The sequence below is a fragment of the Hippoglossus hippoglossus genome, chromosome 11 (genome assembly GCF_009819705.1).
Source record: "Hippoglossus hippoglossus isolate fHipHip1 chromosome 11, fHipHip1.pri, whole genome shotgun sequence".
Classification (NCBI taxonomy): domain Eukaryota; kingdom Metazoa; phylum Chordata; class Actinopteri; order Pleuronectiformes; family Pleuronectidae; genus Hippoglossus; species Hippoglossus hippoglossus.
In genome coordinates, this window is record NC_047161.1 from 10,570,044 (window position 1) to 10,848,211 (window position 278,168).

Here is a 278,168-nt window from a genome sequence, read left to right on the forward strand (position 1 = left end):
GTTTAGTCATCATTTCTCTGTGACATAAGACCAAAGAGGCTGTGTGTACTGTACTGTACTGTACATTGTGTCTTGTTTTAAACTTACAGACCTTTTTTTATTCCTCCCCTTTTCCCTGAAACTGAATCAGATCCCTGGCAAATCCAGGGGTGGAGCCAGGGGGCACTGGCCCCAGCTGAAATCTTACTGGCCCCTGAAGTGCTCCTGTGCTGCCAGCAGTCTTTTAAAAAGTCACATACTAACAATATTAACAATAAATATGACAATTTTTTAAGAATCTAAGTTTTTTTCCCCTTTGATGTACACAATGTGCGTGAACAAAGAACAATATTCTAACTCTGTTCAATGATATGTGGCTTAGCTCAAAGCTATAGCGCTAACAGTAAACTAGGAATAACGTCAATGTGAATATTTGACCTCAATGGTTCTGCGCTGTTTTACTTTCCAGCATGAAATAATACCAAATTGCTGACATTTTAGCTCACTCTTGCTGACGCTACACTACCAAAAATCACTTCTTCCTTGAAGGCGAAGAAGGGATTTCTGGGAAAACTAAATTTTCCCTGGGTGGAACTTACTTACTTTCACTTGGTCGTCTTCGTCCCTTGAGGGTCGCAAGGCATCAACAATCTGCCTCCATCTGAGCCTGTCCTGGGCTACGTGTGAGGCCTCTTCCCGTGTCAGACCCTTTCATTGCAGCTCAGCCGTTGCAGTTCGCCGTAGTTTTGTTTTTGGGGCCAATCCTGTTTGCGTATTAGGTGATGTTATGGTTTGCGGTTCTGGTTCCATTCTGAGAACATCCCTGCGCCATTGTTTCTGCCAACGTCTGATCTCTAGCTCCACACTCTGGCTCTTCGTCTTCTTGTACAGATCTTCATTTGAGATCTTTTTAGGCAAGGATGTGGCTTATTTTCCTGAGGCATCGGTGAAACAAATTTAAAGACGTGGTTTCGGATTGGTACATTGATTCGCTTACTCGCCGATGCCAGACCCGGCATTTCCAGCTTCATCAGAGGCATTTCTGATGCTGCTGGTAGTATCAGAACATCAGTACTTATTGCATTATGAAAGCCTCTTCCTCATCTCCTCTTTCCTCCTTAGCTGCATTGAAATGCGGCCTCTTACATGTGAGACTATATTGAATCTCATAGGGAAAGTCAGGCACACATCCATTTGCATTGTGGATGCCCTCACATTAGTGGCTGCTGCGTAGCCTTTGTAGATTTTCGGGCAAACTGATGGGTCAATTAAGGCAGGAAAAAGCAGACTCCCTCCTCTCGATGCAAATAAACCTTAAAAGCTTGTTGCAGCGTTCTGTTCTTCAAAGCTAAATGGTTTTTCTCTGCCTTTGTTGTGAACAGTGTGTTTTCAACCCTGGAACAAAGGTGTCTGCGGCGGCGAGATGAAAACTGCGACAACTGATGAAGATGGTATGGAGTTCAGACGTACATTTGTGTAGGCTGCCTAATTGAGGAGATTGTTTGATTCCTCTCCCTCTGTGTTTCTCTCCCTCTGAAGACCTGTCAAACTCCACAATCAGCGAAAACAACGTGCATAGACGGGTTTGAGGAGGAGCTGGGGTGGGGGGGGTGGGGGGGTGGGAGAAGAGAGAGTGAAGATGGAAAGACGGCATTTAGGAAGAAAAGGAAGGAGTTTACGCCCACCAACTGAAGAGATGAGAAGACAGGCAGAGGAGGGGAGAACGTGTGGAGGAAGCAGGGAGTTGTTGCCAGAGCTCGTCAGCCTGTCAAGCATCCGTTATAGACCACAAACCCACACAGCCATTGCACTGCTGAAGTCTATCACTTGACAGGTGCACTTTCTTCACCTTCACACACGATTCTTACACTCTATAGACGTGTGTAGGTGGCCACGTTTACGCACATCCAATGTGAGCCTTGTCCGCAGAGCACAAGCCCAACTCGGATGCTTGGTCTCCGTGCAGCGGAAGGTGATCCACTGTGAGTCATTGTCATTGATCAGAAAATAAAAGCACTCAGGTGGATTCCTCTTAACTGTGGCTTCCTTCACCCCTACTCCCGAGCCACTCACTGTTTTAGCTCGGCGCTGGCACAATCTGAGTGCGCGCGCTCAGCCCAACCCACGTTTGCACCCATATTACTCCTCTCTGTGCTCATAGTTTTGTAATTCTGACTGCTGACGCACTGCATCTAAATTCATCATCCACTTTCCCTGGGGAGTTACATCAGGGATTCATGCACTTTTAGTTTTTCGGTGGTTTTTTTTTTCGTACCTCAAGTACCCGCACACGTACAGTGGCAAGAAAATATACGTGAAACCTTCGGAATTACATGTTTTTCTGCATTAATTGTTCATAAAATGTGATCAGATCTTCATATCAGTCACAAGCTAAAAACTCACAAACCATTATAATCTTGTTTGACTTGAACACATCCATTAATGTAAAGGGTGCATCAGAGAGTGCATGCCTACAAAGCTAACGCCCTATCTCACCTTTTTAAAGAAAGTGAAAAAAAGATTCCTATATATAAATTGAATGGGTTCTTCCTAGTAGTAGAAGTTTTTGTGTAATCCTACTTATAAGCAAACAAATGCTGACAAAAGCATAACCTCGTTTGTACGTACTAAGTGAACCTATTGACCCTCGGTGAAACCTCTTTTAGCAGCAACAACCATTAGCTGTAGATTAGACTCTGGAGCATTCTGTCCACAGAGCTGCTTCAGCTTTGACTGAATCCTGATAACAAACAAATGCAGATGAAAACAGAACCTCCTTGTTGTTTTTTTTCAGAATATAGGACTAGCTTTTGAATATCCCTTGTACGTTTCAAGGTCTTCTGCACAATTTAAGTTACCAACTACCAGCAGATGTAAGCAGGTGTTAGCGGCCACCAGCAGATGTTAGGGACATAACCTCAGTTGTGCACCTTGACGTCATCAAGTGTTTTTGCCTCCTAATCAACGGTATAAGGAGACGTTATACGCTGTATGAGGACAGTTTGCAGGGTTTGGTTTAGGAAGCCAGGTTCAGAGATGCTGGTAGTTTGTTGCCAAACATCATGCGGACCATTATTCTTATACCGAGCCAGAGTTCATGAGAAAACAGAATCATAAAAATTATGTATTCTTAATTAGGATTAATGTGGCATAAAAGAGAGACGGTGCCGCAGCATCTCACCGAGGTTAAGAAGCAAAGGAGGAGGTCTATTTGTCTGTTTCTTGTCTGTGGCTGTCTAGTCACCCAGCCGCATGCTCCATCATAGTTTAAATATTCATAGTCCGCCCGCTGAATATTCATGAAGCCAACATTAATATTTATGAGCTTCACTTGTTGAGGTGTCACTCGATCTCTTGTACACACATGCACACAAAGACATTTACACACACTGAGGATCAAAAGAGAAAGCCATGTCTACTGATTCATAAGTGACGGTGTAAGTTACTGTGGAGCTTTGGTGCAGCGATAAATAAAAAACATGGCCTCCTTTGTGTTCATCAAACATATAAAACTATGGTTAGGTAGTAAAAAGAATATTGAGAGACATTTGGGGAATTTAACTTTTTACTCATCTCTGTTAGACGAGAACATTGATGCCACTCTCATGTTCATTCACTTGCTATATAGCTACAGCTAGCAGCTACTTAGCTTAGCATTAAGACTGCAAACAGGATGGAATAGCTGGCCTAACACTGTCTGAATCATAGACTGTATAAAGATGGACGACATGACTGCCCCATAAAAGTGAAGCCAAAGTGTGTTGATCGCCACCTGGTGGCTGGCTGCAGTATAGGTCATACATCCTGCCTATTTCTTGTTACTGGGTGGGACAGTGACCAAAGTAAGAAGTCAAAATAAATGTTAAATGAATTCTCCTCAACAATGGCTTCTGCCGTTTTAGGTCGTTCTTATCACTCTAATGTTTGTTCAAGTGTTAATTTTTCCAGTAATTTTGGTTTTAATTAGACATTTGATGCTTTAAAAAGTGATATAATGTCATGGTTGACAGCTGAGACTGACTTGTAATTGGTTGAGCATGTGTATCTCAGAGACCTCATCATCCCCCAACCACTACTGCAGACTCTTACTGTGTCCGAAATCAGCCTCTCATTCACTATTCACTACTTCACTGTATAGTGATAACTATAAAGAGCACTACATAGTGAGCTCATCTAGAAAAAACACTTTCGGACACTTCTCTGTGCTTTTTCTCTGCGCCGGTAACAACGTCATTGCCGCAGGATTATGACGTACAACAACAACACCAGAGAAGGAGAGAAATATATTCAACATACACACATGATAGCAAAATTAAGCTTATCATTATGTTATGCTATATTATTATTATTTTTGCTGTTGTGTTGTGTACAGCATGATGATAAAAAGTGTTGTTTAGGTGAATGGGCCGACTTTTGAGTAGCACGGTACATGGTGGAGCAACGTGACCCTCGTTTCCAAGGGTAAGGTTGTAGATAAATGCTTGACTTTATATGTCTCTCTCGCAGAAGAGAGAGTGAGTTTACTCTCCACTGCCTCCCTGAGACGAGGGCCGCTCTAATGCCACTTCCAGTAAGATCTTTAAACAGACGTCCCTGCACCACAGCGAGGCCCTGGAACTGATGTAACACTATGACACACAAATACACACAGACAGTCAGCTGTGCACTTTCTAATGAGGCGTGTTCATGTAACGTGCCACAACAGTGGAGGTATTTCTGTGCGCGTGTAACGGGAAACGAGCGCCACTGAGTCTCTGTGTTCTGCGTCCAGCATGCCAACCATTCTGCCAGTGTGTGTGTGTGTGTGTGTGTGTGTGTGTGTGTGTGTGTGTGTGTGTCTGTGTCTGTCTGTGGTTATCTGCCTATCTCTGTGTCTGTCTGTGTCTGTCTGTGCAAACTTTATATTATCTTCACACCAATGGACAAAAAAACAGCACAAATTTCACTTTAACCGTCATCATTTTTCCTTGTACGTCCGTGAAGCGTCACTACAGTAAAGTTTCAGTAAGATAAACCTGTGTACAAGTGTATGTATGCATGGGAGGGTGGGGGGTGGGGGGTGCGCACACATAGTAATGTCTGCTAGGTTTTGGATGACGCACATCCTTGTGCTCAGTCATCTCTGTAGCTTGTGGTTGTGACAGCGGGTCTGTGACATTTTCCCCTTGCAGTGTGTATATGTTTGTTTTTAAGTTAACAGGTGCCTGTGATACCTCCACAGAGCATGGTCATAGAATCCAAAGTTTTACTGTCACAAGTTTCTTTAAACTGCCAAAACTCCCTGGAGTGACCACACATGATTTATTCTCACTTATTGTAAGATTTATTAAGATGCAGTACAAGTGCAGTGGCTGAAGTGAAAGTGCCATTCAGTGTTGTTGAATAAAGAACAACAAATAACTTAAAATTCAAATCTGAATACAGCTCTCGACCCCCTGGATTAATGTTTAATGCCTGGAGGTAACAGATGAGAGGCTGCCACATCTTATCAAACCCAGAGTCTGTCATTTACAAGAGCCTTCTGCTTCCAGGGGGGGCTCTGTTGATTCATTCATTGAGACATAATCAGACTTCTTTCCGTGCAGTGCATGAGAATACTCATAGTAATGATGAAGCAATCAGAGAACTTGATGTTTTGTCATTTACAGTGTTGAAAACAGCCCTGAGACTCCAAAGAAAACAGAGTTTGGTTCATTACCGATAATAATTAATTACTTCAGAGTCTTTTTAGACTGTTCTTTTTCTATCTCGGGACAGAGGGTGAAGCTGTGGAGTAGGATTTGCCTCCTCCAGCCCACATTTATCACAGTTCTCGGGTTATAGCTCTGTGTAATTTTGTCTTTGAATAATGGAGCCAGTGAATGAATTTGAACTGAATGAGACTGGATTTAATGGAACTGGAATGAATCTCTTAAGGACTCGATGCTCTTACCTCCTCACCGATCTGTGTTTCCTCTTCACTTCCCCATTTGCTCTCGATTGCTTTCATAAAACGGATCGTTAAACATCATAGAAATACGGCAGTGTCTAGTAGGAGTTGTGTACAAAGTAAGACATTTAAGCCATTTACACAGTAACCTTGTAGGCGTGCACATGGTTTCCACATTGCTCTTACAACTAAGCGAGGAGCAGCCTGCAGTTACATGCAGATGAAGGTGACTTATTGTACATGCAGTTATGCCCATGTCCTTCAACTGCGAGGGACTATTAACAAGTCAAGGTTATGCAAATTCTGAAATTCCATATATCGGAGGGAGAATTACAATAGCCGCCGTCGCCAGGGCCCAGTCTTAATTTGCTTTAAGATTCCAATCGAGCTGTGTATGGTCACACTGACGGTGGTTATTCATTTTAAGAATGATGCAGAAAATAGGATCTCATGTCAACACCAAGAAAACAAACTATGAGAATCAAAGTAGTAATCATTCTAACCAGGAAAGAACTAAAATGAAGATTTGATTAACTCTGCAAAATGGGCAAATAGTGCTGTGACCCTTAAGATCCAGTATTACTTTGTATTAACAGTTTTTTGTAAAGGAAAAACAGTATCCACTAACATAATAAGAGTTATTATAACTTAATTATCATAACTAAGAATCAAGGGAGGTCCAGTTTTGCCCAGTTTTTCCCCCCTTTGTCAAAATCTAAATCCTTTATCACTTTATAAGTTCCGTATTTCTAAACGAATGGGTTAAATCAAAAGATCACAAAGTAAATCTGGCACCAGGTATTGTTACGGCATTAAAATGATAATTAAATATACATTGCATGGGAAGGAACGGGAGGATTAGCAGGGGCCGGACAGCTCATTCCTTCCCCGGACCCTCAGTGGGTTTAACTCGACCACGTTCCACTTCATTATCAGGGTTGCAGATCTCACTGAACTTGAACATATGACATCAGAAATTCCAAATAGGACCTGGCTGCAATACTCATATGAAGCTCGGTAACACTCAACAAGATGTCATCCGTGTAACAAGATACCTTATTACTTGGGCCTGTGTTGTAACCATAGAAAGAAACAGGCGGATGATTCAGAGGCAGAGGGGCTCTGTGGTGGTGGTGGGTGTAAACACTGTCTCCTGTTGAGAACACTGTGGACTTGTCCTGCGAATACACACTCATCACGCATGTTTGTGGATTTCCTTAAAGCGAACAGGGATATTTTTAGACTTCATATTGTGAAGTTTGACAGTATTTTTAAAATCGACTCACCACCACTATCCATTAAAAAAAACTCACCTAAAGTCTACAGGATAGAAAGGCAGAAAAAAGGGACCCACCTGTTTGGACTCAACTGTAAGAAATATGCATGGGTGGATTTATTTTTATCTGTACCATGCATTAGCCACACACTAGGTTTATTCATGTCTCCACAATAAGAGAACTTTAGATAATCTTCTACATCTATTAATACATGTAATACCTGCAGCGGCTCTTAAAACATTTGAGGGGACATTATGGAACATGTCTGTGTCCTGCGTCTGGATTTAGTTGCAACTCATCGTGCAAATAAACCAACTTCCTCACAGTCTCTCCACAACATATATAATGTGGGTTACATATAAAACATATCAATCACCTCCTCTCTGCCCTTTTGTATTTTAATCCAGTTTAGAATGATCTGTTGCAGTGCAGCCAATTAACTGTACAATCTGCTCTGCTTACTCTATGTGCAGAGTGTTTAAACCGTATCATTATGAGAACTGAGAACTCTCTTCTCAACTATTGTTGTTGTTGTTGTTGTTGTTGTTGTTGTTGTTATTATTATTATTATGAAAGACTGGTGCTGCTATCATTAATAACAGCTGTCTCTCGTTCTTCTTCCCCCTCCCCCCACTCACACATTTTTCTCCTCTCTCCGGTGGAGGCAGATGAGTGTGGTTCTGTTTCTTCCTGTTAAGGTGTTTACTTATCGTTGGGACTTTTGGTTTCTCTACAACACAGTAAGGTCTCACTTTGTAAAGTGAGTGTGATAATATATGTTGTGATTTGGTGTCTGTGGGCGGGTGGGGGGGGGGCGGGGGGGGGGGGGGGGGGGGGGGGGGCTTGCTCCTTAGGGGGCCTCTTTTCTTGTGCATGTTCCTGTTGTCTTATATAATTACTGCAGTTTACACTGCAAAGATGAGCGTTGTTATCTTTTATAAAGACATAATGGAGGATTTATTTTTGTGTCCCCCTCCTCACGTGTTGGAGTCGGGACCCTGGAGATGGAGGGATGGTGATGGAGATTGTGGGATGGAGATGTAGAGAGGGGTGGTGATGGAGATGTAGGGATGGAGATGAAGGGAGGGATGGAGATGGAGATGGAGATGGAGAGATGAAAGGAGGGATGGAGATGGAGGGATGAGATGAGCGATGGTGAGATAGAGATGAAAGATGAAGGGATGGAGATGGAGAGATAGAGGGAGGGAGGGAGGGATGGAGATGAAGGGAGGGATGGAGATGGAGATGGAGAGATGAAGGGAGGGATGGAGATGAGCGATGAAAGATGAAGGGATGGAGATGGAGAGATGGAGGGAGGGATGGAGATGGAGGGATGGAGATGGAGAGAATAGACGGGGACAGAGATAGAGATGAGTGGGAGCTGCTGCTGTTGTAGCACGAGCACCAGCTCTCGTACATTCCTCGCGAGTGTGTGGGCGAGTGGCTCAAGGTTCAGAGCTGTCAGCGCTCCTCACCCCTCCTCTCACCTCTCCTCCTCTCCTCTCCTCTCCTCTCCTCTCCTCTCCTCTCCTCACCCCTCCTCTCACCTCTCCTCCTCTCCTCTCCCCTCCTCTCCTCTCCTCTCCTCTCCTCTCCTCACCCCTCCTCTCTCCTCTCCTCTCCTCTCCTCGCACCTCTCCTCCTCACCCCTCCTCTCACCTCTCCTCTCCTCTCCTCTCCTCTCCTCTCCTCTCCTCTCCTCTTCTCTCCTCTCCTCTCCTCTCCTCTCTCCTCTCTCCTCACCCCTCCTCTCCTCCTCACCCCTCCCCATCGCTCCGACGCAGACAGGCAAAAGGCGGAGGAGGAGCAACGGACCTCCACAGTCCACAGACGCCTGGTGTCAGCGGCAGTCGATCGGTCGGTGGTCGGCAGCACACGGCAGCACGAGCCCCAGCGGAGGGAGGGAGACTCCTCGCAGCCCCACGGTAAGATAACTGACACTCACCGCGGCGGATGACGCCTCCTGCGTTTCGCGTGTCACTCCGCCGACGCTTCTTGTTGCCTGGTGCCCTCTTGACCGCACTTTCCCGATCTGATTATTAAAAAATCAGACAAACGAAAGCAGAAGCAAAAATTACAATGACGGGTTAATAATGAGGCAGAAACTCCCGAGTGAACGCGGCTACACGAGGGTCTAACTACAGCGATCAGTCGCAGTTACCTCCGGATCTCGAACGGCCGCGACACCGATGAATGAAAGATAACTGACGTTTCCGAGCCGGTAAATGTGTTTAATTATATTTAATCTTTAACCCAACGTGTGTTACGTTGATCCGTTGGAGCTCAAACTGTTTTGATTCACCGGGGGAAATGTTCGATCAGCGCTTTCTCTTTATATTTCTCGTAGCTTGGGTGTAAAATGTGAGTTTAAAAGCAGGTTCCAGTCACAGTTTCCCTCGCTTTTTCACGTCAGGTTAACGTGTCTTGATATTAGCAGCTATACTAAGCTATACCCCCCCCCCCCCCTTTCCTGGGTCTCCTCCGCCCGCCGACCTCCGCAGCCCACACGCAGCTGACAGCGCGGTGAAGTCCCGGAGCAGGAGGTCCGCTCCCCGCCTGCCCGGGAGTAAAAATAGCCCGGAGCTCCAGCTTAGCCCGGGTCACTGTAATGCGACACAAACCCACAGACACATGTCCGCCTTTCTCTACGTGTGAGGACACTTATTGGCACAATGCACTTAATCTTAACTATCGCAGATGACTAACCACAACTTAAACCTTATTGTCGTTAAAAGTTTAAATCAATAAAAAATAACTTTGAAGCTGTGGAGACTAAAAATGTCCGCATAAAGAATTTGAATCCGAATTAGTCCTCACAACTACGTGCACACACTGAAGTTTGCACACCTGTCCTTGTTAGGACCCTGCCTTGACTTCCATTCATTGTGGACTGTCTAATTAAAACCTGATCCTTAACCTTGATTATTACCACTTCATACCTAATCCTAACCTTTACCCCAAAACAGATCATATTTTACCACCAGCCTTAACCAGGACCTCAGAAATTATATTCTCGCCTAATTAGGACCTGGCTTTTACCCGGTCCCCATGAGGTCCACTGGTCCTGACAAGGTCAGTTTATATGCTGGAGAGGGTCCTAAAGATACAACAAAAACAAGTACACACATGCCTGCACACGGGCACAGCTCCCACTATCCCCAAAGTAGATCACACTTGCTCCATCCAGCCTTGTCACTGCTTGGCCCCGTTATGTGGGTTAACAGGATGCCTCAGAGTTGTGCATGAAGATGACACCTGTTTCTTTTTGGCATACTCAGCGCATCCTCCATTTAAACGTGTGTGAGCACAGTCACACAGTTAAGATGGCATCCGTTTTTTTTTTATTATTATGAGTGACAAACGGTGCTTAATTTTGTGTGAAGTCGCCCTTTAAAAGCATCACTGCGTACTACTGCGTGTTGTGTGTATGTGCTGGTATTCCCCTCCCTCAGCTCAGGTTGGAGTTTGCAGCTGTCGCACCCACAAGTCGCTGCGGTGATAAGGCTGTTGTGGCTGCCCAGGTGCTGGGAACTCAAAGGACAAAATAACCTAAATTCCACCAGCAGCCTACTTTCTGTTCTTTGTCTTAAAGTGGAGGGCGAAATAATTCATGACCTGTTTTATTTGACTCGAATATGCTGCGGCGAGGAGGTGAAGTAAAACCTGCCCAGAAATAAGATCTCTCTTACAGCTGCAGATGTAAAAAAAAAAATAAGAAAAGTGGATAGCACAGAATATGCAACAATATTTTAAACTAAAAAGAAAGGTAAACTAAAAAGCCATATATCCTGTTCATGAGAAAACAATAGTAGCCCAATTAGAGGCTCAGGGGGGAAAAGCCGTGTGCACGTTATTGATAAACAAAGCGCCGCAGGCTCTGAGTTTGCCTCAAACTTCTCAATTATTATTTCAAACCAGAGAGACCTGCTCTTTTCAGTTTTTAGTCTCTCGCCGAATCGTTTCCTAATGAGCTTCCAGTCCCCCTTTTAAATTCAGCTGCAGCCTCAGAGACAAAACACAAACAGCAGCTTCTGTGGCCACAGGCGATGATGGTGTCTGGTTTTTATAGGTTTTTCTCACAATGGAAAACTGCAAATAAAATGCTAAAAGAAGGAAAGCAGAGGCAGACTGTCCTTGGGAATTGCAAGATATGTAGATACATGTCTACTAGAGGATGAACACAAGCATATTCAGTGTGCAATGAGAGACGTCTTTGTTAAACAATGCAACAACCACTGGTAATCCTGCTATTCACAGATATATTCTCAGCGGTCTTAAATATAAATTGGATGGCACTGGACTTAAGGACTTAATATAACTTGCTTGAGCTGACAATGACCATCTAAAGTAGCTTTTGGATGTTGTCCCACTGGCCCGCCTGTGTGTCAGTGTGGATGAGCCAGGCAGCTTTTGGCTGGAGAAGAAAGGTGTCCTGGTGAGTAAGTGGCTCCGAGGCTGGAGGCTTTGGGGAGAGCAGCAGATGGATGATGATGTAGCGGGTACTGGCGCTCCCTGCCTCCCGCCGCCATCCGTCACGCGCTAATGATCGTGTCACACCTTCTCCCCGGGCGGCCGGGCTGCTTCTGCAGCGCTCAGCTCAAAAAACTGGTAGCTCCACTCAAATCCCGTCTTCACGGACGTTGGCTGAAAAGCCCGGAGACAGACTGTGCCGCAAGCCTCTCCGTCACCAATTCCTCGCTTCTCTCCATCGCCTGCCTTCACCCCTCTTCACCTTTAAAGTCCCCGCAGACTGTTCCCTCATCTCTCCCCATCCCCTGCCTCCCTCACCTCCCATTAATCTTGTTTTCTCTGTAGTGTACGTCGTTCTTTCTCCTCTGTCTTCTTACACAGTGTTCCCATTCCTCTCTGATTGCTGTACAGTCACAGCTCTAATGCAGTTCGATACCACCATTCTTCCTCTTATATTTTATTCACTTTTTCTTTAATTATAACGATTAAGGGACATTTATCACTTCTATCCCTGCCCCTCCTCTATGTCTGAGGTCAGCCACAGTGCAGCACATGTGGAGCTGCTCTGCTTGGTCAAAGGACACCTCAACAGGAACCTGTCAACAGCACGTTAGGAGAGTGTGTCCTTTAGAGTGTTTATATGACTCCAGATCGTGTCCTCTTCCCTGGACTGCAGCAGACATATCCCTGCAGCATCCAGCTCTGATAAACAACCAAGCCACGACTAACAAGATTCATTATCTATGAATCGGCTGATTATTCCCTGATTAGTTGCCTTGTCTATAAAATGTCAGAGATGAGCAAATTAAATCATGATCATATATGACGGAGAAAATAAGTAAACTTTCACATTTGAGAAATTGGAACCAGGAAAGTTTAAGTAATTTCTGCCTAAAAAATTTTAATAATCTTCGACAAAAATGTCTGTCCATCACATCAATACTTATTGAGAAAATATCATTTTCAAGATAAATCTTTCTGAAAAACCTTCATGTGTAATGGTCTTTTCAATATTGGTTGAACATTAATCAATACATTTACCTATATATCAATAACAAACATGAATATGCATCACACCACAATCCGATTTTTTTATCAAACAAACCAACTAAACTACAGTATTGTTTACTACCATTGTAAATAAATTAGCACAAACTGTATACATTTTCAAGATGATACCTAACACAAAATTGCTCTAAGCAGCACGTGCAGAGATCTCAGACGCCTCCCCTCCTTACTAAGAATCTTTTTTTGTTGTTGGAATCACTGCTGTGGTGTATTGTGTTTCATTGAGGCGGTGTTGCTTTGCCTTACTTTAGAAGTAAACACCACTTGGCCCATGCGCTGAGAGGGGCCTTTTAAAAAAACTGCTCTTATCTCCATTCGGGTGTTAAATAACCATGTTGTGGGACTCGGCATCCTCCGAGCTCATTATCCTGTCCCAGGTGTTACAGCAATAAGAGTCCCCATGAGCTCTATGTTACCGCGGAATGCGTCCCCGCTGAACGCAGTTGGCCCTTTGAACAAAGATGGTGGAATGCCACTTCCAAAGTTTTGTCTGTCTCTTTGGTCTTAGCAGTATTCCCACCACCGGGATTACAAATTCAGCCCAGCATTCTGGGAATATCAGCGCGGGCGGATCGGATGATACCCTCCACAGCTGCTGCTTCTAAGAAAAGCTCGAGGGCAAACTCTAACACGCACACACACCAGACATGCGTTCTCATGAGCCACACACATGTAAATACACAAGCAAATACCACGTCCAAAGCACAGGCCTATATGTTACGGTCACAGATGCACAGGCACAGTTATAGTTCATTTACGGTAGCAATTAACTGTCAAGCCTGGGGAGTGTTTGGGACAGGGGTTAATACACACAGACATTGGCTGAGCTACTTGATATCATTCCCAGCAGCTATTCTTTTATGCTCGGTATGAGTGTGTGTGTGTAGTGGTGTTTCTGTTGTACAATGACCACTAAACACAGTTTTTTCTCCTGTGTTGTTCAATCTCTTCAGGCGGTTTTCCATTGACCAGTAAAGAGCCAGCAGAGAGAAAAGCGGTATAGAAGGCGAGCACGGGCGGAGAGAGAGAGAGGATAATTGCGTTTCTGGCTGCCCTGTGGGAACATGGGATATATGACCTCATCATTCACCTGTGAGGCTCTCCAGTAAACAACTAGGTTCGGAACAGCATACACACATACACACATACACACATGCACAGACGCGTCCTAATGCAGGCAAAGATATTTCTACACAGTGAAAAAGGCAAATGCCCACAGCAGACCCAGTCAGCATTTTGTATTTTTTTTAGAAAGATGACTGAGGCCGCTGTCGAAAGTGCAGATGTCCTCCTTAAACCCTGCGATGTGACACCATGTGATGTCATCGGCTGTTCCTCCCCGCCGCCATGCCTGCCGCTCTGCAACCAGAGGGAGGAAGAGGAGTGCCTCCATGACAGCAAGAAGCCAGAGCAGCAAGTAAGTGACAAAACCGTGCCTCCCGCTAAGTACCCCATTAATAATATACCACCAATTTATGCACCCCTCCCCACCCCCACTCCTTCCATGCTCACTCCATGACAAATTGTGTCCTCACTCGCAGAAACACTGTCACCAGGTGCAACCAAAGAAAAAACTTAAGGTAAGCTAAAATAATTCCGCCGCTCATTATTCATCCTCACTGAAATATCGATTGCATTACACTCTATGAATATGTAATATTGCGTGATTGTGTTTGTGTATTTTAGGCAAAAGGAAAGTTAGTGCGCAGTGTGGCCGTCTGCGAAGAGTCCTCGCCATTTGAAGAAATCCAGGTAACATCCACATTATCATCCGCCTCCTCCTCTTCCTCCTCTTCCTCCTCCTCCTCCTCATGTTCATCCACACACTGAAATGATTCTTTATTCTCCTCTCAGGAATCTCCAGACACGAACATCTCATCTAGCTGCCATGACAATGAGAGAACATCCTGCAAGGAGGAAGAGCAGGAGAAGAGCGCAGATCCAAAGAAACATTCACTGTCCAAAGGTGTGTGTGTGTGTTTTGTGTGTGTGTTTGTGTACCCGCCTGTGTGCGTGTCTGTGTGCCCGCCTGTGTGCGTGTCTGTGTGTGTGTTGTGATCGATGTCTCATAAAAGAGAAACAAGAGAAAACAAATAAAATGTAATAAAGTGGAATTCTGTGCCACTATTCAGATGCAGTTCTCTCGGGGTCTTTTGATATTGCAGTGCGCTTTTTTTTGCGTTATTATTTTTATTGTCTCGTAATTCATCCCGCCCGCCTGTGTCGCCGATCTCTCAGAGTCCAGCGCGGAATACACCGACTCCACCGGCATAGACCTGCACCAGTTTATAGTCGACACCCTCAACAGCAACCCCAGAGACCGAATGATGCTGCTTAAACTGGAGCAGGACGTGACTGACTTCATCAGCAGCAATAGGTGTGTGTCCGTGTCCGTGTGTGTTTGTGTGTGTGGGTGGAGCAGATTTCATAACCTTATTGTGCTATCTACCTTTTTAATGTGCTGAAATAAAACATATACAGGTCAAACCTACAAAATATATATTTTTTAATTTTGTTAATTGAAAATATGTTTTTGTTTAGCTGACTTACTACAATTCAGTCCAAACAGCTCATTTAGCGTATTGATCAATATATTGATCCGGTTACGTTAGTGTGGCCGTGTTTGCAGCACAGGGGATGAAACTGGATTTAAGCCACACACAAAAAAAAACTACGAGTCTCACTTTACCTCCTTCTCTCTCCCTCTCCCTCCCTCCCACTTTCATCACTGCTTCCTTCTATCTTCCTCTCTGCCTCACTCCTCCCTTTTCATACCGCCTCTCTCTTTCCCCCCATTTCTATCACCCTCAGCCCCTTTAAGAAGTTCCATCAAATGTCGTCCTACCACCGTATGCTGGTCCATCGGGTGTCGGCCTACTTTGGCATGGAGCACAATGTAGACCAGACAGGCAAGTCTGTCATCATCAACAGGACCAGCAGCACACGCATGTAAGCATCTATAATGTATCTGTGAGTGTATGCATGTGAATCCTTGCCTGTTCGTGTGGACTTACAATGGTTGTTACTTTGTCTACCAAGACCGGAGCAGCGTTTTCTGGACGAGGTGCAGGACAAGACCGATGAAATCCACTGCTGGAAAACTATCTTGAAGAGAGACAACAGCTCAGATGATCAGGTTTGTCTGTGCTCCTATATCTATAGTTGCCCGTCTCTAAGGACTTTACTCCCGCGCTTGACATTTATTGCATCGCGTCAGCAAATTGACTCGTTGTCATTACTCGCTTTGCAGACCCGAAACCAACCCTTTCGAGAGAAGCAGGGCAAGTCAGTGGAGGAGAGGGAGGAGGAGTACCAAAGAACACGAGACCGAATCTTCAACCAAGCGGTGAGACAAGTAGACAGAGGGAGATGAGGAGAAACAAGACAGAGACAGAGAGGAGACCTTCTAATTTCTCTGCTCTTGTGTTACAGCCTCTCTACACCCAGGAGAGCGCCCATGTAGAAACCAGGTAACCTTGCCTGTAGTGCATTCTCTCCACGTTCATTTTCAATTCTTATATTTAGCTGAGAACATTAATATATGCCTCTCTGTGTGTATGTGTGTGTGTGTGTGTTTCTGTGTGCAGGGCGGTGGAGGAGTACAACCCATATGCTGAAACCCAGAGGAGAAGGCAGCTCTTCAGGTAAAGCTCTGTCGGCAAAGCGTGGTCATTCATCATCTTAATCTGATCAGCCTGGCTGCCACAGACTTTGTCAGAGTCTGCAGCAGGAACACAAAGAGGACCTTTATTTGTGTGTGTGTTTGTCAGTGTGTAGGCTTTTTCTGCCATTCTGAATCAAAATGAACTGAAGGAAAGTCTTTGCAGATAATTTACGTCGATGAATGTCATGTAAAACCCTCGGTGCGTCACTGAGCCGGAATCGAACCACTTTTGAATGAGGCTGTAGGATAATTCTGGCCGTGCCCCACAGGAGGAGCCGCGGCAGCTCAGGCTCCAGTCAGGGCAGCAGCAGGCAGAGCAGCACGGACACCGACTGTCGCTATGGCAACGACCCCCAACCCTGGAGCAGCACAGACTCTGATTCCTCCTACCAGTGGACAAGCCCCGCCCCAAAACCCCGTCAACCTGCCAACCACAGCTGGGAGGGACGCGGTTCAGGTGCGTCCTCAGAATTAAAATGTCGTGACTTTTTCATCGCTTCTTATTTCACAGCTTCGATGTGTAAATTCAGAGGGTGAGACACTTTGCTCCTCTATTCCTGCGAGCCAGCGAACTTGTCCCCCAGACTTCATCACCGCGCCGCACTCGGGAAAATCGCTGTTTATTAATTAGCAGTTTTTTTGTGGTTTTTTTAATCAGCAGCATCTAATTAACAAAAAACCAGTGGAAGTTCTTCTGGTGCGAAAAATTGAACCCAATCCACGAATGTTCACACCAAAGCTGTAAATTTTCACACGACACCTCCAGACTTCATCGCATATTCAGGAGGAGACATACATCATCGCCGAGGCTGCGCTGAGGGACTGCGCACAGTATGTTTGAGCACAGAGCGGGGGGTGGAGTGTGAGGTTCATCACACTGAGATGTTTTAAAGGTGATTTGTCATGTGTGGTGATAATAAAGCTCCCCTCTCTCCTCTCGTTCTTCCTCTACTGTGACTCTCAGGCTCCATCTCTCTGTTCAGACTGCCATCTGCCGGTCCCCACCCCCCGTCTCCGCCCATCGTAGAAGAGCCGGCTCACAACTCTGCCTACATCATTGAGAACGGGATCCCACCTGGCAGCATATTAGTGAACCCACAAACTGGTAGATAACACACACACGCTAACACACACACACACACACACATGTATATATACCAGTGAGGTTTTTGTACACACCACACTTATAAATGATCACACTCGACCCTCCCTCCTCTCAGGGCAGCCATTCCTGAACCCTGACGGATCCCCCGCTGTGTACAACCCTCCAGACGCTCAGCAGCCAATCAGGAGCCAGACTCAGCTGCAGGGCTCTCTGCCTCAGCAGCAGCAACAGCAGCAGGTAGCGAGCGCACAGCAGGAAGTGTTTGACATGCAGGATCTGTTCACGCATGTACGTACACACAAATGTCACTGTTTGTGCCTTTATCTGTGTCTCCACATGTGTGTGTCTCCCTCAGGTGGTTCAGTACTCGTCTGTGTCTTACTCAGCTCCTCAGATGTTGCCTGTCACTCCCTCACAGCCGTACTCGACAGTATGTATCGCTGCACAGGCCCACAACTGCTTTACACATGTGTGTTTATGCAGAATGCGTGTGTGTGTGTGTGTGTGTGTGTGTTTTGACCTTCTTTCTTTGACGGACAGATGGAGGACTTCTCCTCGCAGTTCGCTCACATGACAGGGAGCTGTCAGTCAACTGGTGAAGCCCCACCTCTCTACCCTCCCAGTCAGGGTTACATCTATGCAGCTCCTCCCCCACCCTCCCTCCCCCTCCCCCCCAGCTACTGCCAGCCCTCACCTCAGGTAGGGAGACGAGCAACAAACGCGATCCATATTTTTTTCACTTCTTTGCTGACTCCTCACATAAAATGCTCATCTTGTGACTGATGTGATGCTGTTCGTATGAAGGCTGCATTGATCGAACATTAACTCCGGCACCAAAATCCTGCTGTTAAAAGGAAGAATTTAATGCTACACAGAGGAAAAGTCATATTTTTGATTATAATATATTATCCTGTAGGTGCCTGTGTTTTACTACGGCCAGTACCCTACCTCAGCTCAGCAAGGATGCCGGCCTGTCTCACCCAGCCAGCACATCCACAGCCAAGTAGCACAACCAACAGGTACTTTCCACCATCTGTGTGTGTGTGTGTGTGTGTGTGTGTGTGTGTGTGTGTGCGTGTGCGTGCGCGTGTGTTTGTGTGTGTGTGTGTGTGTGTGTATGAGAAAGGCACAGACTGTGGCAGTAGAGGAGGGGGCCGTTACACTGTCAGAGATGTAGTCTGAGGGTCTCACAGTGAACCGGTCTCTTTTCCTGCTGCTTCTTTTCTGCGCAGGGATAAAGACCCAAAAGACGATCACACCTCAACACTGTGTTAGATTTTACAGTTAATCACAAACTGCTGCATCCTCACTTCTCAGTCAACACCTTCTTAGGTCTCACCAGTATCTGTGAAAACAACTCAAACCAATGTCTCAAGTTTTGTTGTTGTTGCTGTTATGATTAATGTTGACAATAAAGATATATATCCAACCAAATCCACTCCTGCTATATAAATTATGTAATATTTTTTATTTTCATCATTGATATTAAGTAAATGATAATAAAACAGAAAAGTACCCACAGCCATAAAATAATGAATAAAGGACAAATAGAGATTATAGCTATGGCCGTAAAGGTGTTGGCTGAAGCTGAAGCTTATAACACCCATCCTATATTAACACAATTAATAAACTCACTTCATGTTAAATACAGGTTATGTACATGTGTAAATGTTGTTTGCTGTATACATTTTTATATTTGCTTATTAACAAATAAAGAATTTGTGGATCATTTGCTTAGCGCTTATTTATTTCCCAATGTTTTTACTAACGTTATATGTTTACAGGCTTCATGTTGTTCTTCACAGCTCTTTCTAATATGTTCATATATAACTCTTAAGCTCTTTCATGACTTTTCTCTTCAATTCAAACGAAAGGCAGGGATAAAATACATATATTAATAATTTTCTTATTTACATGTGTGTTTGCAGCAGGTTACCCTCCCACTGTGGGGGTGCAGCAATCCTCCCACACTCAGGCCCAGGCTGTGCTGGGGACCTACTCACCAATGGCCTCTCATCAGTGTAGCATGGTTCAGGTAAACACAGAGCACCCACGGGTGTCATTCCGCGTCAGTGTTGAAGTTCACAAAGTGCGTGTGCAAGCAAATTCTTCGCTCCAACTTTAACTTCCGTCCTGCAGGGGGGCGTTCCGGTGTCCTACCCCCAGAGTAAAGTTGTGACTGGGGTGGGCGGGGAGGTGGGTTACTGCGTGGTGGCGCCCCAGCCCTCCCACCACAGCGGCTGCCATCCTCCCAGCTGCACCAGCCTCGGCGCTCCGGCCTGGAGCCAACAGTACTGATGCCGCCGCAGCGGATGGAGCGATGATAACTGGTTCCTGCGTGACCTCACCGCACACACTTAACGCAAACGCCTTTTTAATTTTTCCACTCTCCCCTCCCTCCCTCCCTTCTCCCCTCCCTCCCCTCCCTCCCTCCCTTCTCACCTACACCCCCTTCTTCCTGACGATGCCCACAGGGCTCACTGTTCACACTCACACACACACACACACATAAATGTACCACTGTACCAAAGCTTAATAGTATATATACCAGAGCTGCTGTATTGAATGCATTATTTATATACACAAATGGAGTTTTATAAATATATTATAAATTATATACTGTGTTTTAATGCACTGTGTGAAGAGAATAAAGTGTTATTGCTGGAGTGACACGGTCGCCTTTCTTTGTCGTCCTGGCTCTTCATGTTCATGTTGACGATGATGTTAATGGGGGTGGATGCAGCCATGATGAGACATACATCAGGACATAAAGTGCTTCATACGCTCAGAACATCAAATAGAAACATGGTGGTGGTGGTGTGTGCACGGGGGGGGGGGGGGCACTGATAAGGCCGTTAGCCTACCACTGAGATCACTAATGGGAAATGAATGTCACTGCATTAAGATGTGAATAACTAACGAGCACACGAAACATGTTTGCGTTGATCTGGTGGATCATTGGGGGCGTTTGGTTTTCTTTAGGAAACACAAGACGTTTACCCAAAGAGAATGTGACGACGTTCAGGCTCAAGTCAACATGACATGTGTTACATTTTATAAAAATAGCAAAGAACATTTCCAGTTACCATCCCAGATTAAGCTGCAGGAGGATTTATATTTTGAGACTTGAGCGCCCCCTCCTGCTCTAACACTCTCTGTGCACCATCCTAACATCTACGTAAAAGAAGACAAGTAATGTGATGTAACCAGTTCATTTACTCTTCTTACTGAATAACTACAGCACTAGAGTGTTTATTTATATAAAGGAATGCAGCTAAAAAGAGCTTCTATTGTTATTTAATCTGCTAATTAGCTTCACCATTAACCAATTAATCAAATATTTAATGCAGAAAATAGTGCACAGTTGCTCTAATTATTAGCTTTGTCCTAAAAGAACTGAAACATTTCTTAATTTGTACATTTTTATGTTAATTCTTCACAAATTTAGAAACTAGAATAAGTAACATTAGGGCAGTTTTTGATTAAAATATTTGCAAACAATTGATTAACCGATCAGCAAGATTTGTGTTGATACTATTTGACTAATAATTTCAGCTCTGATTCAATCTGAAAAAAAAAGTCATTATTGGTTTTTCAACAGACAATTTGACTTGTATGTGATATTATTCATTATTAATTTTTTGTGCCTTTTCTACTGTCACAAATATAAATGTTGAGTCGAAGACACGGATCAGCATCCAACTAAAACAGCTCAAAACTAAATAAGTCTTTACAGATGTACAGAATCACTGCATCATTTAAATGGCTCCTCTTTCGAGTCCTCCTCAACCGACGTGTTACATCACTGCGATAAAACTACTTTCACTTCCATGTGAACATTAACTGATGAGCCGACGTGTTATTGTTCAGATGCTGCGTAATTCACTTTGTCCTGCACCTGATTCATATTCTCTCCCCATCAAATTCAATAAAACATTTCCATCATCCACACGCGGCTTCAAAATTAAATTTGGGCTTCATGACTGCCGTATTGAATGCATAATTAATAACCGAGCGACGGTTTCACAAAGCCAGCTCTATTTCTGTCCTTTCCACACACAGACTTGAGCAGCAGCAGTGCAGGTTCCATGATCTTTAATAAAAGGCACATGTACAGCCATAGTGAGATGAGTGAGTCCACTGGCATAGAGACGAAGCATTAAAACACAGAAATACAGGAAGTAGAGGTCAGGAGGAGAGAGCTCTATCTGCTTTACAGTAGAATCTACGTAACATCTTCTCGTTCTTGTTCAAGTAAGTCTAACACTAATATGTCGCTGTGTTAAGGTAAAACTCCCCATCCCCCGCCACACACACACACACACACACCCCATCCATCACCACCCAATGTCTGGTCTTCCAGAAAAGTCCTGGTCGTCGAGCTCTGAGCGCACATGGATGTCCAGATCACCCTGAGACTCCGTGCTCACAGTTTGGGTTTTTTATTCCTTTGCTGTCGCTGACTCGTCCCCGTGGTCGGATCAGTCTGTTCGGGAGTAAAAATAGTATTTTGGGCTCCTGTTGTCCTCAGGTTTCCATCAGCTTCTTTATATTTCACACAAGGACCCAGAATCCAACCGGTGCTCTCATACCGGAAAACTACCAGGCCCCAGGTTGTCTGTGTGTCACAACGTTTGTTGTGATTTTAATGAAAAACTATTTTATTTGAGGAAAAATGGACCAAAACAGTAGGTTTCCCTTGATTTTTAACACTTGTAGTTTTGGATGATTGTTCAAATAAACTCAAAAAGGTAATAGGGCATGATGGGAAAATATATATATATGATTGTGTCATAAAGAAGAAAAAAACCACATATGGAGGCTGGAGTCGTCCTGCAGTGGCTGTTGTTAGGTTCCAACATTCCTTTGACGCGCGTCTTCCTCATTTCACGCTCGTACTGTCCGATTAATAAATGCCCAAAAAATCTTATAAATAAAAAAGTTGAGCACATATTGTGTAAGCATCAGAATATCAGCAAAAGTAATCAAAGTGGTGGACATAGATTTTGTCACAGCCATAAATTGACACTGTAATGTTACAATGGGGCAAATTCCCAAACAAATTAGCAAGAAATGAAATAACCAGTAACCAGGAGCTACCTTGATTAGTTCCACAAAATAAAACACAGCAATATGATATCAGCACTGTTCTGATAATGGATTAATCATTTCAGTCACTTTTAAATATGCCAGACTATCTAGTTCCAGGTTTTCAAATGTGAGGAGTTGCTGCTTGGTAAATAAAATATCTTTTGGTTTGTTGGAAAAACTGTCACTTTGTGCGGTGATGATTTTATCCAATAAACAATGAATCCATAAGTAAAATAGTTGAAGTTCTAAAACTGACACACAGTGAACCTGGGGCCCCCGCAGGTCCGTTCCAGTCTCGATGGTCCTGTACTTTAAGGATTGTACTGTGTTTAACACACACTCACATTACACTCACACAGGCAGCCATTCACACGCTACAACCCATCTTAAAAGGAAAAAAAGTTCACAGGTACTTAAATATTTCAGGGTTAAGAGAGAAAAAAAAAAGATATTAGTGTCGAAGGTTATATATAACCACAGCTGGAGGATTAAGTTGAAGAACTAAAATATGCATGCAGCCAACTCTCCTCTTGTTGAAATGTAAAAGAAGGTTGAAGTGGGGATGCCGACGCCTTTCGTCTGCTCTGGCCAAGTCTGAGAGCGTCTGCCTAAACAGGAAGTGACGAAACTGTGTAGAGCTGGGGGGGGGGGGGTACACACACACACAAGCACACGATCATGCTCTCGAAACCCCTTCACATGTCTTCAGAACAGCTGATTAGATTCAGACGCTCCATATTCACATTATCACATGGTTTGGGACATTTGAACATGCAAAGCAGAGCGTGGGCCGCACCCCAGGGTCCGTCACATAACTCTCTGTGTCACACACACACACACACACACACACACACACACACACACATACACAAGCGCAACAACTGCACCCAGCGAGTCCTGCTTTGGTTGGTGTGTGTGCTACCTTTGGCTGCGGGTGTCACAGGGTGAAAGGTCACACAAAGCCTGACCTCAGAGAGCCTCCTCAAGGTACACACCAACCGCCTCACAACGTCCCCTACCCCCGCTCGCTGCCCCCCAACAACCCCAACACCTGTGCCCACCCATCCAATATCAATGCCCACCCATCTCCATAGCAACGCACAGCTCCCCCCAAACAAGGGGTCTCACTATCTTGTAAAAGGAGGTAAGTGTAATTAGTGGCGTGTGTGTGTGTGTGTGTGTGTAAATATATATAAATGTGTGTGGAAGCGTGTGTACCCTGCGTGATTGTGTGTGTGTGTGTGTGTGTGTGTAGGTGTTAAGAGGTATCAGTGGTTCAGTGGTGTCTCTCTTTTATCTTCATCACATCCTTCCTCTCTGCCCCTCCTCCTACGTCACCATCCTTCTTCCTCGTCCTTTCCATCTTCCTCCTCCTCCTCTTCTTCTTCTTCTTCCTCCTCCTACTCCTCTTCTTCCCTCACTCTTTTATTTTTGGACTTGGAAGATGAACAGGCGCAGGTTGATGTTTTTGGCGGCCAGCAGTTTGTTGCACTCCACCGAATCGGAGATGGGCAGAGGGACGTATTCGGTCTCATTGGTGTCGTTGCTGAAGGAGTGGTGGTGGATGACAGGCTTGATCCGCACGTCGTCGTACGGCCCCTTCAGCAGCAGGAAGGAGCACTCCAGAGCAGAATTCACCTGCACACACAGAAACACTTTGTATCAGCCACGACATCGACTCTACAGAACTGAAGTTTTGACACTGACGTCAGCAAAGGAGATCAGATGGGAGTCCACAGTCGTTTTTACCCATAAACACAAAATAATCTTTTCAAGACAGTCTCCTCATTTTATTATTTTATAATATTATATACGTAGTGACAATATTGATTAGTTGAAATCAAATGTATCTTTATTATTTCAATAATGCTTCTGAGTATGAGACACAGAACTGAACTGATCAGTCATTCTATCAATAGGAAACAAATATATCCTTGATAAACTAAAATCTACCGATAACACCAGCCGTGAGAATGTACTGTTTGGGCTTTTCTGCTGACTCACATTTTCCTTTCCACACCCAAATTTCACCTCATCACAATTCTAATCAATCGTTCTGCTACTCTGTTATTGCCGGGACAAATTACCATGGCAACATAAAAGAAAAATGGCGTCACTGGAGCTGACAGTGTCTTGTTATTGTAGAATAAAGCCAAGATTTAAATTCATGTGACACTGGACATTTTCATTCACATAATTCATCAATAGCCTGTACACGTTCCTCTCTCCTCTCTCCTGTAGCTCCACCCTCATTCTACCAATCAGTCATCAATGAGTATCACCTGACCTGAGAAGTGAGGCACAAGCTCATGTGTCAGGATGAGAAGAGGAGGCTTCCAGTGTGGGCATGGCTGGTTCTGCTCTAACATTGTGTTTGTCTTTTAATGTTAATAAGCCAATCGTTTGGGTTGTATTAAAGGTTTTCTGTGGTTAATTCGGGTCAGTGACTTTACGTGTTGTACACCCCAAGGGACTGCTCAAACGCGGGGCTCAACAATTGGGAGTTTCTCCAGGTCGGAACATCGATGAAGTGAGGTAAATGTTTGTGTATCTTTGTCTCTAATGACCTTTGCATTAGTGTGGGGATCGCCTGTTTTCCGGATCACTTGTGGCTGTAGCTGCGTGTAAATGCTTTTGACTGGGTGCTGGGTTCCTTTATAGTGCTTGAGGCCTCCTAATTATGTACATTTTATGAATTTTACTTTTGAATTGTCTCACTTGTGATTTTTCTGTGTGTGCATATACATGTATATTTAGATTAAATTTGCTTCGTCTTGTGATGTTGATGGTTTTGCCTGTTGAATTAGTATTTTGCTAAAAAGAAGAAATTATGTAACCATCTGTCAAACCCGAGTCTCTCCACTTTGGTGTTTTGACTGTCTTATTGTTGGTGGTATACCTGCTCACCTATGTAGTAACATTTGTCCACCTCATGGTGGTAGCCATTTTGTGTCAAGTGGGAGTGGCACCCAGTTGTATGGCTACCTGTGTGTTGGTGCCTCATTTTCAATCCAGCAGCAGCAAATGAGTTGGCCCTCTTGTGTTGTGATCTTGTTTGTGCCACTCTTTGACTTAAGTGAAAACATAATACCTTTTCTTTTTTTTTAGCAGCAGTTCCCATTTTTTGCTCTTAAAATGTTTACATTTATACCTACATGCATACATTCAGTCAGCATTGGTCCACATGCTTATAAACTAGTTGTGCTTGTTTTTTTAGAGATTTGCAAATGGCTTCTGTTTTGTACATCATGACTTGTTAACGTACAGCCTCAGTAATTATTTGCAATGGTAAAATACATTGTAAAATTGTCTTTTGCCAGTGAAGTTTAATACAACTTTATATTGTTTTAAGGGTGGGGGTGTTTGTGTTCCTGTTCTTTGACCCTGTTCCTTTCTTGTTTCTCCTGTAGCTACAATCTGATTTTACCATTCATCAAAGAGGTGCACTTGACCAGGGAATGGGGGTCCTTTTTAAAAGGTTCGGACTTCTGTTACCATGCCGATAATGATCACTTCGTAAGCTACCAGATCAGCTCCAAACTCCAAACCAGACACTGGTGGACAGTGACTCATCTTAAGCCCTGAGAACGAGCTCCGAAAACTTAAAAAATATACACAGACAGACGGGTGATGTGTTGTACCTTGCTCTTGAGGAGTAGCTGGAAGGAGAGGGTGCGCTTGCAGGAGAGGTTGGGGTTGCGCTCGGAGTCGTTAACACGGGCCTTCAGCACCCACGTCTGGTTGAGAACTGTGAAGCGCGGTGTCTCATAGTACAGGCGGGTGATGAAGTCATCAGTGCGGTACGGCCTGAACTGCACCTCTGGATGGACACAGAAGTGGAAGACAAGTTTTGGAAAGGTGAGAAGTGTCATGAGTGGGAGGGAAAGAATAAAAAGAGTAAGGAAGCAAAGTGAATCATACAGTTAGTTGTCTTTCTATTTATCTTCCCTAAAGTTCACGATCATTTTGCCGCATTCAGCTCTATTATGTTTGTACCTGTAAACCCGATCTTTTCGTAGCACAGCAGGCTAAAGATGGTGTTGTAGAGCTGCATGTCTCTGCGGTGGCTCTGGTCCATCTCTCCCAGAATTCCCATCAGCTCTGTGCCAGTCTTAGTGGGATGGGAGCACTCGCCCTCATGCGCCGGCAGCTCGTGGAACGGACCTTTCCAAGGGCAGCCGATCCTCTTGTACTTACACTGTGTCACCCTGAAAACATGGAAATGAGTGGACAAACTGGACGGAAGGAATGACACGACTTTGTATAAATAAGTTCCTTCAAAGACGTGCCTTGTGATGAAGACATGCTACTTTAATGCACTGAGTGGAATGTACTAATATCAAAGATGATAATTAACATTGGACTTATGAGTGTGCACTTAGAGCCAAGCTCAAGGAAATAAATATCAATTACATCCTACACAGAGGTGCTTTTCACACAATACCAGCTACCTAATTCCAGTGAAAGTGACGTATTAATAATGTGAACGGTACAAGATAACTTCAGTAGTGAACTAAGAATAATTAAAACCACACGGACGATTTTCATCCTACATTAACAACCAGGATTTAATCAACCACAAGCAGCTGCTAGAGATTTAACAGGTTTTTTACCTGGATTCAATACTAGGTAGATTTTTGTAAAATACTTGTAATCACTTATGGTAGTTTCTCTAAATAAAATAGAGTTTCATATTCAAACGTGCATATCAAAGAGGTGCTGGTCTTATTCCTGAAAACAGTAAAATTACATTTACGTCAGAGGCAGTCAGAATCCTCACAGGAGACCAGCAGCACATTTATTTTTCTGCCTGACCTGAACAAAAACACCTGGTGACTGCCATGGTTGTTGTCATGGCAACACCAGCACTGGCGCTGCTGTCCTACACGGGGTCACCTGTTGCTATAGCAACAACCCCATAGGATTTCCTGCATGCAAATTTAAACAGCCCAAGCATCACGGGCAACAAACGCATGCAGTCAGTAATCACATCAGCTGTTTCATCCGCTTTTATTGCTCATAAGTCACACGCTTCCCTCCGAATCTTCCACAACATTAACCTCATGTGACAGGAAGAGGGGCTGATCGGAAACACGCACACACTGATCCCTGTTCAGTCATGTTGTTTTCACTGTTAGTGTGCACAGCTTTCATTTTAATGTTTCTGTTTCACAGAAGTGAAACAGAAACTTTTTTTTTTTTTACCACTGGTAAAATATCAAATGGAAGTTGTAAATAGAAAAATAAACCTTCATGGTGTACTACAATTCATAAAGACTCGTGGTCAATAGGTGAGTTTTGATATTTTGTCCAAGAACTTTAAAATCTTAAAAGTTGGAGATTTGTTTTTCCCAAAATAGAAGTATGCGATTCTTTGCAAACTTTATTTGAAAACTGGCCATATAATTTAGCAAGTAAAGGCAAGGGTCCCATTCTATTTCCAATACTGATTTAGTGAATGAATAAATACATTTTCTGAATTTATTCTAAAGGTGAATCTGCTGGAACAAACACATAAATGTTCCTCCTGTTTTACACAATAATTTGATAGTTTTGACATTTGTGGGAAAACTGAGGTAAATTTTGAGACACTTTTTCATCCTTACAATAGGATGGTAACAGAAGTTTGGCAGATTTCTTACCTTGGGGAAAACAATTGATTTTCAATGGATCTGCGAGTTTGTGTGTCTGTGTGTGGTGCATACCTGTCTTGACACTCCTCTTTCTGGTGTCTCTCTAGGCTGGAGCGGGGGAATTGTTTTAGGCAGAAGGTACATTCTGTCGGCAGCTCGCTGACAGCCTTCTCCACAGCCAGGTTCCTGCAGCACAGGTTCTTGCTGATCTCACACCTACACAAACAATAGAAAACCACAAAAAATTGGAGTAATGCAAGTGTGTTTTAAATGATGCAAATTTGATTCTGAGGGTGGCTTTAGGTATCACAAGACAGGAACCACTCCATTTTCGTCTGAGATAACATTTATTATATGAATTTCATAGTTCCTACTGCAGAACATAAAGTGAAGAAAAATCTTTATTTAGGATGTTATTTAATTTGACATAATGCATATGTTATTTTGCTGCAAAAGCTATTGTCTAATGCTAAAAGTATGTGGACAGGACAAATGTCTTAAATAACTCTTCTGGAAATGTAAAAGAAAATGCATACAATCAAAATATTAACAATATTTGAATTAACAACTATATAACAATCTCTACAGATCCACTTCGAGACTTTTATCATTAACTTAAGTGACCAAGATGCACTCTGTCATGCTCTGTATCTACATAGAATTCCTGTCTGCCTCGCTCAGGAAGTGCTCGTGTCTACAGGGAACTTTACCTGCAGTTGGGACATGTGGCCTGTTCCTCCTTGAGACGAGAATCAGCCAGGAGGTGGATAAAACAGCCTGCACACATCAGGTGACCATTGGTACACTGGTGGTGGAGAAAAGGTTGACGGGTCAATAAAATGTGATTTAAGTGAAAACATAACTGAGTTGTTGTTTTTTTTGTTTTTTAAATTGGGTAGAGGCACAGGTTCTGTGGCTAAAATATCTGAGCAGTACAAGCTGCAAAAAACAAAAGTTGGACAATTTAAGGGAGACTTAAACTTTGTCATGCCAAATGTTACGATTAAAAATTCCTGCATTATTTGTTACAAGGGGTTACTGTATTCAGATTGTTTTTGGGACTGCATGACAGATATTTTGTGAAAATGTTTGAAACAGGGACTTTAATCAAAATAGTATTTGTTGAAAATGTCATTAGGCACATTTCCGTTGATTTCAGTTTGGATTTATTATAAGTTGTATCAATGGATTGGATTAGATCCCCCAACAATAATTGTATAAAAACTGAATATGTACTTTATAATGGGGAGATATGTAGAAGTGTTTACCTTTCTATGTAAATGATGGCAAATGTCTGTGGGATTTGTGTGCCTATGTAAGGCACATAAGTGTCTATGTTTACAGCAGAATATTGTGTATGGGAAGATAACTGTTAAATAACTTTTCATAATCTATGTTGCATGTCACAACAATAGTGAAACTAACTGAAAAATCGTTAATTACAAGTGTGATTACTTGACATTGAAAACAGTTTGAGGCTATTAGGAGGGTAGTGGGCTGGGTTGAAGGACAGGGGCAGACTGAATTCAATAAAATTTAGGTTTAGATATGTGTTAAACCCTAGATGTTTGTGTTCTGGGAGTGGGGGGGGCTGGCAGTGTGGTTTTGGCTGAGGGTCATTTGAGGATAATTCACAGTATAATGTTATGAACTGGAGCCTGCACAGCTGACCGCCAGGGCCTGGGTGTGTCTGGTCTCAGCCTCATGGCTCAGTTTACAGTAGACACTTGGGCCTGTGTTGGATCTAGTATCACTAAAAATACATGGGGCTGGCCAACACATTCAACAGGTTGACTCTGGGGTGGGGTGGGGGGGGCATTCGGGGTCTTCTAGTGTGAGATCCAGCTGCTTTGCTGTTTAGGGGTAATGAGGAGTGGGGGGTTTATGATTGACACCTTGTTTACCTGGTATACAGACGCCTTGGGCAAGTCTAGGCACACGGTGCAGCACAGCACTGAGTACAGTCTCTCCTCCAGCTTCCCTGACTCTCCATCGGGCACTTTCACCCTCTTCTTGGGTGGCTCGTCCGGGTCAGGCTCGGGCCCATCTCGTCTTATGCCGACCTCCTCCTGCATGGCAGCGACCCCGGCGACAGCCTCCACCGCTGCCCCCACGGCCCCGACCCCCAGGCCTCCCGAGGAGGAGCCAGGGGCGGCCGCAACGCCCACGTCCCTCTCTTCCAGCGAAGACATGGCGACGGGTGTCTAGAAAATGTTCGGGGTGAACCTGCAGCGGCCACGCTGAGCCCGAAATATTAGCAGGTTAGCTCGGGACTAGCTCGCAGCCTGTCAAGCTAACGGTCAGCTGACAGCTATGCTAGCGTTAGCTGGGCTAACGCTACGGCAGCAGGCTGTCAGACAGGAATGCGGGCAAACTTATTATTAATGCCGCCGCACACTGAAGAAGTTGAAAACGCGTAACAAGCGAATGACCGTGTAATAACAGGAGCACGAGTGAATATATTACAAATGTCGACCAGTAGCAGTTGACTTACAGTGAGGCTAGCGGACTGTGCGCTAGCTACGTTGACACAAACACAGCAGTCCTCTCGGGCAGAACAAAAACAACTCGGGCGTCCCTCAGCTGTTGTTGAGCGCTCGACGCCGTTAATCGCAATGACAGCAGATTACAGCCTCGTACCGCCGCGGCCCAGCTCGGCTGCTCGTCTACCGTCCCCGCTCCGGTACCCGCAGACTGTCCACGGCACCCACGGGACCTGTCGGCGATTCAAATCCGCGGCTGGAGACAGTTCTGTTGGAACTCGTCTCTCCGGCTACACAGCCATCTTTGTTTTTTTTTTTGGTTTTTTCTCCCTTCCCTGTCCGTCTCCCCCGACTTCACCCTGCTCAGCCGCTCACCACTCCGGGTCAAATTCGCTACAGCTCGGGCAGGTTCTGAAGCTTTGTGTTAAGAAGTGAATCTGTCTTTTTGCTGCATGTGTCTGAGGCGGCCTCTCTGTGTTGCTCCAGCAGTGAACTGGCTGACAGCGGAATGTTTTGTTGTGGCAGATGACTTGGGGTATTTAAAGAGTTTTGAACTGCGCATGCGCACTGAGCACCTGCGGGTCAGTGTGTGGCAGCGCTCGAGAGGTGACCAGAACCTGATATGCGACAAATGTAGGCCCCTCCGCTGCAAGGACGCCTTATTGTATACTTCCACAACGCGTATTAGCCACATCTGTGTGTTATAACACATTAGTAACACTCTGACAACTTTAAACAAATACTTCAAAGCAAAAATCCCCCTGTTTATACAGCAAAGTGGTTCAACTGGTTGCAGGGGACTATGTGTTTGTGTGTCTGTCTTCAAATGAATTTATGCTGATGTTGATCCAAGGAAACCTTATGTGCCCTTGATGACCAGAGGTGTTTATAAGCCTTTCCATCCCTTCACTGCCCCAGTCAGATGTGAGGTTCAGCCGCCTCAAGGGCAGGGAGGGGGGCCGGTGCCTATAGGATGGGGGGGTTGTGTGAGTGTACTCGGGGCAGGATGTCATGAGTTTCAGCTGTTTGCGATCGGGTGGGACAGGACTAACCACTCCCATTGGACAGACAGATATGTCTTATTTGGTGTGCGGGGAATGGCAAAGGAGCCATACCACCCGCAGCTATGCACACACAGGTTACACAGGAGCTCTGTGTGGTCGCACAGTGTCCTGAATGCTGAGCAACTTCCATAATTTACCACTGGATCTAACCACAGAGTGCATTCTCAGAATATTAGCACAGGACACTACTTTGCAGGTTGTTTGTCATCACACAGTTAACAGAAAGCTGTGGTGTGTTACAGGCCTTTTGAAAATGAATGTAACTAGGGCTGCGAGCAGTACTGTGCGGGCCCGAGCACTTGTGAACTCGGGACCTGGTGCGGCCGCGGGGGAGGGCGAACAGGGACCGGGAGAAACGGCTACGTGTTGTGTGCGTTTTGTGCACCGCTGGACAACGCCCACTAATCACGCATTACGATCCACGCAATCCAATTTTCACCGTGTAGACCACACGGTGAAAATTGAATGTAAATCAATTAAAGTTGTCAAACGAGGCTTACCTCCTTTTGGCAGTAGGTGGTGCTATCACTATCCCTACAGACTGATAGATCGGTTCAGGTCAAAAACTCTTGTTGCTCTTCAGATCGTATAAATCTTTCACCTTTGCAACAGTCTAACACACCAAACGAATCTATGACCACTGGCACTGTGGCTATAAAGCAAACTTACAACAAGGAATTATTTGCTTAATAAATCCTTTGAAGTGTTCTTTTATAAACCGCCTGGCTGGAGGTAAATTCAGAAACAAGTGTTATTCTTACACAACATGGGTTGTTGTTTCTGTTGCTTTGGTCTGAGCTGGCTTAGTTTTTATCTTGTGCAATATTTTATTTCGGGGTCAGTGCTCTCCACACTGATTTGACATTCATCAGTTTAGACTTATGTGCTGCTTAAAAGGACATACTCTGATTATAGCCTTTACTGTATCAAGGTGGCCCCACCTTGCCCCCCTTAGCAGCGCCACTGCACTGAGGCGCATTACTCCGCAAATCAACAAGTGACACCTGCAATAATCACTCACTTTATGAAAAGTTGCTGAATTTATATTTATGTTCCTGGATAAATGGGGCGTCGCTTCCTGTGCGACAGTGAAGTTAAAACCCAGCGTTGTCATAATCCGCGGGAAGAATGTGTGTGTGTGTGTGTGTGTGTGTGTGTGTGTGTGTGTGTGTGTGTGTGTGTGTGTGTGTGTGTGTGTGTGTGTGTGTGTGTGTGTGTGTGTGTCCTTCTGACAAAGTTCGAAATGGTTGTGGTCAATGGACGAGGAGGAGTACATTAAAGTGTAAGATGTGCAAAAAACAAGACATTTCCGGTTGCCACCAGGGGGCGCTGTGATTTTAAGTAATTATTTCTTTGTAGATGTCATCGGGCCGGGACTTTTGTCATACATGTCCAGTTTGGAGTCAATTGGACCATGTATGTCCGAGATACAACAACCTCGTGTTTTGATGATGATTCATTAAAATTTGACACCACGCCACAGTCACACCGTGTGACAAAAACTCACAATTTGAGTTAGTTTTAATCTCAATCTTGTTAAGATGACACTCACCGAATTTGAAGTCGATCTGATGAAAGCTCCAAAAGGAGTTTGTTAAAATACACAACGTGCAAAATGGCCACAAAATCCAAAATAGCCATCTTCCTGTTACTTTGATCAAATTGGTACCGGAACTTTTTTTTTCATCCGGTCATGATACACGTGTACCGAAGATCGGTTAAACCAGACGAAATTGCTGCAATTTCGGGGGCGCTGTTGAGCCATTTTGCCACACCTTTTTCAAATTACTCCAGAATACGTACATTTTCATCAGGCCTGACGTGCCCGTGAAGTTTGGTGAGTTTTTGAGTATGTTCAAGCCATCAAATATGCGATTCATTTGCCTGAATAATCAAATGAAAAGCAATAGGGCCTTCACACTGTCGGTGGTCGGGCCCTAAAAATACACATGATAGAAAGATGGCAAAAGAGCGGTGAATATGGCAAAGTTTTACTATGAGCAAAATAAAGTTATCTTTAGCTTATGAACATGTAGTACACTAATGTTGCTAGTTAAATGATACAGACTTCTAGGAATGGACTATAGGGCAGATCAGTGTTGTCACAATCAAAAATAGATACGGCAGGAACATGATATCTTCTCAAAGGTAAACATGGTTGGCCTGAAAAGACAGATGGTCGACCAAAACAAAAACACTCCAGACATGTGCCAAAACATCATCACATGAATACACAACAGCATTAGGAACAACAACAAAATATGTTTAAATATCAGACGATCAAGTGTATTCCATTCATTTCAACAGTGTTCAGTGTCCCATCCTCCTCTAGATGCACACACACCTTGGTCATCACAACATTTCATGATCGATTTATGACTACTCAGGGTAAATGGATTACACACATTTATGAGATTTATCTTCCCCCGTGAATCAGGTGCTATTCAATCCCCAGAGAGCACATCACATTATCTGTGGGGCCTTTCAAGGATTCAGCTGCCAAGAAATCAGCTGCATTGTCCGTAACAATGAAAGTGATGACCCTGATCTAATCACACAGTTAAACACGAGATTGACAGTCAGGTCAGGACAGTGTGTTTGTGTAGGTGGGTGGATGACGGCGGTGTGAGGCCTCGGCTCATCATGGTGATGAAGAAGATGAGGAAGCCGCTGGTTGGGAGGCTGGGTGGTGTTGTGGTGAATCTGGAGGTGTCTGCTGGTGGCTGTTTTGTTGTGACTGTGTCTTAATCTGGGATAGAAGTTCAGTTTCTGCTGCAGGGGCACCAAGATGACTGCCTTCAACTCCTGGGCTGATTGGGCTTCCTGTTTTGCAGCCTGTGTTTGACACCTCGGGGCCTGGATCTTGTATTTCTCGCCTGCTGGGCTCCCTGCTGGGTGTAGACGTGCAGTCTGATTTCTGTTGACGAGATGTGTCCTCAGTCTTTGTGTGCACTTTGATCTGTGTAGATATGGTGTGAACTGCACTTGTCTCTGTTGATTGTTTGTCCTCATCTTGCCCTCTCCCTGTCTTCATCTCAGTTTGTCTCGCATCAGTTCTGCTGAGCTCTTTGTGTGTCATTTCTCCTTCTCTGCCAGTGACTCCTGATCTTTTGTCTGTTGTTGTTTCTGTTGCTTTGGTCTGAGCTGCTCTTTGAACTCTCTCTGATTCTGCACCAGTGTCTGCGGTGTTCCTCTGTGTTTTGTCTGTGAGCGCCCCCTGGCTGTAAACCGAAGCCATAGCCTCCACCCAGGGATGCAGCAGGGTCTGCTCAGCTGTCAACCTCACTGTGGGATCTGGCTGAAGGAGAGCTCTGACAAGGCCTCTGGCTTCTGCACGCAAACAAACATACACACAGAATAGCAAACAAAAATAGATTATGTTTAGGCATTTGTGTCACTACATTTCTGTGCTTCTCACCCTCTGAGATGGGGTCCCAGTAGGGGGACAGGAAGTGTAGTTCCCCCTGTTTTATTAGCTGGAACAACTCTTCCTGGTCCCGATCCCGACTGCGAAATGGGGGGAAGCCACACAGCAGGATGTAGAGGATAACACCCAGAGCCCATACGTCCACTTCTATACCATAACCTGTGCGGCAATTCACAAACAACTCTTTTCAGAATAAAAGCATACTTAAGTGACAAAACAAATTGGGAGGATAGTATAAACAAGAAAACCCATATACAGTGAAAAAATACATACAGTTTGTAGTATTTGATTCTGCGGCAACAGCACTGACCTGTCTCAAAGAGAATCTCTGGGGCTACGTATGTTGGCGTTCCACATATGGTGAAGACTGGTTCAGTTACAACCATAGCGAGACCAAAGTCTCCCAGCTTCAGCCGGCAGATGCCACCTGCCACATGCTCTATCTGAGAAATAACAGACAGAAATAGTCAGTGAGTGAGGGAAACATGAGATTACAACAAGTTAAAGCTGAATACTTGCTAACTCCCTTTTCTCAGGTCCATTAAAAGTGTAAATCTATAGTCTATATGAATGTATTGTATGATGTATAATAGTTACACTTGTGAGATCATAATAAATGAAGATGGAACACAAATTGGCAACCAATCATCTTGTTTCAAAAATATTAAAGGTACTACGTTAAGGATTTTAGATGTTGTCCTTTGGCTCCCCCTACTGAGCATATAAAAAAGAGACACCGGCAGACAGAAAGGAGTTAACCAGTAGACATGGATTAACACCCACCAGCAGGTTTTCTGGTTTGAGGTCTCGGTGGACAATGCTCTTGACGTGGATGTAATTTAAAGCGTCACTCATGTCTGACACCATCAGTCCTGCCTCTGCCTCGGAAAACTTCCCCCGCTCGCTGATGGCCTCAAACAGATCCCCCCCCGTCACCAGCTCCATCACCAGGTACGAGTGACTGTGTGTGTGGTGGTTAGCGAACAGCCGCACGATGCGTCTGTGACACAGGCTTCCCAGGAGGCTCAGCTCGTTCTGCATCATGTGCTCCCGACCGATCAGCTTGGAGCGTTCGATTATCTTTATGGCGAGGGGTTGCCCGGTGTCGCGATGGCGGCACTCTCGCACCACCGCAAAGTTCCCATCTCCGACCACACGTCCTATCTCGTAGCAACGCTCAATATCTGACAGGGTGACGTCGCTGCCGTCTGAACGAAGGTCAAAGGTCGTCGCCTGCTGTGCGTCTTTCCGTGCCGGACCCACATCGGGAAGTGGTTTTAAAAGGTGTGACCGTGCCAGACTCTTCTCCTCATCCCTGTTGATTGGTTGAGGAGGTGGAGGGCTGAGATGAACATCCACCTTTCTCACCTCTTGTTCTATATGAGAACAATTTTTTTGCTTTCTCACCACCGGAGGAAGTGGGACCCTCCCTGACAGGGGATTGACCCGTTCTGTCCCCTGATGTTTAGCTCTTATCGCTAAGCAGTTCTCACACAGTGTAGGGGAGGGTATTTCTGCTTCTCTGAGACCCTCCTCATGTTTAAATGGACCAATGATGGAAGGCTGTCGCTCTCTGACCCCGCCCCTCACGTGTAACCTCTGCAGGTGGTTGGGAAGGTGAGCTGGTTTTCTGCAAGAACTCTTTTTGTTAGACTTCTGGACATCTGGGTGATAATTGTCAGGGTAGTGGGCGTCTATATTGTGATGTTTGTGTGTATTAGTATGATTTTTGATGTGTGTATTTGTGTCCTGTTGTGTCTCTTGGTTAGTGTCGTTGCTCTCTGCCCCCTCGCTGTATCCGCTGTCGGCCTTAGCAGCTTTGTCTGGTGCTGGGATAAGTCTTTTCACCCAGGCCCGGAGAGCGTCAGCTCGGTAATGGGAATGCTCTGGAAAGAGCTCCTCCAGAGCCTCCTGCATGCTGCTCAGCTCTGGACGTGCCTTACCCAGCGCCAGGAAGGCCACCTCTCCTCTGAAGAAGTCACACACACCTTTCACCTACCAAAATAAAAGAGAAAGAAATGTCAACAGGTCGGGGGAACATATTGTATTTGGACAACAAGACGATTACATAAGAGCCCACCATTTTTCGAATTTTCCTTTTTGTCTTTTTCCAGTCTTTTGTTGTAATTATTTAAGTAAAGAAATAACAGATAGGAATTTTAGCCGTTGTTCTCCAGAAGTACTATCTCGAGTGGCCTGAAAGGCATAAAGCAGATAAAAGAAGAAGAGATGTGTAGCTCATCCTCAGTTGTGTACTGAAAAAGGTTTTATTTATTTTAACACTAGAGTTTGTTCTCATTTCCCACTCTTCAAATGGCCCCCACGGAGAGGACGACCTTTCTAGTTGCCCCCAAATAATTTGATTTTCAAAACAATCTTTCAGGAGCTTTGAAATGATACTTCTTAATCTTCATCAGGCCAGTGTCCACATTTCTTTTTTTAGGCCCCTGTGTTGTACTTTATCTTTCCAGTCAATAGATGGGTGTCAAGTGAAGGTCAGTGCATTAGCTGGGGGCCCATAACTTCAGGGCCCTCAAGGTCTAATGTCTACTAGTAGTGATTTTCCTGTAGGTTAATGTTGTGGGTTAGGTGCTCTCACACAATTAAGAGCTTTAAGGTGTCTCCCATTTTATTAGATCACCCGAGGCCCTGTCATAAAGAGGCTCCTTGTGTCTCTGTATACATAGAAGAAGGGGGCCCATCGGTGCACCTTTGCCCCGAGGCTTTACCTTGCAGGTCAGTGTGACTGCGGCTGAGCCTCACCTCTCGTGCGTGGGTCGTGTAAAGGCGTGTAACTCTTGCCCTGTGCCAGCGAGGAAATCCCAACGCCTCTGAGATATCCAGTAGCAGCTGCTCGAAGGACACCACGCCCCTGCGGTTCAACAAGACTGTTACCTAGAGACACAAAAATCACAGCTGAGTTCTGAACATTGGTATGAATTGCTAATTTGGTACCATTCTCTGATAAAGATACATCATAAAAGGGATAGTAGGTACAACTTTTGGGTTCTCCATCCTGACACAGTCTTTAGCTGTCTTTAGCCCTTTATCAACAAAACGCTTCCAATGGACTTAGCACTTACCAAATTCTTAACTTCATCTGTAAAGCATATGAACCAAAATCCATATATCAACATATTATTTGCATTTATTGATGTTTCGAAAACCAGTGAGGTCTCAAACATTTAGAACTAAATTTTTACCATTATTTCACAACCTGTCAACTCAAAAGTTGTTCTTATTAATGTCTCTGACTATTTTAAAAACCATTTATTTACCTTCCGCAGTGTACTCCGACCACTGGGGTGGACGATGGTGACCAGATGCGGCCTCTCTGCGCTCTCCTCTGCATGGCGGGTGTGGAAAAGAGGCAGATGAGTGGGAGGAGGAGGAGGAGGATGTAGGAAGTGGGACCTATGGACCTGCCCTGCAGGGTGGGGGCGGATGGGCCATGGCTGGGGTATCCCACCAGGACGCTTCAACGAGGGAATGTTAGGAGGCGCTGACACAGGAGGGAGAGAGAGGAGGACACGGGTGGAAGAACAAAGACAGAACCCAAGTGCTGGATTATTCAAAGTGGACTTAACAACAGTGACGTCAGCCCCCCACCGATGGGTTTCTTGTACACAAAGTAAAACTCATAAGTAACACGACACCAGTTCCTCGTCCCGTGTGAGTGTGCGTGCATTTGTGTGAAAACAAATCCGGCCGATCAGATTTGAGTGTTTTCCATCACACCGAGTGCAAGGGCCATTTGAGATTCCTCAAGCACCTTGGTCCCTGCTGGCTGAATTATTTAGGCTTCCTTAAGTCATGCAAACACGCAGACACACACACACACCTACACAAAGGTTGCTTGACCTGGTTAGGGCTCAGCTGAATCTGCATGATTAATGAGGCATTAGAGACACAGAGCATCTTTGACGTTTCACTTTCTGGCGCTGTGGGAGACGGAGAGATGTTATCTGTCCAGTCGGTCAGGGTTCGATTGTTTTCTGTCCGACAGGCCGGAACAACAGACAGAAACACAAGACCCTGTACCTCCAACATGACCAGGCCCTCCACTCCTTTTTAACAAGACACCACTCACCCCCTGAGAGTGACCAAAAGCACACACTCACACAGATAGAGAGTCACACACAAACACACACTTAACAATAAGGGTGGACTCAAAAAACCACCATGGCTTAAACAGCTCATAAAAAAAAAAACAGCTGTGGCCAGTCAAGAAAGAATGAATCTGGCTTTTTGTGGGGAGGTCTGGAACCTTCAGGGGTCTGGGTGTGTGTTTATTATGGGACGGGTCTAGAAAATAATTTCAGGACCAACAATCTTACTTCTTCTACTTTTAGCGAATGGCTTTTAATTGATTGTTTAGTTTTTTTAACCATTATTGTTCCTTTTAACATTTTCTTATGCCATCACTTTTGAATATTGTTTCAATTTATCTGCTGTCTTCGATTTTAGATTTTGTATTATAAAATTAGCTGTCTGTCTATTATTATCATTATTATAAAAGATGGCATGTCTGTGGTTTAATACAGGCCTTCCTGCTCATAGACCATTTTGAAATTGCACTTTAAAGCCAAATAAGTTTGTTAATTTATAACATAGTCTTGACTGTGACAGATGTTTGGGTTTTAAATAATTTGAAGTGGAAGTAAAATCCGTTCAGACGCGTCTCCATCAACTCACCTGCCATTCTCCATTTAGCGTCATACCGGCCTCTCTGTGACGGCGTCATGTGTTTGCAGAGCAAAGCACCAGCGCTGCTCTACTAACTCACTGACACTTCCTCTACTTCACTTTTATTCCTCTACAAGCAGCGGCCATGTTCTCCTGCTGTTCTCCTGCTGTTCTCCTGCTGTTCTCCTGCTGTTCTCCTCCTGTTGAAGCGGGATGCGCCGCGAGCTGACCGGACCTGCCGGAGCTACAGCGGTTACCATGGCGACACGTCAGGTTGAAAGTTCTGAGGAAGGAGGTGTACCGGAAACAGTGAGTAAACACTCAAAATAAAATCACAACATTAAATTGTGAGTGTCCTGTGATATCAAGCAGCCTACCTTTCTGGATCAACAAGGGGTTGTTATCTATTTTCTATTTTTAATAATGCTCCAATCTTGTCTTACAGACCTACCGTAAGCTAGGAAATGACCTGCTAAATTCATGAACGTTGTATTTTGAAGGAATTTACCGGAGCAATGATGAGAAGATGAGTGGTGTGTGTGAGGAGTTAGTGGTGAAGGTTTTCAGAGGGGCAAACGACACCTCTCCATTAAGGTCACTGCTACACAATAAACACATGTTAGAGCAAACAGACACTGGGTCTGGTTTCCTTAAAGCATGAAAGTGATGTTGTAAGACTGTCCAGGATGACATGCCATTTCCCATCAGTAATTAGAGACTAATTACAGATGCTTATTTTTATAATCAGCCCAAAAAAAAGACCTCATCACAATTTGTTTGTTCTTAACCCCCAACAAGAGCAAAACAAATACCAAAAAAACGTAGAACCCTCAGAGAGCCACATGTGACGGATCCGTCTCCCAGGATTGACAGAAGTGCAATAGATACCATGTGTAACTGACCACATCAACAAAATAACAGTATTTACAACTTCAAATTACAATCCATTAGAAGAAACAGTTTGTAACATAATAGAAAAGTGTGTCAATGTTTAAAGTATTTGTAATGTCTGATAGAGTTGAAGGGAGCAGCAATGACAATTGAATTGAGTTCACCAGTAATGGTGTCAGTATCTATGTGAGTAGGCGTATTGTATGTCAGTTCAGATGCCACCACAATCCATCATCATGATCCACCACCACAATCCACGATAAGCTGCCATCACGATCCGCCATCATGATCTCTGATTTTCGATCCATATATGCTGATATTGGCTTTATTATACGGTTTGGATACATGTTGCAATGTCAGACAACAAACAATACATCATGAACAATTAACATCACTAAATGTCTTTCAGCAATAAATACATGAGCAATAATTTCCTAAAGCTCAATTAGGATAAAACCGAAATCCTTTTAGTCGGCCCAAAATCGAAAAGGAAATAATCTGGATCAGCTAACTCCTTAAATTAAATCCGAAGTTACACGTCTAGGTGTTATCTTAGACTCAGATCTGAGTTTCAAGGCCCACATTGACAAGGTGACCAAAACAATAGAAATATAGCAACAGTTAGGCCATTTATAAATCCAACAGATGCTGAAAAGCTGATTAATGACTCCATTTCTAGCCTCTAGAAGAAAACAATAGAGAGACTCAGCTCATTCAGAACACCACAGCTCGGCTTCTAACTAGAACCAAGAGGAGAGAAAACATTAGTCCAGTCCTAGCTGCTCTGCACTGGTTGCCTGTAACACACTGGATTGACTTTAAGGTTCTCCTCCTTACATACAAGGCTCTGAATGGGCGAGGACCGAGTTACATGGCTGACACTCTTTTCAACTATGTCCCCTCTAGAACACTGAGATCAAAAGATATAAGATATAAAAACTTTGAAGAACATTTCATCACTCAGTTCGCTCTTCCTTCATTTACTGTCAGCTCTTTACTGTGGCTATCTTGTGATGGTTCATACACTCATTAGTTAAAAATGATTGAACCTACAAACACACATCTTATCAATCGTGTGTTTGTAGAAAGTAAAAACTCCTCCAGGTTGAAACCAACATATTCTCGGACACAGTTCAGAGGACAAGACTCAGTTGTGTGTGATCACCCGTAGCTACTGCCCTCGTTAAAAGCTTTTCTGTTTGAACTGAAGAAGGAAAAGAAAACTGAAGGCTCAAACAAAACCTTTTATATCACAACAACTGGAGGAAAGTTATGGTGAAAAATCACAGTGACAGCGGGGAGAGAGGAACTGCCAGTCTCGAGGGCCGTTACCATAGTTTCAGTGATGGAATCCAATACTCTGCTACACACAGACACAGACACACACACACACACACACACACACACACACACACACACACACACACACACACACACACACACACACACACAAGCAGGCACACAGAATCCAGTTGATCTTTTAATACACTGCCCCCCTGTGGCTCTGTCTCCAAGGATACTGTTAATATTGGATCAGGAAGTAACGACTCCTCTTGTGGCTTCATATCCTGGACTCACCACTGAGACTTAACAATGTGTGTTTGCTCCAGTGAAAACCAACATGATCACAACTGCTGATCCATAATGATTTAATGTCTTCTTCCACACATCTTGCCCTTATTCAAGATCTTTTTAAAAATCTGTTACTTCAAGCATTTATAATGGATTTTTATACACCTTAATAATACTTATTACTAGAGAAAGTGGGGAGACAAACAAGGAGAGCCTGTATTAATGTTTATTGATTTTAGTGCGCTATAATTACACCATTTTAGCATTCATAAAGTTATATAAACACACTATAAAGTAATCATGCACAGCTTTATTTATTAATGTGTTAATCAACAATTATAACTTGTCCCCTAAAGAGTTATTGTACATAATTACAACTGTATTTTACTATATTGATGATTATATTAATTACACAAATTTTAACGTATTGTTTTAAGCTTATATATTGCTTACAAATGCTAAACAGGGGGACTTAAGCTTTTATAACTGAGCATCATTTTACGTATTATGTGGTGTTTTATTGTCATTTTGTAATTTTGCAGCACTGAGTTGTCACACGCATACAGAAGTGGGGATTTCATGTCTGCAGTATCATGCCCACAACTGCTGAATCGATATGGGCCTGGTGCACTTACAGTGTCCAGCCAGCAGAGGAGGCAAGTGTACGTGCCTTTTATCCCTGCAGCTGTGGATGAGTTATGGGTGTCACTCCGGCATGGGGATCCAGGGTGGGGCAGAGTGGTTAACTGGAAGAGCCATCTATGAATCATGCTCATTTGACCTTATGTAATAGTGGCATTCAGAGGGAGAGAACAGGGCAAATGGGCGACAGGTGCAGCCCCCGATAGCCAGCACCCTTCAGGGGCCTCAGAGCTATATCATAAAGTCCCTGGACCTGGGACACTGCAAGACACATCTGTTAGGATAAATCAACTTTCCATGAAATTTGGTTGGTGAAGGAGCATTATCCAAGAACAAAAACATGCCGTTATAGTGCAGATCCGGATCAGGGGGCGCCTCCAGAAATGTCACTCTATTTAACATTGTGCGTTCATTGATTTCTCAGAGAATAATCCATGGATCTTGATGTAAAAGACCAGACATGTTTAGGGGACTGATCTTTATGAGTGGGTGAAATTTGGTGCAGATCAAAATAAAAAATCTGGATCTAGTGAATTTAAAGGTTGTCTCATAAGGGGATTGTAGTTGAAGTAGTTGTTTGTAGTTTTTTGTGTGTACTGCCATTGTTAAATGTACTAAATGTATGTTCATTATATGATCTTGTCATATAACCAGATTTATCAAGCTGTAGTCTTGTCCACATCTGTTTTGGTCTCTTTCACCAAGAAAAAAAAGAAAGGAAATGTGACGGACTGATTCAACGCAGTGTCCTTGAATAACTCTGTCCTTCTGTGTTTTTTTAACGTGTTGCCGGTGCACAAGATCAAGGAATGCAATGAGATTTCCATCTGCAGAGGTAACACAAGACACACACACATTAAGGCGATGGTGCAGTTGTTCGGTGCATGCCAACAACTGCTACCACATAAATAATGCTTGTCTTCACATTTGGTCTAACAAGGTCTTAATTCCTCAGAGAGCCTCACTGTATTGGACTGTTTGAGCACTTCAAGTTGCTGTTTGTTTATAAAGCACTGAGAGGTTTGGAGCCAAAGTACATTTCTGATCTTTCTGCTATGTTATGAACAATCCAGATCCCTCAGGTCGTCTGGAAAAGGTCTGCTTTCTGTCTGGAGTCAAAAACAAACATGGAGAAGCAGCATTAAATAACCCTAACCTCAAAGCTGAAGACTTTGCATCTGTCTGTTAATAAATCAAATTATTCTTACAGTGCATTTTCAATCTACCTTTTGCGTTTCTATGACAACTGAAGGTCACCACAGATTCTCTATCATAGGGTTAGAAGTTGGAAGTGGAAGGTGAGGTGAGGGGTATTCAGCTGCAACATGACACTTCACCACTAGATGTCACAAAATCCCACACACTGAGCCTTTAAATTTGTCTTGTATTCAAGCTCCATGGGAGAGTGAATGCAGATAAGTGCAGCCTGCGACGTAGGGAGCGGTTCTGCAGAGTGAATGAATAGAGAAGGGAGTGACAATGTCCAGATGTTAATTCATTTGTATCGTTAACACAGTCACACACAGATGCACAGGAAAGCTATGTAACAGCTGGAAAGACATTTCAGCATTCCTTGGTTTATGGCTTTCCCACCCTCCTCTGGCTGTTCTGGGATTTAACCCTGTTCTGCAGCACAGGCCCATCGGGTTTCTGCATATGTCAGCCGAGTGTATATTTGCACACACACACACACACACACACACACACACACACACACACACACACACACACGCAAAAGTACTGTTTGTTAAGGCCAAACACAGTCTGGACGGTATAGCAGCTGTGATCACGTCTTCAGGTCAACCACCTCAGCAGCAGTCTAGCCTGAAGAATTGATTTTGTCATGTACACACAGTTCAAAGTTAAACTCAATGGAAAGTAAAGTGAGATAGTAGATACTGTCTGTGCTTGATCATGTGATGGACAGCGTTGTCTTAGTGCTATAATACGTGGCCTCTCCAGAAGAAGTGGTTCCTTGAGGTGCATGAAGGGAGTTTCCTGCCCCGAGACTGCCAGAGAAAAGTCAACTTTAATGTGCGTCATGTCCACAGTGCTGTCCCAGAGCACTATATCATAAGATTGTGTAAGATCAAACACACACCCACGCACATTTTAAATCATACTCACACAGCTACAGGCAGCCTGTGAACAAATTCTAAGCCAGAGCTGAAATATTACGACCTTTCCCCTCCTCTCCCGTTCTCTCCCCTTGTGTCCTTTTTCCATTTGTCTCCCTCACACCTGTTTATGTCAAATGTCAAACCCATGCATGCCAAAGATTCGTTCCATCACACACACACACATATGAGCCAGTTTAGGCACAGGGGTGGACAAGGAAGGAAAGAGGTTTGTGGAGGACAAGGGCAGTGGGACAGGGTGTGTAACATGGTGTGATGTGATGTAACAGTGTTCACAGTTGACTTTTTCCCCCAAAACTCTACAATGTGTGTGTGTGTGTGTGTGTGTGTGTGTGTGTGTGTGTGTGTGTGTGTGTGTGTGTGTGTGTGTGTGTGTGTGTGTGTGTGTGTGTGTGTGTGTGTGTGTGTGTGTGTGTGTGTGTGTGTGTGTGAAGACACGGGATAGAGTGTTTGTTATTACACAACTTCCAGAGATCATCCGACCATCTGCAGACAGGGGGATTTCATCAGACAGAGAGACAGACAGATGATAGGTGGACATTTGTGCTCATGAATGATTGCGGTTGTATGTGTGTGTGTGTGTGGGTGAGTGGGTGAGTGCGTATATGTGTGCGTGTGTGTGCACACTCTTGTTCATCCATCTTTGTGAGGACTGATTTGAATTTTTGTCTTGGAGACTGCAGACATTTTTTGCGGGCAAGGACCCGTTGTTCGGTCCCATGGACAGTATCTAAATATGGATGACACGACAGCTCCCCATAAGTGAAGCCAAAGCGTCTCTATCTTCCCCTGGAGGCTGGCCACAGGGTCATAATCCTCTCCATGGGACATGGAACAAACAATATTTTCAGTCATGTTAGCTAGTTCTTATCACACTAATGCTTGTCCAAATGTCCATGTTCCTAATACGTTTGGGTTACATGATCTAATTAAAGGTTCAGTGTGTAGAATTTGGTGACATCTAGTGGTGTAGTTGTATGTTGCAGCTGAATACCCCTCACCTCAACTTCCACTTCCAAACATGAAAGAGAACCTGTGGTAGCTTTCAGCTGTTATAAAAACTCAAAAGATGTTGAGTTTGACAAGTCTGGGCTACTTAAAAAAACATGGCGGCCTCCACACAGCCAAACAACGTGTGTTTGCCAAATGTGCGACTATTGTTGTAAGAGACGGGTGGAGTAGGAGTGGTTATGGTTGAGGACTGAGGAATGCACTAGCACAGTGTGAGTCCTTCCACATGCAGAGTATAGTGAATGTTGTGGGGACATTGTTCAGGTGCTAACGTAATGGGGACAGAAAACCTTCAGACACATAGCTGTAGCCTGTACATATACAAACATTCCAATGTTAATTTGCAGTGACACAAATATTTTAGTCATTAGACGTCTTTTACCTGTTTAAAGAGATATTACAAGCATCATTTTCTTGTGTTGGTTTAAATAAGTACAAGTTTGTTTTGTTTTAACGAAAAAAAAAAAACCTGCCTGGGTTTGCCTGGACCAAATCTCTTGAATATTTGGTTTCAGATCTTCAATATTTCTTTAAAACATAAAAAATGCAGGACTTCATTAGACATAATCAGGCTTTAGTTTGGAAAAAAACAACATATTTAGTCATCGTCAGATAAGAGTTTAACTGTAGCTAAGACGGTCATTCCATTTTGCATGAACCCATCTCATTTAGTCTTTTCTCTACTTTTCGACCTCTCTGCCCTGTAGGTCAGAGTTTAATCCATTTGTTCCCACTGGAGACACAAATCTTTAAATGGGCTTCACAAACAAAATAGTCAAATAATTTTTTTATCAGGCTCAGTGATTCCCCAGAAAAAGTGAGCCCTGAAGGTTTTAGCTATTTAAACAGGAGAAAAGTAATGGATTTATTAGGGACTACTTTCAGCCATGGAGGAGAACACATTCTAACAACCATCAAGGTGTCCGGCCCTGACATGATTCTGCCCTTTTGTTAACTTTTAAAAGACAGTTTTGTACCTTTTGGGATGGACTCTCTGTTGTATGAACTTTTTATGTTATGGATGTTTTTCTGTGTCCCATTGTCCCTGCAGCCTCACTTGTGTGTGTATAGTCTCCGAGTTTCCCTTTGTCTTGTTTCCCCATGTTTCTATGCTGTCTGCCTGCCACTGGAGAGCCTAAACCTGTTTCGTTTTTCTCTTTATATTCACGTTCACCAGCGGAATCTTCCACGCTTGCATTTGGGTCCTCTTAGCTGAAGTTGACACCCACATAGTTTATGGCTGTGGGCCACTTCAGGCAATGATATTGCTCTTTCGGCCTGGACAAAATGGATGTGACCCGAAAGTGGCCCACTTGTAAAATAGCAAATGTGGCCCACATATCCCAAAACAAGTGTGGGCCTTTTTTGGCAAACATGTGGTGCACTAAGCATGCTGTAATCTGGATGTGAACCTAAAGTGGCCCATGTGGTAAATGATGAATATGGCTCAAATAGCACAAAACTAATTCGGGCCACCCTTGGCTGACATGCAGTATTGCTATGGCTTACCTGTGGCACAGATCTGGAGCAGACCAACTAAGCACCATCATTCCATCCAGTATGTGGGCAAGATGACAGTGCGGGACAAATCTGGGCCAAAACAACATCCCTATTTCGGCCGGTATACCACGCTTTGATTCAGTGTAGGTTTTATGCATTTCATGAGATTTGTGGACTATAAAAAAAGTCTAAAATCGAATCATCCATATAATCGGTGTCCAGGGACAATTTTAAAAGACGATTCTAAATGAGATAAACAGACTTTCTGTGCATGTGTGCAAAGTAAGAAATGTAGTCACACACCAACCACCCACCTCTCTTATTTGCACCCTCATAAACGTAAAGCATCTTACTCAGCCGTCATGTGCAACTGTGATAGTGTGTTTACAAGTGTGCGCACAACACACCCTCACACCTCTGTGCACTAACAGACCAGATTGCGTTTAGGGAAAAGTCAAAAAAGCACGAAGACAAGAGGCAAAACCAGAGAAAGAAGAGAAAAGTGTAGTGAGACGAGACGAGGGGCCTAAGAAAAGACAATCATGGCATTCTTTTCAACCTTCAACCCCGTCAGCTCCACCTCTGTGAGAAAAAAAAAAAAATCATCCCCCCCCCATCCTCCTCCCAGGCTCCATCTGTTCTCCTTCTCTTTATCTATTGACAAGAGGGGTTTGTTCAACAACTCCTCCCCCTCTTCCTCCTGCTCCCACTCTCTTTCTTTACTCTTTTATTCTTCCAGCCCTGGATTTGTTTTTCTTACGATGGCCCTGTTGCTCTCTCTGATCCCTCCTCTCTAATTCTTTCTCAAATGTACAAATTCAATTTGAGTCTGTTTGATCCAGATATGTTCCGATTGTTTGATTTCAATCCTTTAGGTTGGCCACCTTTGCTTCTAAATATTTCTTCCTCTCTCTCCCTCTCTAAGTAATGGTGTCTTCTCAGCTATTCAAGAGGGGCTCATAATGTGCATGACACAATAAAAAGAAGAAAAGAAAATCAAACAAACAGACGATTCTAATTTACATTCTCAAAACAAATAAATGAAAAGAAATAATTCAGAAATATTCGAATTCAAATATACTTTATTTGCGTGGTAGCGATTTGTGCATATAAAGCATCACACACTAGTCACCCCTCCAAAAACATCACTATATTAATATGATTAGTAGTAGTAGCATTGTTGTTATTATCATCATACTACCTAGAGGACAGATGCAAATCAAATTAACGAGTGGAATTATTGAGAAAAATTCCAATTCACATCCAAATATACTTCACATATATTTACACACACACACGGACACACACCCGTCCCCTCCCCCCCACCCCTCCTCTGGATGACGTCAGTAACAGCAGTTACAAATCCAGCCAGTAGGATCGCAGTGCGGTGACTAAACTCTGAGTGTCTGTCTCCCTCCTCTCTCACTCTGACTCTCCCTCTCTCTGCAGCCTCACGCTCTTCTCTCTCCTCTCTCTCTCTCTGTCTCACACACTCTCACCCCTGCTCGCTGCTGCAGACATGGCCGAAGCTTTCGTTGGCACATGGAACCTGAAGGAGAGTGACAAGTTTGATGAATACATGAAGGCGCTGGGTAAGTGTGTGTGTGTGTGTGTGTCTGTGTGCGCGCGCATGCGCGAGAAATGAAAGGATGCAATAGTGCCATTACTGCATGTGAGCACATGTGGAGATGGAGCTGTATAAACGCTCTAAGGTGTGTCTGTTTGTAAATGCATGGACTGGGAGAAGTAACCAGCGAGAAGGGAATGAAGAGGCAGATAAGGGAGGAAGATGAAGAATGAAAGAATTGAGGTAGAGTAAGAATAAGGGTGGAAAGAGGGAGTGGGGCAGAGAGAGAGAAAGAAAGAGAAGAAGGGAACCATGGGGGGAGGTAGAGTGGTTGACCACATGTCCTAAGTGCCGTAAATGAGGGAGGGGCCCTCTCTAAGTGGAGAATAGAAAATCAAGCCACTGTGAGAAAATCTGAATGGCAAGTAGCTGTGATTCACACACACATTCTTCTTCTTCTGTTAGTGAGGACGCTCATGGGCACAATGCATTTCCAAGCCCTTTACCCCAAATGTAACCATCACAACTAAACCTATTCCTTGAACTAGTTAGCTTTAAACTAAACCCGATCCTTACCCTAATCTAAACCTAATCCTTACATTGAACAGAAATGTATCCTCACCTTGAACTAAACCTAGTCCTTACTTTGAAATTAAACCTAATTCCGTACCCTAACCTAAACCCATCCTCAAACTAGCTGTAATCCTTATCCCAACCGTAACTGTAATCCTTGTCTTAAACTAAACCTAATCCTTACAATAAATTAAACCTAGTCCTTACCCTAACACTAAAACCAAACGTTAGGACCAGCCAAAGTGTCCTCACCCTGTAAGGTCATTGCACAGAATGGTCCTCACAAAGATAGTAGTACACATATGCTAAGTAGCCCATGAGCACACACACTTGAGCACAATGTGGGTGACCTTCACTGAAAGCTGTTCATTGTTTGAAGCCATGGGGGGAGTTGAATATTAAGTTGGCTCCAGTGCCAAGGAGCTAATGGAACGAGAAGGTAGAAATGAAGTGGTCCTAAAAATACCTCACACACTCATGGTTAGGTGTGTTTGTGTTTGTGAATTTTCACAGGAAAGAGTTACACAAAGAACTATAGCATATGGGGGTGTGTGTGTGTGTGTGTTTTTCTCATGACCATTGACCGCTCTGAGCCGCGTGACCCTTCAACACCAGTCAACACACACACACGCGACTTGTATAGAAACCGGATTGTCAACCTGACTTTCTGTTGTTACAGTAGCAGTGTCAAGTGTAAAGCGATTTACACCCACTTCTAAATCATATGAACCAATAAACTGAACTTTCTTGATCCCTCACACAGTCGCACATCAACAGTGAAGTTAAAGGAAGTGATTGGTTGCACAGACACATGTCTGAACAGGCGTCGGGTCAACTGAACTCTCTCTGTTTGAAGAACATGCTGCGGGTTGGGACAACAGACAAACAAAAGATTAGAGCGTATGCCAGGTGAAGGAGGGCTGGAGGGCAAACCCACAGCTACACATTCCATTGAGTTTGATCAAAAGATTATTTCCTTATAAATTAATTAAAATATTCAACAGTGGTATCGAGGTGGTTAATATTTGTCAGTGTTCCATACCTCAACAATTGTTGGCTAGAATACCAAGTTTTTTCTCATCCTCCCAGATACACAAATTTGCTTGGATTGGCACTGATTCATCACAGAATGAATCCTCTATCTATCGACCTATCTCAAAGTCTATTTCATGGATTTGCATGAAATTGAAAGAAAATCTAGTTCCACCATGAAGCCAGACATTATACTTATACTTTAGCTTGAAGCACATTTGTTCCTGGAACTCTTGTCTGTTTGCTCTCTTTATTTATCAAGCATTAAAGTTCAGGTTGTAGTGTCATACTTAACACACTCGCAAGTATGCAAGGGTCAGCGTGCCATTAGTATCGACCCTGCAGGGCTCTGGGCAGACGTCCATGGACCCACCAATTTGTCGTGTATGCGTGAACACTAGTACCAACTGTGCACGAGCTCCACTACACTATAAGGTTTCCAACTAGTTCCAACTAGATGAGCTGAGAATGAAAATATGGACAGTGAATATGAGCGGCTGTGTGCTATTTTGATTTGATTCATAGTCTGCATGGTCAGAATATATAGCTGCCAATCTACTGCTCATGCAAAGTGACCCCCAAGCTTGACTCCGAGTGGAGTATGCCTGTTACAAACAGCCACCATACAAATAACTGGGGTTTGCAGCTGTCTGTGCACACATCCGCTATGGAGTGTTTGAGGTTAAAGAGCAATTCTTACTTTCCACATCTGCAAGGGTCCACATGAAGGTTTGCACGGACCCTGAGGTAGAGGTTGGACTGCCTCCCAAAATTTGAGACTGCACATAGTGTGTGCATGCTCCAGAAAAATAAATCATTTTTGTTTTGATAGTGGAATTGTTTATTAGGTCAGTAAACTAGAGCCCTGGTGATTAATTAGTTGACTGATATTAGCTTTTCGCAGACATTATATATATTCTGCAATATGGTTATTATTTTACAGAATAAATAAATGCGTTTACATTTATTTATTTACATTTTTCAATTCTTTGATTATATACATATAATAGTTATTTGTAATATTACTTTATATATATATATTCATATACATTTTATTGTTAAACTGCAATTATATCACAAAATAATTATATTTAAATGTATATATATACAGTATATCGAACGATATACCGATATTGGAATTACCTAATACATTATAATAATAATTTGCATCGACCCCCCCCCCCCCAGCTCTTTTTTCAGCTGTGTCAAATTCTATCTCAACTTCTTGATTTATGCAGCAGTTGGCAAATAACTTAATGTTGCATAACCACTAGCAACTGGATTGGCTTGTGGATCGGTAAACGTGCATGTGTGAAACGCTAAACCTGTCCCTAATTATAATGTAAATTAATCTCTGAAAGTATGTCTGACGGTTGTACAGCCTCTAAGCTGCCAGTATGCACGTCTACAGACTTGTTCATGGCTGTTTGTGAACGTCAAGGCACCGTAAGCAATTTACATGACAGACCTGTTTTTGTTTTCTTCAGGCGTGGGTTTCGCCACCCGCAAGGTGGGAGGCATCACCAAGCCCACTACCATCATCTCAGTGGAGGGTGGCACCGTCACCGTGAAGACCCAGAGCTCCGTCAAGAACACAGAGCTCAGCTTCAAGCTGGATGATGAGTTCGACGAGACCACCGCCGATGACAGGAAGGTTAAGGTGAGAGGTCAAAGGCCCGGTGGCTCATCGAGGAGACTGTAAAAACCTCTGTTTATCCTTTTACAGTGTTTTAATTTCATTGAGAGGGTTCTAAGTAGCTTTCTATGAGGTTTTATTACACAGTCATAACCCACAAAATGCTGCAGTAGCCATGAATGTAGCATGTGATGAGCAGGGAGTGATAATTCAGTCATGAGGCTCAACAAACAAGTCTGATTTGTCACAGTCGGGGCTGTCGTGCTTGTTTTAGACGTGAACATGAGAAGGACGTTCTGAGAGGTCAGAGGTTTGGGTCAGAGATGACGTCACAGCACACATTTTGAAAGATGAAATAACACAGGCGGCTTCTTTCAAAGTAAAAGCTACATTTAAAAAGCATTAAAACACAAAATTTCATGGAAATTTTATCCAAAACATTTGAGATGTGTTGACTTGAAGTGCAGAATGAAATGTTTGTGATCTTGGACCTTTACACAATTAAATATATTCAATAAATAAATGATTTAAGAAATATAAAGTCACAAAAAGCAGGAAACCAAGTTAAGTACAAGTAACTCAAAATATATTTGATTAATTTGTCTGCAAAATTGTAAATGCACAGGACTTGGTTAAATTCAGTTTCATGGGATGATGAGATCTTGTGTGTATTAACTACCTAACTAACTATCTGTACATCTTTGTTTGTCTGCAGTCCATTGTAAAAATAGACGGCGGGAAGTTGGTGCACGTACAGAAGTGGGACGGCAAAGAGACCAGTCTGGTCAGAGAAATCAATGGAAACGCCCTCATACTAGTAAGTCATACAAAAACTCACACAACCTGCACATATACAACATTCTCATATATATTTGTGTGTGTCTGTTTGTGTTTGTTGTCTTATCATATCTTTCTTTCTCTCTCCATCACAGACACTTACAATGGGAGATGTCGTTTGCACGCGTCGCTATGAGAAGGCACAGTGAAAACCGAACCCAGAGACCCCCCCCCCCCACCTCTCCGCATCATCTAAAGCTTCTGTGCCACGATGTACGTTAACGGCACCTCAGCCCAGGTCAAGCAGCCGGACGCCCGTGCGTCTGCTGCAGATTCCCCCTCATCTCCCCTTCAGTCTGATTGATCAGTTTTTGCGTCGCTGTTCACTGTGACCTCCATCTTCCCTCCTGTCCCTCTCTTTATACTTTTGTTCAAACACTGAATAAATTCCAATGGGTTGTTGTTGTTTTGTTCTCTAAACAGGCCTGTGGATTTTTTTTTTAAAGAAAATGTGTTATGCATGGTGCCTATGATAAACCTGGAAGTGTTAAAAACGTTTTTGTTTTAACTATTGAGACCTGAAGAATAAAAATGAAAGTTTCCTCACAGTTGGATGAAGTGGTAAAACAATGAAATTCTTCCCAAGTGTCTTTACGTGGTGGCTGGTGGGATTACGAGCAGAATTGACTAAATATAAAGTTTATTAAACTGATCCTGAAGTCTACAAATAAGAAAATAAGCAAATTTCCTGAAGAAAAATTTTGATTAGAAAACTCAAGTATCATAGAAATTATTATTTGTTGGCAGCTCTGATCAGTAGATAGTTATGTAAAATCCAATATTGGGAGTTTTAATTAACAGAGAAGGCCCCTTATCATTGTACAATATCTATTCTGTCAAGGAGTCCTGATCCAGATGGGCAGCAACAAAGTAAAATAGTTTTAAATATAAATGCAAGCTGGGACAAATAACACTCAAACTTTTTTTCATGTAGAGTTACACATTAATCCTAAATCATGTCTTCACGTTAAAATTTAACAATTTACAGTATTATGTCCCCATAAGGAAGACAAGTCCCTATAATGTGACTGTGAAAACACATGTGAGTAATACCTGGACTACACACAGACAAAATATACTAAATCACAGCAAACACATTAAAAACTAAGAAAATAAACAAGAACCAGTGGCTAAAACGAATTGTGTAAAACAAAAAAGTGATGACATTGTTCTATGAAAAATATTTCTTAAAGATTTTAAACAAGAGCAGAGAGAGGAAGGCCACAGTACGTTTTCGATGTCTTGGTGGTGCATGAAAGCAAAACGCTGATTAACTCTGTTCGGGTAGTTTGGTGTGAAGTGAAACAGACTAGATTCAGGTACAGACGAATGTTGCCGTCATGGATTCGTAACTGAACTTTAAAAAGGGAAGAGTGTCTGTCCAGTCAGACTTTTGGTTTTGACTCAGAGAAAACAGTGTGGTGCAAGAGTTCATTACTGCAACACAACCGTGCACGTCTGAGTACATCCAGAAGTGTTACCATAGTTTCCATCACAGCTTCACATTTATACAGACTCAGGGGGATTAAATATAGCTCCTTTGTGTGTCTCTGTGTGCGTGTTCGCGTGCGTGTTCGCCTTTACCCTGGCTAGCTGAGGGGAAAGTTTTGTCAAGGGTCAAGGCTAGAGGTAGATGTGTGGATACTGTTGTATTCTGTACTTTGTGTGTGTGTGTGCGTGCCATCTAAATTTGGACCTTTCCCTCCCACAGTAGATTGGTGTCATGTGTTTGGGACGGCTTGCCAACTAGAAGAGGGGTGACGGGGTGAAAGGGTCCAGGCAACCTTCTGCCGTCCCCTCCTATAGTTAGTCTGAGCCGAAAAGGTCACAAGAAAAGATGACGTGTTTACGGTGCAATGAGTTAACCCTCCTTATATCATGTAAATACCTGTATAACAGACGTAAAGTAAGTGAAACCACATGTAAGTAACTAACAGTAAGGGATACATGGGGGAAATAAAGTCCAGCTGCCACACAAGGCCTGAACAATGAGACTTTCAGGATAACCGTATAGATTCACCTGTGCAGCCACTGTGTTTTCTCACCAAACACTGACACGTGTTTCCTTGAAGGTCATCTGTATGAAGGAATGATCATACTACATATGAACAGCATGTTTGACAATGGTTGGAGTCGACCTTTGTCAAGATCAAATATTTCCCTCTGATTGGACCAGATCTCTTATACACACACATATGAATTACATGCAGAAAGGTGAAAAAAAAAACAATAAAAAGAAGATTAAGTCCCAAAATACAAACATATATTTGCAAAAATGAAGACTAATAATGGAGAAATATTATGTATGTACAGTATAAGATGACCTTTACTGCAAGATATTCATGTCAATGCATTAACAACATGCAACAAGAAAATAATTTAATTATAAATTGAAAGTTTATACTTTACCCTTTAAAGTATAAACTGAATACAGAATAATAGAATAATAGACTATTAATAAAAAAATCTTATTTCTCTGTCCACATACAAGGTTCTTCCAGAGCTTTCAGACACTTCTCACAGGCTTCATCAGTTGAGTTCATCATCGACTTCCAGGACTTTTGTAGCTTTTACTCTCAATGCAACAGTCAAAACTGAAATATTTCAATGTCCATTTCACTCAAAGCACTGCTGAGTTCTGAGTCCTCCCAAAGCTGTCTGAAGACATGAATCCAAATACATTCACTGTGGGAGCAGAGTATTCACTTTATCATCTGTACGTGGTGGTTTGTCAGTTCAAAACATTAAATGTATTAATTATTTCCTTCATTTGACTCCAAACGACTATTATCTGTCCCGGAATTCTGTTTTTCACACAACATACAAAGATAAATGAGTTATTCCCCTTATCGAAGCAGAAATGCCACACACTTCAAGGATATCCTGTACAAGGGTGGGGGTGGTGGGGTGCAGTCCAGTTTTACTATCTCTGCTGAGTTTGTATTTAAATTATGTTTAAAAATGAAACACAAGCTCATATTTCTGCTTGTGCGAGCTCTGCATCCTGCTTTACGTGCTTTAACAGGCCACATTAAAATCATCTCGGGCCTCTGCCTGGTGCAAACAGGAGAAATGGGAGTGTAGGAAATTTAAGAGACTGACCAGCAAACTGGGGGGATCATTACCAGGGGAGTGCACTCACTCACTCACTGAAGCCAAACCGCCGCAGCTGGAAACAATCTATCATTCTGCAATCCTACCTGCTGAAGCATGGAATCTGGGTCATATCTCTAATGTGGCCTTATCTTGTCTTACGTCGACAAAGGGTCATCTATTGGAAACGTGTTTTTGTGCAACTTTTTACCTCATTAGACACAACACAACCCTGAGATCCATGTTGTGTAAATCCCTCAACCCAGCCCTGAGACACCTTCCCTCACTCGAAAACATGAACTTCACATGACCCAGGGTGAACCACTGGATCCACCTGAGAATTTCTCATGTTTGTGTGTGTGTTTTGGCTCCCGAGGCCGGACTCTAATAGCAGCGTTACAAGTTCAAGGTCCAAGAACAAAGAGATCAAGAAGCATTTTTTTTACTTTTACAAATAAAACACCTTTAATGGAGTTAACAGTTGACATGCAGGAAGAGGGGTGTGTGTACTGTGAGCAGGCCCCTGGAGGCAAGATATATAAACAAACATGGATGCGCACACAAGTGCACAATAAACGGCGGGCTACCTAAGGATATCGTCGTAGCATGAGGTTCCTGACATGCTCGCTTGCGCTGCATCACATTTCCTGTTTGTGTCTTTACCTCTTCCTCTGTGTATGTGTGTGTGTGTGTGTGTGTGTGTGTGTGTGTGTGTGTGTGTGTGTAGTTTATGTGAATTATGTCAAGGTCTTTCATGTCAGACCCTCCCTAAGAAGTTGGCCTTACTGCCTCATTTCTGCTTAATGGATTTCCCAGAGCGCTGGAAACCGGATATCTGTGAACAATATCTGGATTTCATGGGGGACAGCCACTTGCTGTCATATTGTTTACACCTATCTAGTTTCGAATGATGTATGAGCTTCCTCGCACTGCGGGGGAGCCAGAGGTTTCATTAGGACAAGTGGGTCTTGTCGTCTGATATTTTTGTGTTTGCAGATATTTCCTTCCCAACTATTTAGTTTCTTTTTGAAACTTGACAGGTCTAAACATGCTTCTAAGATCGTGGAGAGACATTTAGCAAAAATGTCCTTAACGTTAAGGAATGGGGTTCTATAGGAAAGGATTCTATAATAAGCTGGTGGTGAAGAAATTATTTAAAGATACGTAACTGGATGTCTGTCACTCCATTGCTAACCACTTCCCTTTTTTGCGTCCGTGTGATAGCTGCAGTGTGTGTGTGTGTGTGTGTGTGTGTGTGTGTGTGTGTGTGTGTGTGTGTGTGTGTGTGTGTGTGTGTGTGTTTTAGCTGTGTTTGTGAGATTTATGTTTCTTATGTTTCTTCTTCTTCTTGTCGTCTTTGTCATGAGTGGGGTCGTGACGCCTCTTCTTGGTTTTGCACTCGCTGCTGTGGCTGCTGTCGCTCTCCGACTCCTTCTTCTCCCTCTTCCTCTTCTTCATTTTCTTCTCCTGGGGGATGAATAAACAAAAAGAAGAAAAATGTTCTGTGAGGCAATAAAGGGAAGTTGATGAGCACTGATGAAGAAACATGTACAAAGCAGTTTCAGCTGTTTCAATACCTCAAAATTAAACAATGATTTTTAAGGACATAAGCACTAAACCAGACTGTTTTCTTCATACTGTTCTAATGAAACTGCCTTGTAAGCGTGTGAAACAACAGACATGTGTTTCACAAAAAGAGAGTGGAGTAGAAGTGAGAGCCCTGCTGGACATGAGGGGTCACATATTCACCTTCTTTTTCTTCTTCTTTTTGTCTGAGTCTGGCCTAAGAGCAGCTGTTGAGGGCTGCTGCTGTTGTTGCTGCCGTGGCTCTCCAGCCTCCTCGTCAGGCAAAAGAGCGTACTGCAAGCCCGGAGCAGAGAAACAGTCCTTTGTAAAGTGACCTGCAAAGAACAGTAACGATTTATTCAAATGGCTGCAAAACAAAATCCCAGAAAAACGCTGTTGCAAACAATTGCAGTCTCTGTGTTTTGTTCTGTTCTGTTCTGTTAGTTGTATTGTTCATGTTGTTGTTTGTACCTTTGCAGCCGCACTTTGCACACGTTGTGTTGAGCACAGCCTCCAGTGTGATCCTGTTGCCAGTTTGGTCTCTGAACATCTTACGTCGCCTCGCATCCTGCCTGCAGTCACACACAGTCACAATCACACACACACACACACACCTGTACATGCACAGACAAACACACACAAAAATAACAGGTGTCAACACTTACTCGGCATTGACATTATTGGGGTCCAGGTCCCGCCCTGTTCCCTGATTGACAGCTTTCATTGAGAAGGACATCTTCACCTTCTCATCACGAATCTGAGAAGTAGAGGAAAGAGCTGCAGCTGCATACAGTAGTGTGTGTGTGTGTGTGTGTGTTCAGTGTGTGTGTTGTGTGTTGTTACCTCTTTCCCAATGACTTTAATCCACACCTGTTCACCCACATCGACAATTTCGGAGGCGCTCTCAACCCGTGAGGCCGACATCTCACTCACATGAACCAGGCCTGTGTGTGCAGGAGAAAGGAGGTTAGATGTTAAGACATTTATTAAAAAAAATTAAGACACACAAATACATCTTTCTATTGCTGACGATGAAAGTAGAGCCTGACCATAAAGAGAAGCCAACGATGAGTCCTGAAATAGCTAAGTTTACTTTTCAACCTGAACTTAACTCTCTTTTCAGGCTTCAAATTCAAATTCAAATTCAAGCTAAACTTTTCGAGAACCAAGGTGCAGGTTGGGTAGATTTTTCCCCCAGTGCACTTTGCTCAGTCTGCCCCTCAGTGGTGAAAATGAGCAGCTGGAGTTTAGTTCCTACAGGTCAAGGATAATTGTCTGACAATAAAGTATTTGGTTAAAAAATGTAACCCCTTGTGTAAATATAGATTGTCCGAGGCCACAACCTTCGCACTGTTTCCCTCTCTACAGGCACATGATCTTATAGCTCTTTTAGAAAAAACTCAAACTGGGGTCAAAATTATTCATTAATCATTTTGGTTTTGCGAATGTTTTCGCTCTGAATATTTGAAACAGTAAAGATCTAAGCAGATACGTGAACTTCCACACACCTTCCTTCTTGTATCCTGGCAGTCGAACAAAAGCTCCATAGGTTTGCACAGAAACCACTTCACCCTTGGCAATGCTGTACAGTGGTGGCAGACCTTCCAATCCAGTGGGCTCACGTGCTTGACCATCACTGTCAGACATGGTGTCAGTGGAGACAGACCACTGGTATCAAAACGTAGATCTGGAAGACTGAAAATGACAAATAGTTCATTATTTGGAAGCTCTTAAAATGGAAGAAATTCCCTTTTTTAAACTAACATTTAAAGATGTATGGTTCTATTTACCTAAAAGCTCTCACATGATGAACAAAAGAGGGATTAAATCTTAAATTCAAATATCTACACAATGCATGTATTAATGTATATCATATTGATATAATGAAAAGTACAGTTCTCACTAAGGTACCAGGGCATTAAATATGGTTTGGAATCTAAATAGTCTATCAGGAACTATCAGTACTTGTCATTTTTAATATATATAAACTGTTTCACATTAAATACAAACTGAGTGAAGGAGGTTGAAGATTTATATGTTTGGCAATATCATTTCAAAAGGACAAAAGGTTATTTTTGTTCTCTCTTGTAATTGCATTCATCATTTGTTGTCTTTGTTTTGTATATATTTGCGCATTTATTAAAATCAAATATAAGTGTGGCTGTACATTCTGACCTCCGGGGGATTTTTTAGAGGAACCTACACAACCTGATAGTTAAAGTTAAAACATTTTCAGTTAAGTAAATAACCTCGCATTTATGATTTAGAGTAACTTTAACAATTACATGCTTTCGTCAGAGTCCACTCACATGGGGACAAATAGCTGGTCGGTTTACTTCCTTTATGTTGGAGCTTATTTAAAAAAAGGTTTAAAGAAGATCTTGGACAGAATAAACAACTGCTGTAACTAAACAGCCGTTGAGACACATTGTGAATAGTAGAAGCTAGGCTAACGTTAGCTCCATTCCATTTTTGCCCTCTACCACGAAAACCATGTTTAAACTGACAACAAAACACCAACCAGATAACTGGTGCGTGCAGTCAGGGAAAATACCAACTAGTGAAAGACGAGAATGAAACTTTAGATCAGGAGAAAACAACAGAAATAAAACATAAGTACCGTTCGTGTTAGCAGCGCTGGTTCAGTTTCACTTCCGGTGCAAAACAGGACGAAAACAAGCACACCGAACCAATCACCGCAGACTATACAGCCTCCAACCAATCACACGCCTCAAAGCCGGCGGAAGTAGATGCCATCTTTTCTTCGTTGGTGTTACTCCGCTGGATTTCGCTGTGTGAAAGACGTCCGCTCGTTTTTGTCGAACAAAGCGTTTAAACGTCCTCATTTTCACAGCTTCGCGACCACGAACCAGGGATGATCGAGCAGAAGAAACGAGCGGCGGACATGGCGGTGGTTCCGGCCGCGGCGAAGCGGCCCAGGACGGAGCTGGTGGCGGCGGCGCAGTCTCAGCAACTCGTGGCGATGGTGAGCGGAGAAGTAATGCAGCTCGGGGTGGTTCGAAAAAATACTGGAAGGAGCTTGTTAGAGAAAAGTCAACAAATATTATTAGTTATTATTAACTACACAACCGCCTCTGACGTGTGATCACCGGACTGGAAAGAGGCCTTTCACACGTGAAACGAAGCTGTTGATTGGACAGAGAAGCAGGAAATCAACATAAACTCAAAAGCAGCAGATACAGTGATCATTCGTTTTATCAGCTGCTTAATGCACTGATGACGAGCAGGACAATTACACTTCACATTTTAAGTTTCAAGTTTCTCCTTGAATGACTATTGCTTAAATGTGTATTTGCAGCCCAGTGTTTAGATCGTATTAACTGGATCTTCAGCTAAGTAATAGACATAGTAAATTATGAATGGTGTGTGAGAGGCATCTGTTATAGATATGTTCACCTAAAAGAAAGATACGATTTAATAATCCTTCATTAGGACCACAAAGGGGAAATTTGCTGCGTTATAGCATCAAAGAGGACAGTCACAAAATAGACATCAGTAAAAGATATAAATAAGTTATCATGCAACACAAACACAGAATAGACATAATATGTACATCGTAAAAAGAATATATACAGAGTGAGCATAATATACATTTTGCACAACAGCCATTGAATTTCAAAAATAGAAATGAGTATTGCACAGTTAAATGATCGATTAATCTGTTGATAATTTTTCCCGTTTATCAATTAATATTCGTCTTAATGAAATGCAAAAGATTTGTATTTTAATTTGGAAGTAGATGTACCAACTGAAAAGATTAGTGCTGTTTGATATCACGATACACTCCTTATACATAATCTGTACCCAGCTAATTGAATGGTAAATGATCTGTACTCATACAGCACTGTTCTAGCCTCGAAGACCACTCAAAACGTTTCCAGTACCATTTTACCATTCACCCATTCACAGATACATTTATGCAGTGCAGCACGTTCTCTGACATACATCACTCTTACACTGATTGCACCGGGGGTCAGTGGACGACCTGCTCCTCCCAAGCCACAGCCCCCCTTGTGGCTGTTTTATGGCCAACAGCAATATTTGAGTGCCAAAAAACTCTGGAAGGATATTTGATTCCTCTTTACTTGACTCATCAGTGCTCTCTCCTGGACAAACTCTTTCCAAATTAGAAATAAATACTCCTAAAAACCTTTACAATTCACCAAGCCCTAACGTCAGACTCTCAGCTCACATCCTTGTCCATGTGTCTCCTGCAGGGGCCCCCACGGAGCTCCAGCCTGCAGGCTCCCATCATGCTGATGTCTGGCCACGAGGGCGAGGTGTACTGCTGCAAGTTTCATCCCAACGGAGCCACGCTGGCTTCCTCTGGATTTGACAGACTCATACGTAAGTTATTAATGATGTATGAACTTCTCCAAACAGTTAGCAAAACCTATAGTTCACACATATTTGTCGAAATGCGTGCAAAGTCCCTGTTACTGTGAATAAACACTTTGTACATTGTGTTTCTTTGCTGCAGTGATGTGGAATGTGTACGGAGATTGTGAAAATTATGCCACTCTGAAGGGCCACAGCGGAGCAGTGATGGAGCTGCACTACAACACAGATGGCAGGTATGAAACATCATCGATGGAAGACTCTGGACTAAACTTCAGTCAAAATAATTAGCTAAATTGAAAAGTAATTGTCATCAACTTGACGCAAATTGTTTTGTATGCATCTAACCATTGCATTTATAGTGACACAAATTTCTGGAAACTTTTTGGATGTTGGATATCAGAATGAAACTAAAGTGAAAAATGCTTCTGAGTTTAATAAAAGTCTGTAACATTATCAGCTGTCCATCACTTATATTCATCTAAACCAAAGTACCAAGCAAACATCACAGGTCAATTTAGTTTCTGTATTCGATGAAGAGCAGCACACATTTGTTACCCTTTACCAGCTGGTTGAGATGATTGGTCAGACACGCGTGAAAAAACTAACGTGTCGAAAGGTTTGAACATCTGTGTTTTCTTGCTGTGTATTTCAGCATGCTCTTCTCAGCGAGCACAGACAAGACTGTAGGTGTGTGGGATAGTGAGACAGGTGAGAGGATGAAGCGTCTGAAGGGCCACACCTCCTTCGTTAACACCTGCTACCCAGCCCGCCGAGGGCCCCAGCTTGTCTGCACCGGTAGCGACGACGGGACAGTGAAGGTGGGTTTTCCATTAAGTGAGCTGTTTTTGAAATTGAGCAAATTTGATCAAATAGTTGGGGTCTAGTGTTTGGAGATTTCACCCAAACACTCCCAGTGGTCACAGTCTTGGATCTAAATTCTAGTTTTGATCTTGTATTTAGTAGTTGGTCCCTTCATGGTCTCTCTGTGTGTGTTTTGTCTCTGTGGTAGCTGTGGGACATTCGTAAGAAGGGGGCGATCCACACGTTCCAGAACACCTATCAGGTGTTGGCTGTCACCTTCAACGACACCAGTGATCAGATCCTGTCAGGAGGCATCGACAACGACATCAAGGTACCAGGTTTTTAAACATATACAGAGATCCTGGAAACAATACAGAAAATGTTGAATTCTGATCAGTCATGTTCAACTTGTATACGGCTGGATTGTTTCTATTCATGCTTCACATCTTTGTTTGTCTTCTACTCTCTGTGATCAAAAATACAGTTTTAACTGTTCAGAAATTTCAATACAGTAAAATTCACAAGAAAGCTTTTCTTATTAAGACTCTTTTCTGTTTCTGTTCTCAAACAATGGAAACGTCTGAAGTAGCGACTGAAACGATTAATGTTTTACACTTGTTGTGGAAACTACAATATCACCTGCAATAATCTCACAAAAGCTTGTAATAGATAAAGATCAAATATATGGTACAAGAGTGAGAAGAAAGAGTTTTGGCCAAAACAACCAAACCACATCGAAACGTATTTGTAATGTAACAGAGGACAAACACCTATCCTATCTGTTTATCTTTATGATAACCTGTAACTCAGTACACACACACCACATTTATCACAAAATGCTACAACAGTAATAATATGAAACTTACAATGTCTTAATAGAAAATGTACTTCTTCGATATTTAGTCAAATTAATTCCTTGTATAAAAAACTTGTGATTGCATAAGGTTACGTAACATCATATAATAACATGCCAATATGATACCGCTATGACATGGTCATATCATCTGTAAAGCTCTATAGTGTAATGATATTTGAGAAAGATGGCAATTATGGATATTTGGAAGTGCAAAATACTTTTACTCTCTGGAAGAGCAAATGTTCAGAGGAAGTGAAGAGCAGTAACGTAAAGCTTGTTTAAGGTGCATGTATTGTGAATATTTGGCTTCAGGGATGTAGCAGCTGACTGAGAAATCAAATAACATTTTCTTATCCAAAGAAGAACATGGATTTGGATGGAGGTACAGAAAGTATACTTTAGAAATATATGTTCTAAAACAGTGGTTCTCAAATGGGGGTACGTGACATTTTTTTAAAATATATTTAAAATTAGCATCCATTCAAAAATCCTTTAAAAATAGTTATTTAATAAATATTCAATAAAATATAAGTGTTAAATAAATCAGACACTGATGGCACAGCGCTGTGTATTACATTTTTTTTTTTTACCAAAAATACTTTGCGCTGGTTAGGGGGTACTTGTCTGAATGTACATCACTGAAAAAAGGTTGAGAACCACTGTTCTAAAATACAGCAAAGCAACAGAGACAATCCATAAAATACTGAATATCAAAAGAAGCTTTACATTGTTATCCTCAGATGCTATTTCAACAGCAAATTTTCCTGTAATCCACAAAATATCACAGTTACCACCACAAAAGTACTTTATTTCCCTTTATTTCAAATGTTACTGTCGTACTTTTCCAGACCTGTTTTGAAAATGCCAAACAACAGCGTCGGTAGATTTTGTTGCAGATTGCGACTTCTGATATCCAACTCTGTGAAGGCAAGAGAAACAAAGGATCTTTTAAATCTTTCTATTTTGATCTTCAGCCCCTGTGGCTCAGCTCAAATATCTCCTGCAGAGGATGAGTGGGGTCATTCAGTATGCCGTGTATCTTTGTTAAATATAAATAATGAAAAAGCTGCGGACTTATATCTGTGGTCTATGAAACACACTGCGTTTTATATGCATTTTAAATGAGGTGGTTCAATACTGAATTTATGTTATTGTCAGTGTGCTGATTAACTGTCTCCCTCAGGTGCTGCTCAGCCCATAAAACAGTCACTGCCTCTGTTGTTTTGCTCTTGCATCTTTTATAATGACGTTCAAGCATCACATTGGTGTTTTTGTGCCTCGTCATGTTAACTACTTCTGGTTACAAACGCCGCTGCAGGGTGTTTTGTGTCGTAAAGCACATCAGTGTCTCTATTTATTTTTCTCTCCCTGACTCAAAACCACAACCGTTTTTTTTGTCCACTGAATATAGTTCTTTATCAGTGACATATCGGCTCAAGTCAACCTCTTTGAAATTATTAGATATTCCCTTTAGTGACAACACTGACAGTAGCTGTTGTTTGTGTCGAGCAGGTGTGGGACCTGAGGCAGAACAAGCTGATCTACAATATGCACGGCCATGGTGACTCAGTAACTGGACTCGCTCTGAGCTCGGAGGGATCGTACCTTCTCTCCAACTCCATGGACAACACAGGTAGGACAGAAGAAACATCTTTTTCCTTTTCTCAGGTTTTTATTTTCTTTTGCTGGATGTTTAATGTGACTCTTGCCTCTCTCTCTGTGTAGTGCGAATTTGGGATGTCCGACCATTTGCGCCCAAGGAGAGATGTGTGAAGATCTTCCAGGGCAATGTTCACAACTTTGAGAAGGTAACGTGAATAGCCAGTGTTTGCCATTATTTATCAAAAGGCATCAAAACACGTCACTCTGTCATGCAACATATGTTACTACTTGTGAATTGAAACTAACTCTGTACAGAAGTTACAAACAGCTGCAGCCCTGCTCTATATCTGCTGCCAACCACAGTTTCGTGACATCGTCTTTCTTCCTCTCCTGCCTCTCCCATCTCTCTGCTGTCCTTTCTGATAAAGAAAACCTCCCCATCGTCTCATTATGGTTTTAGTAGCTCACGTGTAAAAACGCTTGTGTCACGTCGCTAATGAAACTTCCAACATCTGTTCCTGTCGTTCAGAATTTGCTGAGGTGCTCCTGGTCTAGTGATGGCAGTAAGATCGCTGCAGGTTCAGCTGACAGGTGAGGAGAACCCCCTCGACACACACACACGAGCTAGAGGCCATGGTATAATTAATTATCTGTTACAGGGAAATTCTTGTCACAGTGACGGCAGACGGCCAAAGTCCTGACATCACCCCCATGTTCGCCCTTGGGTCTCGCTGGCTTCTAGTCCGTCAATCATCTTTCATCCGTTCTTTTGAGAAATTGAAACCAGTTCCAGGGCTTTAGGAAATAAAGGACAGTCTACTGCAGGAGTTACTTTATCTTTGAATGGAATAGAATAAAATACAACTTTATTGTCCACCAGAGGGTAACATGTCCATCTCAGTGAAACATAAGAGCAGCAAAACTTGCAACAGAATGAACAAATATGGCATTTTAAAAAAAAACAGTTAATTAATAATCATTTGTAAAACAAGTATTGATTTGTACAATACAAAAAACAGATATTAAAATTTACCAGAAGCATTGTACATCATCATCCACATCAGTAATGGTGGTCATATAAGGGTCCTTTTATAATGTCTACCATCTCAAATGTCTTGCTTTAGTTACACCACATTTTAACTGTTTGTGGCCACTCGACTTGCCCGTGGAATTTAAACCCACAGTGGTCTAAGGCCAGTTCAGTAAAGGAAGCTCAGAACATAAATATTAAATAAACAATGGCTGTTAAAAGAAGAAGAAGTAGTTAAAATCCATCCCTGTCTAGACAAACGTAGTTAACTATTTGTCACAGGGTTCCCACCTTTTTATATTCAGGGTGGTCCTTCTATGATCCTATGGATCCTTGAACGATTGTGAATTTGAGGGGGAAATAAAGGCATTGAAATTTTTTTTGAAAACTCACTTAAATAGATAAGCTTTACTAAAATTGCTTGAATTTATATATTTTTTTGCAACATATAAATAAAAGTGATCTCCTGTCATCTATCAGGTCTTTAAGTCTCTTTATCACTCATCTTACACAGTATATGGCACCCAGTAACTCACCTGGTTTGAGTGTACACCACATCTACTGAGTCTCCTGCCATGGCAGCAGATTCAGTTCTGACATGGCCCTATATCTTTTAACAGAAAATAATAATATCAAATATCAATAATCATGTTTTTTCATGTGTTTCAGTTATTAACAAAGTTACTGACTCTGTGTGTGTGTTTTATAGATTTGTGTATATTTGGGACACCACATCACGCAGAATCCTGTACAAGCTGCCGGGCCACGCTGGCTCCGTCAATGAAGTGGCCTTCCACCCGGAGGAGTCTATAGGTGAGTGGAGAAACCTGCGTCAGTCTCAGATTACGCGCTGTAATACATATTAGAAGAATGGAACAGAGATATGTTGAGGAACAGGTTCTTGAAGAGTAGATCATTTTCATGTCCATGTGTTTTTTTTCTTCCAGAATGTGGTCATTCTGGAAAATCTGTTGGATATAATTTCATGTTGGTTTTTTCCACACCTCAGGCTTCGTGAGAAAAACAGGACTAATAATCTCTCTCTCTCTCTCTCTCTCTCTCTCTCTCTCTCTCTCTCTCTCTCTCTCTCTCCCTCTCCACACAGTGATGTCTGGCTCCAGCGATAAACGACTCTACATCGGTGAAATTCAGTAGTATGTTTGTGAATTGGACGAGTATGTGTGACAGTGTGTGTGACTGTGTGTGTGATTGCGTCCTGATAGCGAGAGTCCAGCCGTGGAGGAACATGGGTGGTGATCGCCAGTGGAGCCACTGTGATTTCATGTGCTTCAGTGTTCAGACAACCTCAGGGTGTTTGTTCAAAGTTTATTATTCTCAGTCACAACAACCTTGACATTGAAAAGTTTTTTTTAATCCTGATATTTTTCTTTTTAATAAACTTTCAGTATTCTGTAAAATGTTTGTCAGATTCTTTCATTGTTGTGATGCTTTTGTGGGCTCAAAGTTGTTACCTCTGCAGTGGTGCTTTTTGTTTTCACCCCTGTCCCTGTGTTTGTTGGTCAGAAGGATTACGCAAAAACTACTGAACGGATTTCCATTCCAAACCTGGTAGGAAGATGGGACATGGGCCAAGATGGAGCTTGTTTAATTTTGGCATGGATCCCGGATTTTTTCCCCACATTCTTTAACATTGTGAGATTTTGAGGTTATCATCTTGACATTTTCACAAATGTCCCAGTGAGTAATTAAATGTTCTTGATAGAGAAAATCAGCCATATTGTGGGGACTGATATCTATGAGTGTGTGCACTCGGGTGCAGCTTGATTGAATTTAAGGGGCTGGATTGGCCTCGGCAGAGTTATGGATTCTACTGAATGCCATTCTGATTTTACATGTAACCGGCTGCTGGTTTTACCATCCAAAGTAAGAAGAAGCAAATGGGTGAACGCTGTGATCTCGTCAAGCAAAGATAAAAGTTATTTTATATCATTCATTCACTGCTATTGTCACATCTATTGGGGGTGGTGTTAAATAGGTCCTTTGAGAATGTGGGTTTATGAACATGATGTGTAGTAGGATGAGAAGAATCCATTGTTGGAGTTCAAACTAAGCAGCAGTATATGGTGTTCTCCAGGTTAACATATCTGTGACGTGGACATGAAGTTTATTGTGTTTTTTACAAATATGGGCAATTTGGTTCTAACTGTTATATGTTCATATGGGAAAAACTGTCTCTGGGTTCTCCACACCAAGTTATTCTGTCCTGAATTTTATCCTATGAACATTTTCATTTGATGCAGTTTTCTAATAAAAGCTTTACAATTCTAAAGGGTACAGTTTGCATTCAGTACTTTTATTATCCTGCCGTATTGTTTGTGTTTTTATAGTTTTCTATCTGCCTTGCACTAAAAAGAATGCTCTCTTGTTGGACGGTAAACTAATGAACTTTACTAGTAATGAAACATAAAGTGATGAGGCCTTTGTCAACAATGATTTCTATTACTTCATAGACTAAAGTGTGGTCTACTGGCAAAACCTGCATCTCTTTAAAAAGCATCAAACTTTATTGCTTTGCGTGCAGGAGGAGTTGAGCTGCTCACCTCCTGCATTTATCTATGCAGGAGTTGAGCTGCTCACCTCCTGCATTTATCTATGCATAGTCTTAAATGAATGAAAGCACTACATGGAGTTACTGGCATGCGACTGCAACTATGCACAGTGAAGGTGCATGAAGCGCATAAACTGGGGGGCTAAACCTTTAGCAAGATTCCTCTGAGATGTGCACGGTAGCAAGTCAAAGAAACTTTACAACATATTTAAAACAGGAGGCTAACGAATGTGTTTTGCAGATCTGCTCTAGACCAAAGAGACAAATCAGAACAGATACTTAGTGCAGGCAGAGTGGAGTTATTCAAAGGGACAGAAAAGGTGCAATGAAAACCATTAAAGGTGAGTGTAATCACTTTACTGTATTTGAGAGACATGTATGGTGAAGATAAGGTTGTTGTATTAACCTGGTTATAACACTGAATGGTTAGGGTTCAGGTTATTTTCCATTGATTGTCATATGGGCTCATGATAACCACCTCTGCAGTTATTATCAAGCCTGTGACCAGGCTGCCTCTGTGTGTAACTCACTGTACCACAATGTATTACACGGTAACACACTGTATCATACTGTACCACAATGTATTACCCTGTACCACATTGTAACACACTGTACCACAATGTATTACACTGTAACATACTGGGCTACACTGTATCACAATGTAACACACATTGACTGTAGGTATCACACTGTATCACAATCTACCACACAGTACCACATGTACCACAATGTGTCCCAGTGTACCACACAGTACCACATGTACCATAATGTATCCCAGTGTACCACACAGTACCACATGTACCACAGGAGGTGAGTAGCAGAGATTGATTAAACATGGCTGTTAATAGTGTGTGTTCCTCTCTGGATGTAACCACGGGCTGTGGGGACGAGCAGCCCCGCGGGGCAGCGCTCCCTCCTCGGTCTGTGTCTCCGGAGGTGATGGTGTAAGGAGGCGGTAACAGACTTTATTATTTTCGGCTGAACCTCCTCCTCCTCCTCCTCCTCCTCTTCCTCCTCGACTCATCTGTTTCTTTTGTGCTCCTTTCTGAGCTTCTCCTCGAGGGGGTCGCGGTGACTGAGAGCCCCCACCCCCTGTCTCTCTCTCTCTCTCTCTCTCTCTCTCTCTCTCTCTCTCTCTCTCCCCCTCTCCCCCTCTGCCTCTCTCCCCCCCGGCTCCTCCTGCGCCCGCCCCGGCACCGATTGTTGACAAAAGACGCTGCTAGACGGAGCCAAGGAGCCCAGCGCCCGGTACCGGTGAGCAGACCCGTCCGATAACTTGACTTCTTCCCCCCGAACAGCTCGAGGAGGAGAAGATCCGGCGGTGGCGGCCGGGGGCAGACTCCTCCTGCTCCCAGAAAACCGTGAGCCACAACGGGCTGCTTTGTGTCGGCGGTGGGTCGCATGTAGCCGGAGCGTTAGCCGGAGTAGCACTGCGGGGTCGCTCCCCTCCTCCCCACCGCCGCCCCCCTGTGATCCGGTATCATATGATGTTCATTTCTGTCTGTGGCCCGCGGCCCATTGTGACAGCTTTCCGTCTCTTTGTGTCTTTGTGTGTGTCCCCTCTCCGGAAGGTGTGGCCGAGGTGATTCGGTTGTCGGTGGTGGTCGGACCGCAGCGGGCCGGTGTGAAGTGCCCCCCACCCCCCCAACACAAATTCCCCACCCCTCCTCCCCGGTCCTCCTGAAAACCACTAACGACTGGTATTTACCGACAAAACCAGCGGCCAACATGGGACACTCACTGTGAGCTAAGAGGAGGAGGAGGAGGAGCAGGAGGCAGCGGCCTTGGGCAGGTCTATCCAGCCGGGAATGGTGTGAGCTGACACGGCCAGGCAGTCTGGATCTGACCGGGGACCCGTCATTCCCCCGGAGCCTCCGCGGCTCCAAGCCGCGTCCTGAGCCCTCCAAGATGGGGAAGTGCGACGGTAGATGCACGCTGCTGGTGATATGTTCACTACAACTGGTGAGTGTGTGTTTATCTGTGTGTTTGTTTGTGTGCGTGTGTGTGTGTTTATGTGTATGTTTGTGTGTGTTTATCTGGGTGCGCGTGTCAGAGCAGCCTCTTCTCACTCAACATGAAGATATAATTAGAGCATCGTGCTCCACAGCCGCACATTGTAATCACACATTTTTGTAGTGTCACAGTGAAAAAGCTTTGAGCTGCAGCTGCTGGGTGCCATGCCACATTACAGACCAGAGTGTGTATGTGTGTGTGTTTGAAGCTGAGGGAGCAGGGCAGGGGGGCGCTTTGGTGACGGGGTGGTCCTCATGTCTGTAGTGTGAGAGAGAGAGAGAGAGAGAGAGAGAGAGAGAGAGAGAGAGAGAGAGAGAGAGAGAGTGAGAGAGTGGAGTGTTGTGCTCAGGAGGGACAGGGAGGCCCTGCTCCCCATCTGGTCTCCATTCTGGAGTTAAACTTAGCTGCTCCTTGTGTCCACAAATAGCTTGAGACGATTCCTCTAAAATGTAATAAGTGTGTAATATGAGACTGTATCATCTATTGGTGTAATGAGGCTGATGCAGGCAGCAGCAGCAGCAGTGTGAGCAGTGGCTGTGCTTGTGCAGGCTATTGTTTGTCGGGCCTGATGGGTTGTGTGTGTGCAGCAGGGGGATTCGGCTCTTAGATCCTCATTAGTTTGGGGGAGCTTTTAGGGGTTGCTCCTCTTTTACAGTCACTGGACTGGCTGGTGCTCCAGGCAGTTACCATGGAAACAACTGCGGCAGACCTGTATGTGTGTGTGTCCCTGTCCCTGTCCCTGTCGGTGTGTGTGTGTTGTGTTGTGTGTGTGTGTGTGTGTTGTATTTGCATATATCCTCATTTGTGGGTGTTTGGTGTATATGTGGATATTCCTCTAACGTGAGTGTGTGTTTATGCAACACCCCCCTCCCCCCTACCTCCTTCTTACTCCCTGACCCCCAGGTGGCCGCCCTTCAGAGGCAGGTGTTTGATTTCCTGGGTTACCAGTGGGCTCCCATCCTGGCCAACTTCCTGCACATCATGGCCATCATCCTGGGCATGTTCGGCACCGTGCAGTTTCGCTTCAGATACCTCATCTTTGTGAGTATACCCGTCACCTTCTGATGAGGTCACAGCGCCTGTTTACTTGGCTGTGTGTGCAGCTGCTGTCGTACAGAAACTAACCTCAGCGTCTGCTTGGCAGTATGCAGTATGGCTCGTCCTCTGGGTGGGCTGGAACTCCTTCATCATCTGTTTCTACCTGGAGGTCGGAAATCTGTCTCAGGTGAGTCCTGGCTTGGACATTTGCCAGAGACATTAGAGAAAGATTAATTGCCAATTATTTTGATAATTACTGTATCAACAATGCTGGTTTGGCTACTCACCTCTTACTAATATGCTATATCTGTTTAGTAGTTACTAAATCAATTAGCCAAATGATAGGATATTAACCTGCAACTTTTTAATTATCAGTTTATTTAAAAAATGCCCCAAATTCACTAGATACATCCTCCTTTCTGTCTTTTCTTTTCTGTCTGTGAGCTAAGCTTCTCTTAGATTCTGTAATAACTAACTTAATATCATTGGGGTTTAGCTTTAGGTTAGACACATTTACAGACGTCATCTCGTTCATTTTTCAAAATTCAAGGCCTTTTTTAGATCAAGTTATTAGTTGAAAAAAATAATCAGTGGATTAATTGATGAAACAATGTCTGTTGTTGCCCAAATTTGCAACTCGGAAGAACTGATTCGGTTTCGGCTGCACACATGTATCGGATGTTTTCCTTTTGCAAGTACCTTCAGAGGCCCAAAGATAAATGAAAAAAGGATAATATAAAATCTCTTATTGGCCCAGTAAAGCTGCTGTCTTGAGGTGACCCCCAACCCCTAGGCTGGGAACATCTGGAAGTCATGTATCATGCAATATTGTCAAACATTGTGTTTCCAGCTTCCCAGATGTTACAATATTGTGATAAATATTTCCGATAGCTTCTGACACTGTCCTCTTCTTTTATGAACATGTGTACATATGTATGTGTGTTCAGGACAGGGACTTTCTCATGACATTCAACACATCTCTCCATCGTTCGTGGTGGATGGAGCACGGCCCCGGTTGCCTGGTAACGCCAGTGCTAGACTCACGCATGGCCCCCGATGACCACCATGTCATCACCGTCTCCGGGTGTCTCCTTGACTACCAGTACATCGAGGTGTTGAGCTCTGCCATTCAGATCTTGTTGGCTGTACGTATCCGACACACACACACTCCTACAAATAATCATACAGTGTTTTTCTTTTACATTCAGTTGGCATCACACAGATAAACACACATATAGGTATTTTTGAGTTTTATTTTGCTGACCCCTAAACTGTCTGCTTAAACATTCTCTGTGAAATACTGAGCAGACACTGTTAAGTCAGCAGTGACTCAGCCGATGCAACAACACTCATCTTGTTTCTGACATCTCTCTCACAGCTCTTTGGCTTCGTGTACGCCTGCTACGTGAGCAAAGTCTTCCAGGATGACGAGGACAGCTGTGAGTGCTTTTGTCTTCTCCTCTAAAAGCTTGTTGATCCTCCTCCAGCGCCTTGTTCAGCCGATCTGGTTTTACTTTTTGTCACACTGCGAAAGACCTTTTAGCGGTAGCGATGAACGTTGATGCGAGCGCTGTTAGCTCGTTGTTTTCTCCTGCCTGACTCATGCTGAGTGATATCACAGCAGAGGATTCCCTATGGGTAATCTCAGCGCTCCATCTGCGGAGAGTATTAGAGTGTGTCTGCTGGAATATTCCCACCATCAGAGTGTCCGTCTGTCTGCCGGGCTAGGGCCCGTCTATTTGCATGGGTGTGCCATCGGTGGGTCTGAATGGTTTCCCTTCTCGTGTGTCTCTCGTGACTGGTTTACTTTCACTGAGTAAAAGGAAATTAAGTCCTGCAGTTACAATATGAAACCATATGTTTGATTTTCTGTAAAAGCAAAAGACATGCTGTGTCAGTGATGTTTTAAAATCACGCTGTGTCAGTGATTATATGCATGTCGTAACCCAGTGATGATAATGAAATCACAGTGACATGCAAATCATTACTTTTTATTGATTCCGTACTAATAAATCCTGACTGACGCTGGGATTGTCAGGCCCATAGGAGTATGGATAGTTAAGAGTTAACAATATCCAATAGTATGCTAATCTTTTCTTAAATAATAACATAATATAAACAATATTTTTTGTTCAGAATCACTTAGACTTGTGTTATTTTGTCAAAGAATTTTGACCAACATTTAAAGGAGGGATTTTTTACAAATTAAAAATGAAACTAAACCAACATCAGTGTTGTTTGATGGACAAACTGTGTAATGTAACAATACATTTCTTGCTACTTATGAGTTGATATATATACAAACACCAGATACTAGTACATCTGCAATTAGCTTATAATTAACAATATTTCAGCCTGGGTGATTTCATTATTACTGGCACCATATTTACTGCATTACAGGTGTTAAAACAATTATGTTGAGTTTCTGTTCATCCCTTAATTTAAAAAGACTTGCAATAATACAAATCTCAGATAAAAATAAAGATGTTAGGACTTAGGTTTTCTTTTTCCATCCATGCCTAACTTATTGTCTAAATCTCTGCTGAAGTCGAACATCGAGCAGTGTTTTCATTGTCAGCTGGCACCTCTTGAGTTTGTTCCTCTGAATCGATTGAGAAAGATTAGACCAATGTATCCATGACACAGAGGCGGCGAGAATGATGATGTATTGGTGCGTCTCTGCAGGTTCTGGTGTCAGAGTGGGTTTACAGTGTTATAACAGTGTATTGAAAGCATTGTGATGCCATCTGAGTCCGTGATAGATTTCCATGTCAAAATAAAATCTGATCTTGAAATGAGACACTTTATAAAAAAAACGAATTTAAGAGAAAGTTGAATGATCTCATCCCCTCTCTTTCTCTCTCCTTTTACAGTTGATTTCATCGGTGGCTTTGACTCTTACGGATACCAGCCTCCTCAGAAGTCCTCTCATCTGCAACTGCAGCCACTGTACACGTGAGTTATTAATACAGAGATCTAGAGATTTCTTCTCCTTCTTTTGGAGCTTATTGTGTAATGTTTCTCTTTCAAGGGGCACTCCAGTAATTTAGTATCACACCTCTATATAGTTGGGGGACTCACAAGAGAAGAATATTAAAAAAAATCGTCAAAATTGATGCCAGAAAATCCTGACCTTTAATCTCTAGTTTGAATGAAGCTCCAAAACGCTGAAGATTTACATAAATCTTCACTTCATTTTAATCCCACACCATCACTTTGTAGCGCAGCTTTCTGTTAAACTATCTCCAGAGGCGTCTCCACTTCCTCCCTATATGCAGCAATCAGGATAAAATATCCCAGATACAAACGCTACCATATTGTGCAATCATGACGTTTCAAACCCTAACTGATTAAAACCAAACTTACTGGAAAAGATTACACTTCAACAAAACGTGGTGTGATAAGATACCTAAAATAACAGAAACCATTTATGACGCTAACATTATAGTGTAGACTTTTTTGTTTGGTCCATGTCCCATACATTGACATGGAGGAGGCTGAATTTATGACCTATACTGCGACCAGCCACCAGGTGGGGAGCCGACATATCGTCCATCTTTATATATTTGTATTTCAAATTGTTTTCATAAGATGAGTAGTACAATAAGGAGTAAACTGTAAAATTGGTGGAGTACCCCTTTTTGTACAGTTACATCAAAGTGTAATATACTTTAACGCTGATATCTGACAATATGAACCCCCCTCAATCTCTTCCCCTTTTGTATCACAGGGCTGGTTAATCGTCGGTAGCACCCCCCTCAGGCCAAAACCCCGACGGCGTCACTGTGGATGGGAAGTGGCAGTGGCCCTGATTACACTCACTCTGTGTGTCACAGTTTAACCGAGCAATGGACTTAACCCCACCCAGAGGGAGAGGCGTCGTGTGCGTGTGTGCATGTGTGCTTGTGTCTGAAACGGAGAACTACAGCCCTGATTAGAATGTACAGAGCTCAGGGAAGAACCAGCACGCCAGGTGGTCTGATAAGATGAATGGAAAAGCAGGAGGCGGAGGAGGGGGGGGGGGGGGGGGGGGGGGGGGGGGATACAGAGAACAAGAGCTGGGGACACCTCTGTCAAATCACAGAGGACACGCTTCACTAAACTGCCAGCTCTCAACACTCCCACAAGTGTGTGTGTGTGTGTGTGTGTGTGACTGTGTAACTCCACAGAACTAGCAGATGCTTTGTGGTTGCACCCTGGACTCTTACCACTCAGTGCCGTTGTGAATTTTCTTTTGTTTCGTTTTTTTGGAGTTCTTGTGTGTGACTGCGTGTGTGTGCGTGCGTATGGGTGGGGTGGGGGTGGGGACGTAGGTGGGGTCACATAATAAAAAGAGGCACAGCTTGTACCTGTTGTCGTTTTAGAATGTGGTGATGTCAAATTAGAGCAGTCTTTACGAGTCCCGCTCCCAAAGCCATCTTCCCTCACTCACCTGCCGTTAAAAACCCCCGGTTGACATTTAAGACTTTTACGTTACAGGTCAGGCCCGTCGAGGTCATAAAGCAGAGCTGCTGGAGCAGAGGAGGTGAACTGCCTAAAGGATCCCGCTGCTGGTACTTAAGGAGATTTTATTATTGTGAAAAAAACAACCCGTGAAAAGACCAAATTCAACAGCTTGTGTCTCATCCCACAAACCCATTCAGTCGTGGAGATCTTAACCTCTAAAAGTAGTCATGGAATATAAGTTTTAAAAAACGACCTAAATCATCTAGACTCTAGTTTTAAGCAATGCAAACCTAGTAAACCTAGTCTTTGTTGGGGACTGTTGTCAGCTGCCTATTTGGGATTGTCTCAAAATAAACTACATCGCCCAGCTCCATTGTGATGAGGGAAAATGTCCCCCAGTGCAACACTGTGGCTCGCTGATGTGGTTTTAATAGTTTTGGACAACAATAGACGACTATGGAAAAAATGCAAAGCCTATTCCAGGCTTTGTCTACGCTCGTTTGAAGGATCCACAAATTGCGGATTTTGGTCTTTTTACTGGATTTGTTGACAATAAGAAATGAAAGACTGGTCCGTTACATTTCTGGGGAAACGACAAAAATAAAGTCAAATGACCAGTTTAAGTGAAGTTTTCAGGAGGATAAATTCAGCCTCACTGTACCTGTGAGGCTGTCGACTCTAGCGATGCAGATGGCTTTGGGATCAGGCATTAGTGTGTCTATGGGGGGAGGGGGATACTGTGCATGTAAATAACCAGCCAATGATTGTTTTGTTGGTTCAATTTAGAGAAAAAAAAGAAGGGTGGGTCGGGGGGGGGGTACATTAGCAAGGGGTTGGGACTGGGGGAGAGGGGTACACATATCAAAGTTTTCGCTCATACCTGTTTCTCTCGTCCTCTCACTGCCCATCCGCAGCTTAGCCCTGCACCATCACACATACGCACATGCCACACACTATACGTTCTACCCCTGCAGCTCAGTCACTGGACCAATAATGGCGACCAATGGTTTAAGGAAAACTCACGATCACGCACGTCGACATGCTTCCCTCCGAGTAGTTTTCGGTACCTGGGATGGGGGAGAGGACGAGGGGAGGAGAGGCAGGTATGAGGTGAAGACCTTATTGGGTGTAAGGTGAAGTTTGAAATAATAAAAAATACACTTTCTACATTAAAGCCGACTCCTGTTTTCATCTGTAGACTCATATTTGTCTCCCTTAGGGGCTTTGTGTTTAATAAATTGAGTGTTTTCCTTCCCTGTTTTGATCACATTAATATCGGGATTATGAGGCACTGATTTTTTCTTTTTTTCCCCAGAGGAGGTAAGTAGATTATAGAAATGATGCAGTGTGATGATATTGTATAATGAGGAATTGATTTGTCAGCACTTAACATAAAACTAATGTATGAGCTTATAAACATAATATACACACTCCATGGTATTTACTGGACTATACAAGTATGATTAGCAGCCTGACCTGTGTCATGCTCATCATTTCCATACATATTATCACCATAGCCATAATCCACTGTATCCACTTTGCGTCATCCACACCGCGGCTCAGGACGTGTCTCTGTCGGTCTGCAGCTGCAGGAGTCCCCGCTGACACGACTCCAAAGAGCCGCTGAAGGTGTCTCTGTTGTCCGGGCCCCTCGTCTCTTCGCACCGTGCACTCACATCCCGGAGGAGAGGGAGCAGCGGCGTCACACCCGCTGGTCGTGTGGTGCAGCACGTTGCCATGGCTGCCAAGCACCACGTTACCGTAGAGACCCCGGTACATTGTGTTCGGTCTGTCCACTGTCCCCGTTTAATAAAGGACAACGACAATATCTGACTGATTTCATATTTGCAGACACTTTTATTTACATTTTGATAGTTGTGCAGCAGGTTTATTTTTTTATTTATTTTTTTGTTGCAGTTCCGTTAAAAAAATTGCTGTTTTTTCCTCCATTGACAAATAAGTGGTCGGGATGTAAATAAAACTGAATAAATAAACACAAACAGACAGACACATAACAAAGGGTCTGACCGACCCTCCCTCCCCTCCCCTCCCGGTTGGCGCAATGAACCGCACGCTCTCTCTCATCTCTTCCCGTCATGCAGCGCTCTCGCCTGCTCCTCCGTCGAGCCGCCATGTTGTCGGAGTGAAAGCCTGGGGTGTCAGAGAGAAACTGGGGCCGAAATCCGCTACCATCCACCCTCTCCGCCGGTGAGTACCGTCCATTCAGCGGTCGCGGTGGCACGGGGCAGTGTTTATCCGTTTTCCGGGGCCGGTATTGCCGCACTCGGGGCTCGGGAGAGGGATTGAACCGGGGGTTTCTATTGTGAGGCTGAGGCGGCTGCCTCCCTTTCTGCTGCCTGCCTCCTTCCTCCCGTTGTGTCGGTTCTTCCGCTCCAGACAGCTCTCGGGCCTTTGTTAGCATCCGCGTCACGGGGACCTGTGGGGCCACAGAGTCGGCAGCACACAGAGGCCCCACCGGGTGAATGTTAGCAGCAACATGGCGATATTACCGGGGTACCACCGCCGTTAAAAACACTGTGTTAGCCCGTGCTTGGCCACTGGTCCTCCCGGGCTGAGCCTGTGTCGGGAGGCCGTGTTATTGTTGGTAGACACGGGCAGTGAACCTCCATAACACACCCGAGACTCGGCGTGTGTGGACGCGGATGCATGAAAACGAAACCCCCCGGTAATTGTCACGAGTATTTTCACGAAGCATCCACATTTTACCGTTTCGTGTTTGATGTGTCATGTCTGCCAGGGGGAGCAATGTGCGCTCTGTGCCGAGACCCCTAACGCGATCTGCCGCTAGCTGCAGGCTGCCTGCTCGTATCGTCACACCCCTGTCGGTGCCCGGTATGCGGTGGATTGATCACCGGTATCGAACAATGATTAACCCGGTTAGCTTATGGAGCACAGCGCCCGTTTCCGGGTGCCGGAGTTAAGCTGGTAGCATAACAAGCCGTGTGCGCTCCTGCATTGGGGGGGGGGGGGCGGCCACACGGTTGTGGATTTCCGGGTGTTTCTCCACCTAACGTGGAGCCGTGGGTACATGAATAAAGAGCGATCGTGTCGCCGCCGCTGCTGAATGAAGAGCGGCAGAGGGAATCAACCCTGTGACCACACATGTCGGCAGACGGCTTTGTTTTTATCTGCTGGGACCGTCGAGCCGGTCATGGAGGGGGTGTGTTGCACGGTGCGTTCAGCAGACATGGTGGTGGTGGTGAGCCTAAAGCTGCATGTGTCTGAAGACGGTGTCAGACCGACTCTTTCAGAGGTGAAGGCTGAATGGCTCAACACAGCTCATTTTAACACAGATTAGAACCTGTTGGATAAACTGAGGCTGTAAAATACAAATTATAACCCCCAGACTGCTGAACACCACAGGGCTTATGGTGCCTCACTGTGGACCACTGCAAGCAGACCGATCGGGCCTCAGACCCTGCATGTGTCATGGGGTTCTCACTACTCACTGACATGTCAGAGCAACTTTGACCTTTTCAAAATACAAACCTGCAGAAAAGACTAACTGAAATAGTTCTTTTCACACAAATCCTTTGTTATTTTATTTGAGTGTGCCTATAACAGTTATTTACAACTTTGAGGATTCGTGGTGGTTTTGTTGTTGTTGTTGTTGTATTGTGTTGCACAGAGACGGTTGAGTCTTATAATTGCATCTAACATTAGCAAGTAAAGAAACCTCAGTATGTTGCAATACACGCCAACCGCACCACCAACCGCAGGAACCATTACGTTTAATTAACACCTTTTCTTTAACAGATGCACCTCCACATAGCCGAGGTTAATGACAGTATTGTTACATGTATATTAGTTTTTTTTTATGTGTGCAATATAAGCTGGCCAATTAGTTTATCAGCGGTAACGGTGCGAACTTGAAGCGGTTGTCTGCAGTCTGCATGTCTGCTCAGTGATTCATACCAACCACATTTGTGTGGGCAGATCACCTTGAACCCAATGGGGGGGTAACTAATCAGCAACCCACGCTACATGCAGATCACTGGGTTACTCATAGTATTTTGGGATGCTTAACCAGTATTTTACAAGTGTGTTTGGTTCCAAATAAACACAGAGGTGCAGTTTACAGTTTTTCACGCAGAGTAGAGGTTGGCAATTAAATCTCTAACGGTTTACCCCTTTCTCCTGTTCTGATTATCAACATTTACTTATGTTTAATGGCGCGTAGTCCCTCAAATGCTGGAGCCCCAGTGTGATTCATAATACTGCTCTCCCTTGTGCGGCTGCAGCCTACAAACTTGATCATGTGCTCTGGATTTTTAGAGCGATTAATCTAATTAGGTTTGTTTCATATTTACATACAATTCTATTAAATCAGTGCCCTGCTGCAGCTCTGCAGTCAAACTAGACATGAGGCCAGCGAACCTAACCAGTCGGACCATATTGAATCAATGAGAGCCGTACGTATATAGTGACGTTTGCATGAAAGCCTCTGCACTACAGGACTCTACAGCCGGCTCAGTGGGAACATTGTTCACTAAACTGCACTGTGCAAAATGTACACTACACCAGCCCTGTAAGAAAAAGGCGTTGATTTGTTTTTTTAGGGTTATTTTTTAGGCTGGTGTTTGTGGTTCTGTTGAGGTATATTTGGTTGTAGTCACACTGATGTAAATCAAGAGGAAACAGTGTTCAACAGTTTTAACCACCACAAAGTGAAGATTTATTGCAGTGCATTAATGTTAAACTGCATTTTAGCTTGTTATTTAAAATAAACAGGCAGCCAAGTGTAGTTTGACATGTAAAGCAGTTCAAGCTACAATGTGCGTCGATATATTTTAGTCTCTGGTTTGGCCTGTCAGTCTCTGTCCTATTCAAAAGTGCCTAAGAGATATTGGCCCCATTTACATATTCACTTATGACCAAAGTATGTGTTGACTTATAGAAGAGCGACACAGACTCTGAACTTTGAACATGAACCACGTGGAATAGTAAAATGACAGGCAAATGATTAGATCAGCGATTTGTTTCACTCTTTACCTTTCTTGTAAAGTAAGGTTGCAGAACATGGATCACATTTTCTTCTTATGTCAATTAATTTCTGGGTGGGGGCAATAACTTTTGTCATTATTTAATTGCTGGAAACAAGTGCACCACTGGCACAAGGTGGAACTTAAGTCCTCTGTTTATGTGTTATTGTGGGATTTAGTCACAAGGGTTTTATTAAACAGACTTGTTTCCTCACTCAGTCTGAATTAGTTCTTAACAGCATTAGTTTAAGGTAGATGTACATGATTAACCAGCAGCTGAGCATAAGGTCTTGATTCTGAAAGTGTTTTGTATGTTCAACGTGTTGCTCCAGTTTTGATCCAGTTGGCCTTTTGTCTAATGTAACATATGTATTTCTCTCTCTCTCCGGACAGGCTGTGGTGGAATGAGCAGTGTGTGTGTGTTGAAGAGGAAAGCAGTGCTCTGGCAGGATTCATTCAGCCCCCACCATAGAACTACATCTCCCAGCATGCCCGTGGTGCTGAGCAGCGGAGGACATGCCCCTCCAACTGGGCAGACCCCTCAGGCCACACCCCCCAGCCAACAGGTAATACCCTCCGCATTTACACCTTTAAATATTTCATTCATTCATAGACACGTGTTTGTCTTCAAGAAACTTGTCTCTGTTAACTATGGGGTCTCCTAGTCTATGTCGTTAGTCCTGTAGAACCATATTAGCTATTTTATTGTGTTCACGTTGAAAGAGCCAACTGTGTTGTCACTGTTGAATAAAGTTGGTTAAAATTATGCTTTTGGAAATATAACCAACATACTCGGCTATTTGTACTTTTAGTACAAAGGATGCAAAAACCGAGCAGATAGTCTTTTCCCTGCTTTAACTGCTGACTCGGGTTGGAACAAAGAATAGCTCTGCAGATGTGAAACCTCACATAGTGAGTTTTGTCTTACTAGAAGTTGTGACGGCTGCCTTTAAGTGTCTATTTTCTTATTTCTTATGAATTTGCTACACGTCTGATATTGTTGGACGATCATGTCATGTTATATTTGAGAAATTCACATTAGTTTTGCTGAGTTTTGTGATAATGAGTAAAATATCTGTACAGGCTTAATTGTGCTTAGAGAAATGATCCTTTAATTAATTGATAAATCAGTCAACTGACAAATTCATGAATTCATTGTCGTCATTGGTCTCGTGAAATTACAAACAATTTTGTGGTCACAGCTTCACAGACGTGAGGAATTGCTGCAGCTTTTCCTGCTTTGTATAATTGTAAATAGATTTATTTTTACTTTTCTAAATTGTTAAATGAGCTTTGTGAAGTCGGCTGCTGGTCCCATGGGCTGGGTCATTGTCAATATAGTTATCTGTCTGTCTTTTTTAAAGAGGAAATTAGAATTTATTGACTGAAAAATAACTGAGTTTGGTGAAACATTTTGGCGCAGCTGCAAGGAGGTTACAGAAATACCTTATAGTCAGCTCCTGATCTCTCTGTTCTTTTCTCTTGGCTAATAGAGCTGCTGCTGTTACATGCAAGAGCTGTTAGCCCATTCACAATAGCTGGTAATTGGACAGACTAGCCATGCTGCTATAAAATATGTAATAAAACTTACTGTAGCTGTCTTTAAAGTCCCACAATAGCCTCATCAGTTAAGTGTTACTGCTTGATAACAAGGTTAGTATTCATTACAGTGCATGTCGACTGGTTCTTTGAAGACGGCGTCTTGTGGGGAATTTTGGGTTCGCCCTCAAAATTAGTAAGAGGAAGTCTGCACAAGCTTTGGCAGCAAAAAGAAATGCAGCTTCCTATTTGGATGTCATTTGAGTTTCACACAGGAGGATGTGGTTCTGAATACCTCAACCCAGGGTGCTGTTGTGATCAGGATGATGAATAAAAAATAAAGGATATAGTTTTGGATTCTGTTTTTAACATGTGGTCATAAGTTTTAAAAAGGAGTTCAGATACATTTTTTTTGTCTGTCAAACCTTTGAGGATTTCCAGCTGAAGAATCACTTTGCTGTTCAGTTGCAGTACATTGATGTTTCTTTGTATGTTTGACTTTTAATCATGCTCAACTCTTTGTGTGTATGTTTCTTCTCTTGCATTTTTTGTTTTGTTATAACCATCTATACCTCCTTGTCTCCAGTCGTTGCTCAGATACACTCTGCTTGTTACTGTTGCCAGTAATTTCAGGATAATGTGCATGTGTGTCTCTAAGGGTGTGGCGGGTGCTGGACGTTCCCAGGATGATGCCATGGTCGACTACTTCTTCCAGCGGCAGCACGGTGAACAGCCTGGCAAACATCGCTGGCCCACTGGAGACAACATCCATGACAGCCAGGTGTGTATGTGTTAGTGTTGCAAAAAGAGAGATGCCATTGCAGCACTGCTACTGTTAATGTGTCGTATTATATTTATTACTGTTTATTTAAATCATGCCATAGACTTATTGAGATAATTACATTGGCTGTGTGGAACATACTGTTTCTAACATGTGAAAGCATGAGGTTAAGATAAAGGGTAATGTTTTTAGTTTTAATTTTCAAGACACCCTCTGTAGTGGCTACTTAATGTAAGAAAAAATAAGATTAGATCTAAATTGATATCAATTTAAAGACGACCGCTTGTGTCTTCAGTTTCAGCTGCTTTAATGTGTTCAAGCAAATCATGTTAATTACTATTTAACTAAGGTAATTAAAGTTTAATCTATGTTTGTACAGTAATTGAGAATGTAACACGTGGTGTCACGCTTTTAACGTCTCCCCGGTCTTTGTGTCTGCAGGTGCGATCCATGGACGAGTTGAACCATGACTTTCAGGCTCTGGCTTTGGAGGGGCGCGCCATGGGAGAGGTGAGACATTAGGGTTAATGGTTGTAGTTGCGTAAATTGGCGTGCAGACTATGAAGTGTACATAGCTTTCCTCGTGATAATGTAGCATGTGGGCTGTGGCCACTCATGACATGTTGGTACAATGTTGATGTCTGAAATTGATTTAAAATAAGTGGATTTGATGAGGTCAGATGTTGTGTCACAATTTGACATAAACATGGCTGTGTTATGTCACTTAACCACCTAGCTGGAAAACACTCGATTCACATATTGATAGGGAGATCAATTACCTTGGCAACAGCCGAAGTTGCAAAGCAGTTTGGTCAGCCCTAACTGACAGAGTCCAATTTGAATAATATGAAATCTAAGAAAAAAGAAATGGACAAGTCGCTTGGTGAAAGGCTGTGGAGCTTAAAGTAGCGTGGATTTGTGTTTGCATTGTTTAACTCAAAGCTCTGAAAAATGAGAAGCGTCTAGGCTCAGATGCCTTTTTAATTTGAACTGGTTGGACTGGCTGTTGGCATGTATTAAACACTGGGTTAAGCTGTTAATGCTGGACCAGTGCCTAACTTTGGCTTGTTGAACCCATTCCGTCTTTTAAAGCGTCAGGTTTTATAAGTCTATTGTTGTATTCAAGTGGTGTTTATGTTATATAGCTGTGGGCTGTAATATGTTTGAAACGTTGAGGAAAAATAAGACATCACTTTGAAATATACAATTTCAAACTAGCATATCAGTTTACATTGCTAAAAGTCCCTCTGCAACTAAGAGTTGTTGTTTCCTGTTGCCAGAAGATACTGATCATATTGGTTTACAGAAACAACAAACTTTTTATTAGGGGAAAGATGTTGACTAATAAAAGGAGAGAAACACAAACGAGCTACTGATAAAGTGCTAGAGTCTACTCAGTAAGTCCAAACTCTAAAAACTACTTAAAACTATTCAACTCTAATAAATTATTTTTTAAATGAAAATTATGAGCTGTTATCCTTTTAACGTTGCTTTTACTTTAGCTGCTTTTCAGACATGCACTGAACTACAGAGAATCTCCTGACATTTTCTGGAGGGGCTGTATGTGAGAACGCAAATGTCCAAGTGAGAGGTTCCAGACTTTCTCTGGCGTTTCTTAGGACAGCCCCTTAGTAAAAACTCTGGATAATGTCTAAATGAGGCGATGTGAGAACACTGCAGGAGATCCTCTGGTGGATTCACCGTGAGCGAGCGGGATGTTGATGACTTTTCTAACACGCCTCAAATGCAAAGCTGAAAGAAACAAGAAATATAAATATCTCAGGATGAAAAAGCAGTGCCATACACGCTGAAGATGCTTTTGGGGATAAGCTCTGGAGATTTATGTGTAGCTTTTTTTGTGTGATTGGCAATGAATGACCTGTACTTGTCTGTGGCGTAGTCAGGCGTCAAATACTCTGAACAGTTGTGTATAATACTGGAATTTAAAATGCAGCACTGACAGTTTTGAATAAAAGCAAGCAGGTTATGTGGTTTGGAAGATTTGAGGAAGTCTCTGCTCATATGCTCTGTTGTGCAAATAATCAGTTATGTAAATATTTTATTTTGCCCTTTCTTCCATGTGCTTATATCTGTATCACCATTTTGACCTTTATTTTCCTCCTTTTCACCCCCTTTCTCCTCCTCTTGTCCTGCGTCTCTACAGCAGCTGCTCACTGGTAAAAAGTTCTGGGAAGCGGACGACTCTGGGAAGGACGGACCAAAAGGGATCTTCCTGGACCAGTGGAGGGACAGTGCATGGGGTGCCTCAGGTACCCACACGTCTGGATTGTCTTTGTGATACCGTAGCAGACAGCAGGGTGTTACGGGTGCAGGAATTTTGGCAGTGTTTATTTTTCGCAAGCACATTGAGAAACCACCAGAGCACTCGCTGTCTAGTATCTGAGCATTAATATTTATATTCCTGTCAAAGTCAAAAGCCGAAGTCAAAGTGAAATTGCCCTGATGGTCTCCAAGATGATTATTTGCGATTCCTTCTGCTGTATCATGTCAACACAAATCAGTTATTTCTGTTGGCATGATGACAAAATAAATACCTGCAAATCTGAAGCAGTCTGACACTTGTTTATCAGATCATTTCTGTGGAGAAGTGTCCTTGGGCCAGATACTGAACCTGAAATTGCTGGCTGTACAGACTGTATGAATGGTGGTTCCTCTGCATAAAGAGGTGCTGTGTGATTTGTGTGAATGGGTGAATGTGTCTTGTACTGTAAAGTACTTTGAGCGGTTGATAAAACTGGAAAAGCACTATTATAAATGCAGTCCATTTCCTGTCCCTACCGGTTAATGTTGTTAATGTTGCTAATGTGTTACGCTATCCCCTGTCATGCTGGAACCTTGTGCATGAATGTTATTTATTGGTCCTGTTTCCTCTTGTTGTAGATCACTCAGTCTCTCAGCCAATCATGGTAACCCGTCGGCCAGGCCAAGGTTTCCATGGCGGAGGTGAAGTTGGCGTGGGCTCGGTGATGTCACCGCGGTCTGAGAGTGGAGGGCTGGGAGTTAGCATGGTGGAGTACGTCCTCTCCTCCTCACCAGCTGACAAACTGGATTCCTGCCTTCGGAAAGGACCCTACGTAAGTATCTTCTCTTTGTCAGTAAAACCACAGTCTGTCGTTACTCATCTTTCTGTAATCACTTTAACTGAACCATCAGATTTTCAATAACCTTGGCTGCACACATCGGCTGCAGTTGTTCTCTCACTGTTCGTACCTTATCAGATGGTGGTTGTCAGATTAGGACAAGTGTTGTTTTTTTCAACTTGTTCATGTCAGTTTGTTCTCCCGACTGATCTGTAACTTTGTGTATTTACTGTCAATCCCTGTTATGTTGTCAGAACCCCTCTCTCACTGTATCCGTTATATTCATGGTCTCTCACTGATCACACAGGGGCAGAGGGATGGAGAGGTGGAGGAAGAGAAGAGGGAGAAGCCAAAGGCAACGTTTGAGGGAGAGAAACTCAAAGAGTTGACGGAAGCTGAAGCTGATGTCATCAGCGACGTCATCAATCCCAATGGGCTGCCTGTGCAGAATGGCCTCGATGTGGATGTCAAAGAGTTTTGGTAGGACACACACTTTCACGACTCGTTTGAGAAAAGCTTATCTTGTTCTACAAACAGCCTTCAGATGTAAATTCAACATCTTCTCCTTTCTCTCCATTGCAGTCGTCCCCCGGGCAACATGCCGGCCCCTGGCCCCGAGGGTGACCTGCTTGGGGGTCAAGGCGGTGTAGGGGCTGAGGGCATGACACCCTTAGGAGGGGGTGGAGGCCCCAAGCCCCCTGAGGACTTCTCTGGTGTAGAACAGGGTGGTGTCACCATGGACCCCATGGAGTCAGTGATGGAGCCGCTTCAGTTTGATTACAACTCCCAGATGCCCATGGACTCTGCGCCCACTGTGGGTCTATTTGATTACGCTAACCAGCAGCAGGTAAGAGAGTGGTGGTGGCGGTGATATAGTACAAGTATAGTTTCTGCTCCAGTGATGTTTAAAGTGTTTATCTATTGTTTTGTGTTCAGCTGTTTCAGAGAAACAATGCACTTGCAGTGCAGCAGTTAACAGCAGCCCAGCAGCAGCAGTACGCCTTGGCAGCAGCACAGCAGTCTCACATTGGTAAGAGTGTGTGTGTGATATTCAGTTATATGAGCAGGACATTTCAATGTAAGCATCTCATTTGTTAATATAGACGCTTGAAATGTTTGTTTCATAAGGCACATTTTCTCTGTGTACGTTAAGTTACAGGAATTGGTCAGTCTCACCAGTGACTCCATAAGTGCTGCAGTGTCTAGCTTTTCATTTTGTGCATAAGAACACAGTAGTTACAAAACAGTGCTGTTACAGTCCTGCGGCAACTCGTTTATGAGGAGTTCAAATTTCTTAGATTTACTCAAAGACAAGTCATGCTGAACACGCCTGAAGAAACTGAGAAATATTTTTGCACCAGCTTTAAAAAAGGTCTTAATTCAGGACTTAAATAAAAAATGTATTATTGTATTGAATGGTGATTATCATACTCCATGTATTATGTCAAATCTTTCACCCCTGTCTTTCCTTTTATGTGTCGTCAGGTCTGGCCCCAGCGTTTGTGCCCAATCCTTACATCATCAGTGCTGCTCCACCTGGGACAGACCCATACGCAGCTGGACTAGCAGCAGCGGCCACGCTTGGTAACTTTTTTAATTTTGAAGCTGACACCGTGCTCTATTTAAATGAATTTAATAACGCGTATAAAAACTGGCACAGTCGTCCCATCTCATCAGTATTTTGCATATTTGTTTGTGTTTAGGTCCGGCAGTCATGCCTCCCCAGTACTACGGTGTGACCCCCTGGGGGGTCTACCCTGCCAACCTTTTCCAGCAGCAAGCTGCTGCCGCTAACAACTCAGCCAATCAGCAGGCAGCAAACCAGGGCCAGCAGAACCAACAGCAGGTCAGTCGGTTATTTACTTATGCCGGCCTGTCCTCTTATCCTGGTGATTTATTACATGCCACCCTGTATCTCTGTGTGGGGGTGCTGGTGTAAACATTAACTACTTGAGACATTCACAATATAAACTTAATCTACAGTACACCACAGGTTCTCTGCTTTAGAACAGATTTAGAGAAACTATTGATATTGACATATCTTGTTTTTCTGACATTGCAAAGGTTATGCGTGGTGGTGGCAACCAGCGACCTCTGACCCCCAGCCAAGGTCAGCAGAATCAGCAGAATGACCAGCTGGTTGCAGCAGCGGCCGTCAACTCGGCCCTCGCCTTCGGGCAGGGGTTAGCGGCAGGAGTCCCTGGTGAGTCTGACGCTCTTTAAACTGGTTTTACTACTTTGGAAAAATTCCCAACAGACCCAATTACATTTGCTATTTCAACACTGCTGCCTATAAAACTGCTGCTGAAATTTACTTAAACAGCCCACAACCCCTAAATGTACACAGTACTCAAGAGGAAACTGCTCTCTGAATAAATATTGCGATGCTGTCTCTTTCTCAGGGTACCCGGTATTGGCCCCTGCAGCCTACTATGATCAGACAGGGGCCCTGGTGGTCAACACTGGAGGGAGGAATGGCCCTGTCCGCCTGATGGCCCCAGGCTCTGTCATCATATCTCCCTCCGCAGCACAAGCAGGTAACACAGTAATGAACATAAAGGCCGAGGGTGGGCTTCAGTTTATTCTGATGTAGGAAACGGGACAAAGTCATGCACACAAACATGCTTCATAAACATGTTCCCAATGTGCTATCCAACCAGAACCTGCAATTAGGAGATTATGAGACTGTACCTTCGAGTCTGGTCTTTTACAAGGAGTTTCCATGAGTCCGTGTGCTCAGTATCAAGGGGGAATTACGGGGTGTTTGTCAATACTGGCATTAAAGTGAACAATTGTTAGTGGGGTGAACATTTGTATGATAATTGACTCTTTATAAGGACATTTAACTGAACTATAAGTAAACCTGTGAAAACACCTTCTCCTCTCACTGTACTCTCTCTTCCTCCAGTTGCAGCCGCTGCAGCATCCGCAGGTGGTGCCAACGGGGGTCTCGGTGGTGGGGCCAACGGTCCATTCCGTGCCATGCAGTCCCAGCAGGCTCAGCAGCAGGGTGGCCCCGGTGGTGCTCTTGGAGGGAGCTCCTTCTACGGATCCTCCTCCCTCAGTTCCTCCTCCCAGAGCTCCTCTCTTTTCTCACAAGGCTCAGGGCAGCCGGGGCCCGGGTCTGCCTCGTTGGGATTCAGCCAGCCCAACTCCTCATCCCTTGGTGCCAGTCTGGGGGCTACGCTGGGAGGCTTTGGCACTGCAGGTTGGAATACACCTTATCACGTGCTCTGCCGTATGAGTGAGCAGCTTGATGTATATATTTTTTTGATTTACAATGCATAATTCCTGTCGATACCATGATCTAATTGATCTTTGTCTCCCTCTAGTGGCCAACTCGAGTGGGGGCAGCGGGTCCAGACGGGACTCCCTGACAGGCAACAATGAGCTGTATAAACGCACGCCCTCCAGCCTCACCCCGATCGGCCACGGAGGCTTCTATAACGGCACCCTGGGCTTCAGCCCCTCCCCTGGCCCTGTGGGCATGCCCCTGCCAAACCAGGGCCCGTCTCACTCCCTCACACCCCCACCTTCCCTGTCCAATCACAGCTCCTCGTCCAACCTTAATCTTGGTAAGTGTCTGTTTTGATTTAAGTGATTGATAACCTCTTGAAAAGCTTTTTTTAGTTATTGGTTCTATGGAAACGGTGCTGTTTGGTCAGACAACGGTAAACAAAACAATCTGTTTCCATACCAGAGTGTGTCGGTTAATGTTCTTCATTTAAAGTTAGGTTTTTAGTTTAATAAGTTTGACATATCTACAGTATAAACACTCCATGAGCCTGACTGCCTTAGTTTATGGAAGCTTAACACAAATTGTGTGTTAATCTTATTTGGGTATTGACCTGAATTAGGTTGGTAGTTTGCAAGTTTACATTCCTAAATCATTTTTCATCACTAGATTGAACAGAAGGTTTGTCCATGTGTAGTTTTATATCCCAAAATGAAATGGTTTAAAATGTAACATGCTAAAGATTTCCATTGTAGCTTGTAATAAATTACTTTTGCAATTCATAATTTAAGGCATAGCACTAAAATCAGTAGGCAGACTTGCAATGCAGTGTGTTTTTGTAGGTTCAATTACCAGCAGAGACTTTTGTTAGTTCCAGTTTTTTCCATGATTGACAGTTGGTGGAGTGAAGTATAATTCAAAGATTCAGCTCCAGTGTGAGGAAGCAGAAACGACAATCAAACTGACTGACAGAAAGTTTAGGCTTCATAATGATGATAGATTACCTCACTTTGAAGTCTTTACAAGGGTGTTTATACTGAAAAATAGAAACTGAGACGTGTGTGTGTGTGTGTGTGTGTGTGTGTGTGTGTGTGTGTGTGTGTGTGTGTGTGTGTGTGTGTGTGTGTGTGTGTGTGTGTGTGTGTGTGTGTGTGTGTGTGTGTGTGTGTGTGTGTGTGTGTGTGTGTGTGTGTGTGGTTTTAAATCATGCTCCAGTGCAAACTATATACTTACTTTTATTTGTCTGTAAGACATTATATTCAATATCTACTGAGCTCATCACTTATTGTTGTATCAAAGAGCTGCTATTTCTTTTTGCTGATGTCAACTACCTGGATTCAAACACTTTTTATGGGAATAACAAATGTAAATCATCTCAGTGAATCTTAGTTTCGTGTTTTAGACAGTGCTGCCATCCAGTGCTGTGTTTTTGTGCTGCAGAGCGCAAATGTTATTTTCAAGAATTTGTCTGGAAACCTTTGCACTACAGTCAGCTGTTAAAAAGAAAAATCCATACAAGTAATTATCTAATGTTAAATGCAATGAGTCAGAGATTTTTAGAGATCTTGTGTGAACCATGGAGAAGAAATTATTAATTTAATCATTTTGTTCATCGGACTTTCAACTTATCACTTATTTTGTTTGAATACAGAGCAACACATAAAATACCACTCTTGATTGCAGGATAACGATATAGGATAAATAATGGGGCCCTAAAAGTATGACACCACAATGAATATCTCAAATTTAAACCTGGAAAAACCCAAATTATGTCAGATAACAAAATAGAAGAAATGTAAGATTTTAAAATATTTCCTTGGTCTGCAATAAATAACCACCTCCTTTCTACAGAAGGTCAGATTGTTCAGTCGGTTCACTTGTAGTGCGCTGTGTACACACTCCCTGTCACAGTGTGTGAATTTTGACAGGGCAGCGTTGTCTCAAATCAAACACGGCCGTTGTGCACTCACTGGAAATGACGATCGCAACATTTGACCACGAGTGTCACTCGCATAAATATCTCCTCATCAGAGGCTCGTGGAAGTGACTCAGTGCAGCCTGTGTTCAGCTGCTAACACTGAGCATTTGTACAAGGGAATATGAGCCTTTCATTTCCCCCCTCACATTTTGTTATGTTGCAGCCTCATGCTTAAGATGAAAAACAACAATGCTGAGATAGGAAAAACGTAATATTTGAATTTTAGAAAAATGTATTAAAACTGAAATATCATATTGAAAAATGCTCTCACTGGCTCTGTGACAGTTTTGCACACTTACCCGACTTACAACATATTCAAAAACCTTTTTTTCTACTTCAAAATTATTAAATTTTTCATATTTTAATCTGTAGATGTAAACCTGACTAGTAGCTGGTTTCTTATTTATTATAATTAACAGTAACTCAGACTTAATCAATATCACTCTTTATTTCACCCTTTTTATAATGAAGCAGTACACAAAAATAATGATTCTACCTTGGAAAATGATTTAAAATTAACTCATTTTCAGAGGAAGAAACACAAGCGACACAAACAACTCCTCCCCCCTCATGTCCTTTCATGCCACATCCTTTGTGGTACATGTGAAAACTTTCTCCTGCTCCATCCACTCGACTTCTCTTGCTCACTGCCAGGTGCTACACACAATGTGTTTATGGGCCCTTAAAGAGTTGTTTCATCTTTATACAATTTAAAGCTGCTCTAATCCAGACATGCGAAGGGGCTGCCAGGAATTTCCATCTAAGCAAGATTAATTACCTCATCGACAAAGTGACAAAGGCAATTACATCCATATTCATTTTGGTCAGTCGTGATGTGAGAAACCCTGAATGAGTTTGGTTCGATCTCCGTGCTGTTGTTTCAGGGCGAATTAAATCCGTCTCTCCAGATGTAAACGAGAGATGAGCAGCACCAAAAAATATGGACATTATTTGCAGGAGATAGGTTTTAACTCATGAGAACTGTTAATGAGTTTCCATGGGACGGGACCGTGTTGAGCACAAATGGAGAAGGCTCTGCAACCAGAAATAAGCAGCTCAGTAGTTGGACACGAGGTCTCTTAAGGTTCAACTTGGTTCGAGCCTCTTCTTTTTTTCTTTTTCTTTTTTATCGTTTATGAAAAGCAGAATTAGGCCATCGACCTTCTTAAAAAAATTGTTAGGGAGAATGATAGACAGGCACTGGAATAGATTTGGGGACAGTCTGCACTTGAAAGAATAGAATTCTTCCGTTCAGCAAAGAGAAAGTGTTTTAAATCGTCTGGATCAAACAAAGTCGAACTGAAAGTTTGGTGATGTGCACATTAATAAATATATGCATGAAATTATTTTTATGATCATAGTTCTCCGCTCATGCTCAGTCATCTTGTACACTTTGAGTATGCTAATTATTTGGCTTTGTACGAATCATCTCTGTTTTCTGTCGTTGCAGGAGGTCTGACCAATGGCAGCGGGCGTTTCATCTCCGCTGCCCCGGGAGCGGAGGCCAAGTACCGCAGCGCCGCCAGCTCAGGCTCCTCCCTCTTTTCACCCAGCAGCCAGCTGTTCCCGTCATCACGGCTACGCTACGGCATGTCAGACGTGATGCCGTCGGGCCGCAGCCGCCTGCTGGAGGACTTCAGGAACAACCGCTACCCCAACCTGCAGCTCAGAGACATTGCCGGCCACATCATGGAGTTCAGCCAGGACCAGCACGGCAGCAGGTACACACACAAATATCAGTCTCGCTTCAAATACACAGGACAAAGAAGCAACCAGAAAATCAAATTGACCAACCCCTGAATTCATATCTCTCTGTATGCAAATTACCTACAGACAAAAACGCGATGTGCAATTGTGTAAATCTTCAGTTTGACCCCATGTTAAAGTCCTCTAAGGCAACGCTGGACAAAATCTGTGGTGAAGTTCAGTGAACAACTGCAAGGATCAATGGTCATGTCTCTTTTCTGTTGACACAACGCGAACAGGCTGCATTTGTTTTAAGGAGACGACCCTCAGGACATTGCGTTGTTTATATTCTCCTCTGAAGGCGCCATACTCCAGGTTCATGCTCAGTTCATGCTGGTATGGGGCATGATTACGTAAACATAATGAATATAACATGAATATTTCAGACCCTGTCTCCTTTTGCAAACAGTTTGCTCTGTGTCTTGTTCCTGCTTTAGTCTGTACATCCTCAAGTATATTTTTTCATTGATAATACAACAAATGGCGTCATTGATGGCTCACCAGATGGCAACGGATGGCAGCAGGGGCCCCCGGAGGCCACTCTGGGGTCCTGGATTCTGGGTCTGTCTGGGTTGAGACAGCAAACGCAGACTTATGAAATGATCTATTAATACACCATGACGTCCAGTCTGCACAATCCAGACATTTTCTCTCCTCAGTCTCTTCAGCATCGCTGTCCTTTTTTATCTCTGCTCTTCCTGGCATCCATCACTTCACCTCACAGGCTGTTTGGTTGCTTCAACTCCGTCTGTCTTTTCTCAGCTCTCAACTTCATCTGCTTTAGTCTGATTGTTCCCTCAGGTTAAAGATGCAGAAGCAGCTTTCTCTCTTTGTCTTTGTACATCTGTCATTTTATTGCCACCCTCTGATATGTTTATTTTTTAGTCTTTGGGTTCATCTAGAGCAGTGCAGGCTGCACACTTCCTCATATACATTGCAAAAGCTAATGGAAATGAAGAATAACAAAACAAGAGGGTGCAAAACATATCTGTGGAATTTAATACAGCACATATCTGTGGTTAATGCAATGCTTATCCTCTCTGTCTTAAAGGTTTATCCAGTTGAAATTGGAGCGAGCCAGTTCCGCGGAGCGCCAGCTTGTCTTCAGTGAGATACTCCAGGCTGCCTACCAGCTTATGGTGGACGTCTTTGGAAATTATGTCATCCAGAAGTTTTTTGAGGTGTGTGTGAGAAGCTGAAAAGTTGGTGCTGTGTGTGATTTTGGTGCAGTGTCTGTTCTAAACCTCTGTTTGGAATGGGCTGTTTGCTTGCTGGTAATGCTGATGGCAGCTTTCTTTCTGAAACTGTAAAAGTGGCCTGCAGTAATTGAACTGCAGCAATCAAAGACCGGCTGCAGGACTCAGTCAACAGAATCCTGAAGCTGCACCGCCGCTGCTGCACAAAGAGCTGTTCGCTTGTTTGTTTTTTAAAGTTCAGGGAAGCTCGACACAGAACCTTGAACTTGAGAATCGTCTTGTCATGAGTCCCAGCCGCCACTGCCACAGAGTGCTGGTGGCATGTTCATTCAAAGTTGATTAATATTGAACGTGTCATGTGTCCAAATCACATCTAATTCAACACTGCCTTTCTTTGGGCCCTTAACAACACACAGGCCAAGTGTGAAGCTGATGAGATGAACGGTTCTCCTGATGTGAGCCACATACAGATTTCTGGATTTATTAGATTCTGTTGTACTACATCCTGTGGCCTGTGTGAAATTGCGTTATACATGGTATTGTGTCCCGTATTACTCAGTGGATTAGAGGATTTACAGGCTTATTTTGTGTGTGTGTTTTAGTTTGGCAGCCTGGACCAGAAGCTGGCTCTGGCAGAGAGGATCCGAGGTCACGTGCTGTCTCTGGCCCTGCAGATGTACGGATGCAGGGTCATTCAGAAAGCTCTGGAGTTCATCCCCTCGGATCAGCAGGTCATTGTAAGTATGCTAATTCTCATTGGACGGTATCAGTGTGTCAACAAGGGAAACAGACTGGACCTTTGCCCTAAAATCACCTTAATTAAACACATTCTGCCCATAACACTGCTGCGATTCAGTTGATGCAGTCAGAAATTATGTAGTGAGCTAATCTGATGCCCCAATTTCCTAGCATACCTTTTATCTGTGTTCCTGTAATTCACATATGAAAGAGTGCATTGTTCAAGGACCACTGATTTGTATTTGTATAGAAAATGCAGCTTCGATAAAGAGCTGTGCCTTGTGCCGCTGTAAAGGCATTTTTTATCTACATTATGGGTTTTGTGTTAGAGCTGCCTCGTGTAGCAGCAGGTTCCTCGCAGGCGCTCTATCATCCACAATGAATGAGGCTAATGATACCACAGTTTATATGTAAATGTTGAACTGCAGGTGTTAAGATAAATCCAGCTGAATTTCAGCATGAAATTGTTAGAAAAGGGTCTGAGGGAGTGAGTGCATGTAAGAGGGAGAGAGAAGTATCCATATCTCCTTAATGATCCGCAGTAGATTTCTTCAGGGCGCCTGTTTCAAACCCAGTGTTACTTGTTGGGCTGTGAGCCACTGTGAAAAATGAAAAAGCTCCCTGGCAGTATTTGATTTCCTCACAAACAATTATATGTCCCTCTCCACATTCTACCTCCCTCATGCTTTCCTCCTCCTCCTCCTCTTCCTCCTTGTCATTGTCGTCCTCCTTCTCTGCAGAGTGAGATGGTGCGGGAGCTGGACGGCCATGTGTTGAAGTGCGTGAAGGACCAGAATGGTAACCACGTGGTGCAGAAGTGTATTGAGTGTGTCCAGCCTCACGCACTGCACTTCATCATAGACGCCTTCAAGGGACAGGTGGGTCCCCTCTGCACGCGAACACACATAACATATTTCCACATTCAATCACCGAAGCCTGCCGGTGCTTGGCTGACATCCACACACACACACTTGTGTGTGCACATATACACTGTCGCTGCCTTGAGGAACCGAGCATATTGTCACCGCCAAAGTACATATCCAGTCTTTTCCAGGCAGCGGGTATGTTGCCATGGCAACAGGAACCTCAGCCCAGTGGCAACAGCCATCTTCTATCCACCAGCTAAATGTTACATTACCATAAACTGTTTAAAGAAAGATTAGTGTGTTCATGCATGCGCTTTTCTTTAAATACAAATAAAACGTTTTCACTTTTCCGATTTCATGCTCGGTGTTTTGATGGTAAAATTCACCGATGTGAGTGTTGTGCTTCTTGAACATTTCCATGTTGTGCCACTGAGTGTTTTCTACTTGGTGGCTCAGATTTGTTTGTGTAGCTGAAAACAGGTCAGGAATTTGTTTTCACCTGCCCTGCAGCAGAGGGCTGGGTGTGTGAAAGTATGTCTATAATCATTTCTTGCTAAAATCCTGAGGGTGTCTACGCTATTAGTGAGAAAAGTTTGAGCAAAGGTATACAAGTGTCTGGATTAACCCTCAGCAGACCCCCCATTTTCTGCAATAGCCCAAAAAAGAATGAAACTAAAATAAAAGTTAATGTTCTTCAACCCTTTTGATCACAGTTGTTACCCTGGTCTCGGTGAAAAATAACTTGTGGGACCAAAGTAACAGAAGCACAAACATGGTAGAAATGTAACTTGAAACCATTTATTGCATAGTCACAAGTTTAAGTTAGTTCTGTTCAGGAAATCTGCACATATATGTGGATCTTAAAATTAGAATCAGGAGACGTATACGCAGGTTTTTTTTTCTTAAATGCTGTAAAACCCCTGTAAAAAAAGGTGATTGACTCATTTTCCATTGCCAGTAGAGCACTTTGTCTCCCCCCCCCCCCCCCCCCCCCCCCGGTGCGTCATGTTCAACGTCAAGAGCACTCTCTCACCCGGCCTTGTCTTGCCAAATTAAAGCGTTCACTCTGGTGTCACGTTTCCATCACTGCAAATCTGAGCTGATTAAAACCCGTGTTAACTGTAGATTTGTTTTACCGGGGGGGGGTGAATGGTGTTTGATTCCTTTCTCATTCCTGACAAAAGCTAGATGTTAGTGGGTGTTGGTGGGTTTGACCAGTGGAGAGTTCAAACAATCTATAACTTGTCATGGTTGTGTGAAGACCAAAACACACCTAGAGTAGTGCAACCAAGGCTAAAGCTTCCCATAGATGGAAAGGTGTATTTTAATGTATGTGTGTAATGACTAACCCTGTATAATTACCTGTGTCTTTCAGGTTTTTGCTCTCTCCACTCACCCTTACGGCTGCCGGGTCATCCAGCGCATTCTCGAACACTGCCTTCCTGAACAGACGCTGCCTATACTAGAGGAGCTCCATCAACACACAGAGCAGCTAGTGCAGGTAACGCACACAAACCAGCACTCAGTGTTCGTCTGTTTCATTTCCACCAGTGACGTTCTCAGAGCGATCACACCTCAAATTGGCTTATATAAAGCTTTTCCCAGAGCCTCCAAATTTTGGAAGTTGGCTGCGTTTGTTGTGACGTCAGAGGCACCAGCTGTCCTCCTCACGTTTTAATTCACATGCCTGTTTGGTTTGTTTAATTCAGGACCAGTATGGAAACTATGTGATCCAGCACGTTTTGGAGCACGGCCGAGCAGAGGATAAGAGCAAGATAGTGGCGGAGATCAGAGGCAATGTGCTGGGACTTAGCCAGCACAAGTTTGCCAGGTAAAACCCAATAGAAATACACAAATGCAAAGTTTCACTCTTTTGTTTCCTCCTACTTTGAAAAAGATTTTACTTTATTTCTCCAAAAGTACATTAAGACTTAAGTTTGGGTTTCTACTTTTTATTTAAACTCACCTTAACTCTTTTCTGTCTGTCCAGTAATGTGGTGGAGAAGTGTGTGACCCACGCGTCGAGGGCAGAACGGGCGGTGCTGATAGATGAAGTGTGCAGCCTGACTGAGGGCCCCCACAGTGCCTTATACACCATGATGAAGGACCAGTACGCCAACTACGTGGTGCAGAAGATGATCGACGTGGCTGAGCCAACCCAGCGCAAGATCGTAATGCACAAGGTGGGTAGATAGACTGAGGTCATCCTAATTATTGGTGTAATTAGTCTTGGTCAGTATTTAGTATCTAATTGCACCTGTGGTTAGATATCAGCATTAAACCACTAGCACAGCTTATTAAGATGGAAAACAACATAAGTGATCATTTTATTCAGACAGTGCTTTTCATGTCTTGCTGAACCTACAACACCACATTTAAGAGATCTTATTTCTACATATGACTACTATTTGTGGGTTATAAAGTAAATGTGTACAAAACAATGGCCAATGGTATAGGTGAGGGAAGTTTTAAAATGGTCTATGTAGACAGCACCAAATACACAGATTTTCAACTCTCAGTACAAAAAAGTCCAAAATATTAGTACCGATTTCAATAATGGCCAAAAGTAAAAGCATGAATGTGCTGCCTTAGTTTCTCTATCACTTCAGATGTTACTCATAGATATCCCTAAATGCACATTTGATTAATTGGACACACTCATTTGAAATTTAAATGAATACAGACAAACCAGAGGACATGTGGGAAGACGTATGCACTGAAGCACATCTAATAACCAATTCAAATACATGGAGGGAATCCAGATGGAAGGTAATTATCAGAATAAATGATGGCTTAAATATGCCTAACGCACTAAATTGGATGTTTGGTACACAAAGTCCCAACCATACCCACATTGGTCTGTTGGTCGTCGAATTCGAATCCCTGAACATTAACATTGACCCCGTTTGGAGGTGGTCAGGGAGGCTTGTGGCCACACATGCAGGACCAGTATTCAGCTGAGGTCTTCTGAGCCGCTACAGTTTCCCTATGAATCTTTTCATGGCCCATACATTGATTTGTTTGTGGCCACCGCAACAATATCAACACTGACTGCATAATTTTTTTATCAGATGGGTAAAATCTGACTCCATATTAGAGCTGTGTACAGTGCGTTGATTCACACAGCCCCTCAGGACACATTTTATTGCAGGGTGTGGACAGACTAACTTTGGCCCTGTTCAGACCTGGTATTAACCTGAGAGATGTTATCACAAGTGCACAGCGTTAAGTACGTGTGTTCACACTTGGTATCAAAATGAATCCTGATTGTGTCTCCTGTGACCACATGTGGTCTGATCGCTCTTCTCCGCTCTATATGCAAATTGTCGCGACCGTCATTTCTGTTCTCAAGACCAAATGATGTTTTTACCCAGCCTGAGTAAACAGATGTGTCCGCTGTCGCTGTGTTTGTGTATTGGTGCGTATGTCCGAGTGTTTCGGTATGAGACCGAGGAAAGAGGATAGACTGAAAGGCAGCAGCTGTGCTCTGAAGAAAGATCCTAACAATTTAAGAAAAATATCAATCATTGTTTGGTGGCGGCCACAAATAACATGGACACTGAGAAGCAGAAAAAAGTTTGATTCAGGAGGCTTTGCTCAATTCATTGGGTTTAATGGTTTCCAAGGCAACGGCACAGAGGCTGACTGAAGCTCAAGTGATCATTGATTATGGGCGTAGCCGTAGCTGATGTTGGTTGTTGTGAAAAACCAAACATGGTGTGTTTTTTTTTTTTTAAAGTTTACTGAAAATGTGTCTGTGTCTCTGTCCAGATCCGGCCCCACATCTCCACCCTGAGGAAGTACACCTACGGAAAACACATCCTGGCCAAGCTGGAAAAATACTACATGAAGAACGGCGTTGACCTGGGTCCTCTTTGTGGCCCACCTAACGGCATCATGTGAACCAGTTCCCCCTCCCCCCCTTTGCTTGAAATCACATCTACCACCTGATATAACCCCCCCTCCCCTGACCTCCAACCTTCACCTCAACCCCCCCACTGCAGTCCTGTCTGCCAGCCCCACCCTCCTGTCCTTGTCTGGCCCTTCAAAGGCTCAACTCCCACTTTCCCCCTCCCCATCCTACTCACCAAGGACGTGGAATAGCCCTTGTAACCCGTTTCCATGACAACCCCTCGGGAGGAGCCTGTTGCTATGGGCAGCCTTAGTTTTTGTGAGATTTTGTCGCTCCTCCCCCGCCCAAGCCCACCGAAGGAAGGATGAATGGCGGGAGGGCTGGAGGGCAGGGAGTGGAGAGAGAGGTGAGACCTGTTCGATTCGTCACTCCACTCCCTTCATCTTTTTTTTTTTTTCTTCCATTTTCTTCTGTTCTTTATTTCTGATAAACTGAGAAATCATTTCACCTTTTTGCTACTGCTGCATACACAATCCTAGTGTCCCACCCTCCTCCTGCCATCCTAGCTATTTACCACTATGAGATGGAACGAGTATTTAATTTGTCTGACGTCACAGAATCATAGACGAACACACACATGCCATCAGCTAACCAGCAGACAGATCATTTAGCATGGGAGATTCGTTTTCTGGTCTTGCTTCTATAAATATAACGTGTATACTTGGTGTAGACCTTTGCATATATATATAAATATATATATAAAACTTTGTAGTTTTTCTGGTTTTTGATGTTGAATCTGTATCTATAATGTATCCTAGTAGTGACCACATACTTCTGACTGTATAATTGTACATTTGTAAACCCTTGTAATGTAAAAGTGCTTTACCACCCTTTTTGGTATGAGAAGGAAAAAAAGAAAAAAGCTCACTCTGGAAAAAAAATCTTAGAAAAAAAAAAAACCCTGTGCATTTCAGTGTATATTCTCACCTCCTTGGTTGTGACATATGAGTTGTTGTATATTGTAAATTGTAATATCAAATTTTTTGTTTTGAAAAGCCCTTTCTATACAGCGTAGTACTTGTACAAAGATTCGCCACGCTTGGTTTTATCTTTATCTCGTCACTGCTTAACTTAAGACGTCGATCTCCCACTGACTCCCAATCGGACACGTTCTGTTAGACTTTGTGGTGTCTTCTGGTTTATGTTGAAGGTTTCTTTATTCTTTTTTGACCTTTTTTTTTTTTTTTTTTAAAGAAATTTTTATAATAATGCATTACCCCATGAAATGTGTCATGTGTATAGGTATGCTGGCTGGGCGGGAGAAGTAACTTTTACCCATTTAACCCCCCCCCCACCCTCGATTATCCATGACTGTTTTCAGGGGTAAACCCGTGGATTGTACAGAGGATATTCTTGTGTTTTTTGGCATTTCTCTAGTGCTGTAAGTGCTGTATCATACTGTCCATGTCCTTTTGGGTGAGAGAGGCAGCCCGCCACAGCGCGGTGTACATTTGGAGCAGCCTTGTGTATATTTACTACGAGCACACCTGTAACCATATGTGTATAGTTAACAGAACCTGTGTATGCTTATTGCCTGGGCAACTATTTTTTGTAACTCCTGTTGTAGATTGTCTCTAAACAATTGTGTGATCTTTATTTTGAAACCAAACTGAACAAAAAAAACTTTGAAAATTTTACTGTCTCATGCGTCTTTCATTGTATACACAAATGCTATTGTCATGGGAGAAACCCCTCGAGATGTATCCTCACGTTTTGCAGGGAGGTCGCAACCATTTGAAAACCAAACAGTACAAGGGAAGATACAGTTTGAAAACAAACAAGAGAAAAGAACAGGAAAAACAAGACAAAAGATGAAACCTTCACCCAATCAAAAGACAAAATACAATCTATTTGAAAAAAGAAGGAAATGCAAGAAACAAAGTCATTAGTACTGAAAACATGAGCGATTTAGTTTGAAATGAGAAACCAAGACATTTTTGAATAAGCTTAATGGATATTTGAAGGTAACTTCTTCCAATTGGAAGGAGCCTGAAACCTGAAAGTGTTTTTATCAACTCCCTCAGATGCAAAGCTTCTTAGTGAGTAATTAGGTTTATAAGAAACAAAACGGGAAGGAAATTCTAAGTTGATGCATTTGAAAGCAAATTGAAACGAATGAATTTGACGCCTTGTGTCTAGAAGGAGCCACCCGAGTGTGTAAAGAAAGAACCAAGTCTAAATCTGCAGAATCTATATATTAAGGGGATAAAGAGTAGTTTGAGGCATTCTGGTCTAGCAGTAAGAAGTTGTGAAACAAGTGTCTTCTGCACATTTAAATGTAAAACGATGCCTGAAGCGATGCAGAATACCAAAATGTACTCTTCTGTATGTGTGATTCATACTGGCTTAGTGCCACAGTGTCTTCTCCAGTCATCTGAACCAACGTCTCTGCAGTGATATAACACGCGACTACACACAGCCTGAGTCAGAGTGGAGCAGGGCACTCGCTCCTGATGCTCCACTTTCTCCTAAACATGACTGATTAATGAGAGCGACTCCTTAACATGCCAAGGCTCTGACTAATGACAACCAACAATGTCGATCAGTTACAGTAATGACTGCTCCCAGTGAAGGTACAGGTTGCTTAAGTCTTTGGATACCGATGACAAAGGTTATTAGACTCAAAAGCCTGTCCCTGGTTTCATTTTCCAGATAATTACTTATGTGAGCGGTGGTGAAAAGCTTCCTATCATCAAACCAGGCGCAGAGGTGAAAGGCTACTGGTGTTTGAGGAGCGAACAAAAGACGAGTCGGTCCACACAGCGGTCGAAAACACAGATAATCATTGTTTTGACATGAGTAATGAGTCTCGCTGTGGCGTTAAAGAGGTATCTTATCACAACACACCTTCCCTCATTGGGGTGTTTCAGTTTTATCTTTTTAAGGAGTCAGGAGGAAAGGATAAACCTGTTCTTACCTGTCTGGCTGTTGTTTGGAGCATGCTGGGCCTGAATGGATACAGGAAGGATGTTAATCTGAAAAACAAGTCGGACTGGGTGTGATGTCTGGCAGTTATCCCGTGGCTTTGTTGATTCTTTAAAAGAGATAATACAACCACAAGCAGTGAGGGTGTGTTACCTGCAGTGATTTTTAAACCACCTGGACGCTGCAGTATGAGTTCAGGCTGATTAGGCCTGTGGGCTGTTAATGACCAACCATATATAAGAGTGGGCAACTGAACTCACAGGGGCCCCAAAGGCCTGTATTTATTGTGTGTCAGCCGCTTTTGCAGTAATTTGATTTATTGCAATGTTATGTGGGAATAGAATATACAGCAAGTGGCTGCAAGGTGGGTCCTGCTTTACCTTGTTGTCTAGCAGTCTGATAGAGGGGAGGGGCCTCATGTCACACTTCATACAATGCATCTAGTATTTATACATTTGTGTTCAACCACATTGACTCTAAATTGACCATAGGTGTGAATGTGAGTGATTGATTGTTTCGTTGTACCTCTACTCTCTCGTGAAAGATGGACGCCATGTCAGATCCCCAAAAGTGAAGCCAAATTGACTCGATTGCCACCTGGTGGCTGGCTGCAGTATAAGTCATAAATCCTGCCAAATCCACAAGACATTTACGTTCAAAACTTGGTGTAAATTACGCCGTTTTGAGTCGAATTTGAATGTCGGGGCTTACGGACACCTGGATGACACCACGGGAGCAGAATGGACGCATTTTAGTTTTTTGTTTTAGTTTTTTTACGTTTGAAAAAAGTGGTCACCATTTACTTCAATTGTACTGGATTTGGCTGCAACACTGTTTACCCCTGAAACTCAGTGGACAGTGGTGAGTTGATAATGGGTGAATTTTCATTTTTGGGTGAAGTATCTTTTTAATTAAGCCATTTTCGGACATGACCCTCTGGGGAAAGTCATGCATACATGCACCTCCTCCGGAGAAAATACAGAGGAGCTGCGGAGGCCAGTGCATGTCTGAAAGCAGCTTTAAACTTCACCAGTGATTGCAGCTACAGCAGCGACATAGAGGAGCCAGTCAAGAACTTTTTGGAACAACATGCCACTGTAAAAATAAGATGGCCACCTTGAGTCAAGAGCTTTTATTGTCTCAGTGTTTGCACGGTGACTTTCAGGCTCAAGTCATAAAGCTCAATTTAGTTGACACTTCTCCATAAAGATAAGGTTTTAGGAGGTGTCCATTTGGATTAGCGGTAGATTTGTATCCATTTACAAACTACAGGCAGTGATTCCGCCCTTCGCTTCTTCAGGGTTAGCCCGACTGGTTGCTAGGCGACACAACTAGGCTGTACGGCGCGAGCGGGGCGAATAAATATTCATTGTAGTTACGTAGGCTCAGGTGTCGGTGACTCCGACCGTGACGCAGCCAATCACAGCGAAGGAGAGCGGCTCTAAAGGCGGAGGTGTGTTTAATGGCGCGCGGCCAACCGGAACCACCTCAGTGTGTGTGTGTGTGTGTGTGTGTGTGTGTGTGTGTGCGTGTGCGTGCGCGCGCGTGCGTGGGGCTGCGGGTGCCTAAACGAGCTGCAGGGGGCATCCTCGCCCTTGCTCGCGTGGAGATTTCCCCCCATCTCACTCACACACACACACGCACACGCACTCACACGCACACTCTCTCAGCCTCCTGCCAGACTCCCAGGCCAAACAGCTTCGCCATACGGAACATCCTGCCCTCAACGGAGAGGGGGAGGAGAGAGAGAGAGCGAGGGTAGAGAGAGCCTTGAGTGTATAGAGAGAGAGAGACACAGAGAGAGAGAGAGACAGGGAGAGAGAGACAGAGAGAGACAGAGAGAGCGAGAGAGAGAGAGATAGAGATAGAGAGAGAGGAGCTCTGACTTCTCCCGGCACTAACTATCGGGGCTCGTGCACATAAACTCGCAGGAGCAGACTGAGCGGAGGCCTCGCGGAGACACCGCCGCTTCAACCGGTGACCGGGAGCAGCGCGTGAAGCCGTGGATTAAAAACAAGCCGACAGCAGACGCATGGTCGCGCGGATGTGAAGTTGGACCGACTACCGACACTCACGCACCGAGAGCAGGCGGCAGGAGGCTTTTGTTCACCCCCCTCACCTCTTCCTCCTCCTCCTCCCCCCGAAGGCAGCGGCGGCACCGGGAGGCTGTGCACGCGCGCCCCGACCATGAAGCTGCCGTGGCTGCTTGCGCTCGCGGCGCTCCTCCTCGCGCACACCGCCGCGGTAAGCACGAGCCTCATTCACCTCACTCACTCACTCACTCAGATCCTTTGTTAACCGGGCAGCTCCTGAGTGTGCACCATGGCATTTTGTGTGAATGTGTGTGCGTGTGCAGCTACTGTTAACGAGACAGTGGTTCTCGGTGATCGGTAGGAAATCCTCCACTCGACCTACATAAGGCGATCAGCCCCTCATTGGACGACCGTGAGTCCCGTTAGGGGGGTTGGAGACTCCCGTGCACCCCTGCCCCCATGCAGCTCTTACGCACAGACACACACACACTCACACACACCAGCCTTTGTGTCTCAGTGTCGGGGTTTATTATGGCCTGCACCCCCTCGAGTCAGGGGGTGAGTGAGTGTGTGTGTGTGTGTGTGTGTGTGTCGGTAATTAGCGGGTTATCTCTAATTGAGCTTGATTACGGGTCTTTGTGCGGTGCCTCGGTCTGTGGTGTCTGTGTCACCAGCTCACATCCTGCCGTTAATTCAGGGGAGCCAGCTCCTACTGCGGCTTTAACGACTTTAGTGTGTGGGTCCGTGTGTCTGAGTGTGTGTGTGTGCGTGTGCGTGTGTGTGTGTGTAGGTGATTGGATGTCCGATCGCCACCTGTGAGGTGCGCGCTCCATTTTTAGCCAGATCTTATTGTCCAGATGCCAGAATCCAACCGGGGACGTTATCCCGTCCCGTCCGTCATTAACGGAGGTGTGTATGTGTGTGTGTGTGCGTGCGCATGTTCGCAGCAGTGTGTGTCTGTGGCTAAATGTGGGTGGGGTAACGGGGAAGTTAACGGCGATGCGGTGCGCGAACGAAGGCTTGGTTGGAATGATGTCATTGGGAATCGCGACGGGGAAGCTGATTAGGAATGCGCGAACACCCCCCCCTGCCTTCCTCAACACACACACACACACACACACACACACACACCTCCCCAGATCCACGCCGAGCTTCACGCGCCCCCCACAGCGCGCCCACACCTTCCGTTCCGTTACCGATGGATCCAGATTTATCCTCTGAGGAGGAGGAGGAAGCTCAACGAGTCATTCAGAGAAAAAGAAGAGGGTGAAGAAAATATCAAAACACAAATCTGCTGCTCTATGTAAATTACGGAGAAAACAACAATTCCCTGTGTGACACAGTGAGTGTGTAGTTTTATTTATAACTGCACTGAGGCTTTAGCTCATTTATTTTCACATCTGCTGTGCTCAGTGTAAAATGTACAGTCCAGTGAAACCTGGAATAATACTTAAAGTAAAGTTTGCTGACACTTTTCAACAAAACTTTCACGTACATGGTTAAAGTTCTTCTAAATTGAATAAAATTAGTACAAAAAAATATAAATATTTGAAGAAACGGTACTGATTTGGTAAGTAGACTGTATTTATTTAGCATTTTCCAGTCTTTTCAACCACTCTAAACCCTTTTACAAATTGCGTTAATCTCTGTAAGTGAAGTGTGATAATCTCAAATTGTGAATCTGTACGTGACAAGATCTTGGGGCTGGAACCCTTCTGGTATCCATTTGTAGTTTGATCATGTTTGAGCAGGCTTCGGTTGCCCGCAGTTTAAGAACCTGGTCGCAAATATTTCAGTGGCCAACCTTTGCCCTCTGTTCACTTCCAATCTGTGAGAGTGATTTTGCAATTAAAACTTTCGCTTCCTGTGGCAAAGCAAAATGCAGCGTGGCTTAGGGCGCGGCCAAACATTCAAATGTGAAGCGAATATCGCAAGTCAAAGTTCACCAAAGTTTTAACCCCTCGCCATGATTGGAAGTGAACGGGAGTCTTAGGTTCACAATGGACACTTTCGCGTAGGTCTGACCGGGCCTTTTGCGTGGAGTTCAACTTTGGTGAACTTTGACCCGAGATATTCACGTATGTGTGACTGGGCCCTAACATTCCGTGTAGAGAGAGGAGGAGGCGGAACACATGGAACAAAATGTGTCGGTTGTCAGCCTTTTATCTGCTTTCATAAACAGGGCTTCATTGTCTTGATCAAGGACACTTCAAAATGCCAACGGGAGGCGCCGGGGAGCAAACTACAGACCCTCTGGTTAGTGGACGACCAGAGGTACCACCCAAAAAGTACAACAGAATACAACTTAAGCCCAGTATCATACTGTATATTACACCATCACAGTACAACTAGCTGCAATGTCGCACAATCACACTTCAAACTGCACAGATTTGAGTTGAGACTTGAATTCTGAATTATTATCTTGTTCACTCAGGGAAAACTGCTTTTGACCCAATATTTGTACTGTCAACATCTTGGAGCGCTGTGATACATCGCTGGTTTGTCAGAGGTTTTCAACACCACACACACATTCACACACGTCTACAGACACAGTGATTATTAAGGGGTCAGTCAGCTGCAGTCTTTGCCAGAGATCCTTGGCCTCCAGCAGATCTAATCTGTCTAGAAGTGTACAGATGGAGACAGGTGTGACACATATGCACACACACACACACACACACTCACTAAAACACTGTTAGGAGAGCACAGATGGATGCAGGTGCTGCTTTTATAGGTAACACTCGTGAACTATATAAGTCTTGATAATTGCAAGACTCACCTCGAGCAACCTAGTTGTTGAAACACGCACACACTCACGCAGCGTTGTATGTAAGTGCTGTCAGGATCTTTCTTTAGAGGCCTCTTGGCTTTAAACCAAGTGACGTCTGTGTGTGGGGGGGTTTCTTTTGAGTGTTGTGTCTTTTTTTATATTTCCTGTTATCCAAGTTGTGACATCATATCCGTGCGGATGTATTTAACATGGGAGACCGATTTTCCCACAGACATCTGTTGTGTCCCACAGATAGCCTGTGTGTGTGTGTGTGTGTGCATCCGTCCATCTGTCCATCTGTCTGTGTGGGCTCAAAAATAGTGAATATCCGCTGCCAAAACTTGTGCTCCTTGAAGTGTGTGTGTGTGTGTGTGTGTGTGTGTGTGTGGCGGAAAAAGCGTTGTGTTCTTGAGGATCATGTTTAAGTCGCGGAATGAATCAGTGTTTTGTGCGTCCGACGGCAAACAAAGCCCCCCATAGAGAAGAAGAAAGCGAGAAGGAGCAAGAAAGAGGAAAAAATAGCCCGGACGAGGCGGATTGAGGGAGAGTGTGGAATGCGAGAGGCAATTTGACACAGGAAGTGGGTCCCTTCTCACTCTGCTGGAGGACAAAGTCCCCCCTCACACAGCAGCACACAAGCTGGCAGGTAGAAAACACTCCTGGGGTGGAGGAGGTATTTCAGGTGTGTGTGTGAAAGGATGGGTGATGGTATGGCGGGTCACCTTCCCTGCTGGATGGGAGGAAATGAAAAGGATCACGGTTCATATCCGGACCTGCATTCAGAGGGCTGGTGTCTGGAGGTGAGCATGGACAGAGGGAGGGAGAATAATGATAGCCTTCAGTGAGAAAAACAACTCCCCCCCGACCCCCCCCTCATCTCCCTGTCTCCTCCCTTTGGCTATTTGTGTATGTGTGTGTTGCATATGTACACATGCTGCTCACCCATATCTGAAAGCAATTTCTTATCTCATTGGAATGACTGGCTTGGCAGATGCGCCGCATTTGACTGAAATTAGTTTTTCTGTCTGCTGGAGAAAGTTTCAGTGGTTTATGCGACTCAATAGAAATGGAATTTCCCATTTACTATTAGAGCGATAACAGTGTGTAAGGACGGAGAAACCTGCTCTCGCAATACCTGTTATTTCAGTGTGTCGTCCCTCCAAGCCGACGGAACAATGGGAGCTCAGAATTTGCAGCTCATACTGAACTTTAACTCAAAGCTCAACTCTGTGTAGCAAACTCTATCAATTTTAATTAGGATAAAACAGAGGGCCCTCATTATTGGCCCCAGGAGAGCTCAAAAGGCTTCGCTGCAATCTCCCTCTAACCTCTAATGTCAGGCTGCATACTAATAATTTACGTGTCACTCGTGAGTCTCGTCTGGATGTTTTCTGCAGTATTCCAATCAAGAAACTTGCGTAGCCTGAGAAGCGAAACTCGGGGCAAAATAATTCCAGCGGGGACAGATTTTTCTTAATCACTGTGAGCTCGTGGTAACAAATCAAGTCAAAGCAGATAAGTGTTTGAGTTGAGCTGAGAAATGAATACAAGCCTTAGTGTCCTCATGACTAGATGATTAGAATTGACTCCTGCCTCAGTTCATGTAGCTCGTCTGTAAATGGTCGAAAATCCTGCAACTTGGCTTGTAGCTCTGACAAGACAGAGAGAGCCCATTACTCCAGTCTTGGCCACTCTCCATTGGCTGCCAGTGGATTTTAAAATTCAAGATAAAAAATAACTTGCCTATCAATTAGTAGCAAATGCACAATGAGGGAGGCTACAAGTCCAAGCGGCCATGCCCAAATAGTAAGAGGAGCAGAGGAGTTTTTTTTCCCCCATGAGTCACGTTCATCATCATGAATGCACCAGAAACTGAGGCGCTCTCTCACCTCGCTATCTTACCTGGGTTGCATCTTTCACAATACTAACAAATAAATTGCCACTGCCCAAACATACATGGCTATGTTCGTGCCAATGTGTAAACTTACCGAAGTTAATTGTGTGTCATAACGTTGTGCCAAAAAAGGTTCAGCATCAGTGTCTAGACTGCCAAAGTAAAAAGGAAGAAATTAGCACATTCACCCGGGTGTAATTTTTCATCATTGGCGATCAGAGACTATTAAAATCTGTCAACTGCAGAGTCATTTGAACAGGGAGCCAATGCTGATTGTATCCGTTCACATCGCAGGCAAAAGCAAGATGTTATTAGCTGTTAGTGAGTTTTTTGACCAATGGAAAAGGGGCTTTACAGTCTATCAGATTGGTGAACCAGTGTCATTGTCAGGGCCCAAATTAAAATGAAAGCATTTGCTGTCTTTGCATTGAAACCTCATAACAGTTTACCTCTCACGATTAAGGCTATATTCAGTTTTTTCTATCCACATGGTTCTTTGGCCTTGTTCATAATATACGTGGCATTAAAATCTTTCATGGGTGAACTGATCAAAAGAGGGCAGCTCTAAGTACAAGTCCGACCGCACCCAAGTAAGCAGTGAGATCAGATTGCTCAGACCACATTCAGAGGTGGACTGTCTGCTCCACTGCTGTACGCGCTCTTTCATGCTTCATTCAATTGCTTCTCAATTTACATAAACTGGCTTCAGAATATTCTGAAAAGCCATTAGAAATATAGAACGAGTGCGTCAAACGTCTTGGGCCGTTTGGTTTGCCTGGAACATCGTAAGAAATAGACCCAGTCTGTGTTGTTTTGATTTCGTCTTTTAATTTCCGGCAGACCAGGCACAGGAAGTGCATTGCTGCCTTCTGCCAATTTAAAAAGAAACAGCCTGCCAACAGTTTGGTTTTTGCAAAACAGAAATGGTATTTATTTGCATACAGGGCACGAAGATCTGATCACAAGCGATCGCATGTGGAGACATATTCTACCATCCGCTTGCAGTTGGATGGTTGGAGACATATTCTACCATCCGCTTGCAGTTGGATCACCCTGTTCATCCCATTGTATAAAACCCTGTTTTCAACATTTTCCCCACTTTCCCAGGGAATCATTGGGCACTTTTGCGAGACTGATATCTGCGAGTGTATGAAGTTTGGTGCAGCTTGATTGAATTTAAGGGGACCTCCGGGCCTTGGCGGGCTGCGCTCTACTGAGTGCCCAGTTAGTTTCTCTTTTGTTGCCCTATTCTGCCTCTTTAAAACAGCTAAATGCTTTTATAGGGAAACACTTCATAACTGTAGTTTTGTGCCAGGCTGCATAACGAAACCCTTACTGCTGCTCACGCTGAGGTGTTGTACTTAATCAGCTGCGTGAATCTACGTTCATGCTGCCAGTCACAGCTTCGAAAGTACCCAATGTCTTCAATCATCTGGCTCCACCACATTGTGCAACACAAAACATTCCCAGTGGCATGCGTTCAAGTCGTCCCACGTATCAGAAAGAATGCTGCTATAGCCTCAGTTCATGCAGCTGGAAACCCTGGCTCCTCTCACCATGACCAGTAACGCATACACAAGTGCAGACACGCCTGCTCGCATATGTGCACCGATGCACATTAGCGCTGAACTCTTGATTATCTGACACACAAACTGAATTCACACGTGCACTTCTGCAGAGCCAGTGAATAGTTGTGGTTGGTGCGCGGCAGTTCTGTTGATTCGGTGAGTCAGAGGGAGACAGAGAACGCTGGAGGTGTTTTAGGTAGGTCACAACAGGCTGGAAACACAGGCCGCGTAGTTACTACACACACACACACACACACACACACACAGATCCTCCTTTGCAGTAATTGGGCAGCGCTGCGCAGACACACTCGCATACGTATTCTCTGGAGAGGGGAGTTAGATGAATATAGAGACAAGGGGATGGAGGAGGAGAGGAGTGGAAAAAAGGGAGGTGCAGAGACCACAAGATAATGAGAAGGAGGGAAAGACCGGGGGAAATAAAATGGAGAAAGGTAAGGATGGAAAAAGTGTTACGGTAATGCTACAGCAGGGGAAAGGCGAACAGGATGCTGAAGGATCAAAAGAGGAATAAAAAAAGGGATCGGGGTGGAAAAGAAAGCGCTGGAAGCAAAGGGAAAGAGATTATTGGAAGAGAAAGAAGTAATATGGTAAAATTGTGGGATATGGAAGAGGGAGAGAGGGGAGAAATGAGAGCTGGATGATGGTGAGGGGATGGAGCGGGGCCAGGACGATGGAGAGATGGGAGCCAGGATGGAGGGATGTCGAGAGAGTGCGGGTGGGGGAGGGAGGCGTGTACTGCTCATTCCCAGGAGACCGTGCTCTACCTGCTCTCCACGGCCGTTGCCATGACAACCAGCATCGCTGTCGCTGTCACAGCTTTATTGCCCCCCTCTCTCTCCTCGCTCTTCCCTCACTTTCCCCTCGTTCTCTCGTTCTGCTCCGTCTCATTTTGTTTCCTCGTCCTCTCTGTTGCCTCTCTCATTCACAGCTTTTCACGACTCATTCTGTTTTCCGACTCCACTCATTTCCTTTTTTCATTTTACTTCCTCCTCTCTCTGTTTTCCTCCATTGAACTGTTCCACTACAATAAATAAATAAAAAAATAGAGAAAGGAAAAGATGGCAGTTAAGTCTCAACTTTACAGTTGTGTGTGTGTGTGTGTGTGTGTGTGTTTGTACTATTATAGGATTCTAAATTAGAGAGCATAAACCCATTGCCGTCCTCCAAAACCACAAAGCATTCTGGGATCTCTGTGTGTTAGAGCTTTCGCTATAAATAAAACCCTCAGAAACAGGGCGCCTCTATCCCACTAACAAACGTGTGTGTGTGTGTGTGTGTGTGTGTGTGTGTGTGTGTGTGTGTGTGTGTGTGTGTGTGTGTGTGTGTGTGTGTGTGTGTGCGCGCCTTTCACCAGCATATTAACGCTGCTAAGATGCCGTCATTCTTCACTCGTATCGTGGGCATCCCTACTGTAGGTGCTACTGTCTTTCCTGGCCCGTTTCTGTAACAACTGGGTAATTGAGTTAACGAAGGGCCGGATGGGTGGGGTCACACAGAGCTGAAACCCAATGCGGTCCAATGGGACTGCTGGAATGTGTATTTCCTGCCAGGCGGCTGATAAGAGGCGGGTTGAGGCCGTGATAAGGCCGGCCTTCTTCACACTCGACCAGGGTCATCGTCTTTGTGCGGCTGGCCCCCGTCTGACCTCCCCCACTTGAACCCCAGGCCCACACCCATCTCCCCCTCCATCTGTTTGCCCATTTGTTTGTCTGATGGTAATCGTCTCAGCAAGTTGTGATTACTCTTTATTTTTTTTGGTCTGTTGAAACTTTGGACATTTTTAGTCTTAATTTAAGTATTAATAGTTTAGTTTAATCTTAAAATCATCACAAAAGCTTAGTCTTCATCTTGTAAATGAGTTTAAGCGAGACATTTAAGATGTCACCTTGGTCTTTATGAACGGAGAAAAAAAGATGTTTGATGAATCAATTAAATATAACAGTCTAGAGCTGTAACTGTTTAATCTTTTGCAGTGTTTCAGCCATTTATTTAGAAATGATATGTCTGCGTTCACATTTTATAGACTAGACTATTTTTCTACAGATACTTGAGTTGGTATTGATTTGACCATAATCTAATATACTGTTTTATCAAGTGTGTAATATTTCTATGATCTAGTAAAAATCAAACTCCAAAACCTTGGAACAAAGTTGCAGCTTTATCTTCAGGCCACTGCTAATGACGCCCGATCTCCCCTGCTCCCAATGCTCTGTGTAAAGAGTTTTCTTGTCATTGGCTCAGCCACTTTCTGACTAGTGCTATCATTATTCCTCTGGGGGTCCATATTTGAAAATGGCCACTAGGGCCACTGAGAGCTCTGTAAGTTAGTCTGCCACTAACAGTGGGAGAGAGTGCTCGTAAATGAAGAAAGAGACGAAGATAGAGAGAGCGTTCTCCCTGGGGAGCGTCTTTAAGGCGCTGCAGGAAAGACATAAAGATCGGGTAAAAAGGGGGAAGTTAAATGCATGCTTGCACAGGACGGGATGTATAAATGTTTTGTCGTCCAATTTGTTGTCACTTGATTTCGTCTTGTCTCTAATCTGTCAATTATCTTTATCTCGTGTTTTTCTTTGACAACAAAAAGAATTTGTCGGTTTTAATTTGCAAATATTTGGTTTCTGGTGTGTTTTCCATAGAGACGGATGCAGAGTTAATCAGTTTTTATTTTTGATATTAATTCAATCTTATCTGGGTTGTCATCCTCATTGAACGGGGGGCTCTTACAGTAATATTTCATCACGATTTTATTAGATTGTGCACGGCAGCGGATCTGCTCGTCTGCATACTGATTCGAATGGCCTGTACGTGTGTGTTTGTGTCTCACTGGTTATGGGTTATTATAGGATGGACACAGGAAGTGAGTATTTATAGAGCTGGCCTTCAAGCCTGAGCTGGAGAGGGAGCTTTCTGAGTGGTGCACAAAGGGGGAGTTTTATAGGTGTGTTACATGTGCGTGTTTGCACGTGAAACGGAGGCAGAGAAGGTGATGAAGCAGCAGCACAGGGAGACTGCTTGTGAGAACGAGAGCGAGAAATACTGTGTGCGAGAGGCATGTGACTGTGTATGTGTGCGTTTGAATTATTTAGCCCAGCGTCCCGACAGAGGAGTGAACGAGGTCAGGAGCTCATTGCTGCAACATTTTCCCTCTCTCCATCCATCCATCTCTACACCATCCACCCACCAGCTCCGCTCCTCCTCCTCGTCTTCGTCCTCCTCTCCCTCCATTGTCACCACTGTGGAGCTGCTCGTTTATTCTGCTCGTCTTAATAAACAGGAACTTGGTAACAAAAGGCTTTTACCATATGTTTCTCACGTCTCCTCAATTATCAGCGAGCCGTGAGGGAAGAGCATTGATCCAATTAAATACAGACTGTGTGTGTGGGTGTGTGTGGACCTTCTGAGTGAACCTTTTGAACTCTGTTGGTTTAAAGGGCTCTTTCAAAGGTGTTTGCAGTTTGAATGAGCCACTGATGCTAACGAGGTGTGTGTGTGTGTGTGTGTGTGTGTGTGTGTGTGTGTGTGTGTGTGTGTGTGTGTGTGTGTGTGTGTGTGTGTGTGTGTGTGTGTGTGTGTGTGTGTGTGTGTGTGTGTGTGTGTGTGTGTGTGTTCTGCAATATTGCTTGGTGGTTGCAGCAGGGTTCTTTCCCATAGGACTTTTATTTAAACGCCTCCATTCTCACACACACACACACTTCTGCGGCAGCAGGTGATTCATTCTTAATCTTTCATTCCAACAGTTGTGGATTAGCCCTAATCTTAGCAAGCAGAAATCCAGGTCTGAAAGTGTGTGTGTCTGCCTGTCTTCTCAAGTGTGCTGTTTATTTAGCGAGTGTGAGACATGATAATTGTTTCCCTTGTTGAACTGAGTGGGGGGTCTGTGTGACAGGACATGATATGACTGCGGCAGATCCGCATGACAGATTGACAGGTCACACAAAACAAAGGGAGGGTTGAGACAGAGGACACACTTCAATTATCCTTTACTGACATGTAAGTTAAATATTGTAATTGGGTTATAATTAACTCAAACTAATGATTATAATTATTTTATAATTGAGTGGAAAACAGATGCATAATGCATAAAAAACATATATTTGTATTCTGTTTGTTTTTTCTGTTTTGCATCTGTCTCGAGTTAGAAATGTCGTCAACACGCCCACTCGCTCGCTGTGACTTCTACTTGTTGTACTTTTCCCTGCTGTATTCTCACATGGGCCCACTCTGACATTTTGCGGACATTTTACCAGGGGGCTGGGTTGAGAAGTTCTGCAAAGCAGCTGGATGAACTAACTCGGAAGCTTGAGTTCTCACACAGCCCCTCTGCAAAACTTCAGGCAAATGGGCAGAGTTCTGTGCATGTCTGAAGTTTTACTGTCTCTGATGTTGAGTAGAGGTGCAGGTTAAATTTTAGGTTTTATTAGTGCAGATACAACACTTGGATTAAAACATACCTCACTTTGAGATATGAGCAGTTTTTCCCCTACAAAACCCATTTTCCAAGCAAGAAAAAAGAAGCCAAAGGTCTCAAATGATAAATGTTGTCGTCATACCAACAGTTGCAAAAGAACTTTGCCCGAATAAGGTAAGTAGGGCTGCAACTAATGGCCATTGACACAAAAACTGTGTAGTCTATGAAGATTAAAATAGCATTTCCCAGAGTCCAACCTAACAGGGTTTGACAAACAGCCCAGAACTGAAGGATATTACATTTAAAAAAAACTGAAAAATAGCAGCAAATACTCACATTTAAGAAATTGAAAGCAGCAAATATTTGGCATTTTGCTTGGAAAAATAACTTAATGACGAACTGAATGTAAAATTTGCTTATAATAAATGTTTTGTTTGGTTAAATCCAGTGTAAAAAAACGCAAAAAAGTTGAAGTTAAAGAAAACTGACACAGATTGGACATTTACAAGCTTGAGTCTTTGATACTCGGCTATGGAAATGCGTGGGTACCAAAAAAGACCTGAGGTTCAATTCCCAGTTGTAATTGCAAAGTAATTTTAAAGGTCTGTGCAGTTGTCTCTGTCTCCCATTTATACCCTGTGCTGTTGGTACCAAAAAAAGCAGTGAGGTTTGGGTGTCACGGTGGCTTAGCGGTTAAGAGGCGTGCACCACACTGTGATTGCAATGTTCCCAGTTCAATTCTGGTTGGGGACCTTTTTCTTAATCGTCCTTCCCCCCTTTCTATCACCTCATTTCGTCATATCCAAAAATACTTAACACAGCAAATGAGGTTTAAAACCCAACTTTAACTGTGATGAGAAATATTTGGTTTAGTTACTGCTGAGCATAAATTGCATCTTGTGTCATCATCTTGTTTATTTTAACACCTGATCATGGAATTGTTGATGATTGGAACACAAAAAGAAAATGGAACAAAGCAGCCGCAAGGTGTGGCGACAGATCTGAAAGTGATTATTGTGTGGAGATGGAGCGAGAGGGGATTTGAAGCGAACGAGAGGGGGACGAGGTCAGAGGCAATCACCGACCAAAGTGATATGAAAGGACACGGTGGCAGGTGAAGAGAAGAAAAGGAGGGAGCGGGCGGGGAAAGGAAGAGAACGCTGCAGACAAGGGGAGGAAAGGCAGGATAGAATATGTAAAAAGTAAAATAAAGATATGAGAAGCTAATAAGAAAATGGAGGGAGAGTGGGGGAGGGTCTGGCTTCAGGGGGAGCCAAAGATGATAAAGGAGCTGATTGGGAAGTGGGGGGGAAAAAGAGAAAATGGACAGGAGAGATGGATGGATGGGGCAGACTGGAGAGAGAGAGAGAGAGAGAGAGAGAGAGAGAGAGAGAGAGAGAGAGAGAGAGAGAGAGAGAGAGAGAGAGAGAGAGACGGGTGGTTAACGCAGGCCTGTAAAGAGCTTAGGGCAGCTGAGACGGATTGAATGGAGAGAACAACCTGGACAGGATTACAGCGAGAGAGGAGGGCTGTAAGAGCGAGATCGTATCATAACCCATATATTTCCCTGTCGCCGGCGAACACATTCTGTCTGGTTTACAGCGTCGCTGACCGCTCTGCCTCCATCAAGCTCCCCAGTCACACTTTAATTAAACCGAACCAATAGTACCCAGGAATTAATGATTGCTGATTGTTATAGCAAGCACTCAGGAGCTAATCTATGTGTTAGACAATAATTCTCAAGCCATTAGTTACTTAAATCCACCTTTTAATTAATTAGTTGGTGAATAATGTTGCGCACTGAGGGGTGACGCTTTAACTTCTTTAACTGTGCTGCAGAAGATGAAGAGAAGAACAAACGTGTGTGATATTATATTTATTTAAGAGTTGATTCATTAGAGGCTGAAGGAAGAAAACACCGTCTGAACAACAGGGAGCATCCACCTGAATAATAATAACTTCACGTCTATACATTTCACTACGGACGCACTGATTTATCTGCTGAACGTCACCATCAGCCGATATTGACCTTGTCGACTGATATCGGCAAATAAGATGACATTCACAGATGGCAGGGGCCGAAGTTTTATCTGTTGCGGCGCATCGATTTTTTGCGCCGGCTAAATGTTGTGCTGGTTGTTTGAGGTCTGTAGCTTCAGATTCAGAGAAAGTAACGACCCATAACCGCCACCGGCCGTCATGTGACAGATGCTTGTTGTAAATTCGTGCTCATTCAAAGATGGTGCGATGAGGGGAAAGAAAAAGTGGTATTTTCGATATAAGTTTATCTTGGTAGTTTAGCCTGGACATAAACAAGCAATATTTAGTGGGTTTTAGGGGAGATTACGTTTGATCCACACAGCAGCGTCTCCTGCTGTGGAGCTTTTTTATCATTTACGGTTGGTTTTACACAGGTTTTGATTTAGTCTCTTGACAGACATGCAGTCACCAAACATTGCAAATAACTGTATTTCCCCCCCAACGTTTTTTTTTAATGTGAGGCCATTACAGGTTGCATGTCTGAGCTGCAAAAGTGAATGTCCCTGCTCAGATTATTTCATTTGAACATTTTAAGAAACGTGAGGATGAAAAATTTATATTTTTTGAAGAGACAAAGTAAAAATGGATGAAAAATAGAAAAAAGAACAAATTAACCAAATATTTTGTATGTGTTCCCAAATAAACCATCGTTCCTCCATGGAAACCAAAACAATTGGTGGCATGAAAACTAATCAATTGATTATTCTCTTGTTCAGTCCTGCAAGTATTTAGTTTATTATTCTGGTTATTGATTAATTGACTAGTCACAGTCTAAAGGCCCCAAAGAAGACGGCAAATCCTCACGTTTAAAAACATGGAGCTGTGCGAGAAAAAAAATTACTTATATGTTTAATGCATTCGTTTTTCCGTCATTTCAGTTTTCAAAATCCCTGTCTTACTTTAAAAGTCACCCAGCTGCTCTGCACGACGGAGTCTACAGAGAACACATGAGCCTTTCACTGAAGAGAGAAAAAAAACAGGGCAAACCAAATGTCTAATTTCCCGTCCTTGTTTATCATGTTGGCTCATGAGTGCTTCCAGTCTTCTGACATTGATTCATTAGAGTTAATCAGTATCTCAAGATAAATATCTTATGAGGTCACAAGCATCCAGGCAGCGTGGCCCCGCTCACCGCTCCCGTCTTATCTGGAGCTCGCTCCGTCACCAGATCTCACGACCTGCGTAATTAGTGCTCGATATCCAGAGTCGTTATGATACATGAAGAATCAATCAGCTATCTGGCTGCTGCTGGCCGTCACTTGGCCTGCAGTCATTGGCCGCAATCTGCCCCCAGCCTTGGGATTGGCTGCACCTCCGCCAAAGTCAGGCGACCAATGGGAGGGGGCCAAGAGAGCGTGGCAAGGTCAGCTGCTCGGGATGCTCCCGGAGCAGCAATTTGTTTACCTCGTGCGTGTGTGTGTGTGTGTGTGAGAGATGTGAAATCATAATAATACACATCATGCCGACACACACACACACACACACACACACACACACACACACACTGGCAAAAAGGTGCATCTTTCAATCCCATATTGAATTACACAGGGCTGATTGGATTTCTCTCCCCTGCTTCAAAGACAAAAACGCTCTTCTCTCATTCTCCTCCTACCCGCCTCCGGCCCCATCATCCCTCCATCCCTCACTGTTTTTTCCCCCTTATTTCAAGTACTCTCAATTTAAGCACGGCCTCTCCAAAACTCTGCCTTTTATGCGTTGATTTTTATCCTTGGGGTCTGTATAGTCGCATGACTGTCATTAGCCTGATTACACAGGCTGTAATTATATGCACACACACACACACACACACACACACACACACACACACACACACACACAGATGCTGCCTTGTGACTCGCATCACTGTATATGGGGAGAAATGTGATTCTAATCATCGTCTGTTTGTGTGTGCATTTCCTCGTGTGTGTGTTACGCTTTTCGATTCGGGGCTGAGAGGAGACCATTGATTACCGTTTTTTGAGTGTACTCTGAGTGCCTCTCTCTCTCTCTTGCTCGCTGCCACACAAAGGCATCATGGTCTGCGGGGCTCTCTCTCTCACACGCAGCCACATTGCTGAGCCCTTTTGAAAAGTTCCTTAGAAACACAAGAAAAGTTCCAGCCACAGGCACCACGCCCTCCCACTGGCCCTGCAGAAATGGGCCCATTGAGTCAGGCTATAATGACCCTCTCTCTCACACACACACACACACACACACACACACATAAATCCGCATTCGGCCTTGCTCCCTCTATCTCTCTCTCTCTCTCTCTCTCTCTCTCTCTCTCCACTACTTCATAGAAGCAGCCACAAAAACGCAGTCATTGACCAACCAGCCAACCCGCAGCATTCACTGCTCTCTGCAACATTTCTCCACTAAACATCACCAGACACGCACACAATCACAAGCACAAGCACACACATGCACGGCGGTGTATTGTGTAGTGTGGGAGCAGCAGTTGTGTCAGAATCTCAAGGCATCTCTGGCAGCAGGACAGTGACACACACAGATGCATGTTTCATAAGGTCATATATAATGGAGGAGTATTTCACGCAGAGAGGCCTTGTGTGTTTGTGTGTCTGTGTGCGTTTGTGACTGTGTGTGTGTGTGCTAGCCTTGAGATGTGGTCTTTAATCCTGCTGGATTGTCAGATTAGTGTAACAGCTGGGTCCTACATACAGATATGCATCTCTGTGCCTCTCTCTCTCTCTGTATCACCCCTCCTCCCATCATACTGCTCCTCCATATTTCACCAAGCGCTGAGTGCATCTATGCATTAGTGTGTGTGTGTGTGTGTGTGTGTGTGTGTGGCAGTCTCACAGCTCCAGTCCATTACACGGTTACAGGCCGCCTGATGTGTCGCTACGCAGTCATGTGACCTCCACTGAGTCTGCGGCAAGTCTCAGTGTCAGCTGCTCGTTTTATTGGAAGAACGGAGACATTGCAGGTTAAACACACTCGGCCTCCCGGGGGCCACAGTTCCTGCTCCTTCAGCCCCGATCCGATGAATGCTTTTCCTGTTGCATTAGCAGTTAACATAGTTTGGTGAACAGTAAACAGTGAGGCTGACATGAATAAAATATGACATTACATTGCTTTACATGCATGAATCCACCTAAGTAAAACTACTATACCTACCAGGGTTTCCTCAGTAATAGGAACCTCAGCCACACACACAAAAAAAATGAGAAAACGAAAAATGCTATTGAAGTAACTAAATGGCTAAATCTTCACATCATGAAGAATGATGAGAAATTCTAGGGGAAACACTTTATACAGAGCTAAGTAGAGAGAGAACAGTATATGTTGTTGGAAAGAGGTCAGTATTTTGCTTGTAAGAAGATGACGGAGAGGACTGATCATATTCTGTTACATTTTGGGTGAATTATTTAAAGTCAGTTTCTCAGTTTAAAGGCCTCCGTAGTCGTTTGCATAAAAGAGGGAGTGCAGGGAGCATTAATGAGGATTAATGGTGATGCTTGCAACGAAAAGCTTTAGTAACTGATATGAAGTAATGCTCTGTTAAGGGTTTGGTAGCAGATAAACAGTGTGAGATGAAAATTGAAAAAACTTAAAATCGGATTTAGATTCAGACAATCCAGATGCATGTTTTAATTTTTTTTCATTCCTCCACTGTGCACCTGTTCTGTCCCTGCAGCTCTCTGACCAAGCCACTCACTGCACCATATTTAGCAAATGCACGACTTTCCACGAGGCCATTCATCACTTGGATCATCTTTTGTCCTTTATAACTCAGTGGAGAAAGATAATATTAGAAAGATAATATTAGTGCTTGGATGCTTTTCAGCTGTGGTTTGGTGCTGCTCGGAGACGGCTTCAGGTCCCGAGTGAGCGGGAATAACAAACTAGAGCCAGTGTAATGCAATCCTCCCTCAGGTTTTGTGCGGGGGAATTAATACGACCAGCAGTGACTGCGATTGTGGATCAGCTATGGTAGCGCTATCAGAAACGTTATCGGCAGAAAGAACTAAAAATAGTGGAGGGAGTAAAAGTGTTTCACTTATTTTCTGGCTGTTGAACATGAGCGTGTTTACATTTCTTTCCCGTGGTCCACGTTTATCGGTCATGGGGAGCACTCGGGTGTGAAAAACTGAGAAAAGCATGCAGGACGAGATTAGAAATGTGTTTGGCAACGGACTAAATCAGCCTTCCCACTCAGCATCATGTCCACTTGGGCGCTGGAGAGCAGTTTTAGATTATTACATATTTAAAAATAACACAAGCAGCTATAAAAGTCAGACTTTATTTTTGTTTTAAACCTTAAAATTAGTCTGACATCCAACACACTTTCTTTATTAATCCCCCTTGCAGCCACCCAGAACCACTTCCCATCTCTTAAACAGCTTAATCAGTGTAAAATTGCTCAGCAGGTTCCCTCATGCAAACACAAAGTGATGGCTGCTGATGACCCCCCGCTGCAGCTGTTACTGTACTGAATCTCTTGACGCTAAATAATAACCCGCCCTTTAAGAGTTGGAGCTTCTTTTTTTTTTTTACTTGGCTCACTGCCACAAAAAGAGGCCTGGGAGGCTGAATGAAGTGAGGAGGAGACGTTCATGACAGACATTTCAGCCATGACTGTAAATGTATGTATTTATCATACAGCTGAAGGAATCAATTTGATAGAAGCTGTATGGTTTGGAGCCACAGGGTGAACGCTGCGGATATAAGGCTTGACAGCATTTACTGCGGAAAACATTCTTGCATTTTTTCCGTTTGAAAGAACATTATAACCCTTGATGAAATGGTTTCATAAATCTGTATTTGTACTGTCCTTATTATTTTTGAATAACAGAGATGATTGAGAGTAAGTTGCATTCACGATTTTTCAGTTTGTGCACTATAAAAAACATTTTTTTAAATCCCAAACATGAACAAAATGATTTCAACCATAGACTGTATATAAGATGGACAACATGACGGCTCTCTAAAAGAGAAGCCAAAGCGTCTTGATCGCCCCCTGGTGGCTGGCTGCACTGTAAGTCATAATATGAGCCCCATAGCCCTATGAATAACACTACTGCTCCTTTGTTCCCGACTGAAGTATCTATAGATATCACACGACTTAAATGTTGTCGATACATTCATGTTCCCCTCAGGATGAACCCTAATGATTTTAGATTTGCCTCAGATGTACTTTGTATAATGTGCTAATTAGTGAATGTTAGCGTCCTAACACCCCAAACAGACTGGACTTCCCTACTTCCATCCCTTGATCGCTACTGTGACTCTGGCTCCAAATGAGCAAGATGTGGAATACAGTGTAAAAACAAGTGAGCACACTGTGTAAGGCTATACTCTGCTGAGAAGAGGGGCCCTTTCATGTGTCCTAACCTCAGGGGCCCATTGGCTCATCATGTGTCCATGAATAGAGGAGTGTATTCTAAGACTTTATGTCACCTTGTGTTCACAGAGACAGGATTTCTTTGACCCCCCTGGCTGTAGCGTGCAGGTGTGAGTTGTTTGAAGGTTCACCTGACGTCATTGCTACAAGACACTGTCTCGACATCTGACCGTGTGTGTGTGTGTGTGTGTGTGTGTGTGTGTGTGTGTGTGTGTGTGTGTGTGTGTGTGTGTGTGTGTGTGTGTGTGAGAGACTGTAAGCGTGTGAGACTGTAAGCGTGTGAGACTGTGTGACTGTGCAGAGCTGTTCTGTGTTAATCTCTGCTAAAGGTGGCAGGTGTCTTAACCAGGCCATCACCTGGTAACACTCTCTCTCTCTCTCTCTCTCTCTCTCTCTCTCTCTCTCTCTCTCTCTCTCTCTCTCTCAGACACGCGCACACACACACACACAGCCTGCCCTCTCATCTCCTTGTCTGACAGTAAGTGTGTTAGCGTCCATGCTGGCTGCTGCCCAACCTGCCCAGCTGGTGAGAGAGGAAGAGCAGGGCGGGGAGAGAGACCAAGCGGAAAAGCAATAAAAGATGGAGGGAGATTAGAGGTCACTATACCGACCGGGTCGGGGATCCACGCTGGAGAAGAGGCGGTGGGCGTGGAACAGTACAACCAGTAAACTGACTGCAGTTTTTTTTTTTTCGGCAAGTGGTCCAGAGCATACGTGCCAAGTGGTCATGACCCTTTTCCAGGTAGAGAGCTATCAACAGTCCACTTTTGTCACTGAGTGGCATGGCTCAAACTCTGCACCTCTTATCGGTGTGGGTCAGACTGCAGAGGAGCGGACACAGACATGGCATTAAATCAGCAGCTGCATTGCAAAGCGTGGGCACTCCACCTACAGTGAATTAAACTCCATGAAGATCACTTTACCTCATTTCAGGCCTGATCTCTCAACTTTTGACAGATGATTATTGTTTTTTTAGCCACAGCTCTCATTACATGTTTGGCATCCAGCATTTTAGCTCAGACAGGACACCCTCACAGGGGTATAAAACGTTCCCTGCAACAATGGTAGACATTTAGTTTGGTGGTGTGGCTCTGCTCATGTCATGGTTGGGGACAAATATGAGTTGGCTTGACATGGACTGTCTATTAGTGGCTGAAATGCACATTGTTAATTAGCCATGGTCACACTGGAGGATACCTGCACAGTTCACCTAAGCAGTTTTCAGACATGAACTCTGGAAAATGTCCGGAAAATTGGGTACGGACAATTCCCAGAGTTTGCCTATTACAAATGAAGTACGCGGCAGGAGATTGTCCAGCTCAGACGCATTCACAACAACAGGAAAATGTTCAGAACATTCAGGAGGCAGCACAACGGCTCCAGCGTCGGCCCTTATGGCTTATCTCCAATCTTGTGCTCTTTCCAAATTGAAATCTTCGTCCTCCACGTTCATGGCGCCTCTTTCTCATCTTGAGGTATTTGTATTCTTCCAGTTTCGTGTGCATTGCGTGTTAGAAAAGTTATCAGCTCACTTGCTCCGAGTTAGTAATATTCTCACATGCACTCACTCCAGAAGCGGATGCACAGTACGTCTATACACAAGGAGGTCAGGGAGGTAAATTGCTGAAGGAAGTCTGGTGAATATTGATACAGGGCTCAGCTTTGTTGTCTACAGATTCAATAAATATCAAATGTGACATCATTTAACATGAGTCGGTACCACGAGGCTGCACAATTACAACCGTTTTATCATCTAGTGGTTTCTAAACACATGGGGGTCACAAGATGAAGCTGAAAGATCACAAGACGTTTAATGGAATAGGAATAAAAATACTTTGATGCAAGTGGACACTGTTTAAGTGTGAGGTAATATAAATCATTGGTGTTTTAATCTGGATACATACTGAGATGATTTTGTTCACGGGACAGACGGTGGGGGGCTGAGGTTGAGACTGTAATGTCTTGGGAGTCGCGATCACGCTGGTGTGAACTAATCACGTGGCCTCACAGCGTAAATACAAAAGAAAATAAAAATTACTTGACTGGTCATATAGGCAATGTTGTGCTGCAAAGAAATATGCTAACCATTAGCGACACCTATAGATTTATTTGGTAATTTCAAGATGCAATTTCTGTAAATCCTCTGGATAATAAAAAAGGATGTATTCTAAATGAACACCATTGGGGGAAAAATGGACTTAAAGACTTCAGTGGACACGAACACAGGGTCCTCCATTGTTCCTCCTGTTCTCCATCAACGTGCAGTAAATGGAGGGACAGATAGAGGAGTGGGACTCACAGATGGTGCCAGGGAGCAGAGGGAGTATTCAAATGATTCTTCACAGTTTCAGAGCTGCTGCAGCAGCAATCGAGGACATTCGCTCCGATAACATCTCACATATTAAAAAAACACACAATAATTACTTCTCCCAAGCTTAGCAGCATTGCAGCTATAGCTTAAAATGTGTGTGTTACCATGTGTGTGTGTGCCAGGCATTGTGCAGCAGCAACCGCAGCCTCTTGGGTTACTGAGGAATGCATTTGAAGACAATCATAATGAGGCTCTGTATCTGCCCAGCTGTAGCCTGAGGGGGATCTCTGAACTATACGGAACTGGACCAGCCAAGAAAACAACCAAATACATCTTCTTTGGATCCCACGTCTGCCAAGGACACATTCACTGTGTGTGTGTGTGTGTGTGTGTGTGTGTGTGTGTGTGTGTGTGTGTGTGTGTGTGTGTGTGTGTGTGTGTGTGTGTGTGTGTGTGTGTGTGTGTGTGTGTGTGTGTGTGTGTGAGATGAATCAGTATAACTACCTCTACTTTCTATTGTATAATTATATACAGCCATCGTTCCTACAGACAAAACACACACATTGCAAATTGTCATATAACCAACACACACACACACCGTGTCTCATTGTCAGGTTGCTGCAGTGTTGCTGTGTTCATATCACACACACTCAGCCTCATAATCTTGCATTTTCTTCCGAGTCTGATCCTAAATTAAAATCTGGAACAAATCGTCTCCTGTGGAATATTAATATTTGTGAAGCCGCAGCATTGAGCTCAGGTATAAAATCCCAGCTTTGAACCTGTAAAACGAGCTCACAGACACACACACACACACTATCACACACACACAGCCGCTATAGTGCATAGGATTAAATGTATACTTCAAAGCCTGTTGTCAGCTTCAGATCAGGTTTCCACCTGAGTCACGGCTCAAAAGGACATACCTGTGTTCGCTTTGTCAGAACATGACATTACCTTAACAAACACCGATTCTTTTTCTGCTCCGTCCTTCAATTTAGTTTTCCCCTTCTCTTTTTACACAAGTATACCTAATTATATACTCCAAGCTCCCAGATTGTTTTAAAATGACTCCAACTGGCACCGCACCTCTCACAATGGCACTGCTTCATACGTTGCCAGAAACCAAGATTGAATTCACCGTGCAGATCCAGCGGTGTATACAGCTGTCATCTTACAGTTTCCTTTTTAGAACAACTGGGAACAAAAATGCAGCGGTGGAGGGAAATTTAGGGCAACATACAGATGATTTTGGCCCCAGGTTATGTGTGCAGTAGACGAGCGCCGGTTGCGTCTCATTGTGGTTAGTTAGCAATGTGGCACAGGCTGAAAGTATAGCTGTTTATAGCTCCCGAAACGCAGGCGAAATGCAGAGCTGGCCCTGTTCGACTCCCCCCAGAATCACATAAAACCCACACAAATACGTCTGAGGGGTATTTGTGCGCCCATGTACACACACACCACAAACAAAACCTGTGATTATACCCATTCAGACATATACACACACTGTAATTACATACAGTGACGCACTGCTGCCCGACATACTGTGATTTCACAGATATAATATTGTATCGTAAATAAAACATGTCGAGACCCAGGAGGTGCTTATACATTACTATTAATGGTTGGGATAAACATGATGCACACTGAAAAACAAAAACCACACCACCACCAGAACTTGTGTGTGTGTGTGTGTGTGTGTGTGTGTGTGTGTGTGTGTGTGTGTGTGTGTGTGTGTGTGTGTGTGTGTGTGTGTGTGTGTGTGTGTGTGTGTGTGTGTGTGTGTGTGTGTGTGTGTGTGTGTGTGTGTGTGTGTGTGTGTGTGTGTGTGTGTGTGTGTGTCGGGAACTTGTAAAAAAAAAGAAGAGGGGGCGGGCCCTGGGGTGGACTCTGGAGCCGCCTCGGGGGTCGGATGTGTGTTTATTTAAGTGTGTGTTTTTTGGAGTCACGCTGAATTTCGGGGGCTAGCCTCGAGATAAGGAATGGAGTTTAAGATGAAAGGGAAATGGGGCGAGGATGGGGGGGGATACACTGGCACGGAGTTTGTGGATCAGAGGGGGGAGGGGAGGCGGAAAGGGGGCGGGCGGGGAGACGAAGGAGCAGACTGTTTTGATGTTGAATTTTAGGTTGTTTATTTGACATTACATAACACCTGCTTATGTAGTTTGAACACTTATAGTGTGTGTGTGTGTGTGTGTGTGGGGGGGGGGGTGGTGGTGGTGGGGGGGGTCTGGTAACTTCTTACTGGGAGATGGGAATTTTTGTGAAAGGCAAATGTTGCCCATAGCAACGGCCTTCATTGTAAAACTGATCCTTGGAATACAACAGACACACACACACACACACACACACACACACACACTGGCAGCCATGCTCACACTGACCCGTCTTTTCAGTACTTTCGGCACTTTCAGCCGACACACACACACACACACACACTTTTAGCCTGGAAGTGTGAAGCACAGTCACTCTCAGTTCCCACTTTGTGGAGCTCATATCCTCGGTGTGTCGAGGCAACTTCAAGTCAATTTAATTTTCAGGAGGTACATATAGCGTTTCAGCTCCGACTTATGCTGCGATGTGATGGACTGAAATGCTCGGGTTTCTAGATTCCATTATGCTTTTATTGGCTTTTAAAGGCATCAGGTTTCCTCTGTCTGGAGCCGGGGAGGAGCTTGATCTTCTGTGTGTGTGTGCATGTATGTATATACATTGAGCATCACATAGGCTAGTAAATACTCAGCTCTGCAGGGCCTCAGGATGGGCTTTAGATTGCTGAGGTGATAAGTTTGCTGTGGTCGCATTTTCAGCAGTGGCCTGACTGTTTTCCATTACCTGGAGCGAAACCCAGCCCTTTGCTTTTGGCATTTAAACAGTGCACTTCTCAATCTAGGTACTAAATTCAGTTAAGAAACCAGGATTCAGCTCCTTTACATAAGTAGAAGTTGCCACACTGTAAATACACATTACTTGTGTACAGAATGTACATATTTTATTAACAACAAGCAACTTGTATGTAAATGTTGTTGCTTGTAGTGATGATCCCACAGAAAATGAAGGCCTGACTCTGCAGTATATACCCCCCCTGCTATGCAGAGTGTTCAAGCAGCTTTTAGTGTTGGTTTTTAGATTTCTTTTACTTTCCTGGTTCCCTCTCACTGTTCTGATCAGTGTCATTTCCAGATGCAGCAGGCAGCTGACAAAAACCCTTTATCCATTATCTGACCAAGACAAATGACCAACACAGGCAGTTGATGACTAGCCGGTAAGGAAGTGAAGCATTTAGCTGTTGCTTAAAGCCAGTAAGTGGTTAAAGATACATTTAAAATGGAGCTTTAAAGTTAACAAATTTAAATAACGATATAACGAATAACGAAAAAGATGCGATTGGATAAGTTAGCCGTCACATCACCTCCTATTTAGCAGGCCAAGAGCAGAGTCCCACAAGGAAATGTAGCAGTGGCGAACCTTTTCCTCACGTTCACTTGAATTCTCCTTTAACTTTATCTCCTTTATTTATTCTCCCCCTTGCTCACCTTTGGGGAACATTGGCCGCTGACGTCACAGCCTCGTCGTATAGCGTTGGCTGTAGTTTTGAAGATGGAAGAGACCCCGATATGAGCTGCATGTTTGCACCAGCCAGTAGATAATGATGTCAGACATGGAAAGAACCGCTCATTCAACAACCACAACCTCAACTGGAATAAGGTCCACACAACTGATTTCCATGTGCATCACATCCTGAACTGTCCATATTCAACAAGCGATGATACGTAATTCACCTCAGCAGGCGATTATCATATGTGTGACTGTGCCCTACAGCTTGACTAATCAAAGACAGCTACAGCCAATCAGAGCACAGGACCTTGTGACCAGACATAATGGGTTTCTCCTGGTAAAAGGTCATGAGGTGTGTGACACCCTGACGCCGGTCAGTCGTGAAGTGTGAACTGACAATGTTGATCTCGTAAAAATAAATGTAATATTCAAAACTGCAGCGACAGAAAGTAGCAGTAAAACATATCAGTAGAAATGAATGGAGACCTGGTATATTTCCACAATAAATGCACAGTGTATAGTATCACATTTATAATGTGGCTGCTGTGTTTTCTATATACCAACTTAAAACATATGTAGACTATCTGCACATCTTTAAAAAGAACAGTGATGTGCACTGTAGTTTGATTATCATTGCACTGCAGTATGGGTGGTGTCTCTTAAGTGCATGAATCTGATATAACTATTAGTTGACCTTGTGTGATGGGAAAAAGGCCTCTGAGTGCTTAAGTGTGTCTTTAAACATGGCAGGGATGTGGCGTTGAGGTCAAGAGAAAGGGAGATGAATGCTGAGAGAGAGAGAGAGAGAGAGAGAGAGAGAGAGAGAGAGAGAAAATCAGCCTCAAAGTGACCGGAGGCTCGAGGTCGTTCACTTCAGAGGTTCAACCCTCAAACGATCCACAACTAATCTCTCTTTACCTGACCCTGACGGAGGTCGCCAGCTGAGCTCACGTTCTCCCCTCACAGAGATAAATAGATTAGCCCTCAAAGTGCAGATGTAAGTAATTCAAACCTGTAACATTAAAAGGTCTAAAAACAACTAGGCCTATGTTATAAATTTAGTTGACTTGCGTATTTACATCATCCCAAATGTTTCCAACAGTTTTATTCAAGGTAACGACATTTCATTTTGGTTGCCTTTTGTTGCCTTGTAATGGATCACGATTATTCATTGCCATTTGCTGCGTAACATAAATAGAACGTTTTCTGTGAACATGATTTGATATAAAAAGTCGCTAAGCGCAGAAGCTACAATGTACTGTTGGTTGGCCCTTTATCTACAACCTGACCTTGGGTTCTGCTTGGAGAGAGAAGGGAGTATCTGTGGGACAAAACAGGCCCAACTCTACCAATGGTTTACAGAAGTAATGTTTTAGGATGGTCAAAAATTCCTCAACAGTGAGCAGATGGTGTTTGAGGGGTTTTTGGAAGATGTCCAGAGATGCAGCATTGTGGATTTCATACTGAACATTTTTGGGTTTTGGACTGTTGATGGTTTCATGGCCCCATGAACAACACTGCTGCCATTTTGGAGTGAAATATTGCATGCCAGTATTGTCATTTTATCCATAAAAACAATTAAGTGACGAAATATTAAGTTGATCGATTGATGAGCTGATTGATAATTTGACAACTGATTGAGGAAATTTAGTTTCAAGTTTCAGCCTCTCACATGAGAGGATTTTTTTGTTCCGTTTTAAACACAAAAAAGCCAGTTAAAGACATCATTTATGTATTGGGATTGTAAAATGTGTATTTTTACAACATTCTACTGACTAAATTAATATTTTAAATAATGATTAACCCGTTTGATCATTAATTAAAACACTCATTGAAGCCCGAGTTCAAAAGTTAACTGCTTTTCTGCGCTGTGCGTCTCTACAGTCTGAGCATCAGCTGCGATTGACACGACTAAATGAAACCCCTCTCTCCTTAAACGCTTTGATGTTCCTCTGACAAAATCCCAGCTTTGGATCAACTCATTAACTATGCTCCTCCTCCACAGAGCGTCAGACAGACAGATGTTAGCCTGTCCCCCAACCTCACCGCTTGTGTGTGCGTGCATGTAATCTGCCAAAGTGGTTCGTCTTTCCGATGTGAATGACAAACGGCTCAGTCATTCATGATGAATAATTCTAATCTCTGTCATCTGCCTCTCCCCACCCCCCTCCTCTGTGTCTCCAACAGGGACAGACGTGGTCGCCATCCATCGATGACGAAGGCTCGACGAGAGACGAGTTCTACGATGATGAGGACCTCTACTCGGGCTCAGGCTCTGGCTGTAAGTGTGTGTGTGTATACGTGTAGGTTTGTGTGTGTGTGTGTGTGTGTGTGTGTGTGTGTGTGTGTGTGTGTGTGTGTGTGTGTGTGTGTGTGTGTGTGTGTGTGTGTGTGTGTGTGTGTGTGTGTGTGTGTGTGTGTGTGTGTGTGTGGTTAGTTACACATTCACGCCCTGCTTCTTTCAAACTAGACAGCTGCTGGTTTTCAATCTCCTGACCCTGAGGACCCCACTACCTCTCTCCCCTCCATTTATGGTTGCTCTCATTCACCAGACTTCACATGCACGGTCACACAATGCAGACAGGCCGCTTGGCTCGACAGACAGGTTTTGTAGATTTAGATTTTTTGCAGATTTATAAAAACACCTTTAAACACCGACACACCTTTGCAAACAAGAAGTTACCCAGGCCTGATTCTCCCAGATCTCATTTGCTCTAACCAGATTACAGTCCACACAGATTAGACGATCACACACATATACCAGCAGTCAGTTGTGTGCACCTGCCTGCGTTTGAGCGAGCTGGCTGTCTGCGTGCGTCGGAATTACCTACTTAACGTAAATCACGTTGGTGTAATTTAGGCTGATTTTCTGATCTGACTGCTGAAGCTTGAGCATGAGTCTCCTTATTATGCATGACTCATTGAGGGCTGCCCTCGGTTCACGCACTGCGCTATAGTAGCGGGCACGCTCAAAATAAATTACAATTCAGAGCGGGAGAGTGCAGCAGAGGCACCCCCTGTGGTTGAGACAGCCGCCCAGTAAATTGCCTCATCTCAAACTGTGATACAGAGCCGTCGGATTCCGAAGAAAAGGCTCATTTTCAACACACGGTTTGTGCGTTTTGTGCCGCCGCAGCTCCTGAACGGGGCATTTTGTGACGTCTGATGTGTTTAACAGTTGCTGCATTGTTCCAGGCCATATTTCGATATCCTCTCCAGCACCTCTGTCAGCTTTCATGCCATTGTGTCTGTAAATTCAATTTGTTTCCCTTTCAACTCGGGGAGCTCGGCTGCTATAACAAAATGAAAGGTGTTATAATGCTCTTATGAGGTTTAAGAAGAAAACGAGTCACTCAGCATTCACCATCTCCTTTTCTTCTCTTCTTCAATTTTTAATATGCATTTTTCTCTCCATCCATACAAAAGCAACCAAACCAGCAGAAACATTGATTTGATCTCCTGCTCTCCCTGTTGAATACAGTCAAACTCACAGTTCACCATTGTTATTCCCATTTTCTTGTTTTGCTCTTTCTGTTGTCTTAAAGTAGCGATTTGATTGCAGCTCTGTTTGTTGCGCTGAGTCATCGACAAAATCACGACTTTATGAATTAGAAGTCACTTGACAAAACAAACCCAGCTGTGAATGTGTCTCTGGGTATATTGACATTTAAAATGTACTTTGGCAGATGAGGTTTAAGGAGCAGCCCACCAGCTTTACACACTAAAGTCAGTATAAGACGAGGTTGTTTTAGTTTGGGCTGATCACAGACTGGAGGTGTATAATTTGAAAGACGTGGGCATTCACCAGGCAGGGAGTGTCTGATGAAAGCATGCTGTCAAGTTGCATTGTGGGAAATCAAGGATACAGTGTTTAGTGGACAGAAAGCCAGATAATCTTTGCCTCTATACAGCAGTTTAGATTGTTTTCCTATGACATCCAATCCTTCATTGCTGCAGTGCTCCACTGACTTTACGGCTGCACAGCCCCAACAGGCTGACGTCATAGTTTTCAAATGTCGCCATCTTGGACCATCATTGAGGCATCGTTTTTCTCCAAGCTGATTTTTTACAAACCTAAAACACCCAGGTTCTAATCCAGCCATAACGTTGTATGTCCATTGTTTTTACACTGTCAAATTAAGGCAAAAATATACTTCCTGTTTACTTTGTAGTGGGTTTTATACAATCAGATTTCAGCTGGGGCCAACTAGTCACTTACAATTCTATCAATAAATAAATTCTAAGCTTTTTATAAGAACACAATGTGCTTGAAAACAAACAATTTTCAAAATATATCTAATTATGTGTGGCTTTGCTGTAAGCTATAGAGCTAACAGTGAACAAGGAATGACGAGCACCTCACTGAATCAGGAAATGTGTTTGGATGTTGGACGTATAATTGGGCCCCTTTATGACCCGTAATTTAGAAAAACCTTGATGAGTACACATTATACGCTCAAATGTATTCAGTAGATCATTTCCTCAAGAGTCTGCACAATGGTTATTGCAGTGCATTGAAAATTAACAGTCGAGCGACACGACACCTGTTAACGATGATGCAAAATGATAATGACTTCTAAATGTCTGGAATCTCAATTTACTGCCAAATAGAGAGTAAACCTGAGTGTGTGAGACAGCCACAGTTTTAATGTTATCTGTGAGTGTGTGGGCAGGTGAGTTGTGTGGTTGTGTTTCACAGTGAGATTTGTACATGTTATAACTTCACTTATTGCTGACTGATTAAATCATGTTTAAATTGACAACACTCTCCTCTCTGCTCTTCTCCAGTTCCTGAGGTCAGTGTGAGGCCGACCTCAGTGGGTGTGACCTTCACCACAGAAGAGCCCCTCCTCCTCTCGACCACCCAGGCCACTAGCCCCGCCCCCTCCGCCTTACCTGCGGCCGAGCCCAGCCCCAGCCCCGAGGAGCCCCCTGCCACCCAGCTGCCCACCGAGGCAGATGGAGAGAGCGGTGCATTCTGGGAGCGAGAGCTGGAGAAGGAGAAGGAGCTGGAGAAAGAGAGGCAGAACGAACTGGAGAAGGCCAAGCAGCTGGACAGGGAGCGAGAGAGGGAGAGAGAAAGGGAACGGGTCAGGGAGCTGGAGAGAGAGAAGGAGCGAGAGAGGGAGAAGGAAAGAGAACGTGAGAGAGAACGAGAGAAGGAGAGAGAGAGGCAGAGAGAGAGAGAGCTGGAGAGGGAGAGAGAGCTGGAGCGAATCAGGGCCGCTGCTGCCGCCCAGACCACCGCCGCCCCAAAGACCCCTGCTGCCGTCCCCGTGGTGACCACCAACCCCGCAACCAGCTCCGCAGAAAGTGCAGCGCCCTCGGCCGGTTCTGATGACGTGAGCACCACAGAAGAAGAAGAGGACGTCTACCTGTCCCCGGAGCCCACCTCGATGTACCCCGGCTTCGACATGGAAACCACCGCAGAGGAGGACACCACCACCACAGCAGAGACCACACCTGAGGCCACAACAGCTTCTCCCACCACCACCACCGTCAGAACCAGGGTCCCCTTCAGGCCCAGGGTTCCCATGACAACAGCCACTCAGGTGATGCCAACGGAGACAACGACAAGTCCACAGCAGCCCACAACCACACAGGTAAGAGTCTCATATCACCACATGCCTCTGAAAATGGATTAGATCTACAATATTCCAAGTGCGATTCTGGTTCTGGTACCAAAAGGAAGCTCTTTATTAACAAATACAAACATGTACAAACTTTTTCTCATTTAAAGAGTCACACAAAGGACAAAAGTCAACATGAGATGATTTAAAAAAAAAAAAAACCACTCTGCGATAACTAATTGAAATGACACCAGTGTAGGCTGTTCAGCACTTTTCAATTTGTCAACTTGATACTTCCACTACTCAATACTCTCAAACGTCTCTACCCGGCCTGTGATGCACAACCAATTCATTCCCACTGAAGACATTCATCTTTAAATGTAATCACAAATGGTTCTTGAGAAAAGTGATTTCCTGAATCTGCTGGGTCCTGTCATCTTCAGAAAATGTTTCCTAAAAGCAGGAGTTAATGGTGTATTTGTGGATTAATACACATCAAAATGAAGGAACATGTCAGCGGCTGCAACTGTGTGACTCCTTTATGTGTTTTAAATATCTTTTGGACAATGAGTAGTTTGGCTCAGAACAATGAGAAACATATACAGATCAGGCTTTGGCTGCACAGACAGAACTTCTCAGTGGGAACAGTTTATTGTGGGTTTTGATGTGATGACAACAAGGAAAATAAAGAAAATCCGCAGTGTCAGGTTTGTCTAAACACAAGAACCTTTCCTGACTAAAACGAAAACTACATTTGACAAGATGATGATTTAAATCAGTAGCTATAAGAGGAATAAAATCGCACAGTAGTAGATTCATTTCATGTGGTTCCAATAAAGGTTTGATTCCCATGGCTGAGTTCTGTTGACGTCTTTACCACTGACAGTTAAATTATTTACAGACCAGAGTCATGTATATGATTTGTGTGCATGTGTATATTTGCAGTGTCTCTGCATTAAAGCCTGATGCACTTAGACTTGTCTGGTTTTCCACTTTGTAATTAAGCTCCCAGATTTTATGAAATGCGTATACGTGTTGGACAACATACAGCTTTCCACCACTCCGAATATACAGAGGCTCATTGTTTCAAATGGGAACATGTGCCATGGAAAGCTCTGTGTTTCAGTTGGACAAGTTTCAGTGCAACGGCTCCATGAAACAATGTTGTTATTCTCACTTTCCCCTCTCTCTCTCTCTCTCTCTTTCTGTCTCAGGAGAATAACAATGAGGTGGGAGCTGCAGGACCAAGTGGAGATTTCGAGATTCGCGAGGATCGCCGGAACGATCTTGGTCGAGGGATACTGCCTGTGGATCCTGATCTGATCGGCAACACAGTGGACGGGGGAAGCTCTGCCGCGCAGCTGCCACAGAAGAACATCTTGGAGAGAAAAGAGGTCTTGATAGGTAAGAATATCTTCCAGGAAAATCTAAATGATGTTTCTGTTTTGTCACTATTTTGTAGGTTTTGTCATGTCTAAGGTTTTGTCTGTCTGACCCTGTGTCTTCTGTCATTCTGCCTCAAATAAGAATCACCCTGTAGATGGACAGATTACCTTTCCCGTTGCTTCCAGTGCTCTTTCCTTACTTTTTTCGGAGCTGCAAAGACAAACTGGTGTTACCTTGAATTCACGAAATGTGGATTCATCATGTGCTACTTACCCCAGTTTGACCCATTGAGAACAAGCAGTCCTCTTCTTGGGTTATCCGACCCCTCCCTTCTCCTCCTGTCTTTTTCTCATCATTTTCCCTCTGGGTAAATCCAATTTCTTTTCAAGTGCCCCCCCTCCCCTGATCCCAAAGAGCTGTTGTAGAAAGCGAGGCAGCAGCCAACTCGCCTGACCTGACTGGCTCTCTGTCTCTCCTTCAGCTGTTCTGATTGGTGGACTGCTGGCGGTGGTTTTCGCTGATTTCCTGGTCATCGGTAAAGAGCAGGAGGCAACAGACTTTAGACTAGACTGTTTGTGTGATAGAACCCAATTACAGCAACATGTCAGGCTCATACATTCATATATACAACGGTGTATTCAGGCGGAATTATTTAGCAACAACACGTCTCTGATTTTTCACTCATTCAGGAGACTTTCAGAATTTTCCCCCAAGAAGATGAGATGGGAGCCATTAAGGCCAAACAGGAATAATGCAATTTCTAGTCTTGAAAAATGAAACTTATTTTTGCCTCAGGCCATTCTTTCAAAACATATGATAATTTAATTTGTTTCCTTCATATTGATTTTGATCAAAAACCACCACTCCTATTCCTCCTTCATAATCTATACAGTGCTTCAGAGTGTTGTAGCAGCTGCATCAATATTTTAAAAAGACAAAGCGTCTGCAGGCGAAGCTCTGCACTGAGGCACATGGGTGCTCTGAGCTAAATACTAATGTTAGCATATGAAGCATGGAAGCTTTCTCACTTTGCCAATACCAACATGAGGATGTTTAGCAGGTGTAGTGTTTACCATGTTCACCATGTGACTTTAGCATATTGGTATGATCAAAATGCTAATTAGCACTGAACACAAAGTAAAGCTAAGCCTGATCTGAATTTTATAAACCAAAGATTATCTACTGGATGAAAATTAGAATGGACTTACAAAACTGACATCCTCTTTAATTGTGCAATTATTTTCCTCATCTACAACACTCCAGATGTCCTCCACCTTAAAAACTAATATGTGAAATTAACATATTCATGCACAGTATAAGACAATAAGTACATGTTCAAAATGTTAAACTACAAGAAATGTTGTTTCAGAGGTGTCCAGTTCTTTTGCAGTTCTCTCACAGTGCATGGTGGAAAGTTATATTGTTTTAAATGGCCCAGCTTGTGCAGTCTGATATACTGGCCTTAATGGTATAAACACAGTAAACACCTCCCACACAATGAATGGAAACAAAGTGTTCCTCGAGCATTTAGGAAAACAAAAAACACTTTGTTCTCTGTTATGGCATCAACACCAATTCTTTTAACGAAGGAACGTTTTTGTTCTTATTTCATTTGGTTACGTCACATTTATCCATCGCGCGCAGCAAGAGTTCATTAGCGCTACGTGCACTGAAAGGTGGAAAGATGCAGCTAGTGTGGAAAGGTTACACCAGCCCCGTCAGGCTAAACTACGATGTCGCACTGCAGGGCTGCAATTTAGCACAAAGCTGTTGGCAACACCGAACGTATGTTGGCACATTCAGGCTCATCAGTCCTCTCTTAGCAACTAGGTGATAGTGATGCTGTGGTAGCTTTGCTCTGCTTTCAGTCTAGAGTGTTTTTTAAAGCTGCGTGTTTGTAGTGCTGTAGTCCGCTGCAGGATGTAACCGTGGCGCTAATGGCATTTTTGTGTTTGTTTATGTGTCCTTCTGTGTGTTGGTAGCGTCTACACTGTAATAATCTAGAAAGGTTTTCTGATTCCCACCATGTCCTTCTGCATTCCTCTAGCCGTGATAGTGGGAGGTGTGGTCGGCGCCTTGTTCGCCGCCTTCCTGGTGATGCTGCTGGTGTACCGGATGAAGAAGAAGGACGAGGGCAGCTACACGCTGGAGGAACCTAAACAGGCCACCGTCACCTACCAGAAACCAGACAAGCAGGAGGAGTTTTACGCATAACACTCGTACGCCAGAGAGACCGCACACCGAGGGAGAGAGAAAGATGGAGAGAGAGAGAAGAGAGATACTCTCAGCGCCCCCACCTCCTCCTCCTCCTCCTCTTCTTTGTTGCTCCAACCTCATCTGCTCGCCTCTCCTCATCCCTCTCTCCTCTCGTCTCCAAAACACTTGAGAGCGCCTTTCTCTCTGCGGACTTGGAACTTTCTTTTCAATGAAAATGAAAAAGAGGACAAAAAAATCCAAATATATTCTGAAAAAAAAAATACACATACACACGAGATGTTTTTAAAGTAAATGTTGTTCTTAATATTCTACAGATTCTCTTGTTCTGTATGTAATGATATGATTATTTTCTAAAAAAAAAACTAAACAAAGCAAAACACAAGCGCTTAACCTGTGTTTTCCAGCACACTAAAGTCCCCCTCTTCTGTTTTTATGGAGCGAATGAAAGGCTTAAAGGAAAGAGGAGAGGAGAGGGGCGGAGCGAGCTGAGGGAGACACAAAAGGGAGAGAAAACAGAGTGATGGGCTCGACTCTGCCCCTCACCCCCTCACAAATAACACGTAGAGCGTCTGGTTGGCCACACAGAGCCAAGGGTCAAAGGTGAGAGGAAAGGTCTCTTTTGTGCCTTCCATCCCTCTGGTGCTCAAACACACACAGGAATACATCCACATAAACACACGCTTACACGTACGCACATGTACACACACACACACGGACACACACACACACTTGTATCTGCTCGAAGGTGGCTCTGACCTCTCTCTCTGTGCTCAGCCAACCAGAAAACCATGCTCAACCCTTGGCGTGTTCCACAGCGTCGAGGAGCAACTGTGGAAACACCGGCTGGTCGCGTTGAGGCTCGCTCCACGGCCCGTCTGCTCCTCTAAGCTGTACAAAGAATAGTTATGGATAGTAATAATCAATAATATATCAATGTTTTCGGCTGGATGGTGAACAATAATAATACCGTAATAATAATAATTATGATAATAATAATAATACTTCAACAGGAGGATGTGTATTTAGCAGTTTAAAAAAAAAGAAGTTTATATGTAAATATTGTATCCTTTCTGACATCACTAACCATCTGCATGATCATGAAGAGTTTTTATTCATCACATTCGTCATCACTCTAGATGAGCTGTGCTCTCGTCAACCACACACACACACACACACACACACACACACACACACACACACACACACACATATATACATACATACATACATACATACATACATACATACATACAAACATCAACACACCACACAGACTTTAAATATACTGTAGATCATATCATTCAAACACATATCAACCCCATCATCATCATCATCATCATCGTCATTGTGATAGTCATCACTTTTGATACGAACGGGATCGGGTGGTTTCAATATGTTATTGATTAGTTGTCAATCAGTTGCTGCGGTTGGTTTAGAGTTTGGTCTGTTTGTATAAAAGCACAACTATGTTTTCAGTCATCACGTCGTCCGCCATCACGTCATCCGTTACCCCCCCCCAACCCCACCCACCCACACACCCTTTGCATGCCTCACTTTGTTTTTTCTTCCACCATTGGCTCTCTGTTTGGGGATGGGAGGGGCCACTGGGAAGCATGAGGGGCTTTAACGAAATCAGGAAGTGGGAATCCGTCCAGGAAGTTGCTCACACGTGCACTGATTCAGTCAAAAAACTAAATCTTAGTTAAAGGATTGGTTATGAGACTTTGAATCAGTGTTTATGGTGTCAACTTAAACCTGCAGGACCAATCTGGGGACCGGGTCATTGGTAATGGGGTTTAGGATTCAGTTCGGGGATTGTGAGGAGGGCTGTGCTTCTATCTAAGAGATTGTAACAATAACCACACCAGTGTGACTGGGCTAGTAGCTTCTATTATACTCAGTACTGTAGAACAAAAATGCATGGGAGTCAAAACTATACTAGTCTGGGTGTGTGTGGATGCCTGTGTGTGTGTGTGTGTGTGTGTGTGGATGCCTGTGTGTGTGTGTGTGTGTGTGTGTTTTTGTCCGTGTGTGTGATAGAAAAAGAGAGTTGAGTTTAAGATGGAATGTACTGTGGTCGAGAGTGTGTTTACCTACCCCAGCAGTTCTCACGCTCTTCCACAGACAGGTAACACACCTCTTCTACTCCTGTGTGTATTTTGCCTGTCCCCTCGCCAGTGTGAGAATACGTGCGTGTCTCCACCTCATCTAAAGCCACCACCTGTATGTGTGTGTGCGTGAGTGTCTCACCTCGGTATTTCACAGCAGACTCTTGTGTACACTGACTAGCCTGTCGACGTGTGTGTATGCGTGTGTGTGTGTGTCTGCGTGTGTTTAGTCTGTTCACTGCTGAATGTGGGGCAGCTGGTCCCTCACAGTGGCTTTCACACACACACTGACTGTGTCTTCTCACTGTCTGTCTGACTCGGCCTGTCTGTCTCTCTGCAACGGGGACAGACGGACAGGCAACACGCCACTTTCTCACAGGCAGGAATGATCTTAACACGTACTGTCTTTTCTAAAGTGACTGTCAAAATGTAAACGTGTGTTTGTACCCATATAAGCCTGCGTAGCCAAATAAGATGTGTGTGTGTGAGTGAGCGAATAAGAAAGGGTGGATTTGTATGTGTGAGTGTGTGTGTGTGTGTGTGTGTGTGTGTGTGTGTGTGTGAAGCCTAATGGAGGCTACACTACTCTATGTTTGCTGTTCCCATTCCTGTTTTTATACATTTGCATTTTTTTAAGGCTGAGTTTCTGTCATTGGCTGAGTGGGCGAGAGGAGGCGGATCCTCCACGCCACCGCCCTGTCACTAATCTGCCACTCTGTTCCAAATAAAAAACCTGATTGGGTAAATCTGTCCCGTCTTGTCTTTCCTAATTAGAAAATGGAAATTGAGATGTTGTTTGTGTCCAGTCTGGTCTGATAACCACATGTTGCACTGATTATAGACTTAAATTGAAGAGCAGTCACATGACACTAAGTGTATGCACTTTATTTACTACCAGCAGTGGAAAACGTCAAATTACAACTCCTCTGATGCCACCTACAGCTGCAGTTCTCTGTCACCTCCAAATTTCCATTAGAGCTCAGAGCAAACTGCAGGTATTAGCGTCATTATTTGCCAGTAAAACAACTGCTACTCCTGTCTTACAAAAATATTATGCGTGAAAATGTTGTTCGTTTAGATTGTGTAATTTGAATATACACCATTTACTTCAGGAATGTCATCACAATACAAAGTAAACAGTCAAATGAATAAATGTGACACACTGCCAAACTGGACTAAAACGTTACATGACAAACCCGAGCCCACTTTAATCATCATTGTACTTAACTTCTTTCCCTATAACAAATACACCATTAATCAAATATCAAAAGCAATTACCATGCAGTGAACATGGGGATTTCACAGCCTCTGGGGATCACGGGAATCCAGCTTTGATCTTTTATATAATTTTTTTCACACACAAACGCTGTGAGTGAATCCTAAATTTAATCATTTCATTTTAACAGTTTAATGAAGTACTGTAGAAAGAAGGTCCTGTGTTTTTCAGTCTAGACAGAGAGGATTTTACATGTCGTGCTTCAGAACTTTCTGGTCTCATGCCTAATGTCGGCAGGGAAGGGCTCCATCCTCTGTGACCCTGCTCAAGGATAAATAAGTATTGAATGAATGGAAGGACTTTTAATATTTGGCAGGAATTGCATAGTAAATGTCAATGAAGCACATTTTAAGAAGGTCTTTTCACTCATAAAAATTAAGAAATCCACGCATGCATTATCATTTCTTATCCTTTGAGGGTCGCGTGAGGAGATGGATCCAACCCCTGCTGATATTGGACGAGAGGCCCATAGAGACAAACAACCATTCCCACCTACACACAATTTAGAGTCTCCAATAACCGCTTAACCCCAATCTGGAGAACCCAAGAAAGACAACAGGGGAAACTGCTGCACCACTGTGCTGCATTATGAAGAAATACGAAAATATAATGTTGTGTTGAAGAGCACTAAGAAAAGAGAGAGGGGAAGCATTACATGGAAATATAGTCGGAATATCCTGTTAGTGTTTTCACCACCTGCTACTTGTGGAAGTCTTAAGAGGAGCTGCTTATGAGCTTTAAATTGTAGCTTTCAACACAATTACTCCTGATTGTCCTCGAGAAAGTCTATTGCTTTCATTAACAGCACTCTCACCACCCCCTAATTAAAGCTGCAGTTCATTTCAACATGGATTAATGTGAATTCACCGACTGAAAACGTTGGTTCACTTGAAACATAATTTTCTCACTGTGGCCTCTCGTGCTATGAAACCATGCAGACCACGTCCAGTTTGGAGATCTCTGGCATTTCTGCTCACAACAATTATGAAATATGTGTTAAATTCAGAGAACAGACGATGAACATTGCACCTCCCCGCAGTTCCATCACGCTCTTTGGATTATCCAAAGTAACCAGGACATTGTTGCTGGTAAGACAGACTACTGTTGAATTATTTAGCTGCAATTTTAAATGCTCTCACACATGAAATTCCATCAGTCTCTCTTTTTTGCCGGCGTCGAGGAGAAATCTCAGACACATATATCTCAAAACCTGGGGACCTATTTGAATGACAAGGTGAGGTTATACAAAAGATATATAATAATATATATGTCTTTACTGTGACTTCTCTCCTGCTGCTGGATTCAGTTCAAACTTGAGTCCCCATTAGTTCGCTCACTGAGCAGTGAGTGTTTAAACAAGTGGGTAAAACAGGCGGCCCGTGTTGGAAATGTATTTTAGTGTCGTACAGTTAAAAGAGCTCACATGCAGACATGAAGTCTCGCTCTGGTGTTATCACACACCAGCATTAGCATGGCCTACATACCATTTCTAACCCACTGACATTAAAAGCAACCCTGTGCACCTCAATGCTACATCTGACAGAGCTGCTGTGTGTGTGTGTGTGTGTGTGTGTGTGTGTGTGTGTGTGTGATCACAGCCTCTTAACAGCCCATTTACACATGCGGAACTCAGTGAAACCTCGAGGGAGAAACAGCCAGAGATGTTATAATTCTTAAGTAGTCACATGAAAATGTGCTTATGAAATAATTAGATAAACTGTCCTCTGGGGGTTTTAGAGCACACAGGAAGGGGCATTATTATCCTCGGTTTACATTCTTAGCAACAAACCAGATGAAACCAAGGTCACTGGGAGTGGAGGAGCACCAGTGGGTCTGCAGATGGCCTTTCCCTGGATCCAGAGACGACGACAACAAGCCATCCTGGCCTTGGGTACTGGGCCACTGATACGGAAATCTGCCATTACCCAGACGACAAGAGGGGGTGATGCATGAGCCTTCTTCTGTTTGGGAGAATAAAAGCTTTACCACTCCTGGGTTGGGGTAGACAGGAGGTGGTGTCTGGGGTCCAGCTCATACCCCATCTGGTGGGTGGTGGAGGAACAACTGCAGCAAAGACAATCTGACAGAGAACCGGATTTTAACCTGTAACTACATCAATATATTTAACTGTATCTATAAATATAACAATCTGTTGTGTCTGGTTTCTTGTGTTTATAAGCTTGCATCTAGATTTAAAGAGCTATAAGTATGGAAAAATACCGTATTAGTGTTCCAACTTTCAATGAGAATCCAGTAAACATTCAAATGTATTAAAGAACTACATTTATGCAATAATCCCTACTTTGATAGTCGATGTATGTTTGTTCTTTTTTTCTTATTGTGTTGCTTAAATTCATAAATATGTTTCTACAGTTGTCTATTGTGGCTGTTACTGTTTAAAAACCAAATAAACTGTTAATCATAAAGAGAAACATCCTACACATTCAAATTGTTGGATATTGTTGTCATACTGTGGAAGTTATACATAGATTTACTTACTGTGAATAGATCATATATTTACTTATAAACACACATATGTGTATAAGGCATAATTAAGGTGATAAATAAAACAAATTAAAATAGATACATAGTAAAGCTTAGGTTATTGTTGGTACATTCAGCTATAGATGGAATATATAATTTGACACGAATGATCAACATAGAAAAAGTTTGATGTAGATGAATGTATGTATAGTGTAAATGTGTATATTTGAAGTATATAAGTATAGATGTATATGTATGTTTGAAGTATAGAAGTATAGATGTGCATATTTAAAGTATATAAGTATAGATGTGTATATTTTAAGTACATATATATGTATACTTGGGCCTTTCTCCCCGTTACATCCTGGTTGGCCTGTTCTGGTCGCTGATTGGCTGGCTCGGTTTGACCCTTCACGCGATAATTCTGCTGCTCAGTGCTCGTGAGGAGCTAATCAATCAATCAACGGGATGATTAGCCTCCCGTCAGGACCAGTGTTCTCCGAGAGGCCGCTCGGTTAATTGATTATTAGTGACCGTTTATTGGTGTTTGACAGCGGCCGATAATATGGAAGAAGACTGTGATGTGGCAGAAGACGTTGGTAAGGACTTCTGGGACTTCTGGGCCCGCACCGTGATGTTCTGGTAACTTTTAGCTTCCGAACAAAAGTCCGGCTTGACTCTTTATCTTTATTGTTCGAGCTGATGGACTTTTAAAAACTCCGTGTGTGTAATTTAAAGCTCCTAACCTTCCCTGTGAGGTGCAGCTCCCGGTGCTGCGCGACTCCACGGAGACAATTTACGAATGAAAAGCGGTTTATTAACACGGACGACCCCGCTGTTCGAGCAGTGGGGCCGGGTTAGCCGGGTTAGCAGCAGCTAGCCGGGCCCGGTTAATTAACGCGCAGGTGAGGTGGCACGAGGCGCCGCTCAGCTGGGACACTCATTAAGTGGCTGCAGGCCGCAGATCCTCTGAGGACCATGATCATCAGACCTCTGACAACCTGCTGTCCACTCAGGGAACAACCGCGTCTCCCACGTTAGACAACTGCTATTAGGATATAATCAATATATAGGAGCTCCAGGGGGCTTTGACTCTATATAAAATATATTTTAATAAAAGTATATCTATCTGGATGATGAAGGAATGTGAAAACATGGCCAGGATTTTAGTTTTTCAAAGGCCATGAGTTCTCCATGAAGTCTTTTTATATGAAGTTTTTATATTTCTCTCCATTTTATTTATTTAACTTTCTGATTGATCATAGCTTCATTCAGACAGAACATGGTGTGATTGCAGGTTTGTAGTAGAGCCGAAACATGTTGATTTACTAAAACATATATTTTTCTATCTATAAATAAGAAATTTCTTAACAAAAATAGCAACAATTCTATTCCTTTAAGAATTGCTACATCTCTATGGTAGTAAACTGAATATGTATTGAGCTTTGACTCAGGGAAGTAGATTATAAGATACCAAAACATTATTAAACTGGAACGGTCCAACATATTTTATACACGCAAAGATATCTGTGCCCTAAATACGCAGGTTTTTTTCATGAGGATCCATGAATTATTCCCTGGGAAATCTGACATTGTTAAAAAACAAATTAAAGCTTTATCTCACTATGTTAACGAAAGTAATAAAACTTCTTCCCTTCTGCCCTCTATATCCAGATCTGCCCCAAAATGGTCTCCTTCATGCCCCATGTCACATCTTTTCACCAAGTTTCGTGGAAATCTGTCTCGTAGTTTATGCATTAATTAATCCTGCTGAAACAAACAAAAAACATAGAACAGGTAATTGATCAAGGGATTGATTAAAGCATCATAGAAAAGCTGTTCATGTTGTGTTAGGTCTTTAATGATCTGACTGGGGGGTTCTGGTAAAAGTTGTAAAAGTAGGTTTAGGTGTCTCCAAGTCTGGTTTTGATTAAAATTGAGAGTTTAAAGGCTGTAATACACATGACTTAGCAAAAATGGCCACATTTTACCTCAGTGAAAATAGTCTAAACTTAACATAACCTGCACATGTAAACAAGCTCTCACTTCACTCTGTTGCAGACTGTCCAAGTCTTCTCTGTGCGGGACTGGAGGAGCTGGAAACAAAGAATGATCAAGGGAGGAGGAGGAGGGGAGATGGAGAGGAGGAAGTGTTTAATCAGAGGGAGGATGAAGAGGCAGGAGAGAAAACAGAGCGAGATGAGAAGGAGGGGGAGGAGGAGAAGGATAAGAAAGTGTCTCGAAGGGAACTTATGGCAACAGAGGGAGAAGAGGAGGAGCAGATGAAGCCAGAGAGTAGGCTGGAAGAGGAGGAGGCACAGCAGGTGCAGATGGAAGACGAGATCGAGGACAACAAGGAAACGGTTTCTGATCAGCAACAGAATAAAGAATCAAAACATCCAGAGGAAAAAGAGGAGCAGAAAAAGAGTAAGAGGAGGAGAGGTAGGAAGCAAAGTGAACGAGTAAGAAACAGGAGAGGAGTAAAAGCAGTTGGTGAGAGGATGGCGGAGAAAAAGAGGAATCAGACACAGGAGGTGTCGGTGAGCTCAGAGGAGAGCTCGGCTCTGTCGGAGCCTCAGTTTGGACTGAATAGCAGTGACGTGTCCGACCCCATCTACCTGGGTTGTGGGGGTACAGGGATGTATGGTCCCCCACTTCCTATTCCTCTGCTCTTCTCCTCACAAACTCCAATCCCTATTCAACCTGCACCACCTCAGCCCCACGGGACAAAGAGGCCTCACAGCCCCCTTCCGCCTCACACTCTCCCCCAGCAGGGCTCACAGCCTGTTGAGGTGAGGATGGAATAGAATACAATAATGCATTTCTATAACATTATGAACAGCTTAAAACAAAAGAAAGAAATCTATGCAGCAAAACCAGATATCATCTTTATTCCATGCTTTCTTCCTCCTTGTCAAAACCTGGTGCCTACATTATCCACAAAGCAACACTTCTGAAGGGGCAAATATTTAGTTCTGTTATTCTAGTTATGACTTTAATGGTCTCAAGCATTTACATTTTCTTATGTTCAGGTTTTATTGACAATGGCAGACAAACAATAGATGAGGTAATGTTTGACTGGTTCATGGCAGATGGAGATAACCCAGGTTTACTCCACCCGACGCTCCATCCGCTACAGCACCAGGGGCCGAGGCCGGGCCCTCAGTTTCCCTCTGCTCCCGGGGCTAGAGACTGTGGACAACTGCCTGCTGCCGCCTGCACCGAAGAAGAAAACACGGACACTCTACAATACTGGTAACCAAATTATCAGTTTGTCCAGGTGTTTTCATATTCTGCAAATAGTTAACTGCATTGTGCGTGCGTGTGTTGTGCGTGTGTCTACAGATCAGTTGGAGCATTTAGAGGCCCTATTCCAGGAGGACCATTATCCTGATGCAGAGAAGAGGAAGGTGATTGCAGCTTCAGTTGGTGTCACACCTCAGAGAATTATGGTAAGACATTCATCCCTTTTTTTCCTTTTGATAATTTGGCTTTCTATATGAGTAAGAATAGAAAGAATGTGTCTGGTCTTGCTTTCACTCTCCTCTGCCCCTTCTCATTCTCTTTGTTACCGTCTGTCACTCTTTCTCCATCTCTACGATCTGCTGTTCTAATCCTGTGTCCCAGGTCTGGTTTCAGAACCGCAGGGCCAAGTGGAGGAAAGTTGAGCGCTCCATCACAGCAAAGGTTGAACATAGACAGAGTAGAGTTGGATGCAGCAGCAGTAGCCCCCCACATCACCAAATGAATCCCACCCTGCCCACACTGGCACCTAATAGGTCAGTAAATCCCTTCAGCTATGGTATGTTTTCTTTTTAACAGTGCAATGATGCATGTATTTAAGCTTCAAACAATCAATGACTTATTGCTTGTTATGTTTTTCAGTAAGGGGACTCCCTGTTTTCCTGGTCACTTTGCCACTAAACTGCCCCAGCTTGCCCCTGTGGCACTTTCTTTGCCCAACCTGTCCAACCAGACCCCGGCCTCCTACAGCAACCTGCTGACCAGCCCAGGTACACCTTCTCCAGAGCTGAGGGAAAATATACCCAATATCATTTTCACACACTAACAAAGGGGTCATGTTCAGACTAAAAAAGTGACGCCCACTCACTCATTTTAATGAGGCCACTGTGTTGGCACAGCAGGAACACAGACGCCAAGGGCTTTAGCTCAAAACACAGTGTCGTCCAGCAAAAATGTTGATAGCAGTTTTTCTGCAGATGTCGTGTTACCTAGCTAATCACTGTGTTATGACTGCATATATGCTAACACAGATCTGGTTGAATATGAAATGCTGTAACTATAGATAAATACAAGAGTTGTTTCATGTTATTGAAGACATCAGTGGTTTTATAATTACATAACTAATAGTTTATAGTAGGACCAACGATCAGTCTTTGGTGCATATCCGTTCTTATAAAAGACTTATTTTAGCTAGTTCAGCTACGCTCAAGCTCAGTGGGATTCCAACCTGCATGTTGAGATTGTAAATTTTCCCAGAAACCAAACTGCAGTATCTCTTTAATCTCAGTGTTTAATTTCCAAGGTCATTCGAGAGTGAGAGATGGGGGCCTGCATCAGCTGTCATCTCAGGGAGGGCTAACAGAGTACCACCCTCGTCCCATGCACAGTCCTCCCCCCCTGCGGCGAGCCAGTCTTCCCCTTTTCACAACGACGTACAGCCCCTCCAACCCCACTCCACCCCTCCTCAACACCCCAGATCAAACCCCACCTCTGTTTCTGGATGCTCTGGAGGGCGGCTCCTCCTTGGCCCATCGTGACACTCAGTCTCTGCAGACTGACATCAGGTCAGCTTAGCTCACAACACACTGTGACATGAATACTAGATGATGATTTGAACAGGGACAATGAGTTCAAAAGATGACAGAGGGACAGACTGCAGACACGACCAGGGATCCTATGAAATACTGATATAATGATGGCTTATGCAGAGCATGTACTGGTAGGAAGTCAGTTTCAGGCGCTGCTCTGAAACATTTCAGAAATCATGCTGATTAACATCTCAGTTAGTAATTGCTTTGTGCATAATGATTTTTGCTTATTTAACTACAACACCATGAATCACAACAGTAAAAATAATCTCCAATTTCCAGCCGATAATAAAACAATTAATGACAATAACTTTCCCAGTGGTGCTTTGAAGACACCTGAAGGCGTATTATATAATATCATATTTCAGTCGAATAAAAATTTCTTCAAAATAGGCTGAGAGTGCTCTGTAAATTAATTGGGACATCAACTATCTTGAAAACAGTGCTTTTGATCTGAAATGTCAAGGATGAGCCAAAAATACATAAATGTCCACTGTTTTTGTGTGGTGGTAAAAACCTCACACCATAGACACATTACCTTTTTGTAGAATACATTTTTCTTGAGAGTTCCTAATTCTCTGAGGAATCACAGACACAATGTGATGAATCAAGTCTCAGTTCTTCATGCAGCACAGAGAGAAAACCTACAAGGTTGTTCTCTGTCAGATTATCTTGTTTTATATACCCTCAGAAGAACAGTTGCTGACTCTTGACGAGGTTGATTCATTCAGTCATACTTCCAGGTATTAATCAGGCCTTCCTCAGTACAGTGGCCTTTTCCGGTCAGTTGACGTCATCTGTCTCATCTGGCCACCTTACGGCTTTAACACAGTATCACATAAGCTTCATCTGGCATAGACATAATCAGAAATCAATACATTTGCAACTGAAACTCCAATGTTCATTTCCCATACCCAAAGATTAATTGCATAGCTACAGAGGAAAATGAGATTTTAGCTACGCTGGTCAATTGGCGCCATCATCAGGTCAGAGTATTAATTTGTCCAATACTTTGATTTATGACTAAGAACATGAAAAACAAATCTCAACTATTCATTAATCTTAGTAAGAGGGCCGTATAAATCAACGAGTTGGCTGTCTCACTATGAGCATGTTTGCATACTGATAATATAATTTTGCTTAAAGCATCACTGAGACTTAATACAACCTCACAGAGCTGCCAGTGTGGCTCTAGAGTCTTAGTTTTAAAGAGAGAGCTTTGTCAACAGTTTCTTAATGTGAGTATTTACAAATGGATTATCGTATAGATCAGAATATCCCAAACTCTCCAGTTATTTCTGACAATCCATTCACTGCATTGCCAGCCGAGTATTATCCATCCCTCATTGAACACCCTCTTGTGTAACTCCTGGACTCCCTTGCTCTGGAACAGTGTGACAAAAAGACAGATTCACTGGATCAGATATATGATAGTGTCAGAGTGTGCATGACCATATACTGTAAGTAAAGTAAGTGAGTGTGACTGAATTCTTCTGTGTTGTCCCCAGTTCTCTGTTTGACTTTGGGGAGAAGCTCGACTATCTGACGTCCAGCCAGCAGAACAACAGTCTCTCCTACTTGCTTCAGAACTCCTTCCCCAGCAGCCAGCCCCAGCACCAGGCTCAAGCATCTCTACCTCGCATGGCTTACCTTACCCCCTCCCCCTACCTCACCCCCAACCCTCCAGATTCCAACCCTACCTCCTACCTGACCTTTGGCCCCGGGGGAAACTCCACGGGGGTGGTGACCTATTCCACTGGAGGCCACACCTATTTCCAGTCCCAGAGTGCTGGACAAATCCTACTGCAGTCCACTGGTCATCATGGTGAGTCACTGTGATTAATTCATCTATGGGGCCACAAAATTACAAGGCTTCAAGGATTAGCATGTAAAAATGAGGGGTCACAAAATAAAAAAAACAAATGCAACAAAATTATATAATGTAAAATCATACATGTACATCAGTACAGTATAACCCACAAATAAACCATCCATATGTACAGTAGTTACTCAAATCTCACCTCAAGGCACCTCTTAAAATCCTGCTTCTACTTCTCAACTTGTCATGATACCTGAATGTATGGTGGGACACAGAAAATAGTTAGTAGTAACTTAATGTTTGTGCTGAATGATCTCTAATAAAGCTCAACTGTCACATGTCTGTTTGGATCTGTGTGTGTGTTTACCCACCAGGTGGGCTCACTGGATACCAGTCGTACCCGTGGGGTAACATGTACAACCAGCCGTCCATGCACCAGCGTACTCAGTGCCCTCCATCTTACCCTGCCAGCTTGGGGACTGCAAGAGATCGCCAGCCACCCTCCTCCACTACGCTGCCTCCCTCATTCTACCCTCAGGGGGAACTCGGGCTTTCCCAGCGCTCGTCATACTTCCAGCCACACACCACCTCCACCACCACCAGCAGCAGCAGCTCCACCGTCCTCCCTCCTGTGTCAACGCTGCGACCCTCACACCTCAGAGCGGAGAGCACACCAACAAAGGTTACATCCCTGTTACATTCTCAGGTCAGCCCTGCCTCTCCAGAAAGCCCTCCAGTGCCCCCTTGTGTCAAGATTGAGTACGAAAGCCCCAGAGAGATTCACAGCCACTTCCACTGCGACTTCTCGCCCATACATTTTTGACTGTGTTTGTGTGTGTCTGAGTGTGTTTAAAATATCTGTGTAAATATAACCTGTGTGTTTGAGAGTGATCCTGCCATTTCTACCTAGTATATTACTATTATATAATTAATGTCAGGAGGCTTGAGCTGCATTTAGCTGTGCTGTAATAAATGTTCTTTCTTCTGTTAAGCTTTTATTTTTCTGCATTTTGTGTGTGTGTGTGTGTGTGTGTGTGTGTGTGTGTGTGTGTGTGTGTGTGTGTGTGTGTGTGTGTGTGTGTGTGTGTGTGTGTGTGTGTGTGTGTGTGTGTGTGTGTGTGTGTGTGTGTGTGTGTGTGTGTGTGTGTGTGTTTTGACTGAGGCATGATAACATCCCAACACACAAATAAACCTTGATACCAAGTCAGAGAATGAGTGAGATAGAGCGAGTGCTCTAATAGGGTGAGAAGTTATACAGAAACTTAACTTGGTTCAGATTTGAATGTGGTTATTTTGCATAGTCTGTATATAAAGATGGATGACATATTTCCACTTCCTCCCACTATCCAGAAATGAAGCTAGAATACCCTGAATGCAAGCGCTGCCATCTTGCTCATTTGGAGCCAGGGTCTGTGCAGTAGCAGTTTCCGTAGATGGAGCCATAATAGCGAAACAATCGTCAATCACATCCCCAATCACCCTGCTTTTATAGCATCAAATAACTAGTTAAACCCAAACGTAGTGGAAACACTTTAACGTGAATCAGACAGAAAGAGTTCCTGTGTCTGTTAAAGGTCCAAACCTCTGGTGTTGAGATCATTTGATTGATGGGAGATATGCTGCTGATATGACTCATATCAGATGCGTCTCTAGACCACAAGGGGGCACCGTCCTTCAGTGTGAGACTCTAGTCTAGATTATTTACTGGTGTGTTTTTTCTCAGATGCCTCTCTGTGGTGGTGGTGGTGGTGGAGCTGTGTGACAGTCTTTGACAGTCCAAACCAGTGAAGGAGAATTAAGACTGTTTGTGGGAAGAGGTTTCCCAGATAATCTCTAATACATCCCAAATCCTTAATCTGTGTTGCCATCTGCTGTGTTAACACATATACTGCACTTTCTGCTGATTTTATTCTAAGTATGCAAGTCAATTGCAGGAGTTAGTGGAAACCTAATCCCCATACGAAACCTCCGTCTCTGAAATTGCTGAAGGCATTTTCCTGAGACTAAAACAGACATGGGACCTGTGTGTCATTTCCCCCTCTCAGTAGTCAAATGAAAAACATAAAGTTTTCTTGTTTTAACTCTAGTTAATATTCCTAGCTGGTAGTCCTGCTGTATATGAAAGTAAAGTTTGAAGTGAAGCTTGGATGATGTGGGAGTAAGAGAAGGAAGTGTTTGATGAGAGAGCGACGAAGAGGAGGTGGCAGGGACCAGGGGAGCAGATAAAGGAGGATGGAGACAGGAGTTGAGGCGGCGGCGTGTCGGTCTGGGGACAAGGGGGGAGAGCTGAGATGAGCTGTTGCTATGGGAGGAGGAGAGGATGATGGGTGGGCTCTGCCAGCAGCCGTGGGAGGGAGAAGAAGAAGAAGAAGGGGGGATGAAGGAAGAGTGTGTTTGTAGCACAGGGGGATCTGGGATGAACAGAACTGTTGGTTATGTAATGGCTGTATTTGGGTTTTTAATGAACCTCTCTCTTCATGCTCACTGGCTACTGAGCTGTTACTGTTGGCAGGGGGAGTGCAGCATAAACACACATGCTCATACATGTGCTTCTATCTTTGAGGGGACATTCATTGAAATAATGCTGTAACCTTCTAACGCTGACCTTAACATAAACGTATCAAACCTGACCCTTTGAAACAACGTCTCAAACAGCCTTTTTTAACATTTGACAGAAGGTGAGTGTCTCAACATGATCTTACAGTCAAAGCGGTCCTTACAAAGATAGTACAAGCACACACTCACTCACACATGCATAAAAACTTCCTTTGCAGCGCAGAAAACACTCTTGCATAAAGACACACACACACACACACAACACATTCATCTGAGGAGTGAAGCCGTGCGAGTGAGAGCTCCTTTCAGAGTTAACGCAGTCAGGTTTTTACTCTGCTCTGGATTTTACTTCTATCCAGTGTGTAGGTGAAGCCTGTCACTGTGAACCTTTCCCTCTGTGCCGCACGTGTTTCAGATTTCCTCTCATCCATGTGTCGGTGAACTCGCATATGTGTTTCTGAGGCGGGTTTCATGTAGGTTTAAGTTAGTAATTAATTTTTCCAGGACTTCCCTGGTGTGAACAGAGAGCGCTCAGAGCGAAGCTGTAGGACACGAGTGTGTGTGAGCATGTATGTTCATATGTGAGCGTGTTTAAGCACAGGTATGGGATGCTTCAGTCCACCCCTGTCCCACCTCGTCAATATTTACTTAGTATTCTGAGATTTGAAGAAAGGGAACTTGTTTCAATATTTATGGATGTGGTCAAATGTGAAATCCTTGCAGTTTTTCCACACTCAGTATGTGTCAGAATGCACGCACACAAGCACACTGGGGGAAAAGGTGAAGGAAAAACCCACCACTGTTGGTTTCCAGTTAAGTAAGGGAGTTTATTGATCTAAGTGATTGAAACTAATAATGTTGGTTGACAAAAGTGAAACGGGGTTTGGAGACCCTCCAGTCCTCTGACCCTCTGGTTCAAATGGAGCGAGGGTGTTGGATTTTTAGTTTGTTTTGAAAAGATAAGAAATAGACTTGTTTTGGAAGGAGAGGGAACACCAGGGCGAGAGGCTGAGGAACACAATCTATTTGTTAAAATAAATAACTTTGCCTATTTTAAAAACAGACATATAAAATATCTCTGGTGTAACCATATTGATACTAAATACATGCACTAAAATTGACGTTATTTGAATGTGGTTTTGTATAAAAATTCCAGCGTCATGCAGTGGGACGTATTTGTTTGTTCTAAACATTTACTCTTTGGGTCTGGCAGCACTATTGTGATGAATATTCTCTATATTGAGCTCCCTGGACTGGTTGAGCTGTTGGCAATGAGGAGAGGACTTACAGGAACATTTCCCCTTTTCAGTCAGAAAATATGCCTTGATGTCTCTATATTAGATTTCTATTTGGCTAACAGAAGGTAAATGGACAAGGACACCAATATAGAAAATAACTTGGTAAAAGCTGGACCTCAGAGTTGCAGTAAATCTGCTAAACCGATATGTGAAGGTTACTGCATGAATATGTATTTTTGAGTTAGTGTGTATGTGAGATAACCATTGAATTAGAGTTTAAAATGATTATTTATCCTAAACAACGAATGAATAATGAATCCGGGGCTGCAATTAAGACTTTTTTCATTATTTAGTAATATTCCACTTATTTTCTCTTTCTATAGTTTGACTTCAAATAGTTTGTTTTCTCCAACCAACAGAATAAATTCATCGGGGTCCAATTAACCACAATAGAAGATTAAGAAAACCAAGAACAAAGTTACACTTGAGAAGCTGGAACCAGAACATTATGCGTTTCTTTGCTTAAAAGTTAACATAAGTCACTGTTCATCATTGAAATCGATTAATTATTGATGAAAATATATCAGTTGTTCAGGTCTAGACTCATCGTCCAATTTTAAATGTAGGAATTTGCTGTTGTGTTTCACATTATTGTAAGTTACTTTTAAAGATGTCACCTTATAAGTTTGCAGCATTTTCTTGACCAAATGATTAATAATTTAGTCAAAATTGGCGAAGATACAGTTTGATGAACCAGTTTAAACACAAAGTGAATAGCAAAGGTGTATGACATGTTAGGCCATAGATATTTAATCATTGTTAACCTTTTATCAGCTTTTTTTTAGTCCTCCATCCCTGTGGAACTCATTACTCATGCAAATTATATGAAAACACAAAAAGTTCACAAATACTGATGGATGCTCATCCAGCTACCTGTTTGTGTTTGTCCTGCCTGCCAGGAGACCAGGTTACCTAATCTGTGTGTGTTTGTGTGTTTGCATAATTATGTGTGTGTGTTTTTGTGTGTTCTGTCTTCTCTTAGAAACTAAATAGCCCATTCCCAGAGATGGAATGCTCTCCAAGAAAAACATCTCTAAGCTTTCATCTCCAAAACCCATCACTCTCGCTCACACACACACACACACACACACACACACACACACACACACACACACACCCACAGAGTTGATTTAGCCCTGTCTGGTTAGTTACTGTACAGCACGCGCCCCTGCTCCTCTTCCCCTCCCAGACTAAACCCTCAATTGCGGCTTGTTCGGGTTGTGTGTGTGTGTGTGTGTGTGGGGATGGAGGTTTGTGTGTGTGGTGGAGGAGGAAGGGGGAGTGTATAGAGGAATGCAGGGTTGGATTGGGCGGAGTGGGATGTCGGAGGGAAAAGAGGGGTCTCTGTTTGGTGTGTATGTGGACTCTATAGAGAGATTAAAGATGTGTATGTGAGCTTATTGATGAAAGTGTGTTTACTCCACTGGGGCCCACTGCCTACCTGACAGTGCAAAGGGGAGTTATGGAGAAATGGGCGGGAAAAGGATTTATTGATGTGGTTGAAATCTGGGAATCGTTAACTTTAGTTTGGTAGTTTGTGCACAAAAATCGGTGATAAACTTACGACACTCTAAAATACGATAAAGTCAAATATGAGGCTCCTCGTGAAGGAAAGATGAGAGAGAATACGGACGAGAGAAAACGACCAAACAAGTGACAGAAAAATGCAGAATGTTACGTGTGATTTAGGAGCTCTGGACTGAACTGAGGTGAACTTACAAAAAACAGGAGTTGGCGCGTGTGCTTCCAGTTCTACAGGAACACATGCTTATGCAGAAATGCGCACACACAAGCCAAGGTGCGGAGCAGCAGGAACACTGTGGGCTGTGTACGGCGGCTCTCCTTCACTTCCGCACCATAAATGTGTGTTTGCTATATGAGGGAACGCTGGGAGAAAAGAGGAATTCATGTTGGTGTTTATTTGAGTTTTGGCCAAATCCAACCTGGGGCGAATGCGTCGTCTCTGCACCAAACCCCAGCCGCTCCTGTACCCCCAGCCAGTCACACACACACACATACTGTACACGCTCAGGCCATCGAGCACACACACACACACATCACCAATTTTACTACTTTGACACACACACACATACCTGTCCATCCTACCCATATCAAGGTGTGTTTGTCTTTCCCTGCCCACCGGTTTAGGTCCTCCCAGAGCAGGTATTTCCCTTTCTTACCCACAAACACACACACACAGGAGCTGCGGGGGGGGGCTGTCTGTGGGCTGTCTGTGGGCCGACTGTGTGCACCACTTGCATTGATAACCTGCAGCTCAGAGTCACTCCGTCTCACTTTGTGGCCGTCCCCCTCGACAGGAACTCCCTTCGCCCTGCTCTGTCTCCGTTCTACCTTCTCACTCCAGGACCGTCCGTGGACGTGCTCTCACCGCTGCGTTTCGTCGTTCACCCCTGTCGCTGTCACCATGACGCCTACCCCGTCGCTGTTCATGCTGCTGGTGCTTGGGCTAATGGGAGCTCAAGCCACCGTAGACGTCCGCACCGCCGCCGCCATGGGTAAGAATGATGACCTTTAACCCCTGAAGTTGATCCTAGTTAAATAATGGTGTGATGTGTGAATAATGCATCAAACTCTTTCGCCTGAAATTTTTTTTAACTGTTTGAAAAATGTAGCCCCAGTAAGAGTCGCTTTCATGATGCCTGAGTGAAATCTGGTTTTAACAGACTGAGACAGAGATTACTTCTCCTAGAAGTTATTTATCTCGAAAAGAACTTTATTTCTAGTCTGTGCTTCGTCTTTTCGATATATCCAAGATGACAAGATGCATGTGAAGTTTTTGCCGTGGCAATTTTTGCTCTGTAGAGTAGAATAGATTCTATTAATCCCTATTTTCGTTTCATTTCAGAGCTCTTATCGTTTGTTGTTTTGTTTTTATTGATCTAAAGTAATTGATCTGTCAGTATTACACAATGTTATGGTTTCATGTTGTTGCTGGTGTTTAAAAATTTAAGTCTTCAAATATGTGTGCACAATTTGGATGAATGCTTTAGGATGGAGTGTGGCGGTTGGTGCCGTGTGTGCGTGTTTGTGTGTTTGTGTGTGAACTGAATGGAGGGAGAGAGGTGAAGGGTGAGAAGGGAGATCAGTGACTAACAGAATGTGGAAATTTTAGTGAGCACTAATTAGTTTAATAAGTTTAATTTAATTAATAAGACCACAAACAGCTGAATTCACAACGAAAAGCTTCACTCCCTTTGCTTATTTAATATCAGACACTTTCACAAGATCTGTTTGTCTCTCACATTCACACATACATCATGCAACTCTGTCAGGTGTTAGTTTGATAAAGTAAAAGGTAAAGTTGGATCAGCACAGGTTTGTCACAAATCACAATTTTCTGAGCTTTTTCTGAGACATCACATTTTTTTTAGGTCTGAAACAAATTAAAATAGTTAATATTTTGTATGTAAGATATGTTAAGATGCTTTAAAAAAAACCAGATTTAATTTGTGTGGCTTCTCATTTGATCTTTTTTCTCCTTCATCCTCGTTTTTCTGGCCGAGCTTTCCTCCACCTCTGCCTCTCTCTCCACCTCTGTACCTCCTGTTTTTCTGTTTCCACCTTCATTCACATCTCGCCGGCCTCCATCAACCCTGCCCTCCCCTTTTCCTCTCACTACCTCCTTTTTCCTCCATGCTCCTCCCACCCTCCCCCTCTTCTTCCCTCTTCATTAATCCCTGTATCTGAACATTTTTTTATTGACTTTTCATTTTCATACCGTCTAATAAAACTTTGATGACATGATAATCACATTTCCTTTCCTCTTTATGTGCAGCGGCAGGTTTGTGCAAAACCCGTCCCACAGACATCGTGTTCATCGTCGACAGCAGTCGCAGCGTTCGCCCTTCAGAGTTTGAGCAGGTCAAGGTCTTCCTGGCGAAGGTCATTGAGGGCCTGGATGTCGGACCCAACGCCACCCGTGTGGGAGTTGTCAACTACGCCAGCCGTGTCAAGAACGAGGTATGGGTAAAGATTTATTCACGTGTTTTTGTCATCGGTTGAACCACTTTGCATTGCTGACCTTTCTCTTATGCACCTGCAGGTGTCACTGAAGACTCACCGCACCAAAGCTGGACTGATCAAGGCCGTGACCAAGATCGAGCCGCTGTCCACTGGAACAATGACTGGACTGGCCATCCAGTTCGCCCTGAACGTGGCCTTCAGCGAGGCAGAGGGCGCTCGTGTCAAATCTCCTGACATCAGCAAGGTCACATACACATTTTAAATCATTTCATAATCCTTTTCATTGTACTGTGTCTAACTTTGCATGTCTCCATGACAGGTTGCCATCATTGTGACAGACGGGCGTCCCCAGGACACCGTGAAAGAAATTGCTGCCCGTGCCCGCGATGCCGGCATTGAGATTTTTGCCATCGGCGTGGGACGTGTGGACATGAGCACTCTGAAGCAGATGGCCAGTGATCCTCTGGACGACCACGTGGACTACGTGGAGAGCTACAGCGTCATCGAGAAGCTCACCAAGAAGTTCCAGGAGGCGTTCTGTGGTAAGTCTGGAGGAGAGGTAAGAGGAGGTGAGAGGAGGAGAGGGAAAGATGAGCAGTGTTGTTTGGGTTTATGTTTACAGTTAGAGACTCGGAGGAACAAAAGAGGGATTAGTTCTCAGTGATAGAGGCACGGCAAAAATAAATTTATTCATAATCCATGCCTTCATCCCCGTGGAGTGAGCTGTGTGCGGGCCTTCTTGCACTGAGGGTAAGGTGTCAGGACTGTCATCTTTTCATTCTCGTTTATTGTTCCCTCCCTTTTGTCCTCGCCACAGTGCATTCATTCATTCAGACTCATTAAATATTCCCAGTGCACGAGGGCATCAGGGCAGGAACAACCTTTTGGAACCAAATTCGCTCCTGGTCATCAGTCTCACATAAACTAAGAGGCGAGACTGATCTATCTTTAATTACCGATCCATTAGTGACAATCATTAAACCTCTAATTAGTGATGTCCTTCGGCGCTCACAGTCTGCGGCGGATTTGACTGCTGCCTGCGTTTTCGTTTTGCAGCAGCCAGTTTCGCTGCAGATGTTTCCGTCCAAGGGCAGAGCTGCATGGTCGCAGTGTTGGATTGTTATTGGATGAGCCTGAGCATTCAATTGAGAAACAGACATACAGATGTTGTTGATTTAAGGCGACTCCAATGTTTTCCACCTGTTCATTTTAAGGATCCACTGGATTTCTGCATCATCCACCCACGCATGTTAAACATTGTTGACGTCTACTGCAAGTCACAGTGGATCATTAAAAAAACGAGATGCTCGATTTTCAAACTGACATAGTTTCATTCTCTCCTCCTAACCCCAACCACCCCTCCCCACCTTTGTGTGTGTGTGTGTGTACCTCTACACATTTACTGTGTGTACGTGTGTGCTCTGCATCCACACACACACACACAGTGTCGGACCTGTGTGCCACTGGGGATCATGATTGTGAGCAGGTATGCATCAGCAGCCCTGGATCATACAAGTGTGCCTGCAAAGATGGCTTTACCCTCATGGACAATGGTCGCAGCTGCAGTGGTGAGTGTGTGCAAGTGTGTATGAAGGAATTAGTCCAAGCATGATCATTGTGCTCCCACATTAACATGCCGTGTATGTGTTTATGTGTGTGTGTGTGTGTTGCCAGCTTGCAGCAACTCTGCAACAGATGTGGTGTTCCTGATTGACGGCTCTAAGAGCGTTCGTCCTGAGAACTTTGAGCTGGTGAAGAAGTGGATCAACCAGATCATCGACAAACTGGATGTGTCTGACAGCAAGGCCCACGTTGGACTGGTGCAGTACTCCAGCGCAGTCAAACAGGTAAGGGTCTGTATTTTGCTTACGGGATCACCAGAATGATCCACTTCCTTCCCTCCCACATCAACATCCCATTTCTGTCGTCCCACAGGAGTTTCCCCTGGGTCGTTACAACAACAAGAAGGACCTGAAGGATGCTGTGAAGAAGATGGCCTACATGGAGAGGGGGACCATGACAGGTCAGGCCCTCCGCTATCTGGTCGATAACAGCTTCAACCCAGGTCACGGTGCCCGGCCCGGTGTCGCCAAGGTGGGCATCGTGTTCACTGACGGACGCAGCCAGGACTTCATCGGAGAAGCCGCCAAGAAGGCCAAGGAAAACGGTAGGGAGGAGAGGAACATTAGAGAAGTGTAAGTAAACTCATAGAAAAAGCCTTGTACGTCAGTGGGATAAGGGACCCATGTGTGTATGTTTCAGGCTTCAAGATGTATGCTGTGGGAGTGGGCAATGCAGTGGAGGATGAGTTGAGAGAGATTTCATCTGAGCCGACTGCAGAGCACTACTTCTACACCGCTGACTTCAAGGCCATGACCCAGATTGCCAAGAAACTGCAGATTAACATCTGCCAAGGTGAGAAGACATAATTTAGTACAAACATAATAAATAATAAATATGTGCATGAATGATTTCACTGTACATTCTAGTAGAGCAAGTCAAAACTTTAAGTTGTGCTCTCTGATCCCACAGAGGACGACCCTTGCGAATGCGACTCCCTCGTAAAGTTCCAAAAGAAAGTAGAAGATGCTCTACAGGCACTAACAAAAAAATATATCCTTTACAACAGGTGAAAGGGTCTGAGGGTGTGATGTTGGGAGGGAGGGGTTCAATGCTGTCGTTTTATTGTCTTGATTGTTTTCATCGTTCTCTCCTTGACAAAATCTTACTAGAGAGCATGTCGAAGAGGATCGCCATGCTGGAGAACAAAATCGTCTGAGGACTCAAATCCCACTTTTCCCTCTACATCTGCACACACACTCACGTACACACACAACTACACACACAAAAATGTTTTACTTCCTGTAAAATGCTGAAGAGGAAACCGTGCCTGTGTGAATGAAGCCTGACCTCTGCCTGTATCCTGAAAATCTCCCAAACCACCTCTGCCTCCTCCTTTTCTTGGTCTTCACCTCTTTCACCCTTGGGTCTCCTGGGACACGAAGCGCCGGTTGCCATGGGGACCACACCTCTGTGCGCTCTGAAGGTCATCCTCCATAGCCAGCCTGTGCGTTTGTTAATAAAACTCTTCCCTCATAGGGAAATGGTGACAGTTCGCTGAAGTTTTTTTCTTCTTCTTAGTTTCTGCCACAATGTTGAATCTTTGCAAACCCCAGAGTCTGTGTTGTTAATGTCAATGGAGCAGCAGCACGTCACCTTCACTTGTCTGTTTATATGTCGCCCTCATCTTTCCTTCTCTCCCTTCACCTGTCTTCTCTTCCCCACACACAAAGGTATCTAATATTATAAATGGTGTATATATATATATATAAATATATATACAGGTAAATTAATATAAGGTATATGTCTGGAAATAAGGGTACACCATTGATGTTTTTTATTTTCCTAAATAAAGGTGATTCAGGAAGTAAATATTTTAAAATTGTGAAACTATTGTTTACCAAATTAACTTTATAGACACATGCACAAGCACTGACACGAAGAGCACTACACAAATGTACACGGTTTCAGTTCATATATTTTATCTCTGTGGTCTGTGGCTATTAAAGGTGGGCTTCAGGGACCAGGAGGGCTCCATGGACGTTCCCAACAAAATGGTGAACGGTTTCAATTCACTGCAGAATTGCAGCTTGGTCATAAAAACTACTGTGAAGTGCTAAACTTCCTCTCAAACGGCAATGATTAGGACAAAGTTTGAAGTTTGATCAAAAGTCTATTGATGATCTTTTTGATTTTCTGATCAATTAAAGGTCCACTCCTTCATTATCATGCAGCCATACACATTATGTGAATCCGTTTTTTGTCAGTAATTGGTGGATTTAATTGACTGTTTTTCAAGTAACTTATTATAAATGCAAAATATGATGTGCTATAATATTTATTGAGTTTCATATAATGAAATCAAAGCTTTTTTGCTTGACAGTTTAGGCTGTGGTCGGTGCATTTATACACCACGTAATCAGATTAATGGGAAATATAAGTAGTATCAGCACATTAACCTGTACACTTATATAATATTAATATTGAATATTGCAAACCAATATACTGTGTATGTAAAATGTTATTATATAGATAGTTTATTATCATTCTTTGTTGTTTAAAGTGTTTATTTATTTGGCATTTGGACTTTTATTCTATCACGTGGCAACTTGTAATAAAGCTATAAAATGGAGAATAAAACAACTAGTAATTGGGCAGGTGTCAGAAGTGTAGGACAGAGACACTTCAAACTTTATAATCTGAGTGTGTTGGATAATAAATGTGAGTCTGACGGTTCATCGGGTTGTTCAGCTCATCAGTGAAAGTTTGAGACGCGTCACGATGACGTAGCAGAAGTGAGACAGCGGCTCTGATGAGCAGCTGAAAAACAAACCCGGACAGAAGCGGCTCCTTTCTCCCGGAGCCTCGCGGAAAGCGGCTTTCACACCGGAATTAGTTCAGTGCGGAGCTCAGGGAATCCGTCACAGACACAACCCGCCGGCTCGCAGGGTTTTTATCATCGACACAACGACTGACGCGCTGCTGCAACACCGCAGCATCTGCTCAGGCTAGCGAGGCTAACTCAGCGAGCTAACACCGGCTTCTAGCGTCAGGGAGCCCGGTGCGAGAGAGCGGAACAGCCGCGAGCTCTAAGGCAGGTCCGTCTCCGTTAATGATCTGTGGAGCAGAGGACTGCGCAGTGACCCGGGACCGACAGGGGACTCCTCGGGTATTCAGCAGCGGAGCAGCTTCGAGCTAACGTCAGGAGTTTATAGCGACCAGCAGCTAGCGGTCACGGCAGGTGCCTCAGCCCAGGTGCTGCCACAGTCAGTCCGAGGAGCTCCGGGCACTGAGACGAGTCATGGCCGGTAACCCCTCTGCAGGCGTCAGCTGCCAGGCTAATGGAGAGAACCCCCCGGGGCGAGTGGCCGGCTCCGGCCGCTCGTGTCGCCTCCAGTCCCAGTCCGAGTCCGAGTCCGACGTTGTGCCGACCGCGAAGAGCTTAGCTCTGCTGTGCAGCCGGGACGAGGAGGAGCGGGAAGCGGCTCTGGAGGAGCTGACCCAGGGGATCCTGGTGAGTCTGGGACTGGACAAACCCGGCTCGGCACGGCTCAGTAAACGGACTCTCCTGCATCTGCTCCGCCTGTCCCGCTCGTGCCCGCTGCAGGAGGTGCGGGAGAGGGTAGCTGGGCTCCTGAGGACCGCACAGGTAATGTTAGGATCGTGTTTATCTGTCTGCCTCCATCATGTTTACAGACCAGTAGGACCACACAGACACGGACTGTCCCGGGCTGATGCCTGATTCACAACAGGCAGGAGTTTGGCATATTTTTAGGTCCATAACTTTCGCCTTTTAAAACGAAACACCAAGCTGATGATTGGTTAATATGTTTGGTGATAATACAGCTGATCAGCGATCGGCTTGTTATCCTGTTGGATTGCGGGTTATTTCATCAGACAAACTGTGGGAGGTGACGCAAGACTCAGCTGCTGAGTGCGAAAACAAGCAGGCCGGGCACGCCCCCTCCCGGTGCCCTGAGAAGCACCAGACACACCCCCCGGGTCCCTGCTCGGCTTCTAGAAGCGGAGAGTCTCACAGTTCATACGCGAAGCTTTAAACGAACGATCACTTCATTTCTCTCCCCTGTTGGAATCAAGGAGCTGTGACTTCTCTCCTCCTCATGGCGTCTGTGAGTCTGTCGCTCGGTTTGTGGGGGATTGATAATCCGCCTGTTATGAAACGAGTCGCTCCGGTTACAGCTGCTCCGGTCAAAGTAGGTCTGGTCAAGTTCAACGGAGCTGGATATTATATAGTTATTATTCATTATCTGTAAATGGTGAACTAGATTAATGTTTAAAAGCGATCCAATACTTTTTAAAAGTAAAGATGATATAGTTTATTGATAATTAATGGACAAAATAGTTAGCGGCTGTTTACTTAATCACTAAATATCACATTTCAGGCAAATAATGCCAATCTTGTCTTAGCTCTCACTTTCACTTAGGAGACTTTGATGTCTGTCTGTCTCATGTGATGATTAACTCAAGGTTTTCGGTTTTACTCTGTTGACAAAACAAGTCATTTGATATTAAAGGTCCAGTGTGTAAGATTTAGGTCAAAGGGATCTATTGACAGAAATTTAATTTAAAACAATCCTAGTGATGTTTTCACGAGTGTTTCATCTAAATTATACAAATTGTTGTTTTATTTACCCTAGAATGGGCCCCTTTATATTGAAATATATTATATTTACATCAGGAGTGGGTCCTCTCTATGGAGGCTGCCATGTTTCTTGTAGTAGCCCAGACTGGACAAACTAAACACTGTTTGAGTTTTTATGAAAACTGAAGGCTACCACAGGTTCTCTTTCATGTTTGGAAGGGGAGGGTGAGATGAGGGGTGTTCAGCTGCAACATGACACTTCACCACCAGATGTCACTGAATTCTACACACTGCAACTTTAATAGCTCTAATAATAAAATATTATTTCTATAGCACTTATATGAACAAGGCTATAAATGGCTCTACAAAATGTATATCGGAATAAAAAAAATCAACATAAGACCAGGCAAAAATAAGAAATATAACATAAAAGAAAATACTAAAAGCAAACAACATCCATTAAAATCTTACATTAATTATTCATTGTATAATTGACTGTCTGCATTTTCCATACATCCAGGAGCAAGGAGTTGATGTACCCCGGGCTCTGGTATCCGGTCCAAGTGCCTTTATCCCTGCAAAACAGGTATGTATGACGATTTATTTAAGGATATTGTATTGATATTATATTCACATATGAAACACACGACCTGTCTTTATCAATGTTAAAACATATATTCAGGAGACCTTTTTTTATTATGAGAACAAGAAATGTCCATTCTTGTAGTGTAGTGTTTTATTTATTTATTATTATTATTTATTACACTTCCGAGCTGTAGTCTCTCAAGTTGATTTCAGTGCAACACAAAGCCAACCTCTGTTATCGCAGGCTTTTATACGGCTTGTTGCAGGCCACCATCAAGATAAACAGTCAAATCAGATTATACCTTCTTGTGCCAGGTGTTGCTGGTAACACTGAACTGTACTTGTGATGGTTAATTCTGTTCCACGTTGGCTCAAATGAATGAGATCTTGGATTGGAAAACAACTAACTTCTTTCTTGTGTGTGTGCGCGACATATGTTATGATATTTAAAGTTAAAGCGTTGACTGAGTGGTGTAGATAATTATTCTGCTGCAATATCGCGGCGCCTGTTGCTTCATGTCATCAAGAGAAGCAACACCAGCGATGTGTTGCAGAAGCTGATGACGGATCAAGCTGTTTTCATATGTGACTCACTCCAAACTTTCCACAGGAGAAAGGGGAAGTGTTGCTGTTTCGCCCACAGGAGAACATGTCCTCAAGTGTATTTGAATTATATTGTGCACTTACCTGTCAAGGAATCAGTTGTCAGTTGTGAACATAAACTCCTTCTTCAGACGCTGAAAGAAGAGGTGGACCAGGACATTCTGATCGAGTCCTTTCTTTCCCTGGGTCGCGTGGACCACGTCACCATGGTGATGGCGCTGCACCCTGCCTACCTCAGCTGCTTCCTGAGGGCCCAGCATGCTTTGTTGGAGCTGGACGGCCCCTTGCCCTGTCACTGGAGACATTACATTGCTCTCATGGTAAGAAAGACAAAATATATGATTATTATCATTATATTTGTTGGCTCTGAAATTCCTCTTGGCAATAAACGGAGCAGTTATGGTGTAAATCTGCTGCATTTATGTGGCACTTTATGAGTCTTATCGACCAGGCTTCACACATCCCATTCCCACACTCATGGCACAGCCCTCAGGTCCGGGTGAGGAGGTTTTTGTAGGAGTAACAACCACGTTTTTGCCTTGTGTTTATTACCACATGCATTTATTCTTTTAGCTGAAATAACATCACCGTAAAGCCTGTAATTTGTCTGTGAAAGGCTACAGGTTCAGTTGTTTCAGGCTTTTTGAACAATTATTACAGGACTAAGAATTTAAATATTCAAAATAATGGCACACTTTGTTTTTCAACGATTCTCTCAACAATTGGCAGTTACAGTAGAAAGAACTGACAGTAATAACTATCGTCAGTGCTGGATCTTAATGGAACTTAATGAAAATTGTCAATAGCTTTATTTACTGCTGTGTAGACAAACAAATGCTCTTATTGTAGTTGCACAGTTTTGGCTTTTACACTTCAGCTTTCAGAACAAACAGATGCTTTGATGTTTTATCATTATGATGCTCCACTTTGGACTTGTGTGACAGGTCACTGACTCATTGGTGTTTCAGTGTCTATTGAACCAATGATGCTGGACTGATTACCAGCTGAAGGAGGGACAGATGTTAGACGGATGCCCTATATATTGAAGGATTTAAAATTTGTGTTTTCCAGGCCTGAAAAATTACAAATTAAAATACATTCTTGTGTCAAGTTTACAGGGTCTTTCCTGGCTGAAAATACCCTGCAGCTCCACTGCCCAGGCAAGAGTGCACAGTGTTAATTTTTGGTCTTTTCATACATGTTTTGACCGTAAAAAAGTTATTTATTTTACAGTTTTTACCGGCTCTGTCAGAGATTTACTGCTTCACCCCTGTATCTCTATTATTCGCTCTGCGCACTGCCAACCAAATCGAGCCAAACCGACCACGGCCCGCCCTCTCCTCCAACCTTCCATACATTGTGTCAGTTTAGAAATTCAGTTTTTACCCAGTATGAGTTTAAGCATGTGCCTGATGACACTGTTCATGCATGCCGTTACCTTTCCCTCGAGTTCCGGGACTATCATAAAGAAGCTACGCCTTTTCTTAGTAATCAACCGCTTATAGACATCAATTCAATTTAGTCAATGGTTGTAGGTAAATTTTATTCTATTAACCAAAAACATACACATTTGAAAGAAGAAAGTCGCCTATATTGTCATTTTTTTTAAACCCCAAAATATGGAAACTGTCAGATCTTGAACTTTAAAGAAAGATTAACATGTCATTTTTCTGCCAAATACATTTAATGGCTCTCATCATGCCTAATATAGAGTTGTCCTTGCACTTCAGAAATTCCACTCATGACCTACTGGTGGAAAAACTCAGTTGTTTTGTTATTGTTCTTTGTATCTATGAGCACAGACAGTACTTTACTATAATGTAGTTCTTATAGTTGTTTTATTAAATGGCTGTTTACCGACCGTGTTTGTTTCCTCATGTGTGAACTTTGCCTCCTCCTCGATGTTTTCGCAGGCCGCAGCGCGACACCACTGCTCGTACCTGGTGCAGCAGCACAGCGCAGGCTTCCTGGAGGCTGGAGGAGAGGAGAGCTGGCTGAGCGGCCTTCAGCACGCTCCCACTAAACTGCGCAGCCTGCAAACGCTCAACAAACTGCTGGCGCACCGACCCTGGCTCATTACACAGCAGCACATCCAGGTCAGACCCAATGCACACAGCCCACTCCCTGTTCCTCTCTCATCATTTACTGTAATGGAAATGAGATTTAATACGTTGCATTTCTGACTCACCGACTTCTCCCTGCAAAATAGTCACCCAACAGTTTACCCAGTTGTGAGTAATAAATTCACAGTTTACAGACACTGACTAATCATCATCTTTTTGTGTCATATGTTACAGTTGTAATTTCACAATTATAAAATGTGCTCCACTGTGGGATTGTCATCAGAAATACTCAGACTTTAGATACTTGGTGTGCAGCAGGAAAAAACCCTCCCCCAATCCCTCCAATAGCTGTTATTTCATCATCTACCCTCCTGTCCTTCAGGAGCTGGTGTGTCCTGGGGCGGAGCCTCGCTGGTCACTGGCTGAACTTATCCACGCCGTGATCCTCATGGCACACGCCCATTCTCTCTCCTCTTTTGTGTGGGGCTGCGGCCTGAACCCGGAACCCGACCACATCGGAGGTTACACCTTCCAACCTCCCTCCCCTGGTCACCTTCCTCATAGCCCCCATAGCCCTGCTCCTGAGGACGGCAGGCAGGAGGTGAGTCAAACGACCGGGAACGATACAGCGAGGCCCACCCTACAAATACAAATGTCCGTGGCTGATATAACGTTGCTCTCGTGAAAAGAACCAAGTAAGTTACTAAGGCCCGTCTCTCTTCTTACCTTCAGTTGGTTGAGGGAGCGATGGAGGTGGAGGTGCTGATGAAGAGGATGGTGGAGCTGCAGCTGCAGGAGGAGGAGTGCACACAGGAGGAGATGGTGACTCGCTTTGAGAGGGAGAGGAGCGAGAGCATTCCAACAGGTACCAAAATGCAGGTTTATCCCATATATCTTCTCTGTCATACGCCCTGTTGATATTTCTTTACCAACTTCCTCCCGATTGATGTGGGTTTTTGTTTTTGTTTTTTACTAGCGGTGGTGCGTGGAGCTCCACCCGACCTGGTGCTGCATCTGGTGGAGGATCCAGAATTCAGATACGAGGATTTTGCACCCAGAGGAGAACAGTCTCCACCCACCATGAGAGCCCAGGTGGTTTGATCATTATTTTTGCAGATAGATGATGGATCAAGTTCCTTGTTGATATATTCATTATTTGAAACAGAGTCGTGCTGAAATGGCTGAAATTTATTATCAGTTTTAACAATACTTTGGCATTTCTGCTTTATGGTTTCAACAATCCAACATGAACTGATTCCAGCTCCTCAAATGTGCTGATTTTCCTGTTCGTCTCAGCTTTAAATCAGTTTTAAATTGTATATCATCTGGGTTTTGTGACTTTCCACTATTAAAGGACACTTTAAAGATTACATGCTGAGCCTTTTAATCGTAAAAACATTAATTTTGAATACAAAAATATTTCGTAGGCCTAGTAAAGTTAATTGATAGTAATTAGTTTCTGTCTGATGTGTGCAGGACTATTCGTGGGAGGACCACGGCTTCTCTCTGGTCAACAGACTACTGCCAGACATGGGCCAGCTGCTGGACGAGAAATTCCAGGTACCCACAAATTCAATGTGACAGAAATACCGTCAATAGAAACTATACAAGGCTTCCGTGTGGATTACATGACAGGTCAGCTCCAGGATGTTGTTTTAAATTAGTGACACACTGTGTACACAAACTCAAACTTGAGATTTGGAAGAAAGAGCTCGGGGTTACATATTTGCTCCTGAAGGTGTTCGACTGGATTCAGATGTGGTGGCTGTAGAGGCCACTTCACTGAATTCACGGTCATGGTCATGTTCATGAAACCAGTTTGAAACGACCTTTGCTTTGTAACAAGGTGCATTATCGTGGTGGTAGTGGCAATTAGAGGCTGATAAATTGTGGCAATAAATGGATGCACATGGTCAGCAGCAATACTCAGATAGGCTGTGGCATTCAAACAGTGATAAAGTGCTGTTAAGGGGTCCAGAGATGAAAACATTCCACACACCATTACACCACCAGTAGCAGCAGCAGCAGCAGCCTGGACGTTGACTGAAGTCAGGCTGCGTTCTTGGATTCTGACTCGACCATCTGTGAAACCCAGGTTCATCAGACCAGGCTGTTTCCAGCTCTCACCCGTGTCGACTGCAGACTCAGACATCCTCAACGGTTCCAACCTGGGGATTAATATCTGTGTTGAAATAAAAAATATATTTTCTTCTTTTTAGGCTTTGCTGCACTTAATGAGGCCTCCAGATTTTTCAAATGGAATAGGGAAATAGTGACTTCTTTCGCACATCTTACGCATATATCTCAGACATTGCTTCATACTAACAGATCAAAGTTTGGTATGGACTGTCAGAGACGCAGCTTCTACTCAGCTCATCAAAGAGATTGTCAGTTAACACAGAGAAAACTTAATCTCGTACAATGTGGGAAAAGTATCCGTCCTGGAAATTGCTGTTTTACATCTTGGTCTTAGTTTGCAGAATTTAGATTGATTTACTAAAAGACGAGATGGATTTTGTTTATTAATATGTTACTAAATTGTCACATTAAAGGTGGTGAGCAACTTGACATATCACAGGATGGCCATGCATGAAGGAGTGGACACGCACACTCTGAGAAAAGCTCTGTGGAACTACATCCACTGCCTCTACGGGATACGGTCAGTAAAACACACACACAACAAATTGTCCTGCCAGCCCCCTAATAGAATGCCTGTGAGAATACAGCAGAAAAAAAGAATTCTAAACTCTCACATACACGTAGAAGATGCTGTCGGAGATGTGGGAAAATAATGGATTCAAGAGTTTTCAGTGGTGAGGGCAGACGCTGGTGTTGATGTGTAAACAAAAACACAAGCTTTACCGCAGCGGAACTCCTCCCAGACGCCACCCCTCACCTGAACGTTTCTACATTCGTCAGAAATGGGCTTAACCTTTTGTTTTCTACACACGCAGATATGATGATTACGACTACGGCAGCGTGAACGTGTTGCTGGAGCGCTCTCTGAAGTTGTTTGTGAAAACCATGGCCTGCCACCCGGAGCAGACCACGGCTCGTATTTACCATTCCTTCTGGAGGCACTTCAGACACTCTGAGAAGGTATGAATCAGTTCAATCACGCCCCTGCCGCTGCCTCTTCAGTCACAATGCAGGAATCATTTGACATTTTAATATGTCGTCTCTCTTTGGTTCCTTTTTAACAAGGAATTAATCATTTGACATTTAGCTGTGTCTCTTTTTTTCTTATCTTTAAATGTTAATATAGAAGGGAGCATTACAGACGGGGCTTGAATGTGTGTCACCCAGTAACCTCAAAGTAATGTCACATTATTTTCTTTTTCTTACTCCTTTTCTCTTTGTTTTGTTTTTCTTGCAGGTTCATGCAAACCTAATAGTGATGGAGGCCCGGCTACAGGCTGCCCTTCTGTACACCTTACGAGCCATCACACATTACATGAGATGACGCACCCACTCACGTTTTTTTGCAGACGCTGAGCCAGCTGTGACTTGTCCACGGCCCCATGCATTTACACGGCATCCACAGTAAAGCTTGCCCACGCGGAGCACACACTACACTGAATGTTTGTACATGCATATCTTTAAGTGTTAATGTTTTCATGCTGATTTGCGACTGGCATTTCTGATATTTAAAATGTGTTACTTGTTTTTGCACTGAAGCGTATCCGGTTTAGTTTCACCGTCTGAGCCTGAGACAGTGACACGTGTTTCTGTCGTGCACAGACACGTCCACGTGCTACATGTCAAGTGTTCAGGTGGAATTAGGTCTGGTATCATTAAAATCATCGTCATCGTTCATTTGTTTCCTTTTGCTGAACGTTGGTTGTTTATCTGACCGATATCTTTTCATCACAACCTGCCTACTCATACCTCAGTCCTCTCTCTCTGCAGCACATGGAGGCTGAGATACAAAAATAAAATAAAGACAAAATAACTTGTATTTTTATATACAATAAAAAGTTACTTTGTTATCAAAATCAAGCAACATGTTGTCAGTTTTATTCTGTTCCGCACTATTTAAACAGAAGTGTCTATAATGTTGTTTGTTCAAACAATCAGCTACACTGTTTGTCTCCACGCCCGCAACAGCTTGTGGCCGGAGGCATTATGTTTTCAGGTTGTCCGTCCTCTTGAACATGATCGCCCCCTTTCGGGGATATTTCTTTCAAATTTGACCACTCATGGATAAACTGATTCGATTTCAGTGGTCAGAGGTCACGGTGACCTTCTGACTTAGACTGAAATTGCACTTATGGAGGAGTTATGCATCAGCAGTTATAGTTATTAATTGATTTGAAGATGAATGTAAGAGAAGGTACATGATTTGAGTCTAAATTTATCAATCCTTTTATTAAATGTTCATAATTAGCAATTAATAAGTCAAAAGCTGAAATGACCGCCTTCTTCTTTGAAGCTGCACTGACGCACCACAAGATGGAGACAAAGGCTTAAAAACACATCCGTCAAATGGTTTATCACACCAGCTCAGTGTGTGCGGTGAACTGGTGAAGTGTGAATCAGTGTGTACTCTGCAGAAAGTGCACGACTGAAGAGAGTTTAGTTTTTTCATACCAGCATGAAAAAATGGCCTCACCCTAGTTTTTCAACTGTCGAGGTGAAAACGATTATAAACCTTTTTGAAATGTTTGAAATTCCGGTCTGATGATTAAAGTGTTGATTGTAGGATGCGTACATTCATTATATTTGCTTTGAGTGAATGATTCTCGATAAAGAAACAATTTGACTCCCTATTTAAATACGGTATTATTATAAATATCAAAAATTATATTATTTCTACATTAAATCTAATTGGTCCTTTTGCAACATGTGCACGCGCGCCTTCCTCTGGGGCTGGACTGTTCCGCGAGCCTTCCGGACGGGGCGCGCGCTCACGTTTCATTTCATTGTAGTCGCGCGCTGCTGTACTTCGCACCCCCCCCACCCCACCGGTGCGTCCCGCGAGCCTCGATCCGGTCACTGCTGCTGTTCACCGGGATAACGCAACTTCACTGTCCGGTACGTGTTGCTGAGTTCATTATGAGTTATTACTAATAATTATGATGATGTATTGATAGAAGATGAGTGGTCGTTTGATTTAGCATCAACTGTACGAATCTCACTTGACACATGAAATATGGAGAAGTCGTTATCATGACATGTAGCATGTTGATTTGAACTGTGTCATTGTTCCGTAAACTAAGAAGAAGTTAGTTGTACTAGTTGTGTTAAGAAGACAGCAGGGTGGATGTTTCCAGCAGCCCACCACCACCACCACCTCAGTCCACTCTGTCCATCTGCATATGTTTATATAACAGGAATATATGGGTTATACAAGCCTGTGTATATTTAAAATAGCCAGAATAGTGTGTTGATTTGAGTGTCGTGAACATGGGGGAACTTCACAGTTGAATAAAAGGAAGTTTAGCCTGTTGACGAAGTGAGAAGTTCATATATGTGTGACCTCCACCACTTCCACTCTTGTGCTGCATGCAAACAGAGAGAGAGGAAGATATTTAGAAATCCAACTGCACCAACAGGTGTGATGAAAGAGACAAATTCACCAGAGAGTTGTCTCAAGTCAGGCGAGATCTCTACATATGAAGGATCTTTACAAACATCAGATTTAGAAGATTTAAAAAGGTTCAAGTGTCGAGCAATACATTTTAATTGGGTCTGGATCAGTGGCAAACACCTGCGTCATGTGGGTCATAGTTGTGATTGTTCTCTCTGATTTCTGTCAAACTTTTAATTCTAACTTCATGCTGTCTGTCAGATCTCATACATTCACATTCCTTTAGTAATTGGCTGTGATTTATTTAGCATCACACCTATACAGGATATCACCTTGAGGGAAAGGCAGTGCTTCCTTCACATGCCCATCTACTGTATCTGAGGCGTTTCTGTGGCCTTCTGCGGGTGTTTGTTTCCTCTCCCTGACAGAAGATAGGTGGAGGCTGTGTGATCACACCTCCTTCTCCAAATCTCTAGAAAAGTTCTTGTGGGTCTGCGTGAAGGAGTTGTCGTGGAATTTTGAGGGTCGGATGTTGGAGGGAAAAAATGCGATTAGACCGTCCAAGGCCGCACTTCATCACTTCCTGTTTCTTTACGAGGTCAGTTCCTGTCTTTAGCCACGGGGTTAGGCAGGAAGGAAGGGGGCGTGGAAGCTTTTCTTTTTTCTTTTTTGTGTGGAAGGGTTAGAAATGGTCACAATCATCACAAAGCTTTCCCAGTGGACTAATGTTAGCATCCATGGGTGGAGGGTGTCAGCTGAGGGTGCTATCTTGATGAGGCGTCGAGCATGACCCAAAAAAGTATCTTCCTCTTTTTAAAACAGGCCCCGAAGCTACAGAAATCAGACGTGACCGTTCAGTACCTTTGTGTGAATGTTCACGTTTGTTTTCCAACAAACCACCTCAGTCCTCTGTATCAAAAGGAAGTGATGACTTCATGTGGAAACAGGACGTCCCGGTGAACGAGACACCTCGCTTTTCCACTGCTAGAGCTGTCTCCTTCTCTTTTTTTCTGTCCAAGTGTGTGTATGTGGTCTGTTAGTGTGTGTTTGTGTTTATGAGTGTGTGTTATGGGCTGTGTGAGGGTTCAGTGACAGCCTGCTTCCCATTGTCCTATCATTCCTGCCCCACTCACACTCTGCATCCTGTCAGGCTTCCTGCGAAACCAGGGAGAGAGTCGGAGTGAAAGGTGGGTACGTAAACATCTGGAGAAACACTAAAAGAGGAGAATTGAAGAAAGAAATGATATAAACTATTACAACTCTACAGATCTGAACAGCTGTGTGTGTTTGTGTGAGTAAGTGTGTGTGTGTGTGTGTGTGTGTGTGTGTGTGTCGCCCTTGTGTTCCCATGGTGAATTCCCTGCAGGGAGCTACAGCTTATCTGCAGTCCACCGTGCAGGAAAGGGTGTGTCCTTCGGATTTGGATGTTTGCGAGTGTGACGACGGAGTGTGATGCTATTGTGATTTCAGAAGACTTCACTGAATGCATGTTAAAGCTTTGTAGGTCAGAAATGATTTGCTTCCCTGTATTGTTCATAGTATACAAATATACACCAAATTACTTCTCTGCAGTTGTGGAAAGTACGTTAGTAATGGCCTATTGTTGCACACAGACTTAGCAGAAACCAATGCGGCACTTCTCCTCACCAGAAGAAACTGTTTCACTGTATTTAATCTGTATCATCTATGCAGCTATGCAGCTTCCACAAAAAATCTGTAATGTCAGCATCCAGCCAGTGAAGTGAAGTTTAGTCTTGAACCCAATTAACTGAGGGTTGTAAAAGGGATGAGGGTTTTTTCACTTTTTTGGACTTCAAACACATTTTAATCAGGAAAATCATTTTTAGATGAACAAATAGTTCAGTTGTGGCCTTGGCTTCAACTGTGTGGTTATTTTGTAGTTTCTAAAAGAACTAGAATGGACCAACAATCCCTTAATTTCAATCAAGGTGGAGTAAATTTCACACATTCATAGAAATAAATTCCTTCATCCGCACCAAAATGTAATGTCTTCTCTCCTAACACAGAGCGCATCCTTTCACCCGGTGCCCTGGTACCAAGCAAACTAACGCAGACCAAAACATAACCATAATAAAAGCCTGTCGTGCAGGGTAATTAAAAAGTATTTGTTTGTAGTATTAAGTTGTGATGAACAGAAGTAATATTTATTGACGGTTGCATCATTGAGAAATGACTGCGTCAATGTTGTTATGTCATATACAGATGTTGCAGCCGGCACAGTGAGCATGTGACTGAAGAGACTTTTACTTGATGATTCTTTTTTTTTTAAGGGTAAACTTCCAAAAAGCGGAATGTTTCCTGTATCTTGTCTTCACTGATTAGTTTCGAGAGGCAAAGAGGAACTCGGGCTGCTCTTAAATGTCTCTGGTGTGGTCACTTTTTATAAAAAAAATACAGAGAAATCTATATTTACACACTTGCCTCTACATACTGTACCCTGGGCTTGAGTTCCAATGTTTTTTTCGGATAGAGAAGTCAGCCGCATATCGAGGCCTATATGCAACTTTTAAGGATGCCTAGTGTTTCACAAGGGTGTTTCTTGTCACCTCATGTCAACTGAATCATTATGTGCTATTAATGAATCATCACAACCTCAGTGTGAAGAGAGGAAGGCAGACGAGAGAAACTATATTTGGTCAGCAGGAAATCAGCAGAGGAGAAATGGCGGCGCGGCCGCTCTGCTACGTGCTCGTGTGAATACACGATATCCCTGTTATTGTGCCGACGCCGTCGATGGTTGTCTGCCAATCTTAGAAATCCCGGGAAAGAAGAGACGATGAGCCAAAGGGCAGCCGTGACATAAAGGCCTCTTTTTCGGCCTTGAACGTTTATCCTCTCTGTTGTTTAATCTCATGGAGAAAGAAGTTAGCAGCTGGAGGTGGATTGAGGGAATAAAGAAAGGATAGTGTTGTTGGAGGGGTGTGGGCCAGGAGGCAGGAGGAGTAAACAGCAAACAGAGAAAAACAGCAACAGAGAGGAAGATGTGTGTGTTTGTACTTGTGTGTATTTGTGTGGGTGTGTGTGCGTGTGGATGGACCCTGTCCTCAGTTTCCAGGAAAAGGAGGGAGCCATCAGAGGGGTGGACAGGAAACTCTAACAGGGCTAACTTCCTGCAGCTCTCCTGATGGCTGACCTGATAGTGAACGTGTGTGTGTGTGTGTGTGTGTTCCTGCACACGTGAAATTGTCACATATTTTACTGTAAGCGAGCGACACAAGGCCTGAAACGGCGCTGAGAGGAATTTGGTGGAGTTTGTTGTGTGGACGGAACAAACCACTGGCACACGTCCCTTTGTTTGGGAGCTCGGGTGTTTTCTCCAAATGAAAATGAACGTCTTTTTAAAAAAAACTCTTTTTTTGCCGTTCAGCCATAATCTGTATTGTTCTTCCTGAGTGTGACTTCCCTCACATTCCTGAGTAGGTGGGGAGGCTGCAGGCCAGAGTTGAGTCAGCTCGAAGAGTTGCCTGTTTGAATCCCAGGGCCACTCTAGATTCAGTTACCAGTTTATTAGGTACACCTCGATGGATACAGCCTCAGACAACAGTAAAGAAATAAATCTCATCCTGTCACAGGTTACAATGTTCACGATTGTTGATAACTACAATATAACAACACAGTGGAATCTACGAATGCAACCGAAGATTATTTTCATTATTTCTTAATCTGACAAAGATCTTTCAACATTTCCTAAAACCCAACATGACATCATCAAGTTTCAAATTTTTTCCAAAACCTGACATAGATCAGAGAAGAAAGCAGAACAGAGTTGCTGGTTGTTTTTCTGTTCATTTACTAATCAATGAATGAACTAATCACTTCAGCTTTTCAATCATGTGTATTGATCTGTCATTGTGTTCTTCATTGTTCTGGATCGGGTCGTTTGTCACTGTTGTCTTGTAGCTGTCTGTCTCTCTGACGTTTGTGCTTTATGGCAAATGATGAATTTCTAAAAACTACACATTGCAACCATCATAAGTGGATTTACAGCAGTAACACACTGCTTCATTCTAAAGGACTAACATTAGAATATAATTAGGTACAGAGGCGTGAGTCCTCTGATGCCACAGGTTTGATGCCGACACGGCCGTTCGCTCCATGTCTTCCACTCTCTCTCTCCTTCTTTTATGCTTGAATAAAATATGTCTGATCAATTAAAAAGCTTAATGCTCCCACCCTAAAAAAGAAAGAAAAAAAATGTATAGAATAGAATAATTGCACAAAGGAAATTTGTACAATGCAAACAAACAATAATGTAATGAGTTGATTGATTATGGGGCGTGAAGGGATGGATTTTGTTTTGGAAAGAGCTGAGGTGTCTCTATTTATCTTCATCCAACACTCTGACATGGATATTTCCCAAAGTGTCAAGCTTTTGTTTTAAGGTGTACGTAATAACTTGAACGCCCTTGAGCAAGGCACTTGGCATAAGCATGTTTCCCTGAAAAAAGAAACAAACAAAAACAACTGCTCTCATCTGGACAACATGACACCTCCCTATTTACAAAAAAGTTTGAAACACAAGCTTTTCAGATGCACAAAAATTAGGACGTGCAGCTGATCTGGACCAAACGTCCACTTCTGTCGATCCAGAGCAGTTTAAGATGTAATTAGAGTCAAAGTGAAAGTGTTGTCTGGTGATGTTTCTTATGTTAGTGTGTGAAAAACGCTGCGGAACCAACTGCCCTGTGAGGACAAGTAAAGAATCTATTTATCTACAAAAGCACTTGTGTTGATGAGAAAAGCTCTTGTTGACTGTACACAGGGGTCGCTGCGCACGCACACACACACACACCCACACACACACACACACACAGTGTTGTACAGTCCTGTCTGTGTGTTATTTCCTCTTGATGTTGGCAGCTGCTTTTGCTTTGTCAACACGGGTCCTATTGAAACAATGTGGTTCGCTCAAAACTGGAAGTCGAGAGTTGCGTACATGTGTTCACGCTGACACAATGATCTATGTGAAACGCAATTTCACATCGTCTGTGCTTATCACTCTGAGTCACACACACACACAATGTGTTCCTCAGCCCCTAATATAAACCATCACATCTAATTGCCTAACCATATAAGCAAGTCTTAACCTTACAAGTACACACACAGACACACACAGCCCCTGACACAGACACAGACACAGACACAGACACACACACACACACACACACACACGCACACAGACACACAGACACAGCCACAGACACAGACAGCTGTTGACCAGAGAGAACGACTGAATACCCCCTCATGAAACTGCACAATAAAAGGGAAGTGGCTAACCTCACATCTCTCTCTCTCTCTCTCTCTCTCTCTCTCTCTCTCTCTCTCTCTCTCTCTCTGTCTCTCTCTCTGTCTCTCACACTCGTCTCTGCTGTCTCTGACTCTCCCCTCACACGTCTCTTTATTCATGCTTTACCGCTCTCGAGCCTTTCTCGCACATCCTCCACCACCTTCTCCCTCTCTGCCTCTCTCTGCCACTCATCGGCTCTTTGCCCCGCTCTCTCATTCCACCCCTTGTCACTCATCTCCTCCCCCTTTTTTTTGTGTTCCAGTGGCGATGGTGATTGACAGATGATCTGACAGAGGAAGACATCAGGTGAGAAAAAAGTTAACTTCTCCTTCCTGTCGTACCTCAGCCCCCTCCTCCCCCTCCTCCTTCCCCTCCTCCTCCCCCTCCTCCTCCTCCTTCATGCGGGAAGTTGAGTATTTATTTAAAGTTTGTGACTTCTCTTACTCTTCACAGTTCTCGTTAGTTTCTGTAAACGTGTGTTGCTTTCACTTTCAAACAGCTCGTCTCACCCTCAAAGACAAGATATTAAAGGGAATTGATTACTTATTGTAATGTGAAAATTGGCTGTTGTTGATAAATGCAATACTGTTATTATCAATACATTTTATTTGAAGTAATTCATGTTACTTCATGGAAACTCCACTGAGTTCACTTTAGCCCATAGACTGCATATGAAGATGGACTCCACCTTCTCGTCATAAGTCATCAGTTCTACTCATGCAGTAAATAAAAGGATGTGACTGGGGCTTCGGACTCAAAGTTTAAATGATGCGGGTGTTGACAATGGAAGATATTGTCATGTTGGATCATGGGAAATGAAGGATCTGTTCTTTTTGGGGCATGACACACACTAGGGATTAAAGGTCAGGGTATCTTGGAATCTGCTGCTTTGATTTTGACAATACAATTTTGATTAATTACTGGAGTAGCCCTTCATACAGACTTTTAATTTGAGATATGTATATCGCCTATTATTTCTACTCTAAGGAAACTTTGCTGTCATCTCTTTAAACAAGCCTGTTGTTGCTATGAACTATTATACAAGTACCAGGTTTAAGAAAAGTCTTTTAGCAGCAAGCAGCAATGAAGTCTTTTTTTACTCTGCTCCTTTCATAGACGCTGTCGCCGTGCTGGTTATTATGGGGTGTGCCTGTTGCAAGCAGAAGAAGTCCGCCAAAGAAGCAGCAGCATCAGCAGCAGTGGATGTTGCAGACCTGTCTCCTAGCAACGCAGATGGAGGGTTGTCCGCAGCTTTGACTCAGGGCCGTTACTGTCCCGACCCCACTCAGACCATCCCGGACTTCAACAAGGGCTTCTCGTGCGGCACCATCTTCCTCAACACCAACACACACCAACGGCCTGGAGGCGTAACAAGTATGACTCTGTGTGTGTGTGTGTGTGTGTGTGTGTGTGTGTGTGTGTCATAACGAAACACATGAATAATTAAAGTAAAACCCAGCCATTACATGGTTTGTGTCACAACATATGTGACACAAGATAGTTGAAAAGTGAAACCAATAAGAGTGACTAAAAGAGTATTTTCTCACACATTTGTATTTGTGTGTGTGTTCAACCACTGTTTAACTGCACAGCATGAGGGATCCACCAACAGGATACTGCTGCTTGTTAAAGGGGTTAAACGGTAAATGAGGGTTCAGTGGTTTTGACCAGAATGTACAACTTTAAAAGTGTCGTGTGGGGGGTGTATCTGTGCTTCTTTGTGTGAACAGGTGGCGGAGTCACTCTCTTCATTGCTCTATATGACTATGACGCTCGCACGGAAGACGACCTCACTTTCCAGAAAGGAGAGAAGTTTCAGATCATCAACAATACGTGAGTACAAACACGCAAATGAACTGCGTTTTAATCACATTAAAAGTTATGGTTTTGATTTCAGATTTGAGCAAAAGCGAGAAAGGGACTCAGTAGAGCGCATACCTTCACCGAGGCCCAACAACCCGCTTAAATTCAATCAAGCTGCACCAAGTTTCGCACACTCATAGATATCAGTCATCTAAATATGCCTGATGTTTAAAAACGAAGATCCTTGAATTATTCCCTGGGAAATTGGTAAAAAGATCAAAAAGTGCCCTATCCGGCAAGGTTCTGGGATCCGCCCCCTGATCCGGACCTGCACCAAAATGTAATGGGTTCCCCCCTCACCCATAATGCATCCTTTCATCAGGTTTCATGGTAATCTGTTCAGTTCTTTTTGTATCCACCTAAAAAACAAACACAAAATGTGTTTAATGAGATCAGCTATGACTCCATCCAGCCATTAGCTGCACCACTTATTCTTTAAGGAGGGCTGGAGCCAATCCCCGCTGTCATTGGGCGAGAGGCGGTGTGCACCCTGACAAACAACCTGTCACTCTCACACTCAAACCTATACGAGGAATTAAGGGTCACCAAATGACCTGCATGTCTCTGGACTGTGGGAGCACCTGCATAGTCCAGTAAATGTTTCCGTCCCATTCTAGAAATATAAAACAAATTCGAATGAGGATGATTCAATTTGGTTTTGCTGCCTGGGTCGTCCCCTCATGTCTTACAACCAACTTCACACATGTTCTTTATCTTTCCCTCTCATCTCAACACCTTTGAGTCTCTTCTAGTTTTGTGTAGATAAACATCTGCTTCTTGAATTATTATGTTAGAAATGAGGCTGGTGACACTCAAAAGAGGTTTTGGCTCATGAACGCTTAAGTGGGTATAAAGAGGACATTTTTCTACTGTCATGATTTCATTTTACAAAAATATTAATATGAACTCATGTTGCTTTTCTATAAGCAAACGTTTGTTTTGTGTCGATGTGTCAGTGAGGGCGACTGGTGGGAGGCTCGATCTTTGGACACTGGCAACTCAGGTTACATCCCCTCCAACTACGTAGCTCCTGTCGACTCTATACAGGCTGAGGAGTGAGTACACACACACACACACACACACACACACACACACACACACACACACACACACACACACACACTCTCTCAAACACCGTGTAATGAAAGCTATACACTATATACTGCGTGGTAAGTATGGATAGTTTATGCTGAAAGTTTTTTCCGATTATCGACATGAAGTCTGAGAGCAAACATCCCATGATGCTCACTGTGCTGCTGTGGTGACCTATGTGATGTTGTCATGGTGACAGGTGGTATTTTGGGAAGATGGGGAGGAAGGATGCGGAGAGACAACTTCTCGGCCATGGCAACCAGAGGGGAACTTTCCTCATACGAGAGAGCGAGACCACCAAGGGTAAAGAGACCACGCACACACACACACACACACACACGCACGCACAGACTGTCTGATAATAGACACAAACTTTCATCTTTGTCTCTCTTTCTATCTCTCACTTTGAACCTGCACTGTGCATCGTTGTCCTCACCCTCCCCCCTCCCTCCCTCCTCTTTTATAGGCGCTTACTCTCTGTCCATCCGTGACTGGGACGAAAACAAGGGAGACCACGTTAAGCATTACAAGATCCGCAAACTAGACAACGGAGGCTACTACATCACCACGAGATCCCAGTTTGACACTGTTCCGCAGCTGGTTGAGCACTACACAGGTGACCCACACAAAAACATGCACAAGACATGAAGTCATCCTCTTTTTTCTGCCTTTCGGTCAGACTGGAGAAAGTTCATCACAACAAAGTGTATTTATGTTTTAAACCAAACATTTAGTCTTAAATACCTCGAATCACCAAAATCTGTCTTTATCAGTTTCTGGATTTATACTAAATCAGTAACTTAGTACAATTTTGTGGTGTTTGTTCTTATTCACTCTTTCATTTTGATGCAACTTTTTTCTGCTAATGTGCTTCATCTATTTGACGTCTTAAAGGGATAGATCACTGAATGAAAATGAAAATTCCCTCATTATCCACTCACCACTATGACGATGGAGGGGTGGGGGAAGTGTTTGAGTCCACAAAACAGGGGTTTCAGGGGCAAAGTTGTTTTGCAGTTTCAGATCTTACATGAAATAAGATCTAATGAAACAACCAGCAACTTCATATAATAATCAACATAATGTTCATATAATAGGAAATGAACAAAGAAGTTCCCATCGTGTGCTTCTACTTTTATTAAGAACATGTTGCTAATTATACATTTATACTTGCAATATTGGGTTTCACCTCTTTTTATTTAGTAGATGATCTGAATATTTCTTCCGCAACTCACCAGCTGTGACTTTTTCAGCCTCTGAGTTTGTGTGAAAAAAAAAAAAAAGCCTGGTTCACACCCTCCACTTCCTGTGCTCTCAGATTATGTCAGATTAACTCTGCCCCCTTGTGGCTCGTGCCGATATAGCACTCATTCTGCAGTGTGAGCATTTATGATGGACCTTTTGTGTGTTTGTTTTTTCTCACTTACTCTAAAGTCCCTGTATCGTCTTCTTATGTGTCTGTACACGATGCCACTGCTGCTCAGAATCTGTGTTTACGTCTGTTGTGTTCAAATTTCTTTGTGTCTTTAGTTTTTTGTTTACTTGTCAGTTGCATAAATCGCACAAGCAACCTGTCTTGATCTTTCTTTATCTCTGCATTTGCTCTTTTCCTCTTGTTGTCTCTTTTTCCTCTTTGCTTCTCCGTTTCTCTCTCCCTCTCTCTCACTGTGTCAGAGAGAGCGGCAGGACTGTGCTGCCGTTTGATTGGCAGCTGTAAACGGGGCATGCCTAAGCTGGCTGATTTATCAGTGAAGACCAAGGATATGTGGGAGATTCCCCGGGAATCCCTGCAGCTGATTAAAAAACTGGGCAACGGCCAGTTTGGAGAAGTTTGGATGGGTACGGAATGTGTTGCAGGGGGTGGGGAAGTAACAGCTGGAGCACACCTGGATAAAGGAGTATTACATCGTGGTTGTGTTGGGTTGACACAAACATCAGTAAAACATTTCCGGTGTAGAGGCACAAACAGACACTCTATAAAGTCCAGTTCATCTGACTGTGTCTCCTAATACCTGCTACAAATATGTGATCGGCCCACACATAGTCTAACAGCAGCTTTTAATTCCAAAAGTGAAAGTGTTTAATATCCAGGTTTGCAGAGCTGTTCCTCCTCCCCTGGTCTTGCATGTGCATGTTCCATCATCTCACCTCCCCTCTTTGTCATCCCCTCCCCACCCATCTTCTCTCCCACCTCTCCACTGGTCTCCATCACCATTTTCCTCCTCCACCCCCATGCCTGGCTCCCATCTCCTCCACCATCAGGCAGTAATGACGGGCTGTGTTATTACCTCACCCATGCCTGCGTCAACTCCACGCCGCTCACCATGGGCCTCGGGCGGGATGCCTGGGAGGTGCTCAGGGACACACTGATACTGCAGACGAAGCTGGGACAGGGCTGCTTCGGGGAAGTCTGGATGGGTGAGACAGACGCCACCAAAACCTTAGATGCTCAGCGTCACCCGTTGAGGTGTCTGTCCTGTAGCCAAGAGTGTAGCTCGAGCCGGCCGTGGCTGGCCCTTTATATCAGTGTATGCGATAAATCCTTTCACATTCACATTCAACCAAGTTCTTGTTGAAGCTGTCGTACAGTTTCCCTCAGTAAATCGCAGTGTGTGAGCCGTGCAGAGCTTCTCCCAGAAACCAGCCAAACTCTGGGCCTGTCCATGTAGCCCAGGTGCTGCTGATGTAAGGCCGGTAAACCTCCTTGTCTGCTAACATCCCCCTGTCTCATGTCATGCATGCTCTCCAAGATAACAATCATTTGCATGCAGGAATGTGACCAAGTGTGTATTTGAAACAGCATGCATATTGTGTGCCTTATTTTTTGATATCTATACCTGCATGCATGGCTGTTTGTGTTCTGGTATATGTATGAAACATGTACAGTATAAACAGTCATCCACCTGTCAGTAAGCCTGGATAATTGTGTGTGCCTGCGCAGCATGCCTCTGCGAGTGTGCCTCGAGTGTGTATGTGCATTAACGCCTCCTTGTCTGTATGCCAGGCATGTGGAACGGCACCACCAAGGTAGCGGTGAAGACTCTGAAGCCGGGAACCATGTCCCCCGAGGCCTTCCTGGAGGAGGCCCAAATCATGAAGAGACTTCGCCACGACAAACTGGTGCAGCTCTATGCCGTCGTGTCTGAGGAGCCCATCTACATCATCACTGAGTTCATGAGCCAAGGTATCGGGCTGAGACGTCTGTCATACCTGTGCCTGTAGATACAGTACGAGTCGCTGCTGTTTCAACAGTTTTTAATCTGCATTAGGATCATTTTAAAATCATCTGACACATGGTAATTTGTTTCTATCGAAGTGAGTGCTTTAGTTCTTTGTTTGCATGTTCTGCCCGTCACTGAGCGGGTTTTCTGCGAGTACTCTGGCTTCCTCCCACAGTGGGTTGTGTTGATTGGAGACACATAATGGACTGTGGATGTGAATGGGAGCATGAATGGTTATTTGTCTCTAAGTGTCAGCCTTGCCATAGGCGATCTATCCAGAGTGTGCCCCGCCTCTTGCCAATGTCAGCTGGGATTGGCTCCATCTTCCACCCCCGCAGCAACCCTCAATATAAACAATATAGATAATGGATGGATGGATGACTTCGATAAATTAGAAATTATTTTCTAATAAAATCCTCAGGAATAAAAATCCTGGATCTGCACCAAAAATGATTCACTCGCTCCTATCCTAAATTTAAACCATTTCAAAATGACGAATATTTCAGATTTCCTGGGCATTTCAGGATTTAACTAACAACGACAAACAAAAACACAACTTTCAAATCAGATCAGTGGGAGGGAGACTTTTCATGAATTGTAGGACCAAAGGTTTGAGCCTCTGTGCCTCTGTGCTGGGCAGAACTTTTTTCTTCCTTCTTTGGGAAGACCTTTGCCTTCGCTGTGAAGGTGGCCTAGGGGCAGGCAAAAATATTCCTAAAAAAATCAAAATATCTGAATTTAAATGAGCTCATGCCAAAGAAACTAAAATATTTTAACTGTGAACGGATTTATCGACACCTATCTCTTTAGAATTAATAAAAAATACATGATGTACCATCCATGTACACGGTACAGTACATGGAACCTGTACACACACAGTTGAAAACAGGCCTTGTTATGATGCCACATTTTCTTTTTCAGGAAGTTTACTGGACTTCCTAAAAGATGGAGAGGGACAGAACCTGAAGCTGCCTCAGCTGGTGGACATGGCTGCACAGGTGAGTGAGACACACACACACACACACACACACACACACACACACACACACACACACACACACACACACACACACACACACACACACACACACACACACACACTGACACTCTGAAAGAAAAGTGTTTTTTCCTCCGCTACAGATCTGAGCTGTTTGTGCCTCGTTTTGTGTGTGTGTGTGTGTACAGATTGCATCTGGAATGGCGTACATCGAGAGGATGAACTACATCCACCGTGACCTGCGAGCAGCAAACATCCTGGTCGGAGAGAATCTGGTGTGCAAGATCGCTGACTTTGGGCTGGCGAGGCTCATCGAGGACAATGAGTACACAGCGAGACAAGGTAATAGCAAGGGATCATGTGTGTGTGTGTGTGTGTGTGTGTGTGTTTAATTGTTCTTTTGTCCGTCTGTGAGGATCAGTTTGATTATTAGATCTTACTCAGTGAGGACTTTTTTAAAAATTATCAAAAAGTTAGGGGTAGGTGTTTTCTTATGTGTGTGTGTGTGTGAGAGACCAAGATAGAGAGACACACTGCGATGATTAAGTGTTCCTGCCTCTGCCTCCGTTCCTATATTTTTATACATAACCTAACCTAATTATACGATTACGCATCTTCACTGTGTTGCCATGGTTTCAGGGGCCAAGTTCCCCATCAAGTGGACCGCTCCGGAAGCTGCACTGTATGGACGTTTCACCATCAAGTCGGATGTCTGGAGCTTTGGCATCTTACTGACTGAGCTCATCACTAAGGGACGTGTGCCGTACCCAGGTACTGGATGATACCTGTTGAACATGTTTTGATTTCACATGCAGCAGCGATGAGTTCATTCTTCATCGTCAGTGAAAATTCTTTCAGTATTATTCTGATAAAACAACAATCTGGAAGAGGAGGTTCAAATGAGTGTGGAGTGTTGGAGAGTTTCTGTTAGTTTTAGCCAGTGGTCATTGATTAACTCAAAACTTTACAGGTTAAAGTCACTGTCAAGGCCTTTTGCAAAAGGTTTCCACAGTTTACATGATGCCTGTGATGTCTGTGGTACTATGGTAGCAATGCGTTTCACATCAACCAGCTGAAGACAGGAGCAACCATATAACGACAGAGAAAGAGAAGGTCAATAAGAGCTAGAGTGGGAATTTATAGCAGAAAGAATTAGAAAGAAAAGTCTCTGATGCTCCAGTTAAAAACTTCAGAGGAGGATTACAGTCTTAAAAAGAGATGCTGAGGACATTTGTCACAACCACGTGATAACAGTGTTTGTGTAGCTACTCTCACTGCCAGAGGGGGGAGACAAAAGTTGTGCACCCAGGTTTAAGTGCCTTGCCCAACAGTGCATTGAAAGTAAAAGGAGTCAGATGGGAAAAGATGTGTTAAGAACCTGCGACGGTGCTGTGCAGTCGGTGTTTCTGATGACGCCCTTAACCAAACACTGATTTAAATGTGGAACTCGTACAAAACGATACCATGACACCTAGAATTTCTGATTTGTAATTTGTTGTTTGTTGCAACATTCCTTTACTCCATTTTAGATTTGGAACTACTGCCTGTTAAAATGAAATAATATAACTTTATTTAACCAGGAAAGAGCCTCACTTTTTTACTTACTGCTTTGGAGATTTTAGCACCAATGAATTTGATAAGATATTATGAAAATAATTAAAGAGGAAAAGAAATAGATATGTCTTGGTAAGTATTATAAAAGCAAATATTTCACATTTTAAAATTCTTAAATAGAAATACAATAAACTGGCCTCTTAGTGGCTATTTTATTCTTTATTTCAGTTGATATAGAACAGTAATTACTTATAATCTATTTCAGTGAAACCCTTTGGTCTTTTCTGTCTTTGTCCATTAATTACACTTTTAAAGTTCTTCATAACTCAAAGCCTTTTATAATACAGTTTCCATTGGCAGAAACCATTGTGAAGTATTCTAGATTAAACACAAAACTGAACTTGATAAAATCAAGCCATTAAATTGTGAGTTCCTTAATGTTCTGATTATTTCTAAGCCTGTGTGTGTGTTGTTGAATCCAACTCTCTGAACCCCCACCCCCCAACTCCACCCCCTCCACATTCCCCCCTCATCCCTCCTCCACCGCTGTAGGCATGAACAACCGCGAGGTGCTGGAGCAGGTGGAGAGGGGCTACAGGATGCCCTGTGCCCCGGGCTGCCCCAGCTCGCTCCATGAACTGATGGTGCAGTGCTGGAGGCGGGAGGCCGACGAGAGGCACACGTTCGAGTACCTGCAGTCCTTCCTGGAGGATTACTTCACCGCCACGGAGCCGCAATACCAGCCCGGAGAGAACCTGTGACCACCCTCGTGTATATAGGAGAGACATGAAGCGATAATCGAACAGAGGCAGACAGACAGAGACACACATACACTGACAGGCATATTGTAGTACATGCACATGCTGTCATTGTATTTGTTGCTCACACACACACACATATGAAGATGCATATCATTGCCTTGTTTAATTGTTTAAAGACAGTTCCTTCCCTTTGGTCAGTGATCACTGCAGCCCGCTCAGGACAGCTCAGTCAGCCGTGTTGGGGAGCAGAGTCGGAGCTCTGCTGGTTGGGCCTTGCAGGAATGTTGCTTTACTCTGTAACCATGACAACAAGGAACTGAAAGAAGATGTAGATGGTTGTGCTGAGGTGGGGGGGAAGTTGAGCTGGAACATGATCTGTTCAGCGACCATATATGTTTTGTTTTTTTCACTGACAGGAGTGATTTGACAGAGATTAGCTGTTTACCTAAGATAGATACATTATTATAAAAAGGAAAATCATCTGCAACAGGTTATGGAACAACAGGTGGAATACTGTTTTTGAAAACTGTGAGAATGAACCTTGTGAACCTGTGTAACTGAGTTGATTATGTACAGACACGGCCGCTCTTATGTAAGCTTTAAAAAGATTGATGTTCCTCTGTTTCAAACACTGTTTTGTTATTTAGGTAAAGAACCTGATCCCAGGTCTGGTTTCATGTGTTCAAATAAAGGGCTGGTTTGGATTTTAAATTCCCAATCATTTGTGTGCAATTTTGTATGAACTGTCTCCTCTGTTGTTCTAATTTAACTCAGATATATCTGTGTGTCACAACAACGTCTATACCTATAGTTAACATGTATGCAGTTTTCAGCCATTGGGAGGGCAGGGGGAAGCGTTCTGCATAAAGGTGAAAGATCAGTGGAGAGGTAGTGTTTCATTGTGTCGTCTTGAAAAGAATGTAACCTTTATGTTGAGACTCCCCTGTCATTTTATTTTAATAAAGATAACATATCTTTTCCAAGTTAAGTCACGTCTCTTGTTCAATGTGCATTTGGACATTTATGATGTTTTTTTCCTGTAAAAAATGTATGAGAATGAAAGTCTTTTTCCTTAGTCTTAATCTTCTTTTCATGATTTTACTGATGTATGAGGCTTATGTGAGGATTTATTTATTTATTATTATCATCATCTGTATGGCTTCTACAGACTGAATTGATGAATTTAAGGGGGGAACAAAGTTTAAAAGTACATGATTTAGAGCAGGCCTGAAGTGTCACCAAATAATGTATAGCTTCAGTTTTTAATATGAATATTATAAAACAAAATAAAATAGGCAAGGCAATTTTACTTGTATACCACATTTCAACGATATTTATATCAAAATAAAAGGCGTGATGACTAATTGTAAAAGCAACATAAGACATTACAAAAAAGCATTGAAAAATGAGAGTTACAAAGAGCATAAACATAGATACATAATATTAGAATAAAGAATGAAAGTAACAGTGCACTAATAGAATAGCATAGAATAGAATAATAGTGTTATTCGTAACCCAGACAGCTACTTTCTGTCCTCCCACTCTTTCTCTCTCTCCTCTGTCTTCATTCACACTCGCGCTCTCTCTCTCCTCGGCAGTAAACTACAGTTCCCATGGTTCCAGGGGTGTGGAGTGAGGCCAGCTACGGGTGCCCGGATGCTTTTGACAGTCAGGCACGTTGGAGAGGCTCAGAGGAGACTGGGGCGCACGAGAGGCAGAGCTGGAATCGCAGTGGCGGAGACGCACGGGCGCACGTCTGTTTTTTGCCTCCCGCAAACCGGGGAGTCCCTGTCACCGAGAACCGGAGGACAGCGCTCGAGCGCGGCCGTGTCACCACCCGAACCGAGGGGCAGACTCTGAAGCAGCGTCCCCGCTCCCCGTTTTTTACATTTCTCACCTTTTCCCCTGCTTTTTTCCCCCCTTCTCTCTCCATCTTTGCGGGTGCAGATGTCGGTGTGAGCCAGAGGAGAGGAGCGGTCGCACGAGACAGCGGCGGCGGCGGCGGCAGCGAGGAGACGTTGACGCGGGAGGAGAACTGTCTCCCTCCGGGGCGGGCAGCCCAGATGAAGCGGGGACATGCTGCGCGCTGACGGCTGCGGACGCCGAGGCAACGGCTCCGTGACCCGGGCGAGGAGAGGAGCGGAGCCCGCGTTGACTCCGCACCGAGCTCCGGCAGCCAGCGCGAGCCCCCAGACTCTCTCTCTCTCTCTGTCTCCCAGGCTCTCTCTCCCCCGCGGTGAGTGCGCGTGCAGCGTCTTGTATATGAACCACACAAGAAAAATGTGCTCGTGTTGTCCGCTCGTCCAGATGTGCTGCACCTCTGGCACGCTCGTGCCGCGGGGTCATTTGGGCTTTACTGTAGGCATGCAGCGTGTGTGTATAGATCTTAATTGATGTTGGTGATCAAACACACACACACACTCACAGACACATACACACGCACACACACGCATACATGTGATTGCATGTGCGCGCAATGAACCCTGTGTACCCCCCCCTGTTTGTTTGATATCCAGATGAAGTGTTCTCACCCTTTAGCCTCTTTATCCTATGTACAGCGTAGACAAGACAGTCACACCACTGACACGCACACACACGCACACACACACGCACGCACACACTCTCTCTCTCTCTCTCTCTCTCTCTCTCTCTCTCTCTCTCTCTCTCTCTCTCTCTCTCTCTCTCTCTCTCTCTCTCTCTCTCTTTCTCTCTCTCTCTCTCTTGTATTGTTTATTTGCTGTCTCCATAGATGAGCCCTGCATGTGTATGAGTTTAATGGCACTTTTCTAATAATGAATTTACATACCAGTGGGACACACCAGAAGTCTGACAGTGAGCCCAGCCTCTCATGATGGACAGATGTTTGCTTTACCTATAAACAGGAGAGAGAGAGAGAGAGAGAGAGAGAGAGAGAGAGAGAGAGAGAGAGAGGGTCCCTGGTGAGCGTCCCTGGGTTTCTATCCCTGGCAGCCCCCCTCCTCAGGACAGTTATAGGCAGGACGCAGCAGCAGCAGCAGCAGCAGCAGCACATCCTGCAGTGGCAACAGGGGCTGCTGAGCTTGGAGAGACACGGCGTACTCATGGTGGTGATTATCAGCTCTTGTCTGTGGTTTAGTGAGAGGGGGGGGGGTTGTGAGAGAGAGAGAGAGAAAGGGGGGCAGGGGGGTGACAAAGGAATAAAGAGCGCATGAGAAACTGAAAGAGAGAGGACGGGGAGAGAGGGAAGTCAATGTCAGTGTCTGGGCAGTGACAGTTCGTTATTTAAGGGCCCCTCGGAGACGTGCACAGGCTGCCCTAGTGCAGGTGCTGTTGGTATGCAGAGTGATGCTTTGTCTGTCTGTCTCTCTCTCTCTGTCTGTCTCTCTCTCTCTGTCTGTCTCTCTCTCTCTCTGTCTGTCTGTCTGTCTTATACTTCACACACACACACACACACACAGTCTCACTCTCTCGGTCGCTGCTTGAAGAGTGAGTTCTCTTATTGGCAGGTCCACTTGGACATAATGAATAATTTCAACCCTCTGAATGCTGGAATGAAAAGGAAATGGCCTCACTTTGGCATGCAGCTGCTCTGTCAGACTTGTCTTGAGTGCATGGCCCTGTGTGTGTGTGTGTGTGTGTGTGTGTGTGTGTGTGTGTGTGTGTGAGAGAGAGAGAGAGAGAGAAAGAGAATGTGAACATATAACAGCTTAGGCATATTGTGCCTCCTACCTGTGTGAGCGGGGCTAGTTGTCATAGTAACGGCCTTGTAGCTCCGTTGATGTTCCGCCTGTCCTCATTGGCAGGGTCAGCGCACCTAACACACCACATCTCGTCTCAAAGCGGAGTGTGTGTGTGTGTGTACATGTCTACTGTGTGTGTGCTTTGGAAATACCTTTTGTTTGTGGCCTGCTGCTGTTTGTACTGTAGGTGTGTGGGGGTTGATGGCACATCCAAGTCAGTGTGTGTGTGTGTGTGTGTGCGTGCACGCTCTTGTGTGTTGCAGTGTCACAAAGATGCACCCTGTTGATATGACAGCCCACAGATCAACCAATCATCTGTTTTCCTCTCTCTGCCTATCAGCATGTGAGGTTGCCGTAGTCAGACGTCCTCTTGATATGGAGGTCGTCATGGAGATGGAGAAGACAGAATGGACATTTATTAATGAATGCACATGCTCACACTATTGCACACATGCACAAACATACAGATTGGTACAGTATTAATGGACGTCTGCTGATTTCCTGGTGCTTCTGGAAGTTTTGAGTTCACGATGGTGCAACCTGTTGAATGGCTGAATAGTGGTTTAGAGGAGTTCCAGTTTATTCTTGCATCAGGTCTAAATATGAACTAGGTTATCTTGAAAGATAGAATCACCTATTCAGTCTCTTTGGGGTTATTTGACCTCAACAAACAGACACTGCCACCAGACGAGCTGTATAATCTACATCAGAGGATATCCTTAACAGGGTCTGTTCAGATGCTGATTCTTCAAAAACAATCTCAGGCTTCATTTCACACATTTGGCTTCGGGCTGTGCACAAGATTCGTCAAATGCAAAAAATGTTGGGGTTACAGATTTTATTTGAAAGTCAGCCGAAGATCATTCTGACCCTTGTCTTTGAACTCTTCACAACAGATATTATTACTGCCATCCAGGAAAGGGGAATTTACACCGGCGTGTGTGTGTGTGTGTGTGTGTGTGTGTATTTGAATGAGTCAGGCCATTATTACTCAGCAATTGAAATGCCTCCAAAAATACACGAGAAATTGATTTTTAGGCCACCGATTCATGTAAACAATTCACCCTGACAGAATCTGGGTGGTTAGAGCTTCCATCTGATGACTTGGAGCTATGAGAAACGGCTTTAAGCATAAATATGTGACATTGTGATGCAAATTCTATCTCTGTTTCCAAATCAAAGACGTTATATTGAATGCTACTGTTAAAAAACAACCAACTTTACTTGAAAAAAATAATAATAATAAAACTTTACCATATGAAATGAGCTGCTGGCAAAAATAATTAGCCATAACTTTGTCCTTGGAGTGAAGGGTACTGTCTTTTATGACTCCTATTAATCTAATCGTCACCTGAAGTGAAATAGCTTTCGCCACAGGCAGGTAAATGTGGTTCAACTCCCACACACACACACACACACACACACGCACACGCACACGCACACGCACACACATGCACTCACATGCACTCACTCACGCTCACAAATACAAACAGATGCACCCACACACACACACACACACACGCACACACACGCACATATCGACCATTTAGCATTAGTGTAAGCAGTGTTTGTATGCTCCATTCTGTCACCTCCCACACAATACATTCATAAAACTGCTCCTCGGCGCCAAAGCCACTGACTCAATAGAGGACGTCTCCCCCCTTCTCTTTTCTCTCTCGCCGCCTTCCCTCTTTTAACCCCTCTGCCCCCCCCCCCTCCCCATGTATCTGTCCCTTGCCTCTGCTTCTTCTTTTTCTACCATTCCCCTCCTCGTCCTGCCTCACCTACCTCCTCATTCTCCTTACCCCCCCCCCCCCCACTCCCCCACCCCCAAGGGCTGGTTGCAGCCGGTTTGAGTCTGACAGTGGAGAGAGGGAGCTTCGACCTCTCACCTTCGGAGGATGGAGGGAGGGAGCGGAGGCAAAAGAAGAGGGATGATGGAGGGCAGCAGGGTGGAGGGATGCTGTGGAGCGAGGGGAGGGAGGGATGGAGGTGGGGGGTGCAACTGCAAGAGGCGAGGGAGAGGTCAAAGAACAGGAGGGATTTGCCGAGAAAGAGGGGAGAGCTGCTGGGGAAGGGACCGACTGAGAGCGAGAGTGAGAGAGAGTGAGAGAGAGGGAGAGAAAGAGGACAGAGGGGTCAGGAAGGAGAGGGAGTGATAAATGAAGGGAGAGTGGCAGGATGGAAGGATGAGGAGGGAGGGATGGATCGTGCGAGGGGATGAGAAGGAGAGAAAGACAGAGTGTGAAGCTGCTGTGTACCTCCCTAACAAGCTGGACAGAATCAGCTCAATTATTAAAGAGGAGCGAGAGATGGGAAAACACGCAGACATGCAGACGTACACGCAGAAAAAGCATCTCTCAGTGTCTGGCACACAACACATACTCGCCATCTTTTCACACACACACACACACACACCTCTACTGTACCTAATCTGCACAGATCAACATACTTACACACGCACTGTACGACTGATTTTCGTGTCTCTTCACACATGTGCGTCACAGTTATCTGTGTTTGTAGCGGCGTGCGAGTGTGCGTACACATGTGTCTGGGTTTGTGCGTTGAAAACAGTGAGTCAGAGGATAAGCAGAGACTTGTTAGTGATTCTCCTCAACACCCCCGAACCCCCCCTCCACCACACCCCCACCCAATTTGGCTCCGGCTCTGTCTCAACGTTCCAGCGCCGTGGCTCCAATGTCGTCCCATCAATACGAACAGATAATCAGAGCACTAAGGGGTCTGTCTATAAACCCCCACCGTGAATATAGTTTGCACCTTCTTCTCTTCCTTCCTTTCTTCTCTAACTCCCTTCCTCTCCCTCTCCCTCCCTCCTCCTCCTCCTCCTCTTCCTCTCTTGCCCGTTCCACCCTTGTTTCTAGTTCTCTTTCTTCTTTCCCTTTTCCCTCCTTCTCTGAGGAAGTGTTGCCCCCAAGGGACGAAAAGATTCGCTACCTTCCAGGAGAGAAAGAGATTGTGTGTGTGCCTCTCTCAGTGTGTGTGTGTGTGTGAATGTGTGTCCTCCACATGTGTGTGTGTGTGTGAGAGTGAGAATACACACTTCCTGAGACAGAAAGGGAGAGAGAGGCAGGGATAGAGCAAGTAAAGAGCGGGTGAGAGAGTGAAAGCAGAAGGCTGTGGAGGGGGAGGAGAGAGAAAGAGATAAGAGAGAAAGACTGAGAGTAGTCGGGGAGAAGGGGGAAGATGGATGAATTCACTGCGCACTGTGTGGGTGTGTGTGTGTGTGTCTGTGTCTGTGTGTGTGTCTGTGTGTGTGTGTGAGAGACAGATAGTTAGACAGAGAGATGGTAGGGAGATGCAGGTAGATGGAGATCGACTGAAGGGTTTCTTCCTCTCAGCAGAAGTCATAATTTCTTAGAGCCTGTACAGATGTTTGTGTATGTGTGTGTGTGTGCATGCACTTGTGTACATGCCTGATTGTGTTTGTACCTGAGTGTATTGCTTTGGCCAGGCTCGAGGCCAAGAACTGGAGAGGTACAGTGTAGTGTCGGCGTGTGTAGCGTGAGCAGCATGCGTGTGTCTGCGTGTGCTTCTCGAGAGGTGTGTAAGTTGAGGCTGTGGTTGATGAGCTGTCAGTACCTACAGTTGGAATGTTCACAAGGCGGCCATTGTTGTTCAAACAGCCAGCAGCCTTCTCCTTGGCAACGGGCGCTGCAGCAGCGTCTCCCACAGCAACTGTGGAACAGGAGTATGGAGAGAGGAGGAGGAGTCAGGAAGTCAGGGCCGCAGCGCAGAGGCCCCTCTCCAAAACACTGGCCTCAAGGTCTGAGTGTGTGTCGGGGTCCAAGCATCTGGTGTGTGTGTCCTCTGTGTGTGCGGTGGATGTGCATGACTATGTGTGTCGATACATGTGGTTTTAAAGTGTGTCTGTGAGTTCTCGCCACCATGACTATGTGGATCGTGCAACTCTGCTCTGTTTCTGTCTATTTGTGTGTGCATGTCATGTCAGTGTGTATTTGTGTGTGTTTGCACCTGTATGAACTCAAAGGGGGTGTGTTTTTGTGTTTTCCCCTAAGTAACTAGTTTCATCTAATTGCATTTGTGTGCTTTTGTGTTTGTGTCCAAACTTATCCCTGTGCGTCCTTTGTCGTATGTAATCCTGTACTTGGTTTCGTGTACACACATGTTCACACACTCCTGGCTGCTCCCAGCTGGTGTGGTTGGTCACATGACCTGACTGAGGGGCGGCCATCAGCAGTGCCAGGAAACCGCCTGCAGGAGAGCGAGAGAGGATAGAAAGTGTCAGGCTGAGTTGAAGATGAGGGAGGGGTGCGTGCATGTGTGTGTTGTGGGATAGAAAGCGGAGGTGGGAGGTTTGTGTGCGTGTTAATGGGTATGTGCATGTGTGTGTATGTGGGGGGCTGCTCGAGAGATGAGAGTGGGAACCGTGAGGAAGAAAAGTGGGGGGATTGGGGCGGGGGGGGGGGGGGGGGGGGTGAAGGAGGAAGAGGAAGGGGTAATACAGTCCTCCTCGCCTTAAAATAACTACAGCATGTAGGTTCCTGCAGAAACAACAGTCGGAGAGTGAGACAGTCAGATGAGGGTTGGCTGTGTTTGTGTGTGTATGTGTGTGGGGTGGGGTGGGGGGGATCCTGGTTATATGTTGTTTAATGTTTGGAGCTACTTCTCAGGTCCCCTGTGCTCATCCTTGGCAGGGCCACCACTGTATCTGCTGTGTGAAGTCTGTTTATGTTAGATGTGTGCCTAAACGTCTGTCTGCCTTTTTGTTTGTCTGCACATATGGTTTATGTGTTGGTCTCTATTCACTTATATGCTGTGTGTGTGTGTGTGTGTGTGTGTGTGTGTGTGCGTGTGTGTGCGTGTGTGTGCGTGTGTGTGCGTGTGTGTGCGTGTGTGTGCGTGCACGTGCTTGCTTTTGGCAGGAGCTAGAGCGTGCACACTGATGATGAAGATCATTAGGAATTTCCTGCAACTGGGGAGGTGGCGGTGTTTTTTCGGAGAGGGTGGGGGGGGGGCAGCAGCAGAATGGGTGGGATGCGAGTGGGTGAGATAGAGAGAGAAGAGGTCAGAGTGAAGGAGAGTGGGTGGGTGAGGGATGAGGGGGTCTGCGTGTGTGTTTAGTCGGACCGTCTCCGTTTGAGTGACGTGTGTGATCTGCCAAAGCCCAAAGTTCACCTCTGCTCTGAAGGGTTGTCGGTAGTAATGTGTGTGCTGGCATGACGGCCCCCGATAGAGCGATTTGTGTGTAGATCATTCCTCGGCCCCTCTGGCACACTTACAACACCTCAAGCTCTCCAACGGCCGAGGTCTGATGATTGGAAGAGTTGTGATGTGCTCAAATTTGAGCTGCCCGCTGGGCTGCAATGCTCTGCGGTTGAGGCATGACCTCATAACTTCAGGTTTTTTTTTCTTCATTTTGTTGAATTAAAACTTTTTAACAATTTGGCCAAGTAAATTTTTTTTTTTCCACAACGGGAAAAGAAACCCTGCCTTCGCATCCAAAATGTCAACATATCATTTTAAGATGTTAGGGTTGTGCTCATGTTAAATGGGAGGTTTCTGAAGTTGAATAAAGTTTTGCTAAAGCTGCTGTGAAATGACATCCATGTAATCTGTTTTTGTTTGTTGCTTGTATCTCGCTCCACACTCAAACCTTAGATTTGATCAGCACAGGCAACGTTGGCACTTCATCAACCAGTTCAAAGTGATGCTGTACATACTCGATAACGTCTCATTGACAAACTGGAATACAACATGACACGCCATTTTTTTGGACTAATGAATGAGTTGAAAACACATCGTCGTCAAGTTTTGTTCATTGTCTTTCGTGTTAATGGTTCAGTCTGATGTTTGTTCTGTTTGTGGAGGAAGTTGGGCGTCGTCACGTGTGTTGTGGGATGGTTTGAGGCGGCGTGGAGGAACGGGAGGCTGATGGTAGCTGAGTATCTGCGCGGTGTCACTCGGTCTCTGTGGACCCCCTGACCCACTTCCTCCCCCTCCCCACCTCTCTTCTCTCTCTCCTGGCCTCACATACACTTTCTCCATACCCCCCCCCCCCCCCCACCACCACCACCACCACCACCACCACCACCACCAGCACCACCAACCTCTTCTTCTTATCTGTCTAAACCTCTCTGTGGAGCACCCCCCCTACACCACACCCCACCTCCTGCAGTCACCACCCCTCTCTCTCTCTCTCTCTCTCTCTCTCTCTCTCTCTCTCTCACTACCTTACACTCTCTCCCCCCTCCCTCACACCACTCCCCCCCCCCCCCCCCCCCCATGCTGTTTCGGTGCTGCTGCCTGTCTCTTAGCAACAACTGCACACCCGTTAGAGCTCAGTGAGTGCTTTTACAAACACACCCAGGAAGACACACGCGCACACGCGCACATTCACACACACACGTACGTGCCTGCACTGACACACACGCGCGTGCGCACGCACACACACACACACACAGGGTCTAGTTCCTCATTGAGGGTTGCTGCTGGCAGGCCTGTGAGTCTGCAAGCCTTTTGTGGCAGTGAGATAGATGGGAAGAGAATAGATATGCTGTACAGCTACCACGTACAGAACGATTGTTCCTCTCACACTATGCACGACAGGGCAACTGCCCAAAACTGGAAAATGACAGGTTCTTGTCTGCGATTTCACACTGGCATTCACTCTGTGGCAATATTGTGTTGTTGTTGCCTTCCCTGTAAGCTCACAATAGCTCCAAAAAAGAACTTATATGCGTAGACAATTTTTTTTTAACAATATCAAAACTTTTTAAAACAATATCACTCGTGTGAGAGCGGCTCTTTGTGAGACAGATTCAACAGATCACCATGTGGGAGCGTCGCACACCATCGGCAGTTTTCACAGAGACAATACTACGCCGCTGAGTGTTCCAAAGCCCCAGAGCCACTCAGTAAAATGCACCAAAACGCCTTTCCTGCGTACGACACCGAAGATATTGGGATGGCGGCTGATGGAGTATTTGCTTAAACAATGAATCATAGTGGGAGCGTTTGATAGGCTGGCATCTAAGCCCCGTCAGGATGCCCCCTGCAGAGCACAGTAGAGGGATATTTGCATGTGTGTCTTTGTTTTGTGTGTGAATATAAATGTTCATGGGTAGAAATATGTGTGTGTGTGTCATATGTATGTCTTTATGTGCAAATCGATGTGTGAGTGTGTGGGAGGATGAAGCTGTGGTGGCATATTTGCATGTGTCTTTGTGTGTTGGTACGTGCCGCTTTGTGTGTGTCTGTGAGTGACAGTGTGCATGTATGTCTAAGCACATGTGCAGCAATGTTTAATTAAAGCATGTGTTTCTCTCCGTCTCGCACGCACCGGTCAGATGGAGCCTTAATTAATGAATACTGTTAATTAGAGAAAAGAGAAAGTGAGAATGAGAGTGGAAGAGAAGGGAGGGAGGGAGACAGTGCTGGCATAGGAGGGAATGGGTGAGGGGGTTAAAGAAACTATGTTCTGCATGTGTGTGTGTCTGTGTGCGTGCGTGTGTGTGTGTTCATCTCCATGTTTGTATGTCCCAGTTGTGTCATCCCTCAGAGCAACAGAACGTTGAGGTTGCTCTGCTCCATGTGTTCAGTCCCAAACTCTGCTACAGCAAAACTCTCCCACTCCTCCTCCTCCTCCTCCTCTCCCGCTTCCTTCTCTCCTTCTCGCCTCATTTCAACTTTTTCTCCCCCATATACCTCAAATCAGTGCGTCTCATTCAATCTGTCCACTTACCGTCCTTTCCCTATCTTGGCCATGTCTTTCACGTAGCTGAACCTCTTCCATCTCCTGCCATTTCTCAGGCTTTCTCACCCATTCACTCAGTAATTTGAGTGTCTTCCACCCTCTCTGTTCCCCTTTTTCTTTCTTTCGTTCTTTCTCTCTCTCTCTCTCTCTCTCTCTCTCTCTCACTGCTCTGTCCTTCTCCCAACCTCCTAATCAGAACCATATGTTGGAGACGGAGGCAGAGAGATCTGACGATGGAGAGGATTGCGTTGTATGTGGAGAGTGTGCTGGAGCCAACAATGTGCGCGTGTGTGTGTGTGTGTGTGCAAAAGTGGGCACGCATACATACTTGTGTTTGTGCTTGAAATGTGTGTGTGCACGCACGCCGTCACGTGGGAGTCTGATAGCACGTGTGGTCCAGATTTCATAAGATTTCTGTCTCTCCTGGCTGTCAGTCCTTCCGCTTCTCCTCTGCTCTGGGTTTTTCTATAATCCTCCAGTCGTTCCTGTCTTTCTGTCACCTTCATCTCTCCATCCTCTTAACACCTCTCTATTCATCACCTCTCTGCTTCCCCCTGGTGGCTGTGATTATTCACACATTCTCATTCTTCTTGTACCCTCCAAGTCTAGTAGTGCTTTGTAATGCATTTGAATAGTTTTTGCTGAAATGTGACATGCAGTGTGTGTGTGTGTGTGTGTGTGTGTGTGTGTGTGTGTGTGTGTGTGTGTGTGTGTGTGTGTGTGTGTGTGTGTGTGTGTGTGTGTGTGTGTGTGTGTGTGTGTGTGTGTGTGTGTGTGTGTGTGTGTGTGTGTGTGTGTGTGTGTGTGTGTGTGCGTGTGTGTGTGTGTGCCATGATTATAATTTGTGGACCTACGTCTATTCACTCAAATATGGTGGTATTGGAAAAATGTGGCAAAACTCACCCAGGCCCATACACAGCATCTCACTCTGTGTGTGTGATCCTCATCATGTAGCATACATCAAAATCAAATAGAGTAAAGTGGCTCTGACTCACAGGTGAACCCACAATCTGCTGGTAAACGTGATAGTACAATAGACTTCAAAATTTTATATTGCAAGTCATCTTCCAAAATAATTGTGTCTGATGTGAGATGGTGCAGCCCTCACCAAAATACAGATTCTTGTCTGGTCTGATGCGTGCTGTGACATCATGTACTAATCTCTTATTCTTTCTGCTCCACCCTCCTTTTCCTTTTCTTCTCTCCAACTGCTGTCAACTCTCTGTCCCTCCCTCTGTCTGTCTGTCTGTCCGTCTGTCCGTCTGTCTGTCTCCCTCTTTCTCTTACTCCAGCAACCATGGGCAAAAGACAGGAGCAGAGGGGAGAGAAAAAGTATGTGAGCTCTCCACTGCAGTATTGATGACCCAATGATCCCCTGCAGAACAGAGCCAGTCAGGCAGACACAGCAAGGCTCAACTCAGAATCAAAATCAGAATCAGCGCCACGACCGATCGGTGAAAGCAAGCGGCCGAACAGGATATGAATGGTAAATGTAATCTAATGTTGTAATGCTGCTGTGTGGGTGGCACAGTTAATAGAATAGAGTGCATTACAGATTAGGTTTATGGCCCATTGCCAAAAAAATGGTGGACGATTCCCTCACACAATTCCATCTGTGCTGCAAATGTTTGATTTAGATTTTTTTCTGTATGTTTGATGCATTAAATGACCAGTATATTTAGCAGCAACGAGTTTAGATTAAATTTATTAATTGCAACAACGAAACTTATTTGCAGACTTTCTATTCAGTTTATAATTTTTTTGTCTACCCTCAGGTCCTTGAAGCCTCTTGCGAGCTGCCAGAGGAAGACGGCAACAAAGAAGAAAACACTCATCTACATTCAGCAGAAAACATCCCCCTTTTTATTCCCTCACTACCAGCAGGACTATACACTGAATGAGTGGCTTGTCAGATCACCTATTTTCAGGCCAGTCTGGGGCACCAGTGGGCTGTGGTGGAAATCAGGCAGAGGAAAAAGGGTGCGTGGGAGGGCTGGAGGAGCTGGAAGGGCCTGAGCTCTGGACCAGGGAGCTTGGGTTCCAGGCGGAGTTCCAGGACCCTTCCAACAATGGACTGGCCCCGGTGACCTCTGACCACTTTCCCGCCTCCCCAGCCTCTGCCCTGGCCAACGGCCTCCACCTACAGAGAAGGCTGGGGCTGAACACCTGTCGGCGGAGGCAGACGCAGACTCAGACCGCTGCTGAGACACACGCATTTGCAGAGACATTTAAAGACATGCAGACGCACATAGACCCAGATATGCATGCACAGATGGATAATTGTGGACACATGGATGTCAATGCACATACGGGTTCTGTTGGGCCTGAGCACTCCAGAACTCTCACACCAGAGGCCATACACACAAACTCACCTCAACCCCTGTCTTTGGCGCTTGGCAATCATCCTGCCTCCACCAATCAGCTGGCAGCCCCAGTCCTCAAGGCAGAGAAAGACATTCCCTCAACCTTTTTCCCTATCGGCCCAAACCAAACCCCCGGCTCCTCTCCTCTTCCTGTGGAGGCGGAGAAGAAGTATGCACTCCGCAGCTCTGGACGTCCTCGCTTCCCCTGTCACCTGCGCAAATCCTCCCGCCTCCGCCGAAGCATGGAGGACGGGGAGAAGAGGGCAGTGAAGGAGAGGGGAGGAGAGGAGGAGTTGGAAGCATTAGAGGAAAAGATCTGGAGGGTTAAAGAAGAGGAGGTGGCTGTTCGCAAGAAGGAAGAGCCTTCGCCTGCTGTTCTTCGGGCAGCTGTTTTACCCGCAGCCCCCTGTCCTACAGATATCGCTCTCGCTCTTACTGTAGCCAAACCTGCTCCTAAAGCTATACACAAACCTGGGCCCAGACTTGGACATAAACCTGGACCTAAATCAAGGTCTAGGCCTGCACCAAAATCTGTCCAAAAAGCAGCTCCTAAAAGCGTCATGAAACAACGGCAGGCAGCACAGTCCATTGCTCGTCGTGTCACCCCTCACCACCCATTTATGAACACATCCACCATTGCTGCGTCTCTGTTAGCTGTTAAGGAGGAACCTGTTACACAGTTGGGGGTATGTCCTCCTAATAACCGGAAGTGTAAACGATTTGTCGGCGTAAGTTAATTTATTAACACATAACACTTTACACCATGTATCGTATCATATCATATATGAAGTGTATATTTTAACAAATCGCAATTGATTTTGTTTCTTGTTGGTCTTTGCTTTTCAGGTGAGGAAGATTGTCGTCAAGGTGGCTCGCATTCCCGTCAGCCTCAGCCGCCGACAGAAGAGCTACAAGATTTCCAATCTGGAGACATTTACGGGGACAGAGAAAGGCAACAATGGCAGTCTGGAGGGCTCAGAGGCTGTTCGAGAGCCCACCGCACTTCTCCGCATGAAGAACAACGGGAAGAGTGTTATGGTGATGTTCCCTCCTGGAGAGCTGCCTGTTATTCTCAAACGCAGGAGGGGTCGACCGCCCAAACAGGCTCTGCCAGTAATACCGGGAGAGCCTCCAAATGCTGGCAGTGCTAGTGGTAATGGAGACCAGCCCAAAAAGCCCCGGAGGCGTCGTCGGACTAAACTCCCTTCTCCTTATCCATCTTATGTTAATGATACTAATGATGTGAAAACAGAGTACGGGGATGTTCTGTCCAAACTGGCCTTTTTAAACCGCCAGCCCCCTGCCACTGGCCGTTGCTCTCCACCTCGATGCTGGACACCCAGTGAGCCAGAGAGCTTTCATGTGCCCTTGGAAAACCCTGGAATATCCACCCTGATCCACCGCCTCACCGGGTATAGACGCCCGCGGGGTGGCAGAGGAGGTGGCGCTGGAAGAGGTGGCGGAGCAGCAGGGGGTATTGGGGGCACTGAGCACAATAAGAGCACCTTCAGTGACTTCTTTGAATCCATCGGTAAAAAGCGGAAACTGAGCCCCATGTCTGAGCACGGATTACCAAGGAAAAGGGGGAAGGGTGGGGTCGGTAGGGGAGGGGGTGTCGTAGGAACTGAGCCTGGCGTAGAGAAAGTAGTCAAGAAGAAACGTATAAGGAAAAATGGCGCAAGTAAAGGGGAGGGGGTGTTCATGGGGCAGGACTGGCCCAATGGGGCAGGTGGCTGGGGGGAGGAGGGATGTCTGGAGAAGGAGAAAGGTTTGGGTGGGTTTCAGCTCTGTGGATCACCGAGGGGGGGCTTTTCATCCTGTGAGGTAGGAAGGGGGGGTGCCTACAGCAGTCCAGGGGGAAGCAGAGGTGTTGGGCCAGCGGGGGAGGACTCACAAAGCCTGTTCGCTGGATATTTCCGCTCACTGCTGGACTCGGACGATTCATCAGACCTGCTGGACATTTCCTCGCAGTCAAACGCCCGCAAAACTTCATCCACCCCTGGTTATGAGCCATCCAGCCCAGCTCCCAGTCACAGCTGGGCCCCTGCATTTTCCAAGTGGTGTTCCAAGGGTGCCAGTTCTGGGGTGGAGGGTTCAGCGCAAACACATTGCTCCTCAGCCAGGCCTCCATATAGCTACAGCAGCCTGGCCCAAACATCACCCACCACTTCTACCTATCCTAAATCCAACCCCCCATCTCTCTCGCACTCTCCTAGCTCCCCACATCCTGCCTCTTATGGGCACTACTCCTCTGGCTACTCCTCCTCCTCTCCTGCAGTGTCACAGCGATCCTCAGACTGCAGCTTCGCTTACGGGTCCGGACACAGCAGTGGCAAGGCCACCCCTGTCGGCCAGATTGGCTATTCTAACTACCAGGCAGCAGCCAAGCGGGGCTTTTGTGGATATCCTGCAGCAGGTCATTCCTCCATGGTGCGGGGGGAGACCACAGGACCCACATCACCTGGAGGAGGGTACATGTCAGTGGCCAGAGGCAGCCCTTTTAGCTCCTCCCAACAGTACAGCTCCAATCAGTGGAGCTACAGGTAAAGCACGAATTTTGCGATTTTAAGGCATTGCTGAGTTTCTTTTTCACACAAAATCTGACTTGGTGTAAATGAAATAAGTGATTTAATGTTTTCTTCAATTAAAAGGAGAAGTACGAACTAGTAAAAGTCTGACCATGGCAGGATCAAAGCGATGTGATTTGCCAAATATTAATGTGTAATTCAAGCTCATCATTTTCAATTTTTACATGTCCACCATGTGCTAATTAACAGTCCATACCTGACATTAGTTAACTCGGGGCTAAAATGTACACCGTGGTTATACAGCAGAGGAATGCATAATTTCCACCCACATGCAGAGAGGTCTCTTCAGGTTCTTGTTGCTGGTTGGTGGAGCAGCAACAAAGAGCAGTGAAAATCGAACACAATTTATTTCAAGATATATTGTGTTTTATAATTGCTGTTGTTAATTTCATATTTTTTTATTTTTTCTTCAGACAAGGTTACGGCGGCTGGTCAACAGACGGCTTCGGGCCTCAGTATCACGGCTACGGTGAATATGGCTCCAATGAGTCCAAAGACATCCTGGATATCTCGAACTACACCCCCCAGAAAGCCAAGCGACAACCTTTTCCTGAAAGCCTGTCAGAATCCTCCTCTGACTCTTTGCATCTTGGATCTGCAGCCACCGGTATCGCACCGAGCTCCGCTGGCGGCACGTTCAAACTGACTGAGGCAGTCTCTGTTAGCGGAGAAGGGGGTCCGTCGAGTCTGTCCAGCCTGGAGAAGTTGATGATGGATTGGCACGAGGGAGCTTCGGGGCCCTCGTATAACTGGAGCCAGAACGTCCTCTTTCAGGGAGGCGGAAACAGCAAACCTGGCCGCGGCCGCAGGAAACGGACTGAGCCACAATCAGAAAAAGATGGTGTTTCTACTTTACACTCTGATTCCCAATCCAGTCCCTCACCAACGCCTATTCCTGGACCTAAGCGAGGAGGTGTAGGTGGGCGGGGCAGAGGGTCCAGAGGTGGTAGAGGGGGGCTGTCTCCATGTCAGAGAGAGCGGCCTAAAGGCAGGGGCAAGGCTTCCTCTACGTGTGGAGCAGGAGGAGTAGTGTCTGCTGGAGGCACAGAGGGGTCTGGGCTGTTCCAGGAGGTGCTGGACTATTACAGTGGTGACAGTAGCAGCCTCTCTCCCCTGGCCACTCCCAATCCCGCACCACCCTCCAGCTACCTCCAGGACCCCTGTGAGTACCCCTCCCCTTATTCTGCTCACCCGTCCACACCTTCCTCTGAGGAGCGATATCCAGCCTTATACCCTGGAGAGTCCTCTTCCTCCCTCTCACCCGGTGTCTCGTCTCCCCCTTACCCTCCCAAGCCCACCCCTCCTCCTCCCCAGTCTTACCACCCAGTCCCATCCAGGACCTTCTCCCCCTCCTGCTCCCCCTCACCACGGGTAACATCCCACTGCAGCACTGCACTGAGTCCTTCTCATCGCCCTGCTCCGAAAGACCCACAGTTCTCCCAGTACGACTCCCCGAGCTACTGCAGCTCCCCCTATTGGTACGGACAGACATCGCACAGTGGAAGCCCCAGCCCACACTCGCACAGCACACACTCAAACACAGCTGTGCACGCACACAGCAACCCGCATACAAGTCCTCACGGAAACGCACACGGTAATCCACTCGCTAGCCCGAACGCAAACACACACACTCATATAATCCAGACCCCCCACGACACGCACCATCACAACACTCAGCCGCTCGCGAACCTGAGCTCGCACACCAACACCCATCCCACCTCGCACCTCCAGAGCAGCCCCCTCACTCACTCCAACCCGCACACCAACAATCAGACCCACCACAATGCACACACCAACCCCAGCACTCACCTCCCATCCCACACACACTCCAACCCCAGCCCCAGCCTACTCTCCCACTCGACACCCCTGCTTTACGAAGAGCGCAGCCCCCCCTCCGCCATGAGCGCCCACAAGCGGGATCTGACCCCCCACCCCATGAGCACAGGCCACCGCCAAGGCCCCCTGCCTCACTCCTCATACCTCAAACCTCCCCTGGACTCCTCGCCCCATCAGGAGGACACTAGTGGCTTCTCCCTGTCCCACCAGTCCTACCAGGGCATGGGACACCGTTACCCCTCCCAGGTGGCTCAGGGAGGTGGGGTACTGTGCCAGCTCTTGGACCCAGCCAATGATGAAAGCTTCAGCGTCACCAGCCTGTAACAGCAGGTGGGTTTATTTAACCTTCAAACAAACAATAAGCCCATTAAGGAGGATGACCATAAGTTTTGATAAAAAATGTGTAGAAAACCTTGCCAAGTGTTTTGAAAGAGGTTCAATACTTGATATTTAATTGGATGATGAAGCTTTGATAGTTCAGTCAGACAAGTCACGTTGTAAATGTTTATTGCAGCAGCAGAACAGAGTGAGAGTCTGGCGTCAAGTCTCCAAAACCCAGATATGATTAAATACAGTAGATATAATGGAGAGTGAGCTTTAACCCACCTGTTGGCACTACAGGTGGATGCTGGGATGGTGGAGGGGCTGAGTCAACAGGCAGCAGAGGCACTGACAAACAAAGGCAGTGATGGGAAATCTTTGCACCTTGAATAGGCCACCAAATTGGGAGGGGATGTATTACAGTCAACTTTAGAAGCAGTTTCACAAAAAAGTTTTATCCTATATATATCTGGTTAGAAAACTGTTTTTAATCAGCTTTTGCCAGATTATATAAGCCCATTTCTAAAGATGAAATTTATGTATTTGAAATTGTTTCATGGTAACTTGGATGGATAAAGGTGGACTGCATGACGGTTCCCCTTAAAGTGACGCCATAGTGTCTTGATTGCTTCCTAGTGGCTGGCTGCAGTATAGATGGGACATGGACATTACTTTATCTGTCTGTTACATATCATGTTTGTATATGAGGTGCAAAAGTCCCTGATTGGTTTGGTTTTCATTTAACTTGATGTTGTAAAAAGGTGAAATGTCATGATTGACAGCTGAGACTGACTCGCGATTGGTCAAGCACGTGTATTGGCGAGATCTCGATACTGCAGCTCCATCCCCTGATCACTTCTGCGCAGACCCCGGGTCCAAATAGCGCCATCGGCCTAAGATTGCAGTGTTTGTATCCTGGATATTTTAGCTTCAATTTTGTACAGTGAGAGGTGGGGATGCGTCGTCCATCTTTATTTACAGCCTACGGTCAAAATATGTTCAAGCTGTGATAGTCAATAAAAACTCTTGAGCTGAAGTGCAAAGAGGTAAACTGAGCAGACACACTTACTGCATTACTTTATGCACCAAATCAACCTTCTTACAGGGATATGATCAAATATAGTCTAGGTGTATTTCATTCAATTCATATTATAATGCTTTTCTTTATCTCTTTCTAAAATATCTGTCTTGCTCTCTTTTCCTCATCTGTATCTCTCTCCCTTTGTTTCTCTTCCAGGTGCATTCAGTCCAAGCTTTTACAGATTTGCAAACATTTTTTTTCATTTTTGTTAAGGAGACTTCTTTGTGAGAGACTGTGAAAATGAAGGTTGAGAATTTAGCTGCCAGCTTTGGACAGTAAAGCTTTAATTCTCCAGCACTGACAATCAAAAATCAGCCACAACTTAAAACACCCAAGCATGTGCACACACAAATTCACACACACACACACACACGCACACACACACACACACACACACACACACACACACACACACACACACACACACACACACACGCACACACAAATACAGACAAGCATGTGCAGATCAGTTCACTACCTAAACATGACCACGTAGAACCATACATGTGTACACTCACTCACACTCTGTGCTGGAATGAGGGACTGGCCAGGAGGAGCTGACAGATGAAAGCCAGATGCTGACGGACAGAGACAAACCTATTTCCTCATTCCGTTGAGTCCTGCTGTGGTACATAGAGGACTCCATTTCCCAGAAGTCTGTATCTCACCAAAATCTTTCTGGTCTTGTTCTGTACATCTGCAATATGGACAAAGTCGGAGCATGCCGCTCTGTCTGTCTCTCTCTTTCTGTTTCTCTCCTCTGTCCTCCCCTCCCCTTCTTTGCTAAACCAGCAACCGTGTTCTGCACTCGACTCACCGACACTGTCATTTCTGTCTCGTGCTCCAACCTGAACCGCATCTGAGCCCAAAATTGACTTTTTGAATACCATGAGCCTTGCAAATGTCCTGCTCTGTGCACTCTCTCCTTGTGTTGTGTCCCATAAGAGAAAAAGTGGACAAAATAATGTTTCTGCTCTTGAAATACCAGCATCTGTACATACGACTCCAGCTCCAAGCCAGGGGCCCCCTCTTCACTCGGAGGGTCCGCCATCGTCATGCCCTCCTCAGCGCTCTGCCATGGTTTCTCTGCTCTGCGGGGGGGGAATGGGTTTCTGGTGTGGGGGTGGTATTAGGGGGTGGAGGGGGGCTGCAGCATGGAGACTCAACATCATGTGTTTTGATGTTTTAAACTACAAGGGAAAGAGACATTGAAATCATAAAAATGGCCCCAAAGAGACTCTTGTTTTTCTGTGTGCAAATGTGAGACAGAGGGGGTTGTGTTTGCGTGACTGCAGTAATGCATGTATCTCTGTGTGTGTGTGTGTGTGTGTGTGTGTGTGTGTGTGTGTGTGTGTGTGTGTGTGTGTGTGTGTGTGTGTGTGTGTGTGTGTGTGTGTGTGTGTGTGTGTGTGTGTGTGTGTGTGTGTGTGTGTGTGTGTGCGTGCGCCTGTGAGTGAGTGAGTAAGTGTGTGTGTGTGTGCGTGCCTATGGGGTCAAAAGGAGTGAAGCTCCCCAGACACCAAAGTCTTGGCGGGGCCTCATTCTTTCTTTCACTCTCTCCCTTCTTTTTTCTGTGGTCTTGTGTTGTTTGGTGGTTTTTGTGATGAAAAAAAAAATGTATATCTGTCTGTTACATATCATGTATGTATCTGAGGTGCAAAATATTTAAATACACATTCTGTTCTTGCCATTGGTAATTCTGTCTATAGCATACTGCTTCTTTAAGGGATTAAGGGAGGTGTGAGCGTGTTTGTGTGTGTGCGTTTTAGAGCCTCCCTGAGTATTGGGCTTTGCCCAGGCTGTCTGGGACTGCGAGCGAGAGAGTTCAGTCAAGGACACAATTCGACAGGGAGCGCAAGGGAGGGGAGGAGAGGAGAGGAATGGATGGCGGGGAGAGTAGGGGAGGATGTGTTGGAGGGAAAGAAAGAAACCAGACTCAGGAAATCAGAAAAGAGTGTCGTAGGGGTTTTAAAGCCACTGAAACAAAAATGCACAAAAATGTACTGTTGCAAGATTCCTCATCCAAATAAGGAATTGTACTAAAGCACGGCGTAAAGGCTGCTGCAGAGAGCTGACAGGAAGGAGGGACCTATACATGTTGTCGTGGGTAATCATTCAATAGTATAGAAAATGTTGTGTGTCTGACTTTGTGTGCGTGCGTGTGTGTGTCTGTGTGCGCCACACAGAAAGAGAAAGCAGATGGGGACAGTTTACTGGCTGCATATTGTGTACAGTTTGTCAACAGGCTGACTAAATAGACTCAGACATGGCCAGAGGAAACGTGTTTGCTGTGACATTCCACTGTATGGTGGAAGAAGACACACACCGTCAACAACATGACATGACAGACAGAGAGAAAGAGGAGGAGGGTGCAGAGCAACAGCTCCCTCACATAAATTTAATTTCTTTACCGTATATTTATGCAAAATAACAGCTTTTCATTTAAATATAAAACATAATTTCCTGTGCTGAACTCAACCACCAATTTCCCCATAGTGGGACGAATGAAGGAATCTTATATATTTTAATCCCATACTCTCAGGAAGTTAAAGTAAGTAAAAGCAGAAATACCACAATATAAGAACACTCTATTACAAGTCAAATTATTTCATGCAAAAATCAAAACGTTCTTAAAGCATTAATTATGCAGTACAATGCCCCCTGTCTGTTATATATATACATTACATGGTTTGATTATGGATCTTTTACAATGTCAGCAGCATTGTAACGTAGCTGCTTAACAGGGAGCTTCCACTTTCTGTACAGTTGAATTGTATAACCTGCAACTGTGCATCAGGCATGTGATGTTTTAATTTAGTTTTTAATATCAAATAAATGATGTGGAGTTAAGGGTAAAATATTTGAATGTGAGATCCTGTCCAGTATCAAATTCAAGTATTCAGCTAAAGTGGTCCCACTGCTTAAAGACTAGTTAAACACTATAGTTACATGACTAAAAGTACTTACAGGCCACAAACATAATTAATGTTTTTATATTTATGCATGAGGTTTTTGGGAATAATCAAAATTGGATTAATACTATATTTATAAAGCCTTTAAAATGTTTCACCAAAGCACTGGGCCTACATCTTAGACAAATAACATCAATGCACAAGATGAAATAAACCTGGTTAATTAGTGCTCTTAAATTAGTGCAGGACTGTTTATTCACTACATACTGAACAGTAGCAGGCCTGTGTGGATGTCCAGCTCTTTTTTTCTGGATATAATGAGTTGATAACCTTATTACTAATAGATATTTAAGAGGAGGGGTCCACACATGTTTTCAGGGGTTAACTGTTAGGGTCAGCTGTGGGCTAAATAAAACGCTTGTCACTGTGTCAACAAGGCCACCAATGACCGAGGAATGCGCCTCCTCATCGCAGCTCTCCCCTGGGGGTAAAGGAGAAGGAGGAGGAGGAGGGGACATCTCAGCCGGGACTTTCCTCTTTGCCCCACAGAGGGAAAAAAAGTTGAATCACCGGGCACAGAGCCGGCGATGTTCCCCGGCGCGGTGCCGCCACGGTGGAGGTAGTATGCGGACCTGTGCGCGGTGGAGGGGCCGCGGCGGCAGCCTCCTCCTCCGGCTCCACTGCTTGATCCCGCTCCTGCTCCTGACGCCGCCGGTTCTCGTCGCGCTGCAACTCCTCGTCGTCGGGCCGCGGTTACCTCCAGCCGCCGGGGCCGGGCCGGAGGAGCAGGAGGGCGCTGTCGCCTTCTCGGTCATTAGCATCGAACCGGAGAGGAGTAACCCGTCCCTCCGCCGGGGAATCCCGTCCTCCTCCTCCCGCAGACCGGGTCCGGAGGAAGAGGAAGAGGAGGTGGAAGATGGAGAGAGGGGGGAGGGAGCACGAGCCTATGAGGATGAGAACGAGATACACCAGGTAAGTTCAGCACGAGAGCAAAGTAAAAAAAATATAATTGTAATTATAAGAACAGATGTTGATGACTGATTTTTATAATTGTGTCACGTACATTTGTGTCCAGCCTAAAACAGGCGTATAAGACACTTATAGTTGTAACAAGAAAGAAAGAAACCAGAGTACTGAAAATATTCTGTCATCAGTGGACCATGAACATGTCTGGATTTTAAACACATTACATTTGTAGATACTCATCATAATAAGGACAAAGCAGAATAAAATGTGATTCATTCTCACATATCGCTTATTTCACACAATTCACCTGGATGTTTTTAAATCGACCGGCTTCCAGGGCCAGAGTTGGTTTTAACACGATATCTTTTAATACTTTTTCTTGAAATGTAGCAAGTAACTTTCTGCTAATTGTGTTCAAGTTGCATTAATACAACAGCTTTTATTTATTGAATTACATATAGACTTTTGGAGGAAATTATACTTTTCCATGCACCTTCAGTATTTACATAGTCATTCACTCACTTACTAAGTTAATTCAATTCAATACCCATACATATTCCATTTATCAGTGAGAAGGAGACAGATCGATGGTTAAGCCCATTAAACGTGCTCAGCTGGAGAGATCCAGATGTGAACAGATGCTGTGGTTTCCTCTGTCGCTGTGTTCAGTATGTGGGGTCAGTTTGTGCACACGCGGCCCTGTGAGTTATTACAGACATGATGGAACAGGTGAGCGCAGCACTGACCCCAAATCAGAGAGCGGCGACAGCTGTTCTCTCTCTTTGCCCCTCAGTCACACGTAGAGCTCCAGCCTTCACCTGTGCGTGTGTGTGTGTGTGTGTGTGTTTGTGTGTGAGGGTGGGTGGGTGCGTCTGTCCCCTCTTTACCTCACACTCCTTCCCCTCACCCCCCTCTATCTCTGTCTTTAATTCTCCTTTTTCTCTCACTGTCTCTTTTTCGGCCCAAGGCTAAACTCTCTGACTCATTCTGTGAATCATCAACCCCCCCCCCCCCCCCTCCCTATGAGGGTTGCCATGGTGACCGCAGGGTTCAGCATGAGTCTGGTGGTGGGGTGGGGGCTTTCTTTTGGCACTGTGTGAGTTTTTACGTTACAGTGCCCCCAGGCAAACATCTTATACCAGCAGGACTGAGGTCAGGGCCTGTGACCTGCGCCTCCTCAGCACATATACCTGGAGCAGAGGGTGGGGGGGGGGGGTGGGGCAGACACACTCACACTCATTACTGGAATTCTCAGGCTGGGTATAATTACTATTATTCAACACCCGCCCCCCCACCTCCACATTACCATGAATATCAATATATTGATATGTATGTCCGTATGTTGCCAGGTTGGATCCAGAGCACTGGAGGTGCAGCCGTGGGCGGACAACAAGCCGTCATTCACGGCAGAGCTCAGTCGTCTCATCACATACATCAACCAGCCACAGGTAGGTTACAAATAATGTTACATTAAACGTACACTACTGTCAAATAAAAACATCTTATCCTCTTAAAGGGTAAGGATTGAAAATGTGCGAAGTGATTAATGCCCTTTAAAGGCCCCCAACACAATTTAGATACTGATACATTTTTTTTCCAATGTATATGACACATGATAACTTTGTGATATTGTTCCCAAAAAAAAAAATTTAACAATTACTTTGCAAAGTTTTAAAGGAATTAGGTATATTTAAAGGTCCCCATTTTGTCGACTTCTGACCCTTAAATCAAAGATATAATTTGTTTCTTTTTATTTTACCATATCGGACCGAGACACAGACACTGGTGCTGACCTCCGTCATGGCAGCAACATTCATAGAATCACTTCCTCTTTGGCAAGTTGTCTATAAAATAAAAACACAATATTAGTTGTTTTTTTCCCCGATGCAATCCTTTATATTGAATTACAGAGATTTTATTTTGAAAAGTTCTCAATGCTTAACAGACCTTTGAAATAGCTGTCATGCAATATATGGAAATGTAACAGCAGTTCAATAAATCATTTGAACTTATATAAAAAACACTCATGTGAACAGTCATAAAGGAAAATTCAGTTTAAATTTTATACAAAACATTGGCTATAAAATCTCCATTGCAGATAAACCAGGTTGGATGAGCACAAAGTTTTGTAACTTCGCTCTGCACTTTTCACTGTTTATAAAAAGCTTCAGCACACAAACGTCCAGCACACAAACAAAGAAAAAGTGACAGTACATTGTAGAACTGTTTTAGGAGGACTCACTAATGACAGGGTATAATAATGAAGTAGCTCTGAGCCTAGCCTTAGGATAGTCCAAGAAAACATACAGGTTTAGAACAGACACTGCACCACAAAAAAAAAAAAGAGTAATGAACTTTGTTTTGAGTAGCAACTTTTTTCTCTTTTTCTATTCCGTCTTTCCAATCATCTTGTGACCCCTCAGATTCATCATGTGACCCCATGGGAGGGTCCTGATCCTGACACTATCAGTGGTCTAATATAATGGGCTCTGCTCAAAGGTCTCAGGTTCTACTCTAACTCATAAGGGACGTACGTGCTGTAGCCAGGAGTTAGAGCTTGCCAAGATGCTAATCAATAACTTTTTCTACTACTAGTTCTTCTGCACTCCACTTTTCCTACTTGAGCAACTGCAGACTTGCAGTGTGGGGGTTAACATAGCAGTAATATGATCAGTCAGGCACTGTCAATATGCGTGCGGCAGAATTCTGCCAAATCTGGAGCCAGTAAAGCCTTTCAGTTCCAGACTGGAAACTCCCAAACAAGAGTTAAGACTTGTGTCACACCAAGTGCTGAGGAACTGGGAGGGAGAATGATATATCCACTGATAAAACCTAGTATACTGTGTGGATTTTGTTTTTTCCTCTGAATATAGAATACCTGCCATAGAGTAGAATCTACATTTGTTAGATGATCATCATCTACTTAATGTCCCATTTACAAGTCAGTTTTGACAGAACCATCCCACTGTATAGTATCTCAGTACACCCCCTAAAATTATTGTTTATTCCTCAAAATTACCTCTAAACTACTCTCTCTCAGCTCCGCACTCCTCACTTCAGAAAGCAGCTTGTACAAGACCACTTAACATGGGCATGTACAATGGACTTGTGCAGGCATCGCTCACATGCACACACACACACACACACACACACACACACACACACACACACACACACACACACACACACACACACACACACACACACACACACACACACACACACACACACACACACACACACACACACACACACACACACACAGTGATGGTCACTTGTTAGGAGCATATAATACTCCATCTGAGCCGTTTTACTTCTTCAGGGCAGACTCAATGTTACAGTGACTCTCTATCTTACCGACTACCCAGGCCACCGTTAGCTGGTTAACATGGCAACTTCAGTAGACGCAAGGGAGGGGTGGAAATAGAAATAAGACAAACATACCACTACAGGAGACAGCTTTTGGAGGATAAAGTAATTACATTTGATACGGAACTCCAAAACCCTAAAGGCCCTTAGAAGCATGATCTACTTTCGGAATTGTTCTTGCATATTTCACAGGACAAGCTTTCACACAACTTCTTCAACTTATGTGACCTCTTTTTCTCTGTCCATCCTCAGCTGAACTGCTCCAGGGTTTTATCTCCAGGTCAGGCTCAGGCCTCACAGCCCCCTGCGGCCTCACACCACTGGCTGCTGTGTGCTGAGGACTGGCTCCTTCCAGTTGCACACAGACCATGTGTTGCATACTCCTTCAGGTGCGGCCATATGTTTGTACAGTATGTGCATGTGTCAGTGCATGTGCAGTGATGCTTATGCATTCACATTGCCTGCAAAGCTGGAACAAAAACTATGCAATGCATATTTAATCATGCATACAATAATCTTCAAACTGCCTCTGTGCTCCCCTGCCTCTCTGTCTATCTTTCTGTGTTTGTGTTTGTCTTTGTCTATCTAGTATGGATGGAAGAGATGCAGACTTTCTCAAGACTGTGTCTGGGCTCGGATGTGAGGTGCACAGGTTTGATCCCAGCAACTCCAATACAGCTAATGGTCACCTTAGCAACAGTTTGGCTAGTAACCACAGTGAAAGAGGTGTGGTCAGCCAGCACAAGATGTGGCTGGAGTGGCGTGCTTCAAGGAAGCGCAAGCGCAAGGCAAGAGTCAACCTGGGAAGTGTCTCACAAACACTGGCAGACATCATGGCAGCTCTCGGACATCACACTGTAAGACAAACACACATGCAAACACACACACACACACACACACAGCAATTTTGAGAAACAGTGCCAAACAAACATACCTTAAGAGTCTTTTCACCCCAACATACCCGGGAAGCTCTCTTACTTGTGTGTTCCCATGGCAACAGGGCTCTGCGCCATCCCTGGGTGCCATGGCAACTATTTCAGTGAGTGGATCACACTGGCCCAGTTACATCCTGCAGCCACCAGAGGGAACTACATATCTATAGTTTGAGAATATGTTGTGTGAGAGAAAAGGGAGTCCTCCAATATTTCCATTTAAAAACATTTAATAATGATTGGCTATACTGCTTAACTATATGGAAATCAATAACAATGGACAACATGAAAAAGTATACTGTATTCTTATAATTATATATACTGCCATTAACAGGAATTGTTCTAAATATGGACAAAATATTCACAATATTTGCCATAACAATAGCAGTTGCCTGATATTTATAATCCTGCGGGACAATATTGCATTTTTATCTTCTTCAATATATTCTTGTTTCTTTCAAGGTTCACTTTATGTTCGCCGACCTGCTCAGTGCTGAGTGGCGAGTTTTCCAGAACTGGATTGAGTCAGGAAGTCTGCAGAGTGTCCATCATCTGGTCGCCACAGTGCATCTGCAATGGGCAGGGTTTGAGGTGGGAGGAACTGATGAGGCGGTGCTGTGCTATTGGTTCAGCATCCTGCAGGGTCTCAGAGCTTCTGGCCTGAAGCTGGTCCACAGCTCTGCAGGAGATGGTCACAGCGTCCTGAAACGGACAGTGGGCGACGCTCACAGCTCTTACACACTCAGCTGGGTCAACACAAGACATTAACACATACACATATGAATGGGCACAGGTGTACACACGTGACTACACATGGTGCATGGCCTCAAAAGAGTTTCCTACAATGAACTTTCCCCCCCCTTTCATTTCAGGCTCACACATTTCTTAACATGACATCGCCCTCTTGTGGAGAGGCATGGACGTTTCTTTTTGTGACTCCACCCTCAGAGGGAGATACTGTTGTGTCTGTACATACACTGGCTAATTTGACCAAATATGGAGAAGAAGGAGGTTTTTATGATATAACTAGGCAACAGCATAGTGATGTAATAATTACAGATTTATTTCTGTCTGACGCGCACATTTTCATTTCTTTTTTTTCCTCGTTATTTTTATGTATTTGAACCATAGATATTTTGATGATGTAATATTTTATGAATATCATCTTCATACTATTATTATTCAGTGCAATCCCTTTTGCAGTATTTGGCTCCAGCAGTGGTTTGAACATAGATTGTATGCATCTCTGTAGGCCTTTGAAAGCTTTTATATGTGCAATAATTGTTTACATTGAAGAGAGGCTTCGGTTATATTAAGACTGATTGTCCCTGCTGTAAAACATATAGAAATTCTTTTATGAAACTGATGTATTTTTTGCACTGTACTGTACAACAAAGAAGATAATGTGTCACGAATGTGCTTTTATACCGCAGTAAAAACCCAAAATAAATCCAGAAAGCCTTAATAAAACTTGTCTGTCTCTCCTTGGATAACACTGATCAGCTCCAGTAATAACCGGTTGTAATTCCATAATGAGGTTGGTTATATTTCTGACTATGTAGTAAATGTTTTAACAATCTTTGATATGTAATTTATTTGAAAAGGAAATTAGCCAATTAAATTACCTTTTTTTTTTGGGATACACATTTTACCTACATGGAAACCAAGCCAAATCATCCTCACGATGTCCTGCCAATGCATTTGTCCCATCCCTTCTCTGGATTAGAAGACATCCTGTATTCACAAGCACATATATCTTCTTCTCATATTTGGTAAAAAGGAGATTTTGAAGAAAAACATATGGAGCTACACTATAAGTTGACTCAATAAAGAGATTTCTTCTCTTCTCCCAGTGTTTCTCCAGATGAATGCCTCATTAAAAGGTTTCATACACGCAAACAGCCAACATCAATATCTTTTTTTAATCTTCCAAACGAACATTATGCAGTTCACAATAAAAAAGGACAGTATAGAAAACAAAATAAATCACTTTTTCAACATCTTTAAAGACAGAGTTGCTTTTCCTCTCCTGAATTAATGCACGGTTCAGTTTCCACAGTCTAAGGTAAAATAACTGATCTCAGTTTGGAGAAACAGATCTTTGCTGTTACAAGTAATGAATTCATATAATAGTTAGATCTGTCTCATATAGAAGAAGAATACAAATATTTACAGACATCTACTGGAGGATCAACAGATGTGAGTACATGCATAAAATTAGGATTTATGAGTGAAGTAAACCTTAAATGTATGCATGTAATTTGTAATTACAAATTACATGCATGTACAATATGTAATATGTATGTAATATGTAATGCTAGTTTGGTTATTTATTACAATATTTGTGTTTACCTTAAAAGTATTTGTTCAAATCAAATAAGTGGCTGCAAACGGTGATGTTTTCACTAGTTCGTTTCATCTTAATTGTACGAATTGTTGTTTTCTTTGCCTTAGAATGGCCCTTTAAATTAAAATGATTTATATTTACATTAGGAGCCGTGATTTTTACAGTAGCCCAAACTGGATAAACTAAACATCTTTTGAGTTTTTATGACAACTGAAGGGGAGCGTGAGGTGAGGGTCGTTCAGCTGCAACATGACACTTCACCACTAGATGTCACTAAATTCTACACACTGAACCTTTAATTGCAATCATATTACAACATCCAATCAAACAATGACTCATAAATGATTTGTCACAGGACCATTTAGATTTGATGGCTCTTGGATGGTTTACACTTTATCGGATGAAGGCTGGATTCTCCTCACATAGACCCTCGGGTACCTGTAGTTTACCTGACACTTCACATATAGCTCCTTTACCGCCTCGGTGTTTTCCTCCCGTTCCTATGGTCGATGCCAGTCATTCCTCGGACTCGCTCCAACTCGCTGGAGCGGACGCTGGAATGCGCCGCGTGCCTCCGCCCTCCGCTACGCAAACTGCGCACAGATGTTCGGCCCCAGCGGACAGGGTGGAGTTGCGCTCTTTACGTTGAGGTCTCCACATCCTGCACTCGGCAGAAATCACACGACGGGCGCGGCGGCCAATCGGCGTCGAGGAGCTCAGCCTCGCGGCCAATCAGAAGTTCGCGATCCCGGGACTCGTCGTGGGATCCGAGTCCGCTCCTCCGCAGACTGACGCGCTCTACGTTTCCTGAGCAAACCTCGACACAGGAGAAGAAACGGAGTGAATAGAGAAGACTCGGTTGTTCCCTCTGGTCGGTAAGTAACGGGCGAGGACTCCGTGTTGTGGTCATTACGTAAAGAAGGTCGTTGCACTTTGAAGAAATCGGTTCCTTCGAGGTTTGAAGCGCCGACAAGTTACTTCCTGCTCCGACCAGGCCGAGATCCCAAGTTACATTTAGCCCTCAGCTAATGTTGTTGTAAAAAAAGTGTCGCGTTTACGAGTTGCTTTATCCACCTTTAGTTACTTATTAAGAATGAAGCGAACCGCGTATTAACCATATCAAACTGCTAGTTAGTGAAACCACGCGAACCCGGGCTTGTCAGTGTGACAGAGAGCTGTCTCTACGTCACACAACTCAAACAGCACGGAGCTGTGTTTGAGCTGGATACGACCGTGGCAAGCTTTTAACTCACGAAGAAGAACGTGACAGTTACAGTATGCCCCACATTTTAAATACTCATAACAATGTGGCTCAGCCAGGGAGAAGAACCGAGGTTTGAATCCACTGTGTGTGTGTGTGTGTGTGTGTGTGTGTGTGTGTGTGTGTGTGTGTGCCGTGATTTCGCTGTTCTCAGAAGACCCTGCGTCAACATGAACAACTTATAATTAGGAAACCGAAATAGGGAATAGGAAGCAGCACAGGGTAATACTTAAAGTTTCAGTGACCTACACTGTGTCTGATCACACTGTGTCTGATCACCTACCAGCACCTCAACCGATCCCATGTGTTACTGTAGTTCCTGCTTTTATCACAGAGCTGAAGATCACACTCTGTCTGTGATTAGTCCAATATATACTCTGTAGTTTGTATCCCTCTATTCTATAAATGCCTATTCCAGTTTCGTTCACATGAGCCGTGTGTATTTTCAGATGTGCACTGCTGAGTGGAGAAAAAGCTCCAGTTTTGCTTCCGCTTTACTTCTGTCTGGCTCAGTGTTTATTTACACACGCATGTCTTGTGTGTCACGCGACAATGATTATTTGTACAAGTAAAGTCAAAGTTTTTGGATTACATTTTCAAGATAGTTTATCTATACAGCATATTTAAAACAACCATCCTTATCCAAAGTGCTGAACAGGCTTAAAATGGAAATAAAAGAATACAAATATCTATTTATTATTACATTACAACCAAACAAATTTCCCCATTTCAAAAAAATGGGGAAACCCTGCAAGGTAACAAAACTAAAAAGTAAAAACAATAACAGACCATTAAAGCCAAACAGATTTTAATCAACTCTGCAATCCTGTAAAGTATGAACAAGAATTCTGACATGGTTTAGACTTGTATTCAGTTTCAAGTCTTAAGCATAAAATGTTTCAAAACAACAACACTCAAGTAAAGTGTGGCCATAAACCAATGAAAGACTCAATGTAATGTCCCAAAGCACAGGTACGTTTTTAAGAATCAACTTGAATTGCACTCAATAGTGTTCAAGGCCCAACAGTCCTCTTAAAGTAAAAAAGGCCATATAGCTAAGGCCAGCAGCTGAAAAAAGCCTACACCTCTGTGAAACCACATTTCAATCCACTAAATCCATACTTTTAGTTGGAGCAGCACAATATTATTTAATATATGATATCTTTTTCATCTTTTCATCAAGATTTACACATAATTACAAAAAAATGCTCTATCTGGCAATGTAAAAGAAAGTGGAAACAAATGTCCTGGATCTGCCCCCTGATCCGGATCTCCTTCAAAATGTAATGGATTCTTTCCTGATCCCATCCTACCACCAAGCTTTGTGGAAATCTGTCCGGTACAAACCAACACAGCTGAGAACAAACTCCTCGGTGAAATTATTTATAAATTGTTTAAGCACCAGACTCATTAGTGTGACAGATGCATCTAAAACATCTTCACGTCAATGCCTCAGTGCTGGTGTACAGTCACAATGTTCCTATATCTTTGTCTCCACTGACCTTTCATCTCTTTCCCTTCAGGGTTTGGGGCCCCCCCCCACCCACCACACCCGCCATGCCTTTGGTGACGAGGAATATAGAGCCGCGGCATGTGTGTCGCCAGACCATCCCTACGAAAATTCGCAGCGAGCTGGAATGTGTCACCAATATCAGCCTGGCCAACATCATCCGCCAGCTCGGCAGCCTCAGTGAGTGTGTGCTGTGTCTCTAGATTTACTCTAATGTACTCGTGAATTATAAGTATGCATCTACTGTGCATGTGTGGGACAAATGCATAAATCTGCAAATTATAAATGCTTGTGTCGATGTGTTTGCAGGTAAGTATGCAGAGGATGTGTTCGGGGAGCTGTTCGTGCAGGCTGGAGCATTTGCCATCAGAGTAAATACACTAGGAGAAAGAGTGGATCGTCTGCAGGTCAAAGTCACACAGCTGGACCCCAAAGAGGAGGAGGGTAGGCACTCCCTCATGATACTGTTACTGTGGTTTGAATAAACTTTTAAATTTAGCATAATAAATATTCAGTAATATTTGTCTTTCTGTCTGTTTCTCTCAGTCTCTCTCCAGGCCATCACCACCCGTAAGGCGTTCCGTAGCAGCGTGACCCAGGATCAGCAGCTGTTCACCAGACCGTCTCTGCCAATGCCGGTCCAAGACACCTACTCGACCTGTGATCCACCTCCACCGCTCAACTACCTCAGCAGCTACCGGTAGGACCTGGCAGACACACAAATATAAACTCAGGGCTCATATTCATATTCATGCAAGGAATGGAAAGGAACACGTGATTTCACTTGTGCTCACATGGAATCATATTCAAGATGTATTATGGCAGAAGTGGCATTATTGAAACCCTCTTCTCTGATGCATATGCATATGCATTCAAAGGTCATCAAACAAAGGCTTATGTGTTGTGTCTTGTTGAGGCAAAGTCTTCAATTAAAGCCAGAATGGACTAATCCAGTATGACAACATATGTGGTTTATCAGAGATGGTCCGATCTGAAACCAGGGCATTTAAAAAACACTTACAACTTATATAAGGTATGTTAATAGCTTTATGCTACTAACCCTGTAAGTGATAATTGTTATTGTTGTATGGCCTGGCTCAGGTTAAACTCTTTGAAAAACATACAGAGATTATTTTTTCTTGTTTGACTGCCATAACAGAAAAAGAACACAAATAAACTGATCTAGGAACACTTACTTATTTCAAATAGCTGCCAACTAAAGTCTTGCATGTGGTTCACATTGCCATTTTACTCGTAGGACTTTCCAGCTTAAAAAAGTGTCAGCAAAATAGCTGACACTTTTTAAACTAGCTCTAGCCAACATGACACTACTGGAAATCACTTCTTCTTTGCTGCTCTAAAAACAGTACTTGCTGGTGGAAGTAGAGCACAACTGCTGTTTTCTGTGATCTCTGGAAAAAAGAAAATTGCAGTTTTATCTGGGTGGAACTAATATTCTTAAAAAACGTGTTATCGGACACATAGATTTAACAACTATATAATATAATATAATATAATATAGAAAACATATCTATTATCTATGTGGTGAAGCACATTGTTTTAGTTAAATGCAAATGGGTCTGGATCATTTGTTTTAAATGTAACTCTGGCTCTAATTGTAAGTATATTGAAACAAATATATTGAATCAAAGCAGCAGTGAAGACATACTGTGGCGAAAACAAGACTGTCAGCATGTGAGATCACGGATATAAATTATGCAAAAACCATGACATTACATGAAAAGTATGGTTAACAAGAAACCAGAACAGCAGGAGGTTATGGTGGTGGAGGGTGAAGTCTGTATAACCACTGCAGTGACAGAGTTTGCTCAATTATATTTTAAAGACTCCATGTGATTAGTTTGAATGTGTACTTGGTTGTAATTTGACAAAGGGTGTTGGTGTTACAAAGCAATTCTTTTTTTTTGTAAGTCTTTAAAGCTGAGCTGAAAGGGGAAGTATTATACTTCTTAATACACATAAGGCAGATAATGATCTGTCCTCAGACGCTCTATGACATTAATGTCTGTGCACAAAGATAACATGAAGTGTAACTGACACACATATGTATTTATAATGGTTGTCTACAGGGACGATGGGAAAGAGGCCCTGAAGTTTTACACAGATCCTTCGTACTTCTTTGACCTGTGGAAGGAGAAGATGCTGCAGGACACCAAGGACATCATGAAGGAGAAACGCAAGCACAGAGTGAGACGCATACACATGTTCATAAACTATAGAAACGAGTTAAAACAGCTCAATCAAATAAAAAGCGTTTGGATTCTATTCTCATTATTCTCATCTTATTTATTTTCCTCTCTCTGAGTAGAAGGAGAAAAAAGACCACCTGAACCAACGGACTCTCAACCCTCGCAAGATCAAGACCCGGAAGGATGAGTGGGAACGTCGCAAGATGGGAGAGGAGTTTATGGTGCCAAAGAATGATTTGATGTGAGTTGAGAGATTGATTGCAGGTTTATGGGGCTGTTTACTGGTGCAGAGTTGTGGTAGTCCACAGACCCGAGAGGCTTTTCAGTGCATTTCAGCAATAACCAGAAATTAATGACTTTATGAATTCCGTATTTCTTCCTCCAGTTAACACAGTAAAAGCACAGAACTCCACTCTCCCCTTGCTTATCAGCTAATCTGTACACAGTGATATGGGTGGTATGTCCTGTCCTGAAACATTCTCAGGGGATAGGGTGTAGAGCTGGCTGGCACTGGTAAACTGCAGTAAACAAATGTGTGAGTCATACAAAGGCCTACACTTGATTCCATTTTATATTCTTGGATGTGACATATAGTGATCGGTGAGGAAATTGAAATATGCTCAAACGTGTAAACTTTAGTTTTTTTCTGCTTTAAATGATTTATTCTACATTTCTCTGCTTTTATGAGCCAGTGTTTAACCTGCTTTAATAGTGATGTAATTTTCTGGCTTGCATTTAACTCACAGGCCAGGCTTGATGAGGAAAAACATTAATTTGAAGGACAAGCTGTTATCCTACTGCTGTGTAAGTTACTGCACTTTATGTGCTTGTTATTTGTAATAGCTGTGTGAACCAGTCACCACAAGTGTCAGCTTCTTCAAACACACACACGCGATACTTCCTCTTAAAATTGTTCCAATGTGAATGCTGCTGAGGAAACAGCACATGACCCACAGCTGCTAATTAAGGTTGTAAATGCCAGGTAATGTTTCTCACGGTTCATGTGCGGCCGTGTTTAAGAGAAGACGGATGGGATGCTTTTATTCAAGGCAGATAGTGATGTCTTGAATTTGTTTTAAGGAATTCCACTGAGGGCCTGAATGGCAGTATTGGATCCGGAGAAGGCTTCACGTCTGAAGGCCTCGAGCTGAGCTCCGGCTCCTACGCTTATGATCCCGGCTCCCCTCTCCCTGTGCCGGGCTCTGATGACTTCCTGCCTCCTCCACCTCCAGACATGGCGTAAGTAGCACCTTCCATATATAAGCCTCACACATGCGGCCAACGCACTGCGGCCCCTTCCAACGTGTGGTGAATATACTGCTGCACAGCACTCCCATACAAAGCCTCTCAAGGTTATATTTGTAGGCACAGAATGGATTAAACACGTCTGTAGTGAAAACTTTAAATGGCCCCTTTTATTTACAAACAAGATTGAAATAAAGTGGCATATTTTGCCATTTCATTTCACCCTTCATCTCTAACCTCAGCTCTGTCCCTCACAGGTACAATGATGGACAGTACGGAGCACAGAACCAGAAGCGTGTCAGCGTGCTCAGTCCGAGCCACCCACCCCCAGCTCCCCCCATGGCCTCTTCCCCAGCCAACTCCCGCCCTAACCTTGCACCTCCCCCAGCACCTCCTCCCCCTCCTCCATCCTCCGGTTTTGGGGTCCCCCCGCCTCCCCCTGGCTTCGACACCCCGCCCTCCCCTCCTCCCTTCTCCTCGTCTTCCTCCGCCTATCCTTCCCCACCTGCTCCCCCTCCTCCCCCTGACATGTCTGCTGTTTCTCCTCCTCCTCCACCGCCTATGCCCATGGGTGGCGGTCCTCCACCGCCTCCTCCTCCTCCGCCTCCCCCTGGCCCTCCTCCTCCGTCCTTCACCAACTCTGCTCCCTCTGGGGGGACCCCCAGCTCTGCTCCCAAACCGCAGGCGGCAGAGGCAGCGGACGAGGCCGGTGGCTCTCGCACTAACCTGCTGCAGGCCATCCGACAAGGTAAAACGCAACAGGAAACAGATTAGTATATAACTGGTATTTACAGTCCTCACTGCTTATGTGCTGGATCAGAGTGAAACTGGGAACACAAGTAGGATAACTCAAAACTTTTTTCATGTGACACAAAGCTACAAGTTACTCTTCACATTAGAAGGTTTTATTAAATGAATAAAATCTACAATGAACTTTTAAATATTCTTTTGTATGACACAGTAAGTTTTACTACCTAAAAGAATAGCCCAAAACACACCCAGTCCATAGAGCAACTGGTGGCCAAAAGCTCAACTGGGTACAATTTATAAGTATATTTTGGTAATAACAATTTATTTTAATCAATAATTGAAGAGCGTGAAATGTCACCAACCTGCAAGCTCCCTGATTACCACATGATGTATTATAGTAATTAATATTAGAATGTTTTTCCCTGGAAAGAGTTCACTTCTTTGATAATATTACACAGCAAATGTTGACCGGCCTGCACTCACCCTAAACTTCTGACTATAATCCCGTTTTAGGTTGCAATCTGCGGAAGGTGGAGGCACAACGGGAGCAGGAGAAGCGGGATCACTCTGGCAACGATGTGGCTGCCATCCTGTCCCGTCGTATCGCTGTGGAGTGCAGCGACAGCGAGGACGACTCTTCAGAGTTTGACGACGAGGAGTGGTCCGAATGATCGCCGTCCCTTTTCCCCTTCACTACCACCTCTCCTCGACATTAAACATCAGAAAAGCTTCATTCAAATTACATTCTAAAGTACCAGTGGGAACAGAGGTCAATGTTGTGTCTTAATGTGTGAGTGAGTGAGAGAGAGAGAGAGAGAGAGTTTAAAAGCGTGTCTGCACAGATTATGTACACGTGACCTTTTACTAATCACATTCCTTAGCTCCTTTATTACTGTTTATCCGAAATTATTTAAGCGATTCAAAGAAGCTAAATCTGAAGATGCGACTCGTGTCTGCGTGGTCGTGTTCCGGTTTGCCATCGCTCTCACTGGATAACAGACCGCTGTTACCCAGTGAGATTGTTGTGTGATACGAGGCATGTCTCCCTGCTGAGTCTGTGCACAAACACATCACCTCCGCCCTTCTTTAGTGTCTTTTAGAGTCAGGTGCCTGTTTGCTGCAAGCCAAGTGCCTGATTTTTATCTACCTTTAGTATATTATGGGTATGGATAATAGTGTGGGAGTACACACGTTCACACACAGGCAACCTCTTCTATATCCAGTATTTGTACTCAGTGGAAATACACAAGTTTTTAACGTCGAAACATTCTCACCCTTTCGTACATTGTTATATAGATGTAAAATTTGTATTCCATATTGAATCATATCTACTGAAGATAATGAATGCAATCGCTTTAAATCCCAATGTTTTTATTTCTTATCCTCTCCTCACTTTTATATTCTTTCTTTCCCTGTGGTTGTCATGGGAACAATTGACTGGTTTATGAGACACCGTTTGTAGCTTGTAAACAAATTCATGAATGAGTTATTCAGCGTGATAGGGGGAAGTATCGGCTCATGTCAGACACCTGGGGTGTTCGCTGAGATCATCGTGCAGAACATAAGCAGACATTAGCAGAAACATCTTGATTCATTTTGTACTGCATATTGGCTGCGTTGTGTATTCCTCCCTGACGCTTTTATTAATTTTGACATTTTCCGGGGAAGAACTAAGTTCTGATGCTTTAATCACTGCGACCGTTTTGCCTTGTCCTGCTGCCTAATAGGTGTCCTTCTGCTGCATTTCAGTGTTTATCCACACTGGGCACTGGTCAGCTTCTGAAATTATGTTACAGCTGCCATAAATGAGTCGGATGTAGAAGTGACTGATGCGTAGTGTGGACTGTTTTCTAAGTGCCTTTTATTTTAAGTCTGCCTGTGTTAAAGCACAATCACACAACATGCTTGGCCAAAGTTCTGCTTCTCCTGACTTAAATTTTCAAATGATTCTAGTTATTTCAATAAAGATAGTGTATTAACCTGATTGCTGATGTTTCTTCTTTCCTGGGAATGTTTGAATAGTGTGGACGCTGTGTTGTGTTAGATAAGAGGTTACCCCAAGAATGTCAGGCTGTGTCCTCATGCTTTACCTATGACTCATCCCTGTCGGGGTTGGACACAGTGCTGACTGTGTGGAGAGCGTGGAAATAATACTATGGATAAAAGTTAAAAAGAAAAAATTAGGAGGAGAGAAAAACCTCTAGCGATTAGGCAAGAGGGTGTTTTGTATCCTCATAGCAAGGCTGCTTTGTAGATCTTAAAAACACAGTGCACACAGAGTGATGGTAATAACATTGAAGATTGCTGGAGCTGCAAAAATAATTTAGGATACAGGGATCGAGAGCAGTGGTCTGTGCCTAATTGAGTTAAAGAGGGAGAGAGACACACTAAAAGCTTCAGCAGCAGTGAAGAGAAGAGTTCTGACATCACACGGTAGGAAAAAAGCATATTTTTTATTCATTCGTATAAAATATTCATTCATTTCAAAAAAGGTTGTGCAACACGAACATATGGTCAGTACCTTTCAAAGTGCCTTTAACAGCATGTGCAAAATAGAATCTCAAAGATCCAGAACACCGTGTTTTCCAGATATTCAAGTAAATAAAAGTGGGCTTTGGATCTTATCTCATTACACTGTGATAGGCTTACATTTTAAAACCCATCCCTTATTTTGTCTTAAAGTGCCAATGATCATTAAATCCACTTTTATACGAGTGGGGTTATAAATACAAGACCCCTGTGATTGTTTCTTTTTGGGGGAGCTACAATTGACTGTGGATGAGGCACAAAGTACAGACAAGAAGACAGTACGTTTAATCTTTGTGGTAACAGCAGGGCTGTTCCATCATGTCTCTTTTCAGGACAGTCCAGTACATTCTGATCTGCAGGAGGACATCTGCTCTCAAAGAAGTGCCGGCTGTGTGTGTGGGAGTGTGTGGATCTGGATTACAGTCAATGCAGCAATGTGTGTATCTTGGCACACAAACAGTGATATGTCTCGCATAGATTGTGTGTCAGTCGGACGAGGTTGTGCAGTCTACACATCCACTGGGTAGTGTATCTGTGCGTTGTGCTGGCATCTGTGTGGGCAGCAGGCCTGAAGCAGCACCTTGCGGATGTCTTTGTTTCTCAGACTGTAGAGGATGGGGTTCAGCAGGGAGCTGCCGGCTGCTGGCACCAAGGTGGCATAGGTGTACAGAGGGGGGCTGGAGGCGTCTCCCAGGAGCCCCCAGAGGGAGAAAGGCATCCAGCAGCCCACAAACACACTGAGCACCAGGATCAGCCGGGAGAAGCCCCGCCCACTGCTGTGATGGCTTGCATATGAGTGGTTGGCTGTCTGGAAGTGCCTCTGGGTGGCGATGGCGTGGGCGTGCCGCCTTGCCACGCGGCAGATCCCGGCGTACAGCTGCAGGGTGACCATGACAACCACCAGGAAGCCACCACACAGCAGCGACAGGTATGTCCGCGTTAGGGGTCGAGCCACAGAGCAGGAGTCCGGCTCTCCGAGACAGTGCCAGCCCATCGCAGGCCCCGCTCCGATCACACATGCGCCCAGCCACACCAGCAGCAGGAGGCCCGCGGCTCTGCGGCGGGACTGTCCCGATCCGTAGGTGAGGGCGTGGCTCAGAGACAGGTACCGGTCCAGGGCCACGCCCATCAGGCTGCAGAGCGAGGCGGTCAGCGACGTCACCAGCAGTCCCGAGGTCAGCAGCTCCGACCAATCACTGGGCTCCACACAGAAAACGAAGAGGAACTGGAGGACGAGGGCGACGCCGGCCAGGAGGTCCGCCAGCCCCAGGCTGATCAGCAGCAGGAACACGGGGGCGCGCAGGGACGGCGTGGCCAGGATGGTGGTGACGACGATGGCGTTCTCGGTGGCGATGAGAGTTCCGGAAATACACAGGGCCACGCCCCACACCGTGAGGGGCGGGACCTCGTATGAAGAAGGGCCATCCAGCTGGTCCACGGGGAGGAAGGGGTCAGCACCTGAGGACTCACCCCAGCCCAGGTCAGAGGCGTTCAGGATCATGGCTGGTCACACAAACACAACCTAACAGAGACAGGAGAGGAGAAACATGTCTGACATTAGCTCGGGTTTGGGTCATTACTGCGTCTCCATCAGATGTGGACCAGAGGATGTGAAGCTGCAGGAGGCCGGATGTGTCAGAGCAGAGGAGAACTGAATGAGATGATGAAGTACTCAAAGATCTCATAGCATGAAGTGCATGAAGTGGTGTTTGTAATTGTCAGACCTCTTCCTCATTTGTGGTATTGCATTATTGCAGTTATTTCTAACAAAGGAATTAATAAAGATATTGATTTAGATTGTGAGTATTTAGAATAGATACACACAACAGGCTACAATCTCGACATCGGATAGGCCTCTTAGGATTGCAGCCTAACTCATTTTGTAAGGTCTCAGCCTTACGTAAAGTATCTAGGTCGTGATTTGGTATTGTACAGATACAATTGAATGGAACCAATCTATAGCCTAAATCAATCTTGTTCCAAATAGTTTAATTCAAAAGAAAGAATGATTAAAAAGATTAAGTGCAGTAAAGAAAATATGCACTATAGAAATATAAAGAAATACAAATTTGGACAATGGAAAACAATGGAAAATACTAGAAATGGCACCTCTCATGGTTTCTTTAGGCCTTAAATATGTTCTTACATGACCACTTAGGGTCTAGTTTTTTTACACAGGAGCCCGCCTGTCTTTAAATGTCAGTGACGTCACCATACTGTATGGAAGTCTTCTTGCGGGAAGTCATGCAAAGTTAATCAATATGTCTGCCTAGTGGTAGCATTAAGGCACTAATGCTTTACGGGATTCAACACACAGCTTCTGTTTAGCACGTCACAGTCAATTTCGGGATCTTGCTGCCTCCTGCATCCAGACATTGTAAGAGTCTGTAAACATAACTCCCAGATGAATCTGAGGAGCTACAGCCTGAGATTCACGAAGAGACACAGTGTAAACCTGGTACAGATTCTACATGTACTGCTGCATATCTGCTGCACGGTTAATGAGAACACCATTAGGGCTACTTGAGGAATTTGCCTGTAACAAGGTTAAGATGCCTGAGCTCTGTGGCATGTCATCATCATGTTCTTCACTGGGATACATTTCAAGATGTGCTGCACACAGAGTGACAGTGATATGAAGAATGCTATTTTTAGATGATTTTGATTTACATGAAGGAGAGTCTTTCTTCCATCCTCCTCCCCCTCTGGCTTGAGGAGGTTCATCCCACCTCATGCACGGTGCGGGGGACCGTCTTGTATAACAGCTACAATTGCGGGTTCACTGCACCACAGAGGATGTCCCCAACACACGTGCATGCACACATGAACACGCACGCACCGCACAAAACCAAAATGCATATTGGATTATTCATCTTACCTTATTTATGCGTGATTGCTTTGGAGATGTTCTCTTATAAGATCCAATCCAAAAGATGGAGATGAGGTGATGCTGATGTCCACTATTGTGATGCTCGGCACCGGTGTAAATAGAAGGACAGTCCCCGTGCTTGTGCCTCGCTCCGTCTCTCGCATCCCTTTTACTTCTTCTCCTCGTTCGTCAGTCCCTCCGGAGCGCCTATGGGAGGCAGAATGGTTGCTCTTGCGCGCGGACTCATCCACAAGAGAAGCTGTCTGACGTCAGCGACCGGGAGGCTCGACCAATCAGGGGGCCGGCGCTGAGGATGCGGGAGGTGGGGGTGGTGGGGCTGGGTGTATATGGAGTAATTTCATTCAGAAAAATGCGGCATCTCTGGCGCCCCTCCCACTGCGGCTCACTCCTGCTCGTTGTTTTTGGTATTAAATGACCAATAGACAGACCCCCCCCCCCCCCCCCCCACACACACACACACACACACACACACGCACAACTTCCAGCACACACACCCACACATATTCTCACAATACGACCCGGGGGCCTGGTTGGGTGGTTGAATGGGAGGATCGTGTGTCTGATGCCGGGCACAAGCCCTGCGCTGTCCACGGTGCTGAAACGCATCTGGATGACTCATTGGGAGATGAGGAGCGATTCGTTTTCCCACTCGTTGCTTTTATGCACATTCAAAGCAAACATATCAAGAAGATGGGAAAAAACTAAAAAATACAACAGGAGAGAGGCTTTACATTTTGACATTGTGCTGGTTTTGTTGTAATTTACATTTATCAGGATTTCTTATCAAATTATTTTTTTATTTAAATAGTGTTATGTAAAGCTGATATCTCTAACCCTTATAATTTTTTACAGCTTTAGTTTTTATTGCTTTTATCCCAGCAGATTTTATTTTGTTATCATTAGTATTTTTGATATATTACATATTGCCGTTTTCTTGTTTTACCTTTTTACGTTGTAAAGCACCAAGTTGTTTTAAATGTGCTATAATAATAATGTTGACATTGACATTATGCATATATTCAAAACAAGCATTATATAGCATTGTATTTCATCTTTATCAGGATATTTTATCCAATAATTTCTATTGATAAAATTGTTATGCATAGCTGATATCTCTAAACCTTATTAGTTTAGTCTTCTTTTACTCTTAAGTAATATTTCCCATCACATATGTTTCCTTTAATATAACAATTGTCTATATCGGTGTGTTCAGATCAAGTCAGTTTCTTGTGAGCTATGAGAAGGATTTTGACCGGAAACTTGACTTCCTGTGTTCTTGTGTGTGTGTGTGTGTGTATGAAGAAGGATTCAGCTTTAAAATGTGATATCATTTCTCATCTCCATTGGCAAATGTGTGAAATCATATATGTGCACAGGTGGGCAGACACAGGCTTACACATAATACATCAGTGTAACATCTGAACAAAGAAGAGCATCAAAATAACCACTGATTTAATGAACACTTATTCATTATGTAATTGCCCCAAAATGGTTGAGAAATCTTATGGTGCAGTCTGAACAATTTGTGTGTTCATGTGAGTCGAGTACACGGATCCTATTTGTTTTTGATTACTGCCTTACATAATAATCTATCCTGTATTTCATCTGGTTTAATCTTGCAACATCAGTTGACAGAGACAGGAGCCCCCTCCGTGCCCTAACATCACACCGGCAGGGGGGATTCGTGGCTTCCCCGGTTTGATGGGGGAGCGTGGGCGCTGCATGCGGGAGTGTGTGCTGGACGTGACCGCGCATATCAATGCGTGAACAGAGGGAATGTCGTCCTGCTCGAGCCATATTAGGAAACGCTTCCGTCTGATAAACGCCTCCTACGTCACACGGAGAGGATGTGAAGTGCAGCACTTTACTCAGTGGAGCTGCTTTTTCGTATCATGACTAATAAAAGGATAATATCGAATAGAAAATGATAAAAATAGAGGGATGTTGTAAGGACGTGTTGATCATTCTATTCTTGTATATTATGTCATTCAACTGGACTCTTATCTGTCATTCAGTAACATCATATATTCCGTGCACGTATTTGTATTAATACCAACTAGTTGTCTATTCGCCCCAGGCTGTAAATTGCAGCATTATTTCTTCCTTTCTCGCCGGTGCATCGATTTTGTTGGAGGAGCATCAGTGGGAGGAAATCGTGTTCGACAGGACTGCAGAATTTCCCTCTGTTTATTTTATTTTTGTGTCTTTTTATTCCTGTTATATCACGCCGACACACCAGGTCCCCCGTGGAGCCGCGCAGCTCTCACCCAGACAATGTGTGAGAACACAGTTCGACACGTGGGCGCGCACACAGGAGCCATGAGGTCGGTGTGAACTCGGGAGGCGGTGATGCTGGTGGAAGTCTCTGCGTTAAGATGACAGAGTGCGTCGTGATGCTGGACTGGATTCACCTGGTTTTGAGGGCTGGTGGGTGTTTGTGTACAGGGGCGCAGCTACAACAGGGAGGTATGAGCCCTTTTCGGAGTAGGGCACCCTGAGCCCCCCCTTTAAGGCTCATTTACTCTGCCCTTATGTACAAAAGGAGATATGTCTGTTTCTAACGGTGCAATCATCACTGGTAGTGATGATTGGTAGTGATCACTGGTAGTGATGACAACCACAAACATGGTTGTTTAGCAATACATCCACCAGAGGGCAACACAGAGTCTAGAGTTTCTAACAACAACAAGTATGGTGATGGTAGAGAAAGTTGTGATAATGTAACTCTTAAGAAAGAGGCAAAAGTGGCTGTTTGTAACATCATATGTTTTGCCATTTTTGAAATTTCTTCCTCTTGTCTTATGGTGGTCTCACTTGAACTATCGGCTACATTACCCCCAATGATTTCCCATTTCGTAAGTATCCATAAGCTGTCTTGCTTTTGAACGCCGAACACAGACATTTCTAACTATGAGCATAGATGAGCCTTTACTCTTCTCCAATATCCACATCATTAATATCCACTCAGTACACTACACACTTCATCACAGTCAGTGACATATTTGAGGTAGCATGTATATGACTGACCCTTTTGAAATGATATTTGGGCTCAGGCTGGGTTCTCTGGGCTATATTCTAGATTTTTTACACTGCTTGTGCCTTTAATTGAGGAAATCAGGCTTGGGTCGGGTTCAGATATAAAAAACATATTGCCTGCCGGGTTCGGGTTGGGCTTAGTTTTCTCCCTGGTTTGGACGGTTTCCTATACACAACTGTGGCCCGTTCTACGCTTTGATTTGAGTGGATGATAGACGTCTATACTACTGTATTACTGAGTACAGGCCAACTACTGTACAAAGTCACATGGGTTCTGACCAACTCTACTACGTTCTAAACCAACGTCGTTCACACAGAGATGTTTGGATCACTCATAACACTATTACCTTTATAATTTTGAGAAACTGCCTTAGTCAAACCAATTTACAGTTGACACCAGTTAAAAATGAACATAGTTAGAGTCGAGTGACAAATTGATTCTTGCTGCTTCTACTTTCTGTCTCAGAACAGTGAAAGACACCTTTATTTGGCTTGTGACTGTTAAAAATGCTGCAACCCAGTGTCATGTTATGGGCTCTGAGCGGACAGAGGTTGTGATCAGTTGGATTAAAGTGATTTTTCCTTTTCTCAGGTTGTTTAATTGTAAGTGTATGAGGACTGTATAGTGGGACATCTCTTCTATTTTAAAAGAAAAACATAAAAAATGCAGATAAACGTAATATGTCGTGTAACAGAAATACATTTTTAGTAAAGGTAGCAGTGTCTTTCAGTGTCGGTCTGTCAGTCACTCCACCACTTTGGTCCTAAAATACCTCAACAACCATTGGATCGATAGCCATAAAACTTACTACAGATGTCATCGGTTCCTGAGGGGACAGCTTGTAAAACCCCTGATTGCCTGACATTCTTTATACCCTAAGTTGTTTCGAGCACCAGGTTTGTGAAGCAAACTCCTTGAACAAACACTCACATGTGTGTAGGTGTGTGTGTGCATGCACTGCCTGCTGAGGTAAGCAGGTGTCAGTCCGTCCTGACTGGTGTGTGTTTCAGGGGAGTTGAGGTGGGCCAGTTGGTTGCCAGGGAACCAAGTTTGGGTGTCGCTCATGTTACACAGATCTCTGTGTCTCCGGTCGTTTTCTCTGTCTCTCTCTGTGTCCTGGACAGGAACCGTCTCTCCATCCCCAACTATTGGATGCTGTCTTGAGGACTTATCAAAGACATTTTTATTGAAAACATCTTTCTAGACACACTCATCGCCTACGTTTCCCAGCTGTCCTCTGTGGCTGTCAGGATGCAGCAGTTGGTATTGAAGGTCCTGTGTTCCACACTGCTGCTTCTAGCTGGGGTGCCCTATGTGTACTCACAGTCAGGTAAGGGGAGCATCCACATTTTACAATACCCTTAATTTATGATTGTTATCTTGTTAGAAACCTGTTGGTGTCTTCCTACTTTTTGCATCTTTCCTCAATTCCACAGAGCCTGATTTGAGTCTTTCCACCATCCTTTCTCTCCTCTAACTTACTGAGAACGTGTTTTTTCTCCAGTATTTCGCACAAACTGACAAGAAGAGAAAGTGTGAGAGGTGGATGAGAATCTAAAATCCTTCCTTTGGCACGACTCCTGTTTTTTCCTACTCAGTTTTGTCTATTCTGACACCGTCCAGACTGTCCCACCAGTTTTCTTGCAGAAATTATGGTTTTAACATTTCTTTCTCTGTGGGAAGATAATTGTGCATCGGCCAATCACTTGGCAATGACTGACACTTCCAATTGACTGCCAGTTATTTCTCCTCCTCAGATTGTTCCCAAGCGGAGTCATGTGACTTGTGCGTTGGAGACTCCATGCTCAACCTGACAGGCTGCGTCTGGAGGCTTTGTCCAAATGGTGACACACACACACACACACACACGTACACACACACACACACACACACACACACACACACACACACACACACACACACACACACACACACACACACACACACACACCGACCTGTGACCTCTGATAGTAATTAGTAATTCAATCATCATGGCTACTGTAATATAAGCCTCCCCGGTTTGTACACGATGACTGAATTATTTAGTATGCTGGGAATGCGTGCATGACACACACACAAACTAAACTGCCTGTACTTTCTGTCTCAGGTAATGATACGGGGGTGTGTCTGACTGATGAGGGCGACTCAGCAGACACCTCCATGAACTGCAGCTGGACCAGAGTGTCCGAACTGTGCACAGGTATCAAACAGCTCCCCCTGACACTGACACAAATCGCAGATCATCTGCCTGCATCATCTCTAACCCTCGTCTCGTTTGCACGTTCCATTTCCCAGTTGTAGAGACGGTGGCTGAGGGAGGAGGCGAAGGTGACTCAGGTAAATCATATCCGCTCCACTCCAGCATCACCTCCCTCCCCCTCCCCTGCCTTCTGCGTCAGACATTTATTCCCAGAAGGGGCAGAGTAAAATGTTCCCCTGATGCCATTCATAAACTCACTCACTCCTTCCCACCAGTCAAGTGCTTTCTCAGAACCGGACACTGATTGTTCCTCTCCCTCCCTTCCTTTCTTGCAATTTCCCCTATTAAACCCATGAACCCATTAAGTCTGCCCTCTGTCTGCAGGTGATGGCAGTAACTCGTCTCCGGAGTTCTCCCAGGCCAAGTTTGACATGTCCAGTTTCATCGGCGGCATCATCCTGGTGCTGTGCCTGCAGGCGGGCGGCTTCTTCGCCATGCGTTTCCTCAAATCCAAAGAGCAGAGCAACTATGACCCCATGTGAGTACGTGCATTTAGGTGCCAGAGGGCAGAGAATTCAACTACGTGAGTGTAAATCTCTGTGTGCAGTGATGATGTGTTGGTGCAGCAGCAGCCTCCAGTGGCAGGAGTGACCCATAGCACCCAATAGATGAATCACCTTCAACATCTCTGAATGTATTTTGATTTTCATCACTAACCTCCTCCGTCCATATCAAATTCTGTCTGTCTTCACACAGAGAGCAGCCACAGTGAAGTCAAGACGTGTGAAGGACGAGCAGATGAGTGTGCAGGACGTCAGAGCAGTGACTCATCGACTTGTGACTCCGAGATATTTTTTCTCTCTCTCCTCCTCAGCCCCTGTCATTTTCGGTGTGGTCCCCATGTGTACCCCTGGGGGATGGGTGTGTTTATAAGAGGCTAATTTGTTCCTCAGATTGCCGCGTTGTGTATCGAGTGTGTGCATGTGTTCACTGTGTATAGCACCGCAAGTAGTCGTACAGTAAGACAAATGGGAAACAAATGGGCTCTGATTGTTTCAGCGAATTAGCGCTGCAATCGAAACCCAACATTAATCTTCACAGAAACTAATTTAACAAGTTAAGAGTTTGTCCTCTTACAAAACAACAAGGCTGTATCAAATGTCTCAACTGTGTAAACAGTACAGTGCAGTAATGGGAAAGGGTGATATGTAGTCAGGAGGTCAGACAAGGTTATCAGAGGCATTTTTAACTTTTCCCAAAATGAGATTGTGGAACTCAATTTTGTCGATGAGTACTAGTCGTGTTTTTCTGAAACCAAAAGTTTCTTCGTTTTTTATGTATTAACTTGTAGTGAATGAAATGTTTTGTCTGGGAATGTTTAGGATACATCAGGACTAAAGGTTTACACTTTCTAACATAACATCTAAGAAGTAGTCCTTCAAACTTGAAAAGCTCTGATCTGACGTTAGTACTCCACTACTTTTGATTTGTGTGTGTTTTTGAATTGTCAAGAGCTTTTTTGTAAGTTCATTTTCATGGAGACTTCAGTTTTGATTGCTCTGATTGACGTACCAGCTCTAACCCTTTAATAACAGATCACAGAGATATGATGGGACACTGTTTACTTGTGTAAATAGTGATAATGAAATAATGAAATGTTTGGATTTTTTTGTGATGCCATGAGAATGAAAAAATAAATGAGAATCTCAGTGTGTTTGTGTCATATCTCTTTTCTTGGATGCCAGTGAAGAGTTGGTAACAGAATTTGTACAGTACATTATGTGTTGAGTGCGTATTTGCCTGCACCAGCAGAGCGAGTGAATTGATTTGACTGTAAACTGGGTGTGGCCGCAGACATGTGCAGATAAGACGGACCTATCCATGGATACGTCAGTGTGGATCGCAGCGTGCAGTGGGAACACAGCGATGGCGGAGGCCTTTAGGGGAGCAGCAGGATGGCTGGCTGGATGCACCGCTCGTTGTCAGAGCCAGAACCCACAGGCTTGAATAAGCCCACACAAAAAAAGAGCCTCCCAACTGGGCACACTGTGGCTTCCGTCCAAGTCTGTTGACAAAAGACAGGAATGAATACAAGTCTTTTTTCCTCCACTCGGACCATCCCCCCTCACAAAAACAAGAACAAACACATTTCCAGTGTGAGAAAGGAAAGTCCAGCACCCCCCCCCCCCCCCCCCCCCCCCCCCCCCCCCCCCCCCTCCACACGCACACACATTACCACACTCTAAATTGTTGGCTGCTGGCTATCTCCCACTTTAAATCAAGCAGAAAGCTCTGTTTGTGTGTGTAAGCCTCTCTGTGCCTCTGTGTGTGTGTGTGTGTGTGTGTGTGTGTGTGTGTGTGTGTGTGTGTGTGTGTGTGTGTGTGTGTGTGTGTGTGTGTGTGTGTGTGTGTGTGTGTGTGTGTGTGTACAGAGGACTAGGTGCAGCAGTAGCCTCATTGTGCGATGCCAAGTGTATGTTTAGCAGGTGTGGACGGCCATAAGCAGGAAAATGACATCCCACCTCCACCCTGCAGTTGGTGGTGAAACATCCGTGTGTGTGTGTACTTATATCTTTATACAGTAAGTGAGCACCATTTTGAGAAAAGACTTTGGGTGAGGACATTTTGACCAAGGTCTGCTTGAGGGTTGAGACTTGGTTTTAGGGTTAGAACCAGGGTGAAGATAAGGGTTGGGCAGTAAGTTGAGATGGTTAAGGTTATGGGTCAGATGTGAATTGTGGTGAGGTTAAGGGTAAGTATAAGGTTTTGGTGAGGCTGTCCACAATGAATGGAAGTCAATGCAAAGTCCTAATAAAGAGAGTTGGACAAAACACTTGTGCGAATATCAGGTTGTTATGGTGTGTTTATTTAATTATATGACACAGACACACACACACACACACACACGCACACACTCACGCAGACTCACTGACTCTAGAGGGCGTGTTCTCTCCGTTTGCTCTGCACACAGACCCAGACACACGCACACAGACTCCCACACACTCACACACACACATCCACCGCACTCAGGACAACTTTTCACCAAACTTTTTCACACATGGAACCAGCAGAAGCTGTCAAGTAAGGTAACAGAGTTTAGTCTGGGTTAAGTGGGTGTGTGTGTGTGCGTGTGTGTGTGTGAATGTTTGTGACAGAGTGTGTTTCCTTAAGAGAGAAAGTGGCGACAGGTGTCCTCTCTCTCGCGGTGCTCATGATGAGGGAAGTGCTACTCGGGACTATTTTCTCTATCCACACTTCCTGTTAATAATAATAATAACAATAATAATAATAATGATACTACTACTGTTACTACTACTACTAATAATAATGATAATAACAATAATGACCAGACACTTCATCTTTCAGAAATGTAACATAAAGTAATACTGTCTACTTACCCTGTGTAAACAAGATCAGCAACTTGTTGTGTACATTCTGTGGAAATATGACTCTGCTGTAAGAACATTGTCAGACTATTATTATAAAAATATCATACAGGCTTGCACTATGTCTTCTACTCTGCACTGCAATATATTTTCCGTGTTGGTTTAGGTGTCAGGTTATGAGATCTGAGGTGAACCAGTGTATAATAAATATCCTGTTTGCTTAACTTCAAACCGCTTTGACAGGAAATTCGCTCTGCGCATGTGTTAACTACTCAAACGTAACTATCCTCCAGGCAGAGGAGAAAACCTTCACACACTCAAAGACATAATAATATATTTATGTAGTGGAGGAGGGAAGTTTGTTCTATAGTATAACACTTTTAAACATTTTCTCAGTATCAGGAAAATGAGGTAAATGAGTGTAAAGTGATTGTATCTTGTATCCTATGGTTTTCAGGGATGTTGCAACAGTATAGGCAAAGCAAGTAGTTCCCCGAGACTCTGAGCTGAGGATGGTGGTGGTTCAGCTTGTTTTGGTGTCGTCACCCAGATTCCATTTGCCTGGTGTGACCCTTTAAAATGCTTCAGGTCGTATCGTATCCTATTGCGTATCCTATCCAATCCTATCGTATCTGTCATGTCGCATTGTGTTGTATTTAATCATATCGTATCTTATCGGATTGTATCTTGTACAGTATCTCATCCAGGGGTGTTGCAACAGTTTAGGCAAAGCAGGAAGTTGCCCAAGGCTCCAAGCTGAGGGGGGTTTGTTTCGGTGTAGGGTCACCAAGGTTCCATTTGCTTGGGGCACCCAAAGTCCCTTGAAATGCTCCTGATCGTATAATACCGTACCGTATCCTATCCTATACTATCCTACTGGTCTTGTTGTATCGTGTTGTATTGCGCTATATCGATTAAAATCCTGTAAAGTCGTGTCCTGCCATATCTTGTTGTGTCGTGCTGTATAGTATCGCATTGTATTGCATTGTATAAAGTATAAAAAATAGACAACATGCACACTTCTATATTTTGTATTTTGCACTGAATGGATGACAGAGCTGTTATGTTGTGAATGAAAAAGTTATAATTAAAACTTGTTAGATGTTAGTTGTCAGTCTACATTAGAGAGTGTTTAGTGCAGGAAGGGGATGAAAGTCACAGCAGTGGACGGGAATAGCCCGCGTGGACCAGCATGTGTCCTCGCCCGCTGAGCTACCAGAGCCACAGGAGGACACTTGATTTCAAAGGGTGCTGTTTCCTCAAAGTGCACAGCGGTTACCGACCTGGGGCTCAGAATCCCTCTGAGGGGTGTTGAGAGAATACGAAGACAAAACATATGTATTTTTGTCTGACATTTTCTTTTTTCTAAATGTCTCTCATTATTTCTTGTGGGAAAAACTGAAATCTGAGGCCTTAAGATTTATTGAATGATAATGAGAAGGGCAGAAAATCGCTCCTCGGTGTAACTCCTCACAACTCACTGACACATGTAACATCACAACTGCGGTTCAGTGTAGTGCACCACCAATATACTGTCTTCTGAATGAGTCCCAGCAAAGAAGATAAAATGTTTATCTGAAAGTACATTTAGGTTCCTGCAACATATCTGTAATATTACACCAGCCTTAGTTTGGAAAATGTATAAAGTTTGTAGAGATGAATAGATTTCGTCTCTTTTTTTAAAGTTATTGTTTATGTGCACTTCTCTCAGGGATGGAGGGGGAGCTGGCTGATTCTTCTCTTGACCTGAGCCACCTGACGGACCAGGAGGAGTCACTTGTCCTGCAGGTCTTACAACGGGACGTGGAGCTGCGTGAACGCGATGAAGGACGAGTAAGGTCAGGAGGTGATTGTTTATCTTTTCAGGGGCCACTTCAGTCATGAGCTCAGTACAGAAAGGTGACAACTTGATGGGGAAATAAAAAGAACATAAATTTTGATATGAGGCACTAACAAACTATCTCTAGCTTCCACAACAGCTGTGGGGGAAGAAAATACTTCTTTAACAATATATCCCCTCCTCTGGTGCTTTGAGGAGGGGGATGAAAAGCGTTAGAGATGTAAAATGTGCCTTTTCGGTTCAATTGGGTTGATTTCTGTCGTCTGTGACGACTACAAGATTTGGCTCATTTCCTACTCATCAAATGATTCAGATCCTCTTTGTGCACTGTTGAAAGGCTTTGTCTGAAGGTGACCCTGTAAAATGGGATAAATCACAGTCAAGTCAGAGAGCACGATGGGATGTTTTAAGAATAACACATCGAAAGAAACATCTGCATTTTCTTATCTTTAATTTGTCACCTCTATGTTGTTCTTACTCAGGACATGACTGTTTACATGATACTGTGCTTTAGAAACCTGTTTATCAGACATGTCTTAATACCGCAACATCTCAACTACTTGATGAGGAACCATCTGGACTCTGTTAGATTTATCACTATGTTGCTTCTTCCATTCTGTCGTCAATAATGGAAAATGGTTGTGACAATGTCATTTCTACTCTGATTGTTTTGTTTTACTAACTGCACACTGCAGTTAGTGATGCTACAGTATCCTCAATGCCATCATAACCATATATTTGTATTGAAACTCACCACGTTGGCACATCTCAACATGCTGTTGGCTAGTGGCCTATTTATTTTTAAATCATCAATAAATTGATCACTTTTTCTTATAGATGTATCAATTAATTGTTTGATCTATAAAACATCAGAAGGGATCAGACATGCAGAGAAAACCTCACACTTGAGACCCTGAAACCAAAGAAGTTTAGGCACTTTCAGTTAACTTTCTCATTTCAGCTTTATAGTCAGGGTGATGAATGTATCACAAGATTAATAACGTCTAATGCCATCTTGTTCCTGTAAATGCAAACACGGCCTGTCAAATTATCCGTATGTTAATTTGACATGTATTTGTCTTTGACGTGCTGACTGACGTTTGCAGGCAGGAGGTTGTGATTGTGTGCTCTGTTAACGCGGCCCTGTGTCACCTCTGCAGGATCCTCCAGCAGACAGAGACCGACCCGACACGTCTGCGCACACAGTCGGGGGCATGGTTCAGCGAGGAGTGCAGCAAGCGCCATCACAACCGGGCGTCTATCTGCGACCTCGTGCACGCCACCGTACGCCACAAGAAGACTAAGAGCAGAGGTCAGTTTCCAGGTAATGTAGTGCTGCTGTCACCGGCTTGTGAGGCGGTTTATCTGATGTTGCAGGGATATCCCAAATGATGGGTCTGTGGTTGTTGCCATGGTTACAGATGTGCCCCTGAGTGGACTGTTTAATGGAGATGCGACAACACGACTCAACGACTCCTCTCCTGATGCAGAGAGAAGACTGCAGGACAACAAGGCAGAGCATGGAGGGTTAGTGATGACAGAGAAACATCACATAACTTGTTCTGAGCCTTGGGTGAAACTGAATGTCCCCTGTTCTTATTTGTGTTCTCAGGAGTCAAGGAACACGTAGGACACAAAGCCCTCTACCACAGGTCTGTGTGTGCATTCATATTTCTAGTTTCCATGCATGGATCTTTTCCCTAAACAATCATCTAAATATGAATAAAACATCTTCAATTCCAGGGTCTCAAGCATAGAAATAGTTCCTTGTCATCCAAAGGTATGAAAGCTTCTATCTCGCAGTCTCTGTACTTACATAACTGTCTCATGGTACTAATATTAACCAATCATTCGTTTCACAGACAGTGAAAGGAGAAGTGCAGACCACTCAGAGGAACCAGAGGTGATTAGAACACATCCACTTTCACAGATTATCGTGACTAAATAAATAGATAAACAGTTTTGAACTGGCCAGTTATTCCCCTTTCTATTCTGATACTCCACCGACACAGAGTCGATATTCTGTATTATTTAAATACATAAATCGATCACATGCGTAGTCAATAGTAAGATATATTAGAGTCTTTAAAGGACACGACATGAGTGCGTCATCTGATGGATGATAAGCAGTGACGTTGTATTTTAGAATCGTGTGTGTGTGTGTGTGTGTGTGTGTGTGTGTGTGTGTGTGTGTGTGTGTGTGTGTGTGTGTGTGTGTGTGTGTGTGTGTGTGTGTGTGTGTGTGTGTGTGTGTGTGTGTGTGTGTGTGTGTGTTAAGGATGACTTTGACTGCCACAACGGGGACACAGACTCTCTGAGCAGCAATCTGACAGAGCCAGACCCAGCCTCTCTGAGAACCAGCAGCTCCACCAGCAGCCTTCAATCAGGCTACACTGTAAGCGGGCACGTATGCAGGCACACACACACACACACACACACACACACACACACACACACACACACACACACACACACACACACACACACACACACATATACGTGCATGCACACACTCACACTTGATTAATTTGCCATCCAGTCACGTAAGATGACTCAGCTATGACGTAGGTGCTGATCTTTGTCAGCGTGTGTGTGTGTGTGTGTGTGTGTGTCTGTGTGTGTGTGTTGCAGCTCAGTGGGAGCATGATGAGTCTGTTCAGCTCAGGAGATTTCGGGATGGTGGAGGTGAGGGGCCGTATCCAGTTCTCATTGGTTTACGAGACGAAGAAGGAGGAGCTGCATGTGAAAGTTCACCGCTGCGAGGACATCGCTTCGGGGCGCAAGAACCGCTCTGACCCGTAAGTGACAGCGCATGCATATACGTGAATATGCATATCGCAGTGGCAACGTTGCAGTCACCATCAGTCATATAATGTGTGTGTGTGTATGTGTGTGTGTTTCACAGATATGTTAAAACCTATCTCTTACCGGACAAGTCGAGTCACAGTAAGAAGAAAACTTCAGTGAAGAAGAAGACACTCAACCCGGTCTATGATCAGACACTCCGAGTGAGACTCTCTCTCATTTCCATGTTACATAAAGTCGCAGCCTCCAGCGGCTGTTTGTCCTTCAGCAGCTGTTTGACCTTCAGCAGCTGTTTGTCCTTCAGCTCTCCTCCACCTGTCCTGCAACATGCACTGCAGCCACTTCTCTAGTTTAGGAGATGTCCTTTCAACAAATGATCAGATTTAAAGTCAATTTCTCGTAGCTTTTTAACTGTTGATAGGTCCCACAATACTTTGTCCTCCCCTTCCATCCTGTTAAGTATCTGTCTGAGTCCAACCATATGATTTCAGTATAAAGTGAGGATTGGGGAGCTGCGGAGTCGGACCCTGAACCTGTCGGTGTGGCATGCCGAGGCCCTCGGGAGGAACGTGTTCCTGGGTGAGGTGGAGGTGGCTCTGGATCTCTGGGACTGGACCTGCACACAGCCACTGTGGCAGGACCTGCAGCCACGGGTAGGGACCAGAAGCTATAAATGACTCGCAAATACACACCCATGTAGTCACATAAGTTAGCATGTGTGATTTAATGCTCCCAGACTAATATTTACCAAAAGAAATATGATGCCTGCGTGTACATTTGCTTGTTTGTCGGTGTAGCAGCACTTTTGGCAGCTTTGTGAAAGATGAGGAATACAAGGAGGAGCCTCTTGTGTCTGGGAGAGCTGAAGGGAGAGGAAGACACACTGTGAATATAAACTAAGGTTTTATGTAACCTTAATCTTTTACTGCTTCCACACTTCTGTGTGCCCTCCTTTTCCTCCTTTGTCTTTTCCTCTTCCTCTCGCGTTTCTCTCCTGTCATCACAGGTTAATTTGAATCTCGACTCCATCAGCAGTCGTGGGACCATCATGCTCTCTATTAAGTTCGTCCCCGACAAATCCGAGGGTGAGCAGGACGCATACATCATGGATGCACAATATGTCCCACCTTAATATCGCAATCAAGTCAGTTTGATATGTTTTCTGTGTGTGTGTGTGTGTGTGTGTGTGTGTGTGTGTGTGTGTGTGTGTGTGTGTGTGTGTGTGTGTGTGTGTGTGTGTGTGTGTGTGTGTGTGTGTGTGTTAAGGTAATGGTCTTCCCCTGACAGGAGAACTTTACATCTGGATCCGGGAGGCTCAAGGCCTTCTAACCAACAAAGGAAGCGCTATAGACTCATTCGTTAGAAGGTGTGTCAGCTCGGCATCGTAATTGCTGATGTTTTGTCATTGATTATCAACTCAAATTATCAAAATTCAGCAAGTAACCAAAGAAGATTTTTACTGTTTCAATATAAGGTTTGAAGTACACTGAAGTTAGTTTACTTCCCGACCAACTGTTTAAACATGACCATATTTTAAACGACTCTCAGGAAACAGCTGATATACCATGGCCGTGATCTTTTCAAAATAAAAACCAAAATTTAGTTTAAAAAAAAAACTTAATGTTGTGCTCTGTATTGTACTGTGTGTGATTTACCCCCAAAAAGTAACACAAAAATCGAAAACAAAATGCATATTGTTCATTCTGTCTTGTATTATGGAATTAACGTAATGCATAACAGTGTTTCAGTTTCAAATTACAAAAACACTGACCATCAATGCATTTCTCATCCTCATTTTTAAACCCACAATTTAAAAACTCAAATAATCCGTTTGTTTCACAATTCACCACCATTCTTAATCGTATCATATTTTAAAATCCCACAAGCTACATACTCCCGGATGCGAGCAGACAAAGTGGTCAGAAGACGCGTGTGGTGAAGCACTCCATCAGCCCCACCTACAACCACACCATGGTGTACGATGGCTTCCACTCCAGCGACCTGAGAGAGGCCTGCGCCGAGCTGATGGTCTGGCAGCGCGAAGGGTTAAAGAGGAACATCTTGGGAGGGATTCGTCTGAGCTGTGGAACCGGTGAGAGTCTCTACGCTGTTCGTTTTAACACTTTTATTAGGGCCAGAGCACCTCCGGTGGGAGGCCCTATTGTATTTCGAAGGATTTGTATTTCCCTGTTGGGGCTTTTTCAGGGCCTAGACATGCTCAAATTGTTACCAAAGTTTGCAAGGAATTCAAAACCCCAAAAAGTAATTGTTTTCTGGAGTAATTTGAAATGGGCGTGGAAAAATGGCTCAACAGCGCCATCTAAGGAAAAGCCCCTCAGTTAGCTTTCACCGATCTTCACAAAAATCGTAGCCCAGGTGTATCATGACCAGACAAACAAAAAAGGTCAGAGGTGCAATTGGAAAAAAGCAACAGGAAGCCCGCCATTTTGACTTTAGTGGCCATATTGGCCATTTTCCACATTTATACTTTGATGTACTTGTCCCAGGGCATTCATCAGATCAACTTCATATGGAGATGCGTGTCATCACAACAAGATGGAGATGAAAACTACCTCAAAGATCGATTTTTCGTCACACGGTGTGACCGTGGCGTGGCGTCAAAATTTGATTACACGCCATCAAAACACGAGGTTCTGTATCTCGGACATATTTGGTCCAATCGAGTCCAAACTAGACATGTAAGACAAGAGTCCCGGCCTGATGACATCTACACAGAAATTATGACTTCAAATCACTTGATGTAATGACAACATCGTTACTTTACGTTACTTTACGTTACTTTACGTTACTTTACGTTACTTTTCGTTACTTGTCGTTACTTTGTAAATTTTCATTACTTTTAGTTACTTTGTTACTTTTCGTTACTTTTCGTTACTTTGTTACTTTTCGTTACTTTTCGTTACTTTGTTACTTTTCGTACTTTTCGTTACTTCGTTACTTTAGTTACTTTTTAGTTACTTTCGTACTTTTAGTTACTTTTTAGTTACTTTTGTACTTTTAGTTACTTTTTAGTTACTTTTTAGTTACTTGGGTACTTTTAGTTACTTTTGTACTTTTAGTTACTTTTTAGTTACTTTCGTACTTTTAGTTACTTTTTAGTTACTTTTCTACTTTTAGTTACTTTTTAGTTACTTTCGTACTTTTAGTTACTTTTGTACTTTTAGTTACTTTGTAGTTACTTTCGTACTTTTAGTTACTTTTTAGTTACTTTTGTACTTTTAGTTACTTTCGTACTTTTAGTTACTTTTTAGTTACTTTTCTACTTTTAGTTACTTTTTAGTTACTTTCGTACTTTTAGTTACTTTTGTACTTTTAGTTACTTTTTAGTTACTTTCGTACTTTTAGTTACTTTTTAGTTACTTTCGTACTTTTAGTTACTTTTTAGTTACTTTTGTACTTTTAGTTACTTTTGTACTTTTAGTTACTTTTTAGTTACTTTCGTACTTTTAGTTACTTTTTAGTTACTTTTGTACTTTTAGTTACTTTTTAGTTACTTTCGTACTTTTAGTTACTTTTTAGTTACTTTTGTACTTTTAGTTACTTTTGTACTTTTAGTTACTTTTTAGTTACTTTCGTACTTTTAGTTACTTTTGTACTTTTAGTTACTTTTTAGTTACTTTCGTACTTTTAGTTACTTTTTAGTTACTTTTGTACTTTTAGTTACTTTTGTACTTTTAGTTACTTTTTAGTTACTTTCGTACTTTTAGTTACTTTTTAGTTACTTTTGTACTTTTAGTTACTTTTGTACTTTTAGTTACTTTTTAGTTACTTTCGTACTTTTAGTTACTTTTGTCATCGAGGTTATGGCGAAAGACAAATTCACCTTCACATCCTGACATTTTGATATGTGACATCTTTGGTGATATAAACTGTTTGCGTTTCAAACTAATAGCTGCTTTTGCTGCTGTAAATTTAAAACACATCAAAAACTCTTTCCAGCTTAGTACTTTTCTAACAAGTAGGAGCCCACAGTAATTTAGAATATCATAATTAGTATAGGTTTACAGGTAGAGGCTGAAACAGTTGGCATGAGAAAGCAGTAAACCTTAATTTTTTATGATCAACTTAGTGAACGACTTCATCAAATCAACAGAGGTGCTTGTACTGCAGATACACAGGAGTTTCTATCAATCACCTGCATGTCTTTGTGTTTTTCCGGCATCATAATTATGCATCCGTGAAAAATGGGAAGGCCGACTGATTACAGAGACCCCTTCCTGTTTTAGTGACAGATAGTATCGTTAGGAAGGGAACCACCACTCTTTTCACCTGCAGTGGTGTGTAGGAGTGGAAATGGTGACAGTATTATTTAGACCAGTGCCTCACATTGCTTTGCATTCTGTTCACTTGGCATTTCAGGCATTTCAGAGGGTCATGTTATCAGAGAGAGGTCATTTCTAGGTCTATTTTCTCAGTGTGACATGCACGGTTCACAGCTAAATAGTAATTGAAAATCATCTTTTGCCACAGTTTCATTGTCTGTATCTGTCGAATATGTCACAAACATAAATATACAAACAAAGTAAGAGCAGCATTTCTGTTGACTGAATCCGTTCATTTGTTTTAACAAGGTTTTTATTGTTATTTCAGGATGGGAAGATGCACAGCTTTATATTTATATTTAGTGTCCTGGCATTTAGAACATTCACATTAGAGTGCAGATCCTACCTTTATTCGAGTTAATAATGAATGAGATGTTGTTTTTGTTTTGAACGGCAGGTCAGAGTTATAGCGAGGACGTCAGCTGGATGGACTCCACTGAACAGGAGGTCACCGTGTGGACATCCATGATTGAAAACCCAAACCACTGGGTCGACGCGACGCTACCGATCAGGACTAACCTCGCCCACCGGTCTGAGTGACTCAGTGACGCACACTGATGCACAAAACACACATTGACATGCAAAAAACGGTCGGACTGGAAGAACTCTCAGCACAAAAGCACATTTAACCTCTTTGTCACAATGATACACACATACACTTGGTTATTTCTACACACACATGGAGACAGTAGCGGTGCAATATTGTGAATTAATGGCGTAGATCAGAAATACCCAAACTGTCTTCGTTTCAAATGTCTTATTTGTATATTTTTTCCCTATTTGACAAAAGGGCATTTGTAATAGTGTTCTGATTTACTTACTTATAATATATTAAGGTGAAATTATGTTTAGAAAAATGTTTAATGTTTAGAATTAAATGACCACAGGCTAATTTACTGTTATTGTTTGATATTTATTTCTAGTCTTATCTCAACCCTTTCAATCACTTCCGAATACCTGTGTGTCAGATGGCACTAATAGCACTAACCCTGATCTCTTTCACCCTGAGGAACTGTGAGGATTCATATGTTTGGGTGTCATCACTGTAACTGAATGTGATGGAAAAATCAATTAGCTTTTCATTTTAATGGAGTCGCTGACTACCACCTTGTGGTCAGACCTTGTAAGTATTCTATGTAATTCATTAAGCAAATTAGAGAGAGAGAAAAAAGGTCAAGAACACAAAAAGAGAAGACAATTTTATGTAATTTGTCCATTCTTTGTTTCCATCTTCCACTTCACTCATCAAAAGAAAGTAGAGGATCATTAGTGCACCATTTATCGTAAGAGCCAGAACTCCTGTCCGGCAGAGGGTTTTATTTGGTTTCTAAATAAAGTCTTACTAATGCTTAATGTGTTTGTGTCTTGTAAGTCATGAATCTATTTTAATGTAAGGTCACATCAGCTGACCTTTTGCAATGCTGTGCTTATTCAAAGTAACACCCATTCAATATTCTATGTGAAATGCTCTGAATTCACTGGATATATTACTGAGTCTTGAGTCATTTCCCCCCAGATGTGTTTATTATGTTTATTGCATGAATGCTTATCACCAACTTGAAAAACATGAATCACAATATTTCATTCAAAAAATTGTTTTAATGATGATGAATTTGGAGTTTCTTAGGATTCATCTGGCTCCAGTTGGCAGCTGCCCACTTTGCCCATTCAGTGTTTTGGTTTTATAGGTTTATACAACCTGACGCCAAGAGCAATGAGTCACAGTGTGTGTTTTTTTATAAATTTTTAATAATCACACTAAACAAAAATTGCAGAACTCGTCTTGTAATCATCATAGACCATTAAAAATGAAAAATGTAAGGTGAATAACACGAAAAGGGTAAAAAGCAAAACAATAGGAAACAATTAAAGGCAAGTTCATGCAGCGATAGAGCACAGATATAGAAATAAAACATTTTACAGATGAGAAAAAGAAAAGAGGAAAAGCTAGATAAAATAAAACATAATAAAATGATAAAAAATATACCATAACTAGGAGAAAGCACTAAAAACATTATGTTCACCGTTTGCATAGCACCTGCTCGTTGTTTCCGTTGTTGCCATGGTGACCTCGTGTGTCAACAACACAGCCTTCAGAGGAGCCACAGACTGAAAATATAAACTCTGGATCTCACGTGTCCTGAACTTTCAGCTCCTGAACATGTCAAAGATGTCTGCCATGAAGAGAAAGTCGCTCCACACTCTGGCTGAAACTTTGTTTAAACAAGTGCAACACTGTGATTGTTTAAATTATCCTGAGAGCTAAAGCTCCCACTGGGACACTTAATTTATTTGTACACTGAAAAATTCTATAAAATAAAAAACGGTTATTTTCACATTTTGTATGTTTGTCATCAAAAGCAACATTTCTTTTAATTTTTCAACTTTTATTTTTCAGTATAAATAACAGTTTGCTTCAATATCAGTACATTTCACTTTATTTTAACAGGGTAAGCCAGCCTGTATCAATATTGCTGTCCATGCAGCGTTGTCAGTTAACTGAATTCATACAAATACTGAAGACATGAGAATAAAACCAGTAGCTGTTTGTTGTGTACAGCTTCGTTTGTCATTTGTCTAGTATATGCACTGATGCTTGTACACCATAGAAGTTGAAGGAGTAACAATAAATCTATTTTAAATGTTCTTATGGATGTTAGTGTATTTAACTAAGAGTCCTTGGACAATGCCTATGAGATCCCGTCATAAGGAAAACATTTGGGCCAAAGTCAACTTATAAAATTATGATAACAACCTATGATAGTAAATAAAACTATATGCAATGGAAAAGTAAAATTGTGTGAGTCTCTCTTTGCTGTCTTGTAACACAAAAACACTGAATACAAAGATGTATTTTCAGCCTAGAGAGAACATAAATATAAATACTACAAACGTTGTTCCTTTGAGGTATTTACATCTACTTTGGTGCAGTTGTAGTCAATAAATTGCGACATGAGCAGTGGCATCTCTGTGCATCATTGCTATCACAGAGTTATTCACCATCTTATGTAGGTAAGACAGTCTTTGAGTTCTTACCTATCCATAGACACCAAGGTCCTGCATATGGATCCTGTGGAGCCTTATAAACCTGTATATATGCCATTAAATAAATCACAAACAGCCACGGACAGTGCGGCAGCAGTGACAGCTGCCTCCAAACAGTGTGGCATCAAAGGCAGCTGCCTCTAAACAGTGTGGCGTCAAACTGCCTTTACACTCAGTGGCAGTTTCTGTTGCCGCCCAAAATCCCTATTTGAGTTTCCGCTGCCACGATTTGAGTTTGCCCTTACTGTCGTCCTGTTTCCAAACATGTCACATATATCTGCCATGAAGAGAAAGGCGATCCATGCTCTAGCAGAAACTCTGTCTAAACAAGTGGAGCACTGTGAGTACAAACATCTGTCTGATTAGCTCAGGGTAGGCTAGGCTAACCTAAGCTAAGCCATGGTTTCCGTTACACGCTGCTACTGTGATTGTTTAAATGACCCTGAGAATTTAAGCTAATTCTATAGATGGCAGGTGAAAAGTGATCCATTATTGTTTTGGTCGCAGTCAGTGAGACAGAGGTGGAGGGTCTGATCAGACTGTACCATGAGCTGCTGGGGGAGTCCGCCGCTCAGGGCAGAGCAGTCACAGGTCTGGACAGAAACAGGTTCAGGACTTTACTGTACAACATGTTCGGGATGACTGATGACCTGATCATGGACAGAGGTATTCTGTGTGATACTATTTATATTTGTATATTTGCTTGTGCCAGATTAATAGCTAATGCCTGAGTTTCCTTGAAATAACAAGATTTCAATAGTTCATGTTTTGAATATTACTATTTATTTTTGTAAACTTTACTCTTCATTTTTCCTTTGACTGTTTGAAGACTTTTGCATGCTCAAGTTACCTGCTATCATCCTAATAAAAGTCTCAAGCTTTTGTTAGCTTAGCATTTAGAAATAACTGCAGCTGACCACTCTCTATTTTACCTATAATATGTACCAAACTACTGAGATACTTCTTAGAGGATTTGGAAATTAATTTAAGTGAATTTATGGACCTGTGAAATAAAGCATTGCCCAGGAATAACCTGCAGCATTTTGGACGCAGAGCGCAGTGGCTGTTTGATGACCTGAGCATGTTCTGCATATCACTGATTATCTGTCCTGCAGTCTTCAGGACATTTGACAAAGACAACGACAGCTTCGTGAATGAGAAAGAGTGGATCGAAGGACTTTGCATTTTCCTCCGAGGGACCTTGGATGAAAAAATTAAATGTAAGCTGTCAGACTCCCACATATAAAAATCAATCTCAAGTTATTATCCAGGTAATAACTCTTCTCTTTATGCAGACTGCTTCAATGTGTACGACTTGAACAGTGACAACTACATCTCAAGGGAGAAAATGTTTTATATGCTGAAGGACAGCCTCATCAGGCAGCCCTCAGAGGAGGACCCAGACGAGGGAGTCAAGGAGCTGGTGGAGATGACACTCAAGAAGATGGTGAGGGGATACGGTTACAGCTCTGTCCCTATAACGTCATGTTATATTGGTGTAATGTGTTAAGTTACTTCTGCAGAAAGCAACAACTCAAACCTCATAACTAGCTTGAACAATTTTATAGGAACACAAGTCATTTTATTCTCAGTTCTCTCATTTATTCTGTTCAATTTATTATCACTGATTTGGAAGATGGCAGTGTGCACAGACGCAGAGGCTTTACTCTCCCTGGATGTGTTTTAGACCAGAGAGGTCCTTAGAAACTTGCACTTCCAGACTGTTAACAAGCTTTTATCCAAGTGCCATTGGAGAACTTAACCAAGTGCAATAATATCAAACAGTGCTAAATTATCATGTGCAATTTATTCCATTTCTTGCCAGTTTTTTTATATTCATTTACTAGACTGTCATGTTTCTACTTGTCTATATATTATATTTTATACCACTGGGACACTTAATTTCTTTGTAAACTGTGAAATGACAATAAAGGTATTTTTGTTTAACACTTTGTTTACCTATGACTTCATGCTAAAAAGGCTGCTGTGAAAAAACTATTGTCATTTTTTTTTCTATGGGCAGGACTATGACCACGATGGGCGGTTGTCATTTGATGACTTTAATAAGGCAGTGAAGGAAGAAAACCTGTTACTTGAAGCTTTTGGAACCTGCCTCCCTGACGCTACGGTAAGAAGGAATAAAAGGATGATGAGAAATGTATTAATGAACATATTTTAAGTCAGAAGCTCTTAATCTTACTTTCTGTTTTTCTTCCTTTCCAGAGTATTGAGAAATTTGAGCAGCAAGTATTTCAGAAACAAGTGAAACCATGAAGAAATCATATTCATGTTGGATTTTCAGATGTGGATTTTTTTATAAAAAACTATATCGCTGTTTGCATTGACATGAAAAATGTTTCAATAAAAAACTGTTGCCACAAGAAACCGAGCTGGTGCGATCAAATCCGACGACGTGGTTTCATCTTTTTCTTCACTGGTTTGACGTCAAGAACTGATTCCACCTGAGAAAGGTGACATGGATTTGAACTGGTCTGAATTAGGAAATCTAGACTATGTTGAAGAAATAATGTCGTTTGGATCAGTTCAGATTATAGGTTACCTGTTTCATTGTGTTCCTGATGAGGCTGACTGTTGTGTTCAATGACTCATGTCCAGTTTAGGTGGTTCAGGTAGCTTTGGCCCAATCGAAGGCTCATTTTCCCCAGAAACCTCAGCCTGTGTTTGCCTTGCAGCCTCTTGTATTTTGTGTTTCCTGACCGTTAAAAATGAAAAATTGAAGGCGAAAAATATGAAATGGGTTAAAAGCAAAACAATAAGAAACAATTAAAAGCAAGTTCAGGCATCGATAGAGCACAGATATCGAAATAAAACATTTTACAGATTAGAAAAGATGAAAAACTAGATAATATAAAACATAATAAATTGTAAAAAAATAGACCAGAACTAGGAGAAAGCACACCTATAAAAATGTGTCTTTAAGAGTGTCTAAATGTAAAGAATTATGATATAAGAAGAGACTTAAGATAAAATATGTTTCAGAACTAAAACATGAACTATAGAAATCTTGTTATTTCAAGGAAAGTCAGGTATTAGGTAGTATGATATAAATTACGAAAAGGCTATTTCTGTATTGTTCCACATTTATTTATTTCTACATTTACGTGTTGATGTATTCATACTTACATCACTTCTGTCCCTCATAGTTTGTAACTGTGTGGTCATTGATCATCATATTCCATACACCGCTTACTGCGTATCACTATCGTTGCATAGCGCCTGTTCGTTGTCTACGTTGTTGCCATGGTGACCTCGTATGTCAACAACACAGCCTTCGGAGGAGCCACAGACTGAAAATAAAAACTCTGGATCTCACGTGTCCTGAACTTTCAGCTCCTGAACATGTCACAGATGACTGCCATGAAGAGAAAGTCGCTCCAAACTCTGGCTGAAACTCTGTCTAAACAAGTGCAGCACTGTGAGTACAGACATCTGTCTAATTAACGAACTAACTAGGCTAAGCTAAGCTACAGTTTCCGTTACACGCTGCTAATGTGATTGTTTAAATGAGCCTGAGAGCTAAAGCTAATGCTATCGATGGCAGGTGAAAAGTGATCCACTACTGTTTTGGTCGCAGTCAGTAAAACTGAGGTGGAGGGTCTGATCGGACTGTACCATGAGCTGCTGGGGGAGTCCGCCGCTCAGGGCAGAGGAGTCACAGGTCTGGACAGAAGCAGGTTCAGGACTTTACTGTACAACATGTTCGGGATGACTGACGACATGATCATGGACGGAGGTATTCTGTGTAATACTATATATTTATATTTGTTCATGTGCTTGTGCCAGATTAATACCTAATCCCTGACTTTCCTTGAAATAACAAGATTTCTATAGTTCATGTTTTAGTTCTGAAACATATTTTATCTTAAGTCTCTTCTTAAAACATCTTTTTATCAAAGTTTTTACAAATGATTGACAATGGCTCTTATTTCCACTGACCAGTCCTATTATTGTAAACTTTACCCTTCATTTTTCCTTTGAATGTTTGAAGACTTTTGTATGCTCAAGTTACCTGCTATCATCCTAATAAAAGTCTCAAGCTTTTGTTAGCTTAGCATTTAGAAATAACTGCAGCTGACCACTCTCTATTTTACCTATAATATGTACAAAACTACTGAGATACTTCTTAGAGGATTTGGAAATGAATTTAAATGAATTTATGGACCTTTGAAATAAAGCATTGCCCAGGAATAACCTGCAGCATTTTGGACGCAGAGCGCAGTGGCTGTTTGATGACCTGAGCATGTTCTGCATATCACTGATTATCTGTCCTGCAGTCTTCAGGACATTTGACAAAGACAACGACAGCTTCGTGAATGAGAAAGAGTGGATCGAAGGACTTTGCATTTTCCTCCGAGGGACCTTGGATGAAAAAATTAAATGTAAGCTGTCAGACTGCCACATATAAAAATCAGTCTCAAGTTATTATCCAGGTAATAACTCTTCTCTTTATGCAGACTGCTTCAATGTGTACGACTTGAACAGTGACAACTACATCTCAAGGGAGGAAATGTTTCAAATGCTGAAGGACAGCCTCATCAGGCAGCCCTCAGAGGAGGACCCAGACGAGGGAGTCAAGGAGCTGGTGGAGATGACACTCAAGAAGATGGTGAGGGGATACGGTTACAGCTCTGACCCTATAACATCATGTTATATTGGTGTAACAACTTAAACCTCAAAACTAGTTTGAACTATTTGTTTTTTTATTTTTTCTATGGGCAGGACTATGACCACGATGGGCGGTTGTCATTTGACGACTTTAATAAGGCAGTGAAGGAAGAGAACCTGTTACTTGAAGCTTTTGGAACCTGCCTCCCTGACGCTACGGTAAGAAGGAATAAAAGGATGATGAGAAATGTATTAACGGACATTTTTTAAGTGAGAAGTTCTTAATCTTACTTTCTGTTTCTCTTCCTTTCCAGAATATTGAGAAATTTGAGCAGCAAGTATTTCAGAAACAAGTGAAACCGTGACAAAATCATATTCATGTTGGATTTTCAGATGTATATTTTTTTAATAAAAAACTATATCGCTGTTTGCATTGACATGAAATATTTTTAAATAAAAAACTGTTGCAACAAGAAACCGAGCTGGTGCGATCAAATCCGACGACGGGGTTTCATCTTTTTCTTCACTGGTTTGACGTCAGGAACTGAATCCACCTGAGAGAGATGACAAAGCTTTTAACTGGACTGAATTAGGAAATCTAGACTATGTTGAAGAAATGATGTCGTTTGGATCAGTTCAGATTATAGGTTACCTGTTTCATTGTGGTTCTGATGAGGCTGACTGTTGTGTTCAATGACTCATCCTCCATGTCCAGTTTAGGTGGTTCAGGTAGCTTTGGCCCAATCAAAGGCTCATTTTCCCCAGAAACATCAGTCTGTGTTTGGCTTTCAGCCTCTTGTATTTTGCGTTTCCTGTTCTCCAGGTGTGTGGTCCTCGGGACAAATCTGACTGCAGGAGCCTGTTTTGGAGTCAGTCTGTGTTCTGTGTCTCTTTCTCTGTCTGAAGAGGTTTGACCGAAACCTAAACCCTGCGCCGGCTGCTGTCTCGTGTCGATTATGGCATTATGTAATGTCCCCATTTTATCTTCTGTTTGTACTGTCCCATGTTGATTTTTATGTCCATAATAATGACTTTCCTGAGGAGGTAATGGCAGTAAGTGAAAGCCTGAATAATGGTTAAACTTTAAATTCTCTCCTGTATTATCATTGTTAGGCCTTCGATCGTGTCTGGGGATGATCTTCTCTGATGTGGTGGCTGTTCTTGATGTCGTGGGCTCCTCCTTTTCTGCCTCCTTCTGTTCCTTTTCTCTCACTTTAAAATTAAAAGGGAAAAAAAGACAAACATAATGTTGCGGTTTCAATTAAAATTGGTAATTCCAGCTATAATATAACAATAAAATACCAATAAAGAGCAATTTTGTTGTAATATGAAACAATAGAGCGGGAACATTTGAAATGTACCAGTGTATTGAAAGATAAGTTTAAACTCTGTAAAAAAAACTTTGTAAAAAAAAAGACAATTAATATATATACATACTTCTGTATTTATTCTTCTAAAATATCTTGTGTTAACTTATTTTTATTATTATTTAGTAAGTCCATAATTGATGTTAAAGTATACCTTTATTCTGAGCAGCCCTTGTTATATATCTCCTTCGGTCCTGCAGTTTAAACCTGGTGTCTTCCACACTCTCATATTCTGGGACGTAGCACACATGGAGCAAACCACCATAGAAACTCTTCTCATCCATGTGTCGTTTGGCTGCTCTGAAAAAAAAAAAAAAAAAAGGTTATTGGAAAAAAAAAGAAAAGAAATTGCATTTCTATTCCACTTTGCCAGTACAGTATAATGATAAAAGGGTTGAGTCGGATCCTGAACCTGGCACTGGTGAGTTTCTGGAACTTGACCAGGTAGACCTCCGTGAACTCCTCAGCAGGGTACTCGTCCAGGGGCCTGTACTCCTCCACAGCTCCGTACAGGGCACATCGCTGGATCAGCTCCGGCATCACTCCGATGGCGGGGACTCCTTGGACCATCAGGTATCGGGACTCTAAATTGATGGTGTACACCTGATGATGATACACAAGACAAGTTATCACACTATGCCATGTCATCAAAACACCTGGCTGAGGTCTCTATGATTGCCCAGTAATGAAGGGGATAAAGACGTTTTATTCTTTGAGCAACTGATTTTATAATGTGGGAACTTCCACATCCACAAGAAGAGATGGACAGACTTTTCTATCAAGAGCTGCATCAATATGGCACCAAGAGGAAAATAAGAAGGCAATTAACAATAACGTTGTTTGGAAAAGATACATGATTCTGGAAGTTTGAATTTTTACTCACTATATTTATTGTCATTTACTCATTTTGTATTTCCTTACTCATCCCCTCACTCTTCTTCATGGTGACATGCAGACAGTGGGGGTCACCATGAACGAGAGTGAGGTGAAATATCTGTGTCACCTCTCAAGGATGAATACATTTATATTTATATTTAGTATGATCTTTGATTTAATCTGGGTTTTCACAAACGACAGAGCACATAATCACAGTGTAGCTCGGGTGTCTCTGATCTTTAAGACCCAGTGTTTTCCTTGCTGACATTTTCTTACCTTTACCGCTTTGTCGTTTCTTCCCTCTCGGTACTTGGGTCTAGAAATACAAACTTTCCTCTGTTCGTGATGTTTATAAACCTCCGGAGAGTCCCAACAGCCTGAACTGCTTCCTGATGATGCCGCCATGTTTCTAGGAAAACCCAATTCCGTTCCGCACACTTCAAAATAAGAGCGCCTTCTCAATCACCTACCCCTTGCCTTCAATGCGTACCGGCGTGAAATATCTTATTTTGAAAAGGAATGTGGCTCATTATCATCTGCTTTGGTCTGGCTGGGCCGAGTCAGAGACATCGATCGAGCATGAACTTGTTGCACTTCTCACGTTAGCAGTGGAACCTGTCCGGCTGTCACACAGCTGCTCAGGCGATGCGGACATCATGTTTACTAACCAGGGCATTCAACCGGTGACTGTTGTTTTTAACAACGCAAAGAACTGCTTCCTTCACCTCCCACCGAGGCTGATATCCCATCTGTCCCTGAACGAGGTAGGCGAGCTCTTAGCTAGCTCCACAGCAGTGTCCTCCAGGAAGTTCTGTCTTGGTTAAACAAACAAACAACGTTCAAGCCAACAATATGTCAGCGACAGTAGTGTGACTTGTGTTTGTGAGTGTGTGTGTGTGTGTTGTTCGTTTCCTTTGTTTTTAAACGTACTTAAATTTACTGTCAATTACTTTCTAACAATCTAGTTAGAGTCATCTCTCACTGACTGCTTTACAATAGTATTCTATTATATGTGTAGAGCATTACATTCATTATATTAACCTGCTCCTTAGCTTTAATTAAATTATTTTTTAAAAAGATGCACAAGGAGTTTTTGGTGAGACATTTCAGGCTCCATTATATTGACCCTGCGACCTCAGACTATACATTAATTATATACATCATACATTAAAGATAAACAAGTTTATATTAAAAAGGAATTAAGTGAAAATTGAATGTCACATTATGAGTTTGTTATCATCATTATACTATGTAATATCTAATTTTATTATAATACTTATTGGTATTATACTATTTGCAGTGTGGCTACATGTAGTTTGTGTTTGGGGGCAATAGAAAAGCGATGGACTTATGAAAGATGCCAGTTGTGTGGTTGTTGTATTTTCACTGTTGGTTTCCATTTTGATACGAATGTTTAGTAGTAGTTCTCCTGCAGTCTCACTTGGTGGTGACAAAGCTCTGCATCAGACACAGGGCAGCAGGAGACCTGGTGGATGCCAATACATTCTTGCAAATGACTGCATTGTCTTGTATTCTGTTCTGTTCTGGTCATCAGCATCTTTTTAAAACCTATAATGAATCCTATCTTTCAGTTTACCGTTGTCTGACATTCTTTCAAAGAGCATTCATGAAGTAGCTCCCATGATATTTGTACAAACTGCTTATTTCTCTGTTTGGCTATTTGGCAATTACATGAGGAATCCTCCAGTCATATAGTTCAGGACATCATTGCACAGTAATAAAACCTGCATAGCTTTGTCAATGATTGTTTTTTAGACATTAGATTGTACTACATAAAAAATGAAGATGTACGGTACAAATGTACTTTGGCTGTGTTTCAGAACCAAGCTTTGGAGTTGTCCTGGGACCATGGGTCACCACTCTACCTCAGTTGGACACTAAACAGAACCTCCTCCAGCTATGACAGCCATGAAGTGGAGCTGTGTCGGCAACTGGGAGAAAAGTTGGGGCTGAAAGATGGAGAGCAGGTAGTTCTCTGAAAAGAGGAATTTGTACACATTTTCTACACATCCAGACTGTCTTTACTTTAAAGTAATTGTCAATTGGTGACTATGGACTTTGTGTTTATATTATCTGGTTGTGCGGTTTCTCTCAGGGCTTCCTGAAACCATGTCACCAGGTCTCATCGGTGCATCAAGTATTTGTGGAGCCTCTTTCATCTGATGACTGGGAGATCCTGGTGGGTGAAAATAGTGATTTACAGTAATGTGGAATCTTATGTTTTTATACAGGGTTGGGACCCTAAATCACTTTAAGGAGCACTCGTGTAGCATTGCCTTTCTCTGTTTTACACCTCCAGGAGCTTCACAGTGCTGCACTGGAGCAGCAGCTGTTAGATCAGATCAGAGTGGTGTTCCAAGATGCTGTCTTTCCTGTGTGGGTGGACAGCCACACAGTCATCTACATCCGAATAGGTCAGAGTTAATACAACAATTATCTTTTGTCTGTTTAATGTTCCTTGATTTATCCAAAATTCAGATATTCATGAGAAGAAACATGGGCTTTGATAAATGCATGAGCAAAAATATAAAGTTTCATCTTTTGATAATCCTAAAATAATGCAGCTAAGGTTTTAGTGTGTAATGGTGACTTTCTAAAGAACTTGTTCAGCTCTGTCGTGGTCATATCCACGGACAGCATTCATTAACACAATTTGATTTGCCTCTTAATCTCTGCAGCATCACTTTCGCCATCTGTGCCCTATGGTCGCCTGGAGCAGTTCACAGAACTAGTTGTGTCTCCGAAGAGCCGTGCTGGGATTAGTGACCTCAGTAGTTCTCCAGTGAGGAGCAGTGTGGAATCGAGTCTTCAAATAGAGAACACTGATCTCTATTCATCCTCCTCTGGACAGTCTTTAGAAAATAATGCTCTTGTCCCTCAAAGCCACCAGTGGGGGGGCATAGCTGACCTGAGGAGCCTCCTGCGCTATATGATAAAGGGCACTTATGACCCGATTAAAGAGCCACCACCGGTCCCTGGCATCCCTGCTATCTTTACTGACTCTATCTACAGAGTATGTGGTGCGCCTCCCGACTCCCTTTGCACCATTAGCCACGCTGCAACCAGTGTTATTCATTTATTTCCATCGAGGCATGGACTAAATGATGGAGTCATTGGAGGTCAGTCTCTAGTGACATACGGTCTGCTCTCCAAAGTTTCTGCCCCTAAAGAAACAAGGGCCAGAGTCAAGCAGGCCATGGAGAAAAAGAAGAACACACGAGTTACTAAGGTTGATGCCTCTACGGAGGGGGGTGAGGACATGAAAGAAGAAGAGGTCATGGTGGTCCGGGTGGTGTACCATTGTGATGAGAAACTATACGGCAAACAAAGCAGTCTCAGAAAGGGAGAAATCCATAGTGGAAGAGTATGGGTAAGTTTCAACAACGTAACTGCTGCTTCCATTCAAGCACCAGTTATCAATGGCACTTTTTACTTTGAAGTGGCTGCTGCCTTATAAATTTTCATTACTTATATTTTTTCAGATCCCACAGCCCCTGGCCGTCAGCCTGAATATCAGCCCACATTCAGTGGTTCGAATTAAGCCTGTAAAATCAAGTATCAAAGTGGCCTCTGCTATTCGTCTACAGCCTCTGACACCACTGGTGAGTGCTGGAGTATTTATCTGCAGCTACATTTGGGTGTGAAATATCAAGCAAGCACATATTTCATTTGTTCAAAGCTGCATAAAATTGAATCTTCCTCCTTCCCTATGTTTTGATGATCTCTGACATTTACCCCTCAGCCCGAGGAGGACGATGAGGCGATCCAGACAGCTTTCCTCGGTTGGCTGCACACTCAGAGTCATGAACCTTTAGCCTGTCTGACTGCACGGTCTGGCACCATCCTCCTACATGGAACTGATGGTGATTCATTTCTACTGTTTCTTTAAAAGCTTTTCAGATATGCATTTTATTAATTCCATAGAAAAATCTGCACAATGTTTCTAATTATCTTCGCAAGATATCAATCAGGATAAAATCATAATGCACAGTTAAAAACTACAGTACATTCAGCTGCAATAATATGTCACTGTTCTCCCCCTTATTTCTCATTTATAGCAAAGTTAGAGTTCGCTTTAACTGTACTGAAACCAGAAGCAGCAAGTGATCCTCCTGACCAGCTGTTTTTACTGGCACACACTCTCATTCAGAAGGAACACATTCAGGTATTTACATGCACATGTTGTGTTCAGCACATCAATAGTCCAATGCAATGCAAGTTTTTCTTTGCATAATGCCACGTACATGATGATAAAACAAAGTCTGGTGTTGTACACTGTGCATCACATCCAGGTACACAGAGAGTCATTCACCATGCCAGCTGTGAAAGCTGAAGCTGAAACACCAAACCCGGTGCTTCCCTCCCTCAGTGTCCTCGGGTAAGTCTGCAGCTATTTCTGAGCCTGTGTATGATTTAAACAAGGACCTTCTCCAGGATTAATTTCTCTTTACATCTCTCACTCCTTCGTCTTTCTCCAGTGGGATTGATGAGCTTAGTACGACTGGATTTGAGTTCATCTCCTGCTGCCTTCTGGGTAGTCCCCTTTCACGAGAGCTTGGTACCACTGGTCAGGGTCTCCAAGGAGGAGCTCTACTCATCACTGGTGCTAAGGTAGTGCTTTACATAACAATAATGAAAATATTTAAATACTGTTGCTGACAACACTACACTGTATTACATTTTACAGAGTGAATTTAGGTCTAAAGGGAATTTGAAGAACTATATATAGTTATTGTTGCTCTCCTTACAGGGAAGTGGGAAGAGCACTCTTTCCCAAGCCCTCTGCAGAAAAGCTAGAGAAGATTTGGATGCCCATGTGGAGGTGGTGGACTGCAGAAAGCTACAAGGTCAATACTTTATGTAAACACTTGATAATGAAGATGATGTCTGTTTGTTCCAAAAACATTATTTAAGAGAAGCCATCGTGAATTAACACATTCTTGTTTTTAGGCAAAAGGGCAGAAAGTGTGAGACAGATGCTGCAGGACATTTTTGAACAGGCAGAGTGGAAGCAGCCTTCAGTTGTTCTTCTTGATGACCTGGATCAAGTAACAGGGGCACCAACCTCACCAGAACATGAGCACGGCCCTGAGGCGCTGCTGCAACAGCACATTGCTCAGAGTAAACTATACATCTTTCATTTGTATATGTGTCTGGGGGATTTTTCTTGTCATACTGTACGATCACAGACGGTATTGATAAATATTCCTGGCCTGGATATGAATTCTTCTTGTCTCTTTGTGGCTGTAGGTCTAAAGGATGTGGTGGATGAGGTGGTGGTTCACTCCAGCCTGGTGTGTCTGATCATCACCAGCCAGAGTGAGCACTCTCTCCACCCCTCGCTGACCGAAGTGCACGGGTCCCACTTCATCCAGAGATTTGTAAACATCCAGCCACCAGACCAGGTTATTACACACGTACGCACTCACAGACATAGACTGATAAATGTTAAAAGGTCAGAAAGAACAGTTTGTGTGTTGTTGTTTTCAGGCACAGAGAGCAGAGATCCTGCGGCGTCTCATCCTCAGAAGGTCCGGTCTGTCCGAGGAGACCTTACAGATTCTTGACCTGGGGGCTGTTGCCAAGGAGACGGAGGGTTACGCACCTCAAGACTTGGCACTGCTGTTAGAGCGAGCTGTCCATGCTAACACAGTACAAAGCGGACACAGTGATCAGGGTAAGACACTAAAATCAATATATAATAAAGTCTTGTGTGGTCGTTCTTAAGCAAAAGCTAGTTTATTGTGCCGCTTTCACATTATTTGTCGGTGCTCTGCATTTCTCAGGTGTGTTTCTATCGTGGAGTGACTTTGCACAGGCTCTTAAAGGGTTCACGCCTCCCTCGCTGTGGGGGGCAGACCTCCACATCCCAAGTGGAACTGGGCTGGAGAGGGTGGGAGGGCTGAGAGAGGTGCGGCAGCAGCTCATGGACACAATACTGCTCCCCGCCAAGGTCAGTATCAGAGCAGCCAATCGAATCAGCCAGTCGAATGAATGGAAGCTTCACTTTATCAAACAGGATAAATAGACTTAATGAAATGAAATTGCAAAAGTTAATGTGATGACAATTTATTTTTCATTTAGCACCATAAATGTTACTGATTGTTTTAGATAAACAATTAAAAGTCTCAACATAAATGAGAGTTGCAGCAGATAGGATGAAAATAAACACATTCATTTAAATTAACTGATGCTAATTTATTTAAGTGATTTATTTATGTCATTATCTTATTCAGATTACGTTTAATTTCAATTTATCAGTTTTATTTCTGCCTTTCTTTTACACTAGAACAATAATTGTTTCAACAAACGTTCTATCAACGTGTATGATAGAAAAGATTAAAATGATTCATGTGTTTCTCTTTAGCAAATAAGGCGGAGTTTAGTCTTTATTAATGGATTCCAAAAATAAAAGGATAATTTATTACCTAGTTTCAATTTAATTTTCCACCTTTCACATGAGCCACTGTAGTAATCCCAGTTGGGATTTCTAGGAGTTTATTTGATCTATTTTAATATTTGATGCCGCCGTCCATGATGTTCTTTATGAGTGTGAAATTAATTTATTTCACAGTTATTTCAAGTTAGTGATGAAAATGTCACGGTGTTGTTCACAGCACCCTGGGAAACAAATCCTGTTTAACCCTGATGCAATGTATTATTAGGACTCGAGCACTGACAGTGCAAAGGCGCTATTGTTTTTATTTTCTGAGTAAACCATAGCCATTATTTTTAATGTTTTATAGTTTTAGGCAAGACACTGCAATTTTAATTTATAAAGCACCTTCTTACACAGCGATAGTTTCAAGATGTTTTTTTTACATTGCAGTAGATGTTCAGATGTCTTTATTGGAGCTCAACAGAAAAGATAATCAAAGTATAAATTTCAACATCATTGATTAATTGTACAATAAATGACTGTGGGTCTTTGATGTGTTACAGTATCCCATCCTCTTCTCCAATCTTCCTATCCGCCATTGCTCAGGAATATTGTTGTATGGAGCTCCTGGTACAGGGAAAACCCTGCTGGCCAGGGCTGTGGCCAAAGACAGTGGTATGAACTTCATCAGCATCAAGGTAAGCCGGACTTCAGCTCAGACAGTCAAACAGAAGACTGTGTTTTTTCTGTTAGAGAAGCAACACATATCTTCAGTAACACAGGATATTAACGTCTCTGCAGGGACCTGAACTTCTGAGTAAGTACATCGGAGCCAGTGAGCAGGGAGTCCGGGATGTTTTCCAGAGGTTAGTGAACGTTTACGCTCCTCCCAACACCACACTGACCCTCTATTATAAATCCCATTGCCAGTTATAATGAGCAACATCAAATATGTATAGTAATCATAAGCCCTGGTAACAACCCGTTCATAAAATTGGAATAATTGACTTCCCATCTTCCTAACTGCTGCTCATTCTGTCTGTTCCAGGGCACAAGCAGCCAAGCCGTGCATCCTGTTCTTCGATGAGTTTGACTCTTTAGCCCCCAGGAGGGGCCACGACAGCACAGGAGTAACCGACCGTGTGGTGAACCAGCTCCTCACCCAGCTGGATGGGGTGGAGGGACTCCAGGGTCAGTCATACAGCAATACATTACGTGTTCTGCATAATGACATCCAATTTAGCAGTTTTCAGAATATACTGATGTATTCTGTTCTGCTGGAGGGTTTTTAAAGAAATAGCCGAAACGTTTAAGTGAAAAACTGTGATGCAATAATTACTTTTTGTCCTTTTACGAGGGTTGTGTGCTGCATTATTTCTTGTTTGGAAGCGATTGTAGCCCAAAAAGTTTTCACGGATTGCCAAGAAACCTCATATTGACTAAAACGCTCAATGGAATAGTCTACATAAGCCTCAATTATAGCAGTATGACATTAAGTGTAAATTAGTGAGCTTAGATGGATTACCTTTCCCTCTTCTCCCCCCTTTATGCTAAGCTAAGCTAACAAACTCCTGGCTCCAGCTTCATATTTAACACACAGATACAAGAGTGGTAATAGTTTTCTCATCTAACACGTCTGTGAGAAAGCAAATAGGTCTATTTCCTGAATTGAAACTATTCCTTCAAATCAAATAAATGAAAATCGTTTATGTTTGTTTTTGTAGGTGTGTATGTGCTTGCAGCCTCCAGCCGCCCAGATCTGATCGACCCAGCCGTGCTGAGACCTGGACGACTGGACAAGTCCCTTTACTGCCCCCCTCCTGACCTGGTCTGTTAAATTAGAATGATGACTAGCAATATCGCTGCACCATTAAACTCAGTTCATGGGCAGATCATCCAGCTATTACTAATCCAGTTATTGACAAACTCCTCACCCCTTGTGTTGTATCTCCAGGAGTCTCGTGTGGAGATCCTCAGGGCTCTGAGTAGTGGTGTTCCCCTGGCGGCTGATGTGGACCTGGAGCAGCTGGCAGCCCTGACAGAGCAGTTCACAGGGGCAGACCTGAAGGCCCTGCTCTACAACGCACAGCTGGAGGCCATCCACAACAGCCTGGGCACCAGCACACCGAATGTAAGTCTATTATATTTTCATTATGCAGCCACTGAGGAGTTTATAGTGTTGGGTTGCCTTGGGCCACAGTAAAACAGGAAGGCAGGAAACTGTTGTCTAGTCCACTTTCAAATTGTTTATGATTCAGTTGAAGCAGCCCGGCAGGTTTTTGTCCCTCGAGGCTAATTAAACAAGGAGTTTAGTATGCAACTCAGCGCATGTCAGTTGCTCTACTTATCACTCCATTATTAGTTTGGAGTATAGTTCAAATAATTCCCAACTGTGGTGCCATGGGTGTGATTAAATTACTTAAACAACAAAGGCTGTCAGTATCTTGAACTGCAGAAACACAGTGAAGTTACGTCTCTCATTCATATGTGTTTGGAGACTACAAAAGCTTGTGTACTTGTGTATCTAAACTCAAACCCTCTGTTTCTGTGTGACAATCAGGAGCTGACCTGCGGCTCAGACAGCGACATGAGTCTGTCCTCCATGATCTTCCCAAACAACATCAGCGGCTCCGATGATTCGGTCGGGGAGGGAGACCCAGCCGCGGGTTTGGACCAGTCCATGGTTCTGCTGGAGCCCGATGAGCTCCACGTAGAAAACGAACACCATCGCAGCAACATCTGGAGACTCTACTTTGGAAGCTCCGACGAGTCAGAGTTGGGGAATTCACCGATTTCAGGACTGGTGAGCAGTGCTGTCAAGATACATACAGCAGTACATTAAATAGTAGAAACGGATAAAACATCCATTCTCACTTTACAAAAAGTAAATTATGCATTTCATGGTCCTACAAGACAATAATGACATATCATAGACTTCTGTTATTTGTGTTTTCCCAGAAAAAGCTCTCTTTCTGAGATAAAGATGAGAAGGTCATGATCAGTCCATGTCTGTTTATTATATAGTATTAAGAACTGGAAACGCTAGTCCGGCTCTTAATGGTGTAAAGAAAAAACAGCATGTAACTTATTCTACACTCAACTACACTGGAGATAGTTATGTTAAGATATTACAACTGTTCATGTTCTCAGATTTAAGAAGAGCTCAATAAAGAGGTGAAATCAAAAATCATTATTCAGGAGTTGCCAAAGCATCTGTGAGATTTCTAACATCCTTCTGGATAGATTTGGTCTGTAAATACTCAGTGACCCCTCTCATCCAGATAATGCACTTTATTCGTCTTGAGGAAAAAGTTTAGACCACGAATATCTGCTCGTTTTAGCTCATATCCTGAAGGGCCTTAACTCAGCATCATCAGGTCAGCCCTTGAACTTCAGTCACACTTGTGGGTTGGCACTACTTTGTTTTTTAAATGCTTACTCTGATTCTGTATTTATTTGGACAGATTACTTTCAATGTTTACACACTGTTGTGTATTTGTACTGTATTATTATGTTGCTGGGATCCCACCAGGGCAAATTCAAATCAATGTTTCATTGAAATTGCAATACATTATTTAACCTTGAATAAGTAATATCCTGAACATCCTGCAGCAAATTCCTGTGGGTAAATCTTGATTTAACAAAGGATGATTATAAACAAGGTTTTTTAATTTAACCACAACATTTTAAAATATTGCAGAAATGCTGCAAGCCAAACACAAAGTGTTAGAACTGAACTGTTAGAAACGTCCGTTTGTTGTCCCAAATGCAGTGATGCCATTCAGTGTTTTAGAAACATCTATTTCCTCACATAACTTTTGTGCCTGTCCATTTTCTCTCTCCTGCCTCTCTTGACAGAACTCCCAGTGCGTCTCTGGACCCAGCTCCATGACCCAGGACTGTGTAGGGGCATCAGCTCGTGACCCCAGCGGCTCTGTCCCTCCTGCCTACATGTCCTCCCTCCAGAGGGGATACGAAGAGCTGAGCCCGGAGCAGTTGGAGCGCCTACAACAAGACGTCAACAGCATCAAGAACAACTACAGGAGAGCCAATGTAAGTGACGACAACAGACAGGAAGATGTTAAATGCTCCTAATTCCTATACGGCTCCACTCAATACTACAGTCTTTAATACCAAGTTTCATTTTATTATCCAGTTTGAATTACCGTTCTATTTCATTTGACATTTATTTTATTTTATTGCTAGTTTATACTATTCTATACTCCTATTTATGGCTAGTGTCCAACCAAGAGTTGTTAAACTGCTTATTTATGCCGCTGTGTGCATGATTACTCTTGAGTGTTGCATTTGTGTGTGTCTGTGAAGGAGGAGGGTCCCCGGGTCCCTTCAGCCTCCACCCAGCCGGGCCTGTTGCTGTGTCAGGCTCATATGAACTCCGCCCTGGCTGCGACCAGACCATCTCTCAGCAAGTCCGACTGGAACAGATACACAAAACTGTGAGTATCCTGACACCAGAGACAATCACACTGATGTTGACAGATGATGAAACCATAGTAACCGAGACAGTTTGCTCTGCACAAAGCAAAGAAGTCATTTTACAGTTGTCCATTTATTTTGGAAAGAATTTATATGTAGTTTCAAAACTGTAGCCAAGTCACAGCAAGATGAATATTAATCAGTACTACTATTCTTCCCACTATATTCAGCATGTTTTATGAAGTCAAATGACTCTGTATTTTGAGAATTCGTTAGAAATGCAGAGCTGGAACAGAGAAATTGCATTTTTAACTATTTATAGCTGCGGACTCATCTCATGTGTCAAATGAATGAATAGATAACTGTTTAATGCTGAAAGAAAACAAAACAAACACCACAGGTCATTCCTTGTGATCCATCAGTTGATGTTAGATGATAGTGTTTTATGATTATTTAGATTTTAATTTATCAAAATAATATTTTTCTTTTTTTAAGGTATGAAAACTTTGGCGGTTCAGGAGACGGAAAATCTCTTCACTCCGTCACATTTAAACCTGGACAACGTGTAACTTTAGCTTGAACAAACAAATTCATTTGACTCTCTCTTTGACTTAATTCCTTATTTTTTGATTAAAGTGTAGTTAAGCAGTTTCAGGGCTTTAAAGACAATGTAAATTAACAATTAATATATGTATTTTTTTCTACTTGAATGAGACATTTAATTGTAATTAAATGTAATTACTGTACATATGTACGATGTCATTATTAAATACAGAGTTTTTGACACTGCATATTTTGCTGTTATTATTGTGTGAAGTGATTGTGAACTGTTTTCATTATTTTCTATTTACTGTGTCGCCCTCTGGTGGTTATAAAGTCTTTTAAAACTCTTGTTGACTCAATAGTTCTGGTTAAAACTTTTTAGGGAGTTTTAAAAATGATCTAGATGTGTTTTTGAAATTATGTCAAACAAATGTTTGATCTGCTAACAAGGATTAGAATTGTATCATGTGGATTATTAAAGGCACAGGTTACAGATGGGTGGAGTTATGATGGAAATTATATATTGTCACCAATCTTCAGTAACTAATGAGAATGATGTATAGGTAAGTTAACTCTCGGTGTAACATTACAGGAGAGTCAGGGGAAAAGTAGTGGCAGTAAAGCCTAACAAACTGCTTACATCCACAGATATCAGTTCCCTAAATATGATTTTTTCATCAAAACCCATTAATCACTCTCTGGAAAATTGTTGAAAATGTAAAAAAAACCCATCATCTATCTCACCATGTTAAAGAAATGCTGAAAAATACCTGGATTTGCACCTTTTAGCCAGATTCATTTAGTGGAAATCCATTCAGTTGTTTATTACAAACAAACAAATGCGCAGGGAAAACATCACGTCCTTGGCGGAGGTTTTAATAATAACTAATAGGCAAATATCCAAAGTAAAGATATTACGAACACAGAGTAACGAGAGGGTCTTCATCTATTTAATCAGCTTCACAGTGACATTAAGGAGGATATGCTTGAAGTATTGAGATGAAGTGCAGTCATGGCGATAGTAAAGAAAGAAATGAATTCTAATCTTCCTGTATTAAAACCCCTAGGGTTATTAGCGAGTGTGCTAAATGTAATAACTGGAGAGATATTTTCTCCTTCACACACGGTGATTTAAAGTTGAATTTAGTAAACAAGGCACAAACCACTGTCTGTAATAGTCACAGTCGCTGGGCACATGAGTTGTGGTTACGGCACATGAGGCTGAATAACAATTAGCAGCACTTGAGGTGTGAGGTCCAGGAATTAGCACATTAATATGTCAGAAAGTGTTTTTTTTAGTCTGCTTTTACTTTCCCTTCCTGTCTGGTTTTAAACACTTGGAGCTGAAACTTTCTGCAGGTTCTGTCACTTCTTCACTGAAAGGCTCCCAGGGCACGCACAACATCTGAGAGTCTTACCTGAGATTGCAACAGTCGTCTTCATCCCATTCCATTCCGTGGCAGTGTGTCGTCTTGACAATATTTCCCTATTTGAAGCACTATGCCAGCTGTCATCCTACACACAATGGCAGCGGCAGGTTCTGCAGATGGTAAATATAGACAGAGCTGCATTTGGCTTGCCTTTAAGTCCTGTGTCAATCCCACACAGTGCAGCTTGGAAGAGAACAGTCCAAGGAGAGACTTTTCTCTCGCTCTCTCACTTTCTCCTGCAGACCTGTGCAGGATGAGAAAAGGAAATGAGGAGGAGAAGAGAAAAGAAAGAGAATCAAAAACTGACAGGTGAAGAACCCATTAGAAATTTGTGCAGATCTAAATAAAAAATCTGGAGCTAGTGAATTGAAATGTGGTTTGAAAAGGGGACTGCTGGGCCTTGGAGGTATCTGTCTACTGAGTGGCCTTCTTCATTTGGTGTCTCCTTGCATGGGGCCGGCTGCAAGGGAAATCCAACAGATTCAGGTTGTGCATCAGACGTCCCCTGTGGTCTTCAGTGCATCATTATCCATTGTTCGTTTCCCCCCCGTCTTCTCTGTCACAGCCCGACACTGTCAAACATGGTGACATTCTAAAAAAGAAGCAAACCTCCAGGTCCAAAAAAGAGACACCTGAGGTAAATACTCAGCTCATTTGTTGTCACATCAAAAGTGTCTCCTCTTCTTCTTCTTCTTCTTCTTCTTCATCACGTTCCCCTCACGCCTCAGTGGTGCTCCAGCCCTTCAAAGCCACAATGAGTGATCCCAGTTTACAGCAAAGAACCCGTCCATTTCCCAACATCAAGAGGCGCCAACCTTCACCAGACTGAGATCCCGGGCGACGCAGAGCGGAACAAAAGACTTGAAGCACATGAAGTCTTTACTTGCTGAGAGGGTTTTTCACCGGAATAGAACAAAAGATGATGATGTGTGTGTGTTCAAGTGGGAACAGAAGGAAAGATGGGGGTGTTTATGGGATGTAAAGAGAACATCAAAAACCCAAAACGTCGAGGTAGGGTTTGAATAAAAGGCACATGTTAAAGAAACAAGTGAGAGGCAGAGATGACGGGTGACCGCGGGACAGTTTTCGCTCTGTTAGCTTTTGTTTCTTCTTGACAGATGTGTTTCCTGACACACAGGGATACGACAAAAGGTGCAAAAAAAAAGAAAAAGTAAAGCAGCTAAGAAATACTGACACCATTATTCTTTATTCTAACTATTTTTGGATGAGGAATTCTACCAGCGAGTTTTCGCAATTAACTTTTTTGACATCAGATTCAAACATTGATGAGGAGAGAATTTGTATTATTTATTGTGCCAAGGGACTTTGGTCTCCAAGTTAAAGATGAAAACAATTGACTATCTATTTATTTAGAATTTATCTGCAAAACCAGAGAGATGACTAAAAGCTCCAGAAAACTAAAAGACCAACAATTTGACAATTCAACAACAAATTTGAGCCTCGGAATATTTCTCTTGTTAGTGCGTACGTGTGAAACAAATACATTAGATTTTTCCAGTCATACAGAGTGATTGCATCATGACAGATGACTCCTCCTGCAGCCTATTAGAAATGCATTTGTGCTGCTACACCTGTGTAATGCCTGTAAACACTGACTGATCGCAGCAGTCTGTGAACATCTCTTCAATCAATCACCACACAACCTCCAGTGAAGATAAAACTTTCAGATTGAGATAACTGGGATTAAAGGCGACTGCTGGGGTGAACATAAAAATCTATTTCAGAGTCGTATCCGCAAGGTTTATCAGAGTCACAGTTGCCCACTCTGCCGTGACCATCTTTGTCTGGGTTAATGAAATCATTTCGCTCTGCTCATCCTGACCCCGGGGCCTCAGGAGCCGCAGCTGGAGGAGCCGGAGCTGCCGCTGCATGGAAATGTACCAACTGTGAGGTTACGGTTACAGGGCAGTCGAAGCTTTTTGCAACTGTGACAACATTTGTTTTATTCACAATAGCTGCAAGGCTCTATGTTGGTCAGTTGATTAACTTCAGACTGAAGTCTTTCTGGATGGATTACAGTTTCAGATTCCCCAGATGATGAATCCTACTGAATTTGGTGACCCTCTGACTTTCCATCGAGCATCCATGAAGTCAACTCGTTTGGTTTTTAGTGAATCGATGGATTTGAAATGAGTTTCTACTATTCATGGTGCCCAGAAAGTGAACCCTAACAACTTTTTAGATTTTTGACAATTTTGACATTTGTGTCAATTACAATTGAACTATTGCTGGACTGGAATGAAATGATGCTCTTAACGTTCACTCTACAGCGCCATCATGAGGTGAAATTTGGTTTCGTTTAACACTTTGGTTTAAGTGTTACTGAACCTAATAACATCCGCACAGAGCTGCAGGTATGACTGTGCACTGTTGGTTTTAAAATGTATTCACTGAATTACCATTGAAATGTGGGAGAATAAATCCCATTAATATCCTCTACAACAATTCCTACATGAAAATTACATGAGATATTAAATTTACATTTGCACGGTGGATACAAAGTAAGGGAATCTCACACCTGCTGAATATTGAAAGGGCTGTTCCGAGCATATTCTTTATTTAATCTGGATGGAAAATGATTCAAATATTTACATATCTGTGGTCTATTTAGATTAAAACCGTTAATAATCAATAGTGCGGACGTGTCCATCACACTGATGCACTCAGCACCAGCCGGTCTGTTTCACGCTGCCTGAAGATTTCTGCCCTCAGGTCAGGTGAATAATATATGGGTCTGTTCCTCCAGTCATCAATAAAATCAGTGTAGCACAGCTCGTCTCTGCGCCTGCTGATGCATCCACATTGGACAAATGTCTCCAGTAATGAGGGACCAGCAGAGAACAAGCTGAGAAAACACGTCAATATAAATGATGAGCAGGAAAAACTTAGAGCTGCTCTCACACATAGTTTTTTTTGTCTCTGCCTGTTGAGCAGATAGTCTGGCACCATTGGATTTGTGATTTACGTGACTAAGACGACAGATTGTCAATAATGGCCTTTGGGAACAGCTGAACGATGGCAGGACATTTGACAATAAAAGATGAGGCAAGTACAAGGCCAGTCTCTTTGTTTGTGATGGTTTCACCCTTTGTCTTGTCCTACTTTCGAGACATTTTGGACAAAAGTTGAAGACCTTTCAAAAGGTCCTGAACCTCCTCAACTTAAGTCTGATGCTACTAAAGAAGAAGCAACGAAAACCCACTCAGGATCTAGTCCAGCTTTGAGGGAGGTTAAAGGATATTTTGATTATGCTCACATCACAGTGGTGAAAAATGTCCTGAGCAGCCCACAGACCTCACTCTCAGTGGGCTTGACTCCTGACGAGTCTCTACGCCTTTCCAACTTGTCTGAGAAGCTTTTGTGGAAGAGTTTGAGCCCATATAATCACTTCTATAGACTTAATTGGATTTGATGAGTGTGTCCTGCTGAACGAGAAGAGGAGCTGCACCCTGCTGGCTGCAGCCCTCAGGCTGCTGTCACACACTCGCTCAGCATGAAGTCTCCGAGAACTTGTAATGAGGCCGGCCAAGTCCTTTTCTCTGATGTCTCTCGCACACGCACACATGCACACACATGAACGCACACGCACGCACATGCACACGAACACACACACAGTCCGTCCTTCTTATTTCCTAAATTCTTTCATCTTTTAACTATTCATGATTAGTTTATTTAGTCTGTTTAGATAGTGTATGATTTAATTTCTTAGCATCGATTCTTAATTATCTACCTCATTGTTTTTGTGATTCGAGTGAAGTGGCTACGCTACGATTTCCCTTTGGGATAAAATCTATGTATCCTATGTATCTTGAGTACATTAAAATAGCCACTTTGCATTGCACTAAAGCTTTGCTAGAATATTTTCTCCAGCAGAAATTTCACCTACTTTCAACACACACCTAAAGGATCATACTAACTCTATCTAAGATTATACAAATATACAAGGAGGTCTTTTTTCTAACAAGTCTTTTTTCCTTACTCTGTAAAATTGCCTTTAGGTACCCAGTTGGGTACCTTGAAAAGCCCTGTATAAATTCAAGTTATTGCTATTAATATTAGCACTATTTAAATCTGAGCACATAGTGGATGTTAGATACATAAAGAATATAATAGGATGAATCTGAAGTTTAAGTTTCACATGGTTGAGGATAGAAAATGATGTTGATATGTATTAATTGTGAGTTGCACTAGTGTTTTCTTAATATAAAGTGTATGTGATGTGGTATACTGTATTTTGTTTATAACGAAAATTAATAATATTAATTTCTATATAATTGAAGGATTTAGTTTATGGTTTATGTTATTTTGCTCAGAATGTTTCTGTCCCTCCTTTAAACAAACCCCTGCTCCCCTTGTCCCTCTCCATTGTTTTCTCTCTTTCTAACAAGCGGCTAATAGAGTCTCATCAGGCCCATCGGCTCCAGTGAATAACTCAGTCCACAGACTGGCTCTTCTCGGCCCATAACCCACCGCAGCTTCTCCTCCCTGGAGGGGAACCATTTAAATGTGACTGTTCAACTATCTGCAAGCTGTGTGGGAGCGAGACACGCGGCTAACTGAATAAAAGAAGGGAAGTTTCCTTGTTTTGCCCAAGAGAGTGTGAGACAGATGCTGTTCGGCACTGACTTACATTTCTAATGAGCACATGGGGGCATCATCAGTATACATTAGTGAGAGAACGATTCTTCCCCAGAAGACGGAGCCCAGTGGAGGTCCTGGGCCTGGTGGCAGATAGAGCCGTCAAGCAGGAAATGGTGTCACACACGGTGGAGTGTAGGGAACTGCTACAACCTGTGTGTGGTGAAATAAATATCCTGTGACACAGTCAGGCATGTAATGGGAAAACTCAGGAAGCAAATCCAGGGAGACACACACACACACACACACACACACGAAAACTGAGATAAACTCTGCAGCTCGAAAACAAAGGCAGATTCTTGTTCACTCTGGGTCATAAAGCTCGATACAGGTTGCAGGTTTTTTTCCGCAAAAATATTTAAAGATGATGCAGAGACGGATCTGAGAACAATTTAAGTCAGGTGTTCAAATTCTCCTCCATCTACTGCAATGTAGAGCTGTTACCATTTCAAATGGCATTTTCAGCCTAACCTAAGAGGAATAGAGCCATTTCTGTTGAGATTATTCAGCTCTAATAGTAGGATGACATTTGAGCTTGAAGCTAAAATACTTAAAGTGTTTGCTCTCAGAGATTTAAGAGACTCTTAGCGTACACCAGGGTATATCTTTATGGAGATGACAGGTCTAAAAAGTGATTCAGCAGAGGCGGGCGAGGATTTTTCAACGCATGCACTTGTTTTTTCTGGCCAGATCTTTCTGTTGTTTGGCTGCAGCAGCGGCTCACAGGACACCTGCAGCCTGCAAGAGCTGGACAGATGGAGAGGAAGCAGGAGTTTCTGCAGGAGGAAGTGGTGGGAGCAGGAACTGTGCACAAAAGCTCCCCGCCCATCCAACCATGAGGTGTGTGTGATGTGGAGCACATAATTTCAACATGGGCCATAGGATTGTGTGTGTTCCTCCACAGTCTGTGAGTCAGTGAAAGGACACGTGCTGCTGACATTTAAAATCAAAAGCGTAAAAAAGAGCCAGTATCCTTACATTTGTTTAAATATTTTGTTTTTCTTATACTTTTCAATGTAATTTCAAATTCTATTTTTAGTTTAGTCATACATTCTGTTCAAGTTTAGAGTACAATCACTTCAGCCTTACTTTTAGGTTTTGTGTTGTTTTTATTTTATGTGGTTATTTCTGTAGTATTCTTTATTTTAACCTCCGTCAATATAAGTTAAAATAAGACATGTTAAGATAGGATTTACCGTTATTGATCCTCCATAGAGGAAATTCACAATCGACACAGCAGCGCAAGGAAGTAGCAGCGCAGGGGGAAAATATAGAAAGAATAAAAAATATGAATAAAAATGTGAAAACTATAAATAATAAAAGTAGAAATAATAAAATACACAAAGCTGTTTTTCAAAATGTGCAACCTAAAGAGATGGTTTTGCAGTTTTACAATTCTTATAATATACAGTGAACAAAATGTGCTGCGGTTCTTGCTTGACATCCTAGCGTTTGACAGTGGGTGCTGTGGCGTTCTGATTCCACCTCTGTTGGTTGGTTAGATGTTTGTTTATCAGCAGGATTTCACAAAAACGACTTAACAGATTTCCACAGAACTTGGTGGAACAATGGGACATGGGCCAGAAAGGATTTTTTGTTCTCAATTCCCTTAACATTGCAAGACAGGGTGTCCAGGTTTCCTGGGGAATGAAGCATGAAATCAAGCACATTTAGGGAACTGATGAGTGTGCAATGTGGTG

General features: G+C 43.5%; 23 protein-coding genes and 3 long non-coding RNA genes across 46 annotated transcripts in view; 20 read left to right on the forward strand and 6 right to left on the reverse strand.

Moving 5' to 3' along the window:
* The window catches only part of LOC117770290, a 4,206-nt gene extending 1,460 nt beyond the window's left edge, over positions 1–2,746 (forward strand). Inside the window, exons 3-4 of the long non-coding RNA XR_004615364.1 lie at positions 1,362–1,430; positions 1,519–2,746. This is a non-coding gene — a long non-coding RNA (uncharacterized LOC117770290). The remainder of the gene's footprint in view (positions 1–1,361; positions 1,431–1,518) is intronic.
* A 6,223-nt stretch (positions 2,747–8,969) lies between these two features.
* On the forward strand, positions 8,970–20,164 carry arpp21 (cAMP-regulated phosphoprotein, 21). Its single transcript, XM_034599571.1, has 20 exons — positions 8,970–9,110; positions 13,677–13,840; positions 13,975–14,140; positions 14,265–14,303; positions 14,410–14,475; positions 14,578–14,689; positions 14,962–15,100; positions 15,535–15,672; positions 15,763–15,859; positions 15,974–16,069; positions 16,156–16,193; positions 16,311–16,367; positions 16,657–16,844; positions 17,352–17,492; positions 17,608–17,729; positions 17,848–17,922; positions 18,033–18,191; positions 18,409–18,511; positions 19,421–19,527; positions 19,632–20,164. Exons 3-20 carry the CDS (start codon positions 13,979–13,981, stop codon positions 19,788–19,790), a joined length of 1,998 nt encoding a protein of 665 aa, XP_034455462.1. The 5' UTR covers positions 8,970–9,110; positions 13,677–13,840; positions 13,975–13,978; the 3' UTR covers positions 19,791–20,164.
* A 3,801-nt stretch (positions 20,165–23,965) lies between these two features.
* On the reverse strand, positions 23,966–31,231 carry cyhr1 (cysteine/histidine-rich 1). 2 transcript variants are annotated; one of them, XM_034599578.1, is made up of 7 exons: positions 30,711–31,231; positions 30,121–30,456; positions 28,927–29,021; positions 28,289–28,432; positions 26,580–26,791; positions 26,225–26,403; positions 24,009–24,221 (listed from the first exon to the last, which is right to left on the reverse strand). In XM_034599578.1, the coding sequence occupies exons 2-7, from the start codon at positions 30,406–30,408 to the stop codon at positions 24,009–24,011; spliced, it is 1,131 nt and encodes a 376-aa protein (XP_034455469.1). In that variant the 5' UTR covers positions 30,409–30,456; positions 30,711–31,231. The 2 variants fall into 2 exon arrangements, with proteins under 2 accessions (XP_034455470.1, XP_034455469.1); XM_034599579.1 differs by lacking the exon at positions 30,711–31,231 and having other exon boundaries at positions 23,966–24,221; positions 30,121–30,408.
* Positions 31,232–33,735: 2,504 nt separating this feature from the next.
* dclk3 (doublecortin-like kinase 3) lies at positions 33,736–40,019 on the reverse strand. Its single transcript, XM_034599569.1, has 7 exons — positions 39,886–40,019; positions 38,469–38,692; positions 37,954–38,085; positions 35,974–37,185; positions 35,501–35,633; positions 35,182–35,349; positions 33,736–35,093 (listed from the first exon to the last, which is right to left on the reverse strand). The coding sequence occupies exons 1-7, from the start codon at positions 39,932–39,934 to the stop codon at positions 34,405–34,407; spliced, it is 2,607 nt and encodes an 868-aa protein (XP_034455460.1). The 5' UTR covers positions 39,935–40,019; the 3' UTR covers positions 33,736–34,404.
* A 9,010-nt stretch (positions 40,020–49,029) lies between these two features.
* Positions 49,030–53,850, forward strand: fabp3 (fatty acid binding protein 3, muscle and heart). The gene is made up of 4 exons (XM_034599584.1): positions 49,030–49,222; positions 52,290–52,462; positions 53,154–53,255; positions 53,371–53,850. Exons 1-4 carry the CDS (start codon positions 49,150–49,152, stop codon positions 53,422–53,424), a joined length of 402 nt encoding a protein of 133 aa, XP_034455475.1. The 5' UTR covers positions 49,030–49,149; the 3' UTR covers positions 53,425–53,850.
* A 2,954-nt stretch (positions 53,851–56,804) lies between these two features.
* On the reverse strand, positions 56,805–60,690 carry zcchc17 (zinc finger, CCHC domain containing 17). 2 transcript variants are annotated; one of them, XM_034599582.1, is made up of 8 exons: positions 60,555–60,690; positions 59,443–59,629; positions 58,778–58,878; positions 58,600–58,691; positions 58,406–58,506; positions 58,118–58,269; positions 57,670–57,835; positions 56,805–57,617 (listed from the first exon to the last, which is right to left on the reverse strand). In XM_034599582.1, exons 2-7 carry the CDS (start codon positions 59,579–59,581, stop codon positions 57,671–57,673), a joined length of 750 nt encoding a protein of 249 aa, XP_034455473.1. In that variant the 5' UTR covers positions 59,582–59,629; positions 60,555–60,690; the 3' UTR covers positions 56,805–57,617; position 57,670. The 2 variants fall into 2 exon arrangements, with proteins under 2 accessions (XP_034455473.1, XP_034455472.1); XM_034599581.1 differs by having other exon boundaries at positions 56,805–57,597; positions 57,650–57,835.
* Positions 60,679–68,003, forward strand: snrnp40 (small nuclear ribonucleoprotein 40 (U5)). Its single transcript, XM_034599580.1, has 10 exons — positions 60,679–60,920; positions 62,173–62,302; positions 62,436–62,529; positions 62,949–63,114; positions 63,306–63,428; positions 65,466–65,586; positions 65,679–65,761; positions 66,085–66,146; positions 67,295–67,398; positions 67,691–68,003. The coding sequence occupies exons 1-10, from the start codon at positions 60,810–60,812 to the stop codon at positions 67,738–67,740; spliced, it is 1,044 nt and encodes a 347-aa protein (XP_034455471.1). The 5' UTR covers positions 60,679–60,809; the 3' UTR covers positions 67,741–68,003.
* Positions 68,004–70,840: 2,837 nt separating this feature from the next.
* nkain1 (sodium/potassium transporting ATPase interacting 1) lies at positions 70,841–77,235 on the forward strand. Its single transcript, XM_034599583.1, has 7 exons — positions 70,841–71,116; positions 72,071–72,208; positions 72,312–72,392; positions 73,153–73,350; positions 73,584–73,644; positions 75,079–75,160; positions 75,936–77,235. The coding sequence occupies exons 1-7, from the start codon at positions 71,063–71,065 to the stop codon at positions 75,943–75,945; spliced, it is 624 nt and encodes a 207-aa protein (XP_034455474.1). The 5' UTR covers positions 70,841–71,062; the 3' UTR covers positions 75,946–77,235.
* A 1,480-nt stretch (positions 77,236–78,715) lies between these two features.
* Positions 78,716–102,382, forward strand: pum1 (pumilio RNA-binding family member 1). 7 transcript variants are annotated; one of them, XM_034599951.1, is made up of 23 exons: positions 78,716–78,859; positions 82,048–82,220; positions 83,852–83,974; positions 84,416–84,484; positions 86,139–86,244; positions 86,876–87,069; positions 87,383–87,555; positions 87,658–87,922; positions 88,009–88,105; positions 88,561–88,659; positions 88,779–88,921; positions 89,140–89,278; positions 89,478–89,612; positions 89,984–90,319; positions 90,408–90,650; positions 93,739–94,009; positions 95,086–95,215; positions 95,833–95,967; positions 96,709–96,846; positions 98,210–98,335; positions 98,544–98,665; positions 98,825–99,017; positions 100,606–102,382. In XM_034599951.1, exons 2-23 carry the CDS (start codon positions 82,059–82,061, stop codon positions 100,735–100,737), a joined length of 3,531 nt encoding a protein of 1,176 aa, XP_034455842.1. In that variant the 5' UTR covers positions 78,716–78,859; positions 82,048–82,058; the 3' UTR covers positions 100,738–102,382. The 7 variants fall into 7 exon arrangements, with proteins under 7 accessions (XP_034455842.1, XP_034455846.1, XP_034455844.1 ...); XM_034599955.1 differs by having other exon boundaries at positions 89,984–90,283; XM_034599953.1 differs by having other exon boundaries at positions 88,012–88,105.
* Positions 99,041–100,533, forward strand: LOC117770466. Its single transcript, XR_004615393.1, has 2 exons — positions 99,041–99,691; positions 99,779–100,533. It is a non-coding gene; the product is annotated as an uncharacterized LOC117770466 (long non-coding RNA).
* Positions 102,383–105,496: 3,114 nt separating the features above from the next.
* On the forward strand, positions 105,497–141,671 carry sdc3 (syndecan 3). 3 transcript variants are annotated; one of them, XM_034599861.1, is made up of 5 exons: positions 105,497–105,916; positions 131,825–131,921; positions 134,429–135,243; positions 136,425–136,614; positions 138,644–141,671. In XM_034599861.1, the coding sequence occupies exons 1-5, from the start codon at positions 105,860–105,862 to the stop codon at positions 138,808–138,810; spliced, it is 1,326 nt and encodes a 441-aa protein (XP_034455752.1). In that variant the 5' UTR covers positions 105,497–105,859; the 3' UTR covers positions 138,811–141,671. The 3 variants fall into 3 exon arrangements, with proteins under 3 accessions (XP_034455752.1, XP_034455753.1, XP_034455754.1); XM_034599862.1 differs by having other exon boundaries at positions 131,828–131,921; XM_034599863.1 differs by lacking the exon at positions 105,497–105,916 and adding an exon at positions 112,333–112,389 and having other exon boundaries at positions 131,828–131,921.
* Positions 141,672–145,114: 3,443 nt separating this feature from the next.
* Positions 145,115–152,323, forward strand: LOC117770415 (homeobox protein NOBOX). Of its 2 annotated transcripts, none has more exons than XM_034599858.1 (9): positions 145,115–145,280; positions 146,743–147,473; positions 147,774–147,936; positions 148,027–148,133; positions 148,309–148,460; positions 148,567–148,694; positions 149,228–149,489; positions 151,022–151,338; positions 151,707–152,323. In XM_034599858.1, the coding sequence occupies exons 1-9, from the start codon at positions 145,247–145,249 to the stop codon at positions 152,153–152,155; spliced, it is 2,343 nt and encodes a 780-aa protein (XP_034455749.1). In that variant the 5' UTR covers positions 145,115–145,246; the 3' UTR covers positions 152,156–152,323. The 2 variants fall into 2 exon arrangements, with proteins under 2 accessions (XP_034455749.1, XP_034455750.1); XM_034599859.1 differs by lacking the exon at positions 145,115–145,280 and adding an exon at positions 146,372–146,478.
* Positions 152,324–157,493: 5,170 nt separating this feature from the next.
* matn1 (matrilin 1) lies at positions 157,494–162,607 on the forward strand. The gene is made up of 10 exons (XM_034599914.1): positions 157,494–157,702; positions 158,983–159,167; positions 159,250–159,414; positions 159,490–159,712; positions 160,616–160,738; positions 160,845–161,017; positions 161,106–161,337; positions 161,433–161,585; positions 161,703–161,783; positions 161,900–162,607. Exons 1-10 carry the CDS (start codon positions 157,612–157,614, stop codon positions 161,947–161,949), a joined length of 1,476 nt encoding a protein of 491 aa, XP_034455805.1. The 5' UTR covers positions 157,494–157,611; the 3' UTR covers positions 161,950–162,607.
* On the forward strand, positions 162,370–172,587 carry sesn2 (sestrin 2). Of its 3 annotated transcripts, XM_034599907.1 has the most exons (12): positions 162,370–162,381; positions 163,575–164,379; positions 165,854–165,919; positions 166,653–166,841; positions 168,435–168,617; positions 168,967–169,185; positions 169,317–169,449; positions 169,561–169,676; positions 170,061–170,144; positions 171,137–171,243; positions 171,539–171,683; positions 171,961–172,587. In XM_034599907.1, the coding sequence occupies exons 2-12, from the start codon at positions 164,032–164,034 to the stop codon at positions 172,045–172,047; spliced, it is 1,677 nt and encodes a 558-aa protein (XP_034455798.1). In that variant the 5' UTR covers positions 162,370–162,381; positions 163,575–164,031; the 3' UTR covers positions 172,048–172,587. The 3 variants fall into 3 exon arrangements, with proteins under 3 accessions (XP_034455798.1, XP_034455799.1, XP_034455801.1); XM_034599908.1 differs by lacking the exons at positions 162,370–162,381; positions 163,575–164,379 and adding an exon at positions 164,479–164,944; XM_034599910.1 differs by lacking the exons at positions 162,370–162,381; positions 163,575–164,379 and adding an exon at positions 164,481–164,860.
* Positions 172,588–173,502: 915 nt separating this feature from the next.
* yrk (Yes-related kinase) lies at positions 173,503–189,898 on the forward strand. 3 transcript variants are annotated; one of them, XM_034599911.1, is made up of 13 exons: positions 173,503–173,618; positions 179,685–179,728; positions 180,539–180,796; positions 181,153–181,255; positions 182,242–182,340; positions 182,577–182,680; positions 182,844–182,993; positions 184,052–184,216; positions 185,382–185,561; positions 186,520–186,596; positions 186,784–186,937; positions 187,235–187,366; positions 188,702–189,898. In XM_034599911.1, the coding sequence occupies exons 3-13, from the start codon at positions 180,562–180,564 to the stop codon at positions 188,908–188,910; spliced, it is 1,608 nt and encodes a 535-aa protein (XP_034455802.1). In that variant the 5' UTR covers positions 173,503–173,618; positions 179,685–179,728; positions 180,539–180,561; the 3' UTR covers positions 188,911–189,898. The 3 variants fall into 3 exon arrangements, with proteins under 3 accessions (XP_034455802.1, XP_034455804.1, XP_034455803.1); XM_034599913.1 differs by lacking the exon at positions 184,052–184,216 and adding an exon at positions 184,640–184,795; XM_034599912.1 differs by lacking the exon at positions 173,503–173,618 and adding an exon at positions 176,804–176,826.
* A 704-nt stretch (positions 189,899–190,602) lies between these two features.
* Positions 190,603–208,915, forward strand: ahdc1 (AT hook, DNA binding motif, containing 1). The gene is made up of 6 exons (XM_034599906.1): positions 190,603–191,146; positions 201,657–201,850; positions 202,140–203,455; positions 203,574–205,270; positions 205,729–207,481; positions 208,710–208,915. Exons 3-5 carry the CDS (start codon positions 202,262–202,264, stop codon positions 207,473–207,475), a joined length of 4,638 nt encoding a protein of 1,545 aa, XP_034455797.1. The 5' UTR covers positions 190,603–191,146; positions 201,657–201,850; positions 202,140–202,261; the 3' UTR covers positions 207,476–207,481; positions 208,710–208,915.
* On the reverse strand, positions 191,627–192,853 carry LOC117770446. Its single transcript, XR_004615392.1, has 3 exons — positions 192,782–192,853; positions 192,619–192,703; positions 191,627–192,014 (listed from the first exon to the last, which is right to left on the reverse strand). It is a non-coding gene; the product is annotated as an uncharacterized LOC117770446 (long non-coding RNA).
* A 2,959-nt stretch (positions 208,916–211,874) lies between the features above and the next one.
* Positions 211,875–218,349, forward strand: LOC117770447 (methyltransferase-like protein 24). The gene is made up of 5 exons (XM_034599915.1): positions 211,875–212,437; positions 213,781–213,879; positions 216,053–216,189; positions 216,390–216,657; positions 217,195–218,349. The coding sequence occupies exons 1-5, from the start codon at positions 211,910–211,912 to the stop codon at positions 217,498–217,500; spliced, it is 1,338 nt and encodes a 445-aa protein (XP_034455806.1). The 5' UTR covers positions 211,875–211,909; the 3' UTR covers positions 217,501–218,349.
* Positions 218,350–219,800: 1,451 nt separating this feature from the next.
* wasf2 (WASP family member 2) lies at positions 219,801–228,039 on the forward strand. Its single transcript, XM_034599916.1, has 9 exons — positions 219,801–219,954; positions 221,864–222,030; positions 222,160–222,294; positions 222,397–222,550; positions 223,941–224,058; positions 224,180–224,301; positions 225,141–225,299; positions 225,563–226,053; positions 226,569–228,039. The coding sequence occupies exons 2-9, from the start codon at positions 221,898–221,900 to the stop codon at positions 226,724–226,726; spliced, it is 1,470 nt and encodes a 489-aa protein (XP_034455807.1). The 5' UTR covers positions 219,801–219,954; positions 221,864–221,897; the 3' UTR covers positions 226,727–228,039.
* A 450-nt stretch (positions 228,040–228,489) lies between these two features.
* On the reverse strand, positions 228,490–231,696 carry gpr186 (G protein-coupled receptor 186). Its single transcript, XM_034599917.1, has 2 exons — positions 231,463–231,696; positions 228,490–230,106 (listed from the first exon to the last, which is right to left on the reverse strand). Exon 2 carries the CDS (start codon positions 230,083–230,085, stop codon positions 229,093–229,095), a length of 993 nt encoding a protein of 330 aa, XP_034455808.1. The 5' UTR covers positions 230,086–230,106; positions 231,463–231,696; the 3' UTR covers positions 228,490–229,092.
* Positions 231,697–235,087: 3,391 nt separating this feature from the next.
* Positions 235,088–237,712, forward strand: cd164l2 (CD164 sialomucin-like 2). 2 transcript variants are annotated; one of them, XM_034599918.1, is made up of 6 exons: positions 235,091–235,841; positions 236,269–236,355; positions 236,619–236,711; positions 236,807–236,848; positions 237,096–237,249; positions 237,468–237,712. In XM_034599918.1, exons 1-6 carry the CDS (start codon positions 235,763–235,765, stop codon positions 237,481–237,483), a joined length of 471 nt encoding a protein of 156 aa, XP_034455809.1. In that variant the 5' UTR covers positions 235,091–235,762; the 3' UTR covers positions 237,484–237,712. The 2 variants fall into 2 exon arrangements, with proteins under 2 accessions (XP_034455810.1, XP_034455809.1); XM_034599919.1 differs by lacking the exon at positions 236,807–236,848 and having other exon boundaries at positions 235,088–235,841.
* Positions 237,713–239,667: 1,955 nt separating this feature from the next.
* Positions 239,668–250,435, forward strand: sytl1 (synaptotagmin-like 1). 3 transcript variants are annotated; one of them, XM_034599923.1, is made up of 15 exons: positions 239,668–239,797; positions 241,809–241,935; positions 243,098–243,249; positions 243,359–243,464; positions 243,550–243,589; positions 243,681–243,717; positions 243,800–243,840; positions 244,216–244,332; positions 244,569–244,735; positions 244,843–244,945; positions 245,234–245,395; positions 245,749–245,827; positions 246,009–246,108; positions 246,629–246,834; positions 249,483–250,435. In XM_034599923.1, the coding sequence occupies exons 2-15, from the start codon at positions 241,811–241,813 to the stop codon at positions 249,623–249,625; spliced, it is 1,578 nt and encodes a 525-aa protein (XP_034455814.1). In that variant the 5' UTR covers positions 239,668–239,797; positions 241,809–241,810; the 3' UTR covers positions 249,626–250,435. The 3 variants fall into 3 exon arrangements, with proteins under 3 accessions (XP_034455814.1, XP_034455815.1, XP_034455816.1); XM_034599924.1 differs by having other exon boundaries at positions 239,680–239,792; XM_034599925.1 differs by having other exon boundaries at positions 239,685–239,797; positions 241,809–241,930.
* A 1,932-nt stretch (positions 250,436–252,367) lies between these two features.
* On the forward strand, positions 252,368–254,464 carry LOC117770456 (EF-hand calcium-binding domain-containing protein 1-like). The gene is made up of 6 exons (XM_034599929.1): positions 252,368–252,470; positions 252,638–252,796; positions 253,246–253,350; positions 253,426–253,577; positions 254,154–254,258; positions 254,354–254,464. The coding sequence occupies exons 1-6, from the start codon at positions 252,395–252,397 to the stop codon at positions 254,402–254,404; spliced, it is 648 nt and encodes a 215-aa protein (XP_034455820.1). The 5' UTR covers positions 252,368–252,394; the 3' UTR covers positions 254,405–254,464.
* rbm48 (RNA binding motif protein 48) lies at positions 254,405–259,563 on the reverse strand. 2 transcript variants are annotated; one of them, XM_034599926.1, is made up of 5 exons: positions 259,276–259,563; positions 258,536–258,726; positions 258,278–258,423; positions 257,409–257,968; positions 254,405–254,592 (listed from the first exon to the last, which is right to left on the reverse strand). In XM_034599926.1, the coding sequence occupies exons 1-5, from the start codon at positions 259,402–259,404 to the stop codon at positions 254,530–254,532; spliced, it is 1,089 nt and encodes a 362-aa protein (XP_034455817.1). In that variant the 5' UTR covers positions 259,405–259,563; the 3' UTR covers positions 254,405–254,529. The 2 variants fall into 2 exon arrangements, with proteins under 2 accessions (XP_034455817.1, XP_034455818.1); XM_034599927.1 differs by lacking the exon at positions 254,405–254,592 and adding an exon at positions 257,145–257,310.
* On the forward strand, positions 255,380–257,162 carry LOC117770455 (EF-hand calcium-binding domain-containing protein 1-like). The gene is made up of 6 exons (XM_034599928.1): positions 255,380–255,566; positions 255,726–255,884; positions 256,426–256,530; positions 256,606–256,757; positions 256,871–256,975; positions 257,071–257,162. The coding sequence occupies exons 1-6, from the start codon at positions 255,491–255,493 to the stop codon at positions 257,119–257,121; spliced, it is 648 nt and encodes a 215-aa protein (XP_034455819.1). The 5' UTR covers positions 255,380–255,490; the 3' UTR covers positions 257,122–257,162.
* On the forward strand, positions 259,563–270,627 carry pex1 (peroxisomal biogenesis factor 1). 2 transcript variants are annotated; one of them, XM_034599921.1, is made up of 24 exons: positions 259,563–259,763; positions 260,841–260,987; positions 261,116–261,199; positions 261,320–261,434; positions 261,699–262,390; positions 262,503–262,622; positions 262,763–262,883; positions 263,079–263,185; positions 263,313–263,398; positions 263,499–263,631; positions 263,771–263,867; positions 263,971–264,141; positions 264,271–264,425; positions 264,511–264,697; positions 264,807–264,973; positions 265,963–266,097; positions 266,201–266,265; positions 266,448–266,590; positions 267,124–267,227; positions 267,354–267,530; positions 267,960–268,202; positions 269,258–269,452; positions 269,726–269,856; positions 270,332–270,627. In XM_034599921.1, the coding sequence occupies exons 1-24, from the start codon at positions 259,656–259,658 to the stop codon at positions 270,414–270,416; spliced, it is 3,768 nt and encodes a 1,255-aa protein (XP_034455812.1). In that variant the 5' UTR covers positions 259,563–259,655; the 3' UTR covers positions 270,417–270,627. The 2 variants fall into 2 exon arrangements, with proteins under 2 accessions (XP_034455812.1, XP_034455813.1); XM_034599922.1 differs by having other exon boundaries at positions 259,623–259,763; positions 269,729–269,856.
* The last annotated feature ends 7,541 nt before the right edge of the window (positions 270,628–278,168 follow it).

Excerpts from the sequence above, each read along its gene's own strand:
- pum1 (XM_034599951.1), top strand. The coding sequence starts at position 82,059 with ATGAGCAGTGTGTGTGTGTTGAAGAGGAAAGCAGTGCTCTGGCAGGAT. Across the intron at positions 84,485-86,138 it reads AGGGGCGCGCCATGGGAGAG|CAGCTGCTCACTGGTAAAAA; the intron begins GTGAGACATTAG and ends GCGTCTCTACAG. Across the intron at positions 89,613-89,983 it reads TCCCTCCGCAGCACAAGCAG|TTGCAGCCGCTGCAGCATCC; the intron begins GTAACACAGTAA and ends CTCTTCCTCCAG.
- sytl1 (XM_034599923.1), top strand. The coding sequence starts at position 241,811 with ATGGAGGGGGAGCTGGCTGATTCTTCTCTTGACCTGAGCCACCTGACG. Across the intron at positions 243,250-243,358 it reads CAAGAAGACTAAGAGCAGAG|ATGTGCCCCTGAGTGGACTG; the intron begins GTCAGTTTCCAG and ends CCATGGTTACAG. Across the intron at positions 245,828-246,008 it reads CGTCCCCGACAAATCCGAGG|GTAATGGTCTTCCCCTGACA; the intron begins GTGAGCAGGACG and ends GTGTGTGTTAAG.
- cd164l2 (XM_034599918.1), top strand. The coding sequence starts at position 235,763 with ATGCAGCAGTTGGTATTGAAGGTCCTGTGTTCCACACTGCTGCTTCTA. Across the intron at positions 236,356-236,618 it reads CTGGAGGCTTTGTCCAAATG|GTAATGATACGGGGGTGTGT; the intron begins GTGACACACACA and ends TTTCTGTCTCAG. Across the intron at positions 236,849-237,095 it reads AGGAGGCGAAGGTGACTCAG|GTGATGGCAGTAACTCGTCT; the intron begins GTAAATCATATC and ends CTCTGTCTGCAG.
- zcchc17 (XM_034599582.1), bottom strand. The coding sequence starts at position 59,581 with ATGTCTGACAGTGATGGTCAAGCACGTGAGCCCACTGGATTGGAAGGT. Across the intron at positions 58,879-59,442 it reads GCCAGGATACAAGAAGGAAG|GCCTGGTTCATGTGAGTGAG; the intron begins GTGTGTGGAAGT and ends CTGCACACACAG. Across the intron at positions 58,507-58,599 it reads CCCAATAATGTCAATGCCGA|GCAGGATGCGAGGCGACGTA; the intron begins GTAAGTGTTGAC and ends GTGTGACTGCAG.
- LOC117770447 (XM_034599915.1), top strand. The coding sequence starts at position 211,910 with ATGACCGAGGAATGCGCCTCCTCATCGCAGCTCTCCCCTGGGGGTAAA. Across the intron at positions 212,438-213,780 it reads ATGAGAACGAGATACACCAG|GTTGGATCCAGAGCACTGGA; the intron begins GTAAGTTCAGCA and ends GTATGTTGCCAG. Across the intron at positions 216,190-216,389 it reads TGTGTTGCATACTCCTTCAG|TATGGATGGAAGAGATGCAG; the intron begins GTGCGGCCATAT and ends TTGTCTATCTAG.
- gpr186 (XM_034599917.1), bottom strand. The coding sequence starts at position 230,085 with ATGATCCTGAACGCCTCTGACCTGGGCTGGGGTGAGTCCTCAGGTGCT.
- dclk3 (XM_034599569.1), bottom strand. The coding sequence starts at position 39,934 with ATGACGCCGTCACAGAGAGGCCGGTATGACGCTAAATGGAGAATGGCA. Across the intron at positions 35,350-35,500 it reads AGAGATTCTCTTTGAGACAG|GTTATGGTATAGAAGTGGAC; the intron begins GTCAGTGCTGTT and ends ATTGCCGCACAG. Across the intron at positions 35,094-35,181 it reads CTGGGACCCCATCTCAGAGG|AAGCCAGAGGCCTTGTCAGA; the intron begins GTGAGAAGCACA and ends GTTTGCGTGCAG.
- LOC117770456 (XM_034599929.1), top strand. The coding sequence starts at position 252,395 with ATGTCACATATATCTGCCATGAAGAGAAAGGCGATCCATGCTCTAGCA. Across the intron at positions 252,471-252,637 it reads GTCTAAACAAGTGGAGCACT|TCAGTGAGACAGAGGTGGAG; the intron begins GTGAGTACAAAC and ends TTTTGGTCGCAG. Across the intron at positions 253,351-253,425 it reads CTTGGATGAAAAAATTAAAT|ACTGCTTCAATGTGTACGAC; the intron begins GTAAGCTGTCAG and ends CTCTTTATGCAG.
- sesn2 (XM_034599907.1), top strand. The coding sequence starts at position 164,032 with ATGGCCGGTAACCCCTCTGCAGGCGTCAGCTGCCAGGCTAATGGAGAG. Across the intron at positions 171,244-171,538 it reads CACTGCCTCTACGGGATACG|ATATGATGATTACGACTACG; the intron begins GTCAGTAAAACA and ends CTACACACGCAG. Across the intron at positions 171,684-171,960 it reads ACTTCAGACACTCTGAGAAG|GTTCATGCAAACCTAATAGT; the intron begins GTATGAATCAGT and ends TTTTTCTTGCAG.
- pex1 (XM_034599921.1), top strand. The coding sequence starts at position 259,656 with ATGTTTACTAACCAGGGCATTCAACCGGTGACTGTTGTTTTTAACAAC. Across the intron at positions 262,391-262,502 it reads TCCATAGTGGAAGAGTATGG|ATCCCACAGCCCCTGGCCGT; the intron begins GTAAGTTTCAAC and ends ATATTTTTTCAG. Across the intron at positions 263,868-263,970 it reads GGACTGCAGAAAGCTACAAG|GCAAAAGGGCAGAAAGTGTG; the intron begins GTCAATACTTTA and ends TCTTGTTTTTAG.
- arpp21 (XM_034599571.1), top strand. The coding sequence starts at position 13,979 with ATGACTGAGGCCGCTGTCGAAAGTGCAGATGTCCTCCTTAAACCCTGC. Across the intron at positions 15,673-15,762 it reads AGGACCAGCAGCACACGCAT|ACCGGAGCAGCGTTTTCTGG; the intron begins GTAAGCATCTAT and ends TTGTCTACCAAG. Across the intron at positions 15,860-15,973 it reads ACAACAGCTCAGATGATCAG|ACCCGAAACCAACCCTTTCG; the intron begins GTTTGTCTGTGC and ends CTCGCTTTGCAG.
- ahdc1 (XM_034599906.1), top strand. The coding sequence starts at position 202,262 with ATGAGTGGCTTGTCAGATCACCTATTTTCAGGCCAGTCTGGGGCACCA. Across the intron at positions 203,456-203,573 it reads AGTGTAAACGATTTGTCGGC|GTGAGGAAGATTGTCGTCAA; the intron begins GTAAGTTAATTT and ends TTTGCTTTTCAG. Across the intron at positions 205,271-205,728 it reads TCCAATCAGTGGAGCTACAG|ACAAGGTTACGGCGGCTGGT; the intron begins GTAAAGCACGAA and ends TTTTTTCTTCAG.
- nkain1 (XM_034599583.1), top strand. The coding sequence starts at position 71,063 with ATGGGGAAGTGCGACGGTAGATGCACGCTGCTGGTGATATGTTCACTA. Across the intron at positions 72,393-73,152 it reads AGGTCGGAAATCTGTCTCAG|GACAGGGACTTTCTCATGAC; the intron begins GTGAGTCCTGGC and ends ATGTGTGTTCAG. Across the intron at positions 73,645-75,078 it reads CCAGGATGACGAGGACAGCT|TTGATTTCATCGGTGGCTTT; the intron begins GTGAGTGCTTTT and ends CTCCTTTTACAG.
- LOC117770455 (XM_034599928.1), top strand. The coding sequence starts at position 255,491 with ATGTCACAGATGACTGCCATGAAGAGAAAGTCGCTCCAAACTCTGGCT. Across the intron at positions 255,885-256,425 it reads CGACATGATCATGGACGGAG|TCTTCAGGACATTTGACAAA; the intron begins GTATTCTGTGTA and ends TCTGTCCTGCAG. Across the intron at positions 256,758-256,870 it reads AGATGACACTCAAGAAGATG|GACTATGACCACGATGGGCG; the intron begins GTGAGGGGATAC and ends TTCTATGGGCAG.
- sdc3 (XM_034599861.1), top strand. The coding sequence starts at position 105,860 with ATGAAGCTGCCGTGGCTGCTTGCGCTCGCGGCGCTCCTCCTCGCGCAC. Across the intron at positions 105,917-131,824 it reads TCCTCGCGCACACCGCCGCG|CAGGGACAGACGTGGTCGCC; the intron begins GTAAGCACGAGC and ends CTGTGTCTCCAA. Across the intron at positions 131,922-134,428 it reads CTCGGGCTCAGGCTCTGGCT|TTCCTGAGGTCAGTGTGAGG; the intron begins GTAAGTGTGTGT and ends GCTCTTCTCCAG.
- rbm48 (XM_034599926.1), bottom strand. The coding sequence starts at position 259,404 with ATGGCGGCATCATCAGGAAGCAGTTCAGGCTGTTGGGACTCTCCGGAG. Across the intron at positions 258,727-259,275 it reads GAAACGACAAAGCGGTAAAG|GTGTACACCATCAATTTAGA; the intron begins GTAAGAAAATGT and ends TATCATCATCAG. Across the intron at positions 257,969-258,277 it reads AAGGGCTGCTCAGAATAAAG|TGAGAGAAAAGGAACAGAAG; the intron begins GTATACTTTAAC and ends TTAATTTTAAAG.
- cyhr1 (XM_034599579.1), bottom strand. The coding sequence starts at position 30,408 with ATGTCTTCGCTGGAAGAGAGGGACGTGGGCGTTGCGGCCGCCCCTGGC. Across the intron at positions 29,022-30,120 it reads CCAAGGCGTCTGTATACCAG|TGTACCAATGGTCACCTGAT; the intron begins GTAAACAAGGTG and ends CTCCACCACCAG. Across the intron at positions 24,222-26,224 it reads AGCTACTCCTCAAGAGCAAG|GTGAATTCTGCTCTGGAGTG; the intron begins GTACAACACATC and ends CTGTGTGTGCAG.
- snrnp40 (XM_034599580.1), top strand. The coding sequence starts at position 60,810 with ATGATCGAGCAGAAGAAACGAGCGGCGGACATGGCGGTGGTTCCGGCC. Across the intron at positions 63,429-65,465 it reads GCATCGACAACGACATCAAG|GTGTGGGACCTGAGGCAGAA; the intron begins GTACCAGGTTTT and ends TGTGTCGAGCAG. Across the intron at positions 65,762-66,084 it reads ATGTTCACAACTTTGAGAAG|AATTTGCTGAGGTGCTCCTG; the intron begins GTAACGTGAATA and ends CCTGTCGTTCAG.
- fabp3 (XM_034599584.1), top strand. The coding sequence starts at position 49,150 with ATGGCCGAAGCTTTCGTTGGCACATGGAACCTGAAGGAGAGTGACAAG. Across the intron at positions 52,463-53,153 it reads CCGATGACAGGAAGGTTAAG|TCCATTGTAAAAATAGACGG; the intron begins GTGAGAGGTCAA and ends GTTTGTCTGCAG. Across the intron at positions 53,256-53,370 it reads ATGGAAACGCCCTCATACTA|ACACTTACAATGGGAGATGT; the intron begins GTAAGTCATACA and ends TCTCCATCACAG.
- yrk (XM_034599911.1), top strand. The coding sequence starts at position 180,562 with ATGGGGTGTGCCTGTTGCAAGCAGAAGAAGTCCGCCAAAGAAGCAGCA. Across the intron at positions 182,994-184,051 it reads GCTGGTTGAGCACTACACAG|AGAGAGCGGCAGGACTGTGC; the intron begins GTGACCCACACA and ends TCACTGTGTCAG. Across the intron at positions 185,562-186,519 it reads CACTGAGTTCATGAGCCAAG|GAAGTTTACTGGACTTCCTA; the intron begins GTATCGGGCTGA and ends TTTCTTTTTCAG.
- matn1 (XM_034599914.1), top strand. The coding sequence starts at position 157,612 with ATGACGCCTACCCCGTCGCTGTTCATGCTGCTGGTGCTTGGGCTAATG. Across the intron at positions 161,018-161,105 it reads ACTCCAGCGCAGTCAAACAG|GAGTTTCCCCTGGGTCGTTA; the intron begins GTAAGGGTCTGT and ends GTCGTCCCACAG. Across the intron at positions 161,338-161,432 it reads CAAGAAGGCCAAGGAAAACG|GCTTCAAGATGTATGCTGTG; the intron begins GTAGGGAGGAGA and ends TGTATGTTTCAG.
- wasf2 (XM_034599916.1), top strand. The coding sequence starts at position 221,898 with ATGCCTTTGGTGACGAGGAATATAGAGCCGCGGCATGTGTGTCGCCAG. Across the intron at positions 222,031-222,159 it reads CCGCCAGCTCGGCAGCCTCA|GTAAGTATGCAGAGGATGTG; the intron begins GTGAGTGTGTGC and ends ATGTGTTTGCAG. Across the intron at positions 226,054-226,568 it reads GCTGCAGGCCATCCGACAAG|GTTGCAATCTGCGGAAGGTG; the intron begins GTAAAACGCAAC and ends ATCCCGTTTTAG.
- LOC117770415 (XM_034599858.1), top strand. The coding sequence starts at position 145,247 with ATGGAAGAAGACTGTGATGTGGCAGAAGACGTTG. Across the intron at positions 145,281-146,742 it reads TGATGTGGCAGAAGACGTTG|ACTGTCCAAGTCTTCTCTGT; the intron begins GTAAGGACTTCT and ends ACTCTGTTGCAG. Across the intron at positions 148,461-148,566 it reads CCCACACTGGCACCTAATAG|TAAGGGGACTCCCTGTTTTC; the intron begins GTCAGTAAATCC and ends TATGTTTTTCAG.